Here is a 246866-nt window from a genome sequence, read left to right on the forward strand (position 1 = left end):
TACTAAATTTCAGTAAGAGACAAAAGATAATTCCTGCAGTTAGTCCTTCTGCCTCACACTTGTTTTCTGCTCCATTTATCTTGTGTGTAACACTGTCTTTCAGGAGGGAGCTCTGAGTGGAAAGACTTCCTGCTTTGTATTCATTAATGCCCCTGCCATCAGTGGTCATTTTCCACAGAAACTCAAGGATTTCACTTCTTGGAGCTACACACAAATGAGTTTCCATCCATGACAGAATGAAGGTCAGGGAAATCTATTGGCATATTAAAGATGTGTTCAATTTTACAGAGCTGCTGCCACAAGTGGTGGCCACTTGGCCAGCACCTGGCAGACCTAATGGAGGTGGAAAATGGATGGTTCTTTTCCCTGATTCTGCTTTCCCAAGATGACAGAGCAGAAGCTCATTGCAGAGGCAGAGTGGAAAGGTCACTAGTGCTGCAGTTGCTGTCAGAACTGAGACGTGTCTCTGAGCACTGACACTGCCCTAAGGGCTGACAGCACGAGCTCCAGCCTGACAGTGCAACTCAAACCTCTGTCTAGCTGTTCTTACTCAGTCTCATCACCAGAGCACATCTCTGATTATGTCTCATCAGCTGAGGGCAAGTGGCAGATGTTTGGGCTGCTCTGCTTTGTGTTTGACCCAAGTTCACTGGGAATTCATCTCCTTCTTGCTCACTCAAGGTGCCTCTGACTCATCTTTCTGTTTCGTGCTCCTTAGGCTGCTGGGAAATCACAGAATCATGGAACCATGGAATTATCAAGGCTGGAAGGAGCTCCAAAGATCAGCCACAGTGCCTGCACATCCAGCACTGCTGTGTGTAACTCTCTGCCACTTGCATTTTGTTTTTCACAGAAGAAATAGGTATAAAAGATGCTATGCCTTCAAATGTTTACCAGGAAGGCATAGAAGAATTTATTTGTATTTAGTTCTTATTTCTTCCCAGTTCTGCCTAAGCCTCTAACAGTACATACAGGTTAACAAGGGGTCCCTGGGTGGAGTCTTTGTTATAAAGTCTCATCAAAACAGATTGCATTGATGTGAAAAGGCAGCTTTAGATACAATTCCCATTTTCAGCCCTACAACACATTCCTGCATGATAGTATGGGAAAAGCTGCTTTGATATTTGAGTATTTGTGCTAGTGTTTGAAATATTTATGTTGTTGTCAGAGTGCCACAGTGGTTTGGGTTGGAAGGGACCCTAAAGCCCATCCAGTGCCACCCCTTGCCATGGGCAGGGACACCTTCCACTGTCCCAGGTTGCTCCAAGCCCAATCCAGCTAAGCTGGGAAGAAACCACAGGCTCCAGATCTGGAGACATTGCCTCAAGGGACAGAACAGCAATAGATAGCAATAGATGCTATATTGGGGTTGGATTTTTTTTTTTTTTTTTTTTTTGATTGGTTGGTTTAGCTTGGTTTTTTTGTTTTGGGTTGTTTTTGTTTTAGGTTTTTGTTTGTTTGTTTGCAAAAGTAGCTTCACTGCCAGATTTGGCAGTTTTGGGATAAGGGCTCCTATGGAACTACTACAGTGACAGCACTTAGGACCACCTGGGCTGTTTTTCAAGATGTGGAGCTAGTGCTGATTTTAGCTTACATCCAAACTCACCTTTCTGCAATCATAAATCTTGGATCAATTTTAATGATTCCGGTAAATTGGTTAATCATTCTCTGACAGGAAAATTGACTGCTCTCTTTTATTATTCCAGCTTGTTCTCACTCCAGCTATTGCCACATATCATGTGTAATTTTCTTCAATATTTGCTACAACTTCTTAAATATTAAATATTTAAGAGTTTTTAAAAGTATATCAAAGTATCAGATAATTATTTATGTTAGAAAATAGTTTCAAAATCATGAGTCCAGCTGTTAACCTAATACTGCCCAGTCTACCACCTGAACCATGTTCTCCTTGTTTTACTCCATTAGAAATTCTTTAAATTTATCCTGTTCCAACTATGATGCAGTTTGCAAGTTTTCTCTAGGGGTAAAAACACTGCCCTGTATGCAGTGAATGATAAAGCAAATTAAATCTTCAACAAACACAACCAAATGTATTTTTCAGTAGGATTTCATGTGAAAAAAGAGTTAATTTTTTTTAAGGAATTCAGTAATCAATTAGCTCTGTAGTTTACTGCATGACTCTCTGACATTTTCCTTCTAAATGAATCTAAGCACCATGACTAAACTGTGCACATGATAACTGGTTTCTTAAGAGCTCAAGAGAAGTTAAATATAAATTTAACATAAAATTAGTAGGTATAATACATTTTTAGCAAATACTATTTCAAAATCTACAAAGTCCAAGGAAATATGTGCAGGGATTCAGAGCAGATCTGGCACCTGGGGAGAAAAAAATTTTAAAAAATATATATTTTACATCTATGAGAAGACTCAAGAATCAGTTCCAGTTAGGACTGTTTTAGCCTGCAGAACAACAACTTCTCCTCTCAAGAGTATCTGTGCTTTGCAAAAATCTCTAAAATTTTCTGTGGAATGATTGATTTGATGTCATTGCAAAGCACAAATATTCCAGTTATGATAATTTGTTATTTCCTGATCAACTGGTTCCAATGAAACGTGTTTTATAATTCTTTCAGATTTATTACTGGCTAAATTTCATTAATTGGATTTGTTTGATGTAAGCCAAGTTTTGATGGAATCACTCTGTAAGAACAAATCAGGACTACCATAGAATTTTATCTCACTTACAGTTGCACAGTTCATTTGACTATTTTTCCCTTCAGTGTCTCCTGCTGTGGATATTTCTGGAACCAACAAGGCAGTGTTATCATCCCTCTGTTATGATTTAATTAATGGAGTAGAGGCAACCTCATACCTCTTAGGAACCTTCTGTTAGAATTTTAATTCTCAGTCAAGCCTATGTGTGTGTGTGTGTGTGTGTGTGTGTTTTGTTAATTGGTTTGGGTTTTATTTTGATTTTCAAAGCAGAAGAGTATGGGAAGGCTCATTCTGTGGCACAGAGTGGCCATGGATAAGATGGATAAAGATCTAACAATAGCCAGCAGTTGAGCTCAGATTAAAAACATCCCAGAGAAAGGACCAAGCAAATGGAATAAAAACAGTTGAGAGTAATATCTGAAGACAGAAAAAGGAAGTTTCTGAAGAGGGGAGCTTTTATAATCAGCAAAGAAATATTTAAGTAAATATATTAGTTAAAAACACTAAAATCAACTTGCCTGATTGCTCCAAGTTTTAACTGCTGCAAGAAGCAATTTCCAGTGTTTAGTGCTTGTCTCAAGACAGGGGAATCCTACCCTCAGTCTTCCACATGACCATTTGGTTCCTTCTTTTTCAGTGTGCCTGATTCATTCTATGAGGAAAGATAGCAATACACATTTTTTCTCAAAATAAACAATAATAAATATAATAAACATATTCCCATTTGTGAGGCTCTCAGGTACTTAATTACCAAAATTATTGCTTTTAATGATATAAAGTGTGGTAGAAACATTTGCTGTCCAACTGGCTCTGAGAGAAATTAGATTAACACTGAATCTAATATGATTCTGAAATATTTTCTTGCAAATATGGAAATGCTGGAAAAAGAAACAGTAATCTTTTAATTTTTCTTTTGATTTGATTTTGATGTTTGAAATAGCTGTGAAATATAGCTTTTAACTTTTTATACATCTTTGATGACTGATTTAGAAACAAACTCTCATATATGAAGTAGCACTGATGCAATATTCTGGATATAAGCTGTAAATATAATAATAATATCAATGATTAGTTGAGAAATCCAGAAAAAGCTGCTAGTGAGGGAGGACTTAGAGTAGGAGGCTGAGCAGGCTGATTATGACCTGATTGCATTTGTAATCAAGAGAGAAAAGGCAGTTTGTACTTGTAATATGGTATATCTGTATTAGCCCTGCTGATAGATTAGACTCCCATATTCGTGGGAAAATAGAAATTAAAATTATCAGAAGAGAAAAAGGACCTGAATAAAATGGAACTTTATTGAAACCAGTAGAAACAACTTAGGAAATCTCTCTATGCTTTTCAGGAGAAGCTAGTGTGTTCTTGGTTTGTGTGTAACTTCAAGGAATCACAGGATCAGTAAGCTTGGAAAAGATCTCCAAGATGACCAAGTCCAATTTTTTATCAAATCCCAGCATGGTCAGGTAGTGCCAGTCCAGTCATTGAACACATCCAGGGATGGGAGCTCCACTACCTCCCTGAGCAGCCCCTTCCAATGCCTGACCACTCTTTCAGTAAAAACACTTTTCCTAATATTCAACCTGACCCTTCCCTGGCACAGCTTGAGGAGATTTCCCATTCTCCTGTCCCTGTTTGTTGGGAGTAGTGCCTGACCCCACCCTAGCTATCCCCTCCTCTCAGGGAATTATGGAGAGCAATAAGTGATGCCTTTAGTTTTAGCTTTCATATTTTCCAGATTCTGTACTGCATTAGTACATAACTCTGAGCTTCATATAAAGTGTTAGTAAGTTCTCCTCACAACTTAGTTAGACAAAACAGTCCTTTTCCCACCCAAGAACCAAGGACACCGTTGCAGCTTCAGCCCCCAAAAAAGTATAAACAACAGCAGATCAAGGAAAGCAATCTGGGAGGATGGGACTTCATAACCTGAAGCTGTAATTGGACAATTAACCACAATAGGTAAATGAGCCAAAACTTACAAAAGTGTGAAAATGTGTGACCCATTGTCCATCTTGGGTGTAGCCACAGCCAGGCTCTTGTACTGGCCAAGGTGAATCCTTTGAAGGCCTTTTTAATAAATCCCTTTTTAATAAATCCTTTAACACTGTCTAGCCTCTGTTCTAGTAGCCTCTCAAGGCATCATAAGCCTGCATAACTCTGTATAGTTTTTCATATAGCACACACCAGGGTGCTATTTTATTTTTTGAGCAAGCATTCCACAAATTTACTCTAAAAAATTAAGGAGTAAAAGCACAACTGTGGGACAGAATAAGAATGGCTCGACTAGTAGTGAGCTACAATAATAGTTTGTCCAACTACAACTGCAGCAATCTGTGCAAGTCATTTCATGTTTTGTTTATTTCAGAAGACACAGGTTAAACTGTTGACAGCTATAAAGTAACTGCAGCCTGTGAAGAGCCCAGCCTGGAGCAGGTTTGTCCAAGAGGATTGCCAGCCAAGGAAAGGACCATGCTTGAGTAAGGGACAAGCATGAGGAGGCAGGGCTGGCAGAGAGGAGCTGTCACAGTTTGATTGCAGCTCCTTTTCTCACCACCCCTTCACCCCTTGGGGTAGGAGGCAGAGGGAAGGAGTAAAATTAAGCCTGGGAGAGGGTGTGGGGGAGGAAGGTGATTCAGTTTTTATCTGTTTCTCACCATCCAACTATTTATATTTGGTAATAAGCTGAAAAAAGGCAAATTTAGATTAGATATTGGGAAAGAATTTCTCCCTGTGAGGATGATGAGATCCTGGCACAGGGTGCCCAGAGAAGCTGTGGCTGCCCCTGGATCCCTGGCAGTGTCCAAGGCCAGGCTGGATGGGGCTTGGAGCAACCTGGGATAGTAGAAAATGTCTCTGCCCATGGCAGGGGGTGGCCCTGGATGGGCTTTAAGGTCCCTTTCAACCCAAATCACTCCATGATTTTTTGTCCATGATGGATATTGGTAAATGATCCCCATGTCTTTATCTTGATTCAAAGTTTTTCACCTTACTTTCTCACCCTCTGCTGTTGGTCGGGAGGAGGAAGAATAAGAAAGACACTGGTGGGTGTCTAGCAGATTGGCAAGATCAACTCACACCATCTGCACATAAAAGTCTCTCAAACTTTGTGTGGAAATTCCTTACAGTCCTACAATGTAGATAAGGCTGAGGAGTGTGAGTAAACATGACTTGGCATATCATTTGTAACACAGACCAACCAAAGTGGTGCTGAAGTACCAAAACCAACTTCAGACCATATCATCAAGGGGACAAAATATGAGATCATAAGAAGGAGCTGTATACTTTATTTCTAATTTGAATAAGGACACCAATGTAGAAAGACCATAAATTAAGGGAATAACTCTAAATTGGCAGTGCATCAAAGAACTAACTGGTCTCTGCTTCTGAAGCTTCTGTTTTGCATGATAACCTACAGTAAAATTACTTCACATGTGAAAAGCTTATTCACTCCAGTAAATGTCACACTCTTAATACAGTCACTCTCCAAATACTATAATATCATAAAATGTTACAGCAAATAATAAAGCTGTTTTATAATTAGAACTATTCAGGACTACAATCTCAGATTACTCATTTGCTTGAACATTCCTTTACCACCAACTGCCTGTGTGGCATTTGAATATCACAAAGCTCCTGCTATTAATATTTGCACAGTAGTGTGGACTAATAGTTTGTACATTTGCAATGGGCTCTTCTAAAATCCCATGTAAGCTCCAGATATGGTCAGTTCCCTGCAGAATCAGGAATTGTCCTTGAGACTGGATAAACAGTGCCAGTGAAGGGGTGGGGTTTTAGGGGGAAGAGAATCAGGTATAAATCAGCTGAAAAAAATACATAAAAAGGTCACAAGAATAGAGGCAATGACATGACTGAATCTATTCCAGGATAGATTTTTTTTTTCTTTTTTAATTGTTAGTAGCTTTTTGCAGCATAAGAAGTCCTGTTCTGTATTCACTTTTAACAGGCCACTGGAAAACTTCATGTTAATTCAGGAAATGTTAAGACTACATCTGCTTCTACAGTGAATTCTTATCACTTTGACAAATACTGCCAGAAATCTAAAAAAAGTGAGTTTTCACTATTTTTTTTTTCTTTCAGAAGAAAGTCCTAAGGCTTGCTCACTAGGTGCAAGATCTAGATGTAAAACTTGTGCAATTTGTCACAGCTTGTGCCTATATGCTTGACAAATTTACTGCTACAAATAGGAAAAATATCTGCAAGCATTAGTAAGAAGAAGTGGACAAAAGAAATGTTCTCTATAAATCATGCATTTAAAAATGAGCACATTTTTTTTCCTTATGTGTATCTTGTTTAAAAAAAGCAACAATAATTCATTAAACATTTTAAGCCAAAGAACTTCTTCCCTTGTGGACATCCAGCTTAGCTGTTTCTAATGCCTTACTAAAAACATGTATTAATTTCAGATTCCTACTCACACAGAAATCTTATTTTATTTCCAAAATATAGATTAAAATGGCACAGGATGGGATTTTTAGGGTTTTGTGCAGGGCCCAAAGTTGGACTCAATGATTTCTGTGGGTACCTTCCAATTTAGGATATTCTGTGATTCTGTGAAAATAATAATAATAATTGATATCTGAGCTATTTATTACATGAAACTCTTTTAGTCATCAAGCATAATGAAATTGAATAAGGAAAGAATTTACAAAATTTGTTAAGTAGTTTTTTTTCTGATCATGCATTTCAATGTATTTACTACTATGCTATGTATGTAAATACTATAAATACTATAAATACATAGCTTTAAATTCAGCATCCTTTCTATCTGCTTTATCTAGGATGTTTCTTTCTTGTTACAAACAGACATTAGGTATCATACATGTTTCCTACTCCTTGTGACCAGTGCCACTAAAAACCTGCAGGCATATTTAACTGGATTTTGAGTCTGGATAGAGAACTATTTGTAAGTAAAGTTCTCAGCTGTCTCTTTGCAATCAGAAAATTAAATATTTTACTTTGGTTGTCAACATTTCATGGTAATTTTGATTTCTGACTTCACTTTTCCAATTTAGTTTCAAGTGGTGTTTTTTTCCCATGTGTATGATGCATTATCTCTTCTTTACACAGTATTCTTTAACTCACAGATTTCTATTTTACATTGTGTCTTTGTCATTCCTGATGTATTTCACTTCACTGTAGGCTGTGAGATGGGAATAAAGTTCTGTTGGAAGGACTTATGTACCATTTTCCACATGGGTATTTCTGTTCAAGCCTGAAGTGACATTTAAATGTCTTCTCTTCTTCCAGTTTCAAAATCTTCTTTCTGAAGCAGAACATTACATGACATTTTAATGTAACCCAAAAGTGTGTCTTGAGAATTGTCATTATCTTTGGAGGTGCTGAAGGAAGTGCTGCCTTTCAGAAGGACCTGGACAGGCTGGAGGGATGGCAGAGAGGAACCATCTGAAATCCAATAAAGGCAAAATCAGGGGTTTTAAAATACAGAGTTTTACTCCTGTTTAAATGTTTCTCCAGCAGCTTTAGCAATTCAAAGAGATTCTGTTGTTCTTAGTACTCCAAGTAAGAAACTACTCCCAGTTGCATTTTCCTTGCTTTCCTTTCCCTCTTCTGACATTTTTGGGAGTTTTTTGTTGGTTTTTTTTTTTTCCTCAAGCAAACCAGGGGTTTCATAGATCTTGGGAAATGCCCCATGGAAGAAGAATTCTACATACTGATACATCATACTGCTATTTCTCTGAAATCACCTCCTTCTAGTTATACTGGATCTTGAATTCTAATAGTTTGGAAGGACTTTACAAAACCAGAAATCAAATATGAGTCAAATTGTGAGTGAAGTTTCTTGCTCAAGAAACCAGCTGTGTTAACTTAAGCATGTTTGATGCCAAATCATGGCAACGTGATTCTGTGAAATTCTGATCCATTCCAGTGACTCTAAAATTGTGGTTTTAGTCAGATCTCATGGGAGAATCTCGTGAGATTCTCTGGGCGCCTGTTCCAAGGCCTCACCACCCTCACAGAGAACAATTTCTTCCCAAATGCCTATCAAAAACTTTCTAAACTGAAGAATTCACCATTATTTCCTTTTGTAATTCCCCCATTTAAATTGGAACTATATGAACACTTCAGCCACTTATGAAATCTCATTTCTGGAATTTTTTCCTTTGCCCCCAGAACTGTGTGAGCTCTCCTGTGCTTTACTCTGCATTATAAAGGGGCAGATGATGGAATTATTGCTATGATGGACCCTGCAGCAGGGGCACAGAGCTAACAGATGCCCTGAGCAGCCCCTGCTGCATCCCCAGCCCTTTGCCCAGCCAGCTGGAAGCTCTTGGTGGGCAGAGGGCAGGGGTAGAGGGGCACTGTCCTGCCTGCAGCAAAGATTGAGGAGCAGCCTTTCCTCAAGCTGGAGGAAAACTGGTATGCTGGTTTGGCACTAAAGACAACCCAGTGAAGGGATTTTTTCTGAGAGGAGCAGCTAGGCTTCCTCTTTGTCTGACAAAAACCAATCAGTGACTGGTTTTGAGAACTCACAACTGGTTAAACCACTGAGAGAGATGGACACACCTCTGTGAAATCCACATTTTAAAACTGACAAACCCTGAGAAAGATCTCTCTCATTTCCTGCTCAGGGAGCCCAGGCAGCTCTGCACACACTTCCTGGCAATTGATGAAGGGGCAGCAACACAGAGATCAGTCCAACCAGGGAGGTGTGTGGCAAAAATAGAAGGATAGGAGCAATGAGAATAATCCAGGACAAAAAAAAAGGGAATTCAATTATGGCTAAATTAAAAAGGAAAAAAACTATACACGGTACAAGGACTCTGGAACCCAAAAGTCACAACAATATATAGGGTAAGGTAGAGAATGCAGGGTTCAATCAATAACAAGGATAAGAAACAGAACTATATATGAAAAGGGCAGTCAGCCAATCATGGATCAAAAGTAAGAACATAACCTTTTTTGTAACAAACTGATTAACATATTACTCCCATGAGGCAACTCTTTGTGTTCTCTCACCCTAAGAGCAGGATGATCTCTCTCCTACCCAGGTGTTTCCCAGGGTTGGAGGTTGATGCTCTTTGCATATGCAGGTGAAGCCAGGCCAGTGTCCATCCCAACCAGACCCATTCCAACAGTTCTGTGCTGACTTGGTTTGGGGCTCTGAACTTCATAGTAAGTGTTAGCAAGTTCTCTTCACTGAGTAGTTAGACAAAATAATCCCTTTCCAGCCTGAGAATCAAGGACAACCTCAGGCCCAAAGGCATAAACAATGGCTAATTGAAGGGAGCAAACCAGGAGGAGGGAACTTAATAAACTAAGCTGTAAATTGGACAATTAACCCCAATATGGAAATGGACCAAAATTATAAAAGTATAAAAACTGATAACCAGAGACCATCTTGGATCCATCTTGGGTGTAGCCACAGCTGGGCTTTTCTGCTGCCCAAGGTGAATCCTTTAAGGGTCTTTCAATAAATACCCACATTATTCCTTTATTCCTCTGTTCCAGGTCAGCCTCTCACAGGCATCACTCACAGGGAAGGCTTCCTTTCTAATAGCCCATCTATACCAACTCTGTGTTTGAAGAAATTTACCCCTGTCTTTCATAAATAAATATTTCCTCATCACTATTAATATCCTCTGCTTCCTCGGTGTCAGGGTTGTGATCTTTACTAATTTATTAACAGTAATTTACTAATACAAGTGATTTTTATTGCAAGTCATTATTACAAATATGAACAAGGTCAGATAATTTGGGAATGCGTGACTGAAACACTTTGTGTCTTTAGATAATGAAATTTTAGCTATAAAACACAAATTTTGAGGAGATGGCACCCTCTTCTTCCCATAAATCTTTTGCTTAAAATAAAGAACTTTGTTCCTTGGTAGCAATGACCCATTTGAAAAACTGTTGTCACACAACAACAAGAATAATGATTTTGACCCTCTATTACAGATTCTTCACATAATATTGTTTCAGAATTGTATTTAATTACTGCCCCCAAAATAACTCAAAGCTGAGAGATGTTTTCTCCAATCTAGACAGCTAAATAGTGCATTTAATTCCATTTGTAAAACCTCTGATCAGCAATTAATGATGGTGCGTTTGGAAAAAATATGCCTAATCAAGCTCTTTAAATTTGCATTTTAGGTTTGCAGATCCAGAAGACTACAGACATCCACTAATAACAATTAATGCCTAAAAGGCAGACTTTGCATCACAACAAAATTAGCCTTAAAAAAGGGAAAATAGTATAAAAATAATCATAAAAGAAAGCTGAAACACACAACAGCCTTTCTTCTTGATTTTTGGGGAAATATAAATAATTCTAGATATCACTTCTCTTGGGGTTTAATTATTACTGTCAGACACCAGAAAATGAGGGCTGATTTTGGAAAGTGTTCACTGAGAATCCAGGTGAACATCAGAAAATAAGTGAAGCAGATCCAAAATAATAAATTTCTCCGAAAATTAAAATATCCCTGTGGTAGTATTTTCACACATTTATACTTATAAAGAAATGATTCTTCAGAATGCTAATCATTTCACAACAGTTCAAATTTTAGTTGTTCTTGGATCAACTGGGATTTTAAAACCAGATTAAACTAGATAAAACCAAATAAATAGTTATTTCCTTTTATATTTCTTTTCCTAGTGGTATATGTAATAGTGCTGCTTCTCTCAACACTCATCTCCTCAAAACTTGTGTTTTGACACTTGAAGTTTTATTATTTGAAGACATAAAGTGTTTCAGTCACTCATTCCCAAGCTAGGTAACCTTGTTCATATTTGTGACAATGACTTGCAATAAAAATCACTTGCATTAGTAAATTTTTGTTATTGAATTAGTAAAGATCACAACCCTGATACTGAGGAAAAAACTCTAGAGGTGAACTGTTGGAATACCATTTCATAAATGGCTGAAATGTTCACAAAGCTCCAAGAGGAAAGAATGGTGAATTCTCCAATTCAGAAGTGTTGGTTTAGATGGACAATTGGGATGAAATTTTTCTCTGTGAGGGTGGGGAGGTCCTGGCACAGGGAGCCAGAGAGGCTGTGGAAGTGTCCAGGGAAGTGTCCAAGCCCAGGTTGAACAGGATTTGGAGCAACCTGGGATGGTGGAAGGTGTCCCTGCCCATGGCAGAGTGTGGCACTGGATGGGATTTAAGGTCCCTTCTAACCCAAACCACTCTGGGATTCTGTAGTTGTATGATGGCACTAGAAAGAAAGTGAGTATTCAGGATTCTTGGGGATATTAATGCTATTTTTATCCTGTGCCACAGACTGTAAGATCTTCATTGTCAGCAGTTGAATTTTGTTGTTTGTAATCCCATCTGTTACTCACTTCCCTTGATGCTAGGATTATTTCCCAGGAATAAGGAGTCTTAGAGTAACTATGTGTCTTCAGAGTTTCGATATATTCTGGTTTTAGACAGCATTTTTTTTATCTCTGTCATTTTTGCTTTGCAGAGACTCTAAAGAAATTGGCATTTGCAGAGGTTAAAAGAGGCCCAGGCACAGAAATAAGGTTCAGGCATCAGGCAGAAGGCAGACACAGGTCAGACTGTCCTACCAAGAAAGGAGCTCACTACCAGAGCCTTCAGCAGAACAGCTCTGGGGCAGTGAACCCATGTGCTTTTTAGCATTCTTTTAAGATTTAGGCTGTTTTTCCCAGTGAGGAATCTTAAAAGGAGATTTTTCTCCAACTCTGAATCAGTTTGCTCTCAATGTTGACAAGATATGAAATCAAATGTTAATGTACAGGTAATGACTGAGAAATTGCATGTTTGCACTAGTGAATTGCTGTTCATTAGCACAGTCCAAGTACAAATCCTCATCAATCACTGCATATTCACCACTGCTGCTCTGCTGATTCCCAGATGGATTGCTTTACCAGGGGAAAGCATTATCCTTTATGCCATGGTCATGTTTAAAGGCTGATCAGGTCTCCTCTCAGACCAGGAGCTTAGAGGGGGAGGATTTTATTTGTTTTACTTGTGTTTCTGGCAAACTGATTTCAGGTTTGAAGCTGTCAGCAAGTTATGTCTTCATCTTGATAAAGTCTTTGCATTTGAACACTAATATAAGTTGCAGTTTGTTTGCAACTATTTATTCTAAAACCAAGCATTCTGATTCACCATTCTAAGAGAGAAATTTAAACCCTACAAGAAGTCTATTTAAAGAAATTATTTTAAAATATTTATTTATATTTTTCCTGACTTACCTGTGCACTGCTAACATCTTCCTTTTCCAAGGACCAGATGGCTGCTGAATTCCACCCCAACATGGATGCAACTGTGTTTAAAATACCAAATTCATTGCTAACTCACTGTGGATAGATGAAATATCTATACATACCTAATATGATGTGGGCAACAGTCTGACAGCTGGGTAGGGGGAAAGAACTTTTTATGTTGTAGGCAGATGAGTCAGGGAGGTTGAAATCCTGTTTGAACAGGGTTCCATGGGTTACAATTTTAGCAAGATACCAAGCAGGCAATTAAAGACATTTGTGAATATTCTAGTTAATAAATGTATATGCTGAAAGTAATCTGTTACCTTGTGAAAAATTACCCTGTTTCCTGCCAATTTACCAATCTTGTGAGTGTTTCTCTGTGTGTTGCATACACACACATCTTTCATTGTCATAATGGGTCTTTTCCACTGCTATTTAAGAAGCCAAGTTAAGAGTGTTTCTTAAACTCACAATGTTCTTGTTGCTGTGCATACCTGAATTTACAGATTCTGATAAAGCCAAGGCTTGCAACCAATTTTGATATTCATGTAAGGCAAAGTATCTGGCTAACAATGGAATGTTTCTTTTTTGGTTTGAGCCCATAAATCCATACTTTTCTAATTTGACTCAATTTCTGAAGCTGCTTATGCCAACATGACATATCTTCTATATATAATACTTACACAATAGTAACTTTGGGTTGTTTATATGTGTTTGTTTTCTCTGCAGCAGTTTTTATGATGGTGTTATTAAAAGACCTATTCAGAAGAAGATGTCCCAGTGAGTTCTGAAGAAATGTGTCCATGAAAGCAATAAAACCATCAGTGGCTTTTTTACTGCTGATTTTTGGATTTTATTTTTTCGGATTTGTTTTGGGGTTTTGCCTGGATTTTTTTTTTTTTTTTCCTTTAGTATTAAGCTGGAATTGGGCACAATGAAAATGAAGAGTTTTCACTTACTAGCTATTGAACTCTGACAGGAGATGCAAACTCTGGTGTTTGAGTTATATTTAGCCTGTGTCAGGACTGATGGTCTGCATCATCAAAGTGTGTGATTCCATGCAAAAGCAGATCACTCAGGGGACAGGAGCAGAAGGTGGAGAGTGTTTGCAGAACAAGGATCTCTGCATTCCTTATGCCAGCTTTGCTCTTTCTTCAAAAAGCAAATAATGTATCTGCAGAGAGCAAAATAAACAAGTGAAGAGAGAAGGAGACAGATGGTAAATCATTTTTAATACTAATAATATGAGCTTCTAGAAATGTCACTTGCAGTGTGAATCACCACCTTCTTACATATATTTGCTTTATTTTAGGGGAAAATAAAGAAACCCTCCATTTTATACAGTTTAAATCTAAATTATTGTTATGTTGAGATCAATTCATGCATGCAATAGACCCTTTTTTACAGTCCTATAAGTCTGAAATATCTACTGTGAGAGACCATGAGTGATTTCACTGGATTTTTTGTGGACATTAGGTGCATGGTCACATTTGAAGATGTGGACTTCAGGATCCCACACTGAACAAACACAGTTAACAAAGCAAATTTGTTCATGCAAGTATTGCTAGATTTTCTAAGGTGTGTGCAATGCAGGAATGAAGAAAACACTATTCAGACAGTCTGAGAAAGGCTTATATCTCATTAATTAATAACCCAGTGAGAAAAAAAGCCACTTTAAAACCTCTTTCAACCTAAGGAATATTAGAAATGTTGGCACTGTTTCTTTTACAAGGGAGACAGGTGTTTATTTTCTACATTTTAGTTGTATGCCTTTTAAAACTTCACGTTTTACTTAACACATTTTCTTCCAGACGAGAGCACAGAAGGTTTTCCTTAACTGCCAAAATCACAAAGAAAACATGTTCTGTCTATTTTTACTACATATAAAATATATAGATATTTATATAAAGCACAATTCTTTCTCTGGTGTGCATTTTTTTCTATGTAATTTTATATATTCTTGAAAGGTCCTTTCCAATCCAAACCACTCTTAGGTGCTATGATTCCTACATACATTCTGTGGATGTATGTACTTAAATAAATTCATCTATTAATTGTGTGACCGAATATTTGCAATAATTTTAATTAAAACTAAATCTATGTTTCATTAGGTATTTCTGTTGCTCCTTAGAACAGAATGATGTTGTTACTGTCTGCTCAGAGTGCTTAGGGAACCTGATTTTAGTAAATTCAATGTGGGCATGCTTTCAAGCAATATAGTTATTAAAATCAGTATTTCTTTTCTCCATACATTCAGATAGTAAAACAAATCCAAATTCTTAAAGGCAATATGAAAGTATTGGAAATACAGAAAAAAAAAAAACCAAAGTTATCTGGAAACCTTCTGATAGAATGTCTCCAACTCATTCCCTTAAAAACATTTGTTAAGTCTAAATTATTAAATTGTCTGCTTAGATATTCTCAGAGCACCTGAACAGCTGAGTCTGTTTTGTGAAGATTAAAATACTCCATTTAATTCTAAAACATTATTTTTTTCCCTCTACTGTGATGCAATTCTTTGAGGAGTGTGGCATTTCCATTTGATGGCTGCATCAAATCCAGCATCCCAATTACATCATTGATTTGTTTTTACTTTTTTTTTGCACAAGGACAATCAACTTCTGAACTAATCACTATGAGCTTGCTAAGTGGGCAGCTGGAATTTGCAGTGCACAATGTGTAAGACAGACACTGACATGTTTCTCTTAGGTTTGAAAGAGAAAACAAGAGTTTACTTGATTCTCTGAACTTCTGAATATCAAGTTTCACTTGAAGACAGAGGGAATGTCCATGATCAAGTTACTTGGTGTTAAAGGCAGTCTCAAGTTTTTGGACATTGACTCTACACTGGAACATGGAGATCCTGGAATCAGCTTCATTATAGGCAGTAGGCTGATGAGAGTAGTTTTATAGAAGTTAATTCACTGTTGATTCCTGTATATTGGGTAGTTATAGTGGCTCTGAGTAATGGCCTTTTATTGCTATTTTATTTTCTCAGAGAGTTTTGATTGTTGTTAAGCCTGGACTGAAACAGGTTCAGCTCCACACACAACAAACAAATCTCTTCCCATTCAGTAAATGAAAAAATGCAATCTTTTTTCCTATTAAAAAATTAGAATAAAATTGGAGGCTGTTGAAGACAGAAATTAAACTCTTCTTGGTAGCAGTGAGGGCAGGATTTTATTCATTGTCTTGATTCTTCTCTGTAATGGATCAGCTTTTTCTTAGACCTGTTACCAAACTTTCAGAGACAAAGATGTCTGGTGGCATGACAGTATTTGGAGTCATACAAATTATTTTTCTTTTTCAAATCCAGAACTAAAAGCATCTTCTACCAAATCTCAGTGACGTGGTAATAACAGGGAGTGATATTTTGCATAGATAAAATCCTCTGAGGCAAAAGGAGCTTTTAGAAAGTTAAGGATACCCACTTTGTAGGTAGCGCTTTCTTTTCTGGAGAAATATTGGAAAGGTCAAAATTTTCCAGGAAAGCAAAAAAGATCCAACAAGCCATATTCCCAGTAATTCCCCACATAAATCCCTATTTAATAAGTTCAAAAGCAACATTCCTCCCTTTGGTGAAGCTTTAAAATATCCCCAGATTTGTTCCCTTATTCCCTGCATAGCCAATGCTCCAATGTTCAGATCTGTGGCAAACAATGACAACAGAAAAAGCAGCAGCAAGTCTTTATAGATGTTTTGGGGGTTTTTTTACATGAAGCAAATGCAATTCAGTGCTGACAAATGCATGGTGTAGGAGCTTGCCAGTAGAATAACAAATAGAAAAAGAATTAAGTGTACCAGCCTGAGAGGGCTAAAAATCACTTAGGATGTACAGACACACAAAGGCTTTACAACACCTTTGTCCTCTTCTTGCTGTGTCTAGTGTCAATCTTTTTTATTATTATTTGGCTTTGTCCTCTTAGAAAAGCCTTTGAATTTATTTATTTGTTTCTGTGTTCCCTGTGCCCCTTCCCTTTCAGGACTGTGTGAGCACAGGTGGCACAGTCTGGCTCAGGTGTAGCTGCCCTTGGATGTCTGATACCCCACAAAACAGCTGAATATGGCTTTAATGCACTCTCACCCCAAAGGTAGGTTACACATGACCTCCTCTTATTTACAGTGACACAATAACAGTGTGGGCATTCACAAATACCAATATATCTGCATTTATTTCAGATTCATCCTGCATTCTCAAAGCCAAACTGGTTTTGTGCTCACATGTTAATCACAAGGATTGCATTTCCTTGACTGCATCCTCCCCCTGTGAGGCACTTCTGCTTTGCAATCTTATCATACATCAGTCAGCATAAAACTATAAAAGATTCAGGTCTACAAAATGCTTTAAAATAGATTTCTTGTAAGAAATAATTTTCAATACTATAAAGTAGTATTCTTATTATATATGTCTGCACACAAATAGAATTTCATCAGATCTTTAGAGCTGAAGAGCCTTCTGCTTTCTGCAAGTTTATCAATAACTATGCCACAGAGAAATCTGAGAAATCTGGACTACTTCTACTATTATATCAACAAGCATATGCTGTTTACTAAGTCAAACTGCAAGCTGATTTTCAGAGACAGGGTAAAAGCCACCCAACACAGCATCTGTTTATCAGTTGATTTAGTTTCCTATCTCTTTTCCACCTAATTTGTATATGTCTGAAACCAGAAAGGCAAATCTGCAGATTCTGCTGCAAACAAATTACAGAGCAAGATACAGGAAGATAAGTTGTTCTCCTTAGGAGATGTCACAAAACCACTCATCATTCCCCTAGTTCCAATACAAAAAAAAGTTCAGATCTCTATTCCAAACTCACATTCACCTTTTCTTATCATCTATTTCCCTAGAATTGAGCAGATGCATTAAGTGCATTGATAAAATCTGGTCTAAAAATTAAGATTAAAGAAAATACAGAGAAAACTCATTTTGGTGTCTTTCTGAAATTAGATGTACAATGAATATTCCTGGGTTATTCACCTTGTGACCCAAAAGATAAACAGAAATCAGGTGGAAAGAGAAAAACCTACAAATCCAAGGAAAATGGGAAAAAAATATCAGGTTTAATATTATTCAAATAATGGAAGCTTGGAACTCAACCAGATGAGTATCTGGCATTTCCTGTTATATTGCACTGGTCTAAAGGGAACCAATCTGTGTGATTTTGTCATTGTGAAGATCATCATCATCATCATCATCATTTTCATAATTTCCCAGATGTTTTGGAAACCAATTCCAGTTTACATGCTAGATTTGAAGATGAGAACTTGTACTGCCAGTTCAAGTTCTGAATCAGTTATTACATTACCTACCTGTGAACTTGAAGAAAATCTTTTTTTACTACCAAACTCTTGCATTCTGGAAGACATAAAAAGAAAACAAAAAGAATAACACTGTTAAATGTCATTAATGCACTCAGAATTATGGATTATTGGGCTATTTGGGATGGATCTATTAATCTTTTGCTTTTTATTATTTATTATCCAACATAGTCAATGTAAGTCTTCTGTTGAATTCAAATAACTCTGGTATTCTGCCAAAATCTATATGAAATTGAAATTAAAGGCTTGAGCTAAGAGCGTATCCATCTTGAATAAATAATGTTAACATATATGTGTGTATAAAAGTATAACTTATATTATGTATATCTCATCTGCCACTGAACACTTAATTTTAGTCACTCTTGACATGCCAAGAAGTTGAAGGCCTGTTACAGTTCTTGTAAGCATTTGCTAATGCAAATCAATGTGACACAGCAATCCATGACAATAAAATGATATGAACTTCAACAGGGTGAGTTCAGTCAGAGACCTCTAAAAGGTTGGGTTATATTAGGAGATGGAAGTTGAATAACAATGCAGAAAGTGAAACACTGGTTCTGAAAAGAAATGAACAATGGGCTTCCTGAAAGTACACTAAGAAAAGCATTTTCTCAAATGTATACAATTTTACTGTTTCCTCTGTGTGTATTATTTTGGTTCTGGGCATTTAGATCCCTGCCCTAAAAGCTACAAACAACCAAACCTGGCATCCAAATTTTATCACAAAATGGAATTATTCAGATAATCAGATAAAACCTACAGAAAGTACTTTTCTAATGTTGTACTTAGTTTAAATGAGTAAAATTAGAAAGAGCAATACGATAAATAGTAAATAAGTTATTTAAAAATTGTTTAATCATATGAATGCTATGCAGTCAGTACTGATGGCAATTGTGCAAATAATTTATCTTTCAGTAATTGCAGCAATTGTTTCCTAGAATTTCCAATGATGGAATTATTTTACAAGACAAATGTACTTATGTAGAAGATTACCAGTTTTAGCAAGCCATAATATGGACTGACAGAACACAAAATTCATCACTACATTCCCATGATTGTCTGATAAAATCTGTATTATGCATAGTTACAAATATCTACAATTGCATTCTCATTTCCATTTAGGCAAATAAAGGACTTTTACCATCAAGGAAAGGTATTGTGAACCAATAATGGAAACAATCTGATGTTTATTGAGAGATGGCAATCAGGACATGTGCAAAAACAAACCCCTTTTTCAATATGCATGAATGTGACTCAAGTATCAGAAATTATCACTTCAACTGTAAAAGTTTAATTATCAGAACAGTCATTCTGTCGACCACAGACATGCTGGGATGGTAAAAAAATCTGTGAGAGTCGATTTTTTAGTGAGACAATTTGTTTTGCTTTGTCCATGCTCACAAAGAAATGTGGAAGTGCAAGACATCCCCAAAGCTTCCTCTATCCACATAAAGTCCTTGTGGGAATGTGGAGATCTGGAAAGTGCTTTACCCACAAGCTGTAAGTGCAGTTCTTCAAAAAACCACTCAGTGAAAATTCCACTCACTAATCCAATGGCTTCAATCATTCCCGAGTGAAAAAACTTCAGAAAGACAACCTAATTAAGTTTAATTAAGGAAGAAGAAGCCTCAGGCTTATCTGGTTCTTGGTAAATGATGTCTTGAGACCTGGTGTGTCAATGCCATGTGTTGGTGCTGATTTCTGATAGGTTTTTATTGTATTTTCAACTGTTTCAAGATAACTCACTTACATCAAAGTCTCTTCTCCTTTGGGGCAAGCAATCTTTATAATTGGAAGCACTTTCAGAGCAATCATCCCAATACAACATCTTCAGAGTATCCAAAGGCTATGTTCTTCCACTTGACTGCATGACCCACTTTGCAAACTCAGGAATCTGTTGGGGGCCTTTCCAGACATAATATCAACAATGTAATGAGAGACAATGTCCTTAAAGGGATTAGAGAACATTAGAGTCAGAGGTTGGACAGTTTACTAGTCTGGAAATCATCCTAAACTGAAATACAATCTATAGGTCAATAGGGCTAATCTTTTTTGCTTTGGAAAGGAAATTCAAACTAAGAAATTTTTATATTTATATACACACAAACCTATTTTTTTATATATCTATATTTATGTATATACCAGAAACACTTATCTTGTAATCAAAATGCCTACAGTGTAGAAGGGATTGTCCTCAGGAAAGCTTTTTTTTTTTTTTTTCCTTAAAAAACTGATTGAGGCAACCTGGGACACTCCAGCATGACAACTGGAAAGAGCTAAAGAAAGTGTTGATAATCCCATGTGGAGCAAACACCAACTCTGACAGACCTGAGCCTAAAAGGTTGTGCTTTGAGAGAGGCACTTGGCACTGAGAAGGGCAACAGAATACACAGCACTGCTAAACAGCATTAAACAAACTTCTACAAAATGATGTGTGTGGTTTTGGTCTTGCACTGAGCATCTATTTGTATTTAATTACACTGTTACTGAAGTAACACTGTCTTCTTAAAGTTTGCTTGTTGGTAAATTTAACACCATATAATTTTATCTTCATTGTCATCATGGGATCAATAAAGACACTGAGGACAACCATCCATCTTCATCTCTCCTGAATTTCAAAGCCAAATATCAGCTGGTCATTCTTCAACTGCATTGCTTATTTCCTAAAATCATGGGGGCTCACAAAAATAAACGTCAAATACAGAGACCAAATTAAATAAAATAAATGCTGTTCCAAGTGATAGTTCAAGTAGTTTAGCAGTTCCTATCAGCACAAGTGAAAGACCTTGGAAGGAATTAAATAAATTACTATTAAGTAATCTGTTCCTCAAACTAAGTAAAATCATATTCTAGAAAAGAATAGAGACTTCTGGAGAATTCACAGGGAAAATGGGAAATTTATACAAATTCATTTACCCGAATAATTATCCAAGGATCTGTAAAGAATCTGCTGTAGATATTTAGATGTCAGCCTCTGCTTTGTAAACCATCTGATTTCTGAGAGGAAGAATTCCTAAGCATGGACCAGCACTTTGGAATCCTTCTGACAGCCAGCCACATACTCCTCAGATATTCTCCTGTAGATGATTTCTAGCCAGTGTTGGGGGTGTTGGATGCTGCACAGCTCAAATGTGTGCAACAAACAGCTCAGGGAAACCTGCAAACAATGAATTATGGCATTCCAACCTTGCTGTGGTGGGCCATAAATCAAGAGCCTGGATCCTGCTGAACCAGCAATGTCCTTAACCTTGCTAAATTCCTGATGTGTAAATATGAAGACTTAACAATGTGGCCTCAGAACAAATTTCAGGGTCAAATATAACACCAAAATTATTCAGCAAGGATGCAATCTTCTATTTCCAGCCAGTGGCACCATAAATGAGGTGCTGCTATTTAGCAGGCAGCAGGCCAAATAAAATCACTTCTGGTTTAAGTACCAAATGTTAGCAGACACTCCACACTTAACATCTCTTAAGTATCATTCCAGGGTAGAGAGAGATTTATCTAAGTCATCAGGAGCTGTTTGATACACCTATTATATTTGGATGTCATCAGCATAAAGACTGTAATTAAAATCATGCTTATAGAACCAACAACCCTGCCAGGAGCACATGCTGTGCATGTTAAACAGGACTGTCCTGCCTGGAAAAACCTGGACAGGTTTTGTCTCTACCCTTACAATTGTAACCCAGAATTTTAAGAAATAAAGGAAAAAATAGCAGAACAAAATTAACCATAATACATTTTTTCTTTTATCTTATAAAAATAAGTAATGTGGAACAGACAATTATTATTCAATCTTGCCTTGGGTCTAAGAAAACCTGTGGTTTATCATGTCAGGTGTTCAATTTTTTTTCAGTGATTTTGTTTTTTATATTTATTTTACTATCTGCAAAATAGTTACGTGCACAAGAAATGCTGAAATGCTGCTCCCTATTCATGCTGAATTAATCAAAACTTCTAATAACTTCATGGAGTGAGGAAAAAAATTAGAAAAGGAACACATACTTTTTGGATTTATAAACTGCTTATTTTGCAGCTCTACTTAATTATTACCATCTAATTAGATATCCACTACATAAAAGTGGAGATTAAAGAGATGTTCCTCCTCTCAGGAAAATAAAAGTCTGTTTAAAACTTAGAATTTAACCTTCACTGACCTGTTGAGATTTGTTCCAGGCTTTCCTACAAACAATTGCTTTTTATGTCATAGGTATGAACAATTCAGCAATTGTCCACATGTCCCTAACTTTTCAAATGTGAAGAAAAAGTTTAAAAGAAATTCAGAGGAATAGATTAATTTATTCTACTCCCTTTTTAGGTTACTGGTGGGTTTTTGGTCTGCTGGAATTTGCATTCTTTTAATTAATTGCAAAGGGAGCTGTGCAGAGGAGAGGGGATTTGGGGAAAAGCTCATAAACAAGCAACTTGAAATACAGCATTAAACTTCTGAGTTCTGTTTCCTTTTCTATGAGCAATATAATGTGTATTTAATGTATTCAATAATAACTTTAACCTTTATATATTCACATGAATAAAAATGTATTTAGTCTGACAGGTTTTTTAGTTTTATATAGATTAAAAAAATGTATTTTTAGATTTTTCTGCAGTTAGGCAGAAATGCTCTTCCTCAATAATACTCTTTCCTTCTTAGTGGTGTCTAGATATGAATCTGATTAAAAAGCAGGAGCTTGTTTAGCACAGAATACAAAGTTAAGCAGATTTTTCACTGTTTTTTATTATTTTTCACTGCTGCTGTGCCTGTTTATTTTAGAATAAAATAACAGTTCTTTAAAATCATGTTATATATACACCACAATGTAGCTCAATAGGAAAGAAAAAACAAAAAAGAGGAAGAAATGATGAGAGGATGTAATGTTTTTCTTTGTTTTTTCCCAGATAGCAGTAAGTAGAAAGTAGTAATAAAAGAAATTAATAGAATTACTTAAGCAGTAGAAAGAGAAATTCCAGGGAGAATTTTAACTAAGATTATTAATCCTAGTCTATGCAAGTATTGTACTACTCAACCTTTAAAAGTACAAGGCCAAGAATGAAGTATCTATCCCATTTATATTGGGAAATAAAATTAAAATGTCAACAGTATGTCAACAGGGCCCATAACTGCTAAGAAATTCCTGTTTGGGCAGCATTTTTTACACAAACTGACTTTACTAAATAATTCCTTCAGAAGAGAACCCAATCTCTGTTTAGAGAAAAAGCATTCCCTACCTCCAATAAAATAAGCAGATTGCTGTTAAAATGTTATCAAATTTCTAATAATTATGAAATATTTTCATGTTAAGTTTGAGAAACAGCAACATAAACTTTCCATGCCTGGAATAAATTTAGTTAAATTCAATGTAATGTGAAGATCAGAGAATTATTCACAACCCATACAGAAATCTGTCTGAACGCTCTGAGGACAAAGTGTATTTTCACTTCATCTTTATTCTCCTACAGTACACAAGGGCAAATGAGGATTTATGAGAGAAATATATGAGGAAATAGCTTAAGTGAGCCTGACTCAACAAATATTTATATAAATACATGCAAGGTTACTAACATTGCACTTGATAGTGAAGATTAATTTCTAGAAAACAGCAAGAAATATCTTTTCTCAGGCTTCAACACTGGCAGGAGTTGCTCCATTTTTTAAATGAAATCCAGCCAAGTACCTGTTTTTAGAGAAAGAATTACAAAGATGCTTGTGATTCTATGAAAAATCTGACAAATATTTGGTATAAACACCTTCCAACACCTTGTCTCTGAGTGATTTGAGTCATTGGTTCTGCACTGCACTACATCTAAGAGAAGAACAGGGACAGAGTTAACAAGATTATTATTGTTGTCATTGTTATGTTCTGGAGGTAGAAAGCTTGCTGGACTAAAGTGTGAAGTCAGAATCCCTTCTTTTCAAATGAGTTTAAAGTTAAATAATCACAACCTGCATTTAGACTTAGCCCACAAGTCCAGCAGACTTCCAAAATGATCATGCAGAATATTGAATTAATATGTGAACTGTACAATTCTGTTGTTACCCAATGTTAAATATGTTATCCAATGTTAAAAAATCCAAGTCTTTAGAAACCCCTAACCTCTTTTTTTTCTCTCTCTTTGTCTCTCTTTTCTCCTCTTTGCTCTGTTTTCTATGCCCCTTAGGTAGGAACACTTACAATTTTTTGTCAATAAACAATTCTCAGGTATAATAATTGCCACATTCACACTTCATTTTCGTCTGAGGAATCTATCAAAAAGAATTCTCCCCAAGTGCCCCTTTTACAGCAGGATGGGGCAGGTACTCACAATGTTCTACCTCTGGTAGAATCTCCATTCAGAACCAAAACTCCAGAGATATTCCAGACAATGATCTCTCCTGCTCATACTGACAGGGTCATGCCAGCACTTACCCTGCTGCTAATCCTTCAAGTCTTCAATGAAGACTTCCCTAGATCAAGATTTCAATTTTACACATTTACATATCTAATCTGCAAAAAGAAATCTTTTCTGGCTTGTAAGTGAAGTTTCAGAAGACTTTGGTACCAGGATTGTTTCACCTTTCAGAATACATAAATTCATAATTTACTGTATCTTTAGTTTCTGCATCTTAACCAGCAAACCCATCAAGGTATTTATAAATTTATGACTGACAGAAAACTCTCTGAGTATTCCCTGATTCTCTGGCACCGTGTCTGTCAGAGAGGTAAGACAGTCTGGCCTCCTAATGAGGATCCTTCCAGTACAAATCAAAAATCTCTGAAAACTCTGGGAGAATCAGCTCCTGTAATGCTTTGTTCTCCTGAATTCTAAATAATGCATTAATCTTGGATTGAAAATTTTTTGAAGTTTTTTCTCAGTTTTAAAAATCACATGTGACTATTTTGAAGGAACACTGACTGTCTCTGAATAAACTTATAACAACTGTAATTTGTTATGAAAACAAACAAGCATTTTTTTCTTTAAAGAATCCTTGAGAAAGTCAGTTGTCAAATAAACTAATTGAGCTCATATCTCTGAGCATTAAAATATCACAGAGATCACCCCATGTCAAAAACATCATGTGAGCTGCACCATCAGACCACTGGTGAAGTCATATATTGCCAATCCATTATGCAATGCTAATTTTCTACTCTAAATATCACTTTCCTAATCATGCCAGTGTGATCTATATCAGTTTTTCTTAATTTCTCTAGGTTTCTCTTATTTGTCATTTGTGTAGGGACAAAAATCTAAATCCTGATGATCACTGTATCAGCTGCTTCATTTCAATTGGGGTGTTTGGCATCCTGATAGCATTTTCCTGCAGCTGATTACTGAGTTGTAATGGTGCAGTAAATTCAGGAATACTGTAGACTAAGTGCCTTTCTTAGAATAATAAGTGTCTTTCTATAAAACAAAAAAATCAAAAGGAAAACTCATTCTCTATGTTCTTATTAACTCCTTCTCTTACCAATTTAAACAAATTTCATATGTACACAAGAAAATAGTTTCTGTCAAATTCTTTTAAAAAAAGGCATCATCTGCTGTTTAAATTTACATTTTGTTCTAAAGAATCATTTATTTCAAGGGTTTGTTGGTATTCACAGAATTATTTCTACAGTGGGACACCACACTACAGAAAATAACACTATCACATCAGCACAAGTTTTCTTGTGAGCACTTGGGAAATTCAAACTCTCCTAAAATGTGAATCCCTTTTGCAGTCTCTGTATCCCTGTAATGCTCCTTTTCTGCACATATTTAAACAGCAGAAAGCCTGGCAGTGTCCAAGGTCAGGCTGGACAGGGCTGGGAGCACCCTGGGATAGTGGCAGGTGACCCTGCCCATGGCAGGGGGGCAGTGAAATGATCTTTAAAGTCCCTCCCAACCCAAGGTGTACTCTGGCTCTGTAGATGATTGGCACAACTGTCCCCTGTGCCCAGTTTGCAGAGGAATTTAGATCAGGGCTGACATATGTAGAACCCTGAGTGTAAGCCCCCAGAGACATCTGTGGTACAAAATTCAGGTGATAATTAGGTGTGCATCACATTTAGTTGCAGTTGGAGGAGGAAGACTGGGATCTCAGTTTTAGAGACAGGTTCTGACATTCTGTCTAAGCCCATCTTAAATCTGCAGCAATTCCACCCCATGACCTGTTTCCTGCTTCTATTTTTTACTCAACATCTAGTTTCTAGTTTTCCTCTAGTGTGAACAACATAGTGTCCAAACTGACACACCAAATAAAGGAGGAAGTGATACTTATATTTGGTCTTAGTTACTGAAGTTTTTGCCAAGAGAATACTAAAACTAAGTCAGAAGATAACTATCTGGTAGATATTAAAGATGTTGATTTTGATTAATTTATCCAAACTCTTTTCTGAGGTCACCATTTGCCTTGTAGCCATTTGGAATCAGAAACATTTCTCTCACTTACTCACAGGGGTTTATTTGATTTCAGATTGGCTTTCAACATTTCAACAAGGGCATGTTATTTCTGCCTGAATTTCAGAGGGCATATAAGAATTACTTAACAATTAGCAATAACCATCTGGGAACTTTTTTCTCCTTTGAATATATGTTGGGGAAAAGTAAATCTGTTAAAACTCTTGCTTCTGCAACGAGTTGAAGATTGGAGGTCTTGATGTTGATAAGGTTGGACTTGATGATCTTAGAGGTCTTTTCCAATTTTAATGATTCTATGGTTCTGTGTCACACTGAAGGACTGGGGTTTCCTTAAATGAAGGCTACCTTGGAATACTGACCTGTTTCCATGGTTATGTTCATTAAGAAATCTTTCTATTTAGTATTTTCAATTATTATTGTTTTAAAAGATTCTGGAATTTTGTAACTTTGCTGATGCTCTTACGTCATTCTGAAATAAATTGTTTTGTTTTGTGAAATATGTAACCTCTGGGACTCGTGATCCTTCTTAATGTAAATGTTCTGTAGAGACAGAGTTGCTGCCAGGTCTAACAAAATATCACCTGATAAATATATTCATCCCTGTCTTAGCACAGTAAATATTCCAGGGTCAAACCCTGACCCCACCTGCACAAATCTTGATCACAAATGTACCCCTGGCCTAATGTTCAACAGGGACACAAAAATATTCATCAGCATAATTGCTGCCAGAGAACTATAATTCAATCTTCATCTTCTGGTACATTTAATGGGTTCAATGTCTACTATTTAAAAAATAAATATCAACAAGACAAAGTGTCACTGGCTTGACATCCATTTTTAGTTATGTGAAGGATAATAATTTCCAAATGGATTCCTAATTATGAATTCTGCCCAAAACACATCCCATATTTATAAGGTAAATGGACAACTCTCTGTCCTAGTACATGTTTTTAGAGCAGTAGGATTGAAGCTGTTTAACCTGGTTATGAAAACAGAAGTTTTCAGTGTAGCCTTCTGTTTTGAGTTACTCATAACATACAACACTGCTTTTTATAGCCACTTTCTACAGAAAAATCTCATCTAGGACAAGTGCAAACTCTTCAACAATGAACCTCAGCTGAGATAAAGCATCAGGTTAGAGGCAGAAAGATGAACTGGTTGGTTTGTACTCAAGGAGGAGGAGATGGAGAGATTTAAGTAGTTTCCATATATTGATGTTATTTTTAAGGGCCATCTAAAACACTGAGCAGTCTCATAAATTCTTTCAGGTATTAATCATCCTAAGAGCACCTTAAAATTCAGCTTTGGCATTAAATTCCTTCAAGTAGCTTTTATTTGTGACCTGAATTAACATCTAATGTTTGTTTGAGTGTAGAGTTTTCCGTATATCAAGATTTCTCTACAGATTGTTAAAAGTTCAGCTGGCATCTGCTTTACCTGATGTTCCACTGATTTACACTGGAAGTTTTTCAATAACAAGTATTTCTCAGACAAGAAGCTGGTATTAAGTCTAGCAACTCCTAGAAACTTTAGTTTGCTAATAACATTAACAGTGTATGTTGCCACATTCTATATTTAACTCTATTTTAGTAGTTGATTTGGAAAAATTACATGAGTAAGAGTATTTTGGTAGTAATTTTGAAACCATAAAATTAATGAAAAGTAGAACTCAGAACCAACAATTGACATTTTACCAGTTTTACATGTTGTCTGAGTGAGCATAGACACTTCTTTTTTTTAACAAGTTTCTCCAAATTTCCAGTGGGTTTGGAGCTGGAACAGGGAAACATCCTGGTTTCCTTTTAGATTGTCTATGGTTAATGAAATAAATATGTTTTTATGAAATTCGTTTGTGTGTGTACTTCCTTTAAATCTATAAATAACATTTATACTGTGGATATTAATTAAAGAAAATTATAGAAATGTCAGGTCAAGTCAGAGGAGAGCCGCACAGAGGTCAGAGCACAGGAACACCTTTTTCATTTATTAGAAGTCTGAGGGAATTGAGGTTCTATAGCTTGGATAACAAGAGGCTCCTGTGGGACTTTATTGCAGTCTTTTGATGTGCAAAGGAGCTTTAAGAAAGATGGTGAAAGACTTTTTACCAGAGCCTGGAATGCCAGGAAAAGGGTCGGTGGGGGATTTAAACCAAAGGACAAGGGATAGATTTGCACAGGATTCAAGACAGAATTTTTTTATGATAAGAACACTGGAACAAAAGTACAGGTTGCCTAGAGAAGCTGTGGCTGCCCCGTGGAAGAGTCCAAGGCCAGATTGGACAGGTCTTGGAGCAGCCTGGGATAGTGGAAGGTGTCCCTGCTCATGGCAGGAGGGGAAGATTAGATGATCTTTAAAGTCCTTTCCAACACAAGCCATTCTATGAATTTCATTTTCCATGGTAATATCCACTGGTTCCCCCTTGTAATGTGATCTTTACTGATAAAGGGTGCCCCAAATTACTTATAAACTAGTAAAACATGAAAAAAATAATACTAAAACTGAAGGTTTCTACTTTTATATTTTAGAGATAAGACAACTAAGAATCTTCCCTCTCTTGAGGTCTAACTTTGCATTCTCATGGAGCAGAATATTGCCAGCTACAATTTCAGTGCACACAGTCCTTGAACTCCATTTCTCTGATGTAATACAGGCAGAAAATATGTCATTTGAGTTTTGCTGTCTGTGAATTATACCTGTGTCATTCAGAGACTTATCTGGTCATAGTCAATAAAGACTGATATGCAGTCAAAAGCACTCAAAAGCAAAATAAGAAAATATAAACAGGTTTAGGATGTTAACACCTGCCTAAAATGAAAAGGAATGTGAAGAGTTGTGGAAAGACTTAGTGAACTCCCTTGTCTTATCTTTTCTCACTGGTATCAAAAAGAAACATTCTTAGACTGAGATCTATACACAGAGAGATTCATGTGTGGATTTTCAAAGATTTTTAAGGAATCTTAGTTTGTAGTTTTGCTTCTTAAGTAGCTATGGAAAGGCAAGGTAAAGCACTATAAAGCTGGGCAGATCTTCCATTCCTCTAATCCCAACCTGGAAATTTGAGAGCATGTAGCAAATCCTGGGAAAACTTTTGTACTGGATGTTTCCAAGCAGGAGAGATGGAATTCTCTATCTGAGAAGGGCTCTTGCAGTGCAACACCTCAGAGCACTGAGCAAACATGAGGTGAGTACAAGCAGCTCTTGTCACTTATTCCCTTAATCAGAGCAGATGGCCATTGCCATTACCTCATTACTGCTAATTAAGGGATGGAGGAGAGCTTGTCTTGCCACAAATTGAAAGTAATGAGCATGAGTAAGATGGTTGATAAGTATCATGTAATGATTCATAAAGTGATATAAAGTACAGTCAAAATATGTGGAATATATAAAAGAAACCCTGAAGCTTTTTAATTTATGAATTTTGTTTTCTTATGCAAGCAGGGGAAAAAAAAAAAAAAAAGAAGAGTTAGCCAAATTGTGTTAGAGCTCCTTTATTAGTTTTCAGAGCTAAGGGACCTAACCCAGATCTCTCATGCCTTTGGGTTCTATATACACACTTCCTTGTGTATGAAAAAAAAAATTGCTTGTGCTTTGCTTCCCTGTTCTTATTGATGTTTAATGATAATGTAGTACATCATTGAGCTTTCCTAATGTTTTTTTCTATACATTCTACTTGTTCAGCCAATTGATTCCTTAGCAGCTTTAATCTTCTCAATCCCAAATGCTAGCTGATCTATAAAAGCCAAGATTTGGAAAGTGGTGGGGTTTTCATGACTTCAATAAATTAGCCGTGAGCAACTAATTTAGTTCAGAAAATGTAAATGCATCAGCAACACTGTGAACTGCTGATGTGTTGTCCACTGAAACCAGGGGAATGGCTATTATTGACAGGCTTTGGAGCAGACTTTAACAAAGAAAAAAAAGGGCAGGACTGAACTAGGGAAGCAAAAGGAACAAGTTAATAGATTTGCTTGTAATTCCCTTTCTCTGCTAGCCTAAGTGTGTGTTCCACCTCTCTATTTCTGTTTGTATTTTTAAGTAATGTGATAATTCCCACAAAAGGCCCAAGGAGGATTATGGATATCTGAAACTTAGAAGACTTACTGAGAAATGTATTGCAGATACTACAAAAAAAATCAAAACGTTTTACAATATCACAGTTTGTAAAAAAATCCAAAAAACAAACAAACCATCCTTTTCAGCTGTACTTGGTAGTTGCCACAAACTGATGCTTGAAATCTTTGTCAGAGTAAATCTAATTTGCCAATGGATCTTTTTCTCCTAAAAAGTGCAGCTCAGCTCCAGGCATTTCTTAATAAATACACAAAAAAAGCTCAGGTGAATATTTGACTGAGTAACATTGTCAAACTATCTAAAGAATTTCAGTGTAGGGAGAAAAAATAAAAATATTGAACAAAAAATAAGAGTTTGTTCTTTTGGTTAAAATGTTTTATGAGTAGATAGAGCAAAAGGAGTCAAGGGGCAAAATGGTTGGTTTTACTGGTAAGAATATTCTATTACTGTAGATTTCTCTCCCAGTCTAAGTGTTTATTGAGTGTTTGCCAAAAAGGGAATGTGTTTTTTTCTTTCTTTACATTTATCAGCAATTAAATTTAATCATAAAAGAATGCTTTTATGTTTACTGACTACCAAAGTTAACTTTTGTTTTTAAAAACTGTCCTCTTCAAGAGTGACAAAAGGTTAATTTATTTTTCAAAATACATGTCACATATGCATAAGAAGTTAACTGTCAAGACCTCCCTAGAGATTCTTTCACATTGTCCATTTTATGCTAAAAAGTTCAAATAGACTTTGCAGAAAGAATCTTGAGAGATGGGAATTTAGAACCCTTGGGTAACAACATTAGTAAAGTACCAGAGGTTTCATACCCCAAACCATTTGATAAGGTATATTGTCTTTATTCTCTAGCACTGCAGCTCAAAGGCTGTGTTTTGCAAGACCAGGATCTCAGGGTTTAACAGAAAAGGTGAAAATATGTCTGATTTTTAAATTGCACTGAACTGCCATATTTAGGGATTCATGCAGACAGCTGTAAGGAAAACCCCCAAAAAAACCTCACAAGAACCCAGTCAGACAGTTCTAAGAAATCATTGATCTTTCTGTATCATGATTTCGCCTGGTTTTCTTCCTTGATAAATCCAGCCTACAAAGGATGTCCTTGCCCAACAAAATCACAGTACTGGGAATTGGGTGGAAGCATGCTTCACCCTGAAAAAAGGGCATTTTTAAAATTTATCCACTGCCTAACAAATAATGCAATTAATTAAATAGTTCTAATATTTTCAGGAAGGAATCATGGCACTAGATAAGATTATCTCTACATCTATTAACTGAAAATTCTTTACTCATCCATGCTGGAATTAACCATTTTACAAAAAAGCGTTTAACCTTATTTCTGTCCAAGTTTAAAGCTGTGTGTTTCTAAACACTGACAGCACGTAAATGTTCACCTTTATAAAATTTCAATCTCTCACAACAAGCATTCTATGTCACTTTGCCTGGCAAACTTTGACTTTCTGTCCAAATGATCACATTAATCACTTAATAGTCTTGCTATTACTGTTGTAAAAGGATCTGAGTGTCATTTCAAAGACCCCTTCATAAAACTGAGTGCAGTGAAAGTTGTAAACTAGCCTGGCACATATGCCTGAAAGACACCTGATTACTTTTTTAATGTTCAGCTCTTCTGTGGCAGGGGAGGACATCCAGCAGGGCTACAGCACTGGGAACTGGTTTAATGTAGCAGTTTTGGGACCTGTGCAATCCTTGATGAGGCAGGAGTTTTAGAGAGGGATTTAGAGAGTCTGGTTTGAGGAGTGGACAGGAAGTCAGCTTTCTGAGGCTTTTCCACACTTCTGTGGGTGTTCTTTCAGTTAACCAAAATCAGGTTTCACAGTTGCTAAAGGGAATTTGAGTGCCAGTGGGACAGTTTGACATTGCAGCAGGCACCAGCAGATCCCTGCTGAGTGCTGAGTTGCTGCTGCTTCTCATTTCCTGGCAAAGATGGAGCAACACATTAGAGCTGTGAACACATCCTGCTGGAAGCAGCAGAGAGTGCTTGGTGCTGTTCCTCTCCTGTGACTCATGGGCTGCATTTGTAGGGTGGATGTGCACAGTGCAGCAAGATGCTCTGCCTGAGTGGCAGCAACACAGTTTGGGTAATTCCCTGTCTGCCAAGTGATCAGAGGAATGGAGATTGGGATTATTTTGGGGGATTGAAAGATGCTGACACCAGCCTGACTTGTCCATCCTGGAGTTAAACACCAGGGAAGAACAACTTTTCCTGAATGACTGACAGAAGAACCAGCAAATTATAGTGCTGACAACTGATCTAAAGCTGCTGAGCTGGGACACCTGGAGGCATCTGACTGACAGTCCAACACCTTATGCCATAAAATCCCAATTTTTAGAGGAGGCATCTTCAGCTCTTTCTTGGCATGTGTGTGTGGAGATCCTTCCCTGGAGTGGGGACACCCCTCAAGGTCACTCCTCAAGGCTGAGCTGAAGAGATTTGCCCACAGATATTGGGATGGGTGAGCAACATCAGTCTCTACTGAGAAATTATTCTGCCACATTTAATATCATTGCTTCAACAAATAGTGCACTACAGAAGTAATCAGAGCTGCCTATACTGTGCAGTAAATAATTCTGATTAAGGTCTGTAGTCTAATCATTAAAAATCCCATTATTAATCTAAATAAACCATTTATTTGATTTATATAAACATACTTGATTTGCCATCCTTTGAGGAGTGATGAAAAGCAGGTATCTATTTGCACTAAACCCTAAGTTTTTAGGGTTCCCCTGCATGTCTTTGCACCTCTGATCCTTCCTGGATTTATGTTTATGGTCACTACCCTTCAATCTCAGGCCCTAACAATTACATTTTGTTTCCAAAACATGCAGCCTTCCCATTTTTACACTCAGTGTTTCACTGAAAGCCTTGTGGAATGTCACTAATGGAGCATTTGTCTCATATAAATTAAATGGAGAAACAGCACAGTGTCAGTAGAACACAAAGAAGGATCCAGGATTAGAGCTAAGCAGATAACTTTCTTTAGAATTCTACCTTTTAAAGGGTTTTGAAAAATTACAGAATTACAGAACTAAAAAGAAAATTGCTGATTTGTTTGCCTCTTTCTTGCTAATTTTAACAGGTACATGTAGACAAATATGAGAAACATTTGTTATGTTCACTGCTCAGTAAATTGTGGATAAATTCTCAGTGTTACTGAAAATTCCTGCGAGGGAGAGTTGAAAAAGGATGTATTTTTCCACCCCTCCCAACCACAGATACAATGTGAAAGATGGCATGGATGGAAAAAAACAAAAAGAAGAACTTTTATTAAAGAGAGTTTAAGGAAATCATTTCCCCCATGCAGGAAAGCCAAGTTGTACCATTAGGCTTTAAAGAGCAGAGAGTCACATAAGAATTATTTAAAGCTTTTGCACATCTCTCCTTCCTTCCAGTGACCTTCTGTCATGGCAGAAGAATTCTTTAGGTCAAAAACCTCACTGTGAGGTTTTATTTTTTTAGGAGTGAGGTGGGGCTATGTCTGCCCTTCAGTCCTTGTGATAGTGGGGTACAGTTTTATGTTTCAGCAATTCCACCTTTCTGATATTCTGCTAATCCAGAATATCTGCCCTTTCATCACTTTGGCATCCCTGGCTTGCTGGAATAATGTCAGGGGACATCTCTCTCATTATCAACCCCTCTGCAGCTCCAATCATTGAAATGTGCCAAAGCAGATGTTCTTAAGACATTGATGGGTTGGGAAGAAAAATGATGAAGGAAGCTTGTAGTGGCAAAATCCCAAGTAAGTTTATTTTTTTCAGCTTTGAAGGAAGACAAAATCATGGAATAACATGTTTGCAGGTGCAAGAGACATTATCCCAAGTTTAAAACCTTTGCTATCCTTTTGAAGAAAGCTTCAAGCTGATTTACAAGTAAGAGTGGGGCCATTTGGGACAGGGCTGTTAAAGAAAAACACATTTTGAAGGGGAGGTTGGGGGGGGAGAGAAAGAATTTACTGAGTTGCTGCTTTTGGTCACAATTCATAGAAGCATTGAATGGCTTGGGTTGGAAGGTATCCTAAAGATCATCCAGTTTCCAATCTGCTGCCATGAGCAGAGAACATCATTCCCTACCTTCCCCATTCCCTTCCCTTCCTCATTCCCTTCCCTTCCCTTCCCTTCCCTGCCCTTCCCTTCTCCTTCCCTTCCCTTCCCTTCCCTTCCCTTCCCTTCCCTTCCCTTCCCTTCCCTTCCCTTCCCTTCCCTTCCCTCCCTTCCCTTCCCTTCCCTCCCTTCCCTTCCCTCCCTTCCCTTCTCTCCCTTCCCTTCCCTTCCCTCCCTTCCCTTCTCTCCCTTCCCTTCTCTCCCTTCCCTTCTCTCCCTTCCCTTCTCTCGCTTCCCTTCCCTTCTCTCCCTTCCCTTCCCTTGTTGTATTGAGTTACAACAGACACATTCTTTCATGTTCAAACATTGCAATCACAAGAACAAATCCCAGCATTGCTCATGGATCATGGCCACCACTTGGGCATTTCAGTCAGCTTGTAGAATTCACTCATTTTCTGAAGAGCTCCTAAGTATTCAGCAGGCTGCAAACAGCAGCTCTCCCATATGACTTCAGCATATTGATTTTTATATCTATGCCATAGATCCTGCTCAGTTCAAAGAGAATTTTCCCTCGTTAGACTGTAAATAATTGATATGTCTATTGATTTTGTTTAATGGTTTTTTTTTTCTTAATTTGTTTTCTTTATCATTAACTTTATGTAACAGTGGGAACAACATATTGTGACTGTCATAATAGGTTACTCAGGGGAAAATACAATTCTTCCAAGTCTTTTCAGAAAGTCTCATTACATGTGTGCTTATCTCTGTTGCAGAAGTTGGATGGGAACTAAGCACTTATTTTATTCTTTAAATGTTAAAAAACAAAACCAAAACAAACAAATGAAAATACAAACAGAAACACACAAAAACAAACAACCACACACAAAACCCAAACAAAAACTAAGAAAAAAAAGACACACAAAAAACCCCAAAAACCAAAAAACAAAGAAAGGAAAAGCTGATGCTCTGCATGGTAATCTTATCTAAACAGAATCCACATGACCCTCTTAGAATTGAGAATGCTTAAAAACACCCCAACAAACAAACAAGCCAAACACCTGCTGTGCTTTAATTGTGTTTTACACTATCCATTTCTTCATTTTCAGCTCACCTGCAACAGCAACAAATCTAATTCTGTATCAAGAAAAGACAGGATGGTTCATGTAATGTGCTCAAATATACTCTTCTCCAAACGAAATATTCCAGGAAAAATGGCCAATGGTACAGGATCAGATTAATGATTCCAAAGAGACCCAGGTTCTCTCACCTTTTCTGCTTTTCCTTCTGCTCCAAAAAGACCAGTGAGCTCTTGCTAGGGACTCACTCTGAGCAGTCATCATTCAATAGATACATTTGTCTTACCAGCCTAGATAATAGCAAATTCTGTGTCCAATCCCATTGGATTGTTATCCAACAGCTGGACACTGAACAATTACATGGCACTGGATATATCCCAACATCTTTCTGTAATCAAATTTATTCTGTTTGCAAAGCTTTTGCATTTTTATACAGCCTTCCTGCTTTTGAGTCCACGTCAGGAAACTCAAATTTTCCCAGTTGCTGCTAAAATTAGGAGTTAGGACTTATGGAAGTTTATATTTTAGAACAGGTTTTTTGTCTAGTTGAGATGATGATGGATTGTGCAGATATTTTGAACAAGTTGTTGTTACCAGGTTTGTAAGCCAAGCTAATAGGAAAGAAGCAGCAATGAAGGAACAAGAATTCACCATATCAATTTGGCTTCCTTCTCCAAAGAATCCAAGAGACAAACAACTCAAAGCCTTTAAACAGTGACCTCGAAACACTTAAGCAGAAAATTTTGACAGTATTAAAAATGTAGCTTTATTTTGTAATATATTCCTGAATAAAAGTACTGAACTTCAAAGAGACGATTTTTTAAAAATCTCCATAGTCACCAGATACATTTCATTTTCAGATTTTTTTTTGCCTTTTTCTTTTTCATGTTTGAGACTGAAGCAAAGGAATGCTTTCTCTCCATTTTGTTTTGAGCTCCCTTTTCCTTTTCATATTGGCCTGACACGATGTTTTGTTGTAGAGTGACTTTTCCTGCTTATTCTCTGCTCTTCTCCAAACTCCCACTGCTCTTGTCCTGGTTACAAACATAAGGATATAAGCCTGAAAACTCCTGCTGCTCTGTATTGGGTCATGATTTTGCTCCAAGTTTCACAGGCAACCCACAGTTTTTGGATTTGGCAGTGTGGAAGAGCAAATATTCCAGGTATTGATTAGCTTCTCAGAAAGTAGTTGTATAACAAAAAAAAAAAGTCAGAAAAAAAGGAAAATGGAAATTATTTTAGGCAGAAATGTGACTTTTTTAACAAGGAACTCTGGTGAGTCAAGGGCTAGTTTAATTTTTAAAAAATAGTAGAGACAAAGGTTTAAAAATAGGAATTAATAAGGCAAAATTATAGAATATTATCTCACAGGTGTTTCTTTGGATTAAAAAAAGGTCACCTTGTTACATAGATTTAGTATCAGTTTATATAACTGCACAGGGAATGATGCACTAGAAAAATAGTCCTGTGGCAAGTGAGTTTATATTTATACAAAAAAGGTATGAACATGTTTATAGTCAAGCCTACTTTTTTACTTAAAAGAAGAAATCCACTCTAGGTCTGCATTCTAGGAAAAATATATTTCTTGCTCTCCAATTCCTGTTACAGATTTAAAGTTCATTTCTACAACTCAAAAGAAACCATCTAAGTGACTCATGATATTTTTCAGAACATGGTCACAGTGAGAAGTGGTTTACAGCCAAGGAACAGGAAAGTGGAGAATCATTTTAAACACAATTCAGAATCACTACTTTGATTGCAGGACAGGGAAGAAAAATGCCCCCTTTGGGTTGTGTCAGCATCAATTTAAACTGACCCTGCAAAGCTCATCTGGAAGATGGGAAAATGAGTGTTAGCAGTCTTTTTTGACTGGACAGGAGCAGGAAATGCCTGGAGAGGAGTGGCTGATCATGACACACTCATTGCAAGCCCAGTTTAGGAAAGGGTGAAAAATCCAATTTTTGTGAATAACTTCTTGATATATTCTCCAGTTGGAGGGATGTTACTCAATTATACCCTTGTGATAAGATGGGAAAGAGAAGTAAAAATGTGTTTCTTCTGGCAACAGGCAGAGCTGGCCATGGCTGATTTACACAGAAAACATTAAATGAGAACAGCCCCCACCACGTGTGGTGCACATTTTGTGCCTGTGGACATTTCTGTGTATATATGTACAAACAAGCTCTATTCATAATCAGCAGGTCACTGATGAATAGATGTACTTGGTTTTGCTTACAACTTATAATTAACATTTTGTCATTTTCTATCAGCTTCTTTTGCTCAAAGGTGCTATCATGGGCATTTAAATGATGAAGTTAGTCATAGTCCCTACAGCCATGAACCATTTTAATTGTTGATGCATGTGGAGGGATGATTGATGGTAAAAGAAATTCAGAGAAGTTAACTATTGCACCTCAAACATCTCCATCCCATGTATCACTCTACCAGATTAGCCTTGTTTAAATATTATTTGCATTTAAATTGCAGGATGGTTATAGACTGTGTATTTTATGAACAAGGCTAAATGCTAAAGCCAGCAATTACATATTCCTCTAAACACTGAGTTTCACAGGTGCACTTTGAAGGCTGAGTTCTAAGCAGACTGCAGAGTCAAGGACATGAGAGGAAAATCTCATTTGATTTCTGTAGAGTTAGGGGCTGGGACATGGGGCAGGAATGCTCAGACTCTGTTCTGAGCTGCAAGCAAAGGGGAATATTCCTTGTTCTTGTGAGAAGTGCCTTTGTAAACACATCTTCATTCAAATATTGTACAGCCTTAATAGATTTTTTATGCACTAGATTGCTCTGTTCTTTTGCAGTTAACTTCAAAATGCTGTGTAGAAGGGCACTATGCTGATAGACTGCTACCAAGTCACTTCTACCCAGAGCTTCAGTAATGAAGCCTCTAACTGCATATTGATGCTAAATACCATTGTTAGGAAGCCCAATTATATTTTTTTCCATGCTCACTGGGAAGAAGTGCAGTAGGTCACTCATTCTGAATAACAAATCAGCTTCTTAGTCTTCCCCAGAAAAAAATCATTATTCAAAAAATGCATTTTTTGCTATCATTTTTTTCTAAAGGTTGCTGTAAGTTTTATAAAAACATGCTTTTCTTTTCCAGGGCTTTCTAAATTCAGTGCCAAGTGCCTAAAATGTATATTAGCCTTGCAAAAGAAAATAGTTTCCATTCAAAAGGTTAAGAAAAACAGAATTTAAATTTCTTTGTGCGGGTTAAAATCTGTAGGGTTTCACTTTGTTGTGCTAACAAAGGACAATGTATTGTAAAATGACTCTTGAAATTTGTTAGGGGAGGGAAGGGAATACTCTTGGAAGAATGATAGTATCAAGAACCTCCTTTGGAATCATGTCTGCTAATTCAGAGTTTTATTGATGAGATCCTGGAAAACCGTGGCTGACAAAGAATCTGGTCCTAATCCAGAAAATAATTAAAGAATGGAGTATCTGTGGGGGCAAAAAAATGTGCCTACTGGCAAAGGTGATTATTGAAACACTTCATCAAAAGAATGAAGCTGTGTCACTGGCATGCTGGCTGTGACTTGCAGGGCATCAGGAACAGAGCTTGGGAAATTGTTCATGATGAAGGAAGAGCTCATTTAAGAAAGATGAGATCTTTTTTCCATTAAGTTAGAGAATCACTTATTGGAAATGTTCAGCTACAAAATTGTAATAACTCACAAACAGCTCAGAGGAAGTTCTGCTGCTCCATCAGACACGGAAGGTTTGTGGTGTGCAAGGCAGAGGGTTTGTGATTTGTTTGCTCAGGCCATGGGGCTGCTGTACCTGCTCACAGCCTCCAAGACAAACTGCATCAATGCAGCATGCACAGGAGCTCCAGTGGACAATGGCATGAGTAATAGGGAAATAATCCCATGGTCCCATATTTCCCCCTTACCATTCCTCTATCTGTTACCTTCCAATTTATTTAGGGTCTGAGCCTCTCACTCTTCCCACACCTGATGTTAGTGAGTTTGTAGTCACTGCTGGAATGAATTCTAACCTTTCTGAGTACTTTGAGGGTGTGAGGAAGAGCCCAGAGCTGGACTGAAGATAAGCTGAGAGACTGAGGGGATCAGGATTCCTACATGGGAGATTGTTCTCCACAGCTTCTTTCTGCAGTCTCTCCCTTCCCTCCATGCCCATCCCACCCCCTTTGGTGGCTCAGAAGCCCAGGCAGAGTATCTGGAACAGTCTGTGCTTCCCCAAGCAAGTGGCACACACCAAAGTTGGTATAACCTAGCAAATATGTGAAATTTCATGTCTGTGTTTACAGAAAGTGGGGGGAATAATTTGAGCAATACATGTGAAATGTTTGTGTAACTGTTAAGACTCAGTAAATTGTTATTAACCCTGGTAATATTCCAAAAAACTGTCTACTATTTATTTGTATTTCAGGACTGCTTCCCAAAATAATAGGCAGCATCTAAAGTCAAGGGCACTGGGTTCACTGATGCACCAGCTGCTCTCCCAAGTGGAATTCTTTACAAACAGCCAGTGATATGCTCTGCACTAAGTTTAAAGCATTTTTTTATTAAACTAGGAGTGCTGGAATTGTGTATATCTCCTGGTATTTCATTAAGGTTACTGGCCTTGTGTCCAGGGGGATAATAAGATGCCAGAAGGCTGCAAGAAATGCAAATAAAAATGATACGTAGTCCTGGGACTGTTATTTGCAATGCTGTGTTATTTTAATTCTGTAGCACTAGCATTGGCTTGAGAATAGTAGGCTAAAGCTGAGAGTTACTGATGCATATCCTCAACCACAGGGACAAGACTTTTTTGTGTGCTCTTTAAACCATTTTTAAACAATTTACTAGTGCTCTATACCAGTTTGGAGTAGACTTTCAGATTATAAAGTTTTAGACTGCTTTAGAAAGCTCAGTTAAGAATTCCAACATCAGTGGAGGAATAAAAGTTGACATCAGCAGTTATTTAAAATCCTATCTGTGGTATGCATCAGCTAGTTAAAAAATAAGGGGTTAAATTAAATATTTATGTTAACTCTAAGCCTTAGCATAATCATTTCCATTTCTAATTTACATTTAATTAAATGAAGAAAACTTATAAAGGTATTTCTAAATTACATTTGTAAGAATAGACATGTAAAAAAATAATATACATATGTAATACAATGCATTCCATACTTATTACATATTTGTGGGAGTCTAGGGTTTTTTCCTGGCTCCTTTGGGGGTGCAAAAACCTCCCTGGCAGACCCTGGACTCCCACACATATTAAATATTATTAAATTTTAGAAAGTAAAAAAAAAAATCTTAAAAGAAAAACTGGTATTTAACCATCCTATCCCACAATGGGAAAACTTCTGAAGGACTCCCTGTACAATCCCTTCTAGGTTTCATTCTTGCACACATTCCCATAAAAGTGATACAATGCAAAATGAAGTAAAAAGGATTAAACTTCCTTTTAAGTGCTTAAAGAGATCATCAGCTGAAAACTGTCTTCTGGATTTAGAATTCACAGGCCACATGGAGATGTGTGAGTGTGAAAGTTTCAATCATCTGAATGTGTTTTTTTTTTTTACATTTCTGTGTTCAAGCATCAGGCAGTGTTTGATTTCCTAGAAGAAAGCCCATCCCTTCCAAATTGTCTATTTGTTACTTTTTCAAATGTAGCATGTTGGCACTTTTTTAATTAAAAACAAATCTCACCAAACCCAAATGCCTCATTACACATCACCTTCAGGAGTGATAGACAGCAGCAGCTCATTAAAACAAGTGATTTATATAGACATAAGTAGATTTAATTTATAATATGCTTAAAAGTGGTGCCAAGTCACTAAAAAAATAATTCCTGTTTTTATGAGATCTGTGCCCTCTGCTTCACCCTCCCTCCTCAAATAGAGAATTACTAGGAATTTTTGGGTACTAACCTTGAACAGACAACTCATTTCCAGGATAGATCTTGACAAAATACATTTGCAGAGCAAGCATGATTGAAAATATTTTCTAATTACTGTAGCTTCTTTCCAATTTTTGTGTGACTTTCTTAGACCAGTTTTTTCTTACTTCTAAATTTTCCTCCAGTGCTTCACTGGTGTGTTCTTTGCTTTCTGCTGCTGCTGCTGAGGACCAATATTTTTTTCAGCACAGTTACCAATCCTTCTTTTGGTTTTAATATTCTTTCTTGAGAAGAAATAAGCTTAGCAGGATTTCAGAGCCCTCAGCAAATCCCACTCCCCAGCTACCAGGATGATGACTTTTCTGCCTACACATTTCTAAACAACAATACTTCTGCATTTTCCTTGCTCATACAAATCACCAGAAAGTTTTATGCAGTGTAATTTTTTTTCACTGCTTATGAGAGAGGGATAGAATTGAATCTGCCAATACTTAAAAAAAAGTTTTTAAAGGGCCCTACCAGTTCACAGTGGGAAATAAGTTGTTTTGTTGCTGTTGTAATATCTATAACTTTTTTTATCTTATTATTTCGGGTGTTTTTTATGCATAGAAGTAAAACCAGCATCTATGTACATGTTACTTTTTTTAGTGTCTACCATTTTTAAAAACTCCAATGTTTAAGCAGATGAGAAAAGCAGAATTAGTGCTTTTCTAATCCCCTAGGAAAAAGGGATGGGGTTTATTCCACAATTTTCTGCTATGCTGGTCAGTTTTGTTTACAGTTATAATTTCCTCATTAAAAAATAGAAATAATTTTCCTATTCCTTTTCCAGTTCCAGAAGCTGTGGAAAAGGGAATAGATCATCAAAAATTTGCCAAATGGCTCATCAGAAAATACAAGATGTTAAGTTAAGTAGGACAGGCCTTTCCCAGCAAAAGACTGTCACCAATAAGGTGATAAGGTGATAAAGTGTCCTCATCTTCCATGGTCAAGATTGCTGAACCTTTCTTAATAATGATCTGAACATTTTCCTTTATGCCATCAGTTCCATCCTGGATGACAGGTTCTGCATGAATAACTGCCACAGAAAAAATGAAATGCATTGTTTAAATGTGTTTCTTTAACTTGTTTAAAGTACTCTTTAATGTCATGTTGCTTTTAATCTAAAAAACACCAAAAGAGCAGGTCATGACCAGCTTTGTCTTAAATAAAAGCTATTGAGCATCTTGCAAATTCTTCCAATCTTCCTTTGTCTCATGTGTGATATTAGAGACAGATGGGATGAAGGTTTTCCCTATCTCACTGCAAAGGAAGAGAAGTGGAGTGTTAGTGAAGACGTGGATTTACATGGATTATGACTATGATTATGGAAGAGATGAGAAATGAAATCTAGAAGTATTCCTGGTTTTATTTGTGGGATTTTTTCCCCCTTTTCCTGTCAAAGGAAAATCCTACCTTATTTTCATCTTCATATTCCCTTCCTGCTTCTTATTGTGTAAAAATCCTAAAGTATTGGTAATTTTAAACCTCCACATTTGGTTGAATGGCATGGCTCTGGTTCAGCAGCCTCTTCTAGAAGTTTATTTCTAGTTGTATAGAATAAACCATAAATAACTAATCCCCACTAAAAAAACATAATAGAGATCCTAAATAATATAATAAATTTCTGTCCAACAAACTTCTGTAAAGCTCCAAACCTTCTCACTGGGACAAATCTTCAGAATCTCAAAAAACCCCAGGGTTTATTGCTTACAGAGCTCTGGAATCCTTCTGCTGACAATGTGCTCAGCATTCACTTGAAAAGCAAGCCAAACTGCATCATGAATTTTTCAAGAAAGCAATGGAAACATAGGATTTATGATCATTGACTCTTGCTGAAGGCTGATCCTGTAGATCTGTATTTGTCATTTCAATTGCACAAAGTCATTTTTCAGTTTTTCATGACTGGCTGAAGGGTTAGAGTGCCAATGGAAACATCAGGTTGAAATAACAGATGTCAGAAATATTGCACCAGGAGCCAGGAGCTACTTTAACAGACCTTGTAAAATATTGCTCCTACTTATACTGAACATAGGGGTAAGAGCATTTTTTATTTGCTTTTTAAGTCAATTGGCACTTTGTCTCAACTGGAACCATAGGGTGAGGTTCCACAGGAATTTCAGTTTGCCAGTGCATGGGAAGTTTTGTTTCCAAGGCAGTGAGCTACTTGCATTGGCTTTTGCTGAACAATAAATAAATTGGCTATTTAAAGGTCCTTGAATAGTCTAAAATAATTGTATCACTCCTTTATAGCTGTTTCACAGAAAATATTTAATTCTTGTTCTCTCTTGCATTCATTTAAAGAAAAGCTATTAATTTTCTTTCCAGTTGTGTATTTCCCAGGGAATATTCCACAATATATTTCTGGCTTGGGCTATGCTTGACGGTTTTCCCAGGATAAAAATGGCAAACAAGAGTGTGAAAAATAATTTTCCTGTCTGTGAGCAGAAATCTCTGTGCTCTGGAGAGAAAGACTTTAAGTTGTGAGAGGGACATTAAGGGCAAGGAGAACTATTTCCTCTCCACAGTTCTCTGCAGTTTTATGTTAATGTACCCCAGTTCTGCTTCCCAGTGGCCTCTCCACCCCTTTTCTCCTTATATGTATGATCCCTAGAATGTTCTTATTGATTATTGCTCTTATTAATTATTACCTTTTTGTTGGTTCTTTCATGTGCATTTCATATTACTTTGGAAAAGTACCTCAGTACCAAAAGTAAGCCCATTTACACCACCGAATTCTAATTTCTTTGACTTTTTGAAAAGAGTATTTTGGTTTCTTTAGAAGGAGAAAAATAGACAAAACATTTGAAGCAGAAAAGTTAAGCAGGAGACAGGGGAAAGTACCATGTTAAAGCAGCATATTTCCAATTTAAAAGAAAAAATTCATATTTCTGAGGAGAGATTTTTTAAGAGACAACAAAGAAAACACTTCATTTTCTTTTCTTTACTCATGTAAATAGTCTCCATTTCTAAATGCAATGAGAGGCTCCGCATTTTTTGCTGGAAATTCTTATTTTAGCCCTTGAGGTAAATTAAACATGCACTTGCATTTAAATATAGATTTAAAAAAATCAGAAAACACACAAAAAACTTAAAACAAACAATAAAAAAAACCCAAACAAATTAAAAAAAAAAAATCATCAATACATTGAACAAGATCTATTGCTACAACAAGGTGACTGCAAAGAATCACCATGAGCCAACACTAATACTGGGAGTGTGGGGCATGCTAACCCAGCCTTGGATTCATCTCCCAGCCCATCCCAGATCAATTCCTTGGTCACAAATTACTGGTGCTGCTGTAATTTATTGTCCCCTTCAACAAAAAGGCCCAAAGAAAAGAAAAATAATGTAATTTTTTTTTTAAATCTTCATATTCCTTACTAGAATAATTTTAGATTTTATTCTTCAATTATATGTTTGCCAGTGGTTTCCTTTCTTAACAAGATAACTCCACTGAGTTAGTTAATAAATAATTGTATATTATAGATAGCCTAATTGATGTCATTCCCAGGCTGGAAAGGACAACAGTCTCAGGCACAGGGTGAGATTGTTGAGGTGTCTGTGCAGGAACAGGAGTTAGACTTGATGATCCTAGTGGATCCCTTAGAACTCAGGATATTCCATGTTTCTGTGATATTAATTTTAAACATCTGCACAGTTTTCAGTTCACAACAAGTTGCTGTTACCTATTATGCAGCCTCCATTATTCTTTCTTTACCCTTATCAGGCTTCTTAACCAGGAAAGAAAGAGTGTGAGGTTTTCTTTCCTTGAGTTACTCATAAATCATAGGACATTAATTATAAAAGGAAGGGAAAAAAACAAGGCAAAAAAATATACCAGTCATGCATCAGCAAAAACCCCAATGAAACCTTGAGGAATGGAGGGCAAACAGAAGAATCAGGATGCAATAATGGGAAACAGGGACACAGGGAAATGAACAGAAAAATACAGTGAGTGAAAGTTATCTAATGATTTAAAAAAAAAAAAAAAGAAACAATCAGCATATTCAATTCAAGGTCCATTAGTTCTGCCTGGTGGGTGTTACAACCCTGCTCACAATGAAATTACTCCTATTGACTTGGAAGTATTTTCATCCAGGCCTAGAGCATAATGCCTGTAACACTTGTTAATCTAGATGTGCCTGATTTAATAAAGTTGAAAGGTTCTCCTTTAACCATGAAACCTAAAAGTTCTGAATGCATTTTCATCTATTTCAGAATGTGTCTAACCCAAAACATAGAGCAGCAGCTCTGCAAAACAATGCCCTGAGGCAGATGGAATTCTAGCACACAAATCTCACCAGCTCCTGTAGATCACTTGTGCATAGGAATTACAGACACTGCTTAGAATGCAATTTCCTTCAAATTCTCACTGGAAAATAAATTACTTCAGATCAGATGAAAGATCTTGCTAAAATAGTCTTTTGCAAAATGAGACTCCCATAGCTAGGCAGCTCTGAATAAGTTCTGGTTGAAAATAGTTTCTGGTTGAAAATTTATTCTAATATTCTGTAATTCAATGGTTTTTAATTTTTTGGTTTTAAATTTTTTACATTATGTGATAATATAGTATCTGTGACTTAATGGCAAGGTAGGATATAATGAGCCAGTATATATATTTTTCAAATGGCAAAAAAAAATTCCTGCACTGGCAATAGCATCTTTTTGTATCTGTGTTCATCTGAAATACACAATATATTCAATATGTCACAATCTGAGGCATTCATTCCAAGACTGTTATTATATTATTCTGATATATCATTTTTACTATTTTGCTACTTGGTAAACAATCATGATGGAATATAAAATGTATATGCAAGTTCACAACACTTTTTTTCTAAACATTTTTCTAAAGTCATTGCTTAAATCTATTGAAAATGAAATGCCACTTGTTAAAATCATGTTTTCCTCCAATGACAGCTTTTGGCAATTTGATGGTGCACAAAAAAATTACATCATTCAGTTCTGCAGGAATATCTTCTCACAGCACTCATATATTTTTTCATCAGACTCTTTTTAGAAGAGAAGAGAGATTTCTAGGAAATACACATTTACTTTGAAAGGCATGGAGGTTTTTAACATGAATTTATTATTTCTGTAGTAAATAGAAATTTTCTCTATTCTATCAGGAAGATCCTGATTAGAACTGGTAACACCAACTTTTAGGGAAGTCACAATCCTTGTTAATTTGATGTTTAGTTTGACCAAGTCTGACAATGAGTTTTAGACAGAAATAAAGTGAAGATTTACACATTTGTAGTATTTTTACTAACCCTACTCCAATAACTGGATGGCTTTTAGTGGGGTGGTACTGAAGACTGAGAACTTGTGCTTTATTTTTTCATCTGAACTGTTAACAAACACATTTAATATGCACATCAGTACAAATAATTGGCAGAAAAAAAATAGCTTATGATTACTGATGAGTTTTTTGGGTTTTTTTGGAGGTTAAATGACTTGCATGAGGAAAAATCACCAGGATTTTCTTTTCAGAGAGGAATGGAGTATCAGTAAGGGTTTACCTTTGTGCTGGTAGTGTCCCTGCAAGCTTGTGCTGATTCAAAAAAGTCTGCTCTAGCTGGGCTGGGTAATAAACTTAAATTGGGGTTTATTAAGCCAGAACAATGCTCATGACTAATCTAAATTGTAGCTGTGCCTCACATCTTCAGAAGACTTGGCAAACTTTTTCTTTCAATCTTTTTGGCTCCTTTCCTTCCTTTTCATACCCAATGATAGATATTCTATCACTACTCTTAGCCTGAAAGTTGTCCATTTTAAACATCCAGAAAGAAATTTAACTCTCCTGAAAATGAAGAAATGTAAATCTTTAACTTCATGACTCTTTTGGTCTCTCTTAAGATGTCTTTTTTTCCTGTATTAGAGGAAAGGTTGCATAGCTAAAGCAAAAAAAAAAAAAAAAAATTAAAAAAAAAGAGGTTTTATAGGCTAATTAAAAGTGTTACTCATGTAAATTTTTCCTAAATTTTTTTTTTTTTCATTTCACAAGTATGTACATTTACATAAAAAGGCAGAGCACCCTCTCAACTCAAAGAAATATACTTATTCTGGCTACTACAAGGAAACTACCAGCCTCCATTGGTTCCATCTTTATTTAATCTTTTCTCCAAGTTAGAACAGTCCAATACAGACATCATTCCACTCCCAACGCTGCTCTAGCCTTGTTTCAAGCTGAACAACAACACTGAGACTAGATTCTCATTTTTTGGTGGGAGCAGAGCACTCATTCTGCCCACAATTTGAGGAGTTACAATTCCAGAGAACTGCACTACAGCACTTCTTTCACAACTTGAGCTGAAGAAAAGTTTTAGAATCACAAGTAAGAATCACAGAATATTCAAAGCTGGAAGGGACCCACCAGGATGCTGGAGAGCAACCCCCAGCCCAACAATCCCACCCTGTGCATCCCCAAGAGTGTTGGCCAAACTCTCCTGGAGCTCTGGCAGCCTCGGGACCACTTCAGCCTCCTTTTGTCCCCCCTCTTCCTTGCTAGGAGCTCAGCTAACACTGACCACACACAAAATCAAGAATTCCTAAAGAAATTGTGCTAGAAACACTGAAATAGGCAATGGGACTAAGACAAAAAAAAGTAGCCTGCTCTAGGTGTAAATCATTTCCAGATCTTGCAGTGTGAGAAAAAGGCACACTTAGTCACAAGTTAAGGAAATCTGTCTCGACTAACTGCAATCAATAAATTTATTTCACCTGCAGAACACCTGTGTTCTGGCTTTTGTGAGGCCTTTTAAATGTTCCTATAACTATACTTTGGTGATTGAACACTCAAGGTGCAGGCACACTTTTTCTCTAGGCATGTCAAGGTTTCCTTCTGTTGTTGGGAGCCATTTCTTATGAACAATTTTTAATTAGAGAAAATTCAATAATTAATTTAGTAAGAGCTACTGGATTATTTCAAAGTCCTTAGAGGGACTACAAGATCATTAATTCTCTGTAACTTTCTCCGCATATTTACTCTGGAAAAAAATGGTCTGTAACAAACTTCAGAGGGAAAGGGAATGATCCACTTTCCTGTCCATTGTGAATGAAGTAGAGACGTGGCTTAAACCATAATCTTTTTGTGATACAACTTGATATTAAAACCATGTTTGATTAGTTAATGCAAGAGTTGGGACACACTGAAATAAAATACACAGGAGGGTTCAGGCACTGAAGTTCTGTAAGAACAAAGCAGACTGACCAACCTCTGCCAGCAATTGCATTTGGATAGTTAGTGCTGCCTTGCTGGAAGAAAATGGGATAAATGGTGTTCCAGCAGCTCCATTTTCTGTCACTCTGGATGTGCTGGGCTTTATGACCTCAATGAACACAAACAAGCACAGAGATAAATCTTTAGAGACAACACTCAAGCCAAAAATTATTGTTTATTCCTCCATGCAGCTCATTAAAATAGTGCCATGCCCTGTTGGCAATAGCAGGCTCAGTGGGACAGTTAATGCATGTTGGTTGGCAGATTTTGGATAAGCCTTGTCTCTCCCAAGAGGTCTCAAAAATTCCTATTTTGGCAGAGGGGGTACATTGCAGTGGGTTTGGTTTAATGTAGCATGAGGTATAATGTATATATTTAGAGATTTTGAATCACTAAATTATTCTTAAGCTTTTAAATCACCAAATCTTTCCTTTTTACATGTGATTTATTATACTTAGTATTTAACTGTCAATATTTTTATTCAATACTGCATTTGCATGTGTATGATGGGATCCAATGGGTTTCTATTCCTATAAAATAGAGACAACTTGAAAGCTTTTTGGTTCTTGGAGGACTGAAGCAACCCAAATATTTAAAAAAAAAAAAAAAAAAAAGTCCTGGTTTTATCCATCTAAGTGTTTTCTTGTTTTTTATCCAGCTCTGTTGAAATAGTTAATTCACTTGTGTTTTAGGGCATCATTTTTGCTTTGGTTATTGTTCAAATTTATTAGCCTTCCCTCACTGAGCAATGATAATGTTGTTATTAGTGAGAGTTAGAATTTATAAGGTGCCCCAGAGTAAAAAGTTTATTGCCTTTTAGGATGCAAACTACATTGGAGCTACCTCATAGCTGAGTTTTCTACAAGTACTTATGGCCACATTCTGGTATCAATGGCAGCATCAGAAAAGTGAAGAAATGCTGCTGGCCTGTGAATTCTGAGTGTGAAGGTGTTCTGGGACTAAGCTGAATTCCAATCTAGGTTGTAAAAACACTGTCACTGGGTGAGGAACATGCAGATCATTCTTTCTCCCCTCTCTGGATTCTGAAAGTTAATAGCATGAATTGATTTCAATTGATTTCAAATCTTCCATGCCGTGCAGGTGCTTTCTGTTAATTATACATGTGATACTTTCATCAGTTGGTTGCAAAGATGTAGAAAATCTCTGTCCTATGAAAACAGAGAGGGGAAGGTGCTGAGAGACTGTTTAACACCCTAGGAAGTTCTAGATGTGTTTTTAAGACTGTAACAATGGCTTCCTTTAATTGTTTTGGGGTTTTCTACTGATCATTAGGGTAGCTTAGGGTTGTCTCACCCTGATTGATGGGAGTAACAAAAGTAAAATATCTTCCAGACATAACAATGTTGCCAGTCCCAAAATTCTTTTTCTTAATGATTTGCCAAATTTTGCTAAGGTTAAATTAGAAAAATATATGTCTGCCTTAGAAATGCACAAAATGCTCAATCTGGGCCATAAGAATGACAGGATTTTTTATATATTGCAAATGTTATTGCTTATTGCTAATAAAATATCTGAGCTTGTGCCTCACTCTCAGATTCCTGTTGGGATGAGTCTGAGCTCAAGAACTTCATGTACAGAATTCATAAATGAATTCAGCACGTTCATAAATGTCAGTGCCTTGAACAGAAGTTGGCAGCAATTGCACAGAGCTTCTGAAAAGCATCCATGATAGTTCAACAAACCTTAAAAAAAAAAAGGCAAAATCACTCCCTCATCCCAAACTAGCATTCATGAACTGTTGTTTGTATAAGTGTCAAGCAGGTCACCACTTCAAAAATACAGTTGATTGCTTACTTACTTCTGACAGAGACCCTGAGATTGTCAGAAAATGTGATGGCCCAGAGCTGCTCTGGAAGTCCACAGTCTTGAAAGGAAACCTTGGTTTAGGTTTGGTCCTTCATAAAGCTTCCTGTACCCATGGAAATGCTTCATGGAAAATAATCCTCTTAACAAATGTCTGCATTTCTTCTGTGAGATCCTCCATCAGCCATTAGCATGACAGCTTTGGCATCTACTCCAAACAACTTTAGAAGGGAAATTAATCTCAAGCAGAATATTCTGCCTATGTGCTATTCTTACAATTTCTGAATGTTTTTTGTTTTGTTTTTTTTCAGATTATATTAAATAATTTCCCTGGATCTTTTCTTTCTTTATAAAATATAAATATCTGAGAAAACAACCATTTTGTTTGCAATGGTTGTAGGCCCAGAGCAATGAGAGGCTGAGAGACTCTAAGGAATGCTGTAGATCTGAAATCACTTTGACTTCAGAAATACACTCAAAGAATGAACTGTAAATACTTAAAGAAATGCACAATGCCCTGATGTTAATGAACAGCCTTCATTATGAATCAATAGCAAAGTGCAGAGAAGTTCTTCCACTCCAGATCCGTTTGCCTCCTTTGTGGTGACTTTACAAAGGGTTGTATTGAATTTCAGAGCTCCAGCAGCTGCCAGGAATGGCACAGTGGCAGTCCCAGTGTGCTGCTTGCAGGCAGCACATCCAGTGTTTTGCTGTGACAAGGGGCTGTGCTGGAACCACTTGTGACACTCAGTCACTCATTTGGGCTCGTACAGGGCTTTGTTACTAAACAATGAATGAAGTAATGAGGAGCCCTCCTGCTATTTGGCTTAACAGGAGAGCAGAGAGACTCAAACATATTTAAAAGTACAGAAATAAAAGAGTTAATGAGATACTCAGTCGTTGGCAAGCAAGAGCTCTGTATTGACAAAAACCACAATCAAGCATCAGGCAAACAATCATTGCATTCCTGTGTTCACAATGGAAGAAATCACCAAGTAATAGCAGTGCTTTAAAGAATTCTAGGAGAAAGCTCACTCTCCATCCACTTTATAATCTCCTGACTCCTATAAAAGCAACTGCAGGACAGGGAGGCCCGAGGTGGAAGGTGCTTGGAGCAGCCTGGTCTGGTGGAGGGTGTCCCTGCCCATGGCAGGGTGTGGGACTGGATGAGCTTTAAGATCCTTTCCAACCCAAACCATTCCAGAATTCAATTATTTGATTATGTCTTTGATTATAGAGCTCACAGGGCCCAAGCTTTTGTAGACAACATCACAGACTTGGACATATCCAGAAGTTTTCAACAATTCTCCCTCTCTCCAATTGTTTTGGATACTAGATGCCACTCCAAATATTCCTGACTTGAGACCAGATCAGCTGGAGGATTCCAACAAATCCACCAGTCACCAGGGGCAGTGATTACTTTTAGGCTGAATTTGCAGCAAATTTTTGTGCTGCTACTGGTACCAAAATGAAAGCACAATATTTTCCTTTGCTCTTCTGCCTAGCTGCAAAAGACAATAAAGAGACTGTTCTTTTCACTGCTCTTTCCCATCATCAAACTGGCTCAGGGTGGTGTTGGTCCTACAAAATCCTTCTGCAGTTGTGTAACTCAAATTAGAGAAGAAAAATTTTTCTCATCCTATTTAAATAGCACAAAATGGGTCCATTACGTACCCCTCTGGACTTCCTGGAAATGAAGCAGACATTAATTCTGAAAGATTAATTGAAACATTACCTCTGGCACCACTACAGGTAGTTCAGCTCTTTATTGATTCAAGTTTGGCATTGACACCCAGGTTCCATTTCAGGTGATGATGTAGAGCCTGGTGAGAGAATAAGAAAGATCTTGTTACTACAAGAACAAGGAGTTACTGAGGTGAATATACATGTGACAGATACACTCTCTTAAATCTTCCCATATAAGAGATCTGTCACGGTTGTTATCATTCAACCAGGCTAGTCAGAAAAAGTGGTTTGCAGTAGAAAAATCCATTTCATTGAAAGCTAAATATCTCATGGCGTTCTGTCTGTTTTGACAGCCTTTCTTACTGAAAGTTTTATGAGATCCTTGTAATAGTCCTGGTAAAAATAACAGGTGGTAGAGACAATGAAATGAAAACCAAGCCTCTCCCAGCAAAAGATGGGTTTCACAAAATTAGGTAGGGGGTTATGACTTTTAAGGTTTAAAGTCTTCTCCAAAGTAGAATGAAAAAAAAATGAAGACATCCCTAAAACTGATTTCTGTTCTCTGTTAACCATCTCTGTTATTCACGTGTTGTTGAATGACATCTTCCTTCAGTCCTCTGCTAATTGTTCAGATGTGAATTAGTACAGTTGATTTAATCTCAGACATTTGAGAAAAGTAAGGAAAAAAATAATAATAGGGAGAAGGGAAAACAGGAAAAGGAAGAGAAGTAGAACAGCTGCATGACAATGAAATACACCCTGCACATGCTGAACTCTAGGCAAAGGCAGTCTAATCCCAGGTTTAAGAATAGAATCAGGGAAATGGAAAAGCTCTAGAGGTGTTTGGAAGTTAATGATGCAGCATTGTAATAAAGCCCAAATTAAATTCTCAATTTTCTCAATAGAAGTACAATAAAACAAAAGTACTTTGAGAATAAAGGTGTCTTATTCTGCTTCTTTGTTGCTCCCTCAGAATGAGTTTTCTTTTCTGGTTTTTCTGCCAAGAAATGACATATGGGGCGTTTCCTGCTCATACTTCTAAGTGAAGTATTTTTAGGACAAAAAACAAAGGATAAAGTAGCTGAAAATATGAAGCAAGTGGAGAAACTGATAGAAACTTAAATAAAGTAGAATATGTCAAATTATGTACTCTGACTCTGGACATTACTGCCAGCAAAAGGAAAAAGAAGGGAGAAAGGGATGGTAGAAGATGATGTGTTTTATAGCTTTCCAAGCTCTCTTTTTACAGACTTAGATTACTCAAGAAATATTTAAAAATTACTAAATAACATCTCCATCAGAAAGGATTTTCACAGGGATTAGGTTGGTACACAGTGTTCCAAACAAATCTTTGTAACAAGAAATATTTCTGTAGAGAGGGAAATCACAAAGTCACAGGAAATTCAGAACATTTTAACAGATGAATCACAATATTTATCAAGGGGAAAGCCAGAGAAGCACTATAGATGTTCTCTCCTTTGAGGAGCCTAAAATTTGATATCTATAACTCCAGCCTGGCCCCTATTTATAAGGACAGAATTTCACTGGCTAGCAAATAAGGATGGCATGTTCAAGATTGGGGAGGGTAGGGAGAGGAGGTTTGTTCTCAGCATCTGGTCACAGAGAAAGGTTGTTTCCTTGGGAATGAGATAAAAAACTCCATTTGACAGCAGAGCTGAAAAGATGGTCACAAAACAAACAGTGCTGCCAACAGGAGCTGTCACCATATTTAAGGCTGATGGGTAGTAATTAATACAGATTCTTTCAAGCAAGACTTGCAGGCTCAAATGGTGCCCAGTGATTCACAGACGAAGGGGAAAGTGAGAGACTTATGTGGAATTTGAATCCAGTGCCTTTGAAAGCCTGGAAGAGCTGGTGTGCAGGTCTCCCAGCCCTCAGCTGCAGCACTGTGTGTTTGTTCCAATTGCAGCAGCTTTAAAAAAAGACATTCACAACCAGAGTTTCTCTAATCCATTCTGACTCTCTCATACACCTTCAAATCTCAGCACAATTTGGAACCTGATGGAAACTTCTAGTTCATTCCTGGTTATTTATGAACTAAGACAAAAATAGTGGATATGTTGAGTGAGGAGTTAAGTCTTTTCCAAAAGAAGCATCTTCTCAAGGAGCCAAGATGTTATAGCAGATACAACTTTCTGAGTATAAAAATTAAAGTTCAGCCAAGGATAGCAATAGTTCTTTGATTGCTTCCACCAGTAATCAGGAATATATATTAGCATAAATCACACATAATAAGAATGTTAAGAAAAACAACAAATCTTTGAGCCTTGGAATCTGGCTTTAAAAGCATGAGACTGCATTGTAATTCAGTGTTTGTTTAAGTTAGTGTATTGTTTTTAATTTTTCCAGTCAGGGACTTCCACCCAGAGATACCAGTTTTACCCAGGGCAAGGATAGTGAGGAGATTTTTTTTTTACTCTGCAGAAACTGAAGGTTTTGTTTATCAGAAACTTTCATATATCAGATGTCTTTGGCAGCTTAAAAATCTTTGGATTTTTCTTTTAGCTCAAGCCTGGTATGGGGCATGCCACCTGGAAGACTATTCCCCACAATATTCCCATCATATCACCAATTATTTCTAGCCTTGAGGATATCAAGTTTTTTGTGTGCACATAATGAAGACTCACTCTGTGACATCTTTCCAAGACCTGGACTTTAAAACAAATCTGGTATCATCAGCCTCACAATAATATCCCTGAGCTGGCAAAATATCAGTACTTCCTAAAGGAGTCAGTGCAGCTGTCTCTAACAGAGAATAGACATTTGCTACAAGGAAATAAATATAAATAAATAAATAAATAAATGAAAGAAAGAAAGAGAGAAAGAGAAAAAATGGCTGATCAAAATAATGATTTATTTTTACTTGTATGATTCATTCCCTTAAATAAACAGCAAGTAAATGCTTTGGCCAATTTGTAGCCTCCCTCTAGCTACAAATTGGCCAAAGCATTCACAGATCAATCTTGATCACTCTTGATAATGGGCTTTTTCCACTGAGTCCATTTCACCCAGCGTGCAAAGTGCAGCTCCTTACTCTCAGCTTAATGCATTTAATAAAACTTAATTAAACATTTGCAAGCTTAATGAAGCACTCTGGAAATGAAAACAAAGGCAAGGCAATATCCTTCTAAATGGAAACTTGGCCATCAGAGTCCCACTGGAAAACCTGAAACTGTGTGCTGAGCTTTTAATGTGTCCTTTGGGGTGAATAGGGTAGATCAGGGTAGCATTGAAAGTCCTGATACAATATATTATTTATTTCTTTTTATTAGCATATCAGTCAGATATAGGTGTTTTATGATGTGCTCTGTATTCCAACTGGAGCTGGACAAAATCTATTTAGAGGTAACAAAGATAATAAATCCCAAATATTGAACTTACGCAAAATGCACCACATGCAGTGAATTCACCTTCACACCAATGAAGGAAAAGTGGATAAAACTGTTGGAAAACACATGAAAATACCAAGCCTTTCCCTGGGGGCTGGTGGGGAATGTGTGGGAAATCACATCCTGTTTTTCCAGCAAAAGAAAAGGGATGCTGATAACTTGGTGTTCTTCCCACCACATACTATTGTCTGAAGCTATGGAATGGGTTTAAATATTACCATTACTGTTGCTATTTATTGTTGTTGTTGTTGTTGTTTGTGCAATAGTATTCTACTCTTTACTTTTATTCTAATAGTTTGATCTGAAGCAATATTAGTTGTCTGATTACTCAGGTAAGATTTTCAATATGCTGATAGCTAATTATTTGCTTTAATGTCTGCTTTATCATTGTCTAATAAGGTTCTGAATGATAATAGGCTGTTTTTTCCCAACCCTTTCCTGAAAAGAGGTGTGAGCAGTGAAGTCCTTTGGAGGAGTTTCCCTTTGGGAGAGGTTCTAGGGTCTCTCTGGAGCCTTCTCACATCCCCAGCTCCCCCAGCTTGTCTCTCACCTATTAACTTTTGCACAGCCTTAGAGTGTTGCTTTACATTGTGAATAATTTTTTAAGGAGCAAGAAGGTCTTGTTTTTATCCCAGCAATGAATTTCCAAAGCTGAAGGGGCTTCATTCACAGAATCACGGAGTCCTTAGGGTTGGGAGGGACCTTTGGAGATGCTGTGTCCCACCCCTTGCCAAGGCAGGGTCACCTGGAGACACAGGGGCATGTTCAGGTGGGTTGGGGATGTTTCCAGAGAGGGAAGCTCCAGGCCGTCTGCCACCCTCCATGAAAAGTTCCTCACCTTGAGATAGAATTTGTTGTGCTTGGCTAAATTATGCCCATGACTTCTTTTTCTGTCACTGGGAATCCCTGAACAGAGTTTGGCACCATCCTCTTGGCACTACCCTTGGGATGTTTTATGATGAAAACCCCTTTAAATCTTCTATTCTCCAAACTAATCAGACTCATCTCCCACAGTCTCTCCTCATCAGACATGCTCCAAACCACTTCCCATCTTTGTGTTAATCCCACTGCATTCCTGTTTAGATCCCTCCTGCCTGATGGCACAGACATTGGAGAAGGAGATATCCAAGACCTGATACTCATTTCAACATTTTCAGATTCAAATATTGAAGTAACCTCCAAAATTCTTTGAAGAGAAAACTTTCCATTGCTGTGAATAAGATCCAATGGGGCTCTTGCTGCACATGTGGACACTTCATCCAGCATTTTACAGAAACAAGCCTCATTTGTCATTGCCTAGGAAAGGATAAAAACTGCCTATTCACAGTTTTATGCAGGCCTAACAGGCTCATTTCATGTCATCAAATTTATTGTCATGCTTCCTGACTTGGACGTGCATCACTTGAAGCATTCCTAGTTCAGACAGGAGATTTATGAGGCCAGCTGAGCTCCCTGCGTTTAATTTGATTTAGGGAAATTTCCCAGAACTTTCCAGGGGAAACTCAGTTATAAATCCAAACACCATATTTCATAAGGAGATTTTACATTTTCTCCTAATGTGTTAAAAATATTTCCTTGAGATGTGACTGTGCTGTAGCCTCCACATGCAGCTGCATCACACCTTGCTGAATTCCTTAAGGAACATTTCTGCGCAGTTCTGTTCCACAGGCAGTGGGATCAAGGCACCCTCAGCACATTCCCTCTGCTCTGCTCTGATGAGACCATCCTGGAGCTTGTGTCCAGTCCTGTTGTATCCAACATAAGGACATGGAACTGCTGGAATGAGTCCAGAGGAGGCAATGGAGCTGCTGAGGGCACTGGAGCACATCCCCTGTGGAACTGGGATGGGAGAGCTGGGAATGGTCAGCCTGAAGAAGGGAAGGTTGTGTGGAGAGCTCACAGCAAATTCCAGAGTCTGCAGGGGCCAAAGAGAACTGGAGAGGGACAGGAAGGGGGGGAATGGCTTCAAACTGACAGGCTGTTGTTTTTGAGACCCTGGCACAGGGTGCCCTGAGAAGCTGTGGCTGCCCCTGGATCCCTGGAAGTGCCCAAAACCAGGTTGGATGAGGCTTGGAGCAGCCTGGGATAGTGGAAGATGTCCCTGCCCATGGCAGGGGTGGGACTGGATGATCTGTTAGGTACTTCCAACTCAAACCACTGTGGGATTCCACTGTTCCATGCAGTGGCAAAATGTGAGCCTTATAATTTCTTTTTAATTTTTTTTTTCTTTTCAGTAACTGCTATTTTTCTATCTGTGACTAGGGGTATTTGGTTTTTTTTTTTTTCATTTTTTGTTCTTTTTTTTTTTTTTGTCTCTTACATATGTTGCAGACTTTTTAATAGATGGGCCTAGACTCAATAGAATTGTTAATAACAGCCTTACTAATTATGGCTTGATTATTCACATTGCCCAATATTACACATTTAGTCTAGGCTAGGAAACTTGGACTTTTGGATTGCTGATGGACAGGTGCAGGTTAATGGGATGTCTAAATTGACCTTCAGGGCTTTATTGAAAATAGAAGAGGCTCCTATCTTAAAGCTTTCATTATAGGTGCTGTAAGTTTTACCTGCTGGATGCCTCCATCTGGGCAGGAATGGATTCAGCCACCAGAAATATGTGTTACCTTTATCAGTGTGACAAAGGCCTTGCTTACAGAGCAGCTTCACCTGATCAAGAATTGCCTGTTCCCTGAGTGCTGAGGTGGAAATGACATCTATTAACCTGAAAGTCAAATATCTGCACTTGCAGGGGGATTACTGCCCAGTGTGTCTGAGTTCTTTAGAGAACAGCTTTTCCCAACTCTATCAATGACATTAAAAGTTGTCTCTGAAGGAAAAAAGTAACCAGGCAGTTCAATGACTAAGTGTGTGTGTAGAATCCAGCTACTTTAGTAAATATTCACATCAAAAAGTTCATAAATATCTGGGCTGAAGTGAGGGAATGTAGTCACTCCAATTTATTTTAAGACAATATGACAAAATATTGCCTTCCAAATGAAGGAACAAAATTGTTATCAATGTGTTCCATTCTAGCAATATTAGAAATAGCACCAATGTTTTCAATCTCAGTTCATGTGTTCATTTGTTGCAGTGTGTTTCTTGTTAATGGTGTGCTCTGTTATTGCCCAAGGTAATGGTTTAGTCCAAAATTATACCCTCCCACCCACATTGTCAATATATCCTGAATTTCCTGTCAATTCTGCTTTGTGCCAGCACTCTGCTCGGAATTCCACTTTGGAAATCCCCTAAAACTCCAGGTCTCATTAGTCCATGTGACCAGTTTTCCCTACTCTTTTGAGTCTGTTAAAGATGAGAAATAATGTATGAAAATAAGTGCTTGATACTTTTACATGTTTCTGACTAAATCCAGATTGACTAGAGGCTTTAATATTTGGAGTCCAGGTAAAATTCATAGCTAGAAATTTCCATTTTCTATTTGTGTTGACAGGTCAGCATTTTTAAAATGCTTAGCAGCACAGTCCTCATCTTAACCTTATGCATCTAAATATTAAAAAGGTAGCTGTGATGCACTCTGATATCCTGCTGTTAAACAAGAACTTCCACATCTCAAGCTGTCAAATTAATCTCTTCAGAAATATGGATTCTGGGAGGGAAATCTTAACCACTGGACAGCAAGAGAGGAATAAATTCATGGAAAGACAGTGGTAAAAAGCCATTTTTTAAATAAATAAAATTAAAAATTAATAGAGCTGATACATTGTAGAATTACTGTCTAATATTGTAGAAATTGTCAATATTATTTTCAGAGGGGGTTGGTTTGGTTTGGTTCATTTGATGCTGAGGAAGAACTTAGTTGGAAAATTTATAGTGATATGCAAGACACAGGGTTATTTAAAATTATTTTGACATCTTAAACACCCATAAAGTTCTCTCATGTTGTGATGCTTTAGTTTTGTAGGCAAAGGAGTTATGCCTTCATACACACCTGGTAAACTGAATAACTGAGGGGGTCATGGGGGGCCCCAATGAAAAGGGCACATGAAAGAAGCTCTACACATTTATACCATCAATTATCTTTTCTCATTCTCCTATTCCTGTTTAATGCTTAAAGTTTCTTCTCTGCTGAGAGTGAGGGAAAGATGTAAGACAAAAATCTGTGTGTTCAAAACCAGTATGATCAATTTTCTTCGGTCTCACTCATGCTCAGTAATTGTACCTGATCTTTGCATTTTTGGTCTTCTGTTGTCCCTGTGGTACCTAAATGCTCTTGGAGTGAGTTACACTTCTTCAAACACACTTTGTTCTCTCCTCTTTCCCCAACAAAGAATTGTGTTTTGATATGTACACTTTGTTTTACTCCTCCTCATCTCTCTTCCCTGTCAATTGACAATTGGCAAAAAAGCCTTTTTCCAAAAAGAGAAATCCCTTAGAATGTGTTGAAAGGTGGTCACACTCTGGATTAGTGCCTCTTTGGGGAGCACTGTTTACTCAGCAAAGCTCTCTCTGGCTCCAAGATAGTTTTAATTTTTTTTCTGTCTGCTGTGTGCTGAGAGCAGATCATGGGCAGACAAAAAATGGCTCAGGAAGGTGTTACCAGAGGGTGAGCAATCCTGCAGCACCTGTTGGTACTAACATTGGCATTTCTTGTGTTTCCCTTTCATGTCTGCAAGTTGCACTGGATATTCCCTAAAACAGAGGAATATCTGCTGTGTGTTGACAAGATATGCTGGTATTTTTAGATGCATATTACTATCCAAGGAGTAATCTGCAGGGAAGGAAAAAAAATTCACCATTTCTGGGAGACAGAACTGTTTCTTTGCTCATAATTCACACCTTACTGTTGTTGGCTTGGCAGGGAAAGAAAGAATTTATGTCCCTGCTCTCCCACATGCACTTGCTCCCAAAGCAGTGTTATCTCTGGTGTGGCCATGATGCCAAATTTGTGAAACTAGAGTGTCAGAAATCCATATGTTAGATGGATAAGTTGACATTTTATTGACTGTGACCCAGGGCTATGTGTTGCTCCATCCATGGTCTGTGCATGCAGAACGTGTTAGGTATGTGCTGCTTCTGGAGTAGATTTTGTGCTTAGAGAATGAAGCTGAGTGAATAGACCCCAAAGTCAGACCTGCAGTCCCATAAACAGCCCTGCTGGATCCCCATAAATCCTGCACATCAGCATTTAAACTGCATTTGTTCTGGTCTTGAGATTTTCCAATACTGACTCCTTGTTTCCAAACCTCATCCACACCCAGGGAGATCTTAGCCTCTGCTTTAAGTTCTAGTGAGACATACAGACTCTCTTGCTTGTTTAACGGCCTACTCAAATGAAATCTTGGTTCCTTTCCTCTCTCTACTTTTCCCTGGCTTCCCCCTTGCATTCCAACCACCTTGGCAGGAGCCCTGGCTCATCCCATGCCCACGAGTGACTGTGCTGGCACAGCAGCTCAGATTCTGACCATTCCACCTGCCAAAGAAATGGTGGCTGCTGGGTTGTAAAACACTGATCATTCACCATATCCCATTTACCTACTTGCTTTCAGTACAGCAGCAAGGAGGTTGTGGACCACTTTTTTTGCCTCTTTGCTGACTTGAGGTGTCTGCCAAATATGCACTTTCACAAGAAATGCAGTCAGCATGTGCATCTTAGGAAACAAAATTTGTTCTGAATATTGTCCTAAGTTGTCATTGTGCCATTCCATGGGTACAATACACAGGCAGTGACAGGACAAGGGCAAGTGGCTTTAAACACAAGTGTACATTTAGGTTAGATATTGGGAAGATCTTCCTCCTTTTGAGAATGGTGAGGTCCTGGTATGGGGTGCCCAGAGAAGCTGTGGCTGCCCCTGGATCCCTGGCAGTGTCCAAGGCCAGGTTGGATGGGGCTTGGAGCAACCTGGGATAGTGGAAGGTGTCCCTGCCCATGGCAGGGGTGGGACAGGATGGTCTCTAAGGTCCCTCCCAGCCCAAACAAGTCTGGATTTCCATAATTCTGTGATTCTCTATTGCCATTCTTTCCTTGCTTTGTTTCTTTTTTTTCCATTTATGATGGCAGGAAATAACAGCATTGGTGAATGCCAGCAGAAGGCACCAGGATCTGATCACTCCATATATCTGCAGTGCCCAGATGGAAATGAGTGCACATGGATGTTGCCACAGCTTTTTATTCTCTATCATTGGGTTCATGTCTTGTTACAAAACTTGCCTATGGATCAAGTTGTTTGCTGATTTGACTTATACCAGACTCATCTTTTCCTAAAAAAAACATCCTGAAGTTCTTTTTTGAGAACATAGAAATTTTCAAATTGGAAATAAAAATGTCAAAAGGGAAATATTATTGTCTGCTGTTTGAGAACCAGATAAATCTGTGCCCCCTTTTTTTTTTTTTTTTTTCTCACTATATACTAGTGGGCTTTTTTTTCCTACCATTTACTGTGCTATTGCTATTGCTATTGCTATTTTTTTCTTAGTGAAGGGAAGCAAATGCTTCATCATTGCCCCACACTTCCATTGTACCTTTTCTCTAAGCAGAAGACAACTTTTATTTTTTTGCTTTTTGCTCATTTTATAACATCAGAGACCTTCACTGTTTGAAAAGACTACACAAGGTACTGAGTAGTAAAATCCAGCTATCTAATTTTGCAGGTTATTATAGTTGCCAAAGACATAACAAAAGAGCAAATAAAGACTTGAAGATGAAAACAGGAATACTGAGAATTTTAACTGTGAAGATCTTACTAATGCAAGAGCAAGCCAAAATCTGGACACATAGAAGAGGGGATGAGTTACACTATTTATCAGCAAAAGAAAGCTGTAAATGGAAAACAAACAGGAATTCATCTAGAGGTTAATTCCATCAGCACCACAAAAAAATGAAAGGAAAAAAAAACACAAAAAAATATTTAATATTGGTTCTGAGTGACTTCTTAGTAAAGAAGGTCTGAGGAATTATCCAAATGGGTGGCAGTGAGAAACAGTAAATCATCTAAATATTTATTGAAGTTAGGAGAGACGGGAATCACGAAGGAAAATATTTCCCTTGGCAGTCGGCTTTCTAAACACTTTCTGCCCTTGTAAAAACCTTGTCTGCATTCACTTACAAGGTGCTTTCTCCCCTGTGCTGCTGGGGTCTTGCTGGAAGTGAGGAATGTGTCTTAAACTCAGATTAGGCTAGGTTCAAATGACACTGTAATATAAAAAAATTGAAATTAATAAAGTGAATTTCTTTGAATTGGAGTCCAACTGAATTAAAATTGTGTATGAATGAAATGGGCGTTTTTGCTTTCTGTACTTTCCCATAAAATATCGTTCTTTATGTAATTCTTTCCCATTTAAAAAATACAGATTGATTTTTAAATCTATGACACAGATTTAGACTGAATGTAAGGAGGTACTATTAAATCATTTTGTATTGATTTCCTTCACTTTACCATGCATTTACTAACGAGGACTTCTGACAGTCCAGCCATTTGTTCTGCTCTTTTTCAGGAGGCAGCAAAAGCTTCTAGTGAGTCCCAGATTCTGCTGTCTCAGATGTGCTTTTTTTTCTGCTGGGATGTGTCAAATAGCAAAGAACCTAATTCTGATCCACAGAAATTCACATTTAATTAATTTCAGTAATTGATAATGTTTAATTAATGACCTGCATTGTCAGCTTTATAAATTGAATTTCTTGTATCTGTACATCTGTAAAAGGGGATTTTTTTTTTTAATGGAAAATTCTTGCACTGAAAATAATGGAAAAAACACCCATTTACTAAACAGATGCATTGGCAGGGAAATATTTAATATTAATTTGAATCTAAGCAGCATGGCTGTACTTGGGTGAGCAGCTCAAAACAGAGAATTCTGAATAATATAGTGCATGTATTTGGGAGGAGGCAATGTCTACATGTGCTTGATTCTTTTGGTAAATATACAAAGCAAGGGATGAGGGGGAGATTTTTTGAAAAGCATTTTGGTCATTTGCAGATAACCTCTCACCTGTCTCCTGTAGAGCTAATGCAGCCTTCAGCTGCTGTGCATTGCACAGTTCCAACCTCCTGCCCACCCTAAAACACTCTGTGGGATCACTCTGGTGTCTGGGTGTCACACTGAGCACCTTGGAAAGGACCAGCCTCAGGTGGAGCATGTAAAACGTCACTACAGTTGTCGCTTCAGCCCAGCTGGAATACTTAGATCCACATCCTAAAATTAAATATCCTACGGCTTTGAGTTTTTGACAGTTTCTCTTAAAATCTGGAGTTGATCTCTTTACCCCTCTGAGTTCAACACACACAAAAGTCTATCAAAGTTACTACTTTTGTGTAAGAAAAAAGAATCCCACAGCATTTCTTTGTAATAACTGTTCAGCTACAAAATTTTATTGGTCTCCTTCTATGTTCCCTCTAGAGGATGTAATGCACAAAAGCATTGCCACGGAACATATAAAATTACAAATGAAATTTATTGTAAAAAGTAGAATGTCTTCTGGACTGGTGTCAGTATTTATTTCATTCATAAACCAAAACTGCAGGTATAATATATTCATTGTCAGCAAGTTCATGTGTGTAAATTGCCATCCAACAGTATTGACTGATATAAGACAGATATTGAAAAGACAATTTAAATTTACTCTTCCAAACATAAACTGTTCCACAAAAGCACTGTAAAAACTCTTTCAAGGTTTTGTGTTGTGCTTCACATTTATGGTTAACTACATAATTTGGTTGTGTCGTAGTCCACTGTGTTTGGCAATTTGGCATTAAAGGCCTGCAAAGCAGATTGGATCCTCACCACTTCACTGGTAGACAGTTTGAGTCTATGACGGAGCAAGCAAGAGAAGAGGTCCAGACGACGTTGGCCAGGTGGAGAGAGTTTATTTACACGATCCCGAATCTCCAACAGCTGCAAAAGTGCTGAGTCCTGTGAGCCCTGAGTGTAGGGGTAGTCCAGCTGCAAAATCAAGTCTCGAATTGCTTCTGGGTCAAAGTGCATGCTGTAGCCAAACACTTGGATGTTGTTGATTTTCATGTAGCCCAGATTTCTTGAGGGATCAATAAATTCCAGGGGTTCATAGTAGATGCTCTCATTGCCATTTGGACCATTTGACTTTATTCGACTCCTCAAATAGATGTGCACAGTTTCAAAAAATGTCTTCCACTTGTTGCCCAGAGTCAGTGTCCAGTTATAACACTGAAGGGGTAAGTCCAGTTTAGTCCGCTCCCAGTCTGGGAAATTATTTTCATTCACAGGCATAAACCAGCTCTCAGAGTGGCTGCCCCCAAAAGGGTTGATATAAACAGCAAGGACGGGCTCCAAGGTGCTGTTCTTAGTCAGGCAAATTTGCAGAGACAGGCCCAGTATCATATGGACCAGGCTGGACTTGTACTTGTTGCTCTTAAGAGTCAGGAGCATCCTCTTGCGCCACGAGGGGTCGAACCAGCTGTTGAGGCGCATGTCGTTGCTGATGAAAATAGCGTGCACCTCAATCCTCCTGTCCGTCTTCTGCAACAAATACTTCATCTCCAGGTCCTGCAGGTCTGTCTCGAAGCCAATGTAGTGCTCAGTGGAGTCGGCCACTTCTGGCTTGCACAGCCCCTGGCTCAGCATGTAGCCGGTGTTGCAGCTGCCGCAGCGGGTGCGGTTATCGGGGGCGCAGCTCAGGCAGGCGGGGCCATCCCCCAGCGTGCAGGGCAGGAACCCGTGGCACGCCACCTGGTCGTTGGGGCAGGTGCACGTGTGGGTCTCTTCTGAGAAGCTCCCCAGGAGCCCGTTCTCATTGCAGTAGAGGAACGACTGGATGCGGTTGAGCCAATAGTTGGAAGACCTGCAACGGGAGAATAACTTATTTTAACAAAGAGAGGCCTGCACGCAACGAATACAGCTTTGTTGTGTTTTATCAGAAACTGAAAAATAAAGCTGGTTTTAGTGTCAGATCAAGGCAAGATAGCATCTGCTGCCAGATAGATACAGGTAAAAATTGGCTCTTAACGTGCAAAATCGCAAAAGAAAAGTTTCCTTATAAACCCACAGGCAGGACAGGAACATTAAGTCCATGCATTTGTTTTTCTCTGTGTCTCTGTCAAGGAAGCCTGACAGACCACAATTTTCTGTAACTTTTTCAGATTCCTGAAGTTTTTCAGATTTTTCTGTAATCCTATGAAGTTGAGATCATTTTGTGCGTTCTGTTTGACCAAATAAGTGCTTTGTGTGTATCTAAGTGTCAACTCTGCTGTCCCTCTATTCTATTATGAAGATTTGTTTTTTTTTTTTTTTACAGGCTGGAGCTGCATTGATTTATAGACAGTGAGCCAAAATTCTTTCCTAGAATAGCAGTAGGTCCCTGCTCCCCACCTAAAGAGATTCTTTAGATTACTTCCAGCACTACAGAAGCTCTACAGGAAGCCATGCATGAGCATGTTGTGTTTACTTTTCATCTTTGGGGACAAAATTAAAAGATCACTTTAATATTCTTCTTGTCATTTCATTTTGGTTTCACTAGGAGGTACAGTTAATATCCTGCATCACACTGGGAAAACATACTGAAACCAACAGTTTAGGCTGATGAGGAACAGCCACTAGGAGAAAGACAATGGGAAGAGCAGAGCTACATGGAAATAGTCAGAAAAATTATCTTATTTGCATTTCCAGCTCCTATTATTCCCAGCAATGCACAGTTTAAAGAACTTGTTTTGTCTGCTGCAATCAGATCTATTGTTGTCACATGAATGATGATGGTTGTACAGTTTCTCCCCCTTTCATTACACTGTTTTGGAGAGAAAATACACCACTCTCATTTACCCCCAACTGACTTTTAAGTCACATCTGAATTTATCTCGAGGAGAAATCCATGGCATCTCAAAGTCAAATATTTTAGAAACATGAAAATAAAGTTCAGTAAAAAAATACATCATTGTATACTCTGATAACTTTTTTAATCTTCCTATTTTTTTTTCTTTTTTAAGTCAGGAATCTTGTTGTTCAGGGTTGAGGGTTTATATGCCTATAGCTCTATGTATTTTCTAGAAGCATAAGTAAATATAATAACAATATTAATATACCTTATTATTGTTCTTCTGGTGCTTATTTGAAAGTCAGCATTAAGCAAAAATATTCTGGGTGAGCTTATTCCTTTGCTTCCTAATTAAAAATCACTATGTCCATTCTGCAGGCAAGGTCAATGTCACAAAATGAAAGTTACCCCAAAACTGAGAAGACCTTAAAGCTACCTCAGGTATAATTGGAAGTTCCTGTGTTTTGTCTGGGTTGTTTTGACAGCAGCCTGCACATCTGGAGCTGTCCCAGCCAGGCCAGGTGTGTGTGGCCCTGGTGCCCATTTTGGGCTGAACTCTCCTGTTTATTGCTGTAATCCCATGGGCACCACAGCAACCAAAACAGAGCAGATTCTTCCCAAAGGAGGGAAACCAACCTTTCAAATGCTTCTCTTTGCAGCTTCTCCCTAATCCTTTGTGCTTATTTAAGAATTGATACTGAGTCCCAAGAGCTGCTGCAGGTAACATATAAAAGTCTGGTTTGTTTACTTTAACTCTTTGGTTAATGCCAATGATCTGCATTGGCCTTCATAAAGTTGTTGCCTTGTGATTTATCACACTGGACAGATAACTGGGCAGATTTCAATGCTGCATTATTTGCATTTTAGTCTCCAATTTTCTGGTGGTGTTGTTATTACCAGGTGCTACCACATGACTACTGATATTGTCTGGGTTTTTAACTTACTTTTTAACATCCTGCTCCACTTCTGTTGGAACAGAAGTCCATTCCTTTGAAAAGTTTTGTATTAAGAATACATTTGCAGAACACATTTCCAGGAAACCTCTTTTTACATAGACCAGCTCTGAGCTTCCAGCTGGGGTTTTGAATTCAGGAGGATGAACAGCTGAAGAAATTTTCTGAGAGAATTTTTGAATATTGTTTTATTGAGGTGGATTGTGTGTCCCTGGCAAGGTTTTGTCAGCAGGGAGGCAGGCACAGTGGGGTCCTCTGGAGGAGGAAGCTGGAGTGGAACACAGCTGGGTCCACAGAGTTTCATCAGGTTCCAGCAGATGTTCTAATCCTTACTAAAAACCTTTTTAAATCTTATCTCCCTCTCCCTTCCTGTTGAATGCAGTGAGTGAGAGAGTGGCTGGGTGTGTAGGGGCAGTGATTAACCCACCTCACAAGGAGATAATTTCCAGGTTAAAGTTGATCCCTGTTGTGTTTCATGTATCCTCTCTTCCTCCTAGATCCAGTCAATAGCATTACAATTTTTCACATTTATATATAACATTACTACTTATTACTTTGGCATTGAGAAAAAGTGGAAACTGTGGCATTGCTTCAGAGTGGAGGAGAGGATGGAACTGGGAACACAGGGAAGGAATTCTCTCAAACAGAGAGAAAAAGGGGTGACTGGAAGAGAGACATCCAGTGAGGAATTTGGCACTCTTGGAAAAGGGAGAATTTTCTACTGTTGGAATAAACCTACTAAAATCAGCAACGTTACTTTACTGACAAGGGTTGAATTGGTTTGGGTTACTCACTTTTCCAACCACATGGTGTATAAAACATTTTTTTTTTCTTTATTAATGATGCAATCTACAGTTTTGATGATTATAAGAAGCAAAATCTTTAGAGTCACTTCTTTTTTGTTCTTTTTTCTTTTTAATGAGCCTACCTTCCTCCCTATAATTTGTTAGGGAATAGAAGCAGCAGTTTAAAAATCTGCATGAAGTTACAAATTGCAAAATTAATTAATTTTATTTTTATAACTTAGTTATGCTGTTTGTAACTTAGCATTATTTAAACTGCTATGTCTTTGATGATTAACAGTTGCAAAGAGGTCAAAAAGTTTAGAGGGAGGGAGGTTATCTCCTTATCTAATGAAGTTCAAAATAATAACATTTTAATATTATTGCCTTACTTTTATTTCTTTTCACCTGATTTTAACCAGAGAGATTTCAAGAAGAATCTGCTTGTACTTGTCTTTGATTATTTAACAAATACAGTCTATTTAAAAACATAAAATCTACTTCCTTATTTAACTGCTTGTTTTAAAATTAGTCATTAAGGAATACTGTTACTCTTTGTAAATTTATTGCTTTCAGGGGAATGAATTAAGGAAATTATGTGAAAGTCCTTAAAATACCAGCAATACCTACTTTATTTGAGCCACTCATCCTTAACTGGATAAATTCACACTGGCACGTCATTACAAAATCATTCTTTTTCTCCTAGAAATTCAAGATCAGGATAAATTCTGGGCCCTGAAGTCAAGGGAAAGGTTGGATTGGAGGCAGATGTGTCCTGCAGGTCAACACCTGGCTGAACAGCTGGAGCAGCTGAGGCTGCCACAGCCACTGTGAGGATGGTGGCAGCTGGGGACTCAGGGGCTTTCAGAGATGGGAGGTGACATCTCAAGTGCCAGACTTGCTAACCCTGTGCCAAGAGCTTCAAGCATTGGCTTGGGGCTGAAGTTCTACTGGGGGTGGGAAATAAAGCATTCAAGGAGAGAGGTTTTGCAGTGTGGTTTGGAACTGCATAACCCAGTTGGAACGAGATTGTCTCTAAGGTTCTTTCCAGCCCAAAGCATTCTGTGACTGTGTGATTCATTCTGTGCAGAATGTGATGCACCCAGGGAGCCTTCTCTGTGCCTGGACATGGATGTGTGTGGGAAACAGGCAGAATTTGGACACACTTCCAGTACTGTGACTTCCTTGATATCACAGAGATTTGGTGGATAGACCAAGACTCTTTGGTGAAATCAGGCAGGAGGAGAACAATTGCACTCCCCACAAAAAGAAGACTACAGAACTAAAACTTCACTATTGAACAAGCAATGGACTGGTTGGGATGAGAGGAGAGGACAATGAGAGGGGCACTATCAGAATCATTGCACACCATAAGATAAAAGGAAATTGTTGAAGCCTCCCTAAACCAACTGGAGAAAGCAACATGACCACAGGTGCCCTGAGTGAGGCTTGAAAGAGTTCTTCAATTATTCTTTTAATCAAAAAATACTATTATTTTATTTGGAAAATTAAATATGCTGCCCTGATGAGTTAGTTTTCCAAACACTGGGGCATAGAACTAGCTTCCAAACCTAATGAAACCACAAGAATATTCCTAGCCACTCAATTGAGCTTCAAATAAAAATGGAATGCTTGAAATACCTGTGTCTTCTTCATAATGCAAAATTGTGTGAAAATTTATAATCAAAAGCTATTTCTGGAGTCACACACTTGAAATCACTCTACTTTATAAGGAATTTTTACTTTAATTAAATATGATACTTGGTAAGTACAGAATATTCATCAAATTACATAACAAATTGCACCTTCTTGCAAATTGTTTGGAATTTTTGGAATTTCTTTTTATTAGTATCAAGTCATTGAAATCAACCTTTCAAAACAAGCACAAAACTACAAAAGAGGTGCTAAATCTGGACAGAATTTCTATGAAAACATGAATATTGATTGTCCTGTTATTGTCTCAATAGGAAATAGATCATCAAGCTGCTGCTCTGATTTATGAACACTGAGCCAGGTAACCCATCCAAATCCCAAGCTCCTGCCTTTTAGTTAACACCCCAAAACTTATCTCCCTTTTTCTGGGGTTTGAATCCCACCATTGACTGCAAAGAGCTCCTACTCATACAAATCATGTCTCTCATGGAAGAACAATTCCTCCCTCCTTGTTAACTTCTCTGATCAAATATGTCAATGTGAAAATCTAGAGGTGCACGACAATATCCTACAGATTTTCTCAGTTTTTATAATTTACTTGGAAGTAGATTATTAACTAATTCTGCTTCAATGACAACTTTAGCTCCAATTTATACTCATTTCCTGCTCTGCTACAAGCTCAGGCTCCTGTTACAGGATGAAGATACTCCTGTGGTTAGATCTGTTCTCCTATAAATTGCACCAGCTTTCAGCTGGAATGCTTGCAGGAGAAAGAAAGCCTGCCAGATAATCTCACTTTTACATGAGCATGGTAAAAAATATGATAATCCTAGGGAAGTTAATGCAATAATTAACAGCAGCCAAGTTTCTGATGAGAATCTTAATGGCAGACATAAATCATAATTCTAAAGTGCATTTTAAATATCTTGCAATTCTTTTCTTACTATGAAAGAAAACACTTTACTTAAAAACAGGATTATTTTCACTAGAGCAGTTGCAAGCTTAATCCAAATCATGTGCCTATTCCTGCTCAGTACACTGTAACATTAAATGTAAGAACAAAGCACTGTGGTCACCCTATAGAATAGCTGGAACAAGTATTTAATCATGATATGACGCTTTTACCTCCTTCTCTGCCTCACTAAGTGCTTAACATCTGTTGTACATCAGATGGCTCAGTAGCAGATGATGAGTACTCAGTGAGGCAGATGCTAAGTAAAAAGATGAAGACAATTTAACAAGAAGAGGAGAGGCAGTAAAATACCCATTACCTACTTTCCCTTCCCTTGGAAGCCAAGTCCAGTATAAATCTGTGAGACAGCAACATCACCACCAAATGCACTTACAGACATCTCTACAACGTCCTACTCTGGATCAGATGGATTTACATCTTGGGAAGGACAAATCAGACTCCAAGTACTTTGTTTCTGAGCTGTGATTCAAAAGAACAACAGTAATTGATGCTTAATTTGATAATGGTCTTTATGAGAATGTTGTTTTCTTCTAGGAATCAGGGTGAAATTGCCAACAGCACAGTGGACAGAAGAGCAGTGAGTGATTGTAGAATCACAGAATCACAGACAGTTTTGGGTTGGGAGGGACTTTAAAACCCATTCAGTGGGAGTGTCCAGCCCCTGCCATGGGCAGGGACTCCTTCCACGCTCCATCCAACCTGCCGTGGACACTGCCAGTGACCCAGGGGCAGCCACAGCTTCTCTGGGCACCCTGTGCCAGGGTCTTCCCAACCTAACAAAGAAAAATTCCTTCCTATATTTAATCTAGCTTGTTCTCTGACAGTGGGAAGCAATTCTCCCTAGTCCTGTCACTCCATCCGTTGGAAACATTCTCCCTCTTTCTTTTCTGTTGGTTCTTTTCAGCTACAGTGAGGTCACCCCAGTGCTCCTCCTCTCCAGGTGAACAATGCCAGTTCTCCCAGCCTTTCCTCCAGCAGAGCTGCTCCATCCCTCTGCTCACCCTGCTGCCTCCTCTGGGCTCTCTGCAGCTCCCTGCTGTGCTGGGGCAGGGCTGGAGCAGCTCTGCAGGTGGGTCTCACCTGAGCAGGGCAGAGGGGCAGAGCCCCAATCCCTGTCCTGCTGCCCACGCTGGGGGCTCAGCCAGGGCACGAGGGGCTCTGGTCTGGGGCAGCTCCAGCTCTCACCCACCTGCATCCCAAAGTCCTTGTCCCAGGGCTGCTCCCTCTGCTCCTCCCCAGCCTGGATTGATCCCAGGGGTTGTCCTGACCAGGTCTTGTTAATCCTGATATTCCCATGGGCCACTTCTGGAGCTTGTCCAGGTCCCTCTGGATGCCATCCTGTCCTTCAGGGCTGTCACCTGCAAACCTGCTGAGGGTGGCCTTGATCCCTCTGTCACTAGAAGATTGTTTGTTTTTCATTTATTCAGCCTCACAAAATTAACCACCACTCAAATAAGTGGGCCTGAAATAATTTTGCTGTGGCTCATGTTGCAGGTATGGCAGTGAGACTTGGTGACACTGCAAATGCCACTGCCAAAGATGGCAAACAGGAGCAGAGCAGTTGTGCTGAGTCCACATCTCACAATTTCACAGCTGCTCTACCTGAGCCAGGTAGTTTAAGGCTGATCCAAAGGTCTGGGTTGTGTGGGCCATGGTGAACACAGTGAGTTTTGTAAAGCAGGGAAGGACTGCAATGCTTTTCTAAATGTTTGCTTTCTACAGGAAAGAAAAACCTCTACCTAAGGGACAACTGTTAGCATAAACAGAAAGGATATTAATTACCTATGGAATTTGAATGGAAATGGTGTCTCTATATTCTAAAATTGCTTCCAGCATTGAAATGGGTGCAGTAGCTACAGAAATCTGTCTCAGTGTGAAGATATTCTGTAGTGACTGGATAAACCTGGAGCATGATTCTGGATTGTGTTGCTGGGGCTATTCACAATCTAAACTGAATCTACTTTGAATTATGAAGGCAAAATACCTTGTTTTCCCTGTTAATCACATTTAAGGAGAGTCTTTCCAGATGCCTTAGCCCTCATGCCACCATTCTGCAGCTGCTGCCTGGGCCCCTCAGGGCTGGTACAGTACAGTTTTAAATTAATAATACATGTTCTTCATTTTAAATTCCAGATAGTCTTTATATTATGAGAAATAGAGGAATTAAGCCCCTTCATTAAGTGGTTGAAACCTTTTGCATCTCATACAGAAAACTGCCTATGTCATGGGTTTCATGATATTTCAAGTTAAACAATATTTTTGCACTAAAATATGTAATATTTCTTAGGGTATTTCTAGTTGATCAGTTATGAAATTATTTTCAAAGCTTTGTAGTTTTAACTACATTGATGTTAGACCCTTATAATTCTCATAGTAAAATTTTTCTAACATGAAACATTTCTGACACACACACCCACAAAAGAATAATTATAAATAAAAAAAATTAAGATAATATATCTATAATTCTTCTGACACAGCCTAATCATAATGATGATTGTGGTATATTTACTTGAGCATCAAAGTGCTTTGTAGAACCAAATATTTATGCAAGGAAAGCTAAATCAGATATATATAAATAATGATCCAAAGTACAACAGGACAAAGGAATTCCACAGAAAATTAATTAATGGAGTCAATTTTAGAAGGAAACAAAAAATCAGAGCTGTTAGAAAATTAAGATTTTTCCATGTAAAGGAAGAAGAAACTTGCTACACACATGCACAAAATCCCACCAAAATGCTCCAGCCAAAAACCACTGAACTAGTCAACCAATGTGTGCCACATTGGAGCCACTCGCCTGTTGGGTACCAATGTATGTGTGTGCCTGTGTTTATAATATCAGATCTGTGAAAAACTGGCCTTGGCTCACAGATTAGCCACTAATTTTGAGGAGTTTTAGGTGGAATATTCCAGGTGTATCTTAAAGTACAAATATATTTCAAATATTATGGAGTTATTATAAGGCTTAACTAAGTGCCTCTGTTACAGTCAGGTTAATAAACCCCTCTAAGGCATTAGAAAAGTAAAAGCCAAATTTTCTGCAATGTAATTATCTCTTTTTGTGTGAAGTGTGAAGGAAAACTGTGGAAACATCATAATACACAATACTGAACAAACTGAAAGCAATCACTGCCCTGCCTTTACTTTTACTGAGGGAGGTAAGATGAGAGTGTGATAATACTGTGTACATTATCATACACAATCCTGGAACAGTTTAGGTTGGAAAAGACCTTTCAGATAATCCAAACCCAATTAATGTAGAGCAAGGGCACTGGCAGCTCTTTGCTCTGTGTTCAGCAGACCATAAGGTAGAGGCAAAAAAGAAAGAACACCCTGACTTGGAAAAAGGAGAAAAATCAAATAGGATTTTGAAATGAAAATTCCTTCCACTGAATAATTTAAGATGAAAGTGTAAATGTAGCTAATCCAGGAATTTCTTTGAATTTTAATATGCATATATAGCTGACATCAACCTAATTTTGATATTTAATCTCAAGGAAAATAAGCCAGTAGCAGCTACTAAAACCAACTGGATTCCCTTGAGGCCAAGTGCACAATAATAGTCTAAGTTATTTGTGTAACTGGCAACAAAAACAAGATGTACCAGCAGCTCTAGTGGGCAGTAGAAATTCTAGAATTAATCAAAAAGTAGTCTTGACTGAAAGCTCTTTGTATATAACGTAGTAGATCACAAAATCTATTGAAAATCAGAACAGAATACTGTGTGTTTTAATGCTGTACTTCAGAGAGGAGGAAGCAGCCTCCATGTTTTTGGAATGTTTTCTTCAAAATAGGATTAAAGTAGAAAGTTCAGAGACTGAAGATAATTTCTGAGCTAAAGCTTTCTAATATATTTTAAGATAATCAAAAATCAAGCAAAAGGTTAATTGATAGGGTTACTAAACCATAATAAACCCACAAATTCTGACAAAAGCATCCAAAATTTCAATCATGCTAAGGGATAAACTTGGATATGAAAAGAGATTTAGCACCAGAAAAAGCAGCCATTAATTCCAGAGTTTCTGGAATTAAACCTCATTATTCCGGGTAAAATCAGAGCTAGAGAGGCAATCTATGATTACATCTGTGAAGCTAATACACAACCATTACATCTTTCCATTTTCCTATTGATTTTGAGACAGGGCCTTTAGTCCTGCTTTAGGCATCTTTATTCCCAGACACAAATAACTGAAATAAAATAAAATAACAAACAAATAAATTAATGAAAATCTGTTTCTGAAAATTTTGTGTCAGATATAAATGTGGAGCTAAGGAAAATCTGCTTTTATTCCTGTTTATTTCTGTGTGATGATGACCATGGACCAGTCACAGGCTCTTTCTTTGATAATGATCCTTATTTTTTCCCTGCTGTTTCCTATTTGGATTATAAATGTAGTTATCCCTAAAAGGTACTGTAATATATACAGCAACAATCTGTCATTTTCTTCCATTGTGTAGAACCAGAAGGAAGAATCTCCCAGACAAGAGTAATGATCTTAATTAAAGAATACAGAACTCACTTCTGTATTCATACCTTGCTTATCATGTTATTAAACAAAATAAACCAAAATAAGATTGCAGGTTCAGTGTGATTTTTTCTCTAATTTTATAATAACTGAAAATAACTCTAATTTTTAGCAAACCCTTAAAATTTTAATATAGGCACAAAACACATTGCAGAAGAGAGGTTTGGTTTTTTGCTATGGTATGTTCAAATAAATTGCAAGGACACCCTTAAATTTTTGAAGGAAAATTAAAAGCTGTCTAGAATAGTTGGATCGTGATGTTTTAAAAACAACACATATTTCACTTCACTTAATAATGTATAATTCTTGCGATAAGATGTCATTTGTGCAGCAGTCACAAACAAAGTATTAAAATAACTGGGCAAACGTTGCATGTCTATAACATAAATTAGGAGACAGACTTGCAATAATGCTTATAGCAAATATCAAGTGATTTTATCCCCTACAGTAAGGAAGAAATTTTTGTCTTCCTTAAGCAATCAAACCCATAGCCTGAAATGCAATATAGAAGGTGATAGGAAGGGTGAGAAAAAGAGTAGCTGACTACATGTTAATCTGCATAATAGAAAAATTATTATAGATTACAGATTGAGGGAGCAAAGTCCCACCTTGGAAAATATAGAATTGTGATCTGAATCCCACCCTGAAGCAGTGACAACTCTTATTACAAAGAAAGACCATGTTACTCCTGAATCTCTATTTTTCTCCATAGGAAATCTCCTTCTGATGAATTCATCCCCTACTGGTGTTGGATGGAAAGAAAATCTCCCCATGCAAGAACAGCTTCCTTGATACCTCACCATTTTTATTTAAGGGAACATAATTTAAAACACACACACACACACACACAAGCACATCCTAAACAACAGCAAAAAGCTAACAAAATACCCAACATTTTGGTCCACTTTAAATTCCTCCTTAGTAAAACTAACATGCTGCTACAGAAGGAATTAATTTAAGGACCTTGTCTTTCACAAAGAATTCCTAAGTGTTCACATCAATAACCAAAAGTGAATTGTAGCAGACAAGATTTTCTTGCAGGAGGAGGAAAAAAGAGCTGTTAGAGAATCTGTTTTTCTGACAAGTGCCTACAGAGCCTGCAAAGGCATGTGCTTTAAGGGATATTTAGCATTATTAACAGTTATTTTAAAAATCTGGGATTGCAATCACAGTGGGACACTAAAGGTTCTGGAGGAATTCTGTCATTATCAAGGTGTCTAGTATGCTTTATATAAATATATACACATACACACATATATATATACACTATAAAACACACATTCCTCCTTAATACTGCAGGCACTCTCAGAAAGGTTTATCTGTCCTTTCCAGAAAGACCAGATGCTTCCACTTGGGAAAAATAAAAAAAGCAAATCTACAAAAATCCCCTGGAAAATAAAAGTCCTCTCAAACACACACTCAGGGGCTCTAAATTAACCAAAGGAACAAGGATCATGATGGCATTAGGGGAATGATGATGATACTAATTAATGGAAATTAATCATAAAGAGATAAAACTGAATTTTTTACTGAGGACAGAGAAATTGCAAAAAAAGCTCATTTTCTTTATCACTTTATACAGAATTCTACACCACCTGTCATTCAGTATTTTGCACTTTAAATTCTTGAAGCTCATGAAGGTTGGTTAAAATTTAAGATTGTGAATGAGGTCATGAAAGACAAAGGCTGTCATAGTGCTGATTTTTAAATGTTTAATTACTGGAGTAAAAGCACTACCAAAAGGGTTTCATCTGTTCTTGAGGTTGCAAATGATATTGCACCTTCTATTGTATTTATAGTAGAAGTGTCAACAAAAGCCTGAATACATGATCCATATTGAAAAACCCAATCTGCCTTAAGAGCCTGTACCTTGAAGAGATCCCAATCCCACACAAAATTAATAGCAAGGGGCTGTAGGATGTGCTCATGTGGATTTTAGAGCTGCAGTGAGGGACTGGAGGGGGATAACTGCAGAGCCATGAGTTGAAGTACAAGTCTGGATATTTAATAGTTCCTCTGTCATGCAGAAGATTTCCTGCTGTTCTCACTGAACACCACTGAATAACAAGGAATAGCCACAAAAATAACACTGATGTTCTCGGGCAAACATATCATCCATGATTTCTCCTGTTTGTCTAGCACATGAAGTTTGGAAGTCTCTTTTATATGGATTCTAGTGGATAAAGTGGCTTAGCATTTATATTAAAGGAGATTTTGCAGGGATAGGCAGATTGTGGGATCTCTTCCAGCCTGCCAACCATGGCACTTTCATCCAATCTTTGATGGCTTTTCCCTCTTCCCAAGCTGCTGCCATTTGTGGTGCTTCTGATGGACAGTGAAGGTAAGAGGGTTTGTCACAGGCAGGTGAACAGCTGCAGCACAAGCACTCTCACCTTGATGAGTAATTACACTGCCTCTGCCACACCATCCATCTCCAATGGCAAAAGAACTGAGGAGACCAAATCCACACACCATCCAGTGTTTTTCACAAGGCAGGATTGACATCCTGAGAAAGTTAGAGAAAAATTGGCTCTGCTCAAATCTTTTCTTGGGTTTTGAAGTTTACTCTTAGGAGCCAAATACTCCTCCAAAACCCAAACTGTACATGGTATAAGGAGAGCAAATTAACATTGGCTTTACATCTGGCAGGAGTTTTACAAACAGTGCTGCTTATTGCATTATAGTTCTGTCAAGCATTGCTCTTATCTGAATGCCTATTACTCCCTTAATCTATCTAAGTCACCTCCCTAGGCTTGCTCAAAAAAAATATGGCAATAGTAAAAAGGAACCCTTTAACTTAAGAGCATTCCTGATCAATCACTTATCACTTAATATTTTTAATACCAGCCTGTAGCTCTGTTAAAAATCAGAGAAGCTCCTGCTCAGTGATGTAATTTTAAAAGCAATTTTAAGAGTACCACCTGTTCTTGTAACCAGCAGTATATTGCTAGTGATCCTTATTTACTCAAATAAAACTTGACTGAATTCTTTTAATACTCTACAGCAGTTTCCAGTGGCTGCCTTTAGTTTCTATGGAAACACATTCAATTATTATTTTGTCACACAGGACTGAATTGCTGCATAGGCTCCCCGTCCACAAATGGGCACTTGAACTCTTGAAAGAAATATCTCTACCCTCAGCCCCAGAAATGAAGGTTTGTTAGGTACTCAAAGACCACTTTGTTTCCCAGCATGAAATGATTGTGATGGGGGAAAAAATTTGCATTGTCATGGCATAATCTTTATTGCATCCTACTAAATCCTGCAGTTTGAGGATCTCAACGATTTCCCATCTTCCAGTTGAGGATGATATTAGGGTAAAAATAACCATTATAAAGAGGAAGATAGGGTTGCTATGGGGGAAAGCATCATTGTCTTGCCAAGGTTCATTTTTTTCCTAGTGATCTACAATTTGATTTATTCTTCTACTTAAAATATTCAGCTGAAGTTGGGCATGGTTGTTGAAGTTGTTTCACAGACCTTTTAAATTTTGGCCAGTTTAATATAGTTTATAATTTTGTATTTTATGGTTTGGACAATGAAAAGCCTGTTTTCAGGTAATGCTGTTCAGCATGTATAACATAAACCCATAAACATAAACCCTTTAGATGGAGTGCAAACAACATCTGCAGTGCCAAGGAATAATCCCCCACCCCCAAATCTTGGTGTTGATCCTCCAGTTAATCCTGAAGTCAGGCCCAGCCCTCACGTACAGGAACAGAAGGCAGGGAGCTGTAAATTGGCTAAATTCTGCCAAGAGACCCTGGGGAGATAATTCCTGTGGCCTTTCCTAAAACATGAATCATCACTTGGAGTCAGGGCATTTCAGTTTAGAGACAGAACCACTGGACTCCAGATTAAATGGACACAGAGTGGAGAGGAGATGACCAAAGGTGCACAAACCTGCTTCAGAAACCTGGCTTTAGCATTGTGGTAGCCAAAAGAAAAATATATTTTCTCAATTCTCATGCTATTCTGCAGTAAATTTACATTTATTTTGATGTTAGAAATCATTTTTTAAAAAAATTTATTCTTGACAAATTTTGATTTCTGTTTTGGGAAGGGGGGCTTATTTTGTTTTTGTTCTTGTTTTTTTAAATAGTCACTTATTTATTTTTCTTTATAGATGATGATCTCTTTGAAGAACAGAGGGGGCAACATCTTCTATAAAAAAACCTCCTAATTATGAACATGTTGTGTATAACACTGACCAAGAGTTCCTCTAAATATCACAAGGAAATTTATTACTAATACGTGTAGGATGGTCTACAAACTTTTTCTAGGAAAACAGAGCAAATATTGAGGAATATACATAATTAGCATTGTGCTGGGAATTGCCTTATTCTAGGTCCAGAGCAGTTATGGAGCAGCTCTCTTATTTGGGAGGAAGGTGGAGGCAGCATATTGTCCCATATCAGATAGAAGGGAATGGATGACTCTTCCTTCCTTGGTCAGTGGCTAATCCATACTGGATATAGCTGCAATTATTTTCCTCCAGAGCAGAGATCTTTCTCAGAAGTGATTAATGGATGAGACTTTCTGCCCACAGCCATGCCAAGGACAAAGAAACTCCTTCTGAGGGTCACATGAGGTCATATCACAGTGAATTTAGAACTAGCATTCCATTACATCTTCCTTTCCTTTCCTTTCCTTTCCTTTCCTTTCCTTTCCTTTCCTTTCCTTTCCTTTCCTTTCCTTTCCTTTCCTTTCCTTTCCTTTCCTTTCCTTTCCTTTCCTTTCCTTTTCCTTTCCTTTCCTTTCCTTTTTCCTTTCCTTTCCTTCCTTTCCTTTCCTTCTTTCCTTTCCTTTCTTCCTTTCCTTTCCGTTCCTTTCCTTTCCTTTCCTTTCCTTTCCTTTCCTTTCCTTTTCCTTTCCTTTTCCTTTCCTTTCCTTTCCTTTCCTTTCCTTTCCTTTCCTTTCCTTTCCTTTCCTTTCCTTTCCTTTCCTTTCCCTTTCCGCTTCCCCTTCCCCTTCCCTTTCCCTTTCTCCTTCTCTTTCTCCTTCTCTTTCTCCTTCTCTTTCTCTTTTCTTTCATCAAATACCAACCTTAAAACAGCAACAAAAACAGAGAGAAATCCTGCAAAGTTTAGAAATTTGGCCTGACCCCTAAAACCAGGCTACCCCTGTATCCTATGCAGATACCTGCAGTCTTCTATTTATGTCTTTTCATTCTCTTTCACTGAAAATGGCTCATTAATTTCCCACATCTCAGCTCAACTGGGAGAGACCTCCTGCCCGTTCCAGTGTGTGCTGAGCCACCCTGAAGGTGCCAGTCACCTGTGCAGCACATTTTCAGAACCTTTGAGCAGCAGTGATTGAGCTGAGCTGTAGAAAAAAAATCAGCTTCTCTCCTCAGGCTCCACTGCAAGGTAAGTGATAGGTGGAGATGTTGTTTCAGACACCACTCATGATTCTCCTGGTTTGCTGCTACAGCAGTGGAGTTGCTGAGCAGTGAATCTAATTTAGTGCATGAGCAGTGCTCATGTTCTGCATGACAATAACTTGCAAATACTTTCTCAGGCACTACATTTTCAGGCTCAGGGAGCCCTCTCCAATCAAAAACAGATTGTCCTTAATAGAATCTATAAATGTGAACTGGAGTATCTGTTCTATTTTCTTTTGCTAGATTTTTTTCCCTTTGTAACAAGTTTAACCCAACTGTTTTCAGCTTTAGTGTCCTGATAAGACAGCAAATTCCATTTCCTGCTGTCTGTTGCTAAATTTGCAATTTTCCACAAGATCACTAGGTATATAGTGGGAGCAATTTCTGTTTGTTACTTTGGAGGACTTATTATAGATAGGCAAAATGATTCTCACATTTTTGACTTGTTAAACTCTACCCTGATGAGTATTTAATACAAGTATTAAGGAAAAGATGGTTAAGATTCTGCTCCTACATTCTCTTCTTTGTGGAGTATTTTGTTGGTTTCACTTGTTTCTTTAAACTTACAGTTTATTTTCTTGGATGTGATGGTTCCTTAAGCTTGTTTTTTATTCAAGTGGTTTTTTGCATTCCCTATTAACTCATGTGTCTGATTTTGATGGATCTTTCCTTTCAATATCCAAGAATTTGTAGGGATTAGTAGTTTTGCTGTAGCACTGTCCCAGTTACCTTGTACTTGTGTAGAGATACTTGCTCTTTCTATTTACTCTTAAATCTACACATAATTACTTGTCAAACTCACACCTCCTTGATGTTCTTCAAAAGCTGGGAAAGATCATGTGAAAAAGATAGTCCTTAGAATGGAGAAACTGTTAATTTGCATTGTGAGCCCAAATAATCCATAGATTTATGTGGGAATTCAGCAATGAGAGGCTAATTTGTAGGGAAACAGGTCTTGCTAGTTTCAACATTTACAGAACAATTTTCTCCTTTTTTTTTTTTTTTGTTCATTTTTTTAAAAACCCCAAAGATTCCTGAAAAAAAAAAAAAAAACTCCAACTATTATTTCATATTTTTAAAAGCATCAAGAATCAGAATATATTTTATCCATAGACCACAATATGTTAATTTCTATTTGCTTTATTTATCATTCATAAAGTTTTGCTAAGGTTGGTATATTTTCATTATTCCTACTCTTTTGAGGTAAAGCAATGTCACCTGCTGTTATTCATTTCTTGCTGACCTGCTAAGAATTCCTTATTAAATGTGTGCTTCTCCTAGTAGAATCTATCCTTTCAAGAGCTTTAAGAGAACAGAAGTGGCACTGCAGTAATGTATGGTAAATAGTTAGATACTAACTATTCATTGCCATGTAAATGTGTGCAATACCATATGCTTACAAATAGCTGAAAAAAAGGAAACTTTCCACAGAAAATTGGTGGGGAGGGGGAGTAAAATATATTTCTCCTATGTGTCTAGAAGTATAGTGTGTATATATATATATATATACATACATATATATATATATATATATATATATATATAGTCATGCCCATCACCCCTGCACAGCCCACCTGGGTCCCAGGAGCTCAGCAAATATCTCTGCATGCACTCCCATGCTCAGCCAAGTATTTACACCTCTTCCAGTATTTTTATGATGACCCCAATGTCCCCCAAAGAGCCTTCCAACTTTTTATATTCCTCATCCTCCTTGAAGGGTGAATTCCAAAGTGGAGGACTGAGTTTCTAGGCAGTACATTTCCTTTTGTAAGAACACGGGAGCTGTTAAGACTCCAGTCATCATGTAACTATTCACAAGTGCTATGCTACAGTAATCCACTTTTATGGGAGTTTGGAAGATGAATATAAAATAACATAATCCCCAGCTGTGCTGTTATGTGCAAAGCCATCCCATTAATCACACTCAGTTTTGCTTTACAGCTTAAAGGTATGCAAAATGTTGCTGCCATTCAGGTGCCTCAGTATTAGCACTTGCACACCCTAACTGCATTTTAAAAGCTATCTTCTCAAGAAATTAAGCACTCAATCTTTTCCTTTCCTCCAGTGGAAATGGTAATTCAGCACCTTCTGATGTCAACAACATTTGCAGAGCAGCCAAAAACTTTAGGTGAGCAAATGAAACCTCAGCACTGTGACAGCCTCCAGACCTGAACATGTAAAACATGCAAGAAAAACCCAAAACTAGCAGAACAATTCTGTTTCTTTATGGATTATCTGAAGTGATTTAGGATCTGTACTTTTCCATGCACAAATAAAGGCATGTGGTGAACCCACATTATTATGGGCACAAGAGATTAGATTATTTGGGGTTCACAAGCATGAATTCACACTAGACTGATATTGCCAATAAAGACATGAAATTCTTCTAAAGGACTGTGAGAGCTTGCACACCTAAGAGTGAAAACAAGTGGTACTTAGAACTGCTCACTTCTTTCTTGGAGCTGAAAGCACTGGTGGATTTGGTTGGATTTGAATTGTGAGCAAGCAACTGAGTTTAGATCTTAAAAAAAAAAAAAAAAGGATATTAATTAAATTAGGCATTAGGAAAAAAACTCTTCCCTTTGAGGATGGGCAGGCCCTGGCACAGGGTGCCCAGAGAAGCTGTGGCTGCCCCTGGATCCCTGGCAGTGTCCAAGGCCAGGCTGGACATGAGTTGGAGCAACCTGGGATAAGGGAAGGGGTCCCTGCCCATGGCAGGGATGGCACTGGATTGAGATTTAAGATCCTTTCCAAGCCAAACCATTCCATGATTCTATATGACAAGGTCAGGAAGAGAGGAAACAGCAGTAACTGGCTTCTACTTTTTATCTGATAGTTGGAAATCCAATTTTCTACTAAATCATCCAAGCAAAAACTCACATCAGACCATTGGAAATTCTGTGAAACAGCCTTTTCTTCCAAAGTGTGGGAAATTTTGTGACTCAGAGGGATCAATCTGTGATGTACCCCCCTAAAATGAAGTTTCTCAGAGAGTAAAAGCAGAAACCACAAGTCAGGACAGTTTTATAAAATTTCTGAGGATGTATTTGAGAAACCATTACATATATATATATATATGTGTGTGTGTGTATCTATCTATCTAGATATAGATATATAATATATATACATATATATTATATATATACATAAACTTCTATGTATCTTAACTTGTATGCTTAAGAAGTTCTTACTTGACAATTTTGAAGGGAATTTGTGTACTTTTGTTAAAGAAAGAGTTCTGCAAATGTTCTTTTGTCATAGGTAAGCATGAATATGATTTTGTGAGTGCAGAGTTGTATATTTTATTTCAATTATTAGGGGTTATGATGGGCAAAGTAATTTCTGTTCAGGTTTACTACTAGGGTTAGATATTTAAACCAGGAATTGAATACAAGTTTTGTGAATTTCACAGACACAGAATATCAGTTCCATCTCACTATCACTGTCATACACAGGGTAGTAAGAACATAATGAATCCCCTTGCAAACTTCAAAGGTGAAATAAATTGAATAGGTTTTTTGTAAAATAAATTTGAAAGTTTGGGTGAGATGTAGGATCCCATGGATTGTGAGACTTGCAATGTCATGGATTTCACCAATGCATGGCACCATTCATCTGAATTTGTCTATAGAGCTCTATAACCAGATGACAGTCTGCTATTCAGCTGAAAAAGAAGTAACAGGCTCTGGAGTCATTAGCCAAGATTCACAGGTGCCTCCTGTAGAAACCTTCTTTATAAAGCTTCCCTGCTCTGTGTCAGGACACTAATCCCTATTCAGTGCGAGAAATTCTGCCTTTCACAAACAGAGCATCTATTTTTTTCTTTGAAGTTAATCCAACCTCAAGTTGCAACAACACTTGGAAAGCCAGATGCAGGAATTCTGTATAGACTTCCTTTTAAATATTCATGGCTGGAAACCTGTTTTTCTGCTTCTGTCATTCGAAACTGAGGATTCTGGCTTTTATGGACTTTTGCTCATCTCTTAATCCACAAGTAAAATGTTTTCTCTCCCACACAGTTGATGTTACATCCAAATGTGGATATACCTAGAGGAGCAGTCAGAATATGCAGCAGATGGTCAGCAGAAGAAATAAAAAAAACATCACTTAATGTCCAACCACCAGTACCAGTGGCAAGACTCATTAAACCGTGGGCTGGACTCAGCAAGACAGAAAATGCTGCTCAAGGGTTTTGTGAGCTATGGAGGGCTAAACTGATGAAACAGAAAGTCTGCATGCTGGCCTGGGATTTGCTACACTGGTCTCTGCTCTGAGCTTATTTAACTGAAGTTTTGTCAAGGAAGGCTGGGCCAGCCCTGTCAGCAGCTGAGCTTTCCATTTCCCAGTGCCTTGCTCCCATCTTGGACACATTTGCCAACTGTCTCGTTTATATTTATACTCTGTCTTAGCCATCACTCCAGGAATGATCCAACCCAGTAGTGCTTGCTGCAGATAATACACTGATGAAGCAATCTACACAGATGGTAAGCTATCAGCTTACATTAAAAAAATCATCAGTTATTGTTCCTAATTTTTTCTAAAATTAAGGCAGCTTTGTTCAAAAATCTGTGGAAAAATGTATGCACAGTTTCAAGGACATGATGCCTTTGGGCTCTTCTAAGGCAAATTAAAGAATTGTTTAGGATTCAATCTTAACTGTCAACAAGCAGTGTCTTATATCTGGAAGATTATAAAAAAACCACAACAAATTAATAAAAGTTTAAGGTAATGAGCCTGATTTCAGATTCTATTAGAAATACCACAGTTTAAAATAAGGAATGTAAATATAATTAACAAAGTTTAACTCATGTTGCTAGAGATTTCTAATTGTTTTTTAAAAGGAAATGCCTTTCAAAGACTTAAATTTATACAAAATTTGTTTTTTAACACAAAGACATACATTATTTTCATTTAATGCAACAAATGCTGATGTTTGCAGTGCTTTTATGTAACAGGAGTGATTAGAAAGCATATTGGAGATTTTCCTGTCATATGGGTAGGGCAGGAACTAATTATCTAAGAATCTGAATGACTAAAAAGCCATGTAGGAAAATAATAAAAATATTTAAAACTTTGGGGGCTTTTTATTAAAAAGAAAAAAAAAAAAGAAAACATAAATCTGGCCAGGAAAAATTCCTTACAAATTAAGTGGAATGAATGCCTTCTGCAGCTGTGCTGTATCATCTGCTACTTGAGGAGGATTTTGTAATGGTCTGTGCATATCCATTTTAAACTCTTGCACTGATTGTATCTCATTAATGTGTCCCAGAGTCCAAAATCAGGGGTAAACAGGCTATATGTTCTGAATCAGCATTTCCTTTCTGGGAGAGATCACATGGGATCTCAGGATGTGATTTCCATGAGTTCCTCATATGGATTCTGATACCTTTCTGTGGAAAAAAAAAAAAAAAAAAAACCTTCATGCCATTTCCTGTAGAGGTGTGAGTTGAAGCCATGGGACACAGATGTCTTGGACATTTGATTTTCTCTTTGTCATTGGTCATTATGCAGTTGTAGGATAAGGAGACTAATGTTTAAGTCCAAATCACTGGTTGGAATGTAATCTGCAAGGCAATCTGATTTTCATTTCAAAGGTTGCTTTAAGGCCCTGATCTCCTTCAATTGTTGGTGCAATAAAATTCATTTGAATCCTCTCAGCCTGAAGCTTTTCTGTTGCCTGCCTAAAAATGACTCTAAAATTAGGGGTTTTTTTAAAGAATATTGCTGATAACACAGTGCTTTATGTTCATTTTCTGAAGTATATTTCTGGCACTTCTCCAAAAGAATAAAAACATGGGAAATTTGCATCCCTGTAGGTCTGTGCCTTTTGAACAATAACAAAGGACAGGCAAAATGGAGCTGGAAGGTGCTTGGAGCAACCTGGTCTGGTGGAAGGTGTCCTCTACCCATGGCAGGGCATGGAACTGGAAGAGTTCTGAAGTCCCTTCCCACCCAAACAACCCAGGACTGAAGGATTCCTGTTTGTTTCTGTCAGTCTCTGGGGCTACATTAAGTAAGAAACCTGTCAGGCACATAAATGTTCTGGCAACACAGAATATGAGGTGAATCCCTCAACAGCAGATCTTTTCCCTGGGTGACACCTGTGCACACAGCACATGTCGCACCACAGCCAGCAGAGAATAAAACAACACTGGATTTATTGTTTATCATGGGCTTGCTTTCACCTCTCCAGCTGCCATCCCTCCCATGGAAAGGTGACATTTGTTGGCAAGGCAGTGCAAGCCTGGACCTGCTACTGATTCCTGTCCCTCTAGGAGCACAGAAGGCTTGATGCTGCTGGGCTGTCTGCCTGGCACCTCTCTGGAGGGATAAATTTGTTCCAAAACAGGGGAAGGCAGGAAGGGAGAAGAACATGTCATAACCCTGCTGACAGCAGAGATGTTGATATTGCTCCTTGGGGTAAATCAATGTATGTTGTCTTTACCAATCTGGATATAGCTACACACATGAGATACCAGTAATGAATGCTTAATTTGAGAATTTTAATTTTTCAGATTCACAAACTGAATTCTTATCTAACAGCTCAACTTCAGAAAAAAAACATCCCTGTGGTTTCTTCTGGATGCTCAGCATCTTTAGATCTTTCTTATATCATGGTGATTCTGAAGACAAAGCTCATTTTTATTTAGTTTTTACATGTCTCACTAAATAACTCATAGATGATAAAAATACACCCCTATGTTAGATTTTATAACCTCCCTGTTCAAATATGCTGTTATACAGGAAATCTGGATAATAGTACAAGTTTCTGGACTTGGGATATTCTGAAGCCCAGGGTGCTCCAAGGTCTGGTGTCCTTGCCTGAGCTCCAGCTGCATTTGTGGGTGCATGGTGCTGGAGGTGGTGGGTGCTGTCTAGAGAGGCTCAGGGCCACCATGGCACATGCCATGACTGCAAACACAATGGTCACCAAGCCAGGGACAAACAGGAGCTGCCAAGTGCAGAAATGTGTCCCAGGATGTATCCATATGTCAAGGAATTATTTGAAAGGGTAGACTTCCAAGCCTTGTGAGTCACTGCAGTGCTGGCTGTGATGTTGTCTCTGCTAGTGATTCATGTGGATAGGTGATTAAGATGTCTTTAAATCTGGCCTGAGGAAAAGTCCTTTACAGCAGTTTGGTCACAGTAAGAGCCAAAAGCAAGAATTTCAGTAGTGTGCATTTACACTGTGGATTAAATCTGCTGAATACTTTAGAGATGAAATTCCTTAGCAGCTTTTTCTTAACTCATTTTTTTATTATTATTTTTTGTTAGTATTTTTTGTTTGTTTGTTTTAACATCACATTTCCATAAAATAAAATTTTATTTTAAGCACCCCGTGTTTAATTTCTTTCAAATTTTCAGGTTCATTGGATCAATTGAATTACAAAATTTGCCTGGGGGGGTGGGGAAAAAAGAAGAAAGTTTGGGCATTTGGGTTAGAAACAAATGTTTTGGAAGATGGAAGGGACAGAAGTAATTTGCAGTAGTAGCAAATTAGTGTCAGTAAATCTGAAATAAATGAACATTTTAGAAACTCTTCTATGAGGGAGAAGAGGAAACTGAGCCAAAATTTCCACTTTCTCAGAACTGGACTGGATGATTTCTGTTCTTATTACCCTGTCACTCAGAGAAGTGAGCCCACAAGAAAGTCACTCTCCTTGAACAGATGATTTCCTTGAGTCATGTTCTGCTGTTGCATTTCTGAATACGACTCCTCTGAAATGTTGTCTGAAGATCCAGCAGTCACAGATAATGTGTGAGCAATACAAGTCACATCTGTTATGTCCTTTTCAAGTATAGGCTGTTTACCATGTGGTCAGTGATTCAGTAATCACATTTTAGTATTGCAAATCTCAGAACAAGGTGTAACTCAACACTCTGCAATATTAAATCAATATCATATCATATATCATATCTTCAGTATCATTGAATCATATATCACACTGTATTGGTATAACACCTTTTATGTCAGATGAATCTTACTAAGATGATTTTCTTTTTTTTCAACATCCTGTGACAAAATGTAAACTACAATTGCCAAAACACTGCTTTTAGGGGACAGTAGCACTGGTAAGTTGTTTTGTAGTTGAAAAGGAGAAAACATTGATGAGGAAATGTGTTTTCATTGCATATATTGCACATATGGTGTTTCCAAAGCTGGAATACTCTTGCTCTGTGACATTAATATAAATTCTCTACTCATTTCACTGTCTGACATGCTGAAATTACTTCATCTTAGTGTTGCTATTCATCAAAAAAACCAAAAGTGGAATTGAGGAGCAGCTGGAAAAAGTTTCATGGGTAGCAGATGGTGAAGAACAGACTCTGTGAATGTGCAATAAAGTGCTGCACCATTAGAACCCCAAATCTCCTTGAGAGGAAAGGTATTGCAAAGATAGGTGCCAAGAGCAGGGTGCCCTGAGTAAATACAGCTCCTAAACCACATGTGGAAACACATCTGTGCACAAGAGTTTATCTCTGCTTCTCCTTGTTAGCAGATCTACTACTTGCAGGGCTCCAGATCATATTTTTATGTATGTCATGTTTGTTTTAAATAACTCTAACCCCCAATCCAATTTAAGGTATCACCTCGAAGTGGATAATTTTATTTCCTCTGAGAACAGATGGAGACTAAATTTTCACATTAGTAAAGTAACCACTACCAAACTGACCTCTGTTTTATCTCACCTACTTTCATCTTATCGCCTTCCTTGTCTGTGACAACAACTTTCAGATGTGCACCTGGTGAGTCAGATGCAATCTAAATTTCCATTGGACAAACATTCCTTTACATTAAAATTTGTAAATCCATTTTTTACTTCCTTAAATGAAATATCTTAATTGGAGCAGATAAAAATCTTCTTTTATATTCTTTTTTTAAATATACTAATAATGACAACACATTTTTCATGGAACCACTTTTGTTTAAAAACATCTCTATGATCCTTTCCTCTATTAAAGAAGATGTTTGGAAATCAGACAAAATACTGTTTATTTAGCACCTCATGCTCAGAAGAACCATTTCCATTAGATTCAGCCCATCTACAGGAGCTTTTGCTGTCTTACACTGCCTTTCTAAAACATAATTTTTCTATAGACTCACTGCTCACCTAGATTCCAGCAACCTGCTAAGTGATGGATAATTAGATTTTTTTCCCTTTACATCCAATTCCACAGATTTTCTTTAAGAAGAAAAGTCTCTGTGTGATGCACAGAGAAATTTTCATATATTGAACTCTGTGGCTTCTTTGGTGGAAGATTTTATTCCTTAGTAACATTGTGCCCATCAATCAATTGCACTTATAGCAAAGGAATCTAGAGTAGCTGATAAACAACTTTGGGATGTAAGGAACTAATCCTGCATTATATCCTGAGAGAATGGGATTAACTTGCACTATCCCCTTTATTTCTTATGTATTTTATTCTGGAGTGTTCTGAAGGGAGCAGGTTTCCAGGACTCAGTGTTCTGATGGACTGTGTTACAGATATTGTAAAAAAGTCAGATATTGTAAAAAAGTCATCTATTTTAAATCTGTTTTTCAGCCTATAGACTGAAGAGAAGACTAAGACACAAATTCCCTTCTCTGAAGTGTTTTTGGAGTATTTAGACCTTGCTGTGCTGCTAGGGCATATGAATATTTTAGAAAGAAAGAAAGAAAGAAAGAAAGAAAGAAAGAAAGAAAGAAAGAAAGAAAGAAAGAAAGAAAGAAAGAAAGAAAGAAAGAAAGAAAGAAAGAAAGAAAGAAAGAAGAAAGAAAGAAAGAAAGAAAGAAAGAAAGAAAGAAGAAAAGAAAGAAAGAAAGAAAGAAAGAAAGAAAGAAGAAAGAAAGAAAGAAAGAAAGAAAGAAAGAAAAGAAAGAAAGAAAGAAAGAAGAAAGAAAGAAGAAAGAAAGAAAGAAAGAAAGAAAGAAAGAAAGAAAGAAAGAAAAAGAAAGAAAGAAGAAAGAAAGAAAGAAAGAAAGAAAGAAAGAAAGAAAGAAAGAAAGAAAGAAAGAAAAAGAAAGAAAGAAAGAAAGAAAGAAAGAAAGAAAGAAAGAAAGAAAGAAAGAAAGAAAGAAAGAAAGAAAAGAAAGCAAGCAGAAAATGCAAATTCATGGCTTTCTTCTTTCACAGCTGCCTGTGGTGCATTCTGTGGGAAGTTCCAGAAAAAAAATCTAGTTTTAAAAGCAGAATTTTTTCTGAAACTCTCCTGTTTGATATAGCTATTCACTGCCTCTAGTGATGAACTCCTTCTTAGTCTACATCAGCTTCAGAATATGCTTCTTAAAAAAAATAACCTTCATGGAGATAAGGACATTCTTCAAACATAAGGCTGCCAAGAATGACTTTCCTTCAGAAATAGGGGCTTTTATATGTTTAAAAATTTTTAAGTTATTAAGAAGTTTAATTTGCATTTGTCTTCATTTTCTGTTAATAGAATAAGACCCTTCTAAAAAGTGTGTGAACTACTGGTATAATTATCACCTTCAATGTAAATTATATGGTAAAATTAAGCATCCAATCTTTTCAAAAATTCAAATACTTACATTCTATTCAAAACTCCATGGCTTCGTGGGCACCTGCCTTAACTCAGTGTTCTAAAATTGAAATTCTTGTTTACTTGAGATGTTGAAAATCTTTATTTGCAGCTTGTTGCACCATGTTTCCATTTAATTATAATGCAAGGAAGATGCAATTTTTTTCCCACTGGCTTATTACTATATTTACATTACATTTCTCCTTTTAATAATTTTGTTTATGTCTTTATTAAATCACAGATGGTGCTGATTAAATCAGACTTTAAGTGATGCTTTTTCATTATGAAATGATTTAAAGTACACAGACATAAGGTTCATACCTACAATAATGTCCTGTACTGAGTGTACTCACTCAAAAGAATGATTAGTGAAGGAATCCATTTGAATGACACAAAAAGAATTTAACCAAGTTTTAACTTGCACTTCTGAAGGAAGAAATGAAAGCTTCCCCTCTCTTCCATGTCTTTCACTAGTGGTTGGATATTAAAGCAAATCAGAGGAAATCATTGATGTCCTTCTTGAAAAGCATCTGGGAAAAGGAAGATTCTCCTCCCCAGTTAATATTTCTTTTATGCTCTTAAGCACAGAGATTCCAGTCCTCTCCCTCTGGTTCCATAATTTGGGTGGCTGTGAGTGCCAGCACACCCTCAGCTCTGGTTCACATCAGGGTTTTCACTGACAGCAGTTCAAGGGTAGCATCAGGTCTTCTGTTCCTGTGATTTTCAGCTTCTCAGCACAGTCATTGCATTTGAAATTAAACCTTACTTCTGTGTTCACCAAAACAGAAAGAAAACCCATTTCCCCCCCAAAACACAGAGACAAGTGTGATAACCACAACTTTGTTTGCTGCTTCACCTCCTCCCCTTGCCATATGTGAGCTGCAGTGGCCCTGTACAGCACAATTGATATTTACTAATTCCCTCCACTTGTTTTTATTCTGACAAATGAAAAGGTTCAGATGAACTGGTTCAGGCTGAAGGTGCTGTTAGAGTGAGAGGTGGCTCACAGATGTCACCCTCCCCTGCAGGTGTGAGTCAGCAGGCTCAGCCCAAGCCTGTGAGGAAACTTGCCCTCACCCAGTGAGTAGGACAACATTTTCTGACCTCAGTTCAGGAAGATGCTGCTGGAGTCCAGAGCTTGGACTAAATTACTAGTTTAGTCTTTTTCTCAGGGTGGATGCATTCCACAACAAATCCCCTCCAAAGATTAACCATTTCTCCTCACAGCTAATGGTCCTAACCCAGAAATGCACACAATGAGCTCAGGGCAAGCACATGTTTTACACCTTAGCTGGATTCCTGCAAACAAAATGTGCTGTACTCCTTGCACTGCTCAACAATCCTCCCGTCTGTGTTTTACACCACCTGCTGGTTCCTGCAAAGCAAAATGTGTTGTGCCATCTCTCAACCACATTCCTGCACAAAAGCTGCAGCAGGAGCTGGCCATGGAGTAGGATAACAACTGCTTCATGCAGTGGACTATGCCCAAGAAAATACAAAAAACACTCCATGTTTTTAAGGTTGATGTGTCAATGCAATGAGAACACACTGGCAATAATCACTTCAGCCTCTTGAAGCAGCAGAGACTCAAATTCACAGAGGCAGAAGCTCAACTGGTAGCTCTTCTCTGCAGAACACATTTTTTTTTTCAGAGTGCATTGTTTTTTAATCTTGTTTTTCTCTTTATTGCTTGAAATGGAATGTTTTATTAGTCCATCTTCATACACAACATGGGAGCAGATTACCTACACAGAAATTTCTCTGAACCTTGTTGGCTTTGAATTTTAGTTGATATTTTTTGTGGACAACCAGTAAATACTCCACTGGTTACAATTTGATTGATTAATTCAGGTGAATTTTAAAAGTTACACTCAGCAGTGCCACAATGAAAATCTAAGGGTGTTTGATGTATCTTGGCATGATCTGACTTTCAGGAAAAGGACCAATCAACTTCTTTCATAATAATGAAAGCAAGCTTAAAAGCTGAGCAGAATGTCTGGAACTTGAAAAGATTTGCAGTGAAGAGAATAAAATAAAAATTGTAATCCTGGGCCCACCCCTGCTGAAAACAAAAGTGCTGCAGTAAATTGTTCTGACCATGAGTCCAAACTGAAAGTAAACTGTTTGTACTTTATTCTAGCTGAGGAATATAAACTGTGTTCAAAAAGGAGCCATGGAAATGTAGTTTCTTTAACCTGCAAGTTAATTGAGTCTTTTTTGCTGTGAACAATGATGTTAGGAGAGGATTCAATGGCACTTTCGTTTCAGGATTAGAAAATTAAAACAGTAATATAGTAAAATAGTATTACAATTATTACGTGGCTTGGTTTTCAGGAAACATGAAAGGAGTTGCAAGTAATTCTGTGTAGCTCATTAATTAAGTCCCATTTGAAACAATCAGACTACAATTTGTTTCGTGTTCAGAAAGAAATTTTGTGGCCAGAGAAAAGAGATGATTATTTTCAGTAATTAATGATAACCTTGACTGTGTGCAGGAGCTCCTTCAGGCATGACCAAATGATTTCTGGCAGACTGCATAGATAAATCCCCATAAAACTCCAGTCTCAGAGAAAGTTTTCATGAATTACATTGAACTTTGAGAACATACCTCCTAGTTTCATGAGAAACCATCCCTCATTCTCATGATATTTCTTTAAAAATCCTTTATACATATGTTCTATTGATTAGTGAAATTCACTGTAAAATTAAACATTAGCAGAGTTGGTTTTACTCACTACCAACACAACATGACCTTTATTAAAAGTTGAAGCATTGCCTGTTTAATCTCTATCTGAAAAGATATGCCCAAAAATACTATTGAATATAGTAAATACTATATCTTCATTAACTCAATCTAATTTCTCTTTCCATAATAAAATTCACTCAGTAGCAGAGCCCAAACACGAACCTGAAGGAGTTATTTAGAAAACCCTGGAAAAGATTGACATTTTGTTCCAATTCTCCTTTCTTGTTTGAAGCCCAGACTATCCATGGCACACAGAGTCATACACTGGCTTAGGCTGGAAGGGACCTTAAACATCACAAAGATTTTTTTCTGATTATATTTCTATCTTATCTTGAACAGAAAAAAAATATTGTGCTGAGGTTTGGTTCTCTTATTCCACTCACTGTCTGCTGGAATGTTGGATGGTACAGCCTGAGCTGTTCCTGTTTCTCCATGGCATTGCTCAGACATTCATTCTACACTGACATTCACTTACCTGTTGGCAGGTATCAAAAATTCAGTATTTAATCTGCATTAGGTATATTCTTATCATAAGGAATATCTGAAAACTATTCTGTCAGTGTTCTTTTCTTTCTCATTATTGGTCTTTTCACCACTGATATTCCTTTATCCAATATTTTATCTTGATCTATCAATTTTTTTTTAAAAAATAGGCTTGGACATTTAAGCAGTTTCTTTTGACCTTTTCCCCTCACTTCTCATTTTAAAGCTGTTTTTATCAGCCATAAAAGCCTGGATGTCAGAAGGCAATTTTCCCAGATAGTCAGATGGAATCCAACCTTTGAAAACTGTCTCTTTTAGCAAACATATCCCACTGGCAAAGTATTCCCAAGCCTGCTTTAACACTGATATTTGAGTCATCTGTTGTTCATCACTACATCATACGCCCTATCTCCCTCTGTACTGACAAGAAAAAAATTTAAAGTAGTCACTAAAATAAAACATAATTAACTCAAAAGTGAATGATGGTATTTCTAAGTTTTGAGACACTGCAAAATCAAACTGCTGTGAAAGTTTGGTGCAACTCCCTGTAAAATGGGCAGAGTCATTGCTAGTAACATTTACTGTCATGGAATCATGGAATATCTTCAGATTGGAAGGGATCTCAAGGATGATTTGGTCCAACCTTTTTGGCAGAAGTTTGGTCAAAAGATGGCCAAGCACCCTGTCCAGCTGCATCTTAAAATTGCCCAGTATATGGGAGTCCACTGCTTCCCTGGAGAGGTCATTTCAGTGACTGACTGTTCTCAGTGTGAAATATTTTCTTCTTCAGAATCTCCTCAGCCATTTCCTCTCATCTTTTCCATGTGACTCCTTATAAAAAGGGAATCTCTATCTTCTTTGTGCCCCCCTTTAAATACTGGAACATGGAAATAAGGTCTCTCCTCAGCATTCTTTTCTCACAGTCAGGCAAACACAAGTCTCAGCCTTTCCCAATGGGGCAGCTTCCTGTTCTGAGATCATCTTTGTGGCCTTGTCATCTGTCCACATCTTTTTGGCACAATGCCACATCTTTATAATAAAAAATAAATCATGAAGTTGCAAGCACTGCACTGAAATAAAAAATCCTTTTATATAACCAGAAAGCTGTGTTTTGATCAATCCTTGCAACTTTACATATCTCACCTCATCTTTATCACTGCCATTATCTATGGAAACCAACTGTTTCTCCAAAGCCCTATGGAGGTTATTTTAGAAAACCTGATTATTTTAAGTTATTTGAAATCTATTATATTCCATTTTAGTGGGGGGAAAAAGCCAGTTTGGACTGTTTCTTGTGCTTTAAGAAGCTCTGGGCTCCTTCAGAAGTTGTTCATTTTGAATCATCTCTTTGCAGGATGCTCATCCATGTCACGGCCAAGACACTCTTGAGAGGACACGAGGCTCTGTAGTGATTATACAACCTCTCTTGGCAGAAAGTTGTCTAATCACAAAATGACCCCACAAGTGAATTTTTGGTTTCAACTACCACATGACAGCACAAAGCACAATGTGTAGAAGAAAGGGCATGGAAGCAACAAGCACAGCCTCCTGAAAGAAGGGGGAGGGCCATGGAAAGGCAAAGAGGAATTGATGGAGCTTGAGCTTGCAACAGCAGAGCTGAAAGCAGGGGAATGTAAAGCACCCCTGGAAGTTCTGGAACACTTCACCTACACTAGATTACTTTAAAATCCATGGAGAAACATGCTAAATGCAGGAGTCACTGGACTATGCCACAGCGTTTGTGCTGAGAAGAACAATGTCCTTAAAAGCTCGTTCATTTCAGATTTACTGTGGTGTCATTGTGCTAATTTCAACAGAGCAATTTTCGACCAGCAATCAAGTATACCCACTTTATGCTAATGTAGATTTGATTAGCTGGCTTTCAGGATCTTTCTGTATTTCTAGGAAGGCCTGAAACTCTTCTATTTTCTTTCCTCAGGCGTCCTTTCCAATCTAATTCATATTTGACAAACGAGACGAGAAGTCAATTGTGTGTAATATCCACTGTATAATGCCCCACAAAGTTCATAAAACAGCTATGCTTGCTTCAAAGCAGTCACTCAGGATTCTGTACACAATTCTTTGGCACTGTCACACCTGGCCAAGTGCCACAGAAAACATGGCTCTGTAAAACCAAATGGGATGACGAATCTGTGCTCGTGTCGTTTCTAAGTTCCCTCCTATCCTACACAGCCACAAACAAATCAGGATTGATTCTGAATTTCCCATTGCATTCAGGAGAACAGGAATAGAACAACATTGAAAGCTTGGACTGCTCAACTCCTACAAACTCTATGCCTGTACCATTCCCATACCCACAGCCTTAAGGAGATTTTCTTAGTGCCAAGTTTGAATTTCTCAGGATTTTATAGACTTCCTTACAGCAGTCGGGTTTCTCATCCCTTACCTCTGCCTCGGCATGCGGATCAGTGGCTGTTTGTGGCACCTCTTGCTCAGGCTGAAGAGTTTGTGCACTGTTCTCTGGGCCTTGAGGAAGAGCTGCTTCATGCTGTTCTCCAGCTGCTCGTAGCGGCGTTGGAAATTAGAATCCATTGTCCACAAATGCATCACAGCAGATGTGTTCAGGAAATAATTCATAGGCAGCCTCTTCATAAATAATTTGAATTCATCTGATAAAAAAAAAAACAATTAATAGTCTTTAATTATGCAGCTATAGTTATTCTCACAGGAGAAATTAACTTTTAATTTGTTTTTTCTTCTACCAATTTTCATAAACTCAATATTTTGAAATTTTTAAATTGAGCGTTTTAACTCTTTCAAACTAGAAAGGTGGCTACATTTTATTTGTAATATTAAAATAAAGCCAGCAAAATCCAACATTCATATAATTTTTAAATTAATATTAAAGCAAATACAAACATTGTCCTTATTTCTCAACCTGGACAATATGAAGGTTAAATAAGAATCAGAGTTTCTTACCTTCAAATCTGAGATCTGAAAGCAAATCTGCATTCAATGATCAATGTTTATTGACTGATTTGAAGAACATCAGAAACTGTCTTAAAAGAAGTATATTCCAATACTTAGGACATGCAAGTAAATGTGATTTTACAGGCCACTTCTCATATATATGTTATTTCACAAGCCATTAAATTAGACTTTCATAAGTATTTACAATTAAAATGAAGCCTTTCAAAATATTTTATGGTACTTCAAAATTTTATGACACTTTAAAAATGTTCCCATAACTTCTTTCTGACTCTAAAGTGGTGGAAAGGAATCCTTCAATCACAAGGTCATTGTTACTCTGAACGTGCCATGCTTTGTGACTTGTTCTGGTAGCTCAGTCCACACAAAATATGAAGACAGAATGTTATTAACAGAGTTTTATTAATCATGGAGTCTGTTTCCATAAGTAGAACAATTTATAACTTCTGAACCTAAATAAACTTCCATTAAAAGGGCTCCAGATATTGGGGAAATATGTGAGAATGAGTGGCACACTTGAATGCACATGTTTATTCCTTTTCTTTCTTGTTTTTGTGTGTCAGTATTTTTCCCTGCCTGCCCTTCTGCATGTTGCTATCCTTCCATCCTTCACAATCCAGTTTTTTCTTTCAGCTTGTTCCTGCAACTCATCCCACAGTTTGGTTTTCACCCTGCCAGATGTTCCTTATGGATAATCTGCATTTCAGCAGGCTGTGGGAAAGCAAAAATCCCACTGCCTGAAGTAGCCTCCCCCTTCAAACAGAAATAGTCATAATACTCAGCACTGGTGAAATTTTAGGTTGCTCATGGTAGAGGGTTGATTGGGGAAAATGTCCACTCATATTAAAGAATACTCCATTTACATCCTTGTTCATAGGTCTTTTGGTTTAGCTTCAGTTCAGGGTTTTTTCAACAACATTTTTAAACAAATCAGGCAAAAATATTTTCTTTTTTATGGATGGAAAAAAAAGATCTTTTGTAAAAAAGCTGTATTTGTGGCCCTTGACCACATCCTGAAGGACACAGGGCAGTGGTGGAATACAAAAATCCCACTTCAGCAGAGTATTTTCAGTCATGGGTGAAGAATCATAAAAATACAAAAAAAAAAAAGCATTGAAAGGTCTTCTGGAATATAAAAAATTAAAATTAAAGAGCAAAGATGATGATTTTATATTTAACCAAGTGTTTTTAATAATCCCTCTGGGAATGTGTTTCTCATTTTGCCCTTCCTCTTTGGGTATAAGCTGTTCTCCCCTGGAGGACTGTCCCTGTGCTGTCCTTGGGGCATGAGGAAAAGGAACTGCTTCTTTATCTTATCAACTATTTGGAGCCTTTTGCTTTTTCTCTTCAGGAATATTCAATAAATTCTACATTACCAGTTGGACATCTCTATGAATCTTAGTGTAGATTTGGGATAGACAGTTCCATTTTCTCCTTCCCAAGAGATAATTATTCCTTCCTTAGAATTAGAATAATTTTGGTCAGAAAAGACATTTATAGCACAGCCCCCACTGAGAAGAGAGAGACACCCTCCACTAGATTAGGTTGCTCAGAACCCCATCCAAATTTACCAATCTCTAATTCATTGTTGGAAATTACATCACTTCCTTTTTAATTTTAAGTAATTTTAGTCATGGGTTTGTTCACCTTTGCCAAGGGGGAAAGGAGCTGGGCTCTGTTGTTGGCTTAATCTTCAAACCACCAAAGATTTGGGTCTGGCTGGGCAGAGCCTGATAAGCTTCAACAAACAAAAAAGGAGTTTTGGAGGTCTGAAATTTTAAAATTTACATGTTGGGAGTCTAGAAGATATAGAGGAGGTAATTAGATATTACTGCCTGGCAAATTTGGACACACCTTCTCTTGAGAAAAGAATGCTAAGGGAACCACAGAACTGAACCAAATGAGCATGAGAAGCAAAGGGATCAATATCCAATAGAAGATTACACACAGAACTAATGAAAATAATTGTGTAATGTAGCACCAAAGAATTCTTTGTTTTCTATAAATGTATAAATATGTGAAAAGTCTTGTAGTGGAAGTATAGTTGGAATGATTTCCAGCACACATCCTGGCCAGAATAAATGAATGCCTGACTCACTGACAGCTCAAAGACAGTGACAGAGAATTTGCTTCTTCCCATCTCATCCTCATCCCTCCCTAGCCCCCAGTCCTTCCCAGGTCTGCACTGAAGGTGTGACAGAAGGTTTTGCTTTGTTTGCCTAAAGGCACCACTGTGCCATTGGCTTGGTAAATCCTTCCAAGTCTAAAGATTTAAAAATATTTAAAAGTAGTTAAAAAGAATAATTAATACAAAATAAGGCTAACAGAGCTGATACAAATGTCCTTTACAAAGCACAGATCTGCAGCTCATAAAAATCAAGCAAGTTCCACCAGATTTAGAGGGCTGAGGGTATATATGTATATAAATATTTACTCTGACACTAATCTCAGCAGTTTAGATCCCAAAACCACATTCCTGACTACCTGCTTAATTCCAAAGGTCTCTTTTCCCTTCTGTTCCTCTGAGGCACTTGTTTATCTCCTTAAAATGAGCTCCATGATGCCAAAGCAAAGGGAACTCCCTCAGGAGGCAATAGGCTCAGACCATATCTTTTCAGCCTCATATTGCTCTAACCACGTATTTAATGAGCGTTGTCACTTTGCTGTCCTCTGCACTAATCTCTACAGCTAACAACTGCTCAATGCAGTGTTTAGAAGTGATAAGGAAGGTTTATGCTCCTCTACTTGCAATGCAATAGCATTTACAATAAGGAAATGTTTTTTTTTTCTCCCTGTAATAAACATCATCTTTGACTACCCTTGTGCCCTGTCTGATCCTGCTAATGAGTTCCATAATGCAGGTGAAGGAGAGACAGAGAATATAAAATCTCATTACAGAATTTCCTCTTTTATTTTCACGTGGGTAGTACATGCAATATGATTTTATATATTCTTAACCAGCTGCAAATAAGGTAAAAAAGGTAAAACATTATATGCACTGGTGGGTCAAGCAGGTTCATTTTTTGGTTGGCTGTCTCTTTTTACTTCCCTTTTCTGCCAGATAAATCTTTCTTGTGTCAACAGTGCCTAGAGATGGAAATGGCATCCCATATTTCAGTGGGAAAGAATAAATGAGAAATATCGTAATGGGAGCAAACATTACTGCTGAAATCAGATGAATATCAGACATATTTAGGCTGTGAGAAATACTTGGAGCTGCAGAGATCTAGCTTGGATCCTCAGTGTGATTTGATGTCAGAGCAGGGTTTGATGCTGAGTGCACTGGTTACCACTCTGCAGAAAGAGTCAAAAAAAGTCAAAAAAATCCAGGAAGCCTCAGCTGAGGATTTGACAGTGCTCTGCTACAAGGGAAAAGGGTCCCTGCTCTCTGTTGGAAGGAGCCCTGATCTCTGTGCTGTGAACACTGATTTTCCCTGGTGTTTTGCTACAAGGCCAGTACAAGACTGTCCCATCTACACAGCACACTGCTGGTTTTGTTTCCACTGAGGCTGAGTGGGTTGTGGGACTTCTCCAGGCTGCCAGAATGTCTTGGGTTGGCTTGTTTCCTAAGATCCCGCATGGAGGATCTTTGGAAGCACCTTGGAAGTCAATGGTATTACACCTGCTTGGGGATTCAGGACTAAGGGCTCTGCAGGCTGACATCTGACAGAAATGTTACACTGGAAATATGAAAATGCCAAATTTCATCACTGCACTTTGGTGTCCTATTCCCTTTAGAGCAAGCACAGCAAGTCCACAACTGAGCTTTGAAACCATCACTCACTGAATTTTCTTTTAAATCATATAGTCACTGTTTACCCTATCAGGGAACAGAGATTATCTCAGCACTAAGGATGCTGGAGCAATTTCCTCCTCACAGAGCAGACATGCTCTGCACAGAGGCAGGGAGAGCCTGACCCTCTGCAGGCAGGGCAGCAAGAGCAGGGGGATGAAACAGCAGCTCCTTTAAGACATGGCTTGTGTCTAGGGAGTGATGAGCTTATGGAGCACCAGAAGTCCTAAGTAAACAAGAAAATTACAATTTGACATGGACTTTTATCAAAGGAAAGACAATACTGTGGGTTTTGGTTTTTTCCTGCTGTTTCTTACTATGGATGAAATCATTGACAACATACATGTGACAATAAATGAGGCAAAAATCTATATACAATTTAGGAGAACATAAAGCACAGTTTGAAAAGAATCTGCATTTGGTGACATGCTAAGAAAAAAAATTTTTCATAGCAAAGTAACCCACAAGAAATTTCAGTCACTTTCTCTCAGTGTCCAGAAATGGCAGTTTCTGGGGAGATTACATTCCATCAAGCATTATTCTGTTGTTTAATTAATGTCATATTTTCTGATGAGCTGTTTTACCTATAATGAAATAATATAATCTTATAGAAACAAAACCTTTAGCTCTGGAAATTACAGCATAGTGCTTCAGTAAATATATAGTCCTGTCTAATTGTAGATTACATTGTCTACCCAAAATCAATTTTAGTTTTCTTTAACAATATTCAAACCCTGAAAAAGCAATTATGTTTTCTGGGCAAAAGTAATAACTGAAAAAATGTGAGAATCTTTTGTTGACTCAAACTTCTATTTACAATTTCATATATCTATATATTTTCTAATATTAACAAGGATTTGGATTATAGAGGGTTTTTTTTTCATTGAACAAAGTTCAGTAAAATATGTATATAGGAGAAAACTCCTTTCTACATACCATCATCATGTCAAAATCTACCATTAGAGAGCAATTGTAATGGGCTGTTTTGTCATTTCTCTAAATGAGGCTCTAAGGAAACATTTTTCTCCCTTAAAAATCTGTACATCTGTCATTTGTACACACATCCTCTTTTTAAAATCAAGTTCCTTAACTTGCTTTAGAGGCATTAAAATTCTGCCATCATTGTCTACAAGTGAGTAATACCTCATGCAAAAACTGTTCTGCTTTGGTTCTAACAAAATGTTACAGTGGGATTAAGGAAAACTGACAAAAATCAACTGGTCTTTAATGCATGAGGGTGTGATTCTGTCTGAACAAACAATTATATAGCCTGATGTGCTGGTCCGAGTCAGAGTGCTTCAGACAACTTCAAAATTAGCTCAAGTGAATTCTTGTTTTTCTCTTTTCTCACTCTCATAATGAGAATTGCAAATTATCACTCCTCTGTACAATCACAGCTACTTTAGGAAGACAGCTCACTCCTTAAACCAGAGTTCTGGGATCAGGTGTTAAGTCAGACTTGGTATTTCCTTGGGCAGTCTAGGAGAGATGATCTTGAGCTTCAAGCATGTCAACTCTGACATCAGATTAATTTCCTGAGAGCTTGGTCCAGCCAGGATTTGGAAGCTGCTGCAATCAAGGCTCAAGTGCCCTCATGTGAATAAATTTCTCCATATACCCTGTGTGAACCTCTCTCCTTTAACTTTGTGCCTGTTGTCTCTCCCCATACAGGGCCTGTCTCTCTCTCTCACCTACCTGCAGACAAGGTGGCTGCTCTGAAGGGTCATGTTCAAGGGTCATGTTCAGTTCACTGAAGGGTCCATGCCCAAGGCTGACCAACCCCTCCTGGGGCTTCTCCTCCCAGGACGGCTTCTCCAGCCCCCACCCCTCCAATGACATCCCCACCCACACTCCAGGTTGCTGATGGCTTTCCTGTACTGTGGAGCCCCATGCAGGCTGCAGCACCTGAATGTGGTCTGAAAAGAACCAAGGCTAATCCCCTCCTTCATCTCCTGGTCCCTGACCTGCTCTGCATCACCCACAATGTGGTGTTGGTGCTGTCATGCCATGCTGTCCTCTGCCCCAGGAGCACAACTGCTTCTGGCCAGGCAGATCCAGCCTCAGATGATGCTCTGCCTGTCCAGAGCAGGACTTTTCTTTTTGCACTGTTGAACTTCACCAGGTTCCCATTGTCCTGATCCACCAGCTTGTCCAGTCTCCCTGTATGCCAGCCCTGACCTTGAAGATTTCTGTCTCACTCCTTCAAACTGGCAACATCTGCAAACTCAATGAGAGTGCATTTTCTCCAAGTCATTGTTAAAGAAAGCAAAGAGAACAAGACCTGGTGGCTGTACTGGCTGTATTTCACTTGCCACCAGTTTTCAGATAGGATGTGTGATGCTCTAACCCTGCACTCTGTCTCCCACAGCATTCTGGTACCCAGAGTAAGACACAGTGCTGTGGATAGAAGGACAAATAGATGGGTAAAAACCCATTTGTGTGACCAGGTTCCATTTGTAGGGTTTGCTAAAACTAAATTACACCCATTGCTCTCCTCTTGTCTGTAAGTCAGAGTTTTATCATGCAGAGAATGAGATGGGTCAGAGATGATTTATCATCTTCTCCCTCATGTCCCTTGCTCTCCCTTCACCTCTGCTGGCTGCCAGATGACCTCCATGCTTCTGTTTCACTCCCCAGGGTGACAACATAAGATGAAAAAGTTCCCAGACTGAGATACAGATGGGGAGATCCCACTTAAGAATTACAGACATGGGCAAAAGTGACTCAGCATTGGGAGGATTAATGTATTGCCAGTTAAAACTAGAGTAGGACAGTGAGGAGAAAAAAAGACAAAATTAAAACCACCTTTGCTTCAATCCTTCTTTCTTCTAGTGCTCATTTCTCTCCTACATTCCCAGTTCTTCCACTTCCTTTACCTCATGACAATTGCAGAGGGATGGAGGAGGGAGGCTGAGGTCAGTCCTTAAGACTTTGTCTCTCACAATCCTTCTTCCTCATGCTGTTCCATGGTCCCAGAGGTGGGTACAGTCCTTTGAGAACACACTGTTCCTGCCAGAAATCCTGCTCCTGCCTGGGCTCCTCCTTCCCTCAGGGCATGTCCATGGGATGCAGGGTATTTGCTCCACCAGGGACCACCATGGGCTGCCAGGGGACAGGGACAACCTCCCAACCATGAGCATCTCCACAGCCTGCAGGTGAAGCTCCTGCTCCTCCACCAGTCTGGGTGCCAGCAGGGCTATTTCTCTCACCTCTTCTTCCTCCTCTCTCCCACAGCTGCTGTGCAGTGTTTACCCTGTCTCACCTATGCTCTCACAGAGGTACCACTAGTGTCACTGAAGGGCCAGATTTAGGCAAGAGGTTGCCAGTTTTGGAGGAGGCTGGCATTGGCTCTGTCTGACATGGTGCAGCACCTGGTCTCTTCTCTACACAGGCCACCCTGGCAGTTCCTCACTGCCAAAACCTTGCCAGATAAACCTCATACATCTCCAAAATTCTTGCCCAAGAGGACTTATTCCATTATTTTCCCAATGACCAAAGTGAATCCCATCAATCAGTAACTCCCTGGGCCATCCTTTCAGGGGGTTTTTGATGATCATGTAATATTTGCCTTTCTCCAGTCATCAGGGATATTCCCCAGTCTCCAAGATCTTTCAACACAAAGAGACCTTGCCAGGATATCATCTGTCTCTCAAAACCCCAGATGCAGCCCATTAACTCCCAAGGACTGCCAATAACAATTGGTTGCTCCATCTTTCATGCCTCAGCCCTTCTTTCCCCTGTGCCTCCTCTTTTTGAGCTCAAGGACCTGCAGTATTTGCTGGTGAAGACTGAGAGCAAAGAACACATTCAGTACTTCTGAAACAAATCCCAAAATCTCTCAACCCATTCAGCAGCAGGCCTACAATTCCTTGTTTAATCTTTTACCTCCAACTATAAAAGCTTTTCTTGTTGCTCTTGGCATCCCTTGCAAGCACTGGATGTAGTTTTTCCCATCACTGTCTCCAAATGCCTGGGCAGTGCTCCTGAGTTTTTCCTTGGCAGCCTGTCCCTATTTGCACCTCCTGTACTGCTGCCTTTTTGCTTTGTTACACTGCCTTAAATTGACCATTTTAGCAAATCCCTAAAACTCCTAAAATTTTAGTATATGACCTGAGTGTCAGAATGGACAATTCTGCTTGAGAATGCTGCCCTGAAAACCTGGCCAGCTTTCCAGAGCTCCTTTGTCTTCAGAGGTTTCTCAGAGGGAAAACCTTCTCCCAGTTCTCAGAGGGAAAACCTTCTCCCAGTTCCCAGAATTGGGAATGCTTTCATGAAGCCCAGGTCTAAGTTCTGCTGCTCTCCCTCCTTGTGCTTTCCAAATCCTGATCATAACTAACACAGACAAGGCTGCTGGTGATTATTACATCCCCAAGTATCAGCTCTTTGTTAGCTCTTTGTTAGGGAATAGTCAGTCCAGCTCTGTCACTCCTTTTGACTGATCCTTTCAGCAGCACACCCAAGGTGAATTTCCATTTCCCACCTTCTGTCATTGCTCTAGTTGTTGTCACCCTGCACTGTGCATTCCTAGGAAAGATTCTCCCTTTTCCTCACTGGCCTGAACCCTGTGTGACTCCTGATGCATTCCAGCTGTGTCATACCCTCCTTGAGCCTCATCCCATTCCTGAGATGATATTCCAGAAGTGTGTGCCTGAATAATGCCAGATTACTGCCCAACAGATGAAAACATACTTAAGGACCTCAAAATTTTGTATTAAATTATATTTTAAAATTCAGCTGCAGTTTTAGTGCATTCCTGTTGTGCTTTTCCTCCAAAATAACCTGTCTCCCTGTCTCTGCTAATCATTTGCCTACACCTGGTTTTAATACCACTCCAACCTTCCTTTGGCACAATTCCTTCTAACAGCAAGCCAAAGCAAACAGATAATATTGCATAAGGGAAATCAGCAACAATCAGAACCAACAAGAATATTCAGACCAGAAGCTCTCATTGAAAAAACCTTTAGAAATATCTCTAGTAGCTCCAGAAGTTCATTTCCCTACAGAAAAGGTGACATGGAGCAGCAAAAGTCACCCAGACCTGCTGTGTGTCCATTTCAGGGCTGATTATATGCTGGTGCTGTAAACCAGAGTATTATTTAATATAAATACTGGCCGTTTTTTTCTTATATTTTCAGAGGTGGAAAGAAGACTGCCAATTCATCACACACAACAGCAAAGGAAAGCTGCTAAAGCTATTCATATCACCACCAAGAGGGCTCATAAGTAGAAAAGTGCAAAGAAAAGCCATTTTGTGAAAGGATTTTTAGCTTTCCAAAGTTATCTTAAATCTTCAGAAATTGTCTAAAATTTTCCCAATAACTCTAATTCCTCTGAAATCCTCTGAAAAGAATATTGCAGTTTTCTTCTTTTACTTTGCTTTGAATTAGACAGAATAGAAATTTTTTTTGCTGTTATATCAACTTTTAGTTTCATATTATAACATCAAAGCTACAATGTAAAAAAAAAATTAAATTAATAAAGATTTCAAAAATTAAGGTTAAACACTTTACTGTATTCTTAAAAAAAACCCCAAATCAACAAAAAACAAAAAAAACAACACCCCTTCCACAACAATAACAAAAACCAACCAACCAAAAAAAAAAAAAACCAAACCAAAACAACAACATAATTTTGCAGTTACTGAAAGATTATTCCTGGTTGGTCTATTCAAAGTAACTGTCTCTATATTTTGTAACATCTTGCATATAAATCTTAATCTCTGCTATACTTCAATGGTCTTTTCTGTTTAGACTGCAAGCTCTTCAGAGGAGAGGCCTGGCTCTAATTGTATTTTTTTATAGGGCAGTTAGCACAACAGACCCTAAATTTAATTGTTGCCATTTATTGCAAATAATAAAAATAATTTTGCCTATTGCTCCAGGCAACTGCACCCTCCTTGGAGTCCTCAGTGGGAGCTGCAATTAGTGTAAGGAGCAAGGGTTCTCTTAGGAAAGATCTCCTAATCCCCATTTTATCACACATTTTACTGTATTGTTTGTGCAAATCTGTTGCTCTTCCAACAGTGTGACCACCATTGCTATCATTGATATTCCATAACAATGCTTTTTTAATTTTAATCAGGGCAATAAATGTGACAGTGAGTCAAATATCACTGTAAATCAAGACCTGAAAGCACAAAGACAGAAGTCTGAGAGAATATAAACCATGAGACCCACATTTCAAATGGTTGGATGTGATTGCTGTTCATTAAAGTGCTGCCTCAATATTGTGTAGATGTTATTAAAGAGATTTATAAAAGATAGATGTTTTTTTAAAATATCCCACCATGATTCAGAAGCCTGGAGAAAACAAAGTGCTAAAATGAACACATATTTGTTTTTATGTTGCCATGAATTTTAGTTCTTCATGATGCACTACTCAATTTGTCAAAGAAGTAGTAGCTGTGTTCCAAGAAATATATGTTTGAAAATAATCCAATTCAAAGAAGCAGAAGACTGCAGGTGGAAACAACCTTATTTCTTCAGAGAAGAGACAGTAAATCTGAATTTTCCTTCCCCTTCTCCCTCCAATTTAGACTAAATCAGCCAGCTCTCCTGATAATTAAAATATTTCCTTCTCCAAAGCAAAGGATTTCTCCTTAAAGCTTTCTGAAGGACAAAGGGAAGGAAGGAAATGAATGTTTTCTGCAAGATATGGTCTCTGTTTTTCAAGGAGGAAACCCATAACAGAGGTCCACACTTCTTTTTGGACAGATTATTTGAAGTGGAACAATCCAGCTGCTACAGAAGCCTCAGGGAAGAAAATTTGGATGATTCTGGAAGTGGAGGAGATTTGGTGGTGGGGGGAAGGTTTGGCTGATTTCTTTAAATGTTTGGACATGGTTTAGTGGTGACCAGGGTGGTGGTGCTGGTTGATGGTTGGATTTGATCATCTCAAAGATCTTTTCCAACCTTAATGATTCTGTGATTCTATGATGGATGGTAGATATGTGTGTAAATATACAAGCACACTTGGGTATATATATGTTAGAGAGTTAATGTTAGTAATGTCAGCCTGTTATAGGAACATGAAACCAAAAATCCTCCTCTCACAAGCCTTGAAACTCTCCTGGAGCCACATAAAGGTGAAACAATTGCAGTCAAAATTGTAGGTGAAGCCAGAATATCATCCTATAAATTGTGGATTAATTCAGAATTTCTGCTGGACAGGAGATAACAACCTTGCCTGGACTCTGCTACGAGCTGGAGGGACTCACATTTCCTACAATGAAGCAACTTGTTTCTTATTGTCAATCTAAATATGACCTTAACAGCAAGTTCCCTTTTCAGAAATCAAAAGACCAGACTCCACAGCTGTGTCTGTAAACCCTAGAGTTTGAAGGACATTCCCTTCACTCTGTCAGGTTTGTTTTCAGGTGTAAAAATGTTTCTATCACTGCCCATCAAAGGGATGTTCCTTGGAAGTCACATTAGCTTTCAAGAAAAAATTTATCTAAGGGTTATTTTTTATTTTTTTGGTAATCATTTTTTTTTAATTCAATGTGGTTTAGAGGTAGTCCTGCAACATGGATGTCCCAATTATTATCTTTCTACAGAGCTATACATTCACTTAATTCATAAGATGTATTCCTTATGGGCAGAGATGTAGGTATAACCTCTGTCCAAAATTCACCTTCACTGAACATGCTGGGAACTCCTGCAGTTTGAAAACTGGGTAGGGTAAATAAACAATGCAATGATTCACAGGAGGATAAAGGAGGGAAGAGAATGAGTGAAACTGAAAAATGTTCTTGGAAAACACATTGAAGTAAATAAGCAGTTTTAAGCTGTTCCTGGAGAAGATTTAAGAAGCTATGAATCAGAACAGACAACACTGCCCCAGAAGAAAAGAGAGGCCACAGAGTGACATCACTCTTAATAAAGAAAGCCCAAAGCTGCCAAGGCAGATTGGAATTCCACCAAGAACTAGGGGATTTTGTCACTAGCTTTGAAGGGAATTACATTATGTCCTGTACATGGTGGACATAAGTAGAATTATATTAGATCAAGCCTTCTGCTCCTCCTCTTATTACAATGTCATCACAGTGTTTGAAGTATCTCAGAGTGCAATGTCACAGAAAACTTTAATAAGTTTATTTGCCAGGTGCAGCTTTAGCAGGAGTTGTATAATGCTTTTAGTTTTGGAACAGGGGCAATTGTATCAGCTGTACCATCATTTTTGAAGTAGGACAGGAACAATTTAGACACTGACCCTCCAAAGAAATTGTGCACATCCCACCTGTTCATTTCATTAAAACAGTGACACCTCCACAGGGGTGGAAGAGCTGGGGAGGGGAGGATTGGACACAGAAGGAAAGGCAGCCTGGTGTATCTGCTCATGTTATTGATTAAACTTCCTGACAACCACAGAGGGAAGTTAATTACTGGGAGGCAAATTAACACCCCTGAAAGATAATAGAGAAAACAATAATTATATTAAGAACTCAGGGGGCTAAGTTTTCTTGGCCCTGAGCCTGAGGCTGTAAGCAGTGTTTGAAAGCAAACCACTGCTCTAGTGCTCAGGGGCAAATAGTTTGAACCATATTGATTGAAGTCTTTATTCTCAGTGATTAAAAAGCACCTTCAACTGCCAGTGAGTCAGTTCAGACTGTTCACAAGGAGTCTTTCAATTAAGATTTCAAATGGGACTCTTTTTGCATGGCAATGGGTCTGTCCAGGCCAGCAGAGAGAGACAGGCTGTGCTGAGTGACCTGGGCACATCTGGCATTGACCTGGGCACATCTGGCATGGGCATCCTCCCAAACCCACAGAAACAGAGCTGATCACATAGCAAGGTGAGATTTGTGACATCTATAAACTGAAGAAACCCTCCAGCATTCAGTTTTAATTCCAGATTTCATTTTTATTCTTCTTGTACATGCATTTTAATTGAATCACAGCAGCTGAAAAACCAGGAATGTGTCACTGGACTAAGTAAGAGAGGATTATGTCATTGGACTAAGTAAAAGTGCAAGCTGCCTTCACTGCAATTGATGGAGTGGGGCTGTGAATTTATAATCTTTGATGCCAAGTCAAACCTTGTCATTCTGTGATGTTATTTTAGATTTGGAATCTCAACACTGAGTCTGAAAATCAGTCTGGGCATATTTTTTTTCCCATTTTAAATAAAGTTTCTTCTGATCAGAGTGTGCAACACAACATCTCTGTTTAAACTGACATTTCCAAATTATGCCTGCAGTTACCTTCTGCCCTTTTACTTCCTTTTAGTAATTTGAAACAGGCATAAATGAGACATTTGGTACGTGTTTTAAAATGTCTGACTTAGAATGTACTTTCTCCTTGAGGGATTTTGTTGGCCTTTTTGGGGGGAGCTTTTCTGAGGTTTTTTTTTTGGGGGGGGGGGGTCGGGATTGGTTATTTTCTCTTCTCCTGTAGTAGAAGAACCATAGCAAACACTATAAATGCCAAGACAATTTTTAGCTGGAGATTAAATGGCAGACTGAATTTTTTTAAGACAACATCACTGTATTTGACACAGGAGTTATTGAGGGCATTTTTTAACTGTTAGGGTTGTCATAATTATAGCTGGTGAGAAGGAAGAAGGCTGGGACCTGGGTCAGTGTCTCCATGATGTCAATCTACAAGCTTGGCTGCTGGGAAGAATTACCTTTTTTACTTGTCAGCCAGGTGACTTTGATTTGGATGCAAGGAGAGGCAATAAAAAGGAATCCCACTGTGTCCTCTTCTGCTAAAGCAGTTTTAAGAAAGGATTTGTACCACAGGAATAGCAAAAATCTATGCCTTATTGGGGTGACAAACAAAATTACACTTGATTTTTCTGACTAGATAGAGGGATTTTTAAGATTAAACTTCACAGACTGAATGCAGATTTGCTGCAGCTTTTCTGGAGTTGTCCATCAGAAAAAAAAAACATGACAGCAATAGTTTAAAATGCTTGTCTGATGAAGAGGAGGAGAAAGACTGTTCCACTGGTTACATTCCTTAATGCACTGCCAGGAGATATTAATTAAAATAATCCATAATTAAGATGATTCCGGAACAATAGTGTATGAAATGGTGAAAATGCTAGTCCTTATCTGATGGTGCAGACATCGTGCCCCTAGGTTTTCTGTGTCTTTATGTTGTGATTCACATTTGATCTTTTAAAGATTTGAAGATTTTAATTTGTCTTTGGCTCTTCTCATAATGTATTCTGTGTATCACATGTCTAAGGTTTCTGTCTTCAGTACCGGACAATCTATTTAAATATATTTACATTACTTTTTTACTCACTTGGAGAAAGTTTCTACTCTATTTAAATCTAAGTTAAAGATATAACTTTATATCTTGTTTAACTGCCTGGCTTTGCACCTGCTTTCTTAAAGCATCAATATATTTTTAGCAAATAAAGTAAGTCCAGCTGTATCTGTTATTTTTTGATTGCTACAAAATAATGAATGGAAAAGTAACTCAACAGATGTATCACTCTGTATTGCTATGTGCTCAGCATCCCAGAGTATCTACATGCAATAATTATGACTATAATTCTCTTTTCTAAGAAGCATTATGAGGTTTGTGTAGATTTTGAGATCAAATACAATCACTTGCTATGGGTGGTATATTGATTGGCTGTCTCTGATGCTGGAACAATCTTAGAATTCCTATTTTGTATCTTCCTTACAGCCTCAGCAATCACAAAGGCAGTGCTGTCCATCTGTAACAAATATATGAGGCTGGCAGAGAGTGGAAGGGATTCTCCCCTGAGCACCTGCATTTGCAGGTGTGAGCCAATGTTCATTTCCAGCTTTGATTTTGCTGTGCTTTACAACAGTTTGCAGCCTGGCTGCTGGAAATAACTTTGTGAAAACAGAGATCAGAGTTTTCCTCCAGAATCAGTGAAACCCTTTTGAAGTCAGGAGTGAGGGCAGGGTCCTGTTTTATAAAGACACAGTGTGTGACCACAAAGGCTTGGTCAATCCTCTGTAGTGCTTGGCTTTCCTAAACCAGTTCCACAGATCTGGGAAGCAGATGTGCTTAGTGGAAAGAGCCTTTCTTGTTCCAAAATTGGTATTTTACAGCATGGGCTTGCTTTATTTGGGAAAATGTGAGCTGAAGGACAAGCAAGAGTTAGGAAAGTGTATCAGCAAAATGTGGTGATTTTCCACTTTTTGCAGTTTTGGAGATGGAGATATAAATTCATTACACTATTAAATGGATAATTCTCCAAATCTCACTGCAGATTGTGGAATGCTGGAGATGATCTTTCCTATTACTTTCTGTGGGTTTTGCATAAAAGTAATTACATAGGATGCAAATGCTACCTCCAAAAAATAATGAAATGGCTGGACTTCCTCATCTTCAGTATTGCTGATATTTAATTCAGTAATAAGCTTATCATCTCCTCTAATAGAATCCACTTTCTCCAACCCTTTAAATCCAATTCTTTTATACAAGGGATTTTGGAAACATCATTAATTCAATCACTGTAAAGAAAGGGAAAAATATAATTGAACTGACAAACTGGACTCCAAAGTCTCCAAAGCAATCTCTGCTGAGCAAACAAAATCTTTGTTAACATCTCTGCAGTGCTATGTATTAACTGAAGTTCAGACTCATTTTCAGGTGAACCTTTCAAAACTGTGCAATTTTTCAGATGATTTTAAGTCTGTACATGTAAAGGGTAACCAATGCTCAATAGCAAGATATCCCAGAGTTATTAGGGAATTATGGAATGCATTAGACATGAAATCCAAATCCAAATGGAACCAGGGATTTAAGAATAGCTTGCACCAGCAATTTGTTTCTGTTCGTACTTTGCAATCAAAGCAGTGATGGTAGGTGGATGGACAATGAAAAATGGTTTCAGCAAATATTAATGTGAAAGTTAATATCAATTTTCTTTTGCTGTACTTTCATCACTCGCACTTTCTGTGATCCTGAAATTTACCTTTTGAATTATCTCTGTAGAGCAGATACTGAAGTGACTGGAAAAAAATCAAACTCGACATTTTGAGAAGTTGTTTGTCATTTAAAGCCATAGACAGATACATTTAAAAATATTTGCAAGGTGACTTTTGATTAATTCTGTCTGTGAACGTGTCTGTTGGAGAGAGCAGTGTTTGTGTTCAGTGCTCAAACTCCTCAAGGGCTCAATGGCTCTGGCTCTGCTCCACTAAAGCTTCTGCTGGACATTCAAGTCAAATCTCTGAAGTTAATGGGCTAAAAATTATTCAAACAGGCACTTTTTTCTTATTTTTTTTTTTTTTACTGAATCACCTTTAGCCCAACTGTGACAGGAAAATTTCTGTCCAGTTCATGGTGGGCATGCTCTTTCCTTCCATCTTAGTTGGTATTTAAACTAAATGTTTAAAAGAATGAGTTCAAATCTACTTTGAAATTATCTATAATAATATTTATTGTACATCTCCTGATCTCGTGCTTTCCAAGGAAATATTCAAAAAGGGATTTTGTTGCTTTCAAGGGGAGGAAAAAATTCTACTGCTTAGCATATTGCGACATATGCAGAGAGAAAGCAACAAGCTGCTATTGCATGTCAGATATGTGAAAATAAATGCTTGATGGAAGATTTTACTTTCATATTTCCAGGAGGTCTCATAAATACTACTGATTAAAAAGAAATAAATTATGAAAATGCAATTTTGACATTTTCTATTGTTTGAGTAATTCTATTATCCATGTCCTTATTTATTTTGATAGCTTTTCTAATTCCAAAAAAACAAAATTACACTACAGGTAATGGTAAAAATTATTTTCCAATATCAACAACCAGACCACCTTTAAAGGAAATTGCTGTTATTTAAATTGCTTAAATGAAGTGTTCAGATTTCCAAGGATACTCAGCAGCCAACCAAGATTAAGGCACAGGCAATGCATGGTCATGTTCTTGTCTTTTTTGTCAGAACCAGAGCCTGTGGATGGTTTTGGGGATCTGATTGACTTTCCTGTGTTTTATGTCAGGATTGGTTTCTTTGTATATTAAGCTGTGGAAGTCCCACCTGCTTCCAAAATGCGAGACTTTTTTCAAGGAATGCTTTGATACTCTTTATTGAGGGAAACAAATTACATCCAAGTGCTTAGGACAAACCTTTTTCCAGAAATGGAAAGGTGGTTCACTGAGAAGATGAGGTAGGAGAAGCACCTGGACAAGTAGGTATTCCTATATTGAGGCAGAAGGGGAACAACAAAATTGGCAATATTAGAGAACAACTGAACACTGAAAAGGTAAGGAGGGCTTAAGGGACCCTTGTGAAGATTGCACAGCTTTAATCTAACATGGGTGAACTCCACATCCTGGAATCTCAGGAAAATTTGGTGACCTGTGGTAGCAGCAGGTCAGACTGGATCATCTAGTTGTTCAATCAAGCTACAAAATCCAGCCAAAGGCTGCTTTCATGCACATCAGCAAAGGTGAATGGAACCCTGCTTGATCCCTTTAGAGGTGATATTTTAAGGTACCCCATGTTAGTGGTAAGAACACAGCTTGTTGGAATGATGGTCTCAGGGAGAACTTAGCTTAGACAGTGATTCTGCCAAATGCCTCAAGAAACTAATGAAATTTGTTAATAAAGGTTGAGCAGCTTTCGTATGGATTTTTGATAAGGAAACAGCTGCTCATTTTCTTGGGTAGCAGTAGAGTCTGGAGGCCACAAGATCTGATAAAGGATAAGCAGATGGTTCAGAGTAAACAATTTGAAATAGCTCTTGTAATTTCTTTAAGATCTTGGTATATAACTTGACACTAAGAGGTTATACAAAGCTCATTGAGCTAATGGTAAGCAAGTATTTATTGCTGGAGGGCAGCTAGAGAGATGAAAAGGCAGCCAAGTTTGCTGAGAGATAAATAACACTGCTGCACATCCTCCAGAATGGGATTTGAGTAGTTAAAAAGTGCCAGAAGAGCCTGAGTGAAATGCCATCTGCACATAAGGATGAGCAGCACATTCTGAACTGGGGTGTGCTTGGTCATGTAACCTGTAACAGTCAGAGTGGCTTAAAAGAGAATTGCCACAACCAGCTGGCCCATATTGCAGACCAGAGTCTTCCTGTGTGAAACCAGGACAATTCTTTGGTCACAGAGCAGCGGAATGGCTGAGATGGGGAAGAACCCCTGGTCCAGACCCTGGAGCAAGCTCACCTAGACCCAGCTGCCCAGGACCATGGCTAGTCAGCCTCAGGATAACTCCAAGAATGGAAGCTCCACAACCTCCCTGCCAGTACTAGGTCACCCTCAGTGAAAAACTCTTTCCTGATGATCAGAGGGAACCTCCAGTTCCAGTTTCTGCCCATTTCCCCTTGCCCTTTTGCTGGGCACCAACAAAAAGAGCTTTTGCTCTTTGCATCCTCCCTTCAGGTGTTAATAGACATTGTCTCTGAGCCTTCTCTTCTCCAGGTTGAGCAGCCCCAGTCCTGTCATCCTTTCTTCAAAAAAAAAAGAAAAAAAATTCCTCTGTTGCTTTATCTCAGACAGACAAGAGGACAGATAATATAGAGAGTAAACAAACCATCTTAAACAGAATATTTACTTCTTCCTCTTTAAACTAAATCCTGTCCACAGATACTCTGAATGGCCTCAAGTGAACTCAGTAAGTCTCACAGGTGTGTATTAGGGGACAAGACTGGTTTCTGGAGTCAGAACACTATTTGGAAGCAGAAAAAGTAAAAATTTAGTTCTCTTGTATTTACCTTTAGTTGACTCTGGAGTTCACAGTGTCATAGAAGAGAATTCATTAGTTCATTAATTCCTCTGCCATTAATAGTAAACCCTATGGGCCATCAGTGAGTGCTCTGGATTATTTTGCCCCTTGCTGCTCAAACTGAAATTACTACATAATTTGACCTCCTTTCTAGTGAATTTATTTTTATTATAAACAGATTAGAATTAAGCAACATGCTGTTATCTCAGAAGCTGAGTTCCACTGATTTCGACACAGACTTAACAGTTTTTTAGTTTTCCTTAATAAAGGTCACTTTTGTACCCAGAACATGCTGGATCAGATCACACTGATATTTGTTCATTTTTCATCATGGAAATATTGCTCAAGCTCCAAATGTTTCAGAATGTCTCAGTGGTTATAATAGATACATATATATATAGAAATCAGTGTGGCTGGAAATGCTTACAGACCATGTGTGACAGCACTAGAAGAGCTGCTCAGTGGTAATATATGATTTATATGAGGTTGGCTGCTCAATGACTAAGTTATCAATCAAAAAATTCACATGCCAACTTTTTTCCAAGCACAGACCCATACAAGGTTACTTATCTTTCCATGAACATCTTTATGTAAAACACTTTATGAGATAAGAGCAGAAATATTCTCAGCTACCTCTGAGTTATGGAAGTTATGCTTGGTATATTTATTAGATTTAAAATTATTAAAATATTTCAAGGGCTAAAGAGGGGAGCATGGCATATGTCTTAATGATGTTAATAACCTAAATTTCACACTTCTTAGTAACCACACCTACTAGCAATTACCAAATTGACAGATATATGTGAAGTTGGCATTTTAGTGATTCACCCAGCAGAGCTAAAGAGTCTTTTAAAAGCCCAGAATTTAACTCTTACCAATTTTCCCCTGACATTCATGCCACAGACCTGAGCACAAGACTAGAAATGTTTCTGGCAATGATTCAAACTCAGAATTAATTTGATGTCCATTATAGAGCTTGCTGTAAGAATCCTCCCCAGACCCTGAAAAAATGTTTTTCCAGCTTGACTAAAATTGCTGTTAACTAGGTGCCTACAAAGAACATTCTTCAGGCATTGAACAGTGTCACAACCCATTCAGATAGGTCAAAATATGGCAAAATAAGTGCCCCTCTGAAGAGTCAATTTATTTTCCCTACTTTGTAAAGTAGTAAATGATAGCATGGCTCCACAAATAATGAAAGGTATCCAAACAGTCATTGGGAAAATGCACCCAAATGTACACAAAACCAACCCATGAATTCATGCTTTTATAGTGGTGTCTGTGATCCTCCAAGGAGAAACATTGTAAGTTCTGATGCCCTCCTGCTAAAAGTGAGAATGGGGATGGGAAAAGGGCCTCAGATCTTCTAAACAGACTCAGATAAAAAAACAGCATCAGGTTAAAAGTTGCAACAAATGAAATTTTAGCTGATACAGGGTCTCTTGAAATTGTCAGTTCTCTTGAACCGAGGAATCAGTCTTTAACAATAAAAAAAGAAATATAAAAAATAATGTATATAAAGTACTGTTTATTCATTTTTTTATTACTCTTCTACTGATATTCTGCTCTTCCCTTGACCACTGTATGGTCTTCCTCCTTTTCTCTTTTACTGATGTGTTCTTTTTTTCCAACAAGACTCATTAGAACTTGTGATTTTTTTTTTTTTTATCTGGGTTTTCCTTATCTCTCTCAATTCCTTTTTTTCCTCAACAATTTTTCCCAGATCTGCTGAGCTCTCCTTACTTTTCCCATCATCTGGCAGTTCCTGACAGCACTGAACAGGTGAGTTGTGACAACAGTTGATCATAAACTGGTTTTCCTATAGTTCCCATTCTCTGTGGAACAGGAATTTCTGATGATCATGACAGGTGAAATGATATATTGATATATGGTATATGGAAAAACTAATGTGGCACAAGTGACTCGTGAACACAACATGGATGGGGCCAAACCCAAACCATTGAGTTCATGGATGAAACCCAAACCATTCTGTGAGATACAGCCAAAGAGAGGGGGAAATACCCATTAAAAAAAGAAAATCTCACCAGATTCTTCAAATTCACTGTTGTATGCATTCCAAGTCTCAGTTATGCGGAGCAGGCTCTCCTCCATGGCTTGGATGTCCATGTAGGGACAGTTGCACTCGGGGAATTTGGGGCCACACTGACACCAGCAGTCATTGTCCTTGCAGATGAACTCCCCCTCTGAATTGCAGGCAATATAGCTCAGAGCTGCCTGCACAAAATGCTCCTGCAGGTACTCAGGAAGGATGACCTGAAGACCTGAAGGAAATGGAGGGAATATCATGGAATTAAACACAAAGGGAGTTTGTGGAGCCCAGCAGCTTTCCCAGCTTACATAGCAAACAAACAAACAATTATGAAAACCAAAATTACATGTAGTTTTTAGGACAAGTTGCACATCTGTCCAGCATTTGTACTATGTTGTGTATTTCCTTTCTTAATAATTATTTTCAGACATATTCCTCACATTTCCCTCTCAGCATGGAACATCCATCCACTAATGAGCAACCTGTATTCCTCAGATGGAGTGTTTGTTGTTAAAATCTTTCTAGGGGGATTGGGTAACATCATCTTCTCCTTGAGAAGAGCTGCTGAGTGAACAGCTGCCAGAGCCTTGCAGCAAGAAATCACACAGCTGAATTATAATCCTGGTGCCAGCAATAATACAGATTCTGAAAATGCTGATGAAGAGAAAGCAGCCCCAAGACAGAGTAACACAACCAGGAAAAGAAGTGTAAGCATTTCCATCTGAAATTGGGCTTCTTTTCCATGTTTCCTTTGGCACAACAAGATGTAGCTTGTCTAGACAACTCATTATCTCCTGTGATAGGGGCAAACTAAGAAGGAAGGTGGAAAATGGGCTGGAAGAAATATTTGAAAAATAAAATTTGGCTGATTGTTTATTTTTCTAGCATTGGTAGCAAATTGCTCTGGGACATTTAATTAGATGTGAAGGATTGGGCTACATAACCTTGAGAAAAGCCTAATTCTTAAATGTACTAAAGTTTAACATGGAAAGGGTTCAAAGTCCAGCTCCTGTAGGGCTTCAAAATCTCCTGCTCATGTATTCCAAGAAATTTCTCATCATATGAATTGGGTATTTGGTGATATAAGTTTCTTCTCCATAGGTACTTGGATGATTTCAGAGAGATTTATCATTATTTTTAGGTAAAACAAAAACTATAGCTGAAACAGTAATTTCAGAACCCTTCCCAGTCAAAATTCACATTACAACTGCTGAAACCTGGTCTGACTGTGCTTTCTGTCTTGTGTCAAAATTTGTAAAACTCTGCTGCTCCCTGAGTAATATTGTAATGTGGTTGTGAAAAACCATGAGTCTGTGAAAGGAAAAAAAATTCCAGTTTGATTCTTCCATTAAAGAGTTTACACAGTTCTGATAATACATTTTTCCACATGACAGCACACAACAGGCTGAGAGATGCAAAGATTATTTCCCATATTTTAACTGACAAACCTCATGAATATGCTGGAAATCATCAAAAATTATATTTTCTGGAAACATTCGTGGCATCCCAGTGGAAACAACAAGTTTTTTGTAAAAAAAAAAAAATCTCTGGAAAATAATTTTATGTTTTTATGGATTTAATCGATTCTGGGGAGAAAGGAAAGGGACAAAACACATAAGGGTATTTTAAGGAAGAGTCATAAATTCATGGACTATCCTGAGACTGAAGGGGCTACAGGGATCATCATCCCTGAGAACTGTTCTTAATGTCACCAAACATCTCACACTGTTTTTCTGAGTATCTAGAAAATTTTAAATCTTGGAAAAAATTGTATATCTACCTTCAACAGCAAATTAAGAATTGTATTGTTCTCTTATGGCATGGGGTCAGAGGTATACACAAATACTCACATTAAAGAAAATTTAGTGGGTTTTTTCATAGTCATAATTTGCTCATGCTTTATTTTTGTAACTGAAAACAAAAATTATTAAATGCCTAATATCATAAAGGGAAATTTTTTCAAAACTTTTTGTCCTAACATGCAGGTTGGGAAAATGCTTCTGCTGGAATTTTGAAAAAAAAACATAGTATAGAAATGATGACTCTCTTTTTCCTTTTGCTTCCTCTTTCTGCTTCTTTCTATTTTTCATTTTTATTTATACATAACTACTACTATTTTCCTGAGTGAGATTTTAACCTTCCAAGTTTGTTTTTTTTTAAGTTCCTAAGAGGGGGAAGCCCTTTGAATCCTCCTGATTTAGAGTATTTGAAAATGTACATCCTGTTCCACTGGTGACTGCATTAATTTTGGTGCAGCAAGTGCATGGGGTGTAAGTTACTGCTCAGTATGTGCAAAGCAGGCTGAGCACACTAAATATTGCTCCCAGCTTGGTGGGATCTCTGGGAATTCAGGCTGCTTAAGAGATGTGCCAGTAGATGCTAAATAGAGATGCAAAATGCTAACAGAGCTATTCAAATTATTTTCTGATGGGTGCAGAAATTGTTTCTATTTGAAAGGCAACACGAGGCACTGAAATTTCCTTCACATTGGGTGGAATGCACTTATTGCACACAGACACAAAAAAAAAAAATAGCATGATAAATGTCACCCCATTCCAAAACAAATTAATGAAATTGCACCTACGTACCTTGCAACTGAATCTTGTTTTCAGGACTCTGGACCAGAACAGAGCTGACAGAATCTAGGTTGTCATAGTTACTGCAGCCAAGGGGACCCGTCCGTGTCTCTGTGACCTGATGGAAGGAAGAAACACTTACTGCATTATCCAAAGCAGACTGGAGGGTTCAGAAGATTATTTCATAAAGTTTCCCTCTCTTTCAGCCAGAAAAACATTAATTATGGTGAAATAATAATTTAATTGCCAACAGGATGAGTGCAAATGCTTCAGCAGCAGCAAGTGCTATTTTTATCACTGAGAATCCTTATAAACACTACACCATTACAATACTACACAAACACTACAGCAGTACAACATTACAATGGTGTAATGACACACCAACAGTCTAAATTTATTTTTCATAGCTGTGGGAATTACAATGAGCTTGCTAAATACAGTTCATAAAAATGAGGACTGTGATTTTCTCTCTTGGAAGTTGTGCACATGACAAGTCCTGCTTGAAGTGGTGGAAAAAACATTGAGGATTTGAAATTAAAAACCCTTTATGAGCAGTATTTGTAATGGTGGTAGTGGTGGGGTGATTTTTCATAAGGACAGTGCCTAAGATAAATTTAGGCACAAAATTCTGGATGTCCTGCTTGTTGTAATCACCAAATCCACAGCCACAAAACCAAAATACATCAAATTTATCAAAACAGAACCTCCACAAGCAGAGTTCTGGCTTAGTATAGGTTTGTATATGGGAGAGAGCAGTTATTTATGCAACCACTTCTATTTCCTATTACTTTCTCTCATATTCATATTCATCTCTGGATCTCCTGGAGAATAAGCCTGAATTAGAGGGTCAGGGAGCAGATTTCCAAAATGCAGACATGCACTGAGTAATTGACAGCCATGCAACCAGACAACCATGTGAAATGTAAAGAACAGAGGGGAGAGGGGCTATTTGAACAGTCTGATTTGATGGGAACATGAAGGTTTGCTGATATAAACCCTGATTGTTCACACTGCTGAGGATTGCCCAGTTCACCCACAGCCTGTGGGTGGCTGCAGCTGAGTCATGAAACCAAGATTTCACATTCTTCTTGTCTCTTTGCAAAGAATATTTGAGATTTCCTGTCATTACAATCCCCTGGTGCCTTTCCATTACTGAGGGTGTACAGACCATAGACAGGACACAGAACTGGCCTCCACCAAACCTTGAGTAGAGCTCAAGATGCACAAGGAAATGGGACCAAGCCAGGTTGTGTCCTCTCTGCACATATTTGGCAATCTTTAATATTTATGACAGCAGCATATTTGCCATGGTTTTTGCTTAATCATCCTGAATCAGCACGAGGATTCTTGCACAGGGATAAGATTTGGATTGGACATAGCTGGAGAGACAATTGTGATTTACCCGTGTTCCTTCAGTCCTCTGCCAACAAGTGTCTAAAATTTCATTCTAAAATATTATTTTTTGGATGTACCCCCAGTCCATATATAGAATTGTAATCTCTTTATACAATAACAAAGAGTGTTACCTAGATTAAATAAGAAAAACAGCCAGAAGACCCCCCCCCAAAAAAAAGACAGGTAAATGTTGTAGCGAATTTTATCCCTACTCTGACGTATTACACTCAGCATTCATCTATGCAATTCTTTATTTAAAGATCCATTTATTTTAGTGTTGTTTTTGTTTGCATATTGTTATTTTGGTTTTCAAGCATTTTTCTGTAAGGCAATGCAGCTTTATAAAGTTATATGGAATGTATAAACTATGAAGCAAATATTACCATTCCTATCCATTCCTATTACTCTTTCATGTCCCCTGAAATCACAAAATAATAAAGGGTGGTAAGTAACTTTAGAGTTATTGTGCCACTTTTTGTGCATATTTCTTTACTCTTGTCTGAATTATGCCAGACATATGTAGACACTACCACTGTTTAGAATGATAGCATTTGTAAATATAATATAAATTGATTCAGAAGAAAATTATATAGGCCAGTTTTGATATGACTTAGAAACAATCATTGCAGTGAAGTAATTATAAATTGTTATTATTATTATTATTATTAATAATAATAATAATAATGGAGAATTCTGTATAAATACATCAGTAAATAAGGACCTTTTCTAAATGTTAATTTTTCATTCCAATCTATATATATATTATTCATTCTTTTACTTCTCCAGATACCTTCACACTCTGTCAGCTGCCTTGCCCTGGTACTCTTATCTTCAGCATAGAAAATACATTGCAAGAACAAATTAGAAATAAATAGTCTCTGTATGTAAAAAAGAAATGCTAAAGAATATAAAAATCATCCAACCTTCAACTTTTGATGGATGACAACTGTAGTCAGAGGTCAAAGCTATGCAGTTTCATATGCTTTTGTGTACTCTACACAAATCCTACTCCACAAAGATTGTAAATCAGAAAAAAATGTGATTAATAAATGAAAACTTCAAATTTCTATCAAATTTTCAGATAAGATGAAAGGATTTGATTTTCCTAAATTATACAGATACAGACTGGTTTGGGTTGGAAGGGACTTTAAGGAATATCTTGTTCCAACCCCTGCCACAGGGACAATTCCACTAAACCAAGTTGATCCAAGCTCCATCCAATCTGGTCTTGAACTTTTTTGGGGAAAATTTGATGGCAAAACAGTAGACCAGAGAAGAAGAAAAAAATACACCAATTCTGGTTTGAGCCAAATGTTACTGATGATTTTATACCTTTTGTTTCAACAATAGGAATGAAATTGGAAAGGCAGGGGCAAATCTTTAATTATCTTCCAAGCAGAGAAGTTCAGTCCCAAGATTACAGCTGAAAACTGTTTTTTTCAGAATGTGTATGAAAAAAAGATGAACGAAAAGGAGGAGAGATATAAGCAATAAAATAGAAATGCAGATTATGTTTAGATGTAGCATGGTCCAGAAGTGACTGACATAATGCAAAGAGCACCAGAACCACGTTTGTACTGCATGACCTGTAGCCCGCAAAGAGCATTAACTCACAAAGCAAAGCACCATAGAACAGAGTTATCAAATAACTAAAACCCCCTCAGAACCAGTAAAAAACACCTGTGAAACCACCTGACATGAAGCAGGCAGGGTGATGTCCTGTGCCTTCTTGTCAGAGACCATCACAGAACAGGTGTCCCTGGGCAACAGCTTTCAGTTCCCAGAAATAAACTCTAACATTTGGCATTAATGAGACAAATGCCTACAGTTTTCAGTCAGTTAAATCTCATAACCATGGTGATAATAACCCGATTACAAGTGCACTGAGAACATACCTCCCAGCACGTAAGCAGGGCTGAATTCTTGTGATATCAGTGGGTAGTATTTCCCTGGGAAACAGCCTGCTTTTTTTTGTCCATGATAATTAAGCCTATAGAAGACTTTCCTAATGAAAGGGAAATACATTTCTGCAGAGATTTTGCTCCTGGTGCATCCTTTTAAGCACATGTGGCTAATATTCCTAATGAAGTGCCCATGCAGAGGTGGTGTGTGCCTTGCATAAAGGACTGTCCTCTGCAGCAGGACTCTTTAAAAATGGATTTGGCTTCTAAGGATGAGAACTGAGCCAGCACAAAGGAGGATGAGGCAATGCTGGTCACTGCAGAATAGCATTAACTCGCATTTCACATAAGGCTCACATTCACATAAGGCTCTTTAATACTTTAAACATTCAAATAAGGATTTAAAACAAACTCCTCATACCTGCATGAGGGAGCAAGGTCTGTTCTGAGCAGCTGTGCTAACAGATGATGGGGTAAAAGTGTGGAACAGGGAAAAACCTGCAGGCTTTGGGATCCTCCTGAATAACACAATGGTGCTGGGCTGATGGCTGTATCTGGTGATATCTGAGGTCTTTTCCAACATTTTGATGGTTCTGATTCCAACCTCACCTTCAAGCCTTGTCCTGCAGCCTGTGCTCCCACCCCCTGTATTCCCTACCCATTCTGCAGCCAGTGCTCATTTCACCTTAAAATAGAGTTAATCAAATAAATAGGCACTAAATGTACTTTCTATTTAGATGTGGATCTCCTGCCAACTCTCTTCTTTTTTTCCCCCAGGCTTGACAGTTTTTCACAAAAGCACCTTTATTCCAGCACTTCCCTTTGCCACACAATAGTTGCTGCTCCACTGCCCTATTTTTGTCATTGAACATATTAAAAAACTCCTGCTAATGAGTGTGTAATTAAAATAAATCAAATTTTCTGAGTGTTCCAAGCACTGATACTTCTCACGCTACGGGCTAGATGAACATTTCTGAAGGAGGTACAGACAAACCAGAAGCATTCACAATGCCAGTGGTTGGATTCATGTTTTTAATATGATTTTTTTAATTGCCAGGAATCTAAAACAATACCTCAAAGGCATGACATATCTTCAATAGATTTTCTAGCAGCATAGGGCTGACATTTTAATTTGAAGAACCCCCTAACTCGGGAGACCTGGAAACACTCCCATCATATTTTTCTGTCATCTGCAATATGGAAGAGGAACAGTAAACTTGATCTTTCTGCAAAAGAGATAATTGCAATATTTCCATTAGCTTCATTAGAAGGGAAATAGGGACTTCTTTCAATTTTCTGGGCAAGAAGATGACTTTGAATTTTACTGAATGCAGCACTAAAGCTTCCCAAGAGACCAGTCTAATCCTTCAATTCACACTTCTTTGTTTCTACACTCCCAGGAATTTACTGTGAACCAGACTGTTACCTTAAAATAAGAAGGAAATTAAAATGTATTCTCCTTACATAAAGCATTAAATACCTCAGAAACCAGAATATTTCAGAAACTGGAAATGAACTCACACTATTTGAATTCTGCTCTGTTACATCTGTTGAAAATGTTATGATTTTTTAAGGCTGCTCAGGTCTGTCTGATAGGGAGCAATCCCCTCTCTACTCAAGGCTATTCCCCACTATCTCAGGCAGCAATATATTGTCTGTAAGTTCCAGGAGAATCCACAAGAATATTGGAACAAGCCTGGCAGCACTGACAGCTCTGGCATCACAGCCACAATTTTCCCTTTTCAAGGACATTTTAAATCCTCTGCCTGTCAGATGCCACATTCCCATGCCACCTCCTGGATTGCAAGAGGGAAGTTTGCAGGAAATGAGGCTGCTGGAAAACCAGTCAGGGCAGCCATGCCAGAGCCTTTATTTCCTGCACTTTCAGAAATCAAAGGTGCATCTGCCTCACACAGAGAATAAGGACAGGCATTATCTCCAAAAGAACAGTTATCTCTTTTAATTAATCTTGAAGAAGAGATGACAGTGAAGTTCTCTTGCAGAGAAATAACAGAGTTAGCAAAAATGTAATAAAAATGGAGGATTTTGTTTCAGTCTCCATTTAGCTACTTCTGCTTGCCCATATCTTACTTAAATTAACACTAATATTTTTTTTTCTCGGCTTTTATTGCCTAAAGTGACAGCTGAGCAACAAACAGTAAATGAAATCTATATATTTGGTTTAAAAGATAAAATTAGAAACAGAAAGAACAGTGCAGATACAAATTAAAATAATATTTCATGTTCATAAAATTCTCAACGTATCTGCAGAAAGCAACAGCAAAGATGCCTACTTAAAAAAAACCCAATTTCCAACTTTCTGTCCTTTTCCAAGCATAATTCCATCACTTTATAAAGGACAAAAGGCTCCAAAGAAATCTGGGGGCTCCTACTGAACAGGTTAAATGTCTTCTTACATTTATCCCAAATGTAAAATCCCATGCCAGGACTTCCCTAGAGTATTGGGTGCAGGATTTTTATCTTCAGGCCACTGGGATTTTTCATTGTGTCCACATTAATTTCAATAAGACAGAATAATTTGCCTATTTATAAGACTCACAGACATTATTAGTCATAATAATACTGCAGTTGAATGGAATTTTTTTTTTTATGTTGAGAAAGTATGAATAACAAATATAGTCCTTGCTAAATCAGGATGAAAAGTTAAAATGTTCCTTTTCTTTTTGAGGTGTCAGAAAAAGATCCTCTTGATAAATATAAAAATTATCTTTAAATCATTTGGGAACATTATACCCTTAGTGCAGTTAGTTTTTAAAATCATGTATATACTATTTTAAAGAGAAAAAAAAATCAGAAAAACCCAAACTTGTGCCAAAGAAAAAATGTGACAGGTTAACAATAAGTCTTAAAAAGAACATGAAAGGCACTTAAAGTCTTGAAGCTTAAAAATGAAAATTACAAGGACAGGTTAATTAATAACTCTATTTCATAGAGATTTTACCTTTGATTATACATTTCTGTGCAATTCTAAAACTTAGTTGCAATATTCCTTTCAGCAACTTCCCTAACAATCCAATAATTTCAGCTGTCTCCAGTTTCTATATTTCCTGCCCAGAAAATCCTGGGTTATTTGTGCTGTCTGTGGCACTCCAGCTCAGAACACCCTGCACTCACAGGACATTTTTCATGTCCATTTTATTTTGCCATCAAACTCCCCCTCCTGGGGTTGTCATCCCAAGCTCTCACAAGGAATCACATTGCTGTCCATAACGTGGGTGTCTGCCTGGCTCACAGAGATGTGTGCAGGGATTTATTTTTAGGCTATATCCTCATTACTTCCCACCCATTTATTCCATCTGGTAAATGATTGTAACACATTTGCCCTTTCTGTCTCATTGGTATGGCCAACTCTCAATTTAGAGTTTTGCTAAACTCTTGTTTTTATCAAACTGGTTTTAGTGTGCTTTCCTGTGTCTTTGCACACCTACTAACAGACCAGGCAGTTGATCTATAATTTTATCATTAAATCCCTATCAGTTGTTCAAGCTAAAGAAAATTTAGCCTTGCTAAATTTGTTAGAAAACCAGCTTAATACTGAAGCTTTAAACTTAATTTCATATGGCTACTCCATTCATATGGAAAGTTCTCTCTGAGAACCTGGTGAATCTCAATATTGTTATTTCATGAACTAAAAGAGAAGGAATATTTTACTGTGCAGAAGACTGCTCTTAGAATTAGGCTCTGAGGGCAGTGTTACCCAGACTGACTGCTGAGCCCAGCTTGAAAATCCTTCACATCATCCTGATTCATGGGAATAGAAAGACCTATCAAATACCAAGACCTGTTCATTAAAACACACATGAATGTGTCCTACTATGGGCAGGAAAAAATATTTAGAATATAGACTATAGGATCTTTCTGGTCCTCACATGGATAAGCCAATGGCAAAGGCAAAGAATGATGGGCATCATTTCTTCCATCAAAAAACAGAAAAAGAGCCTCAGTTCCTGTGAGCACAAGAATCTAGGGAAGGGCAGAAGTTCATACAGAAAAAGAGGAAATCTATGAAAAGAAAGCAACACTTATTATCAGGACTGTGGAGCCCTGTGGAAGTGAAAGGACTTTGTTCTGCTCAGAATTGAAAGAATCTCAACCACTTGCATGTTTTGCTTTGTTTCTATGCAGGTTTGAAGAGGACCATTAAAATATTTTTCCTGTCATGTTTTAGTCTGCTTAAGTAGAGCTTTTTCTTACTCCCATTCTCTGTTTTAAACACAACATTCGGAAGAATAGTGAGACAATGACAGAAATAAATATGCTCTTTTGCTTATCAGAATGTTTATCTAATATGTATGCACAATTATTTCTAAGCCATTAGGCAGTGGTATCAGAAGTCTCAGGTCACACACTACAGACTTGTCAGTTTGGGATATTTGCATCAAGGAAGGACAGATCCTCCCCAGTGAAACCCAATACCAAAGTAAGAAAAGCAGACCAACACATTTTATTTTTTATGCCTGAAGGAACATGGGCTATTTATTTCTGTCATTGGCTCAGTATTCTTGTGAATGTTGTGTTTCAGAGAATTAGAGTAAGAAAAAACTCTACTTCAGCAGACTAAAACATGGCAGGAAAAATATTTTAATGATTGTCTTTACAGCATTTTCTCTATTATCATCAAGGTTTTATCATAATTTAATTTTACACATTAAGAATTTCATGAAAAGATGAAGAAAAAACATGGAATGATTTTTCATTTGCCAGACTCTACATACACTTAGGAAGATAAAATTAAATTTCCTTGTAAATTTACATATTTTTTGGGAGACTCTCATATCCTCCATTTGGTAGAATTATTATAAATGTTGGGAAATTATGAACTATTATAACCATGACACAAAAGGGCCTTTTTTATTATTTCTTTTTATATTACTTTCCATAAAATTCAAAGGAAGAATATCCAAAGTCCATGAAAAGTATTAGCTATTCCCTGGGAATTAAAGGGTTAAATTGGGGTATCCAGGGAGAGATAATGAATTTATCAGTTTATCAAACTGGTAGTTGGGGCTGATTTGTGGAAACCCTGATCTCAGTGATACCAACATGAAAGAAAATTCTTTGACCTCACCTTGCATAAGGTCAGAACTTCACCATGAAAAATTAGAACCACTTTTTATTTTGCTTACTGGATTCTGCTACAAAGCCTGTAGAGCAGTGATGAAACTTCCAACCTTTCAGGCATTAAAGATCTGAAAATAATCATCACTCCATAGTGTAGAAAGTCTCCTGTATGAATAATGAAACCTCTCTTTAACCCAGCTCTGCTTCAGCATGTAGAGGCATTATATGCATTATCTTGTAAGAGATTAAATTACAGTTTTGCTGTCAGACATGCAAATTCTGCTGAAGCTCCATGGGAAGGTCTACCAGGTAAAAATAACAGTGAAATGCAGAAGACAGCAATGATGTAACTCTCAGTGCCAGTTAGCTGTGAAGGATTCCCACACAAGAGATTATTTTTCACACTAAATGAATAGATTGAAGGGGATGATTGCAGATTGAATCATAAACCATAATAGCAAAACATGCAAAAAATGTATTATAGCCAAAAATTCTCTAGGAAAAATAACATGAAAATGGAAAACTTTCCACAGCCTTTTATTATTCTCTAAGCTGATTTCTTCTGATGCAGAGCCTCTATTTGTCTGAGATATTCTTCCTAATCTTACCTCTGTGTCCATACAAGCTGTTTATACATGCTATCTCCTATTTCTGAGAGCTCAGATGCAGGGAAATGTTTTGTGAATTTTACAGTCCTTGCTTGACATTCTCTGACCTGCTGGCAAGCAGTAGCTGCCAATTAGAGGGTGGAGGACAGGCAGAATGCTGAAGTTTCCCAATCCATACAACAAGCCAGCCAGAATAAAGATCAAACTGAAATCTGTACAAGTCTGAGTGCCTCCAAATTCCTGCTGGAATGCTCTAACTGCACTGTTCAATATGTTTGATGTGGAGCTCTCAATACTAAAACCCTTCTCCATCTTCTGGGTTTATTTACTTTCACTTTTTTAAGGAGGAAAAAAAAAAAGGACTATGGAACATTTAAGTAGTGTGAATTGTTTATAAGTTTTTGACAACTGAGATGGCAAGTGTTTCTGAGTGCTGTTAAGGTTTCTCATTTCCATATGTATATTTATAGACTGCTTGGGGTTTGGCAGTCTTCATCTTGCTGTTTTTTACTCTTCTCTCTTGACTAAACTCATAACTAATAGAAACTCCAATTTGTTTTGCTCCATCATGCAATGTATTCTATCCTAATCTGTCGTTGTTTTGTGGTGTTTTGGGATTTTTTTATTAAGTGGAGAATAGTTATGCAAAAATGTTTCCAAAATGCTTATCCAAGCATCTCTGTAATGTGTTATTGTATTGTTCTGAAAGCAGTTTATGCTGTTTAATTAAAACTCAACTGTCCAAATGAATTGAAGATTTTTTAATTTCATCACCTTTAATTCCTCAATAAGATATGGAAATAGATACCCAACCTTTCATTTGGCATAATCTTAAAATTAGTGAATAGTGCACACATAGCAGTCACAAGATACCTTGCTATACCTATGGTGAATTTAATCCAAAGATCTCCAACAGTTTTCACATTAAAAAAAAAGTATGAAATCTCAGGTATTTCATTTTTATTGTGACACAAGCACAAATCTCATCCTGTGAAGTAGAAGATGGCACAGAAATTTCCTAGCTACCTTTGGATGATGCCCAAAGTCTAACTGCAGGTCCCAGTCCTTCTGGCAAGATGAAATAACAAAGAAAATTTAAATTTAAAATTCATATCTAGCCATATTAACAGAAAGCTGGGTTTGCAAAGCTCTTAATACTGAGTGAGATTTCCAAAGACGCAGAAATTTCTAAGACTGCAAATTCTCACAGAAATTTCAGGGAAGAAAAACATTTGAGATCACAATTCCTATATTTTTCCTAATGTTTAACACCCCATTGGAAAAATATCAAGCTTTGATCTTGTATGAAGGTAGTCTGATTTCCCAGGTAGTGGAGAATTTGGCTTTTCATAATGGTCCTGAACAACACCTGTCCTTGGAAATCTGTCCTGTGGCTTTTCCTTGACATTTCTATGTCACCAAACCTATACAACAGGGAAACCTCAATTTTTTTATAAGGATCAATAATTCCTGCCTCTTAATTTTGTGTATTGTTACAATTAAATTTACATTTATATTTCATTTCTTCAGTTACATCAATAAAACCCTGCTATCACAGGGCTTTCCAAAACAATGTTTCTAACTGTGAATTTATATTTTAAATCTGTTACTGGGCAATTTTTTTCCCAGTCTCTTCAAGGTTTCACAGCTGTACAAACTTAAATTCTATCCACAAGCTGAATGGATAAAGTGAGGGCAAGGAGGTTTTGAGATGTGAATTTCAAAAGCTTCCCAAAAAGTGTCTGTTTATACAAAACTGTGCAAATTGTTGAGATTTAGAATTTGCCAGAAATCTGACAAAAGCTCAAGGCTTTTTAGTATTTCAGCATTTCTACTTTTGATTATGGCAATTACTTGAATTCATAGAAAAACACATGCAAATAGGAGGTATAAAGGGAAAAAAATTGAACCAAGCAAGTTTTTTCAGACAAAACAAAAAAAACAGAAAAATTAAAATCTGTATTTCAGTCTGAGGTTTGAGTGAAAAATTATTTTGCATTACACTTAAGTTTTCCCACTAGCAGCCCACCATGAGCCATTTATAGGTTAATTATAGATAATCAGATATAGTTACCACCACAATAGAGCCCTGTTCTTTGTAATCTAAACTTCTCAGATAAAACAAAAGGCTTAAATCTCCCATAGCAAAGAAAAAAGTGGTTTGGGGAAAGTAAAAAGCAAATTGCACAATAAAATTAACAGGAATTACAGGGCATGTTCACAGGGATGTTTATTCTTTCTCACTCAGATGGACTAACTGGGCTGTAAATAGCTGTAAATAGCTGGTAGAAAATTCAATTTATGCATCTGTTCTTTTGTTGCCTCCTGTTCCTTTGCTGCACTGTGGCTGTCCCAGAACTGTTTGGACTCTACAATAACACCTCTGCTGTACTCATTGGCCCAGCTCCACAAAAGTAGGTGGATTCTGGGATGGAAGACAATATTCTCCAAGAGACAGCTATGGAACAGCCTCACTTCATTAATGACAATGCTATAACATAACTGTGTTTATAATTTTGCAAAATGCAGTGAGACTACTCAGTAATATTTAATTTACTGTTACCAAGGTGGTTTTTCTGTGTTTGGACTCATTGCAGAAGTTTGTTAGGGACCATGCTGGAATTACAGCTTGCTGCTAACTGGAATTGTGGTCATCAGAGAGGAGCACACTGCTGTCTCCCAGGACTGAGGCTCAGGAAGCAGAGTGAAATCCAGATGCACTGTGCACAGCCCTCTTCCATCCACCCACAATCACAAAAGTCTCTAATGAGCTGGTGGGAGTGAGGTCACACCACCTGGGCAACCTCAACAGGGCCATTCTGCCAGTGGGCAGTGACAGGACATGGGAAAAAAATGATGCCTTTATTTGTATTCTTCTGCCTTTATTTGTATTCTGCTGATTCTGCTCCCACAGCCAGGCAGGGTTTTATTAGACAGGAGCAGAGCACACCCCATCATCCTAATAGGTTGTTAATAAGGAGAGCCAGCAGCCCTCTGTGCAGCTGAGGAGAGGTTTTCATACAAAAACTCCTCCAAAATGAGCGTGCCAAGGAAGTGATGTAGGACATGTCATATTTCAAACACAACAGGCTGTATGTTCATGTAAATGTTATGCAAATGAGACAGAGCCCTCAGGCACCTGGTGAGATTCCAGTGAGGCCCTGGAAGCTCCAAACTGTACAAGAGCCTCAGCACTCACAGTAAAATGCATGTGCAAAAATCACATTGAAAGAATGTATGTGTCAGGGGCTTTGAAATATATTAAATATTGATACAAGCTATGGGGTCTTCCCATGGGATTCTTTGATTTCCAGTCAGCACATGTTGCCACAGGATGATGTTGCCTCTTTCAATGTGGAATAAGCAGTGGATTGTCTGTGTGATTAATGCAAAACCTCCATCAGCAAAAGCATCAATGCTACTTTTAAGGGCAATTATGTAATGAGTAGTAGGAGAAACAAAAACAATTACAAGAAAAGACACAGAATTAATGTAGCTATTTGTTTAGAAGACATATCACGTGTGGATAAAAATTATCCTTTTTCTCAGAGAAAATCTGCATTTTTTTTTCATAGAAATAGAGAAAAAAAGAGGTGTGAAAGTGATGTAGTCTAACCTGAAGAGGGATGTTTATACTGATTTGTGAGGGGTGGGGGGGGGGGAAAGGAACACATTGGCTTTGTTTGTGGAAGGTTATGTGGTTTTGGAGGGAAGAAATATTTTTTGTAATCTCGCTTCTCAAATAACATTTTGGAGGTGTCCCAGCCATCAAGATAGCTGCTTCTGAGCACTACAATCAGAAATTATGTTGATGTGCAAGCAGCTGTGCTATTTTTTCCTAACCCCTGCTGCAGTTTCAGACTGCTCATTGTCACAGGAAATGTGACAAACAATAAGTCAAACAGCAAAGCAAATTATTCCTGCTCATTTCGAAGCCCCAAACTCCAGGAACCTGAGTGGCAGATTCCATTTGTGCACCAGAGTGCTCTGATTTAACTGCAAATGCCAGGGCTTTTGATTTGTGTTTTAAGGTTTCTCTGTTCCATATTATATTTTTGTTTGGTTGGTTTATTCAGATATGCATTCCCAACACAGTAATTAGGTTCTTCCTAGTAAGAGCATGAGTTATACGAAGCATTTTTGATATTCTCCGCTTTCTCTTCCTAAAATACAAACAACTCTTGCCCAGGGTAAAGGAATTAAAGTTTATTTTCAAAAGACTGTTGCCTGGGTGAGGCTCTTAACATGTACAGCCTGGGAGTGGCACATGAGGATCCAATCAGCATCAAAGGCAAATGGATCAGTACCCATAGGAAACCAAATATTGAGAATTGTGTAATTTGAGACCAATGAACATTGAATCAATTAATTTGTCCTCTTCAGGAGGACAATTGTTTGCTTTTTGTTCTACCTGGGGCACTGATCTTGGCCAAATATCCTCCAGTGCTAGGAGTGACCTGCATCAGTCAGCACAGAGGGTGCTTTGGCTGACAAACTGTGCTAAAACTAGTTTGTAGCAGAAAATTATACATCTCCGTAAAACTGTAGAGCCAAACTGTTTCCAAAGGTCATTGGAAAAAAAAAAAAAATTAGGCACAGGAGTACAATAACTAAATTTTGAAGAAGAAGAAGGAAGAAGGAGAAAGAAGAAAGAAGGAAGAAGGACAAAGGAAGAAAGAAGAAAGAAGAAAGAAGAAAGAAGAAAGAAGAAAGAAGAAAGAAGAAAGAAGAAAGAAGAAAGAAGAAAGAAGAAAGAAGAAAGAAGAAAGAAGAAAGAAGAAAGAAGAAAGAAGAAAGAAGAAAGAAGAAAGAAGAAAGAAGAAAGAAGAAAGAAGGAGGAACGAAGAACGAAGAAAGAAGAAGAAAGAGAATATAAACCTGTCTGTAAATTAATTGACTGATCACACATATGGGTTGTCCCAATGATCAAGCACTTCTATAAACACTTCTGTACCAACCAAATTATGTATCATTCATCACTACTCTCTCTAGTACACCTTCAGACCCTCTTCCACGCTACCATCTTCCTTATAAACGCAACACTTCGACTGGGGTAAAAGAGAGAACAAACCTGCTTATTCTGCAAACAATTACTAACCAAATCACAGTTCCCTTGAGGAGCTGGGACCTGTCCTGTCTCTGTGCCTACCTTGATGGCAGTGGAGGCGATCTGGATGTGGTGCAGCCGGCGCAGGGTGCTGTCCCTGTCGATGAAGTAGGAGGCTGCCAGCTGGTGCAGGGTCTCCAGTGTCACTGCAGAGCTGTTGGCGCTGGGGTCGCTCCCTTCTGACCTCTTGCTCAGCTTCCTTTTGTCCACAAAAATTGTGAGTGACTCCTCTCCTGGGCAGGGAGACAGAAGGCAGGCATCAGCAGTGTGCAATAGAACAGAGAAATTTCTGTAGACATTCAGCATGAAGCACGTACAAAATATATTTATTTACAAGGTCGCTTCATACATTCGTTCTGTAGTGCTCTGTGTTAGCACAAAAGAAAATGAAACCAGTGTAATCCTTGAGATGGTTGTTCCTTCTCTCATAACACTTATCACAGCTGATTTTAGAAGAAAGACACCTTGTTATGAACAACCATGTTTCTAATCAATTCAGCAGTGCCTGAAATCTGATAGAATTGTTGCCTTGCACCAAATTTCTGTAACTGAAAAATATGGGGGTTTCAGAAAGTTGCTGTTTTTCCAAAAGAAAATAGAAGCGCAGGACACTCGTGTTGTGGATTTCTCACTTCCTGTCTTTTTATGGAGAGGTGGATAAACACTGTTGAATTCAGAAATTTTAATTTCTTTAAAACTATTGGAAACCAAAAATCTGACTTGCTTAACTGAGTGAGCTCTTAGGAACATTTCCATAACACGCCTACTGATACTGTCAAATTTTTCATGTTTATCAGCTAGTTAATGGATATATTTTCCTGTGTTTCAGACTAAGCAAGAATTAATTCATTTAGTAAAGTGTTTAGGAAAAAAGCAAATTGGAAAAGTAATTTTTGGACCCATTATTCTCTTCTGTGCAATTTATGTCCAAAATAAATTGGACAGAAGATAATCTCCTCACTCTCTGGGCGTGTGTTTGGTAACCTGCATTCTTCAGCATTTAGCTAAACAATTGATTAATAATGTCATTATACCTGGATTTTAGGTGCTGAACAACTCCACTGAGTGCCTTTTCCTAGCTCCTGGAAAGGAAGTTACCCTGCTAAGGTCTGACTTGCCACTTGTGCTACTTTCACTGCTCACCCATCTGCTGCAGTGGCACTGTGCCTGTGCAGAGAGGGTGGGATGCCAGCTTCAGATGGGTTTATGTGCCAAAAAGTAATAGCTGTAGGATAAAACTCCAGGATGAAAACATGACATCATCTTTAAAGGGAGCTAATCTTGGTGGCAAGCAGTGCTAAGTGAGGAACATGTGCCTCGGTAAGGAGATCACATTTTGACTTGCAAAATTTGTCTTTGGTCAACAAAAGCACACTCCTTGTTCCCCAATGTACATTGTTTCCCAGTCTCTCAGAAATTCAGAGGACAGTGAAGCCCTTCAGATCTTACACAGGCAAAAATGGCATTATACAGGAGTTTTTTTATCTAATTAGGCCTGCAGGGTTTGTCCAGAATATTCCTTTTGCCCTGGAAGGAACAGGTGGCTGCTCCAGCTGGAGCTTACCTCAGTTTCCACCACTACATTTATGCTTCTCCTCCTACAGTCTCCTAATGGGTCATTATTTTGTACATGAAATCATCAATGCAGGGATTAATTGCCTGAAGCTCCAGAGAACCAGGAATTAACACAGCCTCCTTAAGTACCAGGATTTCCCCACCCAATTATTTAATCTTTCTGCTTTAATATGTAGACAAAGGTTCACAACTGCCTTGAGGAGGGAACTGGGACAGCACAGCAAACTTTAATGACCTGTCTCTTGAGAGAAATCTGCCATCAGAACCTGCTCTGGGTTTCAGCTTAGCTGGCATTTCACTGTGCCCATGCAATAAAACCTGACTTATCACAACCTGCCATGTGACTGCAGCCAGGAGGAAAGATGCTTCTGGGATAAAAACCAAGGGAGTGAGATTTGAGCCAGGGACCATGGGCTTTGTGCAGCTGTTTGTAGGGGGGCAAAAACATGGCTTAGAATAGATATTAGGAATAAATTCTTCTCTGTGAGGATGGTGAGACTCTGGCACAGGGTGCTCAGAGAAGCTGTGGTGGCCCCTGGATCCCTGGAAGTGTCCAAGCCAGGTTGGATGGGGCTTGGAGCAACCTACCCCAAGGATGCCTTCCAGCCCAGACCATTCCATGGCTCTGTGGTATCAGAGAAGACAACATCAGAGTGTGAATATTGTGCCAGCAGCCAGTTCAGGCTGCACAGATTAGGTGCAAAATTCTACTAGGAGCTTTCTGTCCTTGTTTTCCCCTTTTCCAGAGGTCTGAGCTAGTTTATTTAAATTAAAGTGGTTTTGCAAGGTCTACCAACTTTCCATTGAAAATATAATGAATTGTAAGGGCAAAGTAAACAAGGACTTCAAGTTGCAGAAAATCTTTGGAAAAGAGTTTTAAAAAGATACCTTTTTTTTTTTTTTTTTTTAAGTCTTTTGTTTTTCATTATCACAGAATCAAGGATTCTGGTTGGGTTGGAAGGGATTTTTAAAGATCATCCAGTTCTATCCATGCCATGGGCAGGGACTCCTTCATACTGTCCCAGGTTGCTCCAAGCCCCATCCAACCTGACCTTGGACACTTCCAGGGACCAGGGGCAGCCACAGCTTCTCTGGGCACCCTGTGTCAGGGCCTCACCATCCTCAGGGAGTTGAAGGTGATGTTGAGATATTCCTAACATTTAATCTATGTGTCTTCTCTTTTAATTCAAAACCCTTCTCTCTTAACCTATCACTATCTGGCCATGTAAAAAAAATCACTCTTTCTCTTTTTTATGAGCCCTCTTAAGACCTGGAATGTCACAGTAAGTTCCCCCTGAAGCTTTCTCTTCTCCAGGCTGAACAACCCCAGCTCTCCCAGCCTGTTTGCTTAGGAAATCCTCTTCAGCCCACAGAGCACCCACTGCACCTTGTTCTTATGCAAATACTTTTGATTGATCTGTATTAGTCATTAGTAGAGATGGTGGAGCATCCTTATACTGCAACAGAATTCTGCTAAGTTTTATTATTAAAACAGTTTGTTGAGTTTTGTTCACATTAAAAAAAAATCTCAGCCATTTTCCCACTCCCTGCTCTCCAGGAGCAGAAAGAACTGCAATAAAAATTCCCATTTTGAAAACAAACAAACCTTGAAAAGGGACAGGGTTGTGTGTTGTGATGCTTTACTTTGATCAGAATATCTCAGGAAAAGAATGTTTGGAATATGTCAGAGCTATCACATCATCCTATTTGTCCTGTCCTGCTTGACCCTATGCTTCCCATGGCAGTTGCTGGTGGGAGTGTTGTGGCAGGGAGCATCCCCTGGCACCCCCAGCCCTGCAGGCTCTGTCCCCATGCCCTGACAGATATGTTTGGGTTTTCACTCTTTGTGACCAGAGTGAAATGAGTTTGAATATTTTCATGGCATCTCAGAGGTCCTGGCTCATCATGGGCATTCCCAGGCATTGTGCAACCAGCAGGTGCCATCAGGGGCAGCTCAAAAATATTTGCTGCCCTAAAGACTTTTCACAGAGTTTTTCATCTGTCAGAGTTGATTGAGCTCTTGCTGGAAAAAGTGGATTTCCCTATACACCAGTGCTTAGGCACCCATGTCCCTGAAGAACTGTGAAAGGGCTCCCTTCACCATCCAGAACTCCAGGGTTTGGGAAATAACACTGCCAACCCTGATTTTGGGAAGACAATATGAGTTTTAAGTCCATTTGGAGAAAATTAAACCCACGCCAAAAGAGACTCTTTTGTCACATTGAAAACGTGGATGAATCTTGTTTTTCACTGGTGACTATCTGCCACTGTAAAACAGGCTAAGAAGACATCCAAGCATCAGCTGAAAACAAATGTGATTTAGAAAACTGTTCAAGATTATGAGTTTTAAGAACTGAAAAGGAGTAATGACAGTGAACACTTACAAAACATGATTATTCAGCATCAAATCCTCCCAGCTGTGCTTTTCACAGGCTCTGAAAGGAGCATTTAGTCTCCTTCCCCAACTCAAGAGACAGCAAACTTCACTTTCTCAGGTTAAAAGGAAATAGCATGGAAACACTAAGTTATGCTCACACAACAATGCCACATAGCCCAATGGGTTGTTCAAGAAGCTCTCAGCCATTACAGGGATGTTTTATTTCCATGTGGGGGCTGTCACTGACAGATAGTCACTGCAGGGGCAGGGGACTGATTTTCATGCTCTTCACTGACCTTGCCACAGTGTCCAGTACTGACCCTACCAGCCCTGGAATATGCAAGCTTATAATTTAATTTCAAAATTTAATTCTTGCTAGGTTTATAACAACATATTGTCCATTATATATATTACAAATTCAACTAGCTCCCAACCACACATGCTCAAAAAAAAAAAAAAGTATATAGAAATTTACTCAAATATGCAACCTGTCTCTGCCCATTTAGATGTAAGACTCCTAAATAACAGCTGGTAAGTGGCATTCAGAAATTAGAAATAAATTTTGTGTTTGTCATAAGAACATATTCAGGGATTATTTAAATTTAAAATGCAAATCTCCATCAACATGGTGGAATTGGCATAATGCTGTAACAACTGTAACTAAATATAACCAGCTATTGAAGGAGTAAATATATTTTGTTATACATAACAATACATATTCATATGATTTAAACACTTTGTGCTACTTTCTGCCTCGGCTGTTGAGAGCTTGTTTGCCTGTACCAAATCTTTGGAATAATAAAGGGATTATAGGCCTTGATGTTTCATATTTTTGTCTGTAGACTGGGAAGTGGTAGGAAAAGGCAGTGATACAAGGAGTTCCCATCACTTCAGAAAGAGAGGAAACAGGAATAAAAGGACAACACCCCAAGGTAGCTACAGCTACATAACCTACAGATGCCTGCTTAGAGCTCTCTCTGCATTCACATAAATGTATGAATATATTCCACAGGACTGAGGGTCTTTGGCCTAAGAACTCCTCAAAGGTTTCTGATTAAATAAAATACCCCAGCCACCACCTAAATAACTACACCTAAATAAAGACACCAGTTTCTACTAGCTAGTGGAAAATCCATTCCTGTCTGTAGCAAAAATGGCAAGTCTGGATCATCAAAGGTACCATTAGGGTTTTAACAGGTCATTTTCCCAAACTTAAGCAGATGCTGATGGAAATGCACAGGCTCCAAAACTATATAAATTAACGTCAGGACAGATGTGGTATCATTTCCATGGTTCAAGTGAATAACAGTGCATGTTAATTCCATACACACCATCTGTTTAAGGATTTAAATTTTTTCTTCATTAAGCAGAAGGGAGAGGAAAGAAAGTTAATGTGTTTTGTACTTTTCTCCCTCCCTTAACTTCCATGATCTTAGATGCTGGGGAATTTACATACCTGGAGAGGGGGTGTGACTGGTGTTTGCATGTCTGATGCAAAATTTTCAAGTTTCTTTCCCACATCAGTCATTTGAGACTGTCCTCTCCTTCCCTTATTTGCCAACAGTTTGCATCTTACCTTGAGAGAGTGTTATGGAAAGCAAAGGTCATATCAGCAGTTAGTGTAAGTGCTAATAAATCCTTCAGAATTCATTGAGATTCACTGTTTTACACCACCTGGCAACTTCCCCCATCTCTGCAGGCAGAATAATACACAGCTCCAGGGGAATATTAATGTGGGGCAGAAAAGCTGGCACTCCTGGAAAAGGAAAGGTGTGACATCACACTTGCAGGGCTGTAACCAGTGGAGAGAGGCTGGGATGGACAGGTTGCCCACACCTGTTAACACTGTTTTAAAGACAAAACTACCTCTTTTTCTTCTGATTCACAAAGCCTTCAACAACATCAAGGGCTGTTTCCTGACCCAGAGAGCTGAACAGATTGATGGTCTTGAGCAAAGATGGGTGACAATAGCAGGAAAAATGAATGGACCTGGAACATTTCAGGTGACCACTTAGTTGACTAACGAGGTTCTCCTTCCATGAGAAGCTTTGGTATTCTCCTCCAAATTGGTTTATTCAGAGCCCTCACCTGTGTCCAGGTGCAAGGAGGACTTTCTTGCACAGCCAGCTGCCTTCCTCTTGCAAAGCCCCCAAATCAGCCTCACTTCACCCCAACGCCTGTAAAAAGAGCCTATCATCTCATTGTGGTGTGCTAATTATCCTCATCACAACTCCATTGCTGTGCTAAATGGCCTTTTCCCAAGGAACAGCGTTAAAGGAATGTCTTTAACACTGGAGGGATTCGGTTTTTTCCTCCCACACTCATCCCATTGCAGTACCCCAGGCTTCCCAACACTCTCAGCTCACATCTGTTTTTTGCAACCCATTAAACTGTAGTTCCAGCAAACTGAACCATCATTGCATGTTATTGTAGGCAAGCAAAAGAGAAAAGCATAAATGCAAAACCAAAGGAGGGAAAGTAATACTGCACAGAGGGTCCTTCATGCAGCTTGGAGCTGCTTGTTATGGACTTTGGGCTTAGGTCACAAGGAGATAAAATTTCCATAAGAAATAAAAGCAGTGAAAATGTCACTTTCCACATTATCTTGTGGCAGCAAGAAATACAGAAGTTTTTTCCCTTAATTCTCATTTCTGAATGCCCTTGAGCAGTGTATTTCTGTGTCTGTGAATAAAGACTAGGGAATGTTTCACAAACAACTATGTGCAAAAGTTCCCTTTATGCTCAAAAAGGGATCTTTATGGAAACCAAATGGTCACAGAGGCACACAAATCTTATCACAGCATCGTTCTTTTGCCAAGTTTTCCTTTCTGTCCATGAATACAGATGATTGGGGATTCATTAAATCAAACTACTGTGCACAATCAGTTTGGTCTTCTGCTTTTAACAAGCTGCATAAGTGACAAGCTTTCACAATAAAACAACTTGTAATTAAAGGCAAAGTACTAATACATTATCAAAATAATTTAAAAATCTAATTACATTTTAATCAAATGTGGACAAGCATCTGTGGGAATCCCAATTCAATCCAGCCCAAAAAATGAGAACTAACACATCCAGGAAAGTATGGGTTTATTAGTTACCTCATGAAAGCTTTCTTAGAAATTACTAATTCCCTGTAATTATTGTAATTGAATTGTAATTGAACCAATTTCTCAACGTATTCAGCACCCATCCAGTGATAATGGAAGGCAGCAGGTATGCCCCTCAAATCATGCCTAAAAACTGAGACTAGGGACCTAAATCAAACTCCAAGTTAATAGGAAAACTCCCTTTGACTTTATTAACCAGTGGCAGAGCCCAGAAATCAACAGTGCCTCCCTCTGAGTGAAAATTTGAGCAAGCTTGTGGCAGCTACTGCATTTTAGAGCCTTTCTGGGGTGAGAAAAGAGAACCCTACCTCAGCTTCCCTGCAGCAAATCCTGAGGCTTTGGGGAGAATATTGAGTATCTAAGCTAGAATTTTCAAATGTCCTCAAAGGAAATACCATTAAGCTTTAGTTCCACTGAGGTCCAGACCTCCTGGAAGTTGTCAGCTCCATGGCTTTTTGGTGATCAGTGTGATACTGCTGCTTTGAATGTAAAGATCAGCTGTGGTCATGTTAGACTGTTGGATCCAATTTCACCTTGACAATGAATTTCAACACAGCTGAGGAGCTATTTACATTAATGATAATTAGCAGATAGGTAGCAATACTGAAAAATAATATTTACCACTGGATAATCCTTGCAGTAGGACACATGCTGCAGCCAAAGCTTTAATTCTCATGCTTCTATTTTAAGAAACATTTTCTTTCTCTTCAGCATTTAGTTTTCTTATTCAAATGTGCCATGTGTTCTAGCCTCAAGAAATCAGTCATTTATAAAACGTGTATATTTGCATGCAAAAATAAAGTAATTTTTAAAATTCAGGGATTTTTGTTACACATTGCTGGTCAGCACACGTAAATTTTTCTTCACATTCTAATGGTAATGCTGCAGAGGTACTAGCTCCCAAAATAATGGTAGAAATTAGCTCTTTATTTTTTAAAATAACTACAAGAAGACAGAAATTCCTCTTGTTTCTAAGAAGCCTCTGTGAGCCATTTGGATTGTTACAGATCTCAGCTATCAGCCAAGAGAGACTAGGAGGGCTCTCATTTCCTTTACAAATGGCTAGGATTCAGTTATGAAATGTATTAAAGAGAACCATTCTTCAGGTGAATAAAGGATTTCAACAAGCCTGTCCTGCTGGAAGGACACTCAATCACCAGAATTATCTTTAATATTATCACCCACGATGGGATAAAGCTGCATTTCTAAAATGTCAGTTCATTGTGTAATGCCTAGATGGGTAATCACAGGTACTAATTATCTTTCATTCAGAACAATTTATGCTCTCCTTTGAACATTAGGCTTCTTCACTGGATTTCTTCAATCCATCAGGTGACTGGATCCCAATTATCCGTGGGGCTACCCTTTCCAGATTAGTCTGTGGGGACTGAAAGATGCAGATTCCATTAAGTAAATGGGAATGACATGGCAAACCCTTATCACCCCCTTTTGAAAATGCAGTCCCACTAGTTAAATGAAGACTAATTCTTAAAAGGGCAGAGTGACAATATAGGAATTTTCCAGCGGACAAAGTAGTTTAAAAGTCTCATAAATCAGAAGATTCGTTGGAAATACTTGATACTGGTTTTCTGGCTCCCTTTCTGCAGGACTGCCATGGACCCAGATACTTCTGTAAGCTGTTATGTAAATAAAAAAGGACCACTTACAGAAAAAAAATGTCACTTCCTTAATGACTTCAGTGCAGAGAAAGACCCCCAAAAGACTAGGGACAGTACTGCAGGAGCTCAGGTAAAGCACCTCAACCTTAGCAACTGGATAAATTCTCTTTTTGTGCACAAAATCCTGTGCACAGCAGGAATCACAAGACACCTTGGAGGAGGAACAGTTGTGACCAGCACTTCCAGTCTACTCACACCCAGCTCATTCCCAATATTCCCAAGGATTAACCCTACCTCCCAGGGTAGCTGAGAGCAGGAAATGTGTCCCATATTTCTTGATCAGGTTCTCTGTGATCTGTTGGAGGGTCGGGCGCCGTCCCAGCAGCCTGATGTTACGGAAGAACTCGGGGGCGAGTGGCAGTGGGGAGCCAAGGAAATTTCTTCTTTCCACAGCGAGATTGTTTACTTTCCAGCGGCCAAACTCTCTGCAAAACAAAGCAGTTCCCAATTCAGAAACGTGTCATTCAGACAAATGTCCTTCATTTGCAAACGACTCTGCTCTGCTGAGTAGCTGGGGGCGACTCGCTGGGAATTACATCGGACCTTGACAGTGGTGCTCTGTCATGTGTTATAGACAGGACTAGTAACGAGGGTTATTTATTACAACTGGAGGAAGTACTCCATAATAAAATAATTGTTGGGAAAGAGCTAAATAAAAGCTAAGCCACTTAGGTTGCTGCTGCTCATGTGGGTTCTGTGTGGTCTCTGATGCTCTAAAACAATCAGACTTGGAAGAAACTGGAATGAAAGCAATGATTTCCCCAAATGTGGACCAGATGCAGCAAGTGTTTTTGTTAGAACTAGGTAAATTTTAAAATCATAACAAGAAGGAGTCCGTGTTCTTGTCTTTGATGTTAAGTCACTTAGGTACAGAACTGGATAAACTGGATAACTTGAAGAAACACCGTTACACCTCATTTTACTTACTATGATAATTCCAGTTTTCTATATTTTGGCTTCCATTTTGAGAAAATGCACAGACAGAAAGACTGATTCCTAAAAGGTGATGATCAATTGTAATTCAATTGTAAGAGGGATATAAGTGAATTCAAAGACTTGCCCCCTTCCCCTCTCCAAAATAAATCAATGACAGCAAGGAAAACAAACAAGCTCATCACACAGCAACAAACACATCTTTTATCAATTTACTTGCCAATTAAGATACCAGAGAGAGTTATTAGTGAGAAGGACTCATTGTCCTCAAATCTAGACAAGACAGGCAGCCTTGGCAGTAAGTTACCTTTTCCCAGATACAGCAATAGCTCTTTTGGTCACAGACTTTGGGAATTAAGTGCAAGTGACCTGAGGACTGGATAATCACCACTTTGGGGAGTCTTTTGTACAGCCACATCAATTAGGATTCCTCTTAGACAAGATTGTAGGAAAGCAAAGAGTTTAGGGAGCTTGCATATCCTGCTGGAGGTCCCAGGTAAACAGAGAGAAATGCTCACATACAAAAGTAACACAGAACCAGAAATCAAAGATTTAGGGAAAAAAATTTGAAAAAAAAAAAATGCGGGATGTCAGAAACAAAGAGTTGCCAGTGGCTGTGTAACATGTACTCAACAGAAGGATTTTTTAATACTTTTAAGTACACACTTATTAGTAGAACACAGATAAATTTTTGTGCATCCCTTCTGCTTTCCAGCATTCTCCACTTCCTCTCCTAGATCCAAACTGCCTTTCCTCTCAGACACATTCTGGCAGATGCCATTTTTTAATCAAAAACAAATGTGAAGAATGACGGTAGGGAAAGATTTCTGTAACTTAACTGAAATTTGATGCAATTTACCAGTCAAGGGCATGAAGTTAAACAGATCCCCATAGTTCATAAAGACTCTACACATCACCAGTGTGCCTAAATTAGTATTTGGGAATTGCTTTCTGATAGGAGATTTTCCAATTTAGTTGTCAGGTTTTGAAGTGTTATCTCACAACTTTCCTTTTCTTTTAGGAAACTGGAAAACCTATAACTTCTATTTTCAGCTTTTATGGAACTACTGTATGTGAGTACAGAGAAATGAAAAAAAATACCCGCAAATATTTTTTGCCTGTAAAGTAGAAAAAATCCTCATTGTGTATATTGATCATATTAATGCAGACACTAAAAAGAGTGAGTTATCCTGCACTTTAAATGGAATTTTTAAGTGAAAAACAAGACAACAAAAAAAAAAGAATCAATTACAAAACAAGCTCCCTGTTTTTGTTGCTTAAATTTTCTGCTTTCTGGTCATATTTTTCATTTGAATACATCAGAAAATATTGGTTAACTGTAGTTCCTGAACAGACCATCAAGAGAGGCTTGCTTTGACACCAAGAAAACATCACAAGTTTTATGTTGTATTTATTTTATGCCTTGAGGAAACCTCTATTCTCACTACCTGAGCTGAGGTTCAAACACAATATTAAGAGAAAATATAAAATTCATTTAAGTGACAGTTTGCTGCCACCTTTGATCTGATTTTCATTGTCAGTATTTAAGGACAGAGAAGACCACCCTAATTTCACCAAATGCCTCTTGCTGTCACACCTTTGGGATTGAGAAGAAACTGTCCCCCAGAAAAACATCTCTACTTAAATTCTGAGGATTTCTCAGAAATCTCCAGCAATCTGTTGTGGTATTTAACTACAGAGATTGCATTCTACTTTCAGTTTGAACATTGCCAATTCCAATTTATGGTTTTTAGAGCTCTTAATTCACACTGGGCAACTGAAAAATGTTCTAAATATTAGATAAATTCTGTGCAAGTAATTACATCTCGTTTGAATCCCCTCTTAACCTTGGGCTGAGCCCATTGCCTTCCTTGATGTCTCTCTGCCAACAGTGGGCTCAGATATTATGTCTTACAGCCCTTCTCCACAAGCAGCAAATCCTTTCTTGGAAGGGTTAAACTGGAAGGCCACATCCATAACAAATTCAGAAGAATTTCCAAATTGAGGTTGCCCTGACCTACCACAAATCCTTTATTTACTGAATCTAAGGACTGGGCTATTCTAGCACTAAAACTTGTTTGACTTAAAAGAATTTGAGTTCCTCCCACAGTTTTTGCTACAGAAGGATTTGTTTTGCTGAATCCTTAGAGATGAAGTAGGCAAATGCTTTTGTAAAAGTTTTGTCATTCTTTTTTTGGCCCAGAACAATCAGTGGGAACATTTATTTATGCAGCCAGTAATCATGCATTGAAATTCACTCTGAGGAATCTGGGGGAGTAGAATACAGAAGATGGAACCCTTTTAAAAAGATGATCATTTTATAATTGTGCCACAGACAGAGCTGAAGCTTTTTGAGATTTTAGAAAACAGCTTTTCTATTTTGCTGAGGTCTTTCTTATATGAAGTATTTTGGAATATGGAGAGATGAAGGCCTAAACTCTCTGGGAGAGACATGCAGAAAGTTAATCTCTGAAGGTAAAATAGGGATGCAGAACACTAAAAGTGTCTGCCTGTCTCCAGAAGCAGGGACACCTGGATCTGGACAAGTGAGAAGTGATGAGCAGTTTTCCAGAGCTGAGGAAATATTTCAGACTTCAGAAGGAACTGGGTTTGTGAGAGTAAAGTGTAGGAGTTGGAATGAAGTTTAGGGTGAGTGGTTATGTTGCATTATTTCTGGCATGGTGAATGAGGAGGTTTACAGAAATGTTTTCTGGGTCACTAGTAGCTCCTAAAATTAGAGCTGATTTCCGTTTTTAGAAACTTCACTCTAAGTAAAATAATATCCTTATCTTCCTCTTTATATGACCCCTAAGTATGTCTGTCTATATACCTATCCATATAATTTCTGTTTTTAATCTTAAATTCACTTTGCAAGCAGTGCTCTTTCCCTCTCTTGTCACCCCTCTCTTTTCCAGTTGGTCTTGTATTCTCTCTAACACAAATTCTCCAGCCCCAAACATTTTGTTTTTTTCCCAATGGGCATTATTCCACTTTGGGAATCAAGCTCCTGCCTATTGCCAAAGGCAGACCACTGGGTCTGATGGAGTTACTAATCTTACTCTGAGCAGAGAAAATGCTGCTTTCCAGAGTCACTGAGTTCCATTCATCAGAAGAACACCTCCCATGGAATAGCATGGCATCAGTGATGGCTGCTGCTCAAGAAAACTGATTTTCCACTGAGAACAAACTGGAGCTATGAGAAGCTTGTTCTTTCTTACTCTTCCTGTTCTGCTCTGTAAGAGCCAAGTGCAGGAGCTTCCAGGGTGTTCTCAAGGAGCAAAGGCAGGTGCTACCCCCTGTGCTACCCATCTATTTTCAGCCTGAACAGTATGGGATTCAATGCATGGAGCTATTTAGTGCTCCAGGCAAAGCCTGCTGTGGAGAAGGATGATGGCTCAGAGTTCCCAGGCTTGCACAAGAGAGAGGAAACCAGTCAGACTGCTTCCCAGGATTAAACCTATAATGGAATCATGTTATTATGATAAGTAGTGCCTGAGACCAAGGGCAGCACTCTCTCCATCTTCCCAGATGTCAGAGCCATGGATTTGCATGTGCTGCCACAAATCTGATCCCTGGCTGGTTGGCTGCCATGGACATGGGGACCCTGGAGCCCAGCAGTGCTGATTCTGACTGGGTGGAGCACCTACCTGTCTCCTACCAGCAGCTCTGCTGGGGATGCTGGGTTAAAAAATGACTGGCCAGAGAGTCACTGTGGGACTAAAAGAAGCACAGTTTAAAATGCAGTTGTCATTTCAACACTATTTCTTTTATTAATGACAGTAAAAGAGATGTTTAATCTCAGGAAACCATTAGTGGTCTGACAGGAAAGACCTGTTAGTAAAATACCATACAAGTTTGGGACAAATTTTTATCTTCAAAAAAGCTTAAATTGCAAATGGATCTGAAAGGAATCCTAGGGCTGTCAATGTCTCTTTTGAGATTCAAGCCATAGCTTTTTTTCCAAATGTGTACATTAATTATACACTTGCTTCTATCATTGTATTCAATTCAATACATTTTGAATCTTATGGCATGGGGAGCTATGGAAAGTTCTCCATAAAACATCTAGATAAAGGAAATTTTTAAAATGCCATTGTACTCTAAAATGGTAGTGTGAGGAGATTTGAAATGGGAATATTACCTCTCCCATTGCAGTGACTGAATCAGCCAATAAAAAGATTTACTGTGAGTTTCATGGATCCTTCCTAACTACCTAAGGTCAACTACACACAAAAGAGAGCCCAGGAAAAAGTAACAATGTTAGGCCTAATTTTAAGTAATTTATTGTGTTTTATAAATCAATATTATTGCTGGCAAACATAAAACCATAAATGTTATTGAATAATATTGTGGCATGATGTGGAGATCACTCTTGGAAAAGGAATTTAATATAATTTCTAATATAGAACTATTCTGTGTTACTTTCTCTGAATGTCTTCTAAATGAGAGACCTTCACTCTTGGATGGTGAGAACATGACTGCTTTGAATGGGCTGGAATGACAGTGGGAGCCTGAATCCAATGTTTTCCCATGTGGCTGCAAGTTCTGCTGTTGGCAGAACAGCTCATTGACAGAATGCATGGTGTTTTTCTTCTCCTATCTTCTTTAAAAACCAGAGGATTTCTGATGCCTGAGGCCATGGCTTGAATGAGGCCAAGATGAGATGAGTAGTTTCGTTTTATATTGAGTTTCTAACTGCTAGCAGTTCCAAAACAGGAAGCACTGAAAATATTTGCTAGGGAAAAGAATTGACTTTTAAAGAGAGGATTCATCCAGATGTGGTCAGATCTAGAATCAGGTAATATCCTAGATTGTGTTATTCACAGACTGTCAGGTGCAAAAACTCTCCTTACCAGCACAGGTCATAGAACTTCCAATGCTTATTGCAGTTAAACAATGGCTAATCTGCTACAGCCTTTACTAAATGCTTCTTATAGCTGATTTTTCTATCTGAAGTTAAAAAAAAAAACAAAAAGGGAATTGTTACATTGTGGCTGAGCAGCCTCCTGAAAATCTCTGCCTTTGTGTAGAAACACAATGATAGAGAAAAACATTGCAATATGAGCAAAGTAAACAGAACAGTCTCCCTTGAGGAGAAGAAGCAGGACCTGATAGTACAGAACACATCTCATTTGTGTCCCTTAACATTTTCAATTATCCACAAGTGGTGATCAGAAAGAAAAAGATTCAAGATATAATAAACTTATTTTAAACATATTTGCCCTCGATGAAATGGAAAGTATTTCTTGATCAACTTTATTTAATTGTCTGACCTTTTGCCAAGGTCAAAACAGAAAGGTTTACTGAACATATGCATTTCTTCCCATGTTATTGCTTTTTACCTTACAGTGAATATGCACTATAAGTAGAATTTCTTTTTATCCTAGTATTTTTTATCCTAGTATTTTTTTTCTTTTCTATACCTTTTTCACCTTATCAGCTTCCAAGCATTTGAAATTCTACTTCTAGAACTAGAATTCATCAGTATCATCTTCACTATCTTCTTGCATTATGCTTATGAAATACATGGAAATGTATTAATGAATTTCAATAAAAAGTACATACATTATACCTGGAATGTACTCAGATATATTCTTTATTATGACTACTGATAGTTGGATTACTGTGTCAGCTACTGTCACATCAATGATTTCAAACTTCTTACCTGTCATGAACATCAAATGGGCACCAAAAGAGGAAGGAATGTGGCTTCCCTTTTGTGCAAGTCTGATTGATATTTAACCTCAGTTACATATGTACTGAAAAATTTCCTGCTCTGGAGAAATCCAAGGGGGAATTTTTTTCTGTATCTTTTCCTGTGGCATGGCTTGCCTTCTACCCATAGTTTGTGATTAACTCCCCAACACCTTTGTCAACATTTATTCAGGAACTCACCATCCACATATTCAGCTGGATCTATATTCATATAAAGGTATTTCACAAAATCAGCAGTTCCTAATGACTAAATCTTATTTACCTCCTGCCCCAGAGGCAGCTCAATCACCAAGCAGCACAGAATAAGGCAGAAACACACCAGGAGCATGTTGCAAATGACACAAGGTATAAAAAGCAAGTACAGAACTGAAATGTGTTTGTATGAACCATCTAAGTGTGAGGAACTTCTGAATTATCTGGTAATATCTCACCAGTTTGCACAGGCTTGTAAGAGAAAAATTAAATTCCAAGGAAATGATTCATGTGATAGTAGTGCCATGGAGCACAGAGAAAAGGGAGAATCCTCAGTAAAACCTATCCTTGCCTTTACTACATCTGAAATGGAAAATGAGTGGGATGCTTGGGAGGTGTTTCTTACAGGCTGGGTAAGCAGGAATAGATTTTGCACCTCTTCTATATTTCTGGGGTTCGTTCATGTTGGCTCTGGCCTGTACTTGTAAGTGCAAATATCTCAGAGCTGAATGCTAGAGGATGGGGCCAGACCCTTCAGAGACAGGAAAGGGGCAGCAGCCACAAACTGAAACACAGAAAATTCCATCCAAATATGAGTAAAACTTCTTTTCTTTCAGGGTGGCAGAGCACTGGACAGGCTGCCCAGAGGGGCTGTGGATTCTCTTTCTCTGGAGACATCCCAAACCTGCCTGGGTGTGATCATATGCAGGTGACCCTGCTTTAGTAGGGCTTGGACTGAATCATCTCCAGAGGTGCCTTCCAACCCCAGCCAGCCTGGGATCCTGTGAAAATGATAATAACAACTTGGCTTTACAGCCTGCAGGTAAGATGGTGACATATCTGGAGTCAAAAATAGTTGTCCATGCAAATAATTACAATAATCTGTTCTCACTGGTTTGTATATTTATTCTTCCCTGCAAAAAGTATTGATTTGTTTGTCATATGTCCTAGAGGGGCTGAAGAACTGTTCCTTCACCCCTTGACAATATCAAGAGAGTTTCCAACACCTTGTACATGCAAGATTCAAAGCATCCTTTTTTACCAGTTCCCATCTGCTCACAGGAATCATTTATTATCTAAACAGGTAACAGGTTTGATAAAATGATGCATTTGTTTAGACTTGCAGAAGACAAATGAAATAAAAACAAATTCTTCCTGACTGGAAGATCCTTGCACATTTTTTCATTTTATTTGGGGCTGTTATGAAACCCAGTGTTGTCTGAAATTCAGTGTGAAGAAAAGTTATGGATTTATACTTTGTAAATGGGGTAAAAGACTCTTTCAGAGAAGACACTATAACAGTATAGCTAAAACAGTAGTTAACCTTTGAAAGGAGAAAACAGTCCTGGAAAAGAGATTTTTGACACAATAAGGAGAAGAGTTATGAGAAAGAGAAGCAAAAAGGTCTGTTTATATTCTTTTTGCCTAATCTTTAGAGCCAACTGCTATGGTCCTGTCCCTGTAGTTAATTCTACAGGAAAAAACTAATGATTCTGGATCTAAAGAAAATGAAACTCAAAAGTATCTGGAATTCTCATCAGGGCTGGACTTTAGGAATTTGGCTACATGTTATACTGCTTCAAAATCAGCATGAAAATCATGTTTTTCCATCTCTTTTTGCCCTGACTTAAAAAAAAAAAAAAAAAAAAAATAAATTGAACCATCTTTCTTGTAGAGATAAGGAATAAATTTGAATCTGTGGAAGTGTTTTAGTGCATAAATCAACACATGAAAATACAGTTTAGGAAGAATGAATCAGCATAAAGATCTGTTGGAGAAAATAAAACAGAGCAGAGGATTCATAGATTCAGTGTTGGTGGATACTCCCAGATGAATCACAGGGGAAACACAAACTGCTAAAATTCTTCATCATTATGTGATACAACTCATAGTCTCAAAGTCTTTGAAATGCCTTTTATTACCACTTTTACAACTTCTGTTTCAGAGCTGCAAATTGATCTGTAGCACTGAGCCCATGATAAATGATTTAAAATTTAAAGGGAGTGTTCTTATTCAACTTCTCATTTGAAAAATGAGGCAAAATCAGGCTATAAATTCTGGCAGTGCAGTGAGCACCCAGAGCAAAACAAAAAAACTTTATGACCTGGATAGTGTGGCAGGGAATTTGAGTGCTTAAAGCCTTTGGAAGTTGTTTGCTTGCTTGTTTCTGGGATGTCACTGATACACAGGATTACTTGTGCTTGGTGCCACAGACACCAAATTTTCCCCTATTCAAAACAAAAGCTGATGTTACCCCTGACTGCCTGAAAGACGGAAAAAGTACCTAAACTGTTGGCTGTAAACAAAATATATATTCTCAAAGAAATACTGATCCAAAGCCTTATTTATGAAGCAGTAAATAAAACCCAGAATTGTTCCTTTTCCAGGAAGAATGTTGTATAAATGTTGTATATTAACCTTCTACAGTGTAGATTATTTGGCTCATTTTCTATTCAATTTATAAGTTTATCCTTCCAAAGTGGAGGCTTTTTTTTTTTTTTTTTTTTTTCAGTTTTGCCAGCAGTGCAATTTACAGCACTGATAGATGACAGTTACTTAACCTGCACTTGAATTTATAAAGGCAGTTGTTTCTACCAACCCTCTGGGATGAGGCTGGCATCACACAAGTGTAAATCTCACAAACACATGCATAAATGCTGTCTTGATATTGTGAAATATAACATCTGCACTCTTATTGTCTGTAGCGGTGCAAATTGTTGAAAGGAGTAGGAGGTAAACCAAAATATTTCCTCAAAATACTTTGGCATTTTATTTGCTTGTTTATGGCTTAGCTCTTGGGGGAATGTGCACATGATCTTCTTTGGATCTAAATGCTTTTCTCCTATGGAAGTGTTGTTTCACTGGTAGCAGGAAAAGCTGCATATAGAATGAAGCTCTACATATTTACTATTGTAAAATATATGTATTGAAAATTAATTACTGTAAAATTTCTGTGCCTCTGGATTCATTTAATTATCACCTCCAGCACTTTTGTAGAAGAGGTCTTAGAGAGAAAAACAAAAGTGACTTTGGAAAATTTCGAGTGGGATATAAACACCAGAGTGAGATACAATAGAATTAGTAATGCACACAATTATCATCTACACTGTAGATTTTTAGTTATAATTCCACAAGTTCTTACACAGAGTGGGAGGGACTGAGACTTTATGTGCCCAGCAGAGGCTGGGACAAGAACTGCAGCCCAGGGACACATTTTACAGCCAAGAGGAGCAATACATGACAAATCCTCCCAAATGTTTGGCCATGGGCAGGGTTACTCTGCCTTTCTCTTCCATTTTTTCACATGGAACATGGCTGTTAACATATTTGGGAGCAGCATAAGATATGCAGGCTGGTTGAAATAAAGAAGAGGCATAATAATTTAACTAAAATTAGCATAAAGATTATTACTTACCTTCTAGGTGTATTTCAGTTTGAGGTTGATTAGCCATTAATTTCAGATTATTAGCCACAGTATAGCAATTGTGCTTTGGACCACATTGTCCTGGCTGCTGTTCTGCCTCAGACTTAGGATAAGGAGGGCCTACATGAACATTGAAGGTTTTTCCTAGGAAGCTTGCTTTGGAAAAAAAAATCAGAATGAAACATGGCTCTACAGATCTAGAAATAAATCCAAGATTAACTGACTTTCCAATCCATATGTCCAACAGATGTGAAGGTGTTTATTCTCCAACTTCTTTGTGTAATCAACAATGCTGAGCAATTACCAGGGATTCAGTTTTGGCCAGAATAAAGTTAACATTTGCTCCTAATGTCTCAGCCAAGATGATTTTTGTTTGGTTGTAACTCGCCCAGCTCTGCAATGCTGCCAGGAAAAAACACCAGTGTACCTCTGCAGTGTGAATTGCTTCCCCTAAATTAAGAGTTAAGAGTTAAATATAGTCAGTATTTTATGGATAGTAAGAATATGTTCCATGAAATGAAAGGTGTGAGAATAAATGAGGTCATTAATATCATACTTATGGGCAATGGCAGTGCACAAGAAAAATCTGCTGACACAAGGTCCTGCCAGCACTTAAAAATTTTGCCCTTTGAGCTGCCAGGTGAATACAGTTCAAGGTGCAACAAAACAGGCATTTTTGCCATCTAATACTTGGCAGTGACCAGTGTGAAGGGACCCCCAACTCCAGTTCCTGGGAGAAATATATATATATATATATATCAACATATTGCAGGAACAAGCTAATCAGCACATTCATAAAGTCTTACTGAAAACAAGGCAGAAACTACATAACACCAGGGGCTGCTCTTCCTGCCTCACATGTGAGCAGTAGGAAAAAGAGACAGGATGGTTGAAAATTTCCTCTCACTGAGATAAATGCTCACTATGTGATCTTGGTGCCTTGAGTTGTACAAGGCTGTTTTACATGGGTGAGAAACCCACAGCCACCAACTGTAGAGATGTTTTCTCTGTTGAGCAACTTCCCTCTCTATTGAACCTAGGATCAGGTGAAATCAGGACAAAGAGCAGAGAAACAGAAATCTCCCTGACATGAGACTCCTTGCTGTACTTTTCTTGTAAGAAGTTCACACACAAAAAAAAAGCCACAGCCCTCCTATCCATCTCTGTCAGGCAGGAAGAATATCTGGATTTTGATATCTCAAATTTAAGGAATATCTCTCCTTTTGATTTTTCTGGCAGGAGCTCAAACACTGTATCATAAGCTTCAAAGAGCTGCTCAGACACACAGAATTCATCACTCTGGTTTCTGCTCATCTTAAACCTGACACTTGTGTGTGGCTGAGGTTTGACTGCCCCTGGCCACAGGGTCACCTCAGAGTGGTGACAATTTATCCTCTCACACAAGGCCCATGGGCATCTATGCCCAGGAGTGGTCTACAGCACTCACCCCACTGAAAACACAGCAGAAAAAGTAGAAAATAAGGTTTCCAGAAGAAATTAAGCACCCTGGGCTTTATCTGATATACTATACTGCTGCCTCTCTGGGAGAAATCCTGAGCTTTTTTTTTTTTTTTTTTTTTTCTTCCCTCAAGGAAATTAAAGCACAAGGAAAATGCAGGGATATCCTGCTCTGAATCTGGATAAAACCAAAAATGTCCTTGGTATGAAGAATTAGGAAGTGGTCTTGGATCCAACAGTTCTGACATAGTCATGAATCCCTGAACTCTTTCAAGAGAAGCTTGACCCAGCAACAGCTGCACAGATAAGAACAAGGGCTTTCTTCACCTCTTTAACCTAAATAAGCACACGAAATTCCCTGCCAAATAGAGGCTATTTAAATGCTAATTGAGACAGCAGGTGATTTCATTTCCTCTCTGATTTTTCCTTGAAACAGAAATAAAAAGAGTTGCAGCAATCCAAGCCTTTTTTGTTATTAAAATGGTTGACTTTGTTATGACTTGCTATACGTGGTATTGCTGCATCTTGTGATAACTAATGAAATTTCTGAAATTGAAGGAAATTACAGGAAAAAATACCCTCTGCATCTTACATCAGTGTTACATTAAAATTAATTTACTGAACCAAAGAAAAATTAAAAGTTGTTGTAAATCAAATACTTTTCACTTGCACAGTAATTTTTAATCTTAATAGTTAATAGTTTAGTTAGTAGTATAGTACACCTTGGCTTATGTGAAAATAACATAAAAATATAAAACATTAACTATACAAATTTTGGGTTTCTAGTGGAATTTTTGTAGCATTCTGCATACACAAATTGCACTTTTACAACTCACATAATGAAAGAAAATTGTTTCATCAAATAATTGAAGACTTTACTGCAATGTGCCACAATCTTCTCCTTTCCCACAGAAATTCTGTAGCCCCAGAAATCATCAGAAGTGGAAAATCTCTGTGCTATGGATTAGCTTGGAGTCCCTCAGCATAGACTTTAATCTATAACTATCCATCTACAGCCCAAATAAATGATGCAGGTTTGTGTATCTCAGCACACAAAGTGTGATTACAGTCACTTGGCTGAAGGTTGTAGACCCAGATTTACCAAGGGTTCATTGTTCATGGCATTATCAAATTAGAAAGGATCCTACAGAGATTATCCTTAACCTGCTCTTTTAAAAATTATTATTATTGAGTAGAATTATAGAAAATATATTCATAGAATAGCCAGACAATATTAAACTGAGGGCCTTGGCAAGTACTTTGGAAGGTTTAGAGAAGCCAGAGGAGCAGCTGAAAACTGACAATATAGCATGTGATAAAAGATAAGGCATTATGCTAAAAAAAGAGAAAATGCTACACAATGTGAGAGTCAGCCTTTTTTCCCAGGCAATTAGTAATAGGACAAGGAAAAACAGCCTCAGGTTATTGGGGAAATCTAGGTTATTAGGAAAAATATTTTCACTAAAGGAAAGATATTGGAACAGGTTGCCCTGTGGAGGAGTCACCATCCCTGAAAGTGTTGAAAAAATGACTGATATTATGCTAAGAGATGTGGTTTACTGGCTATGATGGGATTTGGTCAAAGGTTGGATTCAGTGAATTTTCCCATTATATCATTTTCTGAAAATAAATAGTTAAGCAAGTAGAAATACGATAAATTACAAAACATCTCCAAAAAGTCCACCCAGTTATTTTTGGAAATCCACTACAAACTCCAAAAATTCTAACATAAAACAAGAAGGTTTTTACATGTAACAACAAAATAGCTACATCACTTTCCAGAGGGCTGTTAAGATCCCAATCATAAACCCCCAAAAATAAAATTAATTAAATGAATGAATAAATACAATACAATAAAATAAATACGTTTAAATAATTTTCAAAATAACAAGCAGATAAAAAAGGTATGAGAAATTTCTTAGTAGGAAAGGTTACACTGTTGGGTCTTATTGGAGAACACAAGATTTCCAATAACATATGAAATGTTATCCAGAGACAGGAGATGAACAATTACTCACTTATGGAAACCAAAGTTTAGCTGGGGCAGAGAAGGCTGAGCAAGAGCTGTACACATCTTAGCATAGGAAAGTCTTGGTCTGCTGGTGAGTCCCAAATTTGGAAAATATAAGGATTTGACAGGAAGGTCTCACAGATATCTTCTATAATAAAAAGATCTTTGGATGTAGAAGTTGAAAAAGGAATAGAAATGATAGCAAGTTTTGATATAGAAGAATTGCTAAGCCAGTCTTAGTGGGTAACTAAGAAGGCCAATGTTATGTTAGTATGTGAATTGGAAGGGTTTTTATGACTCAAAGCAAAGGATAAATCCACATCAAACAAAAGATGCTTTTATCAAGCAAAAAGATTTTCACAGGCAAACAAAAATTCCAATGTTGCAAGTAGGAATAAAGATTTCAAAATTTTCCACTGTGAGAAAACTGAAAAACAACTCCTAGCTTAAACTGTAAAACACTAACTTCGTGATTGGAAAGTAGTAACATGGATATGGTAATGTCAGTTCTTATGATGGGCTATAGGTGACAGTAAAGGTTTTGATTGGTTGTAGTGTTTTAAGATGTTCTGCAATAAGAAGCACATCATGCATTGTAACCAGAACTAGAGTGGCTTCAGACAAACCCACAGCTGATGGGCTGGGCTCTTGTCACCCAGGACCTGTGAATTGCTGCATCCTCTGGTTACAAATGGATGATAAAGAGCATTTTAAAAAGCCACCTGGAGCCACAAATCCCTCATTTCCACTTGTACACCCAACACACAAATTAATAATATTCACAGTTATTGTGCCATCCCAACTCAATAGTTCCTGAAAAGGAGAGGAACATTATCACCAAGGAAAATAAGGCACTGTCAGCAAAATAATTGAATTTAATTGTATTTTATGCAAGGCAGGTTTGCTACAAGTTAATGGAAGAATGTGAAATAAAAGAAATTATTAAGTGCTGATTATAATTGCTATGTTTCGTAAAGGATCAGTCATGTAGTGGATGACACAGTATGCAAGGGGAATTATTCCAAAATGCCAGAGTGGAGCTGTAGTCAAGAATGTTATTTTCACTGAAAATGTCAAATATGCAGTAGAAGCTGTCTGTTTCAGCATTTCAGTAGATTTACTGTGCTTAGACAAAATTTCTTGTTTCAGTGATATTAAAATTATTTCAAGATTATTTTTTAATCAACCACAATTTTATTTAGGCTGGTATTTTTATAAAGCTGGCACATTTTGACTCGGAGACACCAAGGAGATGTCATTTTAATTACAGAGGAGTTGGGCAATTGCAAGTTTTATAATGTAAATTTTTATCCTCATGGGATTAAAAACAAGAAAATGTGCAGATATGTATAACTTTTTATTACTATTAAGTTCTAAGCTTATTTGAATTGTTTCAGCTATTATTAAGATTCTGAGTTACCATTTCATTTCACTGCCAAGAAGAGGAGGGGAAGAAATCATGTATATTCATACAAATAGCAGTGCTCATAAAGAAATTGCTGCTTGTCCCTGAAACCATGGGATTTTTTGTGTTTGAGGCTGCAGGAAGAGGAGCAGTCACTTCTGCCCATGAGAGCAGGTACACATGGCATCTTTCCTGCCAAGCAACCAGGTATTACTGTGGGATCACTGAACAAAAATTAATTTGCATTCAGTGTTTTTCTCCTTCAGCTCTTGCATTATGTTGTTGCATCTTCTACTGCATTGCTGCTTGAAGCACGACCATGCAGAGTGCTAATTTTGTTTACATCACTGCTGCAGACTAAAGTGCTCTCTGGCAGCTCACAGCAATCATACCACAGCTGAAAATAAAATCTTATAAACGCTACAAGGATTAATCCTTATCAAGGATTATTTTGTGTGAATGCACTGAGAACAGGCAACTCTTCAGAAGAGCTGATGTCCTCAGTGGGAAGGGAAAGAGAAGGAAAAATATATCTTTCAAACTGGAGAGTTGTTTAGCAGAAAGCAGCATTTCCAGGCTTTGCATGGGTCCTTTATAAGCTGCACTTGTCACATTTTGCAGTCAGGAATTCAGCTGTGCCTGTAACTCAGAGATGGTCACTGCTGGACGTGGGGAGACACTGGCACAACTGGAATGTGCTGCCAGGAGAGAGCAGAGCCAGGAATGGATAATCAGCAGCCATCCCCAGGTGAGGGGCAGAGCCTTCCAGAGCTCTGTTTGGGAGAGCTGGAGTGACTGTGATCCCTGACAGGGCTCCTGTCATGCTGGAAGCAGAGGGGATTGATCTTCCATTGAACATTTACACGGCTCACCAGTGAGCTGTACAAGAGGAAATATGAAAGCACCAGAGATGTGCTGAAGATTCCAGGAACACCCTGCCTTAGATCTTCAATGATAACATCTTGGGAAAGTGGAGCTGAAATGCTAATTTAAGATACTGTTTGCCTTGAATAATCTTCAGGCTTTTTAAATAAAAGTATTTTTCTGCTGTATTTGTTCAGGCAACAACTGCAATGCAAATGGTTTTGTGTAGTGGACAAGACCTGGCATCTCTATTTGAGATCTGATCTCACTTTTATGGGGAGTTAAGCCAACTCTCTGTAGGTATTTTATGTCTTTGCACATTTACACTGCATCAGAATAAATATTCCCTTTTTTCTAACAAGTCTTCCAGGATGCAAACTATGTGAGTAATCAGTATGTGCCTGACCTTATGTTGCTTGCAAAGCACCTTTAGGGATTTTAAGAACAAAATGTGTTTTAAGAATTTCATATACCAATTGTTTTAACACAGGCACCAATCCCTTGCAGCCTCAGTTTTCCCAGCTGGAAAAAGATAAGCATTGAGACATTCATGGAAGTCATAATACCTGTATCTGTAAAATATTATTGAAAACATAATGAGATGGGATTTTAAATGGGTTTTCCAGCATTATATTCTTTCTACAAAAATAATTTTAAATGGGGATGTCCTTTGATCTGTCTAAAATCCTTTGGGATTTTAAAGGACCTTATTTCACTTCATGCAGAAATGGAGACTCCCTAGTTCCAAGCAGTCACTTCTCTTGATCTCAGGCTGTGTTAAAATAAATGTAACTGGTTGACATTTTGTTAGCCTAATACCCACACCCATACATGGGACACTTCTGTGACAAGTTTATTGACACCAAAAGAAAAAAAAAATTTGGATGTATTAGGGCTTTTAATCTCACTTTCTATATTACACAAGCAGAATTAATGGCAAAAATAAGAAGCATGGCAGCCCTGTGCAAAGGATCATAAAACAATAAACTTGCTATTACCTGGAGGGGATTGGTTTGCCCATATCTTACCTTAATCAGGATAAATCAGAGTAGAAGCATTCTATGGAAATTCACCCCTCTGGAAATCCTAAGCATTTAAAATGTGCCAAAGAGAATGACTAAAATTAGAGTTGTTTTAATTTAAAGTAGAATATGGTCTTCTAAATTCAGCATCTGCTTCAGTAAGGAATAAATATGCAAAGTGTCAGCAATTCTCTTTTGCCTCCCCATCTCCCACCTGGTTTTTTACTTAATTGATTAAAGACAATCAAAAAAATGTTTTAAAAATTGCAAATGCTCACCTTTGTTTCAATGTATACCCAGACATTTTAATACCTAACTTGTCCCCAAGGCATCTTTACAAGGATGAGCCATCAAAATCCTTTCAATAGCTCCAATAAAGCCATATTCTTCTAAATACAAGTTTGGAAGCACGACTAATGAAGTAAACAATGATTAGTTCAGAAATGGCAGGGGAATGAGGAGTGAAGAATGTTTATTCTGCACCTGCTGGAGTGTGTAAATTTGCCACGAGTCACTGGAGGCCTCGCCCTGGGAGATGTCCTCAATTGTGAGGCAGAAGTTGGTGTTTATACCAACATCAAAGAAAGGAGTTTCTGGGCTTATCAAGTGTCTAATAAGCATGCTCAGGACACTGGTGCTGTGATGTGGTGCAAAAATATTTTTAGCCTTAGGATTCCAGCCCTTCTGATACTGTTGGCAAGCAGTTGTGACACTGAATAGTGATATGCAAAAGCAGTTATACATCACTGATGAAAAAATAGCAGCTAAAATGTTCTCATCCTGAATGGACACAGTCACCAAAAACAAAAAATAATTAATCTAAAAGGACCAATTAATTAATTTGTAGTAGATCTAAATAAGTGTATATCTATATTTGGGGTTTATGCAATATGTGTAAGAGAAGTAATTTAATTATACACTAAAATATCTATACTGAGGACAAACAATGCCATTAGTGAGCTCTGCTGACAATCCCATTGCTCTGTAAGTAAATTAAACCAGGGCCTGTCAGAAAAGCTAACAGTCCCAAGAATTTAGAGCATCATGTTTACCATATTTAGAGATTTTAACAGGGAAAAGAAGTTAGTGGTTGCAAATTATTTTTCATATCAAATGCTAGCATTAAAATTAAAATTATTAGAATGGGTAAAGTGGACCCTAAGTTTTGTGACATCTAATGTAAGTCTACTCTGTGAAAGCTCAATTCAAAGCCTACTGAAATAAATGAGGAGACAGAATATAAATCCACAAACCACAAAAATTTTAACTGGCAATTTTAGCCCTCTAGTCTTAAAACTGATTTAAAACTATGTATTTGAGTAAATTATTCACAATCAATGTCTGACCAATTTGAATTCTTTTTTGTTCACGGCACATCCAGTAGCAGATTATTTTTGTAGTTTATTCAGTGTTTGAATGCAGTGAGAATATTTCCCTTGTATTTTGTAGTGAGGATAATTCATTGTATCTACTTGACACCACACCCAGAGTGCCAGTTAAGAGATCACTGCATGAATCCCCTTTGATTGGATTAACCTAAGTGGGATAAACAAGCAGATGCATAGATGAGCTGAACCACATGGGAAACATGCTCATCTGTCCACTTCAAACTGTTTCTGTGGCTTCAGAGAAAAAATAATTTCAATTGATATACTTCTTTTCTGGAACTGGGCAAAGAAATGGATGCTAATGTTTACTGCTATACACAAAAAAATAAGGTTGTTAAATTAAAATAAAAAAATAACAAAGTTACTGTGTGAAACCCTCAAAGGAGATGGTACCAGAACCTTCCCATTGCACACTATGAACCTGGAAATCTTCCTTATGGATTTGGCATCCCATCATTCTGGAAGAATTGGATCAATAGAAAGTTACCAAGGCCAGAAATCCAGATGGTGTTGGTTTCAGCCAGCTAAAATTAACTTCACTGGGTTTGGCTCACTTGTCTATCCCTGTTGATCTATGAGAATTTATGGATTACTGGACATGAGCCAAAGCCATACCCCATTCACTGCTGGATGGGACTCCAGATTTTCCTGTTAGATGAGAATATACTAGATAATTTTTTTTTTTTTTTTTTTTTTTTTTTTTTTTTTTTTTTTAGTATGAAGTACATAAGAAATTTACTTTTAACCAACAGCTTGATTTTCTATGATGAAAATTGTGTATCTGTTTTGTTAATCAATTTTCAGAACATAAATGTTAAATTTTTACTTTATCAACCAAAACCTCAGATGATTTAAAAAACCAACTAATGACTTTTACATTGCCCTCTGGATATGTCAGCATTGTTAGTTTCAGATATGATTTGTTCTTGTTTGTTATTTATATTTTAGCAGTGTTCCAGTACCTTAAACTATATTATTAGTAAGGTTTGTTATACAAAATTAGACACCACAGTGAGTTGCAACTGAAATTTATTCTATTAATAAGTAAAATAAGTACTGATAAGTGAAATTAAAATATTTTTCTCTCTAATTTTACAAACATTGTGCCACTACCATAAAGTGATAAAATACGCCTCTACACAATATGTGAATTATAGAAAATCATCTCTCAAAAAGAAGAGTGGTGCTGTTAAATAAAACACATTCCCAAATGAAAGTGTCCTTATCATAAATTAATCCATGGAGAGACGATTATTTCCTACTGACTACTGGTGTATGACACAATTTGTCATACCTCTAGGCCTCTAGCAAGCAACTTGAAAGGCCCATTTGAAGTACAGTGATCATGGGTTTTACCTTACACATCTATATTTAGTTCCAGCTGTACCAGGTCAGAATCAAAGGCAAAAAGGCAGAACTAGAAATGCTTGAATTTCAAAGTGCAGGAACGTTGACTCAGAAAGGTCATTGCCAGTTAATCTGGATGTTTCTTCATTGCAATCTGAACTGTGGGTTGTTGGAAGGATTTCTCAGTACTGCTCACATCCCTTCTTAAGAAGTACCATAAGTGAAAAGAGTTTGGTCAAAATGTCCTCTGGAACTCCCTGACAAGAAGAAAACCTACCAGCCAGAAAAAAAGTTGCCTTTGCCTATTTCCATTTTGTATGGAGCAACCAAATTTTATATACACAGAGCATCAAAATAGTTTTGTTTTGAGGGAAGGACTTGAAAAGTTGTTGACTTGTAATTTCTGAGTAAAAGATGTCCAGTAACTACTGAATGGTAAAGGAGATGCACATCCACTTTCATGTAAAATGGATAAAATTATACTGGACATATTTTGACATTGAGAAGGAGAAAAAGAAAACCCTTCAAACTGCCATTAGTCTAAATGCATCAGTCACATTAACCTCAAATTGCAAAGCTGAGGTAACTTGTGTGCCATAGTGAAGTTCACTCAATTGTGTCCACCTCACATCACAATTACATTACTGCATGATCTGTGTGTACATCTATTTCATTATTCTGTGAATTCATCTTAGGGAGTGAATAAAAAATTCGGGATGACTTTAATGTAGCAAAAATCCATTTGTGTAGGCAATTCTTTCAGCAGATATATGATATGACCAATTGCCTCCATGTCTGTTATTAAAGTTAGAAATTCAAACCCTGTCCTTTTCCAGTACACCTGTCCAAAAAAGTATTTTAAATTTACTCAGTCTTCCAGATCTTGTGCAGAGACTACAGAGAGAAGTGAAGAAGAAGATACACAACTAGGGTTGTTTGAAGCTGAAATGAGAGAAGCATCATTCTTCACCTTCAACATTTTCTTGTTTATTATTATTTTGCTCTGCAGTAGAAAGTGGCTGCAGATAAATTTCCAAAACTGATGCCTCTTGCAGTTCAGCCCTCTGGGTGCAGTGGTGACACATGGTGGCAAACCTTACCCTCTGTCACACTTCAGTGGAGCTTCTGTCCTTTCTCCCCAGTGCCCAATTTACATCAGAAAGCAGCAAAGAGTATTCACCTTCCTCCAAGTGCTCCGAGTGTCATTTCCCTGTTTCTATGCTTGACAGCTTCCCTGTGAGGAGGCACAAGATATTTCCATCTTCTTTCATGTACATTTGCCTGCTATTTCATTATCATTTGCTAAATAGCATTGCAGCAAATACTTAAATGCATTGTCTGGGATAACAACGGCGACACAGCTGAGGATGTGCTGAGATTGCTGCATCTGCAGCAACTGTGTCATTGCTTCAATGCGAGCTCGTCCTCACCAAGGTTTGTTTTTCTCTCTTTGTCTACCTTGTCACCATACTTGTAGTTTGGCAGAGAACTTGTGTTTTATTTATTTCTGAAATACTTGTGCATTCGTGGAAACATTGAGGAGTTTCTTGCACTCTCACCATTAGGACTTGTGTGTTATTGCCTCAACTCTCACTTGCCTCAGCGTTGAGGCAATTCCACACATACTTCCAGCAAAAACTAACTGTTCTCCTCTGGTAAAAGGCTTGGATTGATCAAGCAAGGAAATTTGCTTTAAATCCTCATGCCTTTTATCACCCCACAAGCACTGGCACAAAGATTGCTCACAACAGCCAGTTCTCAGCCTTTCCCAGGAGCTGATCTCAGGAGGCAAGAGGAAAGTCTCATCTCCAAAGCAATTCTACCTTTTTCATGCAGGCTGATAATCCTAGTCAGGTTTTCTTTACTTGAAAGTCTTACTTTCTCAGTTTGCTCTGTCAGCCTTCATGGCAAGGAATTACTTTTCTCATTATAATAATGAGCTTTTCTTTATAAGATATTGCAGAGCTCAGAGATGACTTTGAGCATGTCCTTCCCCCGTTTCCCCATCAGTTGGCATGGAGACACAACAGCTGCTACAAATCACAGGAAAGATGCTTAACGGGTACATTTTAGAGAAAAGATCCTGCTGAAGAAACCACTAAATTTGTAATCATAGCTCTTGTTCTTGCGTGGCTGTAGCTAAGGGAAAATATATTTTGGAAGTGCATACCTAAGGTATGAGCAAGAATTCTCATATTGAGAAACAAGCTGGGATGGGTCTGAAGCATTTACATTCTGTGCATGAGGTGATTCTTGGCTTCATGGTCAGAGATGGAGCCCACACAGGTCAGGATGACACAGATCCAGTGACACCAAGGTGCAGCTGGAGATGCTGCCTCAGCTTTGAACTCCTCTGGCCTTCCATGCCATCCTGACTCTCCAGCACTCAAATAGGTGAGAGTTTAGAGCTGAGCCCATCATGTACAACTGTAATATTCACACTTTCTGTGGCAGTCACATGCTGGAAATCATGAGGTGACAGTGTAATGAATTAATCTGTAATGTCTATACAGTCCTGCATGCCAGAATCAGAACCAAGCCCTCTCTCCTCCTCCCATCCTGCTCAGGAGCACATGGACTCAGGCCAAAGGACACTGCCAATCCTGCCTGCAAGTACCTTTCTGGACTGCTTTGGATTTAAGGACAGTATTTTTCCAGATAATTGCTTTATCAGACCGTGTAACTTCCTTATCAAACCTTACATATTTTTCACAGTCCTGCATGTACTCTCTTTGAAGATCAGTGTTCCTACATCCCCTGGGGCCCGTCTGGAAATTCCCAGTGGCATCTTAGGATCAGAGCCAATTATCTTCATTCTTTTCACTAACTTGTATTTTGGGGATTTCCCTCACCCCTGCCCCCCACCCCCTGAAAATCCTGCATTTTCAGGCTGTCACTATTCCCTGATATGTGTTAACAATATCAAATAGGTCAAATAAATGTTTTTCTCAAGCCTTCTCCTAGTAGCAGATATTTCTGTAAAAAGAGATTTCTTGGCTGAAATTCCAGCCAAAATTTCCCAATTCTTCAAAAATGAAACTGTCTATGGTTGTGTTTTCAAAAAGAAGCAATTGACTCTCTTTAAAATCATTAATACTCCTTTAAGTGGTGGTGTGCTCGTATTTGATCCTTGATGTTCCCATTTTCTGCTTAGATACACTTTTTTTGCAGATGAACAGTATTCCCATTAAAAGGAAGGTTTCAATGGAAATGCTGACATACTGAAGCAGAAAAGCTGGTGCTTTTGAAATTTCAGGATATATCATGTGGGATATATTCTTTCATAAAAATTGTGTTCTTACAATCGCGTCACTCTCTTTCTGCAGCTCTGAGGTGCTGACAAGTTTAATGTCTGTTTTTTGAAAATGTTATACCAGGTACCAGGAAGAGCTTCCAAATTCAGCTACAAAGAAATCAGTGAATATTGAATGAGGCAACCCCTTAGCACAAATGTGAGTATCAATCCTGACATTCTTTCCACATCATTAACTGCTTTTATTTTCACTTGGCAAATCAATTTGTGACACTTTATAAAAGGTGAGATACTAATAAGAGAAGTGACCATGACAATTCAGGGGACCACTGGCAGACAGATGTGGACCCAGGTGTCCTGTGATTGTCTGAAATTCCCTCCTAGCAGGGGCTGATTTTTTCCTTTAGGTCTAAAAAGTTAGGATGGTGAATGTACCACTAGCAAGAGTCTTCAATTAGACTTTCCCTCCTATTATTATGCACATGTAATGTACTATATACTGTAGTCATAGTGTGCATATTATAGTCATAGATAGTAATGCAGGACAGGAGTACACTAAATAACACTTTAAATTTTTTTTTCCTCTCCTTCTCATTTATTTTCTTCTTCTTAACACCACTGTGGCTGGGGAAAGCATCTGATAATTCCACCATTGCTAATGCCGAGTCAAAAACTAAAAGTGAAACCAGGAAAAATGTGTTCCAAGCTTGGAGAACACAAATATGCCCTGCATGTTTGGAGAGCATGTTGGCAAGCTGTTGGGGAAGGTGGGGAAGAGGAGGGGGTGGATGTTTTACTTGTGACTCTGAGGTTTCCATAAAGTCTGTGGGGGAAAACAGTGTATGCACACGTATGCACAGCTCATGTTCAGCCAGGGCACAGCCAGAACAAAGGGGAAAAATCATCCCAGCATCATTTCTGTGCAAGTTTTCACTTCATAGATGAATGGTTGCTTTCAAGAGTCCTTCAAATGTAGGAAACATTTGGAATAAGAGCTCAAGTCTCTGTAACTATTCAGAGAAGCAGAGATCTTTTAGATACCTGCTATGATCCCAAAAAATCTTATTTTTAGTAGCATTGTTGTTCTTATGTGAGGTGTATGTTTCAGAGATACTCAGGGTTCTGACCTGTTTTTATGTTTGTTGCTGATCATTCAGAGCTTGAATAACTTCTGCTACTCTGAAAAAACCTAAACTGAAATTGTGGGAATAGCAGGGAGAGGAGGTGAGCTGAGGAGCTCACTAATGGAGGCTAAGAAATGACAGGAGCTCAGTGTTTGGATGTCAATGCATTTTTTCCCCATCTAATTGGTCTTTCCCTTTTCTATTCTGTCAGTTTGCATTTCCAAATAAGGTTATGAGAGAAAGAGAAATAATCCTATTAAATAAAAACACTGATCGATATTTATACACATAACTTCCTAGAAGATTATTAATATAATTATAATAATTAATAAGAACATATTTTCCTCTTCAATATATTCTGCACATTGCTCCTGGGTCTCCTCAGTGAGAGCTGAGTGCTTTGTGCTGTGACTTCCCAGCAAACCCAAGGATATTTTCTGTTGCAGCAGTAAACCACTCCCATTGTGATCATCCCAATCAGTTATTTTGTTCAGCTTCTTCAGCACTCTCTTCCACAGCTGTGCTGTGGCTGAAATCATAAATGCTGTGGATTAAACCACTTTTTTTCTTTTTTTTTTCTTTTTTCTTTTTTTTTTTCCTCTTCTCTGTGCAAAATTGCTACACATTGTGGGGATAGAGTCTGAAATACTGTGACAAAGAAATCCAATTTTATCAACGTGGAATTACTCTTTCCAGATTGAATAATGGTGCTACTGTCAGCAAGGCCTTTTATTGAAATGGATTTTATACAGAAAACTAAACCAAGCCTGGTCTGGCCTGAAAGTCCTCCAAGTGCCAGCTCACCCAGTGATTCAGAGAACTGATTTATGCCACTTGGCCAAGAAATCTGGGGAGCTTTGCCTGTTAGCCTGAAATGTACATGGTGATACTTTGAACCAGGATATGCTGTACACAAGCATTAAAAAGTAAAATAATTTATGTTATTTTATTTTTTCAGTTATAGGAACAGTTGGAGCATTTATATGGAGACAGGCTGAGTTAGGGCTATTCAGCTTGGAGAAAAGAAGACCCCAAGGAAGAAAGTCTTCCCTGTGACAGTCCTGGGACACTGGAAGATGTCCCTGCCCATAGCAGGAGGTGGCACTAGATGGGCTTTAATGTCCCTTCCCACCCAAAACAATCTGTGATTATACGATTCTGTGACTCTATACTTCAACTTGATAATACAAAAAATGCTGTAAATTACTGTGAGCAGCCTTTATTGGCTCCTAGGACTGTGAAAACAAAGATTTTCCTGTATTGGGCACAGTTTAAAAGCACCATCCTCATGAGGAGCAGTATAGCTGCACTGCATGAATCAATCCATGTCAGGGAAGCCAAAGTGCTGCCTGTCAGCTGAGGCCCTGGAGTACAAACTGACTAGAAATGGGGTTGTTTCCCATTTATAAAGGTGTTTATTTGCACAGTATATTGATGTTAAACTGCCTGCTGTGATGAGCTGTCTGAACCAGGCTATCCTACCAGAATCCCTTCTACCTCACATTCAATCCTGTTTAGTCCCAATAAGCCAAGACTTGATAATAATAATGACTCCAATAAATGGAGAACAATCACACACATGGCAATGCACTTCTGTCCATGTCTTTTCTCTCAACACTCTACTACATTTATTAAAGAATGTGGTGCCAGCTATAGAATAGTTTCAGTCACTAATTACTAGTTCCAAGAAGTAGTCAGGCTGTGATTTTTTTTTTTTTTTTTTTTTTCTCCTCAGTTCAGTGCATTTTGAATTCCATCCCACATCAGCAATTTGGGTGTCCTAGTATGAAAATTAAATGCATTCCAAAACCAGTGTTAAAACTAAGAGAACTTAATAGCTGTCAAAGCTGTATACACAGATACAAATTGGCCAAAGCACAGGTAGAGGGATGGTCACCATCTGGACAGTATTCATGTGGTAACTACATGTTTCTCATGTTAGGGATTTGGCATTTCATTCCTTCTGAGTTTACTGCCAGGCTGAAGGCACCTGACAGAACCCAGATTCGGAGCTTTTCAAAAGTCCAGATCTCCTTTCTATGATGTTGAGTTAAACAGCTTTTATTTGCTGAAATATTGTTAAAACCTGTTCTTGTGAGACTTGGGTTGCTGTTTGTGCATCAAGGCCCCACAGGGACATCAGCCAAAACTCAAAGTTTGTCAGTGCAGTTCATGCCTGTTGATCTGACAGCCTAAGAAAACAAGAGACCAATATTCCAGTTTCTCTAGCTAGCTGGGGATAATTCAAGCTAGAACCTTCTGTGGTGGTTGAGTATTTGCAATGTTCACCCACATACCAGACATTTGTGAAGTTAGTGGTTATAAGCTCACTGCAAACATTTTAGCACCAAGGAAGACTGATGTGCCTGGCAGTGTGCACCAAGGGGAGGGGATGCCTCTGTGCAGGATGGAGTGACTGCATTAAACTCCTGGCTCAGCACCTGTTCTTGAAGGGATGATCAGCACACACAGGTTTCTGTGAGCTCAAAGGAAGAGCATCTGTAGATTGCTGGGATGGCAGGGAAACATTTTGCGAGCTCATGGCTCAACCAGTGCTGCTGAGAGGTAACAAGCCACAAGGCATAGTGTGCTCATTAATCCTTGTGGGAATTCAGTGTCAAGAAACTCAAAGACATTGTCTTTCTGGGTTCAGCTTGAAGGTTAGATATGTGGTTTTCAGATTATTGATCGTGCAATGCCTGTGAAGTTGCAGCTTGTACATTTGAGCCTTTTTGATTGGGTGTTTGGTCACGTTGAGGTCATTGACCCTTCAGCATTGATGTGACAGAACAAAGTTTGGGGAGCCAAGTGTCCAGTTTTTCCTGCTGTGCCAAAGTGTGTGGCTTTTGCAGAACCACTGGAATATCACATTTAGCTGCAGGGTCTAATAATGTACTTCAGTATTATTATATTATATTATATTATATTATATTATATTATATTATATTATATTATATTATATTATATTATATTATATTATATTATATTATATTATATTATATTGTATTATATCTGTGTCAGCCAGGATATAGAGCACACGTGGAGGACTTTTCCATTTTTAAATCAGTTTGTCATGTATGGATTGTATATGTTGGCAATTGCATACAAAATGACATATATTTTAATTGATTAATGAGGTTTTTGGCAACTTTTGGGTTATATCCTTAGAAGAGATGTTTTTCCCAGCCTCCTGGGTGTAGCACTTTGTCCTGAGGTTTTGTGCTGCATGAGGAATTAACAAGGATGAAAATCAAACTGGACTTATTTTCTGGTAAATTTATTATCAAATTATACTTATTAAATATTTTTGTAAGTGTAGTATCAGGGAAAAAAAGGCAAGGGATACTAAAATATAATAATCATGTTGATTTTCAATTTTTCTTCTAATTTTATGTGTCTTAACTTGAGCTTTTCACAGAGTCAGGACAGAGAAGGAGAGAATATGCAAGAATATGTTGGGGTGAAACCAACATGAGGAACTTGTGGGAAGGGGCTATAAAAGGAGTCTGGAAGTTTTTTGCAACTGCTTCTGCACTCAAGAAATAGGTGCTGAGCCAGCAGGGTGACCACCAAGGAGGAAGGAGACATCCCCTGCATCCTGAAGCCCAATATTCTCACAGAATTTCAACAGACTGAGATTTCATTGTAAAAAAAATCACAATATATTCCTTAATAAACCACTTTCGTCGTTTGCAATGTTAATGACAATGTAGGAAAATGGCACCTCCTGATATTTTCCCAGGGATTTGTCACAAAGAAGGTAAAGACATATATTTTATCATATTTTGAAAAGATAATAATTCATCTCTGCTTTTTAGAGTAAAACACTGAAATCCCTTTATAACCCATGCATATAAAGTCACTTTTCTCTGATTACCACTCTGTTTCCCTAGATGCATAAATAATTATGTTTCAGTCCTTTTACAAGCTTTATAGGAACTTAGACATACAAATAATTGCTCAGCCACCGGTGTGCAAGGTGCAACAGGTTTTATAACTAAAAAAAAAATCTAGGGAGAGTAAAAGTAAGGATCAAACAGATATAGACTATAAAAAGCTTTTTATTTTGGGTTTGGGTTTTTTTGCAGTTTGAGTAGTAGTGGAGATTTTTTTTTTTTTTTAATATGTCTAATGAATGGGACATGTAAGTTTTGATTGATCTCTGTTTACCATATAAACAATACCAAATTTTTCTGTAAATGCATTATTTTACCCTTGTTTTTAAAGGGGAACAGCCCCCCAATCCCTGCAGACCTAGTCTGCTATTAAAGGATGATTTAAATTATGTAATTTCTCTCCCTCTTCATACATACAACCCTGCAGGGCTCCCCTTTCATTTCTTCAATTTTTCCTTGAAGTTTTAGATATTTTCCATTTTAAGATTAATTTTATTTTATATAAAAATTCAGGATAAACTTCTAAAATCTGTTCTCTGATTTGCTCTCTTGAATATGTTTTTTATTGCAGGGGTTTATTTTTATTCTCCAGATCCAGCAATCACAATGTTGATATTTATTACTTTGGCTGCACTTTCCTCCCAAGCAGTCATTCCTTTCTGTAGATGCTATTTCACTTTTTGCTGAGGGACAGGAGCATATTTCTGCCTGTTTGTGTCAGACTAAAGCTCTAAAATAGAAGAGTACCAGGAAATTAAGGGTGTATATTTATTACTTGTTTATTAATTGCTGCTGTTTATCCATTGCATTACCAATATTGATCCTGAATGTATCCTGACAGTCAACTGTTCAGCATTAACAAACTTTTTCACTTTCAAATTTATTTAAATCTCATTAAACCATTTTTGATTTGCAAGAGGTATCAGTGCCTCTGGTGCACCAGGTGCTCTGAAGCTGGGGAAAAAAATGGGGGGGGTAAAAAAAAATCAGTATGACTACTAGTGGAGAATCTTTCTCTCAGAGTCTTTTTTTCCTTTCCTTATCCTAGTAATTTTTAAATGCTTAATGCTGTAGATTTTTTTTAAGGTAAATTCATGGTGGGACTGGACATGGATTTTTGTCAAAGGTTGTCTTTTAGTTTTACTACAAGAGAGTTGAAGCAAGTTGAAGTTTTGCCTTTTCTTAGGGTCCTTTAATCCTGTTTTGGATTTGCCTCACCCTTCTCCTAACATTGAAGGAAATGCACTATGCTATCATATTTAGCTCAGAAGATAGAACCAGTCCTACTTCAGGAATTTATTCATGATGTTGATATTATTCAGGGTTTTCCCACCACCACGAGCCTTTCTTTTCTTTAGTTTGTAACCTTACAACTTAGAAAAGGGATTTATTAACCCCTGTTCAAGCAGTACATAAACCAACAGCTACAACTCCACTCACCACATTCATTTTTACTACTGTCATTTGAAAATGTCAGGTGCCAGAGAGCTAAACAATCTGAGGACTAAATGAACAATTTGTCTGAGGTACAAATAAATGTTTCCAGACTACTGGACAACTCCCAGCACCTGCATTTTGTACTTCCCAATGTGACCTTGACAGATCAGATCAGATTCTTTTCAAAAGGAGAAAAAAAAAAAAAAAAGGGCAGGAGGAAATGGATGAAGGGTGAAATTGCATCTTTATTCATCTGAAGAAATTATTTCCATTCTTTTTAGCCAACTGAATGAAGGATGGCACAATGGAGTGTCCACAACAGCAGGAAAATGAAAAGCAATCCATAGGTCACACTGGATGCATTTTAAAATTAAATTCTAGGAATGCTTTTGCATAATTAAAGGCAGTAAAAATACTTTGCTCCATTTGTTGCTTAGGGTTTTTTTAGGTAGCAGTTGAAAAAACTGCACTTCCATGAAGCTCAAAGTGCACAATGAGAAGGACAGGAGTGTGAAGCAGCTGCATAATTCCACGACCATGGAAACTGCTGGGGCTACAATTTTTGAGTGCATGAAAAGGAGGAAAGAATCTTACAGCAGGATTGAATGAAAGCCTGCATGAATAAGAAAGCACAGGGAGAAAATTTATCCCACCAGCAAGAAATAAGATCAGAAATTTACGACTCCACATACAAATAAATATTAAGATGAAGGTTGTAACTCGTGGAGGAGCAGAATGTATTGCAAGCTACAGGAGTGTTACTGAGCCAGGCACCTGGACTAAAAGTGCTCACAACATCTTTACATGAGCTCACATATCTCATATCCTCACCTAAACTGCCTGTCCTATCTCAGATGCTAGCTGAGAGCCCAAGCTGACCATTTGGAGCACCCATCCTAGGGAAGCCAAGACTGATTCCAAGTACAGCTACCAAAGGGCAGTTCAGCTTTTTTCTAGACTTACAGGTTGTCCTGCATTAAGCTGAAGGGTGATAACTCTTGTTTCCCCAAAGGGAAAGGCCAACAGCTGTAGCTGCTCAAGAATTTTCAAGAGCTGGAAAAAAAGGAACTGTTGGAGGGGTGGTTTTGGGTGATGGAGTTGTTAGATGCAGAGAAAAGAAAGAAGGAATGGATCAGACCACACACAAGAATTATTCACAGCTTTTTGGGAAAAATAAAAAAGTAAAATATTTCAGGAAACTGTCTCAGAGTTTGTCTTAGGTTTTCACTTTCCTGCTCTAGTTTAATTCGCAATAAACTAAATTAATTTTCCTTATTTAGCCTGGTATTTGGTATGTGGTCTCCCTGTCTGTCTCTCAACCCATGAGCTTTTTCATCTCATTCTCACATCCTGTTGAGGAGGGGGACTGTGAGAGTGGCCAGCAAAGGCCCAACAGCCACACTTAAAAATCCCCACATTAGAATGAGAATTTAACATGGAGAGCCAAAAATTTCCTGGCTTTCCTAATCCTTCCTGGTTTTTTCATATACCATGTTCTTACCTAGAAAAACTTCAGTTCCCCTAATTCTTGTTTTCTTGTATTGTATTTTAAAACCCTTTATCAAGCTGCCTGGTTCTCAGACAATGTAACCATACAACAACCCTTCTGTGCTCATTTTATTTCTGTTGTCATTTATTCTTTGTGTCTTTTTCCTTGTACAGTCTGCTACAGTTTTAAATTGGTATTTTACTTATCTTTGGTTCTTGCTGTGATGCCATGGATTAAAATATGCAATATTAGCAACACATAATAAACAATAACAGTTTGATTTTTTATAGAAAATTATTTTTAAATTCAGATTTTATAAAGAATGTGTTACTTAAGTGTATTATAATTTCTAAAAGTGATTTGCTAATTGTGAAATACACATAACACATCAGGCATTATAAAATAATGCCACAGCACACACCACTCACAGAAGAAAAAAAAACAAAACTATGTAAACTTCTAAACAAACCTTACTGTTTAAAAGAATAAAAAGTTTGCATTATACAACATGACTTCTCCTGCTCAATACAAGGGACTGCTCTGTTCCCATGAACTGCTACTTGAAATAATAATATTTTACAGGCTGTTTTTGTGAAGAGGTTTGTAAAAAAAAAAAAACAAAAACAATACCTACTGGTGATTTAATAAAGGCAAAGAGCTCTTAGGAAATAAGGGCAGTATTTTCAGCTGGAAGTTATTAAAAAGGTGCATTAGAGGGTAAAAAGAAAAGTATTATACCCATGGAAGTGTTGCTAAATAACCACTTTTTATTGTGTTCTGTGAGCTATTAGCCTTCAGAAAGTTCAGCACAATAACATCTAGAGACAATACAGTAAAGAAAATATAGCAGTAAAGAAATCCTTTTGTGTATACATCACCTCTGCAAATACCAGCCAAGAAGCCACAAGGTCTAAAGACAAGCTTTGTAATTTCTCACTGCTTAAGCTGTAAATAATTGCTTTCTGTATGCTGAAATGTTTACTACAGGCATTAAATGTCAGCATCCACTGACCTTGTATCCTTGCTGTCAGGGCTGCACAGAGTTTTGCTGCAGGGGAAATAAGGCAACAAACAGAAAATCTGATCTAGAGCATTTTATAAAGCTATTTATTTTCTGCGAGGTCCAATTTATCAATTTTTTAGTCAATCACATATGTGGGCATACAATTAAAGTATAAAGATACTGCTTAGTGACCCTGATGCTGTACTTGATCATGGCATACACACCAAAAAAAAATTGAGCAAAGCACGTTAGCAAGTGCAACTACTCATTAAATTGATAGTTCCTATCATTTCCAAGGCACAACATTTATCTCAATCACTGAAACAGCCTAGAAAGCATCAAACTCCACTGCCCCAGGAAAAGGCAAATTCATGCTCAGCCTTGATTTTAAGATACAAGTTCAGAATTCTCCAGCTTGTATGTGAGGGAATTTTGGGAAAAGGTGGCTCTGGGAATAGGAAATTCCTGGCAAACAGAAGGTTCCTGAAAATTATTAAACTTGTGGCTGTGAATGAGTTTGTCTCCATCACAATGGACAAAAGCTAGAGAACCTAAAAGCTAACAACTAATAAATAATTTTCAGAGATCACAACCTTTGTACTCCAAGGTCAGACCAAATCAAGTATCTGAGTCTATTCTTGCTTCTTTCTGCTCTACAAAAATGAACCATCTAACACTTCCATTGCAATTTGTATTTCACCCAAGCACTTTTCAGTGCCCATCAGAACGTAGTCTGCTGGTCTCTCTGTCTCTAAATGATAATGAAGGAACAAAGTCGTGTAAAAAGGTGTGGGTGGTGTTTGCTCTTGTGGAACCACTCAGCTTTAATTTAGTTGCTCTTTGAGTAAGTGTTGCCAGTTGTTGGCAGAGTATTGTTAATGGTTTATAAAATATTCTTTTAATTAATGAAATGAGCCAGAGGCCTCTTAGGAAAAATAAGCCAGGGCGTATTTATATGCAAGTAAGCCTGAAATGGATACTATTGAAAAGTAGACTGTCAGCCAAAATATCCCAGTCACTTATAACAAAGCACTTTTCAAGCACTTTACTGACTCTGAACTTCCTCCCATGAGTAGGAGAAGGAACTACATAAATGACATTATTTTTATTTTTATTCTGTGGGCTGAGGTTGATGTGATTGCTCCCTAGGTCAGCTACATCCTCAATTACAATTTAGACAATAATAGACATTTAAGCATTTTTAAGTATTAATTCCTCCAGAGGATCATAGTCAAGGAAAGATAGACTATTTTCATGAGTAATTCTTGTGAACTATGATATCAAATGCTTTAGTAAGTTCAGATATTAATCTAATGCATTCTACTGTTCTCCCCAGAATGTGGAAATTAGAGTCAGTGGTTCAGAAAATTCCTCAGCAAGGCTGGAGGTCCTTGTGGCTGAAGCTATGAAATATAATATCTTTTACTTTGAGAATGGATGGATCAATTAATATCAATGGGATAAGTATCCCTCATCTTTTCAAAGCTCCTGGAGGGATATGGAGCCTTATTACAGTGCATGTGAATGCATTTGCTTGCACACACTCTGCTCAGACAGATCTGCATCAAGGCATAATGGGAATGAGATACATGTTGGATTGGAGTATCCCATAAATCATCTGGGATGGTTGCTGAGGCCATTTCCTGTGTCAGTACCTTCTAAAATGTAACTGTAGGGATCAACTCAGTGGAAAGTCCCTGGGTTTAGAAGAAAATTGGCTGTGAAACAGCCCCATTCTTACACCAAGCAAGGCCAGGTTATGGCTGAGATTTACATCTCAGTGTGCAGAAGTGGAAGGGTTTTTTCTAAGCTCTGTATTGTCTGAGAAGTAAAATAGGGTTCTCTCTTTGCAAACTTGCCAACGTTATTTTTCCAAAAATACAGATTTTGGACAGGGATGCAGGTGAGATTCTGCTCCCTGGTGTGTGGATCAAGATTTGCTACCTGCACAGTGCTGCTTGAGTCAGTAGTGCCATCATCAGAACAATATTTGCAAACTTCACCAGCAGGATCAGACTCCACTCTGCTAAATGTTCTCTAAAAAGAGACTGAAGACCACCTTGTAGTCCACAAGGATCATCCTGGGAGCACAGCTAGCTCCAAAATAAACTTTATCAGCATTAACTGGAAACCTGACTGCAGAGTCTAAACATCTGGTCTCTCCCTCTCCCACTCAAGAGCTTCCTCTAGGATTCCACAATGAAATATCTTGTTCAGAATTTTAAAGTTCTGGGAAAACAAATAAGGGTTGTTTGTTTGTTTTGCTTGTTTGCTTTTACATGGTAGAATTTAATTAAAATTGTATCACTGGAAGTTGTTTCACATATGAAACCCTCTTACTTTAGTTTCAGAAAGTTTTTTCTCCCTTTTGAACTTCAGTTTAGATAAAACTCTGTAAAATCAACAAGGGCTCATTCCCCTCTTTTCTGACATGGATTACATAGAACTGTATCAAACAGATATCTCTCTATGAATTTAAAAAATTGGTTCCAGTTTCTCTTCCTAATGAAGATCAGCTGCCAGGAACATTTTCATGAATATGATCCCAAACCTTCTGTTATGAGAAACAAAGGCAGAAGCAAACTTCAAAGAAAATAAAAATCTAAGATGAGCCACTGGAGATGGAGGCTCTGATGATAAGACCCAAAGCAGATGAAAATCAGAAAGAAGGACAGGAGGAGGTAGCAAATTTTTGTACTGAGAAATAAAATAAGCTGAGATGTGGGTAGTGAGGAAGGAAGGAAGGCAATGGAAGTAGAAATTAATAAGACTTGTGTCATAGAATCAGAGATGGGTTTGGGAGACCTTAAAGTCATTCCAGTCTCCCACCCCTGCCATGGGCAGGGACACCTCCCACTATCCCAGCTTGTTCCCATTCCTGTCCAGCCTGGCCCTGGACACTTCCAGGGATCCAGGGGCAGCCACAGCTCCTCTGGGCACCCTGTGCCAGGGTCTCACCACCCTCATGGGGAAGGGTTTCTTCCTTGTATTTAAACTAAACCTTCTCTCTCTCAGTTACTAGAGGAAAGAAAAAGGACAAAATCCATAGCAGAAATTTCGCATCATAAAAGTCTGCCTTTTCACTCCTCTCTTATCACACTAAATTAAAAGGACTGTTGGGGAATTTTCATGGTACCCCTTGAGGTAAATAAAGCACATGTTTGTGCTTAAAGATTAACAAAAAGAAAATCAAAATCAAACACATGATTTAACAAACAACACATTGGGCAGAGTCCTACTGCCTTAAGCAGCTCTACAAGGAATCCACAAAGCAATGTCACCAGCCAATTCCCCACAGGCTATGCTGAACAGCTACCATTTTAATTTTCTTTCACTGTAAAATAGTGACAACTATATTCTGCAATATAGTTTAACCCTGTCTCATTTGTATGCACCTGGGATTTTGCTAGGAAGCAAGCAGAACTACCCCTTGCTCAAAAAACCTGACAAGCTCACATGGGATTCTTCAGCAGCTGAAAATTAGAGTGCTAATACTCTCATGCATGCATATTTCCAGTGGTATTTCCACAGTGTTTGCATTCCATAAGCACTTTTAGTGCTGATGTAACACCTTCTGTTTCACGGATGAGCAGAACCAGCTCTGGCCAGTTATTCAAGATCAAGCTGAAAGTAAATTATCTCAGACAACAGGGGAATACTGTGAAAATTCTGTGCAAGTGTGACTCGAATAAAACATGGCACACAGCAATGAGGAAAGGAAAGCTGTTCTTGGTTCAGCCAGGTGGACACAGCTTTGAACTTATGGAATTCTCCCTTTGGAGAAATGCTGTCTGCTTGTATCCTAAACAATGGATTTGTTTAGGATACATGGTGATCAATTTTAAATGGGTTGAAACATTTTTATCCTGCCAAAAGCATCAGCTCAGCCCATGTTCATGACATTTGCATTTTGAAAGAGCATGCCCAGTAATGCTGCAGAAGAAACATTTCATGGTGGAGGTAAAAATATTGCCACCATATTTTAATTTTTGACTCCAATAAATAATATGTTCATTAGCATACTTTATGGAATCATTAAGGCTAGAAAAGACCTCCAAGATATTCAAGTCCTACCATCATCTGAACCCCACCATGCTTATTAAACTATATTATGAAGATGCTTGTTAATGTGGTTGTAGTCCTGATTCAAAAAGTTACCACACAGATTTACAACAAGCTGAGGTAGTTGAGGGCCTGTTTTTTCTTTTGGAAGCCCACAGTTTTGATCTGGGTGCTTCTTATAGAAAATTGTTTACAGTGAGAACATTTCTGTACACCAGATTTTTCCATAAACATTCCAGGGTGGTTCTTCTTTTCTATGTAAGTTTTCCAACTCAACCAACTCAAGTCTCTAACAAATAAACTGATAGTTATGATGTGCATTCTGTCACATGGAAATAATAAAAAACTGGTTTGGACTGGGGGTGTGATGTGTGAGCTGCAGGGAGAATGAAACCAGACTGAAGCTTTCTGTCCCTTCCACTGAACCACAACAATAAAATAAACCACAATATTCAAGATCAGCTTCTCTTCTATTCTGTTTCAGTTCTCTTCTACCACTTCTGGCAGGAGAAGAAAGTCAGAATTTAGTCAAGCAAAATAAACAATAAACTGGCAAGGAGCCCCTGCTTGAAGCCCCTCAGTTGAGTGGAGCTTTAGAATTATGTGTGCTGGAAAAGGAACTGTGGATGACACTGTGGTCTGACCCTGCCCTGAACCCACCCCTAAGGCTTAGCTGCTCCTTTCACCTTCATGACAAATTTCTGTGCTGTGCCCACAGGTGGAGGAATGCCCAGCATTAAAGATTTTCTTTGGATTGCTCAGTAACATAATTTCAGAATATGGATCATGCTTTAGCCAGCTTTAATCCTCAATTGAATTTCTCCTGTTCTTGTGACCAGCCTTTATTATGGACACAAGACCTCAACACATAAATTGATTTTTCACAAAAGTAACCTTCAACTGCAAGAAGTGAGTTTATGTTTTTGGAGACAGACCAAATACTGGAATAGTGGTGCCCAGGTCAAGAAAAAGATGTGATAAATGTTAATGACTCACTGTAGGATTTCAAGGACAACAAAATACAGAGAAAAGGTGGCTGTTGCTGCATGTGTCATCTCCTGTGCATATCACAGGGCATGAAAATCCATAATCCTTCCTTTCTGATTCAGAGTTCTGTACATATTTCCCTTTACTGGAGCAGTCAATATTGGGATCACTTTGTTAGAAATCTGTTCGGAAAAGGGCCAAAACTGTAAGGCATCTATTTCCCAGGAGACATGATAGCACTTCTGACACCTTTTGATAGTCCTTTAATGCTACACAGATAATATTCCATCATAGTGTAGCAGCAATGGCGAACCTGAAATGTCCTTTTCAAGAAAATTTGTTCTAAATTTTTGCTTTCACTGCCCTTCTTTGTGAATAATGGGACAATTAATTATTGTGTGTCCTCTTTACATGTAGGCAGAAATTTTCTTTTTAGCTGGCAATTTACAGAGAAGTATTACATACATTTTTCTTTATTTAATAGCCTTGCATTAGCTTTCAAAATCTATGATGTTTCAGGAAAAACTATGAAGGACATATTAACACAGGGGGCAAAATTTTCAAATTATTTGCCCTTGTACAGCCTTCCATACATCTGGTTGCTGTCAGTGATCTTATCTCTTCTACCAGAGTTCTCCTGTTTTCCCTCTCTTCTGAACAATGGTAATATGTAGCTTCACACTTGAAAATCCAAAGCTTTAGAATAACATTTTTTCAGCCCAGATTTTGGGACTTAGTGACCCGACACAACAATCACATTAGTGGCACCTAGTGTTGAAGTTCCTGTTTCACAGTGGAAAGGAAATTGATAGAAGTCAAAGTGGTGGAATTCCAAAGTTGTCAATTCTGTCAAAGAGTTCCAGCCAACTTAATTCAAAGATTAATTTAAAAGCAAAAAAAGTGACTTATCTGTTTTTCTCAACTGTGTTTGGAGCCATGCACGCCTTCTACATTCCTGGTTGCCTTATGAGAAAAATTCATTTTCTCTTTTTATTTTGGGGGTTTTTAACTAGTTTTAGCAATAAACAATTTCAATGTATACCAAGTACAGTAGTACCAGTCAATTGTCTATCCTTTTGTAAGTCCTTCCTAATTTGCCCTATTTGCCACAGTAAAACAAGGCTGTCTGCATGAAAGACTGAGAGATGCTGCACACTTTTAATTTTCTGTCATAAGCAGAACACTTAGCTTTAGACTATTCAGAGGTTTAGCTGCTAATTCCTTAAGACTACTTAAGCTGCAGAGAGAATGCTAGAGAGCACAAAGAGAACTCTGGGGACTAATTCTTCATTTTTGTACCCCTTGGCAAGGCAAAAACACAAAAACAAGACTAGTAGTTGTAAAGGTAACACTAAGTGTCAGTGGTCATAGACTCAGCCTGAAACAGGAGGCTTCTGCTAATATGAGAACAACCTATTTTCCAGGATAGCTGATCAGCTGGCTCCTGCATGGAACAATGGCAGGATTCACAGCTATGAAGCTCAGTATTTTTACAATGTACTTTCCCCTTCCTTTAAAAGAAAAAAAGGAAGACAGCTCCATTCAGACAAGCAATCCTCTGAAGACACATGACAACTTTAGAGTTTTACCTTCAAGGTCTTAACAACTTTTTGATTCTGAGACCATACTGTGTATAGAAGGTTAATTCAGTGACACTAGAACAAGAATAGAAAGTGGCAAACTCAGAAATACACTTGAGATAAGACTTGACATGCTTTAATGGAGAAAGATATGCTACTCTTGAAAACCCTGTTGCTTTTACAGGATTTTCCTTTTCTTTTCAGAAGAATTTTGTTAAAGTCTCACCTTCAGAACTTAAACAAGAATAGAAAATAGCCACATCTATCACATCTGAACTAATATTTCTCCATCTTTATAAGATGTACTTGTACTTGAGATGCTGAATAACAAAACCAAATACAAAATTATTTCTTGAATATTACTGTCTAAAGTCATCAAACCTGTAAAGAAATAATAATAAAAAAAACCTAAATGAGGTGGTCACTTGGAAAATCATGGCATGTACTTTTTAGAAACAGTGCAGGATGAATTGTTTTGTTTTTTTTTTTATTTCAAGGAACATCTATTTTCAAAATGGTGATCTCACAAAGCAAAGGTTTTGTATCATGGATTTCAGTTGTTGATACAGGAACACGAGGTAAAGACATGGAAATTCCTGAATGAAACCTCCCATAGTTCTCACAACGAAAACCAGCCAACCCTGAAGTACACAAACTGGGCTGAATTACCTGTGTTTTCGTTTAGTTTGAATTTTTCAGCCAATGCACTGATAAATCTTATAAGTTTGCCAATTTAATAAACTCATTTTCTCTTGTGAGATAGGATTAGGAGCAAAAACAAGGCAGGCTTAAAACTTAAAAGGGTATAAAGAAGAATACTTTATTAACAACACAAAGAAAATAATAATAAATTCAGGATAAGATCTTCAGACCACTCCTTCCTTTCCCCACTTCCTACACCTTCTTAACAATAACATACAGAGACACCAGTCAGTCCTCCACTTAAATAATCTTTTCAGTTCTCTTCAGGGAGAGGAGTACTTTCTTGTTCGGCTATAAGGATTTTTTTTTAAAGAGAAAAATAAAGTTCCCCCATGTCTTCACTTTTCACAAACAGCAGCTGCCCAGGAATCTGCAAAATCAAGAAACTCCTCCCATCTTCACAGCCTTCCCAGGGTTGTGTTTGTGGGTCATGTCAAAATCACTTTTAAGGGTAAGCTGTTTAAAAGCAAAAGTTGTCTTTATCTCTCTTTCCTCTCTTCATTCTCAGGAACAGAGGTCTCCCCTCTCCCTTGGGGCAAAAGATCTTTTTCCCAAACACTTCAACTTCCCCATGTGTTTTCCATGATTTACAGGAATCTTCAGTGCAGTACAGTCCATCCCCACAACTTACAAAAAGATTTTTAGCCAACTTTCACTCTTTAATCTCCTTTCATCTGGAAACTTGGTTCCTACTTCACTGACTTTGGTGCATTCTTTCTGGGTTTTTTTTTTGTTGTTGTTGTTGTTTTTTGTTGGTTTTTTTTTTTTTTTTAACTCAAGGGGGGGTCTGTGAGTCTTATCTGAGCATTGGAAGAGATAAAATTTCACATAGAAGATGCAGGGACCTGGGCCAGGCCAAGCTGGAGCTGTGTTAGGATTTCAGGCCAGGGTTTTTTCCAGGGTTTGCTTGCTCTAAAATGTGACTCACAGATCAAACCAACTTCTCCAGTTGGTTCCTCAGGCTGTCAGCAACTAAACCAGCCTCTAACTTGTTCCATCAATTCACAGAAGTTCTCATGGAGAAAAACTTCTGAGTATGCCATCCTCCCAGGTGTTTTCAATGGATAACCAGCACACCTGTAAAAATGCATGCAATCATATCTCTGTCTTTGGAACTAACTCTGACTCAGTGGAACAGCCACACCAGTAATTGAGAAAAAAATAATTACAATAATTGGGTTCTGAGCTTGCAACAGTGTAAATCTTTACTGGATTTTCACCAGATGACTCTGTGCCTGAGCAGAGTCACAAAACCTACTAAAAAGTCATTCAGTAATAAGCACAATCAAAACATTCAACTTTTAGTTAATCTGTTTATCAAGTTTTCAGGCAAGTTTTCTTTAGCAAAGAAGCCAAGAAAGGATTATTTCATGAAAATAATCCTTGTCCATCCCAACAATTTTTCTTTCTTGGAATGAATGAAATCTGCTGCCTCAAATTCATTACCCTTTGGACTAGTTTCAATCTAGAAACATCTTTTTGGCACAAACAATATAAATCCTGATGGTACCAACATATTGATGCATCCAAACTTGTGACATCAGCAGCAGCTTTCAAGATATGTCCAATTTTGCATGTTTCCTAAGTTACAGCTGGGTCAGTCATTAATTAGGAACTCATTGCCAATGATTTTTCAAACATGGTCAGGTACCTCAGACATACCAGCAGCACCCATCAGCCCCCAAGGCAAGAGAACAGACTTGGCTCCAAAAATGTACCATGATCAATTGTTCATGATCCCAGTCTCAGTTTTAAGCCTGGTTCTGCTGAAATCAGCTGCACAGCTAAAAGCAGATTTGGAGAACAGGATAAAACTATCTAGGAGACCATTTATCTGCATCATCTCACTGAAGAGCTTCTCTCATCTGCTTTTCCCCCATAAGTAAAATTTGTGAAGAGATTATAAAAACCCTTGCTGAGAAGCAGACTCCAGATAATTCATCAGAATATTCCAAGACTGTTTATTTCCCTTTCAAGGGGATGACAATGGGAATGAAAACTAAACATGCTTCATTAGTAGACCCCAGTAGTTTAAGCAGTGTGAGACCACAAGTACAGCTGAGCAGCCCCAAAGACCCACTGCTAAACCACAGCCTTGCCATCAGGGGTTAAGTTAAGTTTGGATATATGATAAAAACAGTGTTGATATCACATGCTTTAGTTTTTGTAGAAAGCTGGTAGACACTTCCTGATTTATTTTTTTTTCACTGTCATCAAACATATAACACACTACTTGTCTCAGCAGAGTTTTGATTTAAATAACATATTATTTGTAGATGAGAGAGACACCTATAAAATATATAATTATTCATTATGAACTTGGGTATCAAAATCTAGCTCTTAGCAGAAATTTCTGGGGTGGTACATAGAATAAAGAGTTATGGGTGTGTGCTGCTGATGGGAAGTAGAGAATAAAATCTTGTTTATTCATTCCTTGCATGCACAACCTTTGGCTTTTCCTTGAATAAACTGATTTGTCTTGACTTATGAGGGTTTTCCTTAACTTAGGCATGTGCAATTTCCTCAATCCTCCTTTAAGCCCTTCTTGTAGATAGGGATGACATTAACTTTCTTCCAGTCTTCTGGGACATCCCCTGACCTACAAAACTCCCCAAAGATTATGGGGTGCAGCCTCAAAATGACATCAGCCAACTCTTTTAACATCCTTAGGATTTATAAGGGTCTCACTCCTCTAATAGCTCATATGAAACTCTTCCTTCACTGGTGATGGTTCTGTTTGCCTGAACCTGGGTTGCTATTCCAAGGACTGGGATCCAACAGTGCTGGTGAAGACACATGAAGGATGTGTTGAAAACCTCCATCTTTTCAGCTTTGTTGGTGACACCTCTCCTGTTAAACAGTGGGTTCATATTTTTCTTCTGTTTCTGCTTGTTGTTTCAATACCTGATGGATCTTTCCTTGTAGTTTTTGACATCTCTGGCCAATGTCAGTTTGAGCTGAGATTTTTGCTTTTCTAACTGCAGGTTGGCACACCCTGGCAATGCCCTTGGAGTTCTCAGTGCCTGCCTTTCCATCTCTGCTACTCTTTCTTTTAGGTTTGAGCAGACCCAGAAATTCACAGCAAGCCAAGGACATTCTTTTCTTCTGCCTGCTGCCCTTCCATTTAAAAGGCAAAATTAATGGTTTTTTTTGCTTCCATGAGAATGTTCCAGAATCATCTCAGCACACACCAATTCCCTTATCCTCCAGGAAATCTTCCCACAGAATCCCTCCCAGCTGAGCTCTGATCAAGGTCAACTTTGTTCTTCTAAAATCCAAATCCTCTGTCTTAGTACAACTCTCCAGGATCCCAAAGTGCCATCACTGACTGAGGAGATACAAAGCAGGTTTTCTTGGTTTGAGAGCAGCAATTCCAGCAGCAATTCATTCTGGCTGGCATGTATAAAAAATACAGGAGGAAGCAGTGCTCCAGGCATTCCAGGAACTTCATCATGTCTCATGATCTGACATGTGAGCTGCTGTATTGTACTTCCAATACACCTTCAGTTTAAAACCCACCTCACCAAGTTGGCCAATCTACTGCCACATGTTCACAAATGTTTTTATTTGCATATTAATGTTACAGCAGAGAACACTTCCTAGTCATCATACCCTCTGCAAACTCATTATTTATTTCTGAATTACTACATCTCTGTTCACAATCTCTAACAGGAAGCTAAATCAAACAGTTCTTGTCTAAAACTGGTTTATTTTGCAATTTTTTAATAAGCCAATACTAAAATATATGCGATGCTGAAACAAAAGTAATTCTTCATTTTAGGAAGATTTCTGTGATAATTACAGCTTCTCCACGTTGTTCTTGAGAGTATCGTGAGTGATTTGGAAATTTGGATGCATCAATTATTTTGTTTTTAAGGTAACTTGTGTCCCAAAGGGCTGCGTATGAATATTTTTTCCCAGATTATGTTATGATGGTGTGAATTCACCATTAAAGTTCCAGTTATCTGACAAAACATTGTGACTCATTCTCTGCTTGCCTTTTCAGGTGTTTCATTCAGAACTATTAGGAGAGCATGTCCATCCCTCATTATCCTTGAAAAATGGCAAAATTGATAAAACAGAAATTACACCAAAAAGAATTATTTTCTCTCTTTTAATTTCAGATTTGTGTGAACTCATGCAACTCTAACTTACCTGAAGGCTTGGATTGCTGAATTTGTGGTTATTTTACCTCAGGTTTTTTTTTCATTCTTATTGTGGAAAGAAAAAAATTCTTAATCTCTGCATTGGTAATGAACCATTTGTGCACAACTTGCACTATCTGAATTTAATTTAGATATTCTTACTGAGCTAAAGCTTGGTCAGCACTCCTACATATACAAGTTTACTTCCATTTCTGTTATCTGACTGCTCTAAACTAACCATTTTCCTCAAGCATATAATGATGTAGAAGCACCCAGATATTCAGGTGAGAATCATTCCTAGCAAGCACTGATGCAAAATTATCCTTAAATAAAACTGCTTGCAAAACTATAGAGCATTTTGTAAATTTAAATAGGCTGTTTGCATACTCTTCAAATGAACATATTTAAATCAGGTGTTTGCCTGCAAGGCACAGTGCACACTTTAAAACATGGATATGCATTGTGCTTGGAGAGATTTGTGGGATTCCTTGTCCAGTGTATATTCCTGCCATTGGTTTAAAGGATCTAAATATCCTTATTGAATTGAATAAAAGGCATCATGGTAGTAAAACACTAAGTTCAACATATGGCCTATGGCAGCTCAGTATTTTAATCCCCAGAGAGCTTTTATATGATTTCGTGCTTCACTGCAGTCACCTAAGAAACAGGGATAAATGTGTCTTTTTCCAGCTCCTTTTTAACTTCCTGTTTCATTACTTAAATATACTTATTTATATACATACAAGTGAGTATCCACCAAAAGGTCAGTGTTCCTTCTCAACATATGTGAAGCCTTTTGGCATCTCTCACAGCTGTGTCATCTGTACAAAACCCTCACTTCATCAGATGAGAAATGCTGTGGGTCAATCAAGATGCTTTCCCTATATTTTTTTCTACTCTTGTCGACCCACATGATTCCTTCCCCCTTTTCTTCTTGGAGCTATTCCTCCTCACCCCACTCTGAAGAATCTTTCTTCCCTGAACAAAAAGAGAGACTTTGGTGTACTGCAAAAGACTTTTTAGACAATTAAACTAGACAAAACATCTAAAAGGAAATAAGAAGGGAAAAAAAGAGTGTATTGATTCAAGGAAAATTATCACGTGGATTCAAATGCTCCTCCTCTGCTTTGCTAAAATGACTTTTCTTTAAGGAAACCACCCTGATCTCTCATAAGCTGTAAAGGAGCAGACACACTGGAGCACACAGGAAATATAGGAAATTGTTCAAGTGCCTTCCTTTAGGTATCAGCTAACACAGCCTTTTGATCACTCGTTAGGATCCTGTTTCATCTGCTCAGCTCACTGCTCTTGCCTGGATTTGTCAAGCTTTTCATCATTTTCCTCCTCTGTAGGCTGTCCATTTCCCCACAGAACTCTGCCAGTGCAGTCTGGCTAACTATCTGCTGGAACTATAAGCTAATAAATCTTTCCAGGAGTACAAGTAGCCCTAGGAATGCTCTGAATTTAAACTCTGTCATGTCCTTGGCTCAGCAGAAAAATTCCCTCTGAGAACAAAAGTCCCTGCTCTTAAGTAGAGTTGAAATTTCTTGAATTGGCATAATATTCCCTAAATCTGGGCTGAAGTTTAACCAATCAGAGCTGGGCACTGTCTGAGAAGCTAAACCTGGACTGCCCTGGCTTTTACTTCAGACTTTGAGAGCTGATCTAATTGCCTGTTATATTTCCCTTCCCTGAGTAAACCACATTGCTGTTTCAAGTGAGATTCCATACTGGTTCATTGCAAAATGCATTCAAATTACTTAAAGGTTAGAAATCAATAAAATGAAGTGTCAGTGAATAAAAACACATCAAGGAAGGAGAAACTCATTTCTAAATTATTTTTTCCCCCACGATCTCTTTGGATAGTCTGATAGAAAAGTGATTGTGATAGATTTGGAAAGATTTTATAGTAAGTGTGTTTCCTCCTCTAGATCTGGATCATGTTGGAGCATCAAATAAAGGATACATGGTTCCCTCACAGTAAATATTGCTGGTTTTTCTTGCTTTTTGGAAGATTTTAGAGCAGAGTAGAGAAAGAGATTCTGAAATTTATCACAAGGGGACTTCTCCAATGTACTGAAGAGTCATGGCTCAAACAGGAAATAAAATAATCATACCAATATTATATGTATTATTTTACCATTCAAATGGATTTAATTTGTTTTGTGTGTATGAGGATTTCAGGTAGTTATGAAAGATGATTTCTTTCTATGCTAGGCTTTCTAAAGCTCAGAGTTCTTGCACTCTCTGACACATATTATCCTGCCTGTTGTTGAAATATGAGATTTACAATAAGCTCTACATTTTTCTTTACACTTTGATGAATGTTATACTTATTCCTAAATTTATGAGCAAATGAAAAACTTTTACAGCTATGGAATGGAAAACAGAAAATAGTTTTCTCATTTTAATAACTTTAATTAAATTTTCCTATGTACTGTATTTTTAAAACTCAAGAACAGGAATAGATACACCAGCAAGTAATAAATCAGCTTTGCTGATAACAGCCTCTGTTATTTCCCACCATGAGTGTGAATGTTACAGATTTATGTTCTGGTAATTCATCACTCTCCATCCATTATCCTGTGAATAATTTGTTGTGTTTATAATAACAGATTCTAAAACTCATTATATTTAAATTCAGAAACTAGAAAGGGCATAAATTTGACGGTCAAAAAAAAAAAAAAAAAAAAAAGTCTTGAATATGAAATCAGCTGCTTTGGTAAAATTCAGATCCAAAGTTCCATTTTTTTTAATTTCAGGGGAAATAAAACAGCATTTACCTGCTGCAGCAAGGGATAGTGGGTAAAGCCTCTGTCATGACAACTGGAAGTAAATTAAGAAGCAAAGATTAGCTCAAAACTACAAGCCCACTCTCCTAATGGTTGTAACCTGACTTTCATTAAATTAAATACATTACTTCATTTGCTGTATTTTTGTTATGTGAAAACCTAATCAGCTTTGCTGTCTAAGATCTTTACAATCTTTTGTGTCTCTTATTGACTTTTATTTAATCTATCTCAGAGCATGACTCTGGTGATCAGCCAAAGGTTGGACTAGATGATCATAAAGCTCTTTTCCAACCTTAATGACACTGTGATTCCTGTTTCACATGACGTTGAATGTTTGGATTTTGTTACAATCTAATTTTTATAACATCAGAACTAGGAAACCATGGAAATGGGAAATGTGTGCTGGAATAAATACCTGAAAGGAAAACTTTAAAACTCTGCAAAAGGGCTTGGAGCTGTGTCAGGGGGGGTTTAGGTGGATATTAGGAAAAGGTCCTTCCCCCAGAGGGTGGCCCAGCACTGGAACAGCAACTTTTCCCAATTTCAGACTTTACACACCTTAAATCTGGATTCCACTTTTCTTTCAGTGAGGTCTAAACAAATTGCAATTTTCCACCTTATTGAAATTGTAAAAAGCATCAATCAAACACAAAACTGAAACAGTCTAATGACACTATATGCTGGGAAGCAAATCATCACCTGGTGGAACTTGCTCTGTAACCCAAAATTCCACACTGGGCTTGCTTTGAGCATTGAAGGTGGTAGAGACACTTGAGAAGCAGCAGTTTTCCCCAGAGATGTGTTTCCTTTTGATGAAAACCCTGAAATGGCAGTGTCACAGTTGTAAATGTGTTTTACTAAAGATAGACTCCTTTAAATTTCTTGCAGATAAATATCATGCAATGACACCAGTCCAAACCAAGGAATTCTGAGAGCAGGGCGCTCAGAATCTCAGGTGAGAAAGGATACAGACAAAATAATAAGCATAAAATAGAAGACACAAATTTGAAAAAGAAATTCTATTAAAGGGAAAAAAAAATTGATTACCACAGTACAAAACTCGTGAATCTTGTAAAGCAGAAACTATTTTACACATTAATTTTGAATCCTACTTCAAACTGATCAAGGGTGGGTGGGGAAGTTACAGAAAAAGAAGATCCTGAATCTTACCCAGGCTACCTGAGAGCTCCTTGTCTGAGACACCTGCTGATGGCACAACCTCTGAACAAAGACAGGTCCAACAAAAGGCAGCACCAGCTTTACAGTGGTTTTCACAATCAATTTTTTACTGTTGACATATCTTCATAATATAAAATATTTTAAATGGGAGGATTGGAAAAAAAATTGAGTATGAGTACATAAGAGGTGTTCATCAATACATTACACACTTGCCAACACATTTGTAGTGAAAGCTTAATGCTAAATTCACACTTTTTTATACAGGTGTGACTGGCACTGTGGATAATCTATGTATGAAAGACTGAAAAAAAGACCTGAGGAAAATATATCCCCTGATATGCAGTCTACAAAAACTGTGGGGAAAAATATTCCTACCAAAAAAAAAAAAAAAGTTACAGAGATAAATGTGAAAATAATTAAATAACTCATGTGTTAAGCTCTTGCAGAGCCTTTGTGGTTTAATTTTTTTTTTTTTCTGGAAAAAAAAAAAAAAAAACAAACCCAAAATCAAATCCACACCATTTTGCTATGAACAGGTGCTAATTGTATCAGTAGAATCACAGGAATCTCAGGACATCTCTAGTCCAGCTCCTGCCCAAAGCAGGAGCAGCTCTGGGGTCAGATCAGATTGCTCAGAACTTTATTCAGCTGAGTGGTGAAAACCACCAAGGGTGGGGATAACACATTTATCTGCTTTGATTCTTGAATTATTGTAGGGCTGTGAAGGAAAGCAATTTTTCCAGACAGATTTCCAGTCACAGGATGTATGAAAATAAGCAACACACTGTGATTCAGGTATCAAATCTGGCTCTCAAGGAGACCCAGAGACATTACCACAATAATTTAAATTATATCAAGTGAAGCGTGTATGTAAAGCAAGAAATCCTTTCTAAATGAATCCATAAAAAATAATAGTGGTCAACAAAACCCTTGCAGTGTTTGAAACTAGACACCTATGAGCTGAATTTACAAAAATAAAAAGTGATAAGAGATAGCATAGGACCTGTTCTTGAAATAAAACCCTGCCTGCAATGCTACCTGTGAAAAACTCAGCACAGGCCAAGTGTGTGCAGAAACAGAAAATTAATATCAATTACATGAGACTAATGTCAGTTTGCTTAAAATCTCCATTTTTATCACTTTATGATACAGGTAGATTGGGTGCTGCTTTAAACCTTGAAAGTATCTATATTCTTCTCTTTTTTATGTTTGCATTTCACCAAATCACAGAATTGTTAAGGCTGGAAAATCAACCCAGAACCACCACCATGTTCACCACTAAGCCATGTCCCCAAGTGCCACAGCCACAAAATTTTTGGACAGTTCAAGGCATGGTGACTCCATCCCTGCCCTGGGCAGCCCATGACAATGCCTGACCACCCTCTATGTGAGGAAATTTTATCTAATATCTAATTTTATCCAATATCTGATCTAAACCTTCTTTGACACAAATGAAGGCCATTTCCTCTGACAGTTTGCTACAGGATGACTTTTCACTGCTTATTATTTCACCCTGTCAGTCCAGCCTGTGCAAACACACACTGGGATACTGTTCAGATTTAGAAAGGGATGTTAGCTGCACTTGCCAAAAAGCCAGAATCCCTGCAATGATACAATTCATCCTGAAAATTAATGATCTCTTTCAGCAGGAGCCTGAGCCTGCCTTCAGAGCAAGCCAGCCCACCAAAGTGGGATTAGTGTGTCACGAGATCCTGAGACTGAGTTGTGTTGATCCCTTCTTCCTCTCAACTACCCCAAGGGACCAAACTCCTGTTCCTAATGACCAGCTAAATATGTCAGAAATTAATAAATAATATCAGGCCCTCTAGCTTTTAAAATATACAAAATTCAAAGCAACCAGAAAAGTTAAGACAGAAATTAAAAATTGATTTATGCACTGATTTCTATCTGTCGATTCCCGACTTTCAGTTTATCAGTTCAACAGGTGTTCATCAATAAACAGAGTTCTAGCCCTTCAGAAAAAGGTAGGAAACTTATTTAATAATAATCTCTCAAAAAATAACATCAGTTTTAATTTTTCTTGATTAGAATCATGATATGGCTTTAAGGACTCTGGACCTTCACAATAAAACATGGCAGACTGTAGTAAAAGCAAAAATTGGAATCCACCTCAAAAATAATGAGAAAAAGTCCTTAGAATTAACTCATAATTAATATTTAGAATCTTCAAAGAAAATATCCAAAATCTGCTTAACATATCATTGGAAATCTAAAAGGAGACCAAACAAATTTTTGACCAACCACTATGAAGAGAAGTTTCTAACAAGGTTCTCTGTTCCCAAATATAATAATATTAGTCAGGAAGTGTTGCAGTTTAATAGAGCCAACCACAAAGTATAGAAATAAAGCCTTGTCACTATGTATGGGGATGCTAAGTACTAGGCTTGTCTCATGGATAATTTAAGTACATTAAAGAAGTGTTTCTGCATTATTGGGCACCTCTCTGAAGTTTCTGTTGCCACCTCAGTGCATAAAAATGAGCTACACAGGCAGAAATCTCAGTGCCAGGACTGATCACCATCCTGGAGGGTTCAGACAGCAATCTGAAAACAGGAGGAAAGAAAACCCTTCCAAATTAATCATGGTTCTCCCTGACCTAGGCACAGCATTTTAGGAGAAAAGAGCAAGCATCTTAGAAGGAAAGAATATTTGTCACTAAAGGTTTTACTGATAAATGCATTTCTGACTTGGTTCTGTTCCCTGCAGAGCCCTGCACAACTCACTGAAGCATTTGCCAGGCTCTGAGGCATTCAGATGCTGCTGCAATGCAGGTTCCAGAAGCTGAGCCCAGTCCTGACCAGTCCATCAAGCATCACCTGAATGCAAAGTGCTGCAGAACCCCCCAACAGCTTGTGACAGGAAAGTTTCTGCTACAGAGCATTAAATCTGCTTCCCACACCTTTTTGCACAGCACCTGGCATGGCTCTGATGCTGCAGCACAAAGCAGGGTTTGTGTCACCACTTCCCACTTTTCTTCCTCTGAAAACACAATTCATTTTCAAATATATTTCCATGTTGATGTTTATACCTGAAGGCCCAGAAATAGAAATATAGAACCAAAGACTCAAAAAATGGTTTGGTTTGAACCCTACAGCCCATTCAGTACCCCCTGCCATGGGCAGGGACACCTTCCACTGTCCCAGGTTGCTCCAAGCCCCATCCAACCTTGGACAATTCCAGGGATCCAGGGGCAGCCACAGCTTCTCTGGGCACCCTGTGCCAGGACCTCCCACCCTCACAGGGAAAGATTTCTAAGATATCTAATTTAAATCTAAATTTATTACTATCATTAGTCAAAAAAACAACAGGCTCTTCACTTCCACAAGTGTAACCCAGATAATTTTCAAAGCTTTTCAGCACAGAAACAAGTAGGTGTTTCATCCTGGATGAATGCCAGGCTATATTATCTGCTGTATAGGTAAGCATCTGCTATGATTTCAGAATTTCTTTAAATTTCAGGAGTTTATTTTTAAAGACATATAAACTGTGGAAAGACATTCGTAGCCAAAGATGTAGACTCAAAAATTGTCACAAATTCAAAATTTGCTTTGCAATATTGCTAATATTGGATAGTAAAGATTATTTTTCAAAGATCATAATTTATTTTCTGAAAATGAAAATTGCTTCATTAAAGGAAATACAATTAATATAAATATTTTCAATAACATCGACATTTGCTGACTTTTTTCATGGTTTTTTTCTGAATGGTAATTCTCTTTCCAAGTGAGAATATCTGTATAACAACAAACCAAAACAAGAATCCTTTGAATTTCTATTGTCACTAAACAAATGTTTTGTCTTATCTGCACATTCAAAATAATATGAAATCTTTGGGTTTTTTGTTGTTAATACTCCAGTTCTATAATATCACCCATTAGCAACTGAAGGGGAAGAGACTAAACCATAAAAATAACAGAGGTCTAACAGAGGATGGAGAAATTAAATACATAATGCAGTTAAATGGAAAAAACATAAAACAGCCCTTCCAGGCTTTGCATTTCACATCCCCACCATCCACTCTTCAGTAATCTCTTTGTTTTACACTACCTGGAATACATTTTGGGCAGTATATTATAGCTGTATATTGTATCTTCTCTGTAACCTCCTCATACCTAAAAAAATTTTAATTAAATTACATTAAATTAGATATATATAAAATAAAGAAATAAACTAAAGAGCTGAGCCTGCAATCATATGGTTTTGTCACAGCTATAACTTGTCCTACAGCAGAATACAAAGTCATTTACCATATAATATCTGATAATTTTACTGGAATTGTAGAGAGGAAAAAGATGTGTTTCTTGTCTTTTTTTTTTTCAATGCAAATAAATAAAAATCAGTTTTATAATAAAATCCACATGCACAAATAAAGGCATTATCTTCTTAAATAAAACAGCATTGCAAGATTGAATTTACAAGAGCTATACACAACTTTATTAAAATAAAGGACATTGCTGTGCACATTTCTTCAATATTTCAATTCACTCAGTCTCAGAAAAATAATTTTAACCGATAAGCCAAAGTTACTCATTTAAGATAAATCCCAGATTAACTGAAATATTTTAGGATCCCAAAAATTAATTCTGAGGAACCTTTCAGGAAGGTAACTGAAACCCAGCTAGTCCAAAATACTCTTGGAAACACAGCCCACGTTTCAGAGCAGATGACTGGCTGCCATGCATGCATTTCTTGCTTTCTCTGGTGCTCTTTAACCTGAATTGTGAGATATGCTGCACACACTGCAAGATACCCTGGAAATAGGATAGTAACACTCAAGATACTTCATGTATGTATGTGCTCTTTGCATCTCTGTTCTTTAATATCTGTGTTGATATTAAAAGGAAAAGAAAAACCCAATCTTATTCTGCTCTGTTAGTAAGAAACATCAAGAGACTTCCCTTTCTGTATTACAGTTTAACCTTATAACCTTCCAATGTACTATTTTTTCAATTAGTCTATACTATAAAATAATTTTCATTATTTCCTAATCACAAGCAGCATTTTTTTTCTAATTTTCTAGTTACTAGAAGCAGAGGAAACCATCCTTTACTGATTATCTGGTCTTGGCTCAAGCTAATTTAGTAACTAATGCAGAAAGTGATGATGTTATTATGGGATGGTACATTGAAGTGAGAGGAAAAGAGCCAATGAGAAAAACACAGCATCCTGATGAAGACAGGTTCAGGAAGGACACTATTTAAGCTTTCACTTGTTTGTGTTTTCTCAACTGAAAATAAAGCAACTAAAGTAAGTAAATATTTTGACTTTGATTAATATGGAAAAACTATTTTCATTTGTGTAGTGGGTCTTAAAATGCAAAAGCATTAAGGTCTTAGAAAAACTTTGAGGTGTATATAGGCCCTGTGGCTGAATCACTCCATCCACCACTGGAGGGAAACTGCTACTGACATGAAATATGAAAAGTGTTTCAGTTCATGGCAGCACAGTCAGGCACAGGAAAAGAACCAAAGAACAGCTTCTCAGTGTAGAGCCACAGGGAAAACAAAACATTAATGGAAGGGGAGCCAGGCTTTGGGGCTCCCATCCCTTTAACATTTCTGTGCCTTTGGGGTTGAGCAGTGTTAAAGGAACCCTTTGGCCAAGACACTCAGATAGATTACAGGTCTTATATCTTCCAGTCATGTGTGATTATTTGTATAGATAGATCTTTTCCAATTATATAAACACTCTTTTCTCTCTCTGTCATAAGAAATAACTGCAGTGTTATTGTTATTACAACTATTACAGCAATAGCTCAATGGTAATGATTTTTACCCCATCTTCTGCAATTTGGTTATTGGTAGCTTTATTCATAGACCCACACTGAGTGACTTGCTGGACTGTTTTCAATTCCTGGTGTCTCAGATATCATCTCTCTTCAGAACCACTGAAGAACAGCATTTTCTCACCAAGAAACACAGAACACTTCCTCTGCATTCCCAGGAGATATTCCTCCCTGCTGGCATGTGGAAGAAGTGGGTTGTCCATGCTGCCCACTCTTCCCAGGAGCAGCAGCTGGCACTGCCCAGGTGGTCAAATGCTTCCTTCATCTCTTATATTCCAGATTCTTCCATCCCAGCAGCTACACTGGAGTCCTTTGCACTCAAGTCCAGTGTGTCAGATTATATCTTTCTTTGACTCCAGTGTGTTGGCTTATCTATTTTTTAGTCTGAACACAGAGGGAACCTATTAAAACACATTTTGTTTAAAGCCTTAAACGTGCTGGAGCAGTGGTAGTTTAAAGAAATGGTGGCTGCATGGCCCCAGGACTTTTTTCATATGTCCTGCCACTGTGATGCAAATAGCATAAGTGCCTAAAAAGACATGGCCCAGCTGGGCATGTTAAGAGGCATGAACACTCAGTGGTTTAATAAAGCCCCAGTTCTATTGCTGGCACCAAAGGCGAGGTCAATTTAGGAAATGCTGTCTCTGATTCACAGCCTACTTCTTGCTCCTTGCTTTAATGAGAAAACACAGTATGGCTAAAACTGGAAGTGAGACCTTGCAGTGAAGCTCACATTGCATTTTCTAACAGTATTTATATGGTTCCTGGCTATATTTGCTGAAAACAGGCTTTGAGTTTTTATGATGTCCACTGTTCATTACCTATTTCCTAAACAAATATCTACTCTGAAACCTGAAAGCTAAAGAAATACTTTTAAAAGTCTTATGTGACACATTTCTATCCTGCAATCTAATCCCACAAAGGCATAGAGAAATGCCTAAATACCTCTGAAAGACATAAAATCCAACTGGCTTGGAGGACACTTCCAAAATAGAGCATTTAATGAAGAATGCCCTGTTTTGAACTGTCAGGATGCCCTGAAGCATAAGAGATTTTATATAGAAAAGCAGCAGCTAAAGCTCTACATGCCTTGAAAGTAAAACCATTATATAATTGTTGAGACTTTTCAGGAAAAAAGCTGGTTAAATCTTCTACCAGGGAATGGGAGGCTGATTTGCTGAGTTACAGTCAGCTGAATTCTACATCTCATACTGATTATTACTGTGTATACACATCCCCCTATTTATAGATCTCCTGGATTTAATTTCCTGGTTTACTTATTGGTGATGAACAAGCCTTCAAACCAGAGGTACTGAGGTCATGAGAATTGTTAGTAGGGAAGGTGTTAGGCCACTGTCAGGTCTAAGGAGGTGACTGAAAAGGAGAGTCACAAAAGCAGCCTTTGCATAAGACACTTGAGGCACTTGTAATTGCCCCACCTAAAGCAATTTGAGTAAAAAACCCCAATTTATTTGCAATGTAATAAGTTTTGGATGAGGAGAAGGGTTATGCTACACCAGGCAAAGTCCTTGAATGTTGCAGACTGACATCATCTCCCAAGGAATGCAAAGCAAGTGTCTTTACATGAGTGTAAGGGGTTCCTAATGTAGGATGTGCCTGGCCAACCTCAGATGTACTCATGGGATTTGGGAAAAAGCACTATGGTGCACATGCAGAAGAGTCAGAGAACTGGACATCCATGGAATCATTGAAGGAAGGAATCAACAAGGTTGGAAAAAACCTTTAAAATAGAGTCCAACCACCAGCCCTGCACCACCACCATGTTTACCACTAACCTTTCCTCAGGGGCCACATGCACATGTTTTTTGAACACTTCCAGCAATGGTGATCCACCATCTCTCTGGGTAGCTTATTCCAATGTCCTACAACCCTTTCTGTGATATTTTTTTTCCTAACAGCTAATCTAAACCTTTCCTGGTGCAACTTAAGGCCATTTAAAGAACTACTGCTGCTTGCAAGCAAATCAAATCCTCTTCCATGGTATCAAGGTTCATTATTCCTTGCACAATAGAGGGGACTTGAAAACGGAATGAAAATTAAAAAAACAAACTAATGAAAACTTATTGTAGAAAGAGTCATTAACTGCTTAAATAAATGCAGTTTCTAAGCTTATTACATTAGAACACATCATTTTTACTGACTTGAAAATGTGTGGAGCTGCTGCAAACTACTGCTGCATCCCCATAAAAGATAAAGAGAGTGGGATTTTATAGGCTCACAAATGTGCTTACCAGGGGCTAGGAGGAGGAAAAAGAGTCGGTCAGATGAAAAAACTAAAAACAAAATTAAAAAAGCAGGCATGTTTAGGGTAAAGAAAAGGATCATCTGCTATGAAGATAAGATATTTAAAACCCACTCAAATTCCTCTACTGCAAATGTCCTTATTCATCAGTTTGCTTATTTCCATTTTTCATGGAAAGGTACTGATAATGACTGGTAATTCTGATAGGCTCTCTGGCCTATCAAAAACACATAGAACTTATGAGACAAATTTTTATGCAATAAGGTGATACAGAACTTTTCTTTCCTTCCCACTGTGGAGTCTGTTCGGCAAGATGAGAGATCTTTCCTTTAGCCCAACATTTTTTGAAAGGAAACCAAAGGAATAAGATTGTTTAGTTATGACTTTGCTCAGGGCTAAGTCTCCTTTTTTCTCTTTACTGTGTCCCACAAGTGAACATTATGTAGGAGGAATGTTTTCCTCCTACAGTCTTCCAAACTCTCTTCAGAACTCTCAGCTAGAAAGGGTAGAGCAGCAACTTTACCTGATATCTGATAAACATTCAACAAACTCCTAGAGACACAAACTCCTATGTGTTGTGTAATTCTCAGAAGGGGCAATAAATGGAATGGAAAAATAATGGAAAAACACTGAAGTTATTTACAGTGGTGATGAGCTGCAAGACTTACAAACATTAAAGTATATAACCCATTACACCATTTCTCAATTTCTACTGGAAAAAAAAAAAGAGGAAAACATCATGGGAATTTCCTTGCTTGACTGGGGACAATTATTAGTGAGCTGTGACAATACTCTCTAAAAGGCAATTTGAATATACTTTTAATCATGACCTCATTGACAGCTGGAAAACTACTTTTAATGAAGGTGAGATGTCCAAGGCAAATGGTGCTTTATATTTTGAGTAAGCTTCACTGCTTTTTGCAGCACAGATTGAAACCAAGGGATCTAAAGCCTGTAAACAGCTTTTCTTCTCATTTAAAATCTGTATATTTTCATCTCAACACCAGGATAAAATATTAAGTTTAGCTGGAGGAGGATAGATAACAAATTCCAAAGCTTTGGAGGAAAAGAGAGAGAGAAAGGAAAGATGAAAAATACCTTAAAAGCTGGCTTCTGCAAAAAGTTTAAATATTAGTAGTTGAAGAGTGGGAGTCATATGCTTTAGTGATATATTAATTCCTCCTAGGTCAAGGTCCTTTAACATACCTGCTGATGTGTCATAAACTAGTCTGAGTGAAGTTCAATGCTTGTAAGAGGTTGAAAGTTGATGATGATTCAAAATCAAAATATTTAATCTGTGAAATATTCAGCTGAAAACTGGCAGCTGATAGGCCCATGATTTGCTTTTCTCCTGCTGTAGCTGAAGTTATAAGGTGAAACTCACCCCACCCAGGCTGCAACTTGAAACCCAACACAAGTTGTCTAAGAAATAAAATACTTTTTGTTTCTGACTCTTCAGTTTCTGTTTTTCAGTAAAACCCCTGGATTATCTCTGGCTGGGATTCTTACCAGGACCAAAAGTCTGTTGAGAACTGAGATTGACTCTTTCCTTGTACTCTCTTGTCCCATTCCCCACAGCACCTCTCTCAGCAACTGGATCCAGAGGAGGGAGTCTGCATGTGTTGCCAAGCTTGCTCTTTTGATGATTTAGAATGATTTTTTAAAATAGTTTGTCACTTTCAAAAGTTCTAAATGAGCTAAATAATATCAACAAATAGACAGTAAATTTATAATATTAATATTAGTAGAAAAAAAAAATTAATTACATGTTACTCTCCTAAATGCATTTCCTTTATCTGTCCTGCCACACATTTCAGTGCATGTATAGGCTATTTTCCCTGTGTTTTCTGCATCCCACCTCCAGCTGGGGTAGAGTGGATGGTTCACAGATGGGTGGATTAACATCTACAGAGCATCTGGCAGGGAGTGCAAGCCTTTGAGGTATTCAGGCTCCCTGGAAGCTGAAGGCATTCAGCACTCAACCGAGAAGGTTTAATCGTGCAGTGCTTTACCATGGAAGCAAATTTCTTCATTGTCCAGTTGGTTACCAGTTTAAAAATAGAAATATGAGCACTCACAGCCTTGTAAGGTTTATGTTAGAAAACAGCTGTCATGGTTTCTCATAGAAATATTCACATAGATATTTCTCTTTCTACTGTCTTGTGACAGCATATTCCACACATCTAGCTGTGCATTATTTCTTGTACTTTTAGATATCCTGCCTTCTTTTTTTAGTGAAGAACCTGGAATCCTGGAAGTGTTAAAGGATGGAGCTTAGAGCACCTTGGTCTAGTGGAAGGTGTCCCTACCCATGGCAGGGGGTTGGAAAAGGGTGGGCTTAAGGTCCCTTCTGACCCAAACCATTATACAATTCTACAAGAGGATTCCATGGCTTACACTAGAAGCACGTGGAATGATCCCATGAATTTGTCTTCCTTATGGTTTTTGTCATTGATGTTGTCCTCCAGAGCTATGCAAACATATTGTACAGAACCATCATGCAGAATATCAGCAGCAATGGATTGAGGTGGAAGAGACCTCAAAGATCATCCAGTTCCATCCCCTGCCATGGGTAGGGACACCTTCCACTAGACCAGCTTGTTGGGGTCCTGAATAATTCAAGAATAATTTAATCAGTTTTGGCAAGGTGCCAGATAATACACAATATCAAAAAGCCACTCCCAGTGGGCACATCACATTCTTCAACTTGAGAGAGCACTGCTGCTTTTCAGATGAAATATTAATTTTCCAATAAACTCCTGGGTCACATTTTCTTAACCTTTATCCTTGTCTTTTCTCTTGCCTCTATGATATCTGAAATACATGACTAACTTAATGCCACAATTACCCCCTTGGAGGCAGAAAAAGGCATGAGACAGCAAAAACACAAGTTTTGGCACAGCTTGTGCCAAACTACAGCTTTCATTTACAAATCCAGGAGATGGAATACATTTTAATGCAGTGAGATCATTGTGTACCATATGAATAATATTCTGACTGAGGATAACATGCAAAATAAAAACAAACTGACATTTTGATACAACACAAGCAAATGCTTTGCTTTGGAAAAGGTGCGTGACCACCCAAGAATAAATTTTGCATCAAAACTGGGGTTTAGTTGACTCATTTTAAAAAGAGATTTCTAAATCTATGGCATAAAAACATGATAATAACTCAGCCTTTTAAGCAGTCTGTACAAACTGTCATTATGCAATTTTTTCACAAGGTTGTGGGAAACCTATATACGAGCTTTTATGAAAGGGCACATGAAAATATTTAGGTGTTTTCCACTGTACCTTCTTGTAGTTGCTCAGTGTAGTTTCTTTGTATTATCCAAGACTACTAGCAGGAAATTTCCTGGAGAAGAAAGACATCCCACCTTCCACCTGAGCTTTTTTGATTCCTTTCTCTGCTCACAGTTGGTAGCACTGTTGGCATCCCAAGGGTCCTGCAGGTTTCTGTGCACCATAAATGGCACTGGAAAGGTACTGAGCCTGTTTTACTACATCTGATACCAAGCCCACAGGTAACCTGGCCTGCCTACTGAGCAACACTAGAAATTCAATTTTCACTTTTCGTTTATAGCTTAAATCTTATACAGCCAAAAAATTAAATTAGATGTGATCAGAGGGGGCTGTGAGAACATGTGTTCACCTCGCTCTGACTCCTCAGTTTGCTTCAGGATTTAAACCCAGGAATTTGGATTGTGTGCGTTCAGGAGAGGAAGGTTTATTATTGCTTAGGATGTGATCTGTGATGAAAGGGAAAGTAGGAACATGGGCTGACCAACAGCAGCAAGGGAGTGTTAGGCAAAATGTCTCTGGTGAGGCACAAATAGCTGCTCAGCCTGTTGGCAGGATTTGTCCCAGGATACCACTGCAACATGGAGAGAAAAATGGGCAGGCTTTGATGATTTTGCTGTAGTAATGACACTGGCTGTGCTTGGTCCCATCACAGCTCTTCTGGAATCACCAGAGGGAGGGTCTTCCCTCTATCCAAACAGGCAGAGATCCACCTTCATCTTAGAGCACTCAGCTTCCCAAAGGCATTAAAGAAGTTTCCTAGGCAAAAGTTCCTAAAGAAACCATAGTGCAATAGGACAAGAGAGAAAATATTCTCTAGTGGATTGCTAAAAGGTAGGAAACAGATATAGGGGGAAAATAATGGGTTGTGCATAAGGGAGAATATTATTGCATCCCACATGGATCTCTCTTGTTCAGCATATTCCTAAATCATCTGGAAAATGGTGAGAGTAATGAGGTGAAAATGTCAAAAATCAACATTTTAAAAATGCAATAAAGACCTTCAGCTGAACTGAATGATTCCTCAGTGGATTGTTCATTCACAGTTTTGTATTTAAACTGTTCAGTATTTGAAGTCTATTTTTAACATGGGAGAATATTTCTTCCCCAGCTCCATTTCTTTGCATCTACTAGGTTTGCTGAAGAAAAAGTAAAATTTTGATGGCAAGTACAAAAGCCACTTACCAATCTTCTCCACCTTCCTGAAGAACTAAATTTGCATCGTACCTCTTATTCACATTTTTTCCCTTTCACTGACCATCTCCAAGATTGGTGAGAGCTTATGTTGCAAATTCTTGATCTTGTTGTCCAAGTAGATCAATGAGAGAACCTTTCCTGGAGTGATTTTATTCCAGATGTCACCACCAACAAGCAGATATTCAAAGGGTGAACACAGTGAAAGAACTGGATGTGAACTCTTAAAATTTGTCTTGCCTGTAGTGCTTTATACATATTTGTTGACACCCATATTTTAACACACCAAAATAAAAACACATGATGACAGCCCCCAGCTGTCTCAAAGTGTCTTGAATGATTCACAGGGAAAAAGTGAGAATCAGATAACCCCTGTGTGGCTCTTCCAGAGAGGAATGCAGTGTAAATAGTGGAGGGAAGGTAAGTTTAACATGTTCTATTATAAGATGTGGAAAGTGCAGCAGCTGCTCTCATTGCACAGACCATTCCCTCATTTCTAGTGACAAGTGATGATCTGTGGGCAAGAAGCATCACTGTTTTAGAGATTTCTATATCCATATGTTTTAAGGTCAAAGAGGGACTGTGGAATTCATCTGATCTGATCTAGTACAGTGAGTGGGGCCTCACAATTTGTCTAGTAAAGATTCTTCCTTCTCCTGTGAGTGAATGATGTTATCCCAGGAACCATGGCTGAACAGCAGGCTCTCTCTTAAAGGAAGTCCAATCATGAATGAACTCTTACTTGCAGCTGAAAGGCATTGAATATAGTGATGGAATTCAATAAATGCCTTCTGTGGGCAGGTTACATTGGAAACTAATATTTATTAGGTAATCCATAGTAATCCTTTTTTTTTCTTTAAGCTTCCAATTTTTGGGATAAACTTCCTTCTTCTCACTTTTACTCCAGGGAAAACTTTAATCAGACTTTTTTTGCCTTCTGACCCTGTACTTCACCATCATCTGTGGCAAGAGCTTGTGTGAAGCTGTTTTAGAAACACATCTGCAGCTCATATCTCACAAAGCCATCACATGGAAACCAGATCCTACTTCTTGGTGGGTGGAAGAATTGGACAATATGTCCTTAAATCTTCCATCCATCACTTTGTATATCCTTCCACAAAGAGCAAAGAACACCTTGAGTAGAAATCACACCTGCAATACACATAAGAAACTACAGTACACTAAAAATCCCAACAGCACTGTAAAACCAAGGACTAAACCATGCAAGGTTATGGTTTGAAAAAGATAAATTCATCCCTCTGTGCCAACAGAAGTGAAACTTGTTCATCATAAACTCAATTTATAATGACCATTACTGTCTCCTAATATGTTTTTCATTTCTAGATGATTCAGATGAGAAGGCACACATACAGACCTGTGGGAAACAACCCCCTTAAACCTATACAAAAGTTAAATTTAAAATAAGAAAGGTCAAACAAGTTCAGATTGAGCAAAAATGGTGCTCAGCTAATTTCAACACCCCTTACCCTTGCCACAGCACCTGGGTACATTTACATGTATTTCTTCTGACAGGTTCCTGTGAGGCAGGAAATTGGTTTTATCTGTGGCAAAGCAGGCTAAAGGATTTGTACATGGTCACACAAGGAATCTATAAGGAAAAAGGGATTTGGGCAGAAGTTTTTTCAGTTGCAAAAAGCACTCTAAGCCCTAGACTCTGAATCTCTTTCAAACAAAGGTATATAAGCTTAGTCACCCATATTTCCTCAGTTAGCAGTTAGTTCTGAGTCCCTTAATGAACTGTATAAATCAGCATTTTTCTAGAACTTAATGCAGGAAAATCTGAGCCTATTCTTTTAAATCCACAGAGCCAAATCTCTCAGAATACATACATATATAACTTCCTATTTTTTCATCCCATAAAGCAGATGTGTTTGAGCCATACATAAAGGAAACACAATGGAATATCCTGAAGATAATACAGCAGAGCTTCCTTTCTCTGCAAGAAATGAACAATGAAGCTGGACAAGGGTTTTTTCTGCTTTTAAACTCTTTTCAATAGGAAAATGCTTTTTAACAGTTAGAAATACAGATATGTCTTGGTTTGAAAGACAGGTGTTTGCTAAGGAAGGCAAGGGCCTTTTTTTGAAATGGAAAAAAGTGAATCCCTTTTTTCCAAATTATTATAATTTTGCAATTAAAGAGTTCTAAGGCAAAGATATAGGAATAACAGTTCTTTGCTAGGAAAATTGAAATAAAAATACAGTAATATAAAACAACAGAACACTGGGAAGGAAGGAAGGAAGGGAGGAAGGGAGGAAGGGAGGAAGGGAGGAAGGAAGGAAGGAAGGAAGGAAGGAAGGAAGGAAGGAAGGAAGGAAGGAAGGAAGGAAGGAAGGAAGGATAGGAAGGAAGGAAGGAAGGGAGAAGGAAGGGAAGGGAAAGGAAGGAAGGAAGGGGAAGGAAGGAAGGGAACGGCATAGTAGGAAGGAAGGAAGGAAGAAGGTAAGGAAGGAAGGAAGGAAGGAAGGAAGGAAGAAGGAAGGAAGGAAGGAAGGAAGGAAGGAAGGAAGGAAGGAAGGAAGGAAGGAAGGAAGGAAGGAAGGAGGAAGGAAGGAAGGAAGGAAGGAAGGAAGGAAGGAAGGAAGGAAGGAAGGAAGGAAGGAAGGAAGGAAGGAAGGAAGGAAGGAAGGAAGGAAGGAAGGAAGGAAGGAAGGAAGGAAGGAAGGAAGGAAGGAAGGAAGGAAGGAAGGAAGGAAGGAAGGAAGGAAGGAAGGAAGGAAGGAAGGAAGGAAGGAAGGAAGGAAGGAAGGAAGGAAGGAAGGAAGGAAGGAAGGAAGGAAGGAAGGAAGGAAGGAAGGAAGGAAGGAAGGAAGGAAGGAAGGAAGGAAGGAAGGAAGGAAGGAAGGAAGGAAGGAAGGAAGGAAGGAAGGAAGGAAGGAAGGAAGGAAGGAAGGAAGGAAGGAAGGAAGGAAGGAAGGAAGGAAGGAAGGAAGGAAGGAAGGAAGGAAGGAAGGAATTTAGTTTAGTAAATTCATTAGTTCATTAGACTGGATTAGATTACAGGAACTCAGATTCAGTCAGAAGTGACCTATAGTAATCATCTTTATTTATTCTCAAATATTGCCATAATTACCTCATTCCAGGGAATAATGGTCAGAGGAAGTGTGATAATATTTCTACAATACAAAGAATTTGTTTGGTTAATATGATCTTTTATATCCTTAAATAAATCAAAGTATAGAAATTTTTAAAAATTAATATCTAAACACAAACAGGTGGAATGCTAGCTCTCTGGAGGGTAGCTGAAATTAAGATTTTAATTACTTTTTGATCAGAATTGTGACTACTCACAATCTAAACCTCTACAGAATCTCACAACATCTTTCATATATGTCTTTACTTTTGCTAGTCATTGCACCATATTAAGTCCACACTTTTTGATGCTTTTATAGTGAATTAGATGATTCCAAAAGTACCAGGAATAGCAATGAAAAATCATTTAGGAGAGAATTATGTGTAGTTCATACAGAAACATTTAACTCTCAACAAATCAATGTTTCAAATGATTGCCTAAATGAAATAATTTTGGTATATTTTTCATGTGGTTTCTGAATTAAATCTTGTGAAGAGAATGGTTTGGGTTGGAAGGCATCTCAAAGTTTATCCAGTTCCACCCCCTGCCCCTTCCACTATCCCAGGTTTCTCCAAGCCCCATCCAGCCTGGCCTTGGACACTCCCAGGGTTGGGGCAGCCACCACAGATTTTCTGGGCAATATCTTCCATCTCATCTACACAAGAGAGAAGTTGTAGGGATGTTGTAATGATTAGGTAAAGCCTGGTAATTCTCTTTCCCTTACAAAAACAGCCCCTCCTTCTGCTGGATTTACTCTCTTCACTAAAAGCCAGGTTTTTTAAATTAATCAAAGTGATAAGAAGCAGTTAGGGGAAAAGATTGCCTTAGAAATTAAGATAGATGGAAAGCCAAAGCCTGTCTTGGGTCAAACCTGGCTTTTCAGCTGTTGTTCCTAAGAGAAATCTGGAAAATTTGGGAAACCTGGAGGCCAGATGGGCAAGCACACCTATGAGCCTTGCTCAGAGAGGTCCCTCTGCTCAAAACACTCTCTCTGCATCCAAGTTTGCAGTTTAAAAGAGCTGCTCACTAATTTCAGTAATATTCTCAACTGCTTTTTAATTACATACACACCAGAAGTTTTGAGCAAGTTTTTCTTTCCCCTCCAAGGACACCTTGTGACCACTGCAAAAGTGTCAAATATGGATATAAATATCAGGAAAGGAGTTCCAAAGCACTGCAGAAACTCTGCAGTTTATCTTAGAGACATGCAGCAGCTTCCTGACAGCTTGGCTTTGACTTCAATTTTCTCTCTCCCTGTGCCAGGCACCATATGCTGACTGTTACACTGAAATGACACTTAACCTGCAAGCCTGCAACAGAGAGGCTATATTTAAATTCAACTGTTAGGTGAAAGTGTGTTTTAGAAAAACCTCCAGGAAGCAGCATCCAGATGGCTACAGTGAAGAATCTATATCTAGGGATTTGGGGGAGAATAACAGGTTGCAGCAGCATCACTTTTGAAGTTGTGGCTATATAGTGATATTTCCTTTCCTTTCAGGTAGAACTGAAATCTTTGCATAATGCAGTGTTTGGTGTTCATCAGCTTCACTATTTGGAAGAAAGGAAATGTTATAAACTTGGTTTCTCAGGGATTTTTTGTAACTATTTCTCTCTATGTATCAATTTCAACTTCTTACTTGAAGTTAACCCAACAAAACAAATAGAAATGTTAATTCATTAATTTCAGAATTTTGTCAGCATAACTTTACTTGTAAATGGCAGAAAGACACCAGAGGAAAGTTCTTTAGCTGTTGGAATTACCAGCATTGAAGAGTTGACATTTTGAATTAGGTCATTCCCAGCATTTAGCCTATTCCATAAAGGGAGACATGGCAGCCAGGGAGCTGATTGTGTTTTCCAGATTTCCAAAGGAAATGTCAGTCCTGACAGTACCTAAAGCAGTTCAACAAAGCTGTGGCATTGGCACAATTTTTTACTTCAGTTTTTCAGAGGAAATGCTTTAGAGTACCTGAGGGTATTAATGAATTAATGTTGAAAAGTTCTTTATGCTGGCTAAAGACCCACTACAATTTTCAAATCAGTTTTGGAGACTGAGAACAGATGAACATGCAAAAATCCACAGGTTGTTCATATACTCTTTAGATAAGGAGGATATCTGAGCTCCAGACTCTCATGTGACACCATATATTTCCATTCTACACATTTCTTTGAAGCAAAAATAAGAAGCAGGTGTGAATCAATTCTGTTTTCTGAGACACTTCCAGTGCAGTAACTCCCCAAAGTAAGCTCACACTTCACAGGGCTGTGTTTAGCATGCTGTTGATGTTATTATAGTGATTGCAAGAAGCCATTAGTCTAAGTTCATGTAAAAAAAATCCCTCAAAATTGCTTCCCTTCATACCCCTCTGCACACACATGTTAACACATGCATGCATGTTTCTGCAAAGGGTAGTCAGGAATATTTCAGGTATCCAGCTAATTTCAGAGAAGTCCAGAACATTCTTACATTTACCCAAGGACACTGTAGCAGTAAATACGAAGGCAGGATGCTCTCAAAGCTCACCTGAAGCATTCTGCCAAAAACACTATCTGGAAAAATAAAGTTACACCTCTAAAGGTTGATTGAATTGACCAGCATTCCTGTCTGACCTGGTTAGTCCCCAGCACAGCACCAAATCACACACAAACCAAACAAACCTACTGTTCATCCTCACATTGTCTTAGCAGAAGTCTGGGACACCTCAGTTGTGCTCTTCCCAAAAGAGCTGACCTTCAAAATTCAGTTTAAGAAAGCTCAAGATAAATCTTTTAAGGTTGGTCTCAGCTAATGAGGCATGGCATGCTGGCAGACCATTTTCTTTATGGCCCACATTGGCCTTATGAGACACATCCTGTGCAGAGGACAGGTTTTCCTTGTGCTACAAATCCATCACTAATCCAATTTACAAATGAGTATCCATGTAAGGAATGGTCCAGTTCATTTTCACTCAGTGCAAGAACAGAGATTGACTTTTTGGTGACAATTACAGCCAATCAGAAGAAAAATATACCATATGAGGAAATTTTACTGTGAGATCTATAACACAGCTGAATCCAGCTCTAGAACCCATTTGGCAAAACTCAGAGCCTAAACAATCTGAACATATATTCACTAATATATATAGAAAATATAGTTACACTGTCTTTCAGCTGCTGTTATTCTTGGGGGGTTTTAGGTTTCTGCTCTCCCATGTGGGAATTTTTTTTCTAAAGAGTAGAAAAAGAGGTGCATGACTTTCTCCTGCCTTTGTTCTCTTGCAGTGTTAATGAAGAATGCTCCCTACCCCCTTAGTATGGGATGCATTACAGAGCACAGCCTCTAAAATACCAGGAGGTATAATCTTGTTAAATATGTCAACTATTCACACAGGTTTCCACTAATGACAGTGGAACTATCCTGGTTAATATGAAACTGGTAAGCCATCTTTTCAGCACAGCAATTACTCTCCTTAGGTACCTAAATAAACAAATGTTTGAAGGACTGAATTCTTCTGAAAATAGGAGCTTCTTTTGAAAATCTTTCTGAATGCTAATGCTAAGCTGTATTGAAAATGTCAGTGATTGACTAGTGGAAAAAAAATAGCACTTAAACAGCATATTTAATTGATAAGGCATTAGCCTCAATGACATTTAGAGAACATCAAAGAACATATCTGTATCATGAGGAATATGAAGCAAAAAATGGAACTTCAGCAGAATTATCAAATTCAATTCAATGAGCAACAGCAGTTAGGATTAAAAAAATGTTATGCAGTGAGTTTACTCATCCTCTTAACTTTATTTGTGCAGCCTGAAATTGGATTCCATAGAAATGCAAAGTTTTACAGATTGCTGAGATCTGAACCTTTATCTATCCTTGCAGACTATTTGTATTACTCTACTTTTCTTTGAATCACAAAGCTATTAAACTGCTAGAGCTTATTTAAAATGTGGCTGTATTTCTATCAATGGACCCAGATCGTTGAATTACGGTTTTTTAATTATGCGTTTTTATAGTTTGGATATGCTTACTTAGAAATATTTGAAACAAAAATATGCAATTAAAGAGCTTTTATTGCTGCTGATTGGCAAATTGTGTCTATATTGAAAGCAAGAGGTGGCTTAGCATATAGGAGAAATTACATGGGCCACTTCCTATTTGTGACTAATACAAAAATCATAGCCAGCTTTTATTAGTACTTCATCATTTAATCAAGGCATGTGAAAATGTAACATGCCAAGTTACATATAAGATACAAGAATATTTCACACTTGAGTAGCACCCATCTTACAAAAGCAGTTAAATGCATAATTGGAAAATCAGAGTTTATGCTATTCATCTGACTGACTTCTCCAGTTCAGCAAAAGCAGAACTGGTCAGTCTCCATCCCATAATATTCAATCACTTTTCCCATTGCAGACTGCAACTGTGGGATGGCCATAGCACAGGGGAAAATTAAAGTAAAACATAATTTAAAAAAAAAAAGGTAGGAACAAGCACAGTAGTGAAACAGCAAATGTGAATTCCATTTTATTTACAGGGTATTACCAGACAGTGAGAAATGAGTTATTCTGTGATTTGAAATTTCACATTTGAAATTTAAAAAATCATCTTGTACCATCAAATACATCTGGCATCAGAGTGGAAAGAGATACAGAATAAACCTAATTCTTTCACAAATACCACCACCCTGACAAAACTTACACAGCATGACATGAGCACATTAGAAAAAAAAATTACAAAAAGGAGATGTTTGTAATGGATAATTATTTTCTTCCAGAAATATAATTTGTTCATTTGAGGTTATCAGTGTTTAAAAAATGGCTGAAAACAGAAATTATTTCAAACTACTTCAGAGGGAGCACAGTGTGTGTGTGTCTACCAACCTCTCTGACTCAAGACTGGTTCCAAAATCTGCACACACATATTCACACATATTCTCAAAGATTTATTTTTATTTAGTAAACAATTATATAACTGACTTCAGTGAAAGCAGTGCTTTAAAATTTTATTTGGCATGAAAAAGGTGTTCAACCAACCTGGAAATACCTTAGAGAAATCATAAAAAGTAAGTGTCTAGTCCTTGAACACCCTGGTTGTGAAGGCATCTGCCTTCACCTTCTGCTTCTGGTGTGAGGAGCATGACTGTTCCTCATTTCACAGCATGGGAATTAAATCTCCATAGTACTGATCCAAATTCCACCATTTGCTATCAGTGAGGAAAACATCATCACTCTTTATATTAGAAAGGAGTTAAATAAATCCCAAATCCTAATCCTTTTGCTGGATTAGTCTCAGCATCAAGTCCACAGTGGACACACTTAAACTTTTATATATTTCCCTCTGTGTATAGCTGTCAATTTACAATGGAGATCAATATACCATTTCATGGTAGTCTACACTCAGAAATTTCTGTAGTTTGTCAGTTCAGCCCCCCTCCTTCAACTAGAAGTGGATTACTTCATCTGAGACAGAGAGTTTGATGTCCCACAAGACTAATTCACTATGTCATCTTTGCATAATGTTTTTACAGAGATAGAATGACTCCTGATTTTCAAGATCTGGTAACAGCCAAAGGGTAAATAATGCAAGTGTCTTTGCCAGAGGCATTTGTAATGTGAAGTCATTACTTTTCAGCATTGACTAGAAGGTATTACCAAACCTTGTGGCAGGATAATTTAATACAGCAAGCAGAAAACATTAGGACTGTTTTGATTCTGAGTTATATGTTGTAGGCCACCTTCCAGAACATTTTGCTAAGACCAAACAGGTGAGATATTCAGTGATATATCTCATGAAATGATAAACTATGAACTATATTGATTAGTAGTAAATGCGCAAAGGAAAACCAGTGATATTGTCTGACTGCCTGAATAATGAAAGCCACCCAGCTTCTTGCATTTTTTCTGAGAATCATAAAAATCACAGAGTATTTTGGGTTGGAAAAACTTTTAAAGCTCATCCAGTTCCTACCCCTTGCCATGGGCAGGGGTATCTTCCACTACCCCAGGTTGCTCCAAGCCCTATTCAACCTAGTCTTGGACATTTTTAGGGATGGAGCAGCCATATCTTGTCTGGGCAACCTGCGGCAGAGGTTCTACTGACCCAAACCATTCTGTGATTTTTATGATTCTGTGGTGCTTTTTCAAGTCAGTGGCATTAGTGATTCTTATCAGTCAAGAAAACCATATTTCTCATTCAGTCTTGATTTAACCTGGTTTCTTAAAAAGTGGCAGCCATGGATCAGCATTGTGGTAGTAGGTGTTACAGATATAGGGAGGTGTTACAGGACGATGAGCATATGTATTTCTGAACTTTCTGTACATATTCCTTCTGAAATTACTGATTTGTTAGCACATTCAAGGATAATCTCTCATGACAACAGAGAAGCAAGGCACAAGCTTTTTTTCCAAAACTGGGAAACGCATATTTCACCAGGATGAAACCACTTTATCTCAGGTGCCCACTGTTCAGACAGAGCTGTCAGCCATAAATTCATTTGGAAATGTGGAGGCCGACCTTTCTCTCTTCCATCCTACCCTCTCTCAAAAATTCTGCTCCCTGACTAAATTCTGAAACATTACCAAGTTTACTTAACTGAAACTGACCTTTGCCTATTGTTTTAGTCTGGTTATTGTGACAGAATTAATTCCTTTGAGGGAGGGAGGAATGGTAACTCATGTATATCAGCCTCACAATTGAATTTCCAAAGCTGAGTAAGAAACAGGAGTTCCACGACCTCTGTTTTTGTGGTGTAGAAACTTGCCAAATCCCACTTTGTTTTAGCATAAATACTACATAAACATTGTTTGATTGCTGTCAACAACCACATAACATCTTGCAAACCCACTCATGGTTTGGAATTCTCATGGTTTAGCTGTGAAGACAAGAGAAATAGAGTAAAATAAGCATGACTTACACATTGTTTATCCAATTTATCTCCCTATAAATATAGAATTGGTACATGAAGACATTTTTTTAATGGAAGTACAATTGTTTTTTCTTTTATTTTAATGTCTTACTTTGCAACCTTTTAAGTTTAAATGCTCTTGTTAATTATCTGTAAATTCAAATTAATTACTATGGTTAAAATTGCTTTTTATGTTTTCATATTTTACCAATTTCCTAGAATGGGAAGATGACTATCACTCTAAAAATAAAAAAAAAAAAAACCCCAAACCAGTTTGATTGTTTATTTTGGTTTTTTGATTGTTTTTGTCTCTCTGAAAGAAAAAATATCTGTGAGTTTGATGTATTATATTGATTTCTAAGACTCCTTTATGGTTTTGTGCCAAGGAAGCACATGCCCAAGTCACACAGAACTGCTACCTCAGAACACATAAACAAGCACACATTTGTGCTCATCCAGGCCAAGGGGTCAGCATTAAAAATAGACATAACCATTACTTCTTCAGGCAAAATCCTAAATAAACAGATGTATTTTTTAAGTCAACCACATGAGAAATAGTTCTACTAAAAGGAAAATCAAATCTCAAAGGCAACTACAATAAAAATATCTTCCAGACACTACACAAGGCCTGAAACAAAACAAAAAACAAAACCAAAAGTAAAAAGGCAAAGGTATCTAAGGAACAAAGCAGTCCTGGGCACTGAACTCAACACCCCAACTCCTTTCAGATTCTTTGAAAGTTTGGACTTGTGCACCACTTGTAATATTTATCAAATATATATTGACAGCCCTTAGCACCATCAACACATGAGCACAGGATGGATCTAGAAAGGAAGATACTGGTGGAAAATCTATAGCATATGGATTTCCCATGACATTATCACACAAGGACTCTATGGAAAACTGAGATCTAAATGAAGAGTTTCTGTAGTCACATAGTCTTTCAAACTGAGACATCCCTGTATGAAAAATAAGTGTCAGGGCAACGGAAAAGGAAAACAAGTTTCATGATAATGTGCTTCAGTTACAGATTCTCAGTTACAGATTCTCAAAAGTCTTCTATTGTAGCACAGCTAAAATTTAATGGATAAGTTTAAGGCATAATATAGAGTTGACTAAAAGCATGAGAAAATGCAGCAAGATCTGACAGACTATTTCTGCCATAGGCACTTTAATACAAGGATCTAATCAGGAAAGATCTTCTGGCATTGCCAAAATATATTCTGGGTGTCTGATTCATGAACAAAATTCCCATAGCAAACTTCATTAATGTCTTGGCCAAAGGCTCCTATTCTGACACCAGACTGCAGAGGATATAGGCTTTTCTTTCTAATGAACAGTATTCTCTCTGCAAATAAGGTGAATTATTAAACTAATTTATTCAACTCATCAATATCTATCTTTACATTTACACATGTATATATCCACATAGCTCTATGTACACACACATGTACATGCATACATATATGTGTACAGAAATATAAACTCATGAATATATATAAATACATATTCACCCTGATTCATTCTCACAGTAATCATCAATATTTGGGTTCTACATATCAGTAAATTACCAAGCACCACAGTCTACATGTTTTCCACTTATTCTAATTTATCAAGCCTGGTGATTTGCTACCAAAAGCATCATTAGAAAAATACAGAATCTGCCATTTTGGATGGGATCCACAAGGATCTTTGAGTCCAGCTCTGGACCCTGCACAGGACACCTCAACACTCCCACCCTGTCCCTGAGAAAGTTGTCCCAATGTTCTTCCCAGAGCTGCTCTCCAGCCTCTTCCTGCCCAGTCCACACCTGCAGCCAAGGTGGCCCTTGTGTGTCCCAAGTGCAGCACTTTCCTTATTAAAGTCTACATGGTTGGTGTTTGCCCATCTCTCAGATTTGTTGAGGACTTTCTGCAGTCCCTTTCTGCCTTCCAGGGAGTCAAACAGCTCCTCCCAGTTTTGTCTGATCTGTGAACCTGCTGAGCATCCCTTCCAGTTCTATGCCTAATGGAGACATTGAAGGGCACAGGGCCAAGGATGAAGTCCTGTGGAACCCCACTAGTGACAGGTATCCAGTCTGATGTCACCCCAATCACTATAACAATTTGTGCTTGACCTGTGAGCCAGATGCTCACCCATCTTATGGTACATTTATCCAGCTGTGTGATGGACATTTTGTCCAGAGGGATCCTGGAAGAGACAGTCTGGAAAACTTTACTGAAACCCAAAAACATTACGTCAACAGGCTTCCCTTGACCAACCAGGTGGGTCACCTTGTCATAAAAGGAAATCAGGTTTGATATACAGAATTTTACCTTCATGAAACTGTGCCGGCTGTGAACAATGACTGTGCTGTCCACCAGGTGCTTTTCAATAGCTCCCAGAATAACCTTCTCCATAATTTTGCCAGGCCCTGAAGTGAAGAAGGCCTGTAGTCTGGGTCCTCTTCTTGCCCTTCTTGAACATCAGCAGAGCACTTGCCAGATTTCTGTCACCTGGGATCTCTCTGGATTCCCAAAACTGCCCCAAAATCATCATGAGAGGTTTTGCAGTGACATAGCAGCTCTTTGAGGTTTCTTGGATTAATCCCACCAGCTGGAGCAGCAGATCCCTCACAAGTTCAGGGAGTTGATCATTCTCACAGACAAGGTTTTCCAGCTCACAGCTCTGAAATCCTCTGGGTCCCTGTCCCAGTTTATGAAGTGACCATTGTTATCCTGGCATGTGTTGATGTTATTTTTGCTCTGACTTTTGCCATCAATGTATTTGAAAAAGCTCTTTTAATTTTCCCCAACAGTTCCAGCAGCCTCAACTTCAGCTGAGCTTTGGCTGCACAAATTTTCTCCCCACAATGGGGAGTAGCATCTCTGTATCCTCCCCACATCATCTGACCCTGCTTCCATATCTTCCTTTTCAATTTTATTTCCAAGAGAAGATCCCTGTTTAGCCAAAATGGTGTTCCACCTTATCTGTTTGATTTCCAGCTTTTGGGAATTGCTGACCAGCACAACTGACCAGCACTGATGGGCCCCAGCACCTTTAAAACATTTTTATTATTATTATTATTATTATTATTATTATTATTATTATTATTATTATTATTACTATTGTCTGTAGCCAGTAATTTTTGTAAATGACTTAAGTTGTAGTTTAAATAAAATACAATTAGAAAAATCTATATTACTTATAGTTCAAGAACTATAAGGATATAGTTCAGAATTAGATTAAAAGTAATATTTATTTTAGATTAATCAGTTACATTTCCTCAGGTCTCAGATTCTACTTTCTTTCTGAATATTTGCTAGTGTCTCTTCTGTTTTGATTTTAAATTATGTTACTCATATAAGCCAAAACCTCTGTATGTGCTTTTTCCCTCGAGAAATTAGCATTCACTCCTCAAAGCCAGATTCTATCTCTGGGATGCATGCAAGACCTGCATACACAATATCTAAATTGCTGGTGGGCTCTGTGTGTGCATTTTTCAGAGCTCTGTATATATCAAATTGTCTGGTCAGTAACAATATCTTCTCAAGCTGCATAAATAAAGTAGTAATTGAGAGTATCAGAAGATGAATTGTGATACAGAGCCATTAATGACCTTAAGAACACAGTTACCCATAACAATCATATTGGGATTCTAGGCAGAATCAAGCAACAAGACATTATTTTGAAGTATTGCTTTTCTTCACAAGGGTCACTGCTGGAATGAACCTGTAGCTACAAAAAAAAATATTTCACAACCAGCATAATGACTTTGAAATCCTGTAGAATCAATCAATCTGAGCTAGAAGAGAACTAAGATTTGGATTCAGAGATATTGACCACGACCTTAACTTAAGAATAGTAGAAGAAAATGACAAAAATTCTTGAGCGAGCACATTTGGTGTCAGTTGTGCTTTTTCTGCATGGAAAAGGTAAAAATGCCCTCCTATACAAAGAATCACTCACTCCAATCAATACCACTGGCTTTTTATACAGAGTTTCTGTGCTACTCAATCATTTTTTCTGTATAACTTTACACCCATATAGACTTAACATATGGTCAAAAAGAAAAACTTGAAAGCCATTCTGTTTGGAGACAGCTACTGCCCTAGCAGCAGTAAGAAAAAAGGACAAAATGAGGGTTAAAACAAAAGCACAGAGAATTTGATTCAAGTAATTAAAAAAATAATCCTTTTCTTTTTTCTTCAGTAACTAAAAGAAATCTTGGTAATTGTCTTCTCCTTTATGAAAGTCATCAGCATTTGATATCCTCTACATCTTGAACATCACTGATAGTACCAGCAGGGATACTGAAACAAAAATGAAAAGGAAGGGCAAATGAAAGAACAAAGACTAAACTAATGAAACGTCTTCAAAGAATTAATGAAAATGACCTGATTTCATGCACAAAATCCTGTCAGTCTACCCTGCTGACTGAAGAATGTATCTGTTATTAGTGTTAAACAGCTTTTTACACTACTTCAGTGATTGCATGAAACCATTATGTTACAGACACTATTATACTAATTTTTTTAGGGCAACTTAAATGATTCATGAACTCACTAACTGAAATGATGACACACCATATTCTCTAAATACATGTTCTTTGTTCTTGGGAAACGTATCAGTAGGAGGTTTGATCTAATAATTATCCTTAAAATATTAGATTTTTGAAAAAGGATATATCCTAGAAATAGATTATAATAATATTTACAAAGAATCATATTTGCTCTTCTCCTTGCCATTTGAGTTTCTTTAGGATCTTTGATTAAATACACAGAACAAATAAGGAGAAATACAAAGAGATATTGTCAAAACACAGACTCCTGCATTGTATTATGAAAAAAATATATACAGAAGGCAGTTTTGGCATCAATAGTCTCCTTTGTTGCCAAGAAGACTCCTGAGAAGACTCCTAATCCTGCTGGCACAGCCAGCACAGCTGCCCAGCACCCTGCCCAGTGCTGCTCTATCTCACCAAGAGGAACTCCAGCCTTCCTTTGAAAACCAGGAGGCTGATGCTGAGCCAACCATGTGGAGTGTGGGGATATGGGGCAGGTCTGAGCCTGGTCCCTAGCAAAACACCCTGGAGCTCTGAGTTCTGTTACTTGTGTAACTTGTGGTGTCCTGAGTGTTCTACAAGACTCTATAGGAAGTCAGAATCTCTTAAAAATGTACTTTCTTCAGGGACTCTCATGCTTTTCTGAGACTTGAAAAATGGTTTGGATTAGAGGGACCTTAAAGCCCATCTAATTCCACCCCCTGGCATGGATCACACCTTCCACTGTCCCAGGCTGCTCCAAACCCTGTTCAACCTGGCCTTGGACACTGCCAGGGATGGGGACTTTTCTCCAAGATCTTCAGATGTGGGCTGATATTGTGCATTGGTCTCAAAAATAAACTTGATTTCTTCTTTGTTCTTGAGTAAAACGTGTTCCCCTTTCCCCAGAGCATACAACTTCTCTGCCATGCTGGCTCATAGTTGTCAGAGAGTTGGAAAGACAGAGTCAATTTGGGAATCAGAACTGCCTGCCTATCTTCCTGTCCATCTCTGAGCCCTCATTTCTGTCTGCCCTTTTCCTGGGCCAGCGAGCACAGACCTAAACAAGTGTACAGTTGTTATCTTCTGCACCCTTCATGTCTCTGATATTCATCTTAGGAGCTCCCTGATTCTCCCAGTGCTACTGGAGATAGCCAAATACTCCTTCACCTCCAGTCTAGGGACTTGTCAATCCTTTAATATTCTGGCTAAACTAAGCTAGGTTGTGGTTATAATTCATCTGAAAACATGTTCTTAACTTTTCTGTTATGTATGCATGGATTCTCTGTTTAAATTTTCTCTTATTTTATTTCCATCTTTTCACAAGCACATACTCTCCAGAGAACCTCCTGAACAAAGATCAAGAAACTGATATAATATTGATAACAGGAATTGCTAATTGTAAAGCATCATGACCTGACATGTTTTTTGGCTCTAAAATTAAAACAAAAAGGCTTTCCTATTGAAGGCATTTGTATTTGGAACAAATGGATGGAAATCCAATTATTTTGGAGGATATTTCCAGGTATTTTCTAGACCAGGAAATATGGTCATCTAAAGCTTTAATTTTGTTTAGGTATGCCCTTATTGAAACAGTTTCACCAAACCTAATTATTTAACTGATGTCACATTTTTTTTTATGCCCAGGTAATTAGAATAAGAGGGGCTGTTTTATCACAATCTAAAATTAAACTCATTGATGTTTTTCATATCCAGACACTCTTAAAAATGTGCTGGGCTACAAACATTATTTTTGTAGTGAAAATTTCCCAACTCACAATCCCAAAAACTCTCTTTGAGCTGCTCTTCCCTGTTACCAGGAAAAAAAAAAAGCACCTAAAATTAAAAAGAGGACACTGTGCATTTCCCAGTCTAGCCTTTTGCATACATTCTGGGGATGATGATTCGTTTGATTTATGGACATTTTATCCACCAAGTTGAATGCAATACTCCATAAAGGAAGCTGACCAATTATAACACAGACCAGAAGGAATTTACCAGTAGAGTGAATTTCCAGAAAAAACTGAGAGAATCATTCCTGTTATTCTTGTTAAAACACTTGTATTGAAAACCACTGTTTGAAGACCTTTGTTAGCTCTTCTCCACACTTTGAAATTCCAGATTAATCAGTTCAAGTCAACCTCAGGAAGAGCACAAAGAAATGTTATTCCAGACTGTACACTGGAGTGAAAATTACAATTCAGGGCATATTGTGTTCCTGCACAACTGATCCCCCTAGGTTTTTATTAACACTGTCTGTCACATGTGTCAAGAAGTCTAATGAGAACTGTGGGCTAAAATATTTTGATAGAGAGTAAAAAAATGACAAAATGTTGGCCCTACTTAGGTTAACACACAGGAGCTGAAACGTATTAGTGGGTGTTCTGTCACAGTCTTGAGTCTTGCTCACTTCACCCTATGGGTTCAGTCACCAGAGCCTTCAGAACAAAGGAGAACCCAATGTGTTCTTATCTTTAACTTAATGGCATTATTTCAAAATTATTCTGTTTTTGTAGTTGTTCATGGGCACATTCCCTTTTCCAACAACCTCTAAAGGAATTTTCTTGAGCCAATTGAATACCATACTGCCAAGAGATACTCAGTGCTTCAAGAGATACTTTTTTTTTTCTTTTGCAGAGTAGTATTGGGCACTTTGTAGGTGTAGTTTCCCCAAAGGATGTCAGTGGTCACTAAGACTTCATCAGTTTTTATCTGCATGATATCTTATAACCCTTTGCTCCTCTTGGAAGGATTGGGAAGGTTCTGTATCTTTGTATGTCCCAGAATCTCTTTAATGATTAGGAACCTTTTCTAAAGAACCAACCCAAACTTATTCATAGCCAGTTTATACCAATTTGGTTTTGAGACAGCAATGACTTTTAGTTTAGATAGCTCATCTCATTTTATAATATGTATTCTGTTGACAGGAATTGTATCTTCTTTTTATCCCCCCTCTAAGTATCATGAAGTATTTCCACCTTAAAAGAAGGCTCTTTCTTCCCCTGATTTTTCACATCTGTTTCAGGTTTAAAATCATTTTGCTTCGACAAAACTCCACAGTATCCCTGAGGAGATTTCCTCAAGACCTTATTTGATAGCATAAATACTTCCCTATTTCTGTAGAAATTACCTCTTCTGATACAATGTAGGTTCTTTGCATAATTTCACAATCACTCTTTCCATCCTGGTAACCTCTCATCTCATTCTGTTTGGATTTCAATTTCTTTGTCTGGGTAGCTGATTTACATAAGAGGCACAGCAATCCCTTTGTGTATTAAATTACAAATTAAAAACTTGATTTTCCTTGCCAAAATACTTATTGATGCTAACGGCAGGAGCCACCTTCTATGAAATATTGACATAGCATTCCTGTGAATCTAGAGCTTTTCAGCAGCCATCCAGGTGCTTTCTTGTGGTTTTCTTTATAGATCAGTGACAATGAATACCACCAAAAACTGTGCAATAATTAAATTTCCTGCAGGAGGATATTCCCTTTGAAGCATTAGACGGAATAGAACACATAATCAACACAACTAATCCTCAATTTCCAACTTATAACAATGTTGAAAACATTAGTTGTATATTATTTACTGTTCTGCAATACCAGATTAAAACTTATTTCATACTTATGTGTCTCTTTCAGCTCTGTCCTGTTACACTGAATACTCCTGGCCTTGGAGAGAGTCAGCTTGTTTGCACATGAATAAAACTGAACTTCAATGTATAGAATAAAATACTGGTAGCAAATCGTTTTTCTGCTGGTGTATTCCAATAATTGATGCAGTAATTGGTTTTATCATGATTGTTTTATGCTATGAAAGCTAGATATGGAAATAAGAAAAAGTGTAACTTTTATGTTTAAAAAAAATGCTGAAGTAGAGACCACTTATTAGAAATTGGGCCCAGCTAATCAGTGTGTTCCTTGGTGCAAATCTTTGGCTCCATCCCTGTAATTTATTACAGATTCATGGTCAGATGAACACTTGTTTACAGTGACCAGAAGGTGTGGATACAACGAGGTTGCTTTTTGCCTCATTGGCATGCAGACAGGGACCTTGGCCTTAAGCTGAAAAGGGTAAATTTAGATTGGATATTTTTCCCTGTGAGGATGGTGAGGCCCTGGCACAGGGTGCCCAGAGATGCTGTGGCTGACCCTGGATCCCTGGCAGAGTCCAAGGCCAGGTTGGATGGGGCTTGGAACAACCTGGGATAGTGGAAGGTGTCCCTGCCCATGAGAACTGGTTGATCTTTAAGGTCTCTTCCAACACAAACCAGTCTGTGATTCCATGAAAACAGAAATGCTCAGTTTTCCTGTTCTGGGCTAAAAGTTTGACTACATCAATTTTAAATGGAAACAGGTTATGTAAAATAAAAATTGAAAAAAGCCTACTGAGTATTATTAGAAACAATTGCCATATGTGAAATTAAACTTTAAAATCAGTCTGTCTCCTGCCATGCAAGCGACAGAAAGAGAAGAATTAGTACAACATTGTTTTACTCAGTAGCTGAAAAAGAGTGACAATTATTCCTTCAAGTAAATTCCATTTTAATATTCTTTGTTATTCTCTCTACTGGGTGCTTTTCCAGTTCCCTGTCCTATTATCTGGTTTTAATCATTCTATATCTTTCATGGGCCTGCAACCTTGATCCAATTTAAACCAGTGTCAAACAATGGTACAAGACAAAGGCCTTTGTATCTGTAACCTTGGTATTTACAGAAAAATGCATTACCTGCTATAACCAAAAGCAGAATAACGTATTCTTTGTTTTTTAACACTATTTTGATTAAAATAGAGAATGTTATTAATGAAGGAATGAAATAAAATCTTTGTGATAGCACAGATTCCATCAAGATTTTTTTTTTCCTGCATCATTACTGCCTCTCCTGAGACTACAAATGGAGGGGAAATAAAGATATCATACTAGTCATTGAGTAATTGTTCCATTGTTGGAAAGCAAAAATCAAACAGAAGTCTCCTGCTGAAATTTCCTGCTACACACCCTAAACTATGACATGGAATATGTGCAACTCACTGCTGGGTTTATGTTATTTTTCCTGTCTGACCCCATTGTGTTACCAACCTCCTGCCAGGAAGGGCTCAAATGGGACACCAATCCCTGGAGTTCCTCACCATATACATCTCATTCATCCTAAACCCCACGGATTTTGACCTGGCATGGGTTTATAATGAAGGAAGAAGGCTTCCATTCATCCTTAATCTTTAAATATCAGGTCCCAGGTGTGTGGTTGAAGGGTTGAATAGAGAGCTCAGGGGTTGGAGGGGCTGTGTTGGCACCTTTCTCCCATGTTAATACAGCTGAGTTCACACAGGCAGCTGCTCACCTGTCCTTACCTCTCCCTTCAAATCAGTTCCTGTCCCTGAGGGATCATTTCCATTAGGTAAAAGACAGGTGAGGGAATGAACAGACAATTAGGCTCCAAGTCCTATAGCCTGGGAAAGCTCACAGAAAAGCAACAGGGATTGAATTTACAGAGTGTGGCTTCTAACAAGGTCACAGTGTTCTGCACTAGTCACTAATGGGACCATATTTTACAAGGAAATTTTACAATAAAGTTTGTTATTTGGAGGCCTGAATCAAAAAAGAACAGCTTGTCGCTCTTTCAAACTTCCAGGCTCATTTCTGGAAGGGAATAGGCAGAGAATGGAACTAAAGATGAGAAAAAATTTCTGTGGGATTGTGTAAATTAAAGTCAATTGAAACCTATGCCCAAACCCAAATAAATATTAGTAGTGTGGTTATAGATCTGTGAAACCTAACAATGTTGCTGTAATCATGGCTGAGAGGAGAAAAATCCAAGACCTGATTGTAAGAGCTCAAATGAAATACAACTCCATCTTTCATGTTTTAGCAAGATAATTTTAGTTCAGTTTTGACTAATGCAGAATAATGGGAATAAAATATGCTGCCTCAGCCTCTGCATTATTGGCTTTACATTATTGGTCCTGACAGCTGGCTTTTAAAATGCAGTAAATATTGGGCAATGCTGTTCTGTTAAGACAAGCCACTTCATCAAGCATATTTCCAAATCACACTTTATTTTCAAAATATTTTTAATTTCTCTCTATACCGTAAAGGAGACCACTGCAAAATTGACCTGCAACAGAGTGCCCTCTACTGCATGTCTTTGGGAAAGGAAAATAAAGCACATTCCTTAAAAATAAAATTTTGACACACTGAGGCCAGTACTTGTGTCACAGGCCACTGGACACTGAACTAAATGCAATGTACATACAGGCATATATCACTCTTACGTTCTTCTAAAGGACTGGGTATCACTAGAGAATAATAGCCTAAAATAGAAATGAGGTTTGCACAATCTGTTCTGTGGTTTTCAGTGAAATCAGCATGTGCCTTCCCAAACCAGCATGGTCTGTGTTTGTAGGATGGAAAATTTAGGGGAGCTGGAAGCCTGCCCTGTATTGCTCTGCTGCCCCAATTTCTATTGGCTGTGGGGAGGAATCCATCACTATGTGATGTGAAAAATCTCTCTGCTTATAGATTTATTTTCTCAGTCTTTAATCTCTCCTGGTCTCTCATTTGTCCTTCTGTCTATTTGCCATTAGGTCACTCATATCAGACTGAACTCCCCTTTTCCCTCCCATGTCCTTGATATTATTGGATGCTGCTGAGTTACACCCATTGCAAATGATTGAGAAGATATTTCACCAGTGCCATCTCAAGAGTAGAGACTCAGAGGTTACAATCATATCATTGAAGCAATTCCACAGCCAGGTCCAAGTTCTCAAGCAGACCTATACTTTTGAAGGCTTCCCCTGTTTTATTCTTTTCTTGGTCTGAATTGGGCCAGCCTGATGCTGAGATTTGTGAGGAACCAAACACCTGCAACCTCTGTTAAAATTCACAGTGGCTCTTATCACTTGATTCCTCAGAGAAGAGAACACCCCTTTTCAAAGCTCTGGCAGAAACTAACATTAAACAATTTTGAGTGACTTTTGAAATGCCCTCCTTTGTACTGTGAAGTCTGTTCTGTCAGCAGAGCCACAATTTCACTCTTAAAGCCTCAGCTTAAGTCTTGATGAGCCACACAGTAAGCAATTGAACTTGATGTATGATCAAAGGTTATCCCTCTGCAACCAAAGGTGGTATTATAATCCCTAGCACATTTTTGACCATATCACCAAGACAGAGTAGAGGTAGGTAGTAAACAACAAAGTTTTCAGAGCAACATAATGAATTATCAGAAGTTCTTCAAACAAAACAGAAACAACACAAGCAGCATTTCCATAATAGACAGTGGCCTTGCAAATATTTCAGCAATGAATTTGTTGTCTGTGGATTTGTTCCCACAACTGAACCTTTCCCTTAAGGGAACCCTTATTGATAATTTACAACTTCTGTGGATGGCATCTCTGTGAGTGCTTTCCCTTTGCTCCATACCTGTAAATCTTGTATCTCGTGCTAAATCCCTGTCGACTTCTGTCCACAAAATCTGTGTACTCCTGTGAGCGATGGAAGGGTCCCTTATCAGAGAGGAGCCAGTCGAAGGGGCTTGTGGCATGCTGATCCGAGACAGCAGCAACTGCTAAAACCCAGCAATGAAGACTCAGTGCTATCCACTCCCATAGAGCCATCAGAGAGAGCAATTCAGCACCAGCACTGCAGCGCCATATCATGCTTCCACTGGGGACTTAGAGCCTTCATTCTCTTAGCTTTCCCTCAACACCTAGACAAAATACACAGTCAATTAGATTAGCACACACTAGGCATCCCTTGGAAGTAGAAACAAGTTTCCTTTCTTTCAGCTTAAAGAAATAGTGCCCTGTATTATATTTTGCATTAGCATAAACCCCACTAGGCTAGTTAACAGTGAAGTGTTTCAGTACTTCAAAAGCTGTGAAACTAATATCTTCATTAACATCATTAGTGATAATATTTACTGTTGAAGGGAAACTTTCACAAATCATCAGGGGAGGGATTGTTGGAGTTTTTTTTCCCATTCATGCTAGTCATTAATGAAAAATATGCAGCATCAGATTCTTGTCTGTTAGCAGCAGTACAAAATCATTCAGCAATGTCTGTACATAAGCTCACAGTTCACACATTGGACAGAAAACAGGTGAGATTCAGAAGACCCAGGCTGCTTTCTCTTTTAATGTCCTTGGAAAAAGTACACTGTGGTTTGTCTTCACTGCAAAGTGTAGTTAATAGACCCACATTACTCTGTCCAAACCAGCATTGCTGGACAGAGACACTGACCTGATCAAGAGCTGCCCACAGCAATGAGTTCAAGTGACTTACACCAATTCCAGACACTGAAATTTTGTGTAACCCTAACAGCAGCATTTTTCTTTCAGTCTAAATCACTCCAGCTCAGTGGATCAGCCTAGCAACACTTTTCTAAACGGTGTCTAAACGATTATTTTGTGTGCCCAATCACAAATCAAGTATTGATTTGGAACTCAGTGAAGACAACCCACAGTTTCTCTCTGTACCCCAGACCTGTGGAATGGGCTAATGTTTTAATATCAGAGATTTCACTAAAACATCTAGGCAAGATCATGAGGTTTTCAGAGATGAAAAAGGTCATGTAGATTCCTAAATATATAGAAGCAATCAGTTCCAGTTTTCAGTCTAAGGTGAAACAGCACAGAATGAATTAAAACATATGAATGTGGGAGTTTTAATTTTTCTAGCTGATGATTTTACAGGGAATAAAATGTTGGATTCACATTCACTCAAATCAGCACTCATCATGACATTTTTACCATGCCCTTTGCTATGACTTTTGGAACTTGATAGGAAATTTTTCCTTCCCATCAGTAATTTGGTCTGTAATATCTTAAAAGAAGGATATTTCCAACAGAACAGTCCTGCAACTGAATACTCAGCCACCCTGTCCCTTATAATGAAAATTGTGTCACTGAATAAATATGCTCTGTGCATATATGAGACATTTATATTCTCAGGAGTCTGCAGGAAGCTGACTGCCTGCAGGAGAGCACAGAGGTTCTTGTGAACTAACAGGAATTTACAGTCTAAGAATATAATAATCTATCTATACAACCATATAAGTACTCAAGCTTTATGTGGTGTAACTGTTTGTAACATGATTTGGACATGATTCTGCAAACAATAAATGCATAAAGACATTTCACATTTCATGCTGAGCATGTACCAAGACACTGAATTGTCACCATAAACATTTACAGCCATGCAGTAGTTTCTGACCATAAGACACAGATTACATTAATTTTATAAATCCTTTGAAATTAAATTCCAGGAGTCTACAACTGAGACCTCTTCAACTTTTTTTTTATAAACCCAAATCATCTCTTCCATGCATGAGGAGTCTATATATTTAACCTTGAGTATCATCTTCCTATACTGGTGGGGTTTTTTTTCCTTCACAGATTGAAATTCATGTATTTGAGGTTACACCACTGCCTAACCTTCCTCCCACTGTTTGAGAAAGCACAGATTTAAAGCAAAACTGAAATGCAATAGGTTGCTCTACTGGCCCCTAAAAGCCACAATGACCATTTGGTTGCCAGTTCCTGTTAAAAAATAGATCAGTATAAATGAAGAAAACATTCCAGTCCCTTCCAGACAGGCCAGACCAGGCTTTGCATCACAACAGAGTGAAAATCCACAAATGCTTTTGTCTCTTCTTGTCATTAATCAGGGAAAAATATATTGCATGGCATATTCATTCCCTTCCATCATCCTCAGCATAGACAGGGAACATCCTGGGCATAATTTCTTGACATTAGGTGATGCTACACAAAGTGAGTGTCATGAGAATTTTAATTTTCATAACTTCTGCTGTATTTCTAACTTTTCTACTGAAAAACTCACATACTTGATTAAATGAGAAGACATAGGAGTTTACTTTTTCAGTGACTTAACACTAAAACATTTCAGGCTGTTAAATTGTATTGAGGACTAATTGAGTCCCTTTTGAATTCAAAATTATAATATTAGGATTGGAAAATGAATTACTGTGTATATGTAGCATATTCCTAAAAACAGATTAAACGAGCACTTGGAAAGAAATAGTGGAAGAGCCAGGAATTTATTTTTTGCTTCATGCTGCACTTCATAGTGTGTCATAAATTAACCACTGGCAAAACACCTATATTGAACCTGAGTACAGAAGAAAATAATCTTCTTCTAAAGATCTCCTTGTTTTAAAGATCTATGGAGGTATATTCTGAAAGAGCATAAATACATAGGACAGAAATAAGGAGGGAAAAATGCTGTGTGCATTTATAACTGGTACTTATCCACTTCTCTCTGTTGTCCAGTCATTGTAAAATCATTCTGCATTGCATGAATTCTCATAACACCCCTGAGAAGGAAACTTTACCAAACAAGGAGCAGAAGCCTGAAAATATGAGTGCTAAGGGAGGGTTAAGCTGTTAGAAGGACCTAAATGTGTGTTTCCTATTAAAAGATAATTTAGAAAATTTTAGCAAAAGAACATTTTCAAAGCTTACAGTATCAGAAATATCTTAACATTTTGAATATTCAAATTCTCTAATTAATGCAATTTCCCTGAAAACATTTTCTAAAGACTGTTACAGGCATAAGGAATGTCCAAAGCTTGCAGTTACAAAGCAATCATAGAACTCCAGGGAAGAGCAATCTGTATTAAATTTGTGGTAGATAAAGGGTGGGGCATGACAAATAAACCACCTGTTAAGTAACAGAGCTGGTAGATTTTCAAGTAAAGACACTACAGAGAGAGCAAATAATGCAATATTTATTCTTTGATAAGAACTGTCATATCAACAACAGTCTCTGAAGTGCTGGCTTAAAGGACAATTCTCAGTGTAGATGCTCTGCACAATTATTTTCTGTTATCTCCATGGTTTCACCCAGCTACCACTTGTAAATGCTGATAAGCTTTTGGTCCTTCTAAATTCTGAGGTTAAGGAGAGTTCAGGAAGCAAAACAGGCTAAGTTCTTCTTTGTTAGGAATCTATTGTCTCCTCACTGGCATTAGTGGCAAGAATTTGACTCAGTATCTTCTGAGAATACCATAGCTAAATCCTACTTCTCATGAACATGTAAAGGCTCTGGAGACTGGCACAATCCATGTATTTACATCATGTGAGGATGCAGAGCTGGCAAGGGCAATGCAAACACTGTGGCCACTGGGACAAATTTCATCAAGCTTCAGCTGTGAACAAGAGAACAGGACATCTGTGGTCTTTTTGTTGTCATCGTGTTGTAGGGTAAGCCCCACCAAATTCAGTCTTTCTTTTTTAGGTAATTAAAAAATAAATATTAAAATTGTATATAATTACACATGGTAGTTTATGAAGTCAGTAAGACACTAAGCTAAAACAGTTCAGGTTGAAGTGTCTGCTTGATTCGTGGGTTGAGCTCTCTTGCTTACAGAACATTAATTAATAAACCATGTATACTAAGATACACAGAATAATATAGAGCCAGCCCAGATGTGTGCACAGCAATGCTCAAGAAAAAAAAAAATCAGTAAGCTCAAATCCTTGCCACAATGGAAATCATGGAAAAATTTCTCAGATGAAAAAAAAGTAATCTATTGCTACCTCAATGCATGTAATCTTTTATTTCCCAAGAGGTGAGAGTCAAGTACAATACAGATGTGCTAATATACAGTGGAGATATAGCTACTAAATTGGTCATTACTGGTTCATTTGTGGAGCAATCTTTTCATGTAAGAGTCAATAAAGTTGATGTTGGGCATCATCAGTAACTTCTTTGGGCCACATCTATCTGCAGTTCTCAAGGATCAAAATAAAGTAACTGCACAAATGTATGGACATTTTTAATAAGATCAGGTTTCAGGGTTTTTTTTCAATATTTCTCTTTACCCTGGAATCTGAGAGATGTATCTGAGGCCTTGGTCTGAGATCCCACAGAGATCCCCTTCTGTCAGCAGAAATGCCAAAGTTCAGGGTCTCTCTGAAGTGCTTTGGTTTTTATGTTCACTTGAATTCCAGGAAAATGCTGATACATGCCAGCCCTCTGTGGAAAATTGAGAATCCTCTATGCTGAAGTGGGATTCTCCTGCCTGTAATTTCCCATAATGATGAAATAAAAATTTAAGACCACTGTTCTCAGATATGTCTTTTCGAAGGAAAGTAATAAATAACTTTCTATAACATAGACAATTAGCATATCTAAGATGGTGCTTTTTATGCAAAACACAAAGCTTGGCTTTCCTTGAACTAATCAAAATATTAAATATTACTTTTATATCCTTTAAAAATAAACAAAGAAAAAATGTAATAAACAGATGGAGGGGAATACATCCAATTTTGTTTGTAGGCAGTTGGATTTCAGCAAGGTCATAATTTTACCATTTATGAGGGTTTTGGTACTCCATCTCTCTATTACTCACAAGCCACAGGGATTTCAAATTTACTAGTTTAGCTCAAGTGCAATACATGGTGTAGCACAGTACTCTTCATATTTCTTTAACATGGCACGTCATGGAAAACAGGAATGGAGCAAACCTTTTGTTTTCCAGGTATTAGACAAAATTCTCAGGAATGCCACAACTTTGAATCAACAGCAAGAAGCACCATTTTATTTACTGCAGCTGAATGGGAAACAGTGAAGCTAGAAGCAGGCAAGATAAGTTCAGACCCTTTTTTCCAAAGGTATTTTGACACTGAAAAATGGAAAGACATTTTGCATAAAGAATAAAGCAATAGTCTGTGCCTCAGAGATTGCTCTTATCTGCTGTAAGTCCTTGGGTTTATCACTTTGTGTGTCTCTGCTTTCACTTCCCCATCTGAAGTGTGATGATCACATTGCCTACCCCTGCACAGCACCACAGGACCTACTGTGTTATCATCAGTGACTCTTATTCCTTTCTCAGTAAGCCATTTTTCTCATGCTAACAATTTTAAGTGAATGAGACCCGAGGAGGCACCTGTCCATGGAATTCTCACACAGCCCAGTGTAAATGAAACCCCCATGAAGCTGGTGATGTGTTGTGGAAGAAAGGAGCTGCAATCAGTATATCAGCCAGAGAGGAGAAAGGTAGAGCAGAGAGCAAGAAGTATCCCAGTTGTGCTCTGCTCTGGGCTTAGCCACCACATGGGTTCTGTTCTTCAAAGGAAGATACTCAAACCCACAGAAAAAGCATCTCCCAAGCTGAACTTCCTGAAGGAGAGCAAAAGGACTGTGAACTGAGGTGGGCTGCTCTGTGCTGTGGTTATGGTCAGCTATTGGACAGAGATGAGCTCTCTCCAGTTTGGAGTCCTCCCAATGTCTGGTGCAGGAGCAAGAGACCCAACAAGTCACTCTGGTGGTTTAAAGACACAGAGCAGCTGTTTGGGGAACTGGAATCACTGAATCACAGCAGGTTTGGGTTGGAAGGGATCTTAAAGCTCAGCTCATTCCAATGCCAGCTGGCCCAGGTTGCTGGGAAGGACCAGGGTGGAGGATGGTGAGGCCATCAGATCTGACCATGTCAGCTGCAGTGGGCAGCATGGGACACTATGGAAAAATTAGAAGGCACCTGGATAGACAAGCCATATTTGTCAGTGTGATTTTCCAGAGGCGGATTGAATCAGCTTGGTGTTCATTCTGAGCTACTATAATCTGAAAAAAAAAAGTCTGAAAGGAGAAATTAATTCTATGTCTAACAAGCTTGGGAGAGTTTTACATTCTAGGCTTAAAAATAAGTCTTCATATCAGTTCCCAGTAGAAGTTTTGACTACATGCACCCTAAATCAGCATCTTTCCTTTATTCAAACAGAGCTTCATCCACTGCTAGGTTTTAGCTTTATTCTCCCCTCTCAAAAACAAGACCCCTACGTAACTATGTCCTCAACAGCTGAAATAAAGAAGAAATAAGATGTCTGATTTTTAATTTTTTTTTTTAAAACAACCTTGCTATTTTTTTTCCTCATCCCTGCCTTCACAGAAGAGGAGAAAACATAAAATGCACTCATGGAAAGAGAGAATACATGTCAGCCCAACCTCTTCAGCTGCCCTTGAGTCAGTCTGGAATGTGAGGGCTGTTTGCTGAGTGTTACAACCTTTGGTCACAGGGCCTGCCTTGGTATTTGCTCTGTCCCTGCAGAATTTCACTCCTGCCAATGCCTGTGAGCCTTCAGCTGCTGTCCCCATGTGCTTTCTGTTGCTTCCCAGTCCAGCCTCCTCAGCCCATGCAGTATCTGCTGGCTGTCAGGTGTACTGAGGTGATTGCTTTGATGTCCTGATATTTGTAAAAGACTTGATTTTTTCCTTTACTGCCCAAATCATGATGTATAAATTCCCTCAGGTACTTTTTGAATCTGTTAATCTAAGTTCATCCTCCTGTGCAAATGGACCTTTATGTGTTTTAGCTGATGATGTAAAGCAGCAGCCCCAAAATGCCATTGCAGTCTTTCTACCTTAATGAGTGAATCTGTTTCTGCAAGGAGCCCAGTGAGGGGAAGATATTACCTGTCAAGGCTCTGAGACCACAGAAAGGCTTCAATACCCTTGACCAGCCTTACCTGAGTCCTCCACCCACTTTGGGCTGACTGGGGTGGGCTAGCACCAAAATACTTGGTAGGCAACAGGTACCAGTCACACAAGGAGCTAAAATGAAGCTGATTTCTGGAATGGATGAGCCTGGCTGAGCCCTGGGTTTCTGACCAACACCCAGGGTGGCACAAAGACATTGAAAACCTGATGCTTTAAGAGCTTGAAGTCTGCTCCAGGCTGGATGACTGCATTTTTGCAGTCATAAAAGTCCTCAGGGGTTGCAAGTCCACAAGTGCATAGGGACTATCCTATGTGCAAAAACTCTCTGCATGAAAACTCTGCATGACATTTCAGTTTTAAGTCACTCTTCCATTGCACAAGTTATGCTAAATATTCTCCCAGATTTTCCAAAAAATTTTCAGCTAAAGCATCTGATAGTATGAAAAGTGTCAGAAGGCAAACAGAGCAGGCTCTCTTGAAATAATTTTGGAAGTGGCTCTACAAAAAAATAACAGCTTTGGGAGAGGTTCTGGTCCAGCATTTCCTCCAGCACAGACTGACATGTACTGCTCTGACATACAATTTTGCATACTGGAGCTTTCAAGTTTGAAGAAAATCCCAACAGGAGACATATATTTAGAAGTCTTCATTCCATCTTACTGGGTTGTTGGGTTTTTTTTAGCTGAATGCTTGACTTCTAATCATCCAGCATTCTCCACTCTGATAATCTCATTGGGTGTGTTTTAATGGCAATTGAATTGGTTCTCAGGATTTGTAAAAACTACACCCTAAAATTAAGTAATAAATGATCCTTGAAAAGTCATGATATATTAGTTCCAGCAGCATATCTCCTTTTCACTCATAATTTTAGTCCCCAGGCAAGTTTTCTGACCCAATTTGACAGCTAAGTGTCAGTAGGATGCAAAGAGACTAAGACAAATGTAAATTAGCTATATCCAGTAAACCATTCCAGAGAAACAAACAGCCCTTTCCTCTTTTAATTCATCCTTGTACTAGTTTTTAAACCCAAAGCTCTTACAGCTGCTACCATTTAGAATAGGAGGAAGCAGCAATTTACACACTGTACACTAAAGCTTTGGTTCCAGAGGCTTTCAAGCCCGAGGACAAATCCAAATATAACTGATTAGTGCAGAAGGGCTAAAATGGGATGGAGTGGGAGGAAACTTTGCTTGCCAACAGATTGTTGAACTCAAGATGATTCAGGTTACAGAGAGAAAGGAGAGCACTTGGAGCTGAGTTACCTTAGAGTACAACTTTGATTTTGCACTATAAGCCTTGCCAAGTCCCTTAACCTTTTTTAATGACAGCTTCTATTATGAAGCCTGAACAACCAATGCTTGTAAAATGCTTTGAAATTATTGGATGGCAAAAATGTTATAAAATAAAAAGGAGGTTGATTATTCCACAAACAGAGTGGCTGACTATTTTTGTTGCAGCTGAAAATTTATGTTCCTGGAGGTTTTGCAACAAATGCTCTGGAAAAGGATGGAGAGGAAAGGAATTGTCAGTCTCAGGCAAAAATAGAAGTTTCTTTGAAGCTGTTGGAGTGCTAACTAATATTGTTTGTACAATAATGAAGGAAAAAATAGTGGTGTATAACTGTTCTCTGGACTTAAGAAGAGAACCAAAATAGCAATGAACTGACTGCAATAGGGACATATTTACAAAATCCAACCTAGTTTCATGTACTTCCATCCCCTCAGATATTACCTCACATAATGCACAAATAATGTGGTTGAAGCTTCTTTTATTCCTAAGAATGATTTTCTCAGTTTAGAGGATCTGACTCAGGCATGGGACATAACTCTCTAGTTTTAGCTAAGGCTGAATATGCTCTCCTTGATTTTATTCTCCATGTGAAAATTAGTAGTTACAACTTAGACCAGTAGTGAAGAATAATATCCATAAAGATCTAATGGCATGAAGTTTTTCTTTAAATGTATTGTTCTGGATGCCTTGAAAGAAGAATGGTTTATTTTATATATTTCATTTCTTAACAATGATATCTAATAGAATGGCAATGGTTTTATTCTGCCTCTTTATTTATGTCTCTCAGACAAAAATGCTCCAGATCTCACAGCACATTTTACAGCTGATTTCACAGCTGGCATACATGGTTTTCAGCTGATATACATGAATGGTTAAAACTCTTTTCAGGTTCCTCATCTTCAACTTATTCATTCTAGCAGGAAAAAAACAACAAACTTACACCACCTGTTGTGGATCCCAAGGCAGGACTCCTAGAAGCTTCAAGAGACCATTGTTCTACAGCTGGTCCTCCTCAAAAACAGTTGCATTATTTTTCCACAATCCCTTTGCTGTAGTGTTCCAAGCCTGTAGCCACTGCATGAGCAGTAGCCAGATCCTCTTAAATGTTCATGTTATAGCTATTAATTTTTTATAGCAAGAGTAGGGACTTTATGGCTGACTGAGCAAAGATTCAAGCTCCAACAAACCAGTCAGGAGCTAATTGCAGTGCAGGATGGATAAAGCTTGATTGTACAAGTAATAATTATGTGTACTGGGCAGTCTGCTATCTCACATAAATCTAGCACCAAAGCTGCCTTGCAAGACTTGATTTTTGACAAGATTAAAAGAAATTGCAAAATCAGAGAGAAAAATAAGTCTGTTTGATAAAAGATGTCTTTCTTATGGATATCATGCTACAAGGAGTGAAAGTGAGTTTGCATCAGGGAATTGCAATCTTTCTACTCTTTTAATTTATATATGACCCAGTCTAAAACCACCTAAGTATAAAATTGTCACTATTTCTTGTTGCAGCTCATAGAAAAACACATTCTTATTTAGTAGAAATTTGTTAAGGAGCTTTAAATTTTCATTAATACCTATAGAGTGCTGAATGAGAGACATACATCTGTTTATGAGGAATTACAGATCACTGAAGTCTCTCTGAGTATGAGGATCATTAATTTTCTTCCTTATAGCCTATTTTTCCAGAAAGACAGACAAAATATTCTAAATTTTGCCTGGCCAAAATAAGCCAGCATGTAGAAGTTAAGCTGGTTTATATATGAGTACCTTTCCAAAAAAAAAAAAAAAAAAAAAAAAAAAAAGCCACTACCATCTCTTGAATGTGAATCAATCTAATAAACTCAAGCTAACAGAGAGCTTAAAGGGTACTTAGGTAGTTACTAAAGCTTTTCCTTTTAAAGCAATGAGTCAGATTCACATCCCACAGGAGCAGTGACTTAGAAAGAGAACATCACCAACTAATGGCTCTCTGTGAAATAAATCCACAGTCTCCAGAGAATGGCAGCAGGATGAGTCTCGACCTGCATAAACAGTGCTGCTTTACCTAAACAAGCATCTTCCTTAGAAATATTGGTACACACCTAAAGGAGTAAGGAAATTAATCCAGGAAATGCTGAGGCAGCTCCACATTCTGGAGAAAAAGAGGTGGTATCATCTCTGTCCTTAACTACACCAGTTTTAACCTTTAGGGCAGAGCATTAAGTACAAACCATATGGAATTATTCAATATTGAAATTGTAACATGTATGTGTTCTCTCTAACCAGCAAATTTTTAATGAATAGGGATCAATAATGTTTTAGCTGAGAAACAGTGAAATAAAAATATACACTTGGGTTGCCACCTCCATCCATGATGCTGTTTTTCAGCATTTAGCAGTTTTTCACTAGTGATGGTAAAGCCTCCTTAGAAATAGAAATCAAAAAAAGGAATAAAAGAAAATACTAAGAAGTAAAATTTATAATGGATTTTAATAATCCCATTTGACTTCAGTGACATCAATATTCACTTAACTAGGTGTTTTTGTTATTTCCAGTAGATTTATAAGTTCTGAAAGAGCTAAATTAGCCCAGACTACAGAATTCTCAGTAGTCATGAATAATATGGGATTGAGGGTATAGAGCAGTGCTCTGATTCCCCAGATTTACATCCTTTACTTGCCAATGTGTAATAAGTGCCTTACAAACCACTTTTCTCGTTAATCAGGTGCTGGTGGATGTGGCAGTAAAGGTGTAACTGCAAATGAGCAGAATTTTTCCCCATTAATGTAACTGTTACAATAAAGGTATCTGACACACGAGCCTCACCATCTCACCTCATTATGAGAGAAACCACTACAGTTTAATAGTGTTAATTTAGCTAACAATATATATTGCCTGGTCAATCATCTTCTGAAGGTGGAACAGAATCTGTGGCCTTTGTGAGAGGCTCATTAGTTAGTGCTGAAAAGCTCTGATGTGGTAGAGTGTCCTCAGCACATTTTTTTGTGGCACATGGAGCAGGTGATGACTTTCAGTGGGAGATGGGAAACAGACTGGGCTAAATAATCATTCCCATGGACCAGCCAGAGCAAAAAAGTGATTATACAGACCATGGGTGTGGAAGGATGCCTAGTGCATATCATGCATATTTATATCTATGTATGCATATGTACATAAAAATTATTTTTTCTGTGTGCACACAAACTGTGGTACAGATAAATTAAAAACTTCAAAGCTAGAAGACCAAATTTATTCATACTGCAGTTTTCAGCAGGGTGATGACTTGAGTCACAAAGTGCTGATTACCTTCATCTCAGTGGGGCTCTCTCAATATTCCTCAACTTCATACAGAAAAACGTTGATTTATCAATGATGAAAAAGTTCTGAGGCCTAGACCAATGTAAGATCAGGTCACAAATTGTTCAGTTCTTTAGTATTTTAATACTATTTGACTCAAGGTATGCAAAGCCTCCAACTGCTCAGTACACACCCTGTAACTTCATGATGCTCACTTTTTTTTCTTCTAAATCTGAAATTCATTTTGGTTCCAAAATATTGTTTTGGAAATTGATCAGGCTTTTTTTGAAGTTAATAGGGATTTTCTGATCTTCTTTAATTGGCCAAGATCAGGCCCTCACTAAACACACATATATTGAGCAAAAGGAAAACAATGACATGAAGAGAATGTAGTTGCAAATATATTTTTAAAAAATATTCTCCTATGATGATTTAGGATGAGATCAAGAAGAAGTTAGATAACTTCCCCATGAAATTATTGGCTGTAGTTTACTACCTGTAGCTCTAACAGGACAGTGGTTTCAGGGCAACCTTTCTCAAAGAGCACTTGGGCTCTTTTTGCTCCCATATGACATTACTTGTGTTTCAGGAGAGTAAAAAAATATCTACTTCTGGTTTTAGAGAGAAGTGAAGCTTTGGGAGGATTAAGAAAGAGATATGCCTGAGAGCTAGAAAACAATGTTTCCAGAAATTATCATCACTCTTTTTCTTCTAAGGAAAACTTAGGTAAGTTTGATCAATCAGTTTTCCATTTAGATTTTCAAAAACTGCTGAAGAAGAAAGCTTGCTGGTAAAAAGATCTTTTTGTCTTCAATGGGTGTTGCATCTCAAGCAAGAAATTACTGAGGCTGATCACAATCAGATATGATTTTGAATTAATACAAATTAAGTAAAAATATTTTAGTCCCATATATCATTGTCTGGGACTGAGTGGAGTGGAAAGTCACTGCAATCTATGCGACCAAAAACTAAATTTTTGAACAAGGTGTAAACAATGAATTGACTTCTGTAATTAATTCTTCACAAAGGCATTTGGAGTAAAAAAAATACAGGGAGGGATGAGATGGGATGACTACATCACTTGAAGATTCTCAAGTTGTTTTGTTGGCTTGTTGTACAAATGCTGCCTTCTGCACTGAGCTCTGTAAAAACATTCAGCTGCTTGTTTTCATGTTTCCTAGTTAACGTTTTCACTCACAGGGTTTCAGCATTTCATGAACAAGCACCCCAAACACGACTCCAGTGAACTCAGCATCTGTTGGGAGGTTTGCTTTCACTGGAGATGGATCCGTTTACAGAAAATATCACAGATCTTTTTTTTTTATTCCTCCCCTGCTTAAATTATACACGTCTTAGACGGAAAAATGGTTGGAGGCAAGAATTTGTAAGTAGTTTCTGGATGGAACTCTGCTGATTAGCACTGCAACAATATCTGAGACAGAGGGTCTGTTGCTAATGCTTAGATAGAGAGAAGAAGAGACCCAGTCAAATATTTCTATTCCCAAAGCTGGTTTTTTGGTAAAGCTGATAGAGCACCTACTTAAAAAGAATTTAAAACTCCATCCCTAACTCCTTGTAGGGATGGAGTTGAGCAATGACAGCAGTCTGTGAAGTCTGATATCTAAACGGATTGCTTCCCTGAAGTTTTTTCTTATATGCTGTAGATGTAAGCAGGGTCACTCTGGCTTTATCTCTGTACACTTAATGTGTCAGAGTCACTCATCTCTGAACATACAGACTCTGTATGGTTCTGCCTTCACCTCTTTTTATAGCATTCTTTCGTGATGTTGTATTTCATAAACACAGGTGTTTTCTAGGAACTAAGTTATTTTTGTTTTTTCTGACAGACTTGTTTGTCAGATAAAGCGTCTGTATTACACTCTACATTTTCTCAAAATCAGGTCTATCTCACACCGGCCTTCATTTCATCTGGATCCATAACTGATTTTGCTGCTAAAACAGAACAGCCTTCTCTGATCACATACATTACAATTCTCTGCCAGTCATGAATTCACTTTACTTCACATGCATTCACTTGCCCAATCTCTACATGAAATAACTCGAAGCTGACACAGTATTTCAAAATGACTCCCAAACAGTAAATCATGCCACATTCCACTTTGTTCCCATTCTGCACTACACAATTTATCACTAAATGAAAGCTGCCCGGGAAATGGACTTGAATTCGGCAGTGAATCACAGCATAGACTGTTGGTAACCAAGCCCCTTACCTTTTTAAAATGCATGATGGTCTCTAAGTCTCTAAGAAATCGCAGCCCAAAGAGCAGGTCTGCCTGGCGATGCGCGGTGGCAGTTTACACCCTATTTTCTCCCCCTCCCTTCTCGCAGCATGCCGCCCGAGCCCACGCCGCTGTCTCCGGGATTGGCTGGTGCATCCCAGAGGCGCACACAGGACTCCTGCCCGGAGCGCCCGGCAGCCCTGCCTTAACCCTTTGCGGGCGGACCCCCCTGGAGGGGGGTGTTTTCTCTTTCCCCCCACAAAACGAGCTGCCGTGGATGGGGAGAGGGGCGAGCCGGGGGTCCCGCTTGCTGCTGGGGAGGGCGGCGTGTTTCCCGGGACCACCGCCCTGTCCCCTGCCCCCGGGGACACACGGGGGAGCGGGGCAGGTTAAGCGCAGGGAGATGAGAAGGCAGGATGGACGCTGACACGCATCCTTAAATGTGTTCCCTTTGCCAGAGCCGCCCACCTGGATGTTCGTCTGCCACCGCCAGTGTGGGAAATGGGGAAATTAACTCCCGGCCAACAGGGAGTCCCAAATCCACGCAGCTTCGGGGGAGATGGAGGTAATCCTTGGCAGTGAAGCCAGACACAGGCAAGCGGGGAACCTGGACATCTAAATACAGGGGAGGGAGGTGTTTGGGAGCGTTCTCTCAGGAATTGGCCGCGGGGCTCGGGAGGTATTTCCACACCGCCACTGTATCGTACAAAAAGCTGAAGAACCAACTATGGCAAAGCAAAAGCCGCCCGGTTGCTGCCCGGTATTCCTCTGTTTTTTCGGAGCCATCCAGCCCCATGTAAGAAGGTATCCCTGGGCTGGGGGTGCGGAATGCTGGAAATCAAGGCTAGTGGGAATCTTCTCAATTTACCACGCCTGACTGTCGCTTGTTGCAATCGCCCATTAAGCCCACGTTACTTGCATTGATTTATTTGTTGTATGCAAGGCGGTTGATGTGTATGCCCTCGCCTTCCGCTGAGTGTAGAAATGCCACCCGCTCCAACGTGTGTCACTTCTGCTGCCCAGACACCGTTTTACTGCCATCCATCACAGTCCCTGTGAGTTAAACAACTCCTCTCCCCTCATCCTGTGTCTCCCATCCCCGTCAGCAGAGGGAATATCGAGTGGTCTTAAATATTCTGCTGATGGGCACATAAATCTCTTCTGCAGAGTGGTAACATTTAAGCAGCACGGCAAGGAGATGCTCACTGGCTGAGCTATTCCCACTATAATATAAATCTCTCTGGATTTGCTGGATTGTTTTGGGGCTTTTTCATTCCTAAAGGTTTGAGGAGGGGGCGGGGGGAAAGACTGAATATCAGGTAGAGGTTTTAAAACGCACTCCCTGCCTAGAGTTTCCCTGCACGGAAACTTTCCTGAGCAGCCCGGTGCGGGAAGATCCCGGCAGCAGCAGCGCCAGAGGCGGGTAATTCAGGAGAAATGCCTGGGGTTTGGTTAATCACCTCAGTCTCGTGGAAAGGGCCGTGGCAAGAGGAGGTGGGGGCAGAGGGGCAAGCCTGAGGGAATGGGAAAACCTGCTGGAGTCTCCAGGAGAAGGACGCTGAGCTGGAAGGAGCTAAGTGCGCATGGGGGCTTCGAGCTGGTGGGAGAAGAGAGGAGCTGGGGAAGGAATCCCATGCTTGAAGGGCTTTTTCACTACTCCTTTCCAGACATCAGCCAGCAATCTGGCGGCCGAGGGGGGAAGCAGCAGGGTGGGGAGGGGGAGGGTGGAGGGAAGAACAAGGGGAGAGCACACACTGGCATTGAATTGGTCTTTCCCTTCTTCTGCCTGCCACCAGGCAATAAATTCGGATCTTGTTATTTCTCCCTGGCATCTCTACCTGCTCACAAGCCTTTAGCACCTTCCTTGTGATCTCTGCAGGTACTGCTTTGGAAACATGACCGTGCACACACAGACACACATACACACACTCTTATCCTGCACCCGAATGACAGGGTTACACGGAGCCCAGACAATACCTCAGCACCAGACATAGCGTGTTTCCTCCCTACCTTCTGCTATTGACCGTGGGTGGATCTCTGCCGCTAATTAGAGACGATGAAATCCTGGAAGTATCAACCACGAGGCACTTTCTGAAGGCACTTGTTCTTTTTTTAAATGTAACATGTTTATTTCCCTTGGTTCTTCTCTCTTTTTCTTTCAAAGAAGCCCCTACTTGATTCAAGAGCCCGACTTCTACCATCTACTTCTCCATCAGGTACATGTATAGGTGGGCATACGTTTTCCTGCGCTCCTCAGGAGCCAATTTTTGGCCAGTGAAAAGTACAGGTATGCCCGAAAATAGTGATAAATGAAATCAGGTGCGATGGGATAGAGACGTGAGGAAAGGGTGCGGAGGGAGCGGCGGCAGCGGCAGGAGAGAAGCCCTGGAAGCAGCAGGACAGAAGCCCCGGCCGCCGACCCCGCTGCTGCCCCGCACCCCCAGCCACCCCAGCCTGGCCACTGCCACATGCGAGACGACATGGGGTCTGGAAATCCTTTCCTATCCCTTCTGAGAATCCTTCTCCTCCCCCAGTCCTGTCCAAGTTCTTCAGGGGATGGGGACGAGCAATTAACTTTTCCACCTGATCTCCCCCCGCAGGCTCCCAGACATTCCCCAGGCACGCTCCCGGCTCCCTCAGCCACCAGCAATCCTGTCCTTTCCCCGGCACGGGGAGAAACACTGAGCCCTTCCAGAGTCCATGCGAGCCACTGCAAGGGTTAACCCGAGGAATGGAGCAGGTACCATGCTGATGGAAACATTAATAAAATGTGATGAATAAGCAGTGGAAAGGTGCAGGCTCTGGAAGCGATGCTGCGGTGCGCGCTGCAATCAGCGCCGAGCGCGGTGACTGGGAATGGATGTGAGCAGGGAACTGTTGTTTCCTAATTCCTTCGAGTTTTTAAAAAGTGGAGCCAACCAGTTCAGGAGCAAGGGGAAGAAAAACTTTTAAAAATTGATCTTTTATTTTTATTTTTCCCTGCTGTTTTTAGTGTCCTTCCTGCTGGAAACACGCCACCTGAACGCGAAATCAATCCTACTCACCGGGTGAAATTGCAGGAGGCGAAGCGGCTGGGAATAAAACGTATCCCGGCTCCAAGCATATAGTCCATGATCTGCGGCTTCAAGCTAGAGGAAGGCTGAGCAGGGTGGGGGGACTTTGGGAACCAGCAGCGGTTCTGTGTGTGTGACAACCCATTTACACCGTGCGTGCCTGTCTGTGCGTGTGTGTAGGGCAGAGAGAGGCTCCAAACCCAAAAGGGGGGAAAAGAGGGAGGGGAGAAGGAGGAGGAGAGAGGGAAGCAAACCCGAATAGCAAGAGGAGTTGCGAAGAGGGATGGGATTCGCTGGGGTAGGTGTGGGTTTTTTTGGTGGTGATGGAAGCGATTCTCGAGGAAAAAAAAAAATAATTGTGGGATCTCAGCCGCAGGCAGGAGGAGAGGGGCTTTGCCCACACAGGTGGAACACGGACAAGACCGCACCGAAGAGCCGGGAGCCGCAGCGAGCCGGGAGAGCCGGAGAGCGGCGGGGGCTCATCCCGGCAGCCGCAGCCGGGGCCGGGCGGTGACGCTCTGCTCGGGGAGAGGGGATGCGGGGAGCCGAGCCCGAGGTGGGGAGAGCGATAGCCCGGGCTGGGCTCCCGGGAGCGGGCTGGGCACGGGGACAGCGCGCCCGCAGGCTGCGGGTGGCGCGGCACCAGCATCCTTCCTCCGCCTCCTCCTCCTCCTCCTCCTCCTCCTGCAGCCGCAACCCAACCAACCGCGGCGGCGAGACCGACCAGGTAAGAATATACCTGGTCCCCAAACCTCGGACAGCCTTTTGTTTCTCATCTTTTTATTTCGTATTTTCTGCAGCCCTCCTCCCCACCTCGCATCCTCCCCGGCAGGCGCCGCTCTCCCTCCGAGCCCGGCACGGAAGGGCTGCAGAGATCCTGGAGCGGGGAAAAGCTGCTCTGGGGGCTGGACAGGGACTCGACATCGCGTTTGTGGGGAGAGAGGATGGGTGGAAATGTCCCTGCTCATCACCCCGTCCCTCTCCTGCCCCGGGTAAGCGGAGCATCGCCGTTCCATTTCCGCCGCTTCTCGATGCTGCCAGGTTCTCGGCACGGAAATAATGACCTGGCTCGGTGGGAAAACCATCCTTTTCCTCGCATAGTGACTCCGGAATGTGTGCGGAATTTGAAGGTGTGTGGGGAGGGAGGCAGGGGCAGCATTTATGGAGCTTGATGTATGTCCCCCTCCCTCCCGGTCCCCTTTCTACCCCCGTGCTGTAATGCGTTCGCGGCTAATAAAAACGCTTTTCCCCGGGTGTAGTTGGGCTGGGAGCTCATCGCGAGTGAACGGACAGCCAGCCGTGTCAGGGAGCAGCGTGCAGGGAGCTGTGGCATCCCTGCAGTGTAGCACGGCTGTGTGCTCCTCATGCTTAGCAGGATCAATAGGCACACGCAGGTTATGTGATGTATGTGCTAGGCAATATGGAGTGATCACCAGCTTTACACCAGCACTTGTCTGCCGTGCTGTAAGCGGTCTTTTAAAGAGAGAGTAATTTCTGGGTTTTTTTATTAAGAAGCTTTTTATCTTCTTTTTATTATCTCTGTGATTACCAGTGTGAAGCATTCGTGCCTGTTTGACAGTCTGGCAGTTTTATGTTTCTAGAATCTGCTAGGAAAAAGTCGGAAACCGCAGAAACACAAGATTCCTTTGGCATCACATTGGTTTGTTCCTCTCAGCATATTTAATCATTTTTATGCTCACAAATTCACTCCACGCATTGCTCAGTGAAGTGAGCTGATCTTAGCAATGATTTCCGCTGCTGGGGGCTTTATTGATTTTTTTCTTTAGCAGGGATGTAAGAAAAGGTGTGTACAAAGGATGATCCAGTTTGTAAAAAAACAAAAAAATCAGTGTACATTTCAGGAATAGTCGCTGTTAAACATGTAGACATATATACGATTCTTTATGCAGTTATAAAAACATAAGGTCTCTTTGCCTCAGGATATGATTTCTCTTAGAGTAACAGGTAGCAAAGGCTCCCGTGTCCTCTCTCTCCCCTTATCTCCTCCCCTTCAGCTCCTCCTGACAAAATGCCGATTTAAAAGGTCAGCCTGTTTGTGTAAATATTGTGGGTTCCTTAACAAAGACTGCTGCACATCAAGCCTGCGATAACTGTTGAATAGGATTGGGATTCAAAACATTCAGTAAGGGTCCTCTCCATTTTCCAAGACTGATTAAAAACTCGGAGAAAACAAAGGACAGACGTGGTGTGTGACTGGGATGGACCAAGAGCACAGGGGCAGCAGCACCGTCACGGCAGCGCTCGGTACTGCAATGTCCATCCTGTCACTGCATGTGCGGAAGAAAGACACACAAAATGTATAAGAAGCGATTTGCTGGTGTACTAATGCCTTTCTGCTCTTTTCTTCAGGTTTCTTCTTCTCTCTAGTGATGTCCTAGGCTGAACTTGCTTTGCAGCTCGTTGGTACCAAAGGTAGTTTTAATCAGCCCAGGAGGATTGTGAGCCTGAGCAATCTCACCTTCCCTATAAAAAAGACTGACTTCATCAGTCTTTGACTCAGACACTCCACAATAAGGTGGAGTTTCTATTTCATTGCATCCAGAGGTGCAGTGGACATAGTCTGGTCTTTATTCCATTGTGCTCTCTTAATCTCCCTGCCACTTTCTTTCACCTACAGAGCAGGACAACTTGGTTTCCTCAGGTAGTATCAACTCTTCCAGTTATTTTCCACTTCAGATTTAACAAGAAAGAGTATTCTGACTTTATTCACTTCATAGAATCACAGAATGATGGAATATTTCATTTGGGAAGGGACCTTAAAGATGATCTAACTCCAGCACCTTGCCACATTCCACAGGAATAGGCTGCTCAGAAAAGATTATGTCCATTATCAAAAGGTTAAAAAAGTTACTTTGGAATTGCAACACAGATCTTTCCCTGTGGTCAACTCCAAGACCTAATTGCCACCACAGTTTGATTTGAGCCCTCAAAATCATTCTAAAGCAGAGTTAAAGGTTCATAGAGGATTATTATGTCTTTTGTTCAGTGGTGTTAATAACCAATGGCCTTAAAATATGATATTATAAAATCTCATTTTAGGGCAGAGTACTGAAGTCACAAACAATTGAACAAAACTGTACTTGAATGAGGCAGAAACCTACCAAAAATCTCTACCAAAAATGCTAAATCCATATTGGGACCCTGTCTGCAGCAGAATCATGTGAGGGGGGGAGTGGGGCACCAAAATCTCCCTTCTCTAAAGTCTTGTTGCCCTGAATTAGAGGCCATTAGAGTCCTTTGTCCTGTACATCTGCATTTACCAGCAGTGTATATCTGTGTTGGTAAACACATTTTAACAGCTTATGCCATAATATTTCTTTTTCTACTTTACATGATCAACCTTTTGATCCTCTTTCCTCCAGAACCTTCTAAGAGCTTCTCTTTAACTAGTGAAAAATGTATGTAATTTATTAAGGCAGTTCAGTAGTTACTCTTAGTTTGCAATAGGCAAACCCATTATGCAAACAATATTGTCACCTTCTTGCAGTGACTTCCTTCCCCCAGCTATAATGAATTCCCTGCATGCTACTTTGCTGTAAATTCTCCATCTAAAAATTCCATCCACAATGTGATGTGTCAGGGGAAACTGTACTTGACTTTTGAAACAGTTGGGAGGAGCAGAATGATAACCTACTAAAGTGCCTTGCCCTTAAATGAAATTATGGCAAGTAATTAAAGTTAGAGCAAAAAGACTTAAGCTTTGGACTGCTTATGTTCTTCGTGTTTTAACTTGGGTGAAATTTTTTTTAGAAGTCTGATTTGAATGTCAAATTTGCATATTCATGCAGAAAACGTAGGGAGTGCTTAATTGCCTGTGTCCAGCATTCCTATTTTTCTTGGGAAACAATGCTTCACATATTCATGTGTTGCATTTCCAGCTACTGCTTGCACCCATAAATTGACCTGCATATCTAAACAAGCCCTGTAGTTGCTCGTTATAGAGGCAAACATGCCATATATAGAATTTTGCTATATAATTGTATCAGTATCACCTGGCCACAGAGGAGATGCTTCTACTCCAGTGGTGCAGTGGGTCTGGCTGAGGTGGTGTTCATGCTCCCAGAGCAGCCCTCAGTGCTGTGCTTTGCCCTGAGAGCTGGAAAGGTGCAAATAACATAATGGTTGGGGGGTTTTTTTTTAGTTGTTTTTCATCTTTTCTCTCCACTGCCCAGCTGGAACGGGGAGAGGGTAGAGTGGCTTGGTTGGCACCTTGCTTTAACAGAGATATGCATATATTCACTTGAATAAAATAATGCCCACTGAGTTTTTCCTCACTTGCAGAGATTATTTGTAGGATCCCTGAACATTTCACCTACATAAAATGAACCATTACTATACGTTGTTTGTTTTTTGGCCCCCCAAAAAATGTAAGAAATAAAACATGTGCTTATTCTCTTGCCCTGCCCTTGGGCAGTGGGGGGCAAACTTAAAGTCTAGGGGTTTTTTTCAGGCTCTTGCTGTCATTGAAGCCCCAGTTTTCCTAGACAGAATAACCTTTTGGTAGAAGAGGTGGAATTTCTCTGCTGTTTTCAGAAGGTAT

The 246866-nt window shown here is 38.3% G+C and overlaps 1 protein-coding gene across 3 annotated transcripts; it reads right to left on the reverse strand.

The window, feature by feature from the left end:
• Nucleotides 1-64266: 64266 nt before the first annotated feature.
• BRINP3 (BMP/retinoic acid inducible neural specific 3) lies at nucleotides 64267-242988 on the reverse strand. Of its 3 annotated transcripts, none has more exons than XM_079314199.1 (8): nucleotides 242297-242988; nucleotides 225409-225694; nucleotides 143742-143932; nucleotides 134809-134999; nucleotides 120686-120791; nucleotides 118093-118329; nucleotides 97039-97261; nucleotides 64267-65647 (listed from the first exon to the last, which is right to left on the reverse strand). In XM_079314199.1, the coding sequence occupies exons 2-8, from the start codon at nucleotides 225642-225644 to the stop codon at nucleotides 64531-64533; spliced, it is 2301 nt and encodes a 766-aa protein (XP_079170325.1). In that variant the 5' UTR covers nucleotides 225645-225694; nucleotides 242297-242988; the 3' UTR covers nucleotides 64267-64530. The 3 variants fall into 3 exon arrangements, with proteins under 3 accessions (XP_079170325.1, XP_079170326.1, XP_079170327.1); XM_079314200.1 differs by lacking the exon at nucleotides 242297-242988 and adding an exon at nucleotides 239244-239471; XM_079314201.1 differs by lacking the exon at nucleotides 225409-225694 and having other exon boundaries at nucleotides 242297-242504.
• Between the last annotated feature and the right edge of the window lie 3878 nt (nucleotides 242989-246866).

The sequence above is a fragment of the Erithacus rubecula genome, assembly GCF_903797595.1.
Source record: "Erithacus rubecula genome assembly, chromosome: 10".
NCBI classification, from domain to species: Eukaryota; Metazoa; Chordata; class Aves; order Passeriformes; family Muscicapidae; genus Erithacus; species Erithacus rubecula.

Coding starts and splice junctions, on each gene's coding strand:
- BRINP3 (XM_079314199.1), bottom strand. CDS start 225,644: ATGATATGGCGCTGCAGTGCTGGTGCTGAATTGCTCTCTCTGATGGCT. Junction 120,792..134,808: donor TCGCCTCCACTGCCATCAAG/GTAGGCACAGAG, acceptor TCCTTCCATCAG/GTCACAGAGACACGGACGGG. Junction 97,262..118,092: donor CAGTGAATTTGAAGAATCTG/GTGAGATTTTCT, acceptor TTTTTTTATCAG/ATGAATTCAAATTATTTATG.